At 45.8% G+C, this 288,358-nt stretch overlaps 2 protein-coding genes, 1 long non-coding RNA gene and 1 pseudogene across 6 annotated transcripts; 2 read left to right on the top strand and 2 right to left on the bottom strand.

The window, feature by feature from the left end:
* The first annotated feature begins 60,113 nt into the window (after positions 1 to 60,113).
* Positions 60,114 to 60,435, top strand: LOC131835448 (transmembrane protein 216-like; annotated as a pseudogene).
* A 5,414-nt stretch (positions 60,436 to 65,849) lies between these two features.
* LOC131835649 (uncharacterized) lies at positions 65,850 to 81,345 on the bottom strand. 2 transcript variants are annotated; one of them, XR_009355287.1, is made up of 5 exons: positions 81,217 to 81,345; positions 79,772 to 79,887; positions 71,654 to 71,768; positions 68,021 to 68,172; positions 65,850 to 66,826 (listed from the first exon to the last, which is right to left on the bottom strand). It is a non-coding gene; the product is annotated as an uncharacterized LOC131835649 (long non-coding RNA). The 2 variants fall into 2 exon arrangements; XR_009355288.1 differs by having other exon boundaries at positions 79,778 to 79,887.
* Positions 81,342 to 126,122, top strand: RGMA (repulsive guidance molecule BMP co-receptor a). The gene is made up of 4 exons (XM_059180074.1): positions 81,342 to 81,576; positions 99,494 to 99,609; positions 115,676 to 116,190; positions 123,685 to 126,122. The coding sequence occupies exons 1-4, from the start codon at positions 81,563 to 81,565 to the stop codon at positions 124,405 to 124,407; spliced, it is 1,368 nt and encodes a 455-aa protein (XP_059036057.1). The 5' UTR covers positions 81,342 to 81,562; the 3' UTR covers positions 124,408 to 126,122.
* Positions 126,123 to 135,663: 9,541 nt separating this feature from the next.
* On the bottom strand, positions 135,664 to 274,542 carry CHD2 (chromodomain helicase DNA binding protein 2). Of its 3 annotated transcripts, XM_059180071.1 has the most exons (39): positions 257,681 to 258,322; positions 257,197 to 257,329; positions 234,463 to 234,694; positions 230,478 to 230,564; positions 228,693 to 228,754; positions 222,676 to 222,783; positions 220,574 to 220,714; positions 219,228 to 219,361; positions 216,878 to 217,103; positions 215,234 to 215,334; positions 214,106 to 214,150; positions 213,756 to 213,934; positions 211,265 to 211,389; positions 210,030 to 210,246; positions 208,199 to 208,288; positions 207,206 to 207,396; positions 199,793 to 199,981; positions 195,309 to 195,471; positions 194,832 to 194,984; positions 192,373 to 192,444; positions 189,052 to 189,201; positions 188,162 to 188,310; positions 187,086 to 187,182; positions 186,538 to 186,630; positions 182,990 to 183,160; positions 181,899 to 182,074; positions 177,104 to 177,145; positions 175,690 to 175,829; positions 164,239 to 164,377; positions 163,892 to 164,042; positions 162,640 to 162,762; positions 161,277 to 161,405; positions 160,194 to 160,334; positions 158,348 to 158,482; positions 152,501 to 152,679; positions 150,431 to 150,530; positions 149,189 to 149,402; positions 143,511 to 143,754; positions 135,664 to 139,252 (listed from the first exon to the last, which is right to left on the bottom strand). In XM_059180071.1, the coding sequence occupies exons 2-39, from the start codon at positions 257,256 to 257,258 to the stop codon at positions 138,919 to 138,921; spliced, it is 5,484 nt and encodes a 1,827-aa protein (XP_059036054.1). In that variant the 5' UTR covers positions 257,259 to 257,329; positions 257,681 to 258,322; the 3' UTR covers positions 135,664 to 138,918. The 3 variants fall into 3 exon arrangements, with proteins under 3 accessions (XP_059036054.1, XP_059036055.1, XP_059036056.1); XM_059180072.1 differs by lacking the exon at positions 222,676 to 222,783 and having other exon boundaries at positions 257,681 to 258,323; XM_059180073.1 differs by lacking the exons at positions 135,664 to 139,252; positions 143,511 to 143,754; positions 149,189 to 149,402; ... (21 more) ...; positions 208,199 to 208,288; positions 210,030 to 210,246 and adding exons at positions 265,942 to 266,011; positions 271,392 to 271,478; positions 272,031 to 272,099; positions 274,408 to 274,542 and having other exon boundaries at positions 211,261 to 211,389; positions 257,681 to 260,816.
* Between the last annotated feature and the right edge of the window lie 13,816 nt (positions 274,543 to 288,358).

The following is a 288,358-nucleotide window of genomic DNA, read 5'->3' as shown; positions in this document are numbered from 1 at the left end:
CTCTTAACTCCTCCTCCCTGATCTTGCCCCTTATTCCCATAAAGAGCCACGATTTCTTAGAGCAGCAAGGATGAGACTTATTCTCTGGGAACTATTGTCACCAGAACTAACCTTGCACAGAGAGGCTGAAGAAGACTTTCCAGCACACAGCACACCCTCCCTCCAGCACACAGCCAAGAAGACAGCACTTAGTGAGAGTCCTGGTCCCAAGGGTGGTGATTGCAATATCTGTGGCTTCCATGAAATGAAAATTCTGAGATCCCAACCCCAAAGATTCTGATTCCACAGCTGTGGGGTCAAACCCAGGAATCTGCATCTTAACAAGCTCCCAGGCCCTTAATGGTTCTGATGAACTTGTAAAGAAATGAGGCCCTGGGACTTTGGATCTGGGTCAGCATAAAGGCCTGCTATGCCCTGAATGTGTGCGTGCCCCCAAATTCCGATGCTGAAATCCTAACCCCCACTGTGATGGTATTAGGAGGCGAGGCCTTTGGGAGGTGCTTCAATCATGAAGGTGGAGCTCCCATGAAGGGGTCAGCGTTCTTCTACAGGAGACCCTGCAGAGCTCCCTTAGCTCCTTCCACCATGTGAGGACACAGTGAGAAGACACGAGCTATGAACCAGGACACAGCCATGCTAACATCCTGATCTTGGACTTCCCAGCCTCCATAACTGTGGGAAATAAATTTCTGCCATTTATAAGCAACCCAATCTGTGCTATTTTGTTGAAGCAGCCCAGATAGACTAAGACAAGACCCTAGTACCCAGGGGACCCAATAAATCAGCATGATCCCTGGGCTAATTTCTGCAGGTGGTGGCTTTCCTGAGAGAGATCATGAGATCAGCAGGTTGATTAGTGCTGCCTGCCACGGGTACAGGAATGAGCATAAAGATCTGCTTGAAATGTATCTGCTGACCCAGACTGAGGGCCAAGGTCAGCTTCATTAGCCGTTCCAAACTGCAAGATCTGTCTTCTGCAGCGTCTGGCAAGAGGGCTTACCGTAACAAACTATACTCCTTCCATGAGATACTGGCTGGCACACCTCATGCAACATTTGTCACAGCAGTCATTAAGATTAAAGCAGGATTAAAAGGCTGAGTGTTGTTGATGGCAACCATCTCAGACCTGCCTTGACGCTTTTCATGGCCTCCATTTACCACTCCTCACTGAGTGCCCATAGAGAACCTTACTCTCCTACTGAGAGCACATTCAGCAGCTTGGCCCCGGAACCCAGGCTGCACGGGGATGGTGGGACAGACTTTCTGCTCCTCTTGCCCCTCTACAGGAATCCCCAGTCCCGCCACCTGCCAGAGGACTTAGACAGCAGGCAGATGGTCCTCCAGAGACTGAAGTAAAAGAAATGCCTCGTGAAACAAGGAGCTATGTCCACCTTGTACATCTGTCTGCCCAATATCCAACACACAACTGAAAGGCCATAGGAGGACTAAGAAATATCTATGAGAGGAAGGAAGGAAAGAAGGGCAGGCCAGATAGGAATATTTATTTTTTTTAAGATTTTTTTTTATTTATTTATTTACTTAGAGAGAGAGAGGGAGGGAGGAGGGAGAGAGAGAAGCGCACGAGCCAGGGGAGAGGAAGAGAAGCAGACTCCCTGCTAAACAGGGAACCCAATGCAGGACTTGATCCCAGGACTCTGGGATCATGACCTGAGCTGAAGGCAGACGCTTAACTGCCTGAGCCACCCAGACGTCCCAGACAGGAATATTTAAAACAGTTCTTGGGAGAAGTTCTGTTCACATGACAAGAAATATGTTCATCATCACAACCCTCTCAACGTCCGTGACAATTCCATCCTATCCCTCCACCCTCCATGGCTGGTCCTATGAGGTCTGCCCTTCCCAGGCCAGTGGGGCCTCTGTCCCCTCCCTGATATTCTATCTTTCCCCTACGCTACTCTGTTCTCCATCCCCAGCTCTTCGTAAACATCAACAAATCATAGCGAAAATTATAGTGAAATTCACCCCATGTACCCTTTAGGCCCATTTTACATGGATTTCCTTGTTTTGTCTTCCCAAGAGCTCTGAGAACTATCTTCGTCCTTACTTTACCCTTTAGAAAACCGAAGTCGAGTTGGCCTCCTCCATGAAGCCTTTCCTGACTGCCCCTGGCTGATAGTTCTGTGCCTTCCTCTCACTTCCCAGCCTCCTCTGGAGCCCATCATAGCCCCCGCAGGCCCCGGCATGTCATTCTTCATCTGTGTGTGGGTATGTCTGGGGTCCTATTGATGGCCACGACTATCATACTATATCAGCATCCCAGAGCTGCCACAGAAAGTACCACAGACTCGTTGGCTTCGACAACAGGAAGTGACTTCCTCACAGTTCGAGAGGCTGGAATCTGAGGTCAAGGTGTTAGCAGGACTGGTTTCCCCTGAGGTCGTTCTCCTCAGTTTGCAGATGGCCGTCTTCTGTGTCCTAATCTCCCCTTCCCACAAGGACTCGAGTCATATTGAATTAGAACTTCCTGTTACTTTAATCACCTCTTTAAAAACCTTACTTCCAAACAGAGCCACATTCTGAGGTCCTGGACTGGGTTAGGACTTCACACATGAATTTGAGAGAGTGTAACTCAGCCCCTCACATGTGAGTCATGGTTCATGGCCCACAAGGAAGAATCACATTAGTCACCTCATCTGGCTGTATGGAGGCAGCCGGGGCTGTACGGAGAGGAGGTATGATGATTATTACTATTTTTAATCATCCTCCTCACCTCAGCCTTCACTTCCTGACAGGAAGGCCACAGCTTCACCCAGGGAATGGCCATTCCCAGCCACAGCAGGAAACCTCTCTTCACAAGGTCTTCACACCTGAGAGGATGGTTACCTCAAGGCTGAGTGAGCTGACCCTGCAAAGAACTCCCAGGAGGTGCTCCTTCTTCCCCCCACAGCACCCAACACTGCCCTTGAACTGAGCTGGGGGACAGTTGGTCAGTCCCAAGACTGAGGAAGAAGCCACTAGAAGTTACCTCCACACCCAGACAGACAGCTCGAAGTGCTGTTTGCACCAGAGAAGGCAGAGAAGAAAGAGCTGACGTGAGGTGCTCACTGTTCCATAGTGGCCAGGACCTCATGGATCTCTTCCTTGGGTCCCTCCTGGCTGGAAGGCTCCTGCCTGACCCTGATTCAGGTCTCTGCTCTGCCACACTGAGGCCCATATTTGGCCCAATGTGGGGGCCGGGGCCGGAAGCACAGCGAGGGGGAGACGCTGGGGGCCTGGCCCCTCTGAAAGGCTCCCCCCTCTTCCCTGCCAGCTGAGGAACCCTGCTTCTCAGCAGCAGGGATCCCTCGGAAGCTCCTAGGGGCACACAGGGCAAACCTCTTCTCCCAGACCCAGCCAGGCGCGGTTTCTTCCAACAAATCAGGCCTTGGTGCCTCTGTGTTTACGCCCTGACCCGTGGTTGAGGCCTATTTTCTCTCCCGGGGCTGTGACCTTACCTCCCAGGACGCCTGCCATATGTCTGTTGATTTTTCTCCTTCCTGTCTTCTCAGTTTCCCCATCTTTCCCATCTGCAAATGGCATTTCTTTGGGTGGGGGGAGAGGCCCCAGACCGCAGGTATGTGTCCTGTCTCTGCCCGGCCCAGTCAAAGGCAGATGCCTGCGGTGCCCAGTCCTGGCGAGAAGAGAGGAACGCATCCCGGGCGTGTGGTCAAAGGAAAACCCTGCTCCTTCATGGCTGACTGTTTCAGGGGGCAGCTCTCTCCTCGCCTGGGACGATTTTTACTTTGGAAAGATGACTTCTCCTGTCTGGGGGCTCCTGCTCTGCCTAGGGAAACAAGGGGGAATGAAACCACCAAGCGGTGTTGAGCCCAGAGAGTCATGGGTTCAAATCCTCTGCCATCCTGTCTTAAGTGTCCCGAACCTTCCTCCTCTGGAAAGGAGGGATGCTCTGTGAGGGAGGGGGGGATGGCACAGCCACTCTGGCTTGGCTCTGGTCAGGGTGAGGTGGCAGGGTCCCATAATGCCAGCTTCTTTCCCACCCCATCCCACAGGGACCACACCAGCATGAGGACAGGCACTGGTGCTCCCACGCAGGGCGCCCTCCCAGTGTGGAGCCGCACCCTGGAGAGCTGCCCAGGAACAGTAGGCTCTGTGTCACTCCACATCAGCCTCTTGGGCCCTGGAGTTCCCTTCAGTCACCGAACCACACTGTCACATTTTCGGTTCAACAGTGGGGACGGGGGTGTCCTGTAGCTGTTTCCCACCTCTAACCCTCCCCTCCTTGGCCTTCCCCCATCCCTCTGTCCCCATGCCCCGGACCCAATGAACTCCTGCCCCACTTGTGGAGTTCAAGTCCTTCCGGTTCAAATCCCAGCTCAGTTCCTTACTGGCTGTGCGACTTAGGGAAGTGGCTTAACCTCTCTGAGCCTCAATATCCTCATCTGCAAAATCAGTGGGACTGGTGGCAACCTCCTCCTCCCCCAGCTGATGACGAGGTTAAATGAGAGGCCACCCCAGGGACACTGGTGCAGGGCAGGAGCTCAGTGGATTGCCGGGCCCCTCCAACAGGCTGGCACTCCTGGCGGGTAGGCAACGCAACCCTGGGGACCCTCCTGTGCTGGTGATTTATCGGGGCTCAGAACTCTGACCAAACTCCAATCTCAGCAGAACCATGGGTGATTTCTTCAGCCCCCGAGCCACCCTTGACCAGCAGGGGGAAGTAGCTTGAAATAAAACTTTCAAGGTGTGGCTTCTACCCAACTTCCCAACTCACCCCAACCCTCAACGTCCAACCCCACTCCCAGGTGTCCCCAGAGTTCACGCTGTGCCCCAGGCAAAGCGCTTCAACTCCTTGTGGGCGCACCTGACTCTGACATCACTGTGGACCCTGTGAAGGGACACAGGTCCCCCAAGAGAAGGCCAGGCACCAAGAGGGCACCCAGCAGTGTGGTCACCCGCACCGGGGAGCCTCCAGGAAGGCGGCAGAAACTGGGGGAGGGGTTGAGGACCAGTGGGGAGCAGTGGCCACCCCACAGACTCAGGGCTTTGTTTGTGCAAAGAATGGGGACACTTCGAGCCCTCACTGGGTGCCAAGCACTGGGCTAAGGGCTTCATATCTCTGTTTCTTGAGGGACAGAAACCACTGGGAATTGGCTGGCTCACGTCCCCAGAGGTTTCCTGTCTCTCTGTGTGTGTCTAGATGTGTGTTTCTCTTTCCTGTCTGTGTCTCTGTTTCTCTCTCTCTCTCTGTCTTTATCTCTGTATCTCTGTCCCTCTCTATTTCTATCTCCCTCCCTCCCTCCCTCTCTCATATCCTCAGAGGTGTTTATGCTGCGTGGGTGTTTTCACAGAGCTTTCCCCACTGAGCTACCATCTGGGATCTCTATCAGCCTCCACCTGCTTCCAGAACTGTGTGCAAACAGTAACATCCAGAGCTCGGGGAAACAGCGGGCATAAAACACTTTCTATTTGTTCTGACCTGAAAAGCCATATGATCTAGAATGTGTGAGAGAAAGTCCGAAAAAGGAAAGAAGAACAGATGGTCGGGCCTGGTCACAGCCTACCAGGAGCCTCCCAGACCCAAATACTGTGGCTTCATAGTACATAAAAGAAGCCCCCAGAATGGGCCTCGCGCCCCATGGTGGGTCTTTCTGAGCAGCCGCGCGTTGCCTGTCAGAAGAACATGTAGGCCTGGGTTAAAATCCTGGCTCTCCAGCTTTCTACTGTGTGACCCTGAACAAACTCCTGAACTTCTCTGAACCTCAGCCCCCTCCACTATAAAACAGGACTGATAATTCCCACTGTGGAGGAGTGCTGTGAGGCTGAAGTCCCTGGACGGCTGTTAGCCCGGTGTTTGGCACCTCACAAGGACTGGGGAAATGGAGGTGCCCATGTCGCTGGGCTGGTGGTGGTAGAGGCAGTGATGACAGTGAGGGGGTGGGGGAGGGGGGCCCAGGTGTCAGAGGCAGGGGCAGAGCTGGCTGTGTTGGTGGGAGGGGGATGGGGATGCTGGTGGTGGAGGGAGAGGTTTTAGGAGGATGCAGGTTGGGGGTGGTCATCCTAGAACCTGCCTGTCGACTTCCCTCCCTGCTACATCCTTCTTGAACATCAAGAAGCCTGGCTGTGTGATCCACAGTGTCCCTGCCTTTCAGGCGCACCTTCTCCCTCAGAGACTTCCAGAATCACCTTTCAGCATTCCCATCCCCTCAGACTCATTCCCTCAGTAATTGCCCATGAGTTGCCTCCCCCTGGACACCACCGAGCCAGGCTCCATGCAAAGACGCATGCGTTGTTTCACCTGGCTCTGCCCCTGTCCTGTCCATGTCCTGCCCCCAAGCACAGCGTGGCTCCCTTACTGGCTCCCCTGCTTTTCTCCCCGCTCCACTTCCGGCTCTGAAAACCCAATCCCTGGGTTCCCGCCATACTTGAGATCTTGCACTAGGGAAACCAAAGTGAACAGCAAAAATACAGATTTTCTCCTTCTTCCTGCCTTGCCCCAAAGTTACCAGGAGGAGACCCCTCAACATTTAGAGAGCAAACTCTAAAAATCAAAGTAGCCTCACAATTACAAAGCCAACCTGGATTTAGAGCACCAGTATCAGGATTTGAGTGGCACGGAGAAAGGGAAACCCTCCTACACTGTTGATAGGAACGCAAGCTGGTACAGCCGCTCTGGAAAACAGTATGGAGGTTCCTCAAAAGTTGAAAATAGAGCTACCCTACGACCCAGCAATCGCACTACTGGGTATTTATCCAAAGGAAAACATAGTGATCTAAAGGGGCACGTGCGCCCATATTTATAGCAGCAATGTGCACAACAGCCAAAGTAGGGAAAGAGCCCAGATGTCCATCAACAGATGAACAAATAAAGAAGATGTGATATATTTATATAGAGAGAGGTCTCTCTCTGTCAAATAAATAAATGAATAAATAACTCTTTTTAAGAAAAAAAAAAAGGGGGGGGTGCCTGGGTGGCTCAGTAGGTTAAGTATCTGTCTTCGACTCAGGTCATGGTCTCAGGGTCCTGGGATCAAGCCCTGCATTGGGCTCTCTGCTCGGCAGGGAGCCTACTTCCCCATCTCTCTATGTCTGCCCCTCTGCCTACTTGTAATCTCTCTCTGTGTGTCAAATATATATATATATAATATTATATATATATTTAATATAAATATATTATATATAATATAAATATATTTATTAATATTTATATTTATTGATATAATATTTATAAATATTAATATTTATATTTATTAATATAAATATATTTATATTATATATATAATATATATATATTTAGAGAGAGAGAGAGGAGTATTATTCAACCGCAAAAAGAATGAAATCTTGCCATTTGCAATCACATGGATGGAACTAAAGGGCACTAAGCTAACTAAGCTTTCAGAATAAGTCAGAGAAAGACAAATACTATATGATTTCACTCATATGTGGAATTTAAGAAACAAACTTAGAGGAACGCCTGGATGGCTTAGTCAGTTAAGCCACTGCTTTTGGCTCAGGTCATGATCCCAGAGTCCTAAAATCAAGTCCCGCATCGGGCTCTTTGCTCAGTGGGGAGCCTGCTTCTCCCTCTGCCTGCCACTCTGCCTGCTTGTGCTCTCTGCCTCTCTCTCTCTCTCTCTCTCTCTCACAAATAAATAAATAAATAAAATCTTTAAAAAAAAAAAAAAAAGAAACAAAACAAAGGGCAAGGGAAAGAAACATAAAATAAAATGAAAACTGAGAGGGAGGGAAACCACAAGAGATGCTGAATTCTAGGAAATAAACTGAGGTTTGCTGAAGGGGAAGGGGGTAGGGAGATGACGTAACCCGGTGAGAGGTATTAAGGAGGGCACTCGACAGAGTGAGCACTGGGTATTATATGCAACTGATGATCACTGAACTCCACCTCTGAAACTAATATGTGTGTGCATGTGTGTGTATAAAAGAACTGAATGACACACTTTAAAAGATGATATGGACCCAGAGCTCATTTCACCCTTAAGTGAGCCAAAACTTCTTGAGAGACAGAGAGACGCTGTCCCATTCAATTTTATAGAAAACATGTCATTCTTGGAGATTTCTGGAAGTATGATGCAAGGAAAGAAACAACAGGTCCAGAACCAGAGGCAAATTTGAGATAAATGTGAAGCTTGCCTCCATGAGGATGAAGGCTTGGTCTGTAAACCAGTGAAGACCTCGGCAAAAACGAGCCTTTTTTTTTTTTAATATTTTATTTATTTATTTAACAGAGAGAGATCACAAGTAGGCAGAGAGGCAGGCAGAGAGAGAGAGGGAAGCAGGCTCCCTGCCGAGCAGAGAGCCCAATTCAGGGCTCGATCCCAGGACCCTGAGATCATGACCTGACCGAAGGCAGAGGCATCTGAGCAGCTTTCTAGAACAACCAAACTTTCATCCTTGAGGGCAGTGCTGTGGCTCCCAGCTGTCCCAGTGCAATGTCCGGGAGCCAATCTCATTCTATTTTCAAGCCCCCTTCTAAAAGCCAAAGTTGCTGTGAGCTCATCACCGGATGAGCTCCCCTGAGAGAGGGTCGGGAAGGCCCATACACTGCCATGAATTGTGGTCTGTGATTGTTATTAATGGAAGCCTCTGGTGCATTGAAATTAGTGGGCCAGCAAACGTTTTGCAGGGTAGCTCATGTATGTGTGTATTGTCCTGGGCCTGGCAGTCTATTCCTGGGGAACTTTCCAGGAAAACAGGGAATGGAGAGTTTTTGGTTTTGTGTTCTTTTTGGGGTTTGTTTGTTTGTTTGTTTGTTTAATCTTCTCTGCCCTTCCTTCTCTGACAAATTCCATTCCCACCAGCCAGGAAATTTGTACGGGGTACAGTCCTCTCATTTAGAGAAGATTGTGGTGACACAACACGGAGGGCAAGTATCACAATTTGAGAAATACTTGGGTTGGTTGGTTGCTAAGTCATTGAAAACCCGCACCCACCCTCCCCTCTACCTACACTTTGCACCTGCCCCCGCCTTACCTGTTTATCTTTTGAACTCAATTCACAGCTCCCTTTTCTGGAAAGCCCTTCTCCTACCGCCCTCTTCCTCTTCCACTTCCTCTAAGCGGTGCCAGAACAAGTTGAACATAAATCTCTAAACTCCGTTCACCCTGTGCTGGGATTCTTTCTTCGGCTACATTCCCTACACCGGACTACCAGCATCTATTGTTTTTTTTTTAATTATATATAATGTATCATATAATGTATTATTAGCCCCAGGGGTACAGGTCTGTGAATCGCCAGATTTACACACTTCACAGCACTCACCATAGAACATACCCTCCCCAGTGTCCATAACCCAACCATCCTCTCCCGACCCCCCGACTCCCAGCAACCCTCAGTCTGTTTTGTGAGATTAAGAGTCTCTTATGGTTTCTGACTACGAGCATCTTAAAAGCAAAGACGGGGCTTCCTTTCCGCATACCTCCGTGTCTCCAAACCCAAGGAAACTGAGTGAACCTGCTCACTGGTGTCGAGGTCTTATTTAGAAACCAGAATCTGCACGTTGCAGGTAACAACTGCATTGAAGGGGAGACAACTCAAAAGGAAGGTGGGCGTTTTGTCTGGAAATTGTCTAGAAATTGGAATTTAATTCCCGAAATCAGTAGTGATCAGGATACATGTCAGAAGAGGTCTTCTTCACATGCATGGCCTGAAACACAACAAACATAAAAGAGAATCAACTAGGGGCACCTGGGTGCCTCAGTTGGTCAAGCATCTGCCTTCAGCTAGGGTCATGATCTCAGGGTCCTGGGATCGAGCCCCGTATTGGGCTCCCTGCTCAGCGGGGAGTCTGCTTCTCCCTCTCTGCCCCTCTCCCCCCACTTGTCCTTGCCTTTTCTACCTCTTTCTCTGTGTTAAATAAATAAATAAAATCTTTAAAAAAGAGAGAGTGAATGAACTGGATTGCCTAAGGGTCGGAACTTTTACAAGTGACTCTTCTCTGCAGTGACTCTGGTTCCCCAGGAACAGGGCGGTCTGCTTACTGTGGAGCCCATCTAGCTCAAACGCTTGGCTTCTTTCTTTTTCTCACTCTTTCTCTCTTACTTTCTTTCTCTCTCTCTTTCTTTCTTTCTTCCTTTTTTTAGAGAGGGAGAGCAGGGAAGAGAGAATGCTAAACAAGCTCCACACCCTCAGAGCTCCACTCAACGCTCCATCTCACAACCCTGGGATCATGACCCGAGCCAAAATCAAGAGCAAGACACTTAAGTGACTGAGCCACCCAGGCATCCCTTGGTTTCCTTCTTCAACAAATGATCACTGACGCCTGAAAGAATTACAAGATCGTCAACCATGCAACAGGGACACTCGCTTTCGTCCCCCATCTGTACCTCACCCCTCTGAAAACACGGATTTGACTGTGTCTCTAAGCATAGGCTACAAACCTAAACTTCTCATAGCCAGGTGGCGTTCCCAAAATCTTCCCTGCCACCGTCCACCACTGTCTGCCACCATCCACCACTGTCTGCCACGTCCACCACTGTTAGAAGCCAAAGAATTCTCACAAGTCCCAAACCAGAAGGCTTTTGCACCTCATCCTTCCACGTTCTTAGTGCTGTGTTTACAACCCCAACGTTTGGCCAATGAGGCAAAGGGAGCCTGTGCCTTCTTGCTAAGCAGGTAGGAGACATCCATCCATCCACCGACTCGGTGGGACACTCTCCTTTAAAATCACGGCACAGATGAACATAACACAGGAAAGTGACTCAGTTTGCCTTTCATCAGAGAATGTAGCTGGATGCCTCCCCTGAAAAATATCTGGACTGGATTTCAAGTCTGCAAATGACTTTTCAGCAACTTGTCAAGAGCACTGCTCCGTGCTGAATAAAGAATTTAAAATTATCCCAGAGAAAAACAGACAAAGCACCAAAAGAAGCCAGTTACAAAAGAAGAGGTACAAACAGCTCTAAAACATATAAGATGATATATTACTTCATCAATAATTTTTAAAAGGCAGATCAAGGGGCGCCTGGGTGGTTCAGTGGGTGAAGCCTCTGCCTTCAGCTCAGGTCATGATCTCAGGGTCCTGGGATCGAGCCCCACATCGGGCTCTCTGCTCATCAGGGAGCCTGCTTCCCTTCCTCTCTCTGCCTGCCTCTCTGCCTACTTGTGATCTCTGTCTGTCAAATAAATAAATAAAATCTTAAAAAAAAAAAGGCAGATTAAATGACAATAAGTAACCAATTTATCACCAATCAAGTCACTACTGATATTATAAAATTAAACAAATGGTTCTGGAAAAGACACACATAAACTATTATCCACTGGAGGTAGGAATGTGAAATGGCTTCTTTCTGGCAGATTACTAAGAAAAACTGAGGGGCGCTTGGGTGGCTCAGTCTGTTAAGTGCCTGCCTTCAACTTAGATCATGAGCCCCGGGTCCTGGGATTGAGCCCAGGGTGCTGGGATGGAGCCCAGAATACGGCTCCCTGCTCAGCAGGGAGTCTGCTTCTCCCTCTGTCCCTCCTCTCCCCACGCATGCTCTCTCTCACTTGCTCTCTCTGAAATAAATAAACGAAATCTTTAAAGAAAAAAGAAAAAGAAATATTGCATCAAACCCCCCAAAATGTACCATCCTCTGACTCAGCAGTTCTACTTCTAGGAAAATATCCTAAGGTAATAATCAATGTTTATCTTTGTGACATATGTTCAGGGATCTATATCCCTGCATTGTTGAAATAGGAAAAATCTAGAAACAATGCAGTTGAATGTTATGAGATAAGAATATTACCATATGTACATTACTGTATGTACATACACAGAATATTATGCCGCTCTGAGAAGCCATTCTAATACAATAGCATGCAGCAAACATTTTCTTTCAAGTGCCAGAAATAAATATTTTCAGCGTTGTGAGGCCAAGAGGCAAAATCAAGCATATTATGTGGTACTTCTAACAACGAGAGCAAACAAATTCCCACAAACCTTCATTGACAAATTCAACATGCAAGAATGACTGAGTATGACTGTTTTGTAATACAGGCCTACTTGTGAGAATAATCTAATTCTTTTCAGACTAATAACATTTTGCTTAATTGGGGTTCAAAACCAGTTTTTCTTACTGTCAAATTGACTTCAAATGTTCATGTGTAAAAAGCATTCTCAGTTCACAGGCTGAAGGAAAACAGACAGCAGGCTAGATGTGGCTTGTGTCTTGCAGTCTGCTGACCCCTGCTAAGGAGGAATGTTCGTGAACGTGGAAGAAACTTCCGGAACTATCGGGAAGCGGACACTAAAATAGTATGAGCAAATATTCTCAAGGAAACAACACGTGACTCTCAAGGGCCAGACTTGACGGGGGGGGGGGGGGGGGGGGGTTGGGGAAGGGGAAATATTTGCAAATCACATATCTGACTCTGATCCAGAATTTATTTATTTATTTAAAAGATTTATTTACTTATTTGACAGACAGAAATCACAAGCAGGCAGAGAGGCAGGCAGAGAGGGAGGAGGAAGCAGGCTCCCTGCTGAGCAGAGAGCCTGATGCAGGACTTGATCCCAGGACCCTGGGATCATGACCTGAGCCGAAGGCAGAGGCTTTAACCCACTGAGCCACCCAGGCACCCCCAGAATTTATTTTTTAAACACTCCTGATACTTAATAATAAAGAAACAAACAACCCAATTTATTTTAATGGGGAGAAGATTTAAAGACCTTTCACCAAAGAAAATATATGGATTGCAAATAAGGACAGTGAGACACAGTCAACGTCATAGGTCATTACAGAAATGCACATTAAACCCGCAGTAAGATACACTTCCATACCTATCAGAATAGCTTAAGTAACTTTGTTGAAGATTTCATTTTTAAGTCATCTCTATACCCAGTGTGGGGCTTGAACTTACAACCCTGAGATCAAGAGTCCTATGCTCTACCAACTGAGCCAGCCAGGTGTCCCTGAAATAATTTTTTTAACTGACAATATCAAGTGCTGGGGAGGCAAAGGGGTAACCAGAATTCTCATACATTGTTCATGGGAATGAAAACTGGGACAGTCACTCTGGAAAAGTTTGGGAACTTCTTATAAAGTTGATCATATTTACCATATGACCCCACAGTCTTGCTCATACATATTTTAAAAATCGATATTCACATAAAAACCTACATCTAAATGTTTATGGCAGCTTGATTGGTAATCCCCCCAAACTGGAAACAACCCAAATGCTCTTTACCTAGAGGACAGATACTCAAGCAGTGGTATATCCATACAATGGAACAATTAAAAAGTAATTAAAAAGGAGTAATTAAAAAGGTAATTAAAAAGGAGGGGACTATTGACAACAGCAACATGGATGAATTTCAAATGTATTTTCTTTTTTTTTTTTAAGATTCTATTTATTTATTTGACAGAGAGAGAGATCAGAAGCAGGCAGAGAGGCAGACAGAGAGAGGGGGAAGCAGGCTTCCCGCTGAGCAGAGAGCCCAGTGTGGGGCTCGATCTCAGGACCCCGGGATCATGACCTGAGCTGAAGGCAGTGGCTTTAACCCACTGAGCTACCCAGGCGCCCCTCAAATGTATTTTCTAAGTGAAAGCAGTCACACCCAAAATGTTACTTTTTTTAGGATTCCACTTACATGACATTATGGAAAAGGCAAAACCATGGGGCAGAGAACAGGTGGTTTCCAGGTGCTGGGGATAGTGAGGAGTAGATCAACTACAAAATGGAACACGAGGGATATTTTGGTCGATGGGGGGCGGGGGCAGTGACAGAACTGTTCTTTATCTTGATTGTGGTATTGGTCAAAACTGTGCTCAAAAAAAAATGAATTTTATTATATATAATTTTTAAAATAAGTTTTCTTAAGTGTTTAGTAACCATACCAGAAGAAAAAAGGAAAAATACAAATACTAGAGCCTAGACCATGTGGGTGGGCAGCTCAGTCCTGCTCAGCCAAACAGCAAGTCTCCCTGGGTCCAGTGCAGGAGCTGAGGGTGCACTGCCTTCCTAGAAAGGCATCTGCCAGCTCCTGACTCTGCCCTTTGCACAGTCTGGTCCAGCAACTCCCTGGGTCTGTAGGCAGGGGTTCTGCCACATGCTCCCCATCTTTCTATTTCTCTTCCGTTAAACCCAAATCCTCTTAAACAGAAGCAAACAGAAGTCAAGGGAAGAAGCCAAAGGCTCTTGGCAGAATTAGCAGCCTTGGTTGGATGCCGAGCTGTGCCCAGAGAGTAAAGAGGTAAGAACACCTCAAGAGAGATGACCCCCCACCCTCTTGTACAGCGGTGTTCTGCATGAGCCCCAAGCTCAAGGCCTATGCTCCAAGTCTGCATCCTCCTTGCTCAGTGTGCAGCCCCAAGCAGCACCCAGCCAAAGCAGGCCACTGACTTTTGTCAGTGTGACTTCTGTTTGGCTCCTTGATCCTAAGGTCTGCATCCTGGGGCAGGAGCCCGGGTTGAAGGTAGAAGATAAACATTAGACTTGTGTTACACAACCACACGTGTGGTCAAACATCCTAGCAAAGCCTGTAGAGCGCATGTACTGGATACGTGGTCCTGGCCCCAGGGTCACCCCACCCAGAGCCAGCAGGCTCAAAGAGACTGTGTGCTTCCAGCAATGCGTGACCAGTCTAACTAAGTTCAGTTCCACCCAGAACCAGGGCCGCAGCTCCCTGGGGAAGGTTGTGGGTCTCATTCAAGTTTCCAGTCGGCTTGGCAGCAGGCGTAGGCTTAAGTCACATAGGGTGGTAGATGAATGAATGAATGAGTGAGTGAGTGAGTGAGTGAAACTTACTGCGTGCACTGCCGTCTATATGTGTTAGACCAAATGATCAAAATTGGTGAATGAGGGCGCCTGGGTGGCTCAGTGGGTTAAGCCACTGCCTTCAGCTCAGGTCATGATCTCAGGGTCCTGGGATCGAGTCCCGCATGGGGCTCTCTGCTCAGCAGGGAGCCTGCTTCCTCCTCTCTCTCTCTCTGCCTGCCTGTCTGCCTACGTGTGATCTCTGTCTGTCAAATTAAATAAATAAAATCTTAAAAAAAAAAAAAGATTAAAAAAAAATTGGTGAATGAAGCAGAAGGGCACAAAGTAGGTAAATTTGTGATATGTCCCTCCAAGGGCTGTGGGAGGATTCAAGGAGGGAATTCATGGAAAGCACTTAGGACAAGGCCAGGAGCCAGGCAAGTATCAGTGAACGGTGGCTATCGTGATCATTTTCCTAATCATTATCACTATTCTGCAGTATCAGAAGAACGAAGCAGCCAATGCGAAAGGAATGAAATGTGGACACTGCCTGCCTGTAAGCCAGGGACCCCCGACAGACCTAATGAAAGGAGCCGAATTAGCAGATTGCCCTGTAGTGCCTCTACCACTGTAATAACAAGAAAGTCCACTGAATAGATTTTGTAAGGATCCTTTTTCGCTCCCGAGCCTCCAGGAATGGCAGGCAGTAGCCGAACGTCTCCTGATAGCCCCATCTCACCTATTGTCCCCGGCATTCTGCGTGTTGTTGCTATTTGTGCATTTCTGTGTTTCTCCATCACTCTCTCTGAGCAAATCTGATCTCATCAGCAGCTAGGAAACAACTGGCTGTGATCTCAAGTCTTTGGAAGGTCGGCTGGAGAGGCAGCATCTTCCTAGCAACAGTTGCCAGGCAAGATTCTGAGGGTGGACTCAAGTCCCACTGGAGACAAGACAGACGGAGGGGCATATAATTGGTATTTGTTTGAATGGGGGGGTAGAAAGGAGTTGCCCCCACAAAGGGCATATGCAATCTCCCACTTGTGCACTGTTCATCCCTCTCGTTAGGAGCTCAGGCTGACCTTTTTGTTTTACTTGATGGTCATTCATTTTCCTAAAATATTCAGACTGAAAAATTATCCAGTCCAAAGTTCCTACTTCTGTTGAATGCAACATTCCATTTTTATAGCTAATATTTTGCAAATATCCCCCTTGCTATTCTTAGATGTAATTATAGACGTGTAACCTACTGAAGCCCATAATTTTAAAAATAAATATAATGCCCCATAATAGAAATAATATATGAAAAATCAAGTAATTTCTAATAAAATAAGGTGAATTTCAATATGCAAAGGCTTGTGAAAAAAAATACTTAAAAGACATAACGAATAAATCAGATGTTTATATCTAGTTTCGATGTATTGTCCACATTCATTCTTTCTAGTTGACATTTTGAAGGAAGAGCTAAATAAGTACATTAACAACAGATATAGAATCACCAAGAATTCAATGCCTACGGGTACAAAGCATTAAGAAAGACATAGTCATCAGTGACATGATTTTTTCAAAATGGCATATAATTCTTGGTAAAGCTACAAACAAGACAAAGTGTATACTTCTTCAGGTTACATGTTACTGGCCTTTCTAGAAAATTCAGTGTATGCCAAAACCATGCAACAATGTGTGATTTTATATGTAAATATACACAGAGTTGGGTTTGAGACCCAGGTGATTACAAACAAGTGTTTTACCGACTTGAGAAAGGGTGAAAGGGGACACACAGTTTAGGATGCCTTATGCACTGTAGGATGCTATCACTCCCTGGTCTCCACCCTACTATCTGCCAGGAGAACCATTCCTAATTACTTGTGACAATCAGAAACATCCCCACAATTTCCAAAACGTTCCCCAGGAGCACCAGGATTTAGCCTAATCCCCTTCATCCCAAAGGTACAAACTGAGGTTCTTTGTTGGAAGAAAAGCCACAATGAAATTCAGACTCTTCTCACTCTCAAGTTAGGGATTAGAGCATTTGCTGAAACTTTGTGAAGCCCCTTCAGTCCTTGGATGTGTAAACCTCAGTTATGGGATGAGATATGTTGACATTATCCATGGTTCTATTTATCTCTGCCTTCTCTCCATTTTCAAAGGTAACCTTGATTTCTGATTGCCAGTGATTTCTCGTCGGCATTCACTTGTGAACTCTTTGGAAGCTCTCTGATTTTGGCAGAAAGGCATTGTTCTTTAGAGAAAAGAATCGTTTCTCCACTTGCTTATTTTGCTTGGGATAGCTCAACAATAGAATCTGTCAGTGCTCAGCCAGTGGAGGACAATGCAATAAAACCATGCAGAGGTCACAGTGAAGCGTTTTTATTTCACTCATAAGCCAAAAAAAAAAAAAAAAAAAGTGTGATATTCTGATATATTATGAAATATTTATTTGAGGGACATCTGGGTGACTCAGTCAGTTAAGCCTCTGCCTTCAGCTCAGGTCATGACCCAGGGTCCTGGGATCAGCCCTGCATTAGGCTCCTTGCTCAGCAGGGATCCTGCTTCTTCCTCTCCATCTGCCGGCCACACACCCTGCCTGTGCTCTCTCTTTCTCTCTCTGTGTCAAATAAATAAAATCTTCTTTAAAAAAAAAAATAAAAGAATAAATATATATTTGATTTTCATCCCCAGTTCCTGGACAGAATTCTTAAAACCCTGAATTTCTGAGAGATGGGGTAAGAGGAATGTGTTTTGTTATTCATAAACCCCTTTCAACCACACCTGAGTTTATGCTAATGAGAGGACTCCTGAAGGAAGGGGCTGGTTGCCAGGGAAACCAACATTGTGATCAGCGGGTAGAACTTCCAGCCTTGCCCCCTGGCCTCCTAGGAGGAAGGGCTGAAGGCTGAGTTAATCACTAATGGCCAATGACTTAATCAATCATGCTACATAATGAAGCCTCCATTAAGAAAAGTCCTAACTGAAGGGCTTGAGAGAACTTCCCAGTTGCTAAACACACAGGCGCTGGGAGGGTGGTACCCCGTGTTGGGCTGGCAGAAAGGGCTACTTAAGATGGCGAAAGTTCCCGCCACAAGACCTGAGCTCGGACAGGAGAACAAAGACCCAAGCAGGAATCTGAAAACCCTCCCGTCGCGGGCTCCCGTGAACCAATGGGACCCTGACAAGTGGGAATCTGAGAGCCCCGCCCCGGGCTCTAGTGGACCAATGGGACCCTGACTAGCAGGCAAAATATCCGAATAAGGGAAACTTGCCAAAAGACCCCTGAACTCCCCTCCAGGCCCCCTTAAAAGCCCCCTTCTCCCTGCCTTGGGCGCAACTTCCGCCACTCTGCTTTCCAGAGTCGGGGAACCTCGCCCGAGGGTGCCCACCTTCTCCCCGCGCAACTTTACTGGCTCCCCTTCTCCTGAGCCCAGAAACTTCCCTGGAGAGTGTTTTTAATAAATCTTGCCTTGCACCCACTTTGCCTGGTGTTGTGTTTATCTTGCCGGAAAAACTTTACACCCCGCAGACAGGGCACAAAAGCTCCACACCCCTTCTCCCATACTCTGCCCTATGCATCTCTCCCATCTAGCTGTTCCTGAGTTGTATCCTTTTATAATAAACTAGTAATCTAACAAGTCAACTCTTTTACTGAGTTCTGTGAGCCACTCTAACAAATTACCAAACCCTTGAAGGAGGTTATAGGAACCTCCAAGTGGTTGGAGCCAAGCTGAACAGAAGTTGTGAATGACCTGGAGACCCACAGGTACCCTGGCATCTGAAGTGGGGGATGTGTAAACCTCAGTTATGGGATAAGATATGTTGACATTAACCAGCAGGGTCTGCAAAAACACCAGGTAGAGAGTGTCAGAACAGAATTGAATTGTAGGATTCCCAGTTGGTATAGGAAGGCTGAGACGTGGTTGGTGTGGAAAACCCACCCATTCAGCGAAAAGAAGGAAATAGTTTTTCCTTCAAAAGGTATTATCATGTCGTAAGAAAAAGAGTTTTATCCTCTGATTCACTTTCTTACAAAAAAGTATCAGATGTCATGTATTAAGATTATTATTTAAGGGAAACATTGAGGGACTGATATATGTTCAAAGGTGAGGCCCAGGATATGGAGGAAGTAGAAACTAGACACCAAAGGAGGAGAGAAGACTGAGTTGGTGCTGTTGAAGAGAAAGGGCGGGTTGGAAAGATGAGTTCACCCTTGGAAGTGCTCATGGACATCCATGTGGAAATGCCCAGCGGGCCTTTGCCAATGTGGTCTGAGCTTTGTGGTGAAGGAGCTGGGCGGGAGGCCCAGATTATTGGGTCATAATGAAGGATAAGGGAGTGGACACCAAAAGATTAAGTTACATCACCCCCACATAGACATGGGGACTAGGGGAGAAAATACAGATTAAGGCTAGAAGAAACTTCAGGAAAGCCCAAGGGGAAGAAAGAGGCAAAAGGCCAAGAAAGGACAATGAGAAGGAAAAAAGAGGAGAAAAATGAAAAAAGTGTTGTCAAAAAAGAAGAGTCACCAAGGACAAGGTCTTGTGAAGTTTTACAAAGTACGCCATCTTGCCGAATGCTCACCACCACACTGACAGGGAGGTAATATGATGAGCCCCGATTTATTCTTGAAACCACAGTGAAGAAAGGTTAAGGAACCTGCCCAAGAATGCACAGCTAGTAAGAGGCATAACGAGAATCTGAAACCAGGTCATCTGACCACAAAGACTAACCTCTTCCCTCCAGCTTAATTAAAGGAAACTACAGACTAAAGATTGTGCCCTAGAGCAAGCATTTATAACAAAATGCTAAGGAAAACCCAGATTTTCAGCCCATACAGCTGAGTTAGGGGGTAGGACAATTGTTCCAGATAAAGCCCCTCAGGTAGGGGGCAAAGCCGAGATGAGAGTGAGCTCTGCCATTCTCCATTCGTAATTCTCACCCTCATGCACTCCTCAGCACCAGCACGAAGGGGGAATATTTATCATTTTGGATTTTCTTTTCAACAAAGCGAGAATTATTCCCCCAAACAGATCTTCCCAAATGAGTAAAGGGATGAACAAAGAAAACATGAGTCCAATGTGGTATATAGAGCAAATGAATTTTCTATGAAAACGTGGAAAGCAAAAGTGACTGGATCACTGACACTAGTCATTTCTTGCTCCTAACTCTTAGCAGCCTGGTCATCCATGTGAAACAGCAATGCCTACACTCAGGACTGGTTAAGTAAGAGGACAGCCCCAATCGCATCCCATAAAAGAAAACCAAGTATGGACGAATTGATCCAAGCCATCCCACAAGAATGGAGTCCTGCCATTTTGAATCAAACTATCCTTACAGAAAAAAGATGAAATACCCATGGCTTGTCTTTGAGTTTGAGGGATATTTGATTTGGCCAATTTCCTTCAGGAGAGGAGAAATCCAGGTGATCCTCAAAAACAAAATAACAGTCACAGCCCTAGTGAGGCTGTGGTGATGGAGATGAGAGAAGTGGACAGATTTGAGAGAAACTCAAGAGGTAAAATGAATGAGACTTGAGCATGCATAAGGAGGGCAGTGAGAGGGAAGGAAGAGTTGAGGATGACCTGTCGTCACCTTCCTACAGAATGAGGTGAGTTTCTGATTTGGGAAAAGGACAGGATGAGGCAGAAAGATCACAGTTTATGGCTGTGGACATTGAGTTCCATCGAGCCAAGACATCCAAGAGGCTGTTGGCATTGGTCAGGATTTCCAGAGAGGGGTCTGAGTTGAAATGGGAGCGACTGGGCCATCCTCATGGAAATGGTATCAGACACCATTAGAATGTAGGAGACCCCTGAGGTTTGAGAGAGACAGAGGGGATGAGAACACCTAGGATCCAGTACTTGAGGAACTCCCAACATTCAATGCCAATTAGAAGAGGGGAATCCGACAATCCAGCAATCCCGCAAAATCGGGGAAGTGTTACTTCACAGGAGTCAAATGAAGAGAGTGATTCAAGAAGGAGGGAGTGATCGTCATTGCGCAACACTATGCAGCCGTCAAGAGAGAGACTTGCAAAATACCCAGTGTTTACACGACAGATCATTCATGCTTTCAGTAGGAACTGTTTCCATGGTGTGGTGGGGACAGAAGCAAGATCGCAGTAGGATGCAGAGGGGCCGTAGGGAAATGAAGGTGTAACGGCTGCCAAGACCTGTCAACTATATCTCCCATTGTACTTAAACGCGGGCCATTACAAAAGTCTGCGCATGCGTGAACCCACAGAGGGCTGGCAAAGCTGGGCTCCACGTCCCGCATCCGGCACCCTGCCCCTCAGTCCTTGGTCCTCGGTCCTCAGCAGAGAGCCGTTCCTCTCCCAGGGCAGCAGGGAGGACACAACAATAATATGTCTGGGGGTGGCTTACTGGCAGGAAATGGGGGCCACTTTGGGGGCCCTGCTGGCTGGTAGCAGACCTTTGGGTTTTCCCTTTCCAAACTGGGGTTCTTTGTATTTTAAGGAAAAGCTTCACTGTCTTTTCTCACATGCCCACTGCCTTCCATATCAATACCATGATCAATAACCAACCTTTGGAGGTACTGCTACTCAAAGTAAGGTCCCCGCGGCAACAGCATGGCGTCACCTGGGAAGCTGCCAGAGACTCAGAAGGACAGGCGGTGCCTCAGACTTGCGGAATGAGAGACTGCATTTTCACAAGACACCTGGGGGGTTCATGGGCACTTTCAAGTCTGAAGGCATTCGTTTGAAGAACACATCCTGTGCATTTATTACTGATTCCTCAAGACAACTCTAAGTCGGGTGGATTATCCCCCACTTACACTTGGGAATACAGGTTTAGAGAAGCTCCATGCCCCGCCCCCCAGAGGGGAGGAGCCAGGACTTGAACCTCTCCTCTTCACCACCACAGTGCTCGCCTTGCTGAGCTGTGAACTCGAGGGAGCTGGCAGAGGGCCGGTCCCCACCTAAGAGCTGGGGTGCCAGGAGGAACCAGCCTGCAGGGATTCCTGTCCCAGTGAAACCAGCTCTGCACCAGTTAAAGCCCAAGGGTGTCTGGGGCACTCTGCTAGCCATCATCTCTACAGTTCAATGCATTGGAAGGAAGGGGGCAGGGCACTGGGAGAGAGGGTCAGGAAAAGTGACAGAGGTTGTGGAATGGAGTGGAACCTTGACAGATGGGAGTCCCCAGGCAGATCTAGAGGACTGAGGGTACATCCAGGCAGAAGGAGGCTGGCAGCAAAGGCCTGAATGCAGCAAACATTGGGGGAACGCTGGGTCTTAGCATGCAGCAAAGTCACCATGGAACCTGATTAAAAATTAAAGCCTGCCTCTCTGTCCTAATGACAATGACGACAAAAGCCAGCTCTGTAGATCTGGGGAGGAACCGGGAATATGCATTTTGAGCTATCATCCCAGATCATTTCTATGCACGTGGTCCGCAGAAGGAACCGTGAGAAATAAAACTAAGCCGGTGTGCATAGCTGTCCTCCAGGGAGGAAGGAGGAAGATGTAGGAGATGAGAAGGAAACAAGGCCTTGTATTCCTGGAGGCTAAGAGATTGGGGAGAAAAATCCAGCGTGGGAAGTCAGATGGCCCTTCAGAGCATCCTGATCAACAGCTTCCTTCCCACTGAAATACCAGCTTACTGCCACAGCATTGTTCCCCAAGGGTTAGTGCAGAGTAGGTACAGAGTACTTCCAGAAGGGAGGGAGGAAGAGAAGATGGGGGGGCAGGGGGAGTAAGGAAGGAACAGTGGCCCGGTACAGAGTGATTTAGGAGGAGGTTAGGGCTAGAAGTCCCTTACTAGCAAAAGATAGGGACCTGTCTGCAGCAGGGGAATGGGTGTGGAGAGAAGGCACAGAACGTACTCTCATTCTGGCGAATTTGAGGCCACAGAGGCTTTTCAGTGCTCTTTGGAGGCATTTCTATATTTCTGGCATATTTGGGAATGTCTGTGAACCTAAAAAATATAGGGGACAGAATCAGGACTGAAATGTATGGCAAAGCCTGGCAAAGGCTTCCACCCCACCCCAACCCTGGGAAGAAGTATTCTTCACGCATAGAGAGCCGGGCCGCGGGATGGGGCTCCCGCCTCATCTGAACCAGAGCACACACCCAGACCAGGCGTCGCAATCATAGCTGTTCCAGCCAGAGGTTTCGCTCTGGGTTTGGCAGTCACTTTGGGGTTTCTGCATCCTAGAGACATTTAACTCTGTACTTAATTTAGGTTTAATAGGCAGCTGTTATATTAAATAGAGACCAGCTGAACTGATTATTTAAGACCCAGTTATGGTCATTTAACAACTGTGGTTTGACTGCTACATCTCAATAAAGGTTTTCCAGTACTCCGTGATTAGCACGATCGTGCCCTCAGCCACTGTCCTCGCCCTGCCGCTGATCTCTTTAACTGCTGCCTGAGGGCCTGGAAGCTCCCTGCTCTGCTTCTTCCCCTGGTCCCCAGATGGCTGAGCGTCCGAGAAGGAACAAGTGGTCACACAGATCAGAAACACGGAGCAGGAGGGCCCCGCCCTGCAGACAAGGGCTCTCAGCTGCACGCCAGCTCCGGTCTTCACTGCTGATCACCCAGATTCAGGACTTGCCTCCTAGAGGCAACTTTGGGTGGCTTTGCTGGGCAGCTGGGGGCCCACAGCTGAGCCCAGGAAGTGACTAAGGCACTTGGGAAGCCTCTAGGAGAAAAGACTCTGTATGTAAGAAAGAGAACCAGGAGGAAAACTGTGAGCATACAAATCTCCAGAAGTCTCTAGGGCTGTGTTACTGGAAGTGTGATTCACGGATCAGTGCTGGCAAGAAACCTGTTCGCACAGGTCCACAGACTGAGAATGAGCATTCCTGATCGTGGGCAGCCATGTGAAATTGCTGTGACGGCCAACATGAGATCAAAGCACCTGGCTGGTCAAGCAGGGTGTAGACGAGTGTGAACTCGTGCACAGAGCCGGTGCGCCTGACCTGGCCGGTGACCATTGCTGTGTACTGGGACCACGTATCTGTCTCCCAGAGTTTAGAAACAGGCAAAATGATCTTTGTGCTCATTTTGAGAACCACTGCCGTGGGGTTATATCTCCCACTGCATTTGTCTCCTACCCTGTGGGCACATTTCAGGGCACACAGCAAAACTTTTAAAATCTTGATGGGTATTTACAAATAGTTACAATGGCAAATCACATGTGTATTTTTTCACAATTTAAAAAAAAAAAAAAAAACTTCCTTAACCTGGATATTTCGGTTTCCAGAATTAAATGGAACCAGTTGTTCCTTTTTAAAAAAATCAAGAAAACTATGTATATTCTAAAAATCACCTAATTGTACACTTTTTAAAAGGGAAATTTTATGATAATTTTTTGTGACTTGTATCGCAATAAAGCTACCATTTTCTAAAAGAGAGAGGATACATGGATATAGATGCTGGATGGATGATATAGATAGCAGTAGATATATACATATTTCTAAAGCTGTTATACAGATTCATGAATATATGGATGGATGGATGGACGGACGGACGGGTGGATATAGATGACAGGTAGGTAGGTAGATAACAAAGAGACAGAAAGTCCATAAATGTCTTTCTGTGTCCAAACAAAATCACAATGGAGAGTATGCACAGATGTGGGTTTTATTTTTTAGATTATTATTTACTTGAGAAAGAGACAGAGACAGAAAGTGTGCAGGAGCAGGGGGAAGGGCAGAGAGAGAGGGAAAAGAAGCAGACTCCCCACTGAGCAGGGAGCTCAATGCAGGACTCAATCCCAGGACCCTAGAATCATGACCTGAGACAAAGGCAGACACCGAACTGATCCAGCCACCCAGAAACCCTACACAAATGTGTTTTGCACAAACTATGCTGGACGGTCTTCTAGCCCTTCCAAATCCACTCTCCACCTGCTGTGCTGTGCCCCAGGAACTGGTCACTACAGACCACCTCACTCCGAAAGACATCCTCTAAAGAGTAGAGGTCAAAGAACAGAGAGGTCAGGGCACCTGCTGTCCAGCCCCCTGCATGCTGGGCTGTGGCTGGGCGGAATCTGGGTCTGTCCTGCATGGAGAACGCTAGTCCCAGTACCTGTGTCTTTGGGTGCTCACCACTCCCAGGTTGTTCTCCATAGTCCCGCTCACATTCAAATACTCCCTCCGCTAAAGCTTGCCTACCACCCTCCTGGTACGTGCCATCTGCCCTTTGCCAGGACTTGGATTGAGACACAATTCACATGGATCTCGTGAATCTCCTGCAAGGCACACCTCCTTGGTCCTGTTCCCTTAGAAACCATACCTTCCTCTTGGTGACAGACAAAATACTGGTGCACAGACCTAAGGGCAGGTATGAAATAGACAAAAATGTTAGCTGCTGTAGAATTACTGGAGAGCTTTATCCTGGGTAAATATATAACTTCTAAAAGATGTCTTAAATCTGCTTTATGCAACCTTTCAAAGGACAGACTTTTACCCAAGAGCTGCCAATACTCCAACCCAGACATACTGCTAGAGGGTCTGCATGGGGAAAAAAAAGTATCTCTGAGATGAAAGCCCCACAGGAACGCCCAGGCCTATCTCTGACATTCACTGCTGAGTTCACGACTCATATTTCCGACTGTGCACTGAACATTGTTGCCTTGATGTCTCATAAGTGCCTCGAAATGTCACATACACAAAAACAGCCAGGAGCCTGGACTCCCCCCTACGCTTGCCTTACCCAAAGCAGCTGCTTTTGTCAGGCCTTCCTAAATATCTTAAAAGTCCATTAAATACAAAGGTCCATATTCTGCAGGATTGGGGTATGCATTGTATATGCTCCAGAAAGCGGGCTGCCAATGGCAATGTGGGATGCACAGAGGAATTTAAATATTTGACAGTTCTTCATCTTATCACTTTATGGTCAGTTTCTTTTTTATTTCAAGTATATTTTTAATATATTTTATATTTTCTCATTTGAAAACTTGACACTGTGTAACAAACCACGGTAAATACCAGTCCTGGTGTTGGCAACTGACTCGGGAGCAAGCACACAGACTCAGTTCTGTCAGTCCCCGAGCTGTGAGACAGGAGGTGTTCTGGGGATTTGGGGGGAAGTGTTCTTGTCCTTAAGGAAGATCAGAGCATGAAGTGGTCCCTCTTTCTAACCCCTGGATGTGCATTTGGCCCCAGTTACTCCTGGCAGCCTTCTTATAAGTGCCTAAGGAACAGTCTCAGCATGAAAGCATCTGTATTCATTTCCCGTTGCTGTGTAACAAATTGCCACAAATCGAACAGCTTAGAAGACAAATGGATCATTTCTCACTTTCTGTAGTGCAGTCACAGCGCAGCTGGATTCTCTCCTCTGGGTCTTACCAGGCTAAAGTCAAAGTGATTCTTAAAAAGCCGATGGTCTTTGATGCTGATGCCACTGGTGATTATAATGTAGTAACAGAGCACCAGGTACCAAGAACGGTTCTGCAGCCTTACCTACATTAACACTTAATCCTGTGAGATGGGTGCAATTCTGAGCCCATTCTACAGAAGACAGAATGACGAGAACAGTCAGGGAACTTGCCAAAGGCACAACAACTGGCTACTGGATGCTGGCTCTGGTGCCAACCCAGGTAATTTGGCTCCAGAGTCTCACGACTCTGTGCCAGTGCGGGTCCTTACTGCTTAAGCGGACCCCAGATGAATTTGGCTTTGCAGCCCAGAACATTCTAATCAATATCAGTGGCATCAATCAGAATCTTCACAGTTTGCCCCCTCATGCATTCCCTATTATCCCTTTTACCTACTTTCCTTCTCTGGAAGATTTTATTGCTTTTTTTTCTAGGTGATCCTGAGGCCATAATCAATCCTGTCTAGGTGTTTTGTGAGCCCATCCAAGGCAAATATTCTCAACAAGACAGAAAATCCTACCAGGGAACATGCTAGAAATGGGGGCATAGAGGGGTCCACTGTCCATCATTTAGTGGCCAGGAGACCTGGATGCCAAAGGTCTCAGTCCAGAGACTCTTCTGTACAATAAGGAATTATCTTGCATCCACCACAACTTACAAATGTACTTACAGACATTCATGTGGGTAAAAAAAAAAAAAAAAAAAAAATCTACTTAAAATATCTGAACTCAAAACTTAACTCCAGTTTAGGGACACTTAACTCCAGTTTAGTACCATGTACAACTCTTGATCTTAGGGTCGTGAGTTCCAGCCCCATGCTGGGTGTAGAGATTACTTTTTAAATATTAAAAAAAAAAAAATTTTTTTTACTCTAGATATAAAAAACAAGGTCATTTTAAAATAGTTTTCCAGAAATGCAACTCTAATAAAAAGTGTTCTGTTTAAAACTTTTTAGAAAATGAAATTAAAACATTTTTTTAAAGATCTTATTTATTTGTCAGAGAGAGAGAGAACACAGGCAGACAGAGGCAGAGAGAGAAGCAGGCTCCCTACTGAGAAAGGAGCCCGACGCAGGGCTCGATCCCAGGACCCCCGGGATCATGACCCAAGCCGAAGGCAGCTGCCTAACCAACGGAGCCACCCAGGCGTCCTTGTTAAAACATTTTAACGTAAAATGTTAAAGCATTAACGTGTTTTAGAAAATCCTATCACCCCTGGCAATGCCCCTTGCAGCATGTCCGTCGTCAGTAAACACACCTGAAACAGATCCAGTCTGAAGTCACCACATCCACCACATCTATGAATGAGCGCAAACATAAGTATATATTCAGCCCTCATTTATGCAACAAATGAATAGCTGAATGCTACATCAAAAACTAGTGACACTGGCTAGCCCTTACTTGAAAAGGTCAAATATTCGTTAAGTTTCAAAATTAAAATATTATCCTACATTTCAAACAAACAGAAGTAAGTTACATTCTCCTGTAAGTTTTGTACTTCATTATTAAATACAAAATATCCTCTTACAAATATTTCTCATTTCTCCTTCATCTGGCAATGAAAGGCATATTTTTTAATTATCTGAGTAAGTAGGTGATATAGACTATGAATTTCATTTCAGGAGAGTAAACAAGGCATTGCCATATGATGGCCATGGAGAGGTGAGGCCCTTTAGGGTTGCCTGTCACCAGTCTGGTTTACCTACAACCACAATCTCATATACACGCTGTGCAGCACAGTCAAATAATTTCCCTCTCTCCCTCTGCTTTACAGGAATGTTCAAAAAAGAAATTAAATGGCTGGGGCACCTGGGTGGCTCAGTTGGTTGAGCAGCTGCCTTCGGTTCAGGTCATGATCCTGGAGTCCCAGGATCGAGCCCCACATCCAGCTCCCTGCTCGGCAGGGAGTCTGCTTCTCCCTCTGACCTTTCCCCTGACCTTTCTCCTTTCATGGTCTCTCTCTCAAATAAATAAATAAAATCTTTAAAAAAAAAAAAAAAAGAAATTAAATGGCCAACGAGTTCCTCCGAGGACTCATGTATTAGGTTTTGGTGAACGCATCTTCTATGAGCTCCTTTTGCAAATGAGGGAACAGAGGCCCCGAAAAGTCAGGACAAATACGCAAGGGTCACCTGGTGCACTCCTAGAAACCCTTACCTCTGTGCCCTGGGCCCCTGGCAGCTTGGCCCAGCCCCCAATGGCCCACTTAGAACCTCCTTGGTTTGGGATGAGTACCAAAGGAGGAAAACAGCAAAACAATGACCTTGGCCCACAGGCCAGAGAGGGATCATTCATACTCCATTAGAGTTCTCCAGAGAAACACAACTAATAGGATAGACAAATGGATATTTATTATAGGAATTGGCTCACACCGTTATGGAGGCTGAGAAGTTCCATGATCTACCATCTGCAGGCTAGAAAACCAGGAAAGCTAGTGGTATAATTTAGTTGGAATCCAAAGGCCTGAGAACGGGAAGAACCAGGGGTGTGTGTTTCAAGTTCAAATGCCCAGAAATCAGGGGTGGGAGGAGATAGTGTAAATCTCAGCCCAGATCTGAAGGTCAGAATACCAAGAGTGCCAATATCCACGGGCAAGAGGAGATGGATGACCCAGCCCATGTAGGAAGAGCCTTTTTGTTCTGTTCAGGTCTTCAATGGATTGCATAATGACCCCCTGCTTGGTGACAGTGGTCTTCCTTACCCAGTCTATTGACACTAATGCTAATCGTTTCTGGAAACACCCTCAAACACATACCCAGAAATATTTTACCAGATATCTTGGCATCCCTTAGCCCCGTCAAGTTGGCACATAAAAATAACCATCATACACTCACTCAGCCATTCAACAGCCATCTACTGATTCCAACTATTCATCACTCACCAGCCTGAAGACTGAAGATTAACCTGGGGGGCCAGTATTAGCCAGCAGAAGAGAGAGAGAGATGTGTGCACAACTAGTTGTGACTCTCTGAGTTGGAAACTCACCCGAGCTGTTCATCATCATCAAAGAGCATGAAAGCAGGCGTAATAAATGCCTCATTCACATCAGGGACTCTACACAATCCAGACAAAACTTTGCCACTTCTCCCTTTCCAGTAAATAGAGATCCATTTGACAAGGCTTTCTGGATTCAAGACTTTGACCTCCAGGCACTTTGCCTGGGGTCTGTCTATGAACCGAGGCTGCTCTGTAGTACACGGGCTCCCCCCGCCAAATGAGTCAACACCCCACACCCAACTCTCCCAGATTGGAGGTCTGGGGTTCTGCTGACTTTGACTGCAACTAATTTTGACAGCTAAAGCCTGAGACAAATCTAGGGGAGGAAGGCCTCCCTGGGGTGTTCCTCATGGGCCAAGATACTAAGCATCAGAAACACATGTTTCAATCTGAGACTGTGGAATGAAAAATAAAAAAACAAAACAAAAATAATAAAACTGTATCAGTGTAAATTCCACAAGCAGAAAACAAAAATGCCAGAGGTTAGGATAATAGTGCTACAATAGTATCTTTTCATTCATTGTCCAAAAAAGAATCATGATCCAAACAGAATTGTCAGCTAGAATTGTGAATGAAACTTTAGGAAGGACTCTACCAGAATCTTTTCAGGTAAGGGAAATCAGACTTTTGGAGATAAGTCCTCCAATATTGATTTGGGGCCTTGACAATGAGCAGGTAGCTTTCCAAATGCCCGGAAACAAATCAGAAGTCAAGTTGTAATTATAGCAGGCCCCCCTTCTCTGCAGGGGCCATGTTCCAAGACCCCCAGGGGGTGCCTGAAACCACGGAAAGTAGGAACCCCATGTATGCTGTGTTTCTCCTATACATATGTACCTTTGGTAAAGTTTAATTTCTTTTTTTTTTTTATAAAGTTTAATTTCTAAATTAGGCACAGGAAGACATTAACAGCAATAACGAATAATAAAATAGAACAATTATAACAAGATACTATAATAAAGGTTATGTAAATATGGTCTTTTTCCCTCTCTCTTAAAAATCTTATTGTCCTGTACTCCCCCCTTCATCTTCTTGGGCTGATGTGAGATGATAAATTGCCCACGTGATCAGATGAAGTGAAGGGGATGACATAGGCGCTGGGACACAGCGTTAGGTTATTAGTGACTTTCTGACCGTCAGAAGGAGGGTCATCTGCTTCCAGACCACGCCTGACCTCGGGTGACCAAAAGTGAAAAGCGAAGGAAGGGTCAAGAGAGAGACGCCGTATTTATGTTAATCAAGGCAGGTTAGTGTGGATGATTTGAGCCTAAACCCAGTCCAAAGCATCCATCTGTCTCCCTCTCCACTAAGCTGACCTCACCCCCACCCCAGCCTGAGCACATTTCTCACCAAACCCCTTACCTGCCACTAAACAACCCAATTTCGGTTCCATCTCCTGTCCAGAAAACACGCTCTGCCCAAAACCCTTATTTAAATGTCCCAAATATCCTACTTTGCGTTTTCAAAAACAAAGTTGCTTTCGTTAAGGCAGCATGTAACTGAAACCACTATTTCTAATTTTTGCTAGAAAGTTATTGACTAATTTGTGAGTCAAAAAGCTGGTTTCAGCCAGTTCCAACCGAAGCACAATGCGCCTTCCCCACCTCCCTCCATTACAAACACAGGACTGTTGTCCATCACAGACCCCTGGCTCTCAAATGCAAGTTTGCATCATAAATTCTGAGAGAAGAGACTGGCCTGAGTGTCTACATCACCCCAGCCCATGTTCCCAGACAACTCACAGGCATCTGTCTCCCCAGAGGCCCAGCGCTGCAGACCTGCCAACAGCTGAAAGTTATAAATAGGATAGTTGGGGGGTGGGAGGGAGGATTGAGAAGCAAAATCTAATAAGTATTCAGAAGCAATAGGCCAAGAAAACTCGTTGGAGAGACAAAGAAGAAAAAAAGATCAGTGGTGTGTTTCTAAAACCAAATGGAATGGTTGTTTCCATGAACTTCATTGATTAAACCCATTGTCCCAGCGAACCAACTGTCCAAGAAAACCTGAGGAATTTCCCTAACCCGGTGACATTCCTTGGGGGATGTTATTTCCTCAGATAAGATCCTACCCAGGCTAGTGTCGGGGGGGGGGGGTGCTAGCAGGCCCCTCCAAAAGTGGAATTCCAGGGGACCCCTGAACCTGGGCAAGATGGTGCACAGTAGACATGAGGCATGGCCTGCGCCACTTTCCATCTGTTGGGTGACTCACAATGTCTTCCCACCCAGGTCCTAAGCTTTGTCTCTGTCCTCCTTGCCACTCAGTCCCCAGTACCAAGTACCGCACCTGGAGCAGAGCAGGCGTGCATGGTTTCACCGTCCCCTGCCCTGTCTGGCCCGCCTCTGCCCCGAGCAGGGGTCTTGCCTCCCCAGAGCTCTGGCTGCACTGTGCTGCGAGCCTGCCTCCCCGTCTGCCACCTTCTGGGCAGTTCAGAGGCCCGTCTCGGGCAGCCTCATGGTCCAAGTACCTCACATGCCGCCCGGCCCACCAATGTCATGGCACGATGAATTGCTCCCTAAGGAAAACACACAATTTAAAGAGCCCCTTGCTTGTGATCCTTTCCTATTATATGCATTAACAATTTGGGACTCCTCTGTTTCTCCATGAGGTCATATATTCCTGCCTGGGAGTTATGAGTAAGCTGTTCCTTTATAGAACAACTCAGGGGAGATGAGAAACCACAGGAAGGGAAACAATCCTTTTTGTATCATGCCCGAATTGCTTCCTTAGCGATGCTTCCTTTTCTGACATGTGAGGATTGGCAAGTTCTGTGTGACTGCAAACGTCCCCACTCAGGGACCCCTCCCTGATCGCTCTTATGAGGCTTTCAATCTGGGGACTTTAGGATCCACCCTGAATGGACAAAAACCAGATGTGTCCTTTTGTGCACCAATCACACTTAGGCTCCTTCCTAGGGCCTAGAGGGGAGAGTTCACTGAGTCCCCATTTGCCGGCAGTCCAACGAGCCCCTTCCCCGTGTGTCAGGGGCCCCCGCTCCGGGTGGCTGACCTCGTGCCCTTGGAAGAAGCCGAAAGCTCCATCAGAACTGAGATGAATGTCAGCCCCCTGTCTTCTCTCCCGAGGCCTGAAAGTCCTGGCTTGTGGGACAGAAAGAGGGGGCAGATTGAAATGGATCTGCCCCCAAAACAGATGGCAGGAGAAGGTGGTGATTTTCCCCTTGCATCTTCAAATTATGGTTTACACCAAGAAATTCATTTGTAATCACCATCCGGTATATACTCATGCTTATTCTGATGGGCAGTTTGACGCATCCCTGTGTCTAGGCTACAGTCCCCAGCGATTCAAACACCAGGCTAAATGTTGCTGTAAAGGCATTCTGGAGACGTAATTAAGGACAGTAATCAGTTTGCTTTAAATAAGGCAGATGATTCTAGATAATCTGCATGGGCCCGGTTTGATCAGTTGAAAGGTCCTACACGCAGAGCTGAAGTTTCCCTGAAGGAGAAGAAATCCTGCCTATAAACAGAGCCTTCAGCTTGAGATCAGAGAGGGGCCTGCGAGGTCTGGCCGGCTCTCCCTCCAGGCCTGTGCTGGATTTGCCTAGGGAGCACCCACGATCACATAAACCAGTTCCTCTCAATAAATCTCTCTCTCTCTCTCCATCTCTCTGTGTCTCATATACAGATCTGTATATCATATATGTATACATATTCATGTACACAGATCTGTGTGTATATATATGTTTCATACATAAATACAGATATATATAGAAAAGACACCTTTCCAAAAGGAATTTTGAGGGAAAATGTAAACAGGCTGTACTTAGCAGTCCTGCCCACTTGACATAAGCAAGGCCCAGAGAAATGTGGAGGCCTGGGCACCCCAGGGGAGGGGAGGAGTGATAACAGAGTCAGGAACCCTGAGGTCACCTGCGAGACGGAGAGAAAGGAGGCCACACGGATGGGCTCCCCGGGTGAGTGCAGCCTTATCGAGGGATCAGGCTGTTTCTTCCCAGGAGCAGAAAACAAGCCAGGAAAATCGTTGGCAGAAACCGAATGGGAGACAGCATCACAGAGCCATGGAACAAGGCTTGGGCAGTGGAAACAATGTGGGTCTTGGTGGCAGGTTTCCCCTAAAGACAGTGACTCATAAAGACCTCACCTGCTAGGTTGATGGACCCAGGGGAGGGGAGTTAAACTGATCTCAGTACACCCAGAAAAGAGAATCCTTATCCCTGGGGAAAGAAATCTGAGGGTTCTAGTTCCTCATGGGCTCAATAGGAACCAATGGTGTTTAAAAACAAACAAATAGGGCCTTAGGGTGGCTCAGTGGGTTAAGCATCTGCCTTCAGCTCAGGTCATGATCTCAGGGTCCTGGGATAGAGCCCCATGTCGGGCTCTCTGCCTGCTCAGTGGGGAGTCTGCTCCCTCTCCCTCTGCTCGTCCCCCTGCTTATATGCCCTCTCTCTCTCCCTCTCTTTCAAGTAAATAAATAAATAACTTTAAAATAAATAAAATCCATCACGAGAGATCAGCAACAAGTTGCAGGAAATATGAAACACTCTTCCTAGGTGACATGGAAAAGGGGGTCAGGTCCTTAAAAGACTGGTTAGATCCTACTCGGGTCCCCCCACACCCTTCTCAGGCTCCCACATACCTGCTGGAGCCCAGGACCTTTACAGCAGCTCTCATGGGAGCACCCAACACCTCCACAACGAGGCAGCCATGGTGCAAGCACAGCCCATGTGTCCTGCCACACTCTCCCTCCACATGTCGTGGGGCGTGTCCATTTAGGGGAAAGCCAAAGCCAATCTGTGAGGAGTCCATGAGAATACAGAGCCTTCCAGCAGGGATGCAGGACTACTGTGGGCAGGAGTTGACCCACCCAACTTCCCACATATGTATCTAGGAACACACAGAAAAGCAAACAAGCAAACAAAAAACCCAGAATCCATAGCACCACCAAGAGTCTGGAACTCAGAGCAGACCTGCCATGAAAATCTTTTTTTTTTTTTTTTAAGATTTTATTTATTTATGTGATAAAGATCACAAGTAGGCAGAGAGGCAGGCAGAGAGAGAAGAGGAAGCAGGCTCCCGCTGAGCAGAGAGCCCGATGCGGGGCTCAATCCCAGGACCCTGGGATCATGACCTGAGCCAAAGGCAGAGGCTTTAACCCACTGAGCCACCCCTGCCATGGAAATATTGAAAGAAGTGCTATTAGGGTGTATTGGGGTACAGGGGCCAACCGGTAGCCAGCAGAAGGCTTTGTCCTGCACAAGAAGCAAGTATGTGGATTCAGAGAAAGTAGCAAAACAATCTTGGACTCTGGGGTCCTATTTTTAAAGATAAACAAAATACTGTATTTTACCCCAAAACTCTCCCTCCAGCTGACCTGCAAATCATCAGCACAAAGTTTAATAGCACAGGCTCTAAAACAGACTACCTGAGCTCAAATTCTGGTCTCACCACCTATAGCTGTGTGACCTTGGACAAATTATTAACCTCTCTGTGCTTCCGTGTCCTGTAAGAACAAAAAAGAAAGGAAATGCATAGAAAACAAAAAATCACTGTACCTGTTAAGTGAGTTAATATATACAAAACTTTAAGAAGCATGGTAGATTGTTAGCTGTTGCTGCGAGAGATTACATACCCATTCTAGACTAAACCTCACCATCACAGAAAGACCATGATGAGAACAGGATCGGTATGGGAGCACTGTCATACAACACACACTAGCACCATGTGGGGCAAATCGGGTTCTTTGGGGGAAAGTTGGGAGCAGGGGAAGAGGTAGATCCCACACACTCTCACCCCTGCCTAGGTCAGGCAAGGGTAGACTGCACGCCCCAGGACCAAAGCTCCAGGACGAGAGAAGCCACTTCCCAATATGCTCCACATTCTTACTGCCCCATGGGCAGCTAGAGATATGTGCTTTGGTAAGTATGTGGCAAGAGCAAGTTCGGCTCAGAGAAAGCAGACAGCACCCAGAATTCATTGACTGGTTCCAGCCGTTCTGCCACTGACTTAACTCGGGCCCGCTGCTAAGCCTGCTCGATGCTGCCAAAAGGGAGGAGGAAGTGAGCCTCCCGCTGTGCAGACACATCTCCCCTCAGTCCACTCCTGGGCTCTTGGGAGATTTATTAACTCCATGTTCCTCCATAGGCTCTGGCTGACACCTGGATTAGTGGTTTCGTAAGCCTTGTCTGGGAGCAAGGCATCAAGGTTCCTCTCAGTTATGTCAGATGGAGAGTGGACAAGCCGCACTCAGAGGCGGATGGCGTAGAGTCTCTGCCTGGGGGAAAGCCATTTTGGCAGTGCATATCCATGCCTGGACAAAGAAAAATTATTTGTGTATCCCCGTTAGCTCTTCACATGCTTCCCCAGGATGGAGGTGCTCCTATCTTTCTAATCAAGTTCTCTCTTCCCTAGCTCGGGGGATGAGCCAGAGAGGCTTTCCTTTCTCCCCAGCAGGGAAATCTATAAGGATCCACGAGCCACCGTTTGTCATCATGAGTGACCTTAGGGACAGGGGAAGGGACTGCAGAACCATCCAAGGCAAAGTCAGTTCCAAGTTCATGTCTATACAGATGTCCTCAGTCTGAGCACTGTGAACCCTCAGATGGCGTAACATAAATTACCATCTATCTCCTGAGGTCGAGGCAGGCACAAAAAGAAAAGCGAGAGGTGAATGGTTCTTCTTTAAATGTGTCCTGTTAGAAAGAGAGGAGGATACAGTTGCTAGAGCCAGTCAGACCAGCAGGCTCTCTCACTGGAGATGCTGGTCCAGGTGACATGGTCACCTCTGCAGGGAACAGTGGCTTTCCCCATCAGCATCCCAGTCCACGATGGGGGCCCTGTTCCCGCAGTGGACCCCAGCACAGATCCAGAGGGCTGGAGTAGACGCGATCGTCTCATATGCTGACTGGTTGCTTCCCTCTGAGTACAGTTGTTTCAGATACTTTATAACACGAGTAATGCAAATATGAGTGACATGAAGATCAAGTTCGTGATCAGTTCCTTGCATTCATTTCCATAGGCAACTGCCTCCATGATCTCAGGGGCCCAATCCCAGATGTCTGGGGGCCTGGCCACATGGTTAGGTCATTAGCAATGGTCTGCGCAGTGGTTAAAGCCAGGTTTGGGCATTCATTGGAGGTAGCCAATTCCAACTCACAGTGGAATTTTCTAGAGTGTGTGCCATCTTCTGAGAATTTAGTTCCACCAAGCATCGCTGCAGAATCCAGGACAGTGAAGGCGTGAAGCACGCTCCTTGCAGGGGGAGCCGACCAAAAAGGCAGAAACAACACAGGCAGCTCAAGTGCACCCAAGGCCACCTATCAAGTGCAGCAGTAGCCACCTCAAAACAAGCAGGTCTTCAAAGTAAGGCGGATTCACAGCGAGCGGCTGCTGGTAGTCTGGGAAGAGGAGAGTCTGGGGGAAATCTGCAAGATTGTATAAGCTTTGTGGCGGAAAGCCAGCGATCAATAGAAAGGGACAAGGTTTGCAGTCTGAGAATAAAGCCATAGATTTCAATGTTTCCATTAATTAAAATAATACGGAAACTTAACATTCGACTTGAGAATGTTTAAGCCTGAGGAGAGTAGATGAGAGGGCATGATAAAGATAAAGCAGAAATCAAGGAAATTAAAAAAAAAAAATCAAGGAAATTAACGACCAGTAGAAAGGATTGAAAATTCTAAGACCAGCTTCTACAAACATGCATTTCAACAGAGAAATGTCTGAAAAACCCTAACACAGATTTAAAAAGGAAGAAAAGACTGAGAAATCATACCAAAAAATGGGGGGACTGAAAAATAAGATGTAAGAACAGATATGAAGGGGGCTTTTTGGTACTAAGGAGAACACAATGGTACAGCTCATGCTAATATATTTGAAAGTCTCAATGAAATGAATCCTTTTCTGAGAAAACACAAATTCCTAAATTTGTCTCAAGAAGAAGTTAAAAAAAAAAAAAATCTGTGATGACCAGCACGTAAGAGAGCAAACCAGTTTCAAAGAACTGCTTCGTCCCCAGAAGGCTTTTGGGTCAGACTATTGTCACAGAGTGTTCTTTCAAATGCTCACAGAACAGATAATTCTCACGTTATGTCAAGTGTTCCAAAGTACAGAAAAAGATGGAAAACAATCCAATTTATTCTGTAAGTCTAGCACAGCACTAGGAACAAACCTTTAAAAAAAAAAATGGATATAGCAGAAAAGTGAATAGATTAATTTCAGTAAGAAATAAAGATACAAAGGCTCTAATTAAATCCTAATTCAATCTTAGCACGTTGAATTCAACAGTACAACAAAAGACCGTGGCAGCTTCTGGGGAGATGCGGTAGGATGCACACATTCTAGCCATTTGCCACAGCAAGGAGGTAGGCATCGCTTGAAGGCCATATGGAGGGGCGGGGCCTGGTGCCTTGTCCAGGAAGATGAAGGCTCCCCAGTTCCCCCCAAAAATTCCTCTCTGTATCCAAAGTTCTCAGCTCTCAGAGCGGGAATGCTGACAACCAGGTAGAAAAAGAGACACCAGGACTAGCTGGCAGAAGGAAGATTACTGTCCTTTCCCTGTTCCCCATCCCAATGCACTGAAGGAGCAGCCCCAAAATGGAAAGGACAGTGGGCGACAGTAACAGGACCAAGAGCCAGAGGTCCCCACTTGAGTCTGTGCAGAAGGCAAAGTGGGAGGATTTAACCTGAAGTTAAGACTGAAGTATAAAAGCGGGTTGACTGTTGGTGACTGAGAGGAACCAGAAGGCCGCTGCTGGTCCAGAGAATCCCAGAGCTTGGCTGAAAGACATGCCCCACAAACAGGTTGTACTTTTTCTTTTCTTTTTTTTTTTTTAATTGTCTGTTTTCCTAATTTTCCATAATAAGCATATATTACTTTTAGAAACAGAAAGAAAATTTTGAGATGAAAACTGACACTGTGGTGCGTGTGGAAAGGAAAAGTGTGCCATTTAAGAATTGTGTGGAGGGGGGCGCCTGGGTGGCTCAGTGGGTTAAGCCGCTGCCTTCGGCTCAGGTCATGGTCTTAGGGTCCTGGGATTGAGCCCCGCATCAGGCTCTCTGCTCAGCGGGGAATCTGCTTCCTCCTCTCTCTCTCTCTCTGCCTGCTTGTGATCTCTATCAAATAAATAAATAAAAATCTTAAAAAAAAAAAAAAAAAACAGAATTGTGTGGAGGAAGTTGTGATATTTCACCCAGGGAAGACTTAGAAGGCACTTATCACGTATCCACAAAGTACCTTTGTAACCCGCAACTCCCTGCAAACATAAGCTACAAATAATAATGCAGTAATCTATGAAAGATGGGCTTATTCTGGGATCTTGCCGATGCCAGAACAAGGGTCACTGATTTCCAACCTCAGGGAGACAGATTTCAGTCCCAAGTGAGGACACTTTCTATCCGCTGGGGCAGCCCAGCAAGGATCAGCTGCCGGTCCACGTTCTGCACTAAGCCATAGAACCAACTTCTTTTTTTTTTTTTTTTTTTTTTTAAAGATTTTATTTATTTATTTGACAGAGAGAAATCACAAGTAGATGGAGAGGCAGGCAGAGAGAGAGAGAGAGGGAAGCAGGCTCCCCGCCAAGCAGAGAGCCCGATGCGGGACTCGATCCCAGGACCCTGAGATCATGACCCGAGCCGAAGGCAGCGGCGTAACCCACTGAGCCACCCAGGCGCCCGACTTCTAAACAGTGGCCTCAGCAGCCCATCCAATGCCAGCATTCCAGGATTCCTGCCTCCAAGGGCCGGCCAAAGCTGTCTGTTTAATGCTAAACCCAGTGGAGATGGGCAGGCCCATTGCTGGCGTCATCAGCAAGTAGTGTGGGCCTGAGAGCGTCTCAAACTCATATCCATAAGGCCGTGTATTTAAAATATTCACTGCGGGGGCCCCTGGGTGGCTCAGTCATTAAGCATCTGCCTTCCACTCAGGTCATGATCCCAGGGTCCTGGGATCGGGCGTGGAGTCGGGCTCCCTGCTCAGCGGGGACTCTGCTTCTCCCTCTCCTACTGCTCATTCTCACTCTCTTTCAAATAAGTAAATAAAATCTTTTAAAATAAAATAAAATATTCACTGTGGTATGTTTGCATGATATGCTATCCTAAAAAGCTGGTTTGGGGTCATGGGGATAGAGGGAGCATGGTGGGATGGGGCGGGGGTGGGGGGGAAGGCAGGGCAACCTAGGCTTTGGAAAAGTTGGGAAGGCAAACTCGCCCTTCTCCCCAGAGATGAGCAGCAGGGCCAGCCAAGTGTGTCCGTGTCTGGAGATGAGCCCAAGCCCAGTGCTGCTGGGAACACGCCTCTCTGAAGTGAAACTCAGGGCATCACGCCTTGCTGAGTAGCCCCTGGACCAGATCAAAAGCTTGACCAGAGAGACCCAGGGACCCTGCTTCCTTTATCAGCACTCAGAACACAAGAGCCCTGGACCGTGCCCCAAAGCCCTCAACAAACAGCTCTCGGCCAAACCCTGGCCACCTTCCAGCTTACCTGGAAGGGACCCGGCGGCCGTGACGGCTTCCTTCCCCCAAGCACCTTCTGCAGGCAGGTCCTTCAGCAGGGGTCACGTGTGCCCAGGTGACCCTTGATTGCGAGGGACACGAAGAAGAGAGGCACAACTTTGTCTCGCTCTGTTCTTCACCATCGCTCTGGTTTGCAGCCACGGAGTCCACCTTTGCAGGGAGGCATCGATTCTGTGGGTGTCAACGACTTCCCTAAAGTAATGAAAGGACCCTGCCCGGGGTTAGGAGGGATCGAACCACCAGAGTCTGTAAGACAAAGGGGAGGGTGCCCAACCAGCCCCTGGCAGTCTCGGAGACTCGGCACTAGCGCCTGGCTACCTCTCCAGTCTCAACAACTCCAGCCTGAGTCAGGCCTCCTACCTCCTGGGGCTGGGCCTGGGCCCAGACACCCCCACCCTGCCTTCTGCAGCAACCCCCAATTCCCCCTTCAATTTTCCTCGATGTCTCCTTGCCTGCTCAAGATGCTTTTTGTTGCTCCCTCCTCATCCTCTCCTAGTGACTCGGGCGTGCCTCTCTCCCAGCCTTGATGCTTTGTTGTCACTCCCTGCCTGCCCCGGGGCTGTGGGTCCCTGGGGATAAGAGCTCTGTCTTCTCAATCCTGTGTCCCTAGCACCAAGCCTGACCTAGGTAGGCACTCCACAAGCCCCGCTCACTGACGGATAAAGCAACCACACCCCCCAGCATAGACGGGTCCCTTCTTTAAATCTGTGCAGGAAACAGTACTCTGAAGCCAAAAGGACCACATTTGACAGGGCTTAAAATCCTGATGGCCCGCCATCCTTTTCGTAACTCTCTACAGCACACTCTATGTCCCATAAATCAATCTAGGTGGACATGATTATTGTGCACTTTGGTTAATTGCAAACCCAATCAGCTCCCATAAAAAGCTGGCATTTTACATAGAGCTGAAACGGGCCACTGGTTTTGAAAGTGCATGTGATGAGGTTGCCTGATGGGCCGAGGAACTTCAGGGAAATATTTATCGTGTTCACGAATGACATTCGAGCTATTGTCCATGTTCCTTTTTATGGTATCGTAAAGATTACTTTTTATGGTCAGGCTGGTTGACATCTTCATCAAATGCCCTAATGTGCTCATTCACTGAAGGACCATTTGTGCCAATGAGTAACATGTAGCAACATTAATAAAGGTTTATTGAGTGCCTGCTATAAGCAGGGCACTGAGGAATGGGATCTGTCTCCAAAGCTTTCAAATACGCTAAAAATACGCTCAGTTTCACAAGCGGTGAGGACCAAAAAAAAAAAAAAAATAGCCTGTTCTTGTCTCCCCCCCTGGGGCCCACTGGGTGAAAATGCACCTAGAGTTGCCCAGGGAAATAAAACTTCCCTTCATGAACCTTCCAAATCTCCTGCAAGGTTTTGTCTCCAGCTGGCTCTGGAGAACCTTCTGTGGCATTCCTTCTGCAAGCCCAGTCTCTAAGCAGATGAACAATGCCTCAGCCCCAGGAGCTTGCTAGTCCAGTCCCAGAGACTGGGAGAAACATGCAGGGACACTAGCCAATCCTCTTCGCCCCCCTTGTCAAAGTTCAAAGGCACCTTCAAAGTTGAGGGAGCAATGTGGTTAGTTAACCCCTGAATCCCCAGCCTTCCTCTCCCAGGAAGGTTATGAAAATGAAAGATAATACATTTAAACCACCTAGCATAGTGCAAGGCATCAAGTAGATGCCCAAAAAGGGTCCATCTCTTTACATTTCTTTGTACCATGCAATGGCTAAACAAGATCTCCCACCACCCCACTCCCCCGACCCACTACCATGCAGAAGCAGCAGAAGACATAGAGAAGAGGGAACCGACCGGGGGAAGGAGACTCCTGATAGACCAGGCATGGGAGGGGAGGGAAAGGGAAGGGTTGACAACCATGCCAAAGCTTCTAGCCCAGGGACCATGTGGATGGTGACACCATGGACACAGCCAGGGCAGAACCCCACTTGCTTTGAGAACTCTTGGCTCTGGCTTTTGCTGCAACTTCTGGGCTACCTCACCCACCTTCATTCACTAAACTCTGCCCCCACCATAGCTGTAGCGCCTCCTCATCCAGGAAGCCTTTCTTCATATTAGAGATCTGTTTGTCAAAGGTTTCCATGATCATTGGTTCCAATCCCTCTCTGTTAAGGGGGAGTGATGTGCCTGGGTGCCTAAGGCAAGAAGACAAGGACAAAAAAACCCATGAATGAACAAATTGTACCCATGGACATTCCAGCAGAAAACAGAATTCAAGCCGGTGGATCAGATAAAGAGACTCTCCTGAGGGAGAGTATCAGAGGTGCTGGCAGGGTTTAGGGAACAAACAGGGGATGCTGAAACACCCAGAGGCAAATACCAAAGGCTGCGGGGGTGGGGGGTACTATTACCACCTCCAAGAGAGGGGAGGGAAGGCGCGTACAGGACGGGAGCAGGGGAGGAAGAGATGCTGCCTTTGCCCGTGTCAGGTGCAGGAAGAGAAGAGGCAGGGAGCACGCTTGTCCCTTCCTCCTCTGATCTCGAGCCCATGGCTCCAATGGCTACCATTGCTGACTGAGCTCTGCCCCGACCCCTGCCAAATTCCTATGTTCAAGTTTTAACCCCCAGTACTTCAGAATGTGCCTGTATCTGGAGATTGGGCCAAAAGAGGTCATTAAAGTAAATGTGGTCATTAGGGTGGGCCCCAGTGCACCAGGACTGGTGAGCTTGTACGAGGAGATCTGGACCCAGGTACAGGGAAGGGGCCGGGGGCGGGGCCATATGACGTCACAAGGAGAAGTAGGCCGCACCCACAGGCCGACAGGAGAGGCTGAGCAGAAGCCCACTCTACTGACACCCGGATCTCCAATCTCCAGAACTGTAAGGGAAAATCCCTGTGTGGTCTCAGCCTCCCGGTCCTGGTGAGTTGTTAACAACGACCCAAGCAAGCTCTTAACAGCTACCCTGCTGCAATCCAGCAGAGTGACGTGGCTGGGTGGTCCCCAGGGTCCCCAGGTCCCCAGGTCCCCAGGTCAGCCTCTCCTGGATGCCAGAGCAGAGGTGGGCAGAACACGAATGGGGGCTGCAGCAGGGAGCAAAGGAAGAATAACCGAGACCCCACAAATCACCAGCTCTTACTGGATATTGGGCGCCGAGCTCGGAGGAGGCCATTCGGCGCTCGGAACTGAGCATGACTCTGGAAGTTGGAGCTGTGTCGGAGTGAATGGCCTCTGCACGGGAGCCAGGTCATCGTCCCCTGCCAGACGGGACACTAAGGGCTCCGAGAGCCTCAGTAGACAGGAATACAGAGATCACAGCGACTCACAAGCCCGGAGAAGCTGCACGCAGACATGGCTTACCCTGCGAGCCCAGGACACAGACGGTATCTACCAGCGGGTCTTCTTCCCCGCCTCCGTGAGCCGGTGTTTCCAGAAGCCAGAGGAACCGCAAGCCCCGTGACCAGCACGGCGGGGCTCCCGTCGTGTCGGACTTCCACAGGTCCGACTGTGCGCCGCGTTTCCCGGGCATCCCATAATCCCGTACGTATTCCATAATCGCATGATTTCCGAGCAGGAATTGAGCTCGAATTTGCACGCAAAGAGACTGAGGGAAGCTCTCAAGGGGGCCTCGCCTGTGTGGGGGCAGAATCTGGATTTTGCTCTTAGCACTGGATCCAAAATCAGGGAACCCAAGATGCCCTGGAGGAGCACATTCAAAACGCAGGTTCCGGGGCCCCAGGAGAGGAACTGGAATTCGGCGGGTGCCCCGGGGACCCCGTGCTTGCGACTGCCGTCTTGGGCGTGCGGCCCGCGCGGGGAGGGCACGGCGGCCTCTAGTGAAAGGCCAGCCCAGCGATGCCTGTGGAGACCTGAGCAGCAGAGAGAGGCGAGGGGCCCGGAGGCGGAAGTGCCCCCTGGATGTGTCTCTCGGGCGTGGCAGCAGGAGGGGGCCCAGGGGCGGTGGCCCAGCAGCTGGCACCATCGACTCCCGTGGTAGCGCACCCCGCAGGAGAGGGTCGCCGGAGTGCTGTGAACTGACGCTGGCAGGAGGGGAAGTCCCACCAGGATGAAGTCCCGCAGGGGGTGAAGCCGACATCAATTAGCAGAGTCTCTTTCCTCCCTACTAGGAACCGGCCACCGGAAGGACATGGCTCCTCTTCCGGGATTGCGGCCGATTGGAGTCTCACGCCCTCCTCCAGCCAGCACAGGGCACAACTTCCCGCCAGGGAGGGCCCGCCCACCGATGGGTCGGCCACGTGACCTGCCTCAGCCAATGGCATGGCAGCGAGCAGCAGGCTGGCAGAGGCTTTGAACGTGGTCCTTTGCGCACGCGCCTAAAATCATTCAGAAAGTTAAATGTCCGCCTCCACCGAATGGCAGTAACTCCAGATTTTTTCTGCAGCAACCCTTCTTCCCCTGTGGGCGCTGGACCGGCTGCTGGTGGAGGGAGGAAGGGAAGCATGAGCCTTCTTTTCTCTCCCCCTTGTCCGGAGTTTCTCTCCTCCTCCAGGTCCTATCCCGGTAGTGGCCCTCCTGGGCAAGGCCGATTAGGGAAGAAGGGCCTAGACCTGTTCTCTGGCCGGTGTTGTCCAGCTGCATCACTCCTGCACCTTGCAACGCCAGGGACGGGACTCAGACCTCAGTCCTCGGTGTCCTCAAATCCAGTGGATTCTTCACGCATCGCTCTGAGGCCTGCCCTTTCCAGCCAGGCTTGAGGCAGGGAGAGCTCCGTCCTCCTTGACCCTCTTCTCCAAGGACACGCACCTCACAAGCCCTCCGCTTAGGACTCTGCACCTCTCCCAAGTCCTCAGGGTAGTCATGGAGGGACGCAGGAGTCAGCAGTCATTCCCAAATGCCTACTTGGAAGAATCACCTGAGCGCCTCCCTTTCCATGGAGCATCTATGCTAGCTCAAGTCTCCGGAGAGGTGACAATTGTAACACCCTATTGGCCACACCGTCCCCCCCCAAAGGACAGTTGGGTGACTTTAGTAACAATGTGCTCTCTCTTTGCTCCTCTGTTCTTTTTGGTTTGATAACTTTTATTTATACTGCACATCCTTCCTGACCATCTCTGGAATCCAGGAAACCCTACCCCCTATTGAAAGATCAGGCTTCATTATCTCTCAAACCATGACTTGTCTCTGCTTCCAGGCCCACATTCCCCACCCAAATCCCTCCTGCCACCAGCAAATTCTGCTCCTCGGCTTCAAGACCTTCAGTAGCTCTCCACTGTGAGAAATGAAGACCCTGGCTGTGTCCAGTTTTGTATAACACCCAGTGCTCATCACATCACATGCCCCCTAATGCCCATCACCCAATTACCCCATCAGAGGTGGGGGGCCCAGACTTGGAGGTCCAGATGTGTCATATCTATGTGCCCGAGACCTAGCCCAGTGCCTGGTGACAAACACGTTTGACATGGAGCTGTAGCTAGACGGATGAACAGACGTACAAATGAATGGATCTTTTCTCAGAGTCACCTCCAATCCTTTTAAGAGACAGAAATAAAGGAAATATAAAACCACAACAACAATGATAATAAAAAAACCAGCTATTAGACAAGTGTCTTCTGAGCCATGGGGTTGGGGCCCAATTCCAATCCCCTCCCCCTCCTTTCTGGCTTGAAATCACAATCCTTGGTAAATCCTCTGCAAGTGGCAGAAACCACCTATAGGATTTGTTCTCTCACAAGTGTCCCCAGGAGCACAGGGGACATGGGCCTGTGCACACAGCTGCTCACCACCCAGCCCATCCCCCACCTGCTGCCTCTAAGGCCACTCCTTAGATCCCAGCGCCCCCTGCCCATCTCTTGAGCCTTTTCTTTCTCAGTCCATCCGGTCAGGAGCTACCCCAGATCCTGAGAGTGTCATGATGACAGCTCCTTGAGGTGGGCTAGGCTGGGCCTGGCATCTGAGAGGCAGGTTTCCCACCATCCTTGTCCAGCAGTTTTTTGTTTTGTTTTGTTTTGTTTTCCTGAGACTTTTTGGACAACAAAATCCTTTTTTTAAATGGGAACCTATTATGAGGCTGGGCAGTTGCCAGATCTAACTCCCCTCCCCATTTAGCAGCCATTCCTACCCTGAGACATTACCAAGCCACAGGGCTTTATAGCATGAAGTTTAAGCTCCACAGCCTTCATCCTGAATCTGGGCTCAAACCTTGACCTTCTCCCGCCCACTGAAAATGTTCGGGCATCCTTCTGGCTATTCCAGGCCCCTCTAAAACCAGTGTCCTGACTGAACCGCAATAACTTAGCTGGGCCCCAGCGCCCTCCATCCTACCCACCCCGACCCCGGCAGGCTCCTCTTCTCAATACACTACTTCTCATTACACTACCATGAAAGGAGAGATTGCCCAGAATTACGATGCAGCCCGAAGCTTCTGCTGCCGAGCCCTATCTAGCTCATTGCAGACTCCCATTGTTTTGTTTTACTGATTCAGCTTGTTCAGAACCCTGATATTCCTCAAGGGAACGTTTCCCCCCACCACCACCATTTCCACCCACATGGATGGGACTGACTCCATCGGTCCCCATCCCAACATAGAGACACCCCACCCAAGCTGGATCAGTCGGAGCACCCAGCCCCATAACCGGCAACAGAAATGAGATTCAGTTCTGGGATTTCAACCAGAACTTCCTTCCAAATGTTATTGCTAGCTGCAGAAACCACAGCTGCTGGTGGCCTCTGCATGAGAAAAGCCTGTCCCACAGTGGAGTCACAGAAAGGAAAAAGGAAAGAGATGGGCAGAGACCTATCTCTATCCATCGCAGCATCTGTTATCCCATCATGCCTGATGCTGGTCTAACCCCGGGGCTTCTCAGTAATAGGAGCCAATAACATTACTTTCCTTTCCTTAAACCAGTTTGAGTTGGAAATGGATACAATCCTCCTACAGCTGAACTCTCCCTGACCTCACTTAGAGGTCAGGTGCCCCTTAGAACATATGGTAAACAAGCACCCTTCCTTGCCTGGGCAGCTCTCAAGCTCAGTGTCCCCAGCACCTTGCCTCCCAGGCCACTGCCCTTTGGGAACATCCTCTGCCCTTCCATCCTCCTGGGGCCATTGTCACAAGGTAGCTGAGGCCTTCCCCCAGCCATGCTCCTTTCACAATGGACAATGCTACCTCTTCCAGCCCTTCTCTCCATCTTACTTGACTCTGATGGCTGAAAGGAAAATGAAACAATCACTCAAAAGCAAATAGCAACATTCTTTCAATGTGTTTTTTTTTTCTTCCTCTGCCTGCAGCACACACAATCTGCCTGTTACACCTGTCACTCCAGCAGAAGCATCGGAGCCAGAGTTGAGGGGGACATTTAATTGGTGAGAAAAACTATTGATTGTTGACATGCTGCTGGGTCCAGCTCATCGGTTCCTCCTCCTATTTAGCAACTTGCCCCTTCCCTGTTCCAACAAAATAGGTGCATGCGGTTCCCAGCCTGGGAAAGAAACAGGAGCTGGCTACGTGGCAGTGAAACATATTTTCTTTGTTTTAAAAGCTTTGTTTTCCGGGGCACCTGGGTGGCTCAGTGGGTTCGGCTCAGGTCATGATCTCAGGGTCCTGGGATCAAGCCCCACATCGGGCTCTCTGCTCAGTGGGGAGTCGGCTTCTCCTTCTCTCTCTGCCTGCCTCTCTGCCTACTTGTGAGCTCTCTCTCTCTCTTTCTGTGTGTGTGTCAAATAAATAAAATCTTAAAAAACTTTGTTTCCAATGAACAGCATCCCAAGGGCCCAAGATTGAACCACTTAAGTATTCATTGACCCCCACAAACACACACTACGATAGTAAATACACCAGATTCTGACCTCTGGCCTTCCACCCAGAAACCGTGGCCCTGCAGAGGTGTCCCGTGTAAGATTTCCATGAGGGTCCAGGGATTGGCGCTTACCCTCCCAGGTACAAGAGATTCCGCTGCCCCCTCAATGTCATCACGGCAGTGGGCGTGAGAAATATTAAAGGCAAATGCTGTTGGCCAGTGAGGCTTGGTGTCTGCTGACCTGTAACCTCCCTGGACAATCTCATCCACCGTGGAATCCGTTCCTGCTTTGAAGCTCTGTTGCCAGGTCTGAATGTCTCTGACATGACAAGGTCTTTGAGCCCCAGACTGAAGCTCCCTACTTCTAGGACAACTTCAGATAACCCACAGATGCCTCAAACTCTGTCTGTTGTCCCCAAACCTGATCATCAGTCCGTGGTTCCCGTCTCAGTCAACTGAACCACACATGAGCTCCAGGCATAGTCATGAAAATCATCCTCAACCCTTCCTTTGACCAGCTGCCACCGCCAGAGCCTGTTGGTGCTAAATGCTTGACATCTCTCTGCCACTCACTCTTCTCCATCCCCACAGCTGGGCCAGAGCCATAGCCTCCCAACCCATCCCTCATTTCCCCTCCAACCCATCCTTCGCCCTCTGGCTGGAGTGATCTTCTCTGCCAACGCTGACCTTCTAGCATAAACTCTGCTTCCAAACCTGGTGGTCCCGGGTAGATCTGTCTGCACTTCCCCCAAGACGTTTCATGCCTGCAGACCCTCATTCAGGCAGCCCTCCACTGGGCCACCTCTCCTCCGTGTTGGTCACTCCATCTTCTGGGTCCCCCATCATTCAAGCCTTCCTCTGACATCGCACTTGCCGTGTGCCTTGTGGTCCTTAACTTCTGGGTCAGTCTCATTCATCAGGAATGTGAACCCCAGGTTTTACCCCTGGGTGGAACCTCCTGCATCTTAGCAACATTCAGAAAGTCCCTTCCAACTAAGGGTCAGAAGGAGTTTTTGCCTTATCAATAATGTTGCCCTTAGTCTTAGGATGGCCCTCCAACTGATCTCAAAATACCTCCAGTCTTGGTGTGGACAAGAATCCATGGGGCAGTTCAAATTTTTGTGCTGAAGCAAGTGCCCCAAGAGATTACAGTGTGGGAGCCTGCCCTTTTGGGGAAGAGAAAATGGTGCAAGCCCCTTACCTACCCCCAGCAAGCCCAGTATGTCCCCAGAAAACTCCTCCTGTCCCATGCATTCTCACTGGTCACTAGGAACACTCCTGGGTATTTATAAGTGTAGGGAATGCTGCTATGAAGGGCTTTTTCCTTCTATTAAAACGTTTTATGTTTTAATGTTTGCTGTTCTTCTCAAATGCAGAAATGTTAGTGACGCCTTACCCTGAAGACCGGTCTTCATTCCTAGGGGATCACTTCACCCGGAAGTCATCTACAGGATCCAGATCCCCAGCCGGTCCTCCAGAAAAGCCACCAGGATGTGGCCCTCAGAACCCAGAAGCCCCAGCTCAGCTCAATGCCGAAAATGAGGGAACAGATGGAGAGAAAGAGTCCACACTTCTCAACAAATTCCAGAACACCAAGTGAGAGCCTGTCCAAAGGCATCATGAAACACACATGCTTTGAACTGATATTTTCCAATGAGCATCTTCATCACGGAAGGTCACCACACCGCCATCAGCCTTTGCTCAAAACACAGGAAACCAGGGGCGCCTTGGTGGCTCAGTAGGTTAAAGCCTCTGCCTTCAGCTCAGGTCATGATCCCAGGGTCCTGGGATTGAGCCCCATGTCAGGCTCTCTGCTCCGTGGGGAGCCTGCTTCCTCCTCTCTCTCTCTGCCTGCCTCTCTGCCTATTTGTGATCTGTCTATCAAATAAATAAATAAAATCTTTAAAAAAAAAAAAAAAAACACAGGAAACCCAAGACCAACAGTGACTCTGGAGTCTGAGACAGAGCCACAGGGAGGCCAAGGCAGGAGTAGAACCAGTCCACCAGGCTCACCGCCGCATGGGACACAAGAATCCCTGCTCTTATTCTACTGAGAGGTGGCAGACAGTGGACAAAGCTGGGAGGGGCTTAAAGCCAAGAGGAGTCTGGATTTCATTCTAGGAGCAACCATAGGTCATCAGGGGCTCTTAAGCTAGAAAGTGACATTCTCTGGTTTATTTATTTTTTTTTTTAAGATTGTATTTGAGAGAGAGAGATCTCGAGTTTGGGGAAAGAGGCAGAGGGAAAGGGAGAAGCAGACTCCCCAGTGAGCAGGAAGCCCCAGGATGCTGGGATCATGACCTGAGCCAAAGGCAGATACTGACTCTGCCACCTGGGCATCCCCAGGTTATACTTTAAATGGCCATGGGGCAGTTAGGCAAAGAATGGATTGCTGGAGGACAACAGTAGAAGCAAGAAGATCAGTGAAGAGGTATTATAGACCCAGCAACTGAGGAATTTATCTGGAGGTGGCTCTGGAGATGGCAGGGGACAATCCGAATCTTCTGTTGGACATGTTAAGTTTGAGGCATCAGCATAGCGATGTCAAGGAAGCCCTTGGGACACAGGAGTGTGTGTCGTGTCCTATAATCTGTGCTGTCTACAAGGCAGGGGAAGGTTGAAGAAAATTACCTGGTAAGTCCTGATTCCTTAAGCTCAGAGCTGCAGGTAAGATCCAGATGGCTCAATCAGCACTCAAGTCTAAGAGTCGAGTCCCCACCATGGGGGATGGGGCAGGAGAAGGGGAGGGGGCGGGATGAAGGGAGACGATGCTGCAGCTGAAACTGATAAATATTGATTGTTTCAAAAATAAATATATGCACGCACACGGTCTGGAACTAAAATCCAGCTGAACAAGTGACAAGGCGATGATGAGAGAGTAGCGAGGTCAGACTGGCCGGGATTCGGCCGTGGCAAGGAATGACGTGCGGATTCCTGCTCCCCTGCCCCTGGCCCCCGCCCATGAACATCATGCAAAGTGTAACAAGCCTGCTACAGAAGTCCGCATACTGCATAAGCCCATTGACATGAAATAATTGAAATGTCTGCAGTAGATAAATCCACAGAGACAGAAGGTGGCTGCGTGGCTACCTGAGCCTGTGAAGGAACGGGACTTGGGGGAGAGGGGATGATGATGAAAGCGTCCGGGGCGTGTTCTGAGGGGGATGGAAATGTTCTAGAACTGATGGTGGTGATGGTTGCCCAACTTTGGGAATACACTAAAATTCATTGAATTGTATATTTTGAAGGGTAAAGAGTACAGTGTGTCAGTTATAGCTCACCAGAGCAGTCATATATATTTTTAAGGGAGCTGAGGCTCTCACCCTTGTTATGGGCAGAGTGGTGGGGGGAGGGGGAATAGATCCTGACTAATTCTAAGGGATTCTAGATGAAATGCCTACTATTAATTCAATTACTGAAGTAAGAGCCACTCCTCTGTCACAGGAGAGCGGAGGCTATTCAAGAAATGTGGCTTTCAAAAACTACTTGCTGATTTCATTGTATTCCTAGGCTCATGGCGGGAGGGGGAGGGGTGGCGGGAGGAATATCATGGCTGGCTGTTGTGGAGATGGAATAAAATGAAATCCATGTCATTTCTGTCAATTCTGGCAGTTACAATGTGTGCAGAACCAGAACTGACCCCGTCGGTGTGGAGGAGACGCCATGCTTGCGGGGCTGGTGGGCAGAGCCAAAGAGAGGCAGCCTGTCCTGGTAGAGGCATGCTGGAGGGGTAGGAGCAGGATGGTGGGGGTCGGGGGGTGGGGTTGCTTGCTGGGTGTGGGAGGAGAAGATGCATACCTTGCAACTCAAAATCCTGGCTATTGAAACAAATCTACTTGCACTTAGCTTGCCCCCCATCCAATGGGTTCTCAAACGTGAGTGTGCATCAGAATCATCTGGAGGGTTTGTTGGAACACAGCTTACCAGCTCCCATCCCCAGAGTTTCTGCCTCAGTAGGTCTGGGGCAGGGTCTCAGGATTCACAACTGGCCTCACAAGGCAGGATGATACTGATGCTAAAAAGGAATCAGCCAGACCCTGGACCACACTGAGCAGCTCAGTGTCGGGAACCTGCCAGGTGCATCCCGGCGCTGGATGGGAAGATGCCAAGTGCTCCCGCAAGAGACATTTGGTAAGACCTCTTTGGGGATGGAACAGAAAGGGTTAAGAGAGAGGCGTCTCGCCCCTAGATGACCATCTGGGGCCCTCATGCCGTGGAGATTGGCTTCTAGGCTTCTTGCTTATTGATCACCGTCAGTCAAGGTATACCTCTGTAACAAATTGCCTTAAATTATTGAAATGGTAACAGGCGCAGCTGGGTAAATAATGCACAGGGCAGTGCAAGTCTATATTCATTAAGTGGTTGCCCACACGGCATGGCTCCCGCTGGGTCCGACTCAAACTGATTTCTTCCCACCAACCTGATGGCTCTCAGTGCTTTGCCCTTCTGCAAACTTGCCGTTTCAGGGGATTGAAATCCTTCTTGGATTTCTGACCAGTATCTGAACACGGGCTTCAAGGTTTTGCTGCCCATATTCATGGGGTAGTCCCACAGACACACATCCTCAGTGTTTTCAAGCTGTTTCACAGCATGGATGCTAAGGGTATTATCTCCTGACCATAATATCAACTCACGACTAGAAGTCAGTTACTCTCAATTACGGGAGGCATTAGAGACAGGCAGATGAGTGAATTCGAACCTGGGAAGTCTCTGCTTCCAAAGCTCCAATTTTTATTTTCTCCCAGCTTTAGGGAGATATAATTGACAAATGGAAATGTATAAAGTGTACAATGTGAAATTTGACACATGTATGGATTGTGAGATGATCACAATAAAGCTAATGAACACGTCCATCACCTCAAATAGTTTCTATCATGTGTGTGTGCTGAGAACATTTATGATCTCCTCTCAAAGCAAATTTCAAGTATACAGTACAAAGTTGTTAACTCTAGGCACCGGGCAGTACATTGGAATTTTTGCCCTGGTGAAAGAAGCACTAGGAAAACACTGTTTTCCTAAGGAAACTTTCGCTGTAATGAGATAACAGCAGAATCCAGTCTCAGGGGCTGACGAAGATTAAGATAGGCTCCTTAGAAAGCTTCATGAGACGAAGCATGCAAATCACCATGGAAACCAAGCCATGTTTTTATTGTATAATAGGTTTGCTAATTATCCTAAAAAGGTAAGAAAGCCCACTGCCTCAGGGGAGATCAGAGTGAGTAGTAATGAGTCAGACAGCAAGCAAAAAGAGGAGCGGGACAGCTAGAGAGTGTCCATCTCTTCCAGGACCTGCCAAGCAGCGATGATGTACAGGGCTGGCGGTAGTTTCTTGCTGGCCCGTTGGAGGCAGGGCCGTGGGCCTTAGCCGTGGACTAAGGCCTGGTTTCCCCAGCCTCCAGCTGCTGTCTCTCTGATATTTCCAGTACCCAGAGAGCTTCCCAGACTGTGGGAGCAGCTATGTAGCTATAAGAGGCTCCACCAGAACTCAAAGACAGAGAAGGAGGGTCCAGACCCATCCTGGGTGCCTGCCCTGGGAACTTTCACCCACCTCAGCTCACTGAATGCTCTCTTAAAGCCTGGTCCAGACAAGACTGAACATTTGCTGAATGCCACTGATGTGCCCACCATTGGCCCCTTTTCTTTTTAATTCTGAGCATAAAGGGATATGAAGTAAGACATAGGATAATGCTCTAGGTAGGCATGGGCTAGATTTAACATATATAGACTTGCCACACTTAATTCAGGCCTTTTTATCTTCTAAACACACACCTCTGATATAATTTCCAGAACTTCTGAAATACTCAGCTACGGATGGGTAAATCCTTCCATGTCTCCATGGTTTTACTCTTCTAAATATCTATCCATAAAAGGACACGTAATAAATATTGTGTTTTAAATTTTAGATAGCTGGTACCAAGTTTTATTTATATTTATTTATATCCTGCCACTTAATGTTCTCACTTGACATTGAGCATTCAAGAACCGTGGGTACTGACAGTGTAGATCGCTATGTGAGTTCAGCAACACTGCTGAGTCTATGCTTGAGAACAAGGAGTGTACAGCTGTTGCAAGGAATGAAGTCAGCCTGTATTTTTAAGGCTTAAGACTTTGAGACCTAGAATACAGTCAGTCCATGGAAACGGTCCATGTGGGCCTGAGAACACGCATTGTCTCTGTTTATGGAGTTCTTTGTCTATTAGAACTAGCATGTAAGTGGCATATACTTACTATTGTGTGTTTATTTAATCTGGTTTCTAAAAAATTGTGTTTAATATTATAATAATAGGACCTGACCTGTGTTGGTTATTTTTGATTATCACAACTCTTTTTTTTTTTTTAAGAGTCTGTGTGTTTATTTGACAGAGACAGGGAGAGCACAAGCAGGCAAAGCAGCAGGCAGAGCAGCAGGCAGAGAGAGGGAGAAGCAGGCTCCCTGCTGAGCCGGGAGCAGGACACAGGACTCGATCCCAGGACCCCGGGATCCTGACCTGAGCTGAAGGCAGATGCTTCACCAACAGAGCCACCCAAGTGCCCCGATTATCACAACTCTTCAGAAAGTTGTATGATAGGAGTCTTGCAGATGAAGAAATGTAAAGTTCAATGCCGGGAAGTGACAGACACTGGGCTGGAAACCGTCTGCTTTCCAAGGCAAGCATTCCTCCACCAGTCCATGGCTACAACTAAAGAAATGACCCAACCACCTCCATAAAGAGAGGCAGTTTGGCTTACATTTAAATCCAGATCTGTGAGGCTCTGAAATGGTAACTCTGGACATCTGAATGGTTGCACGAAATCTAGCAGACAGAAACCTGGACTCTCTGAATGACATCCTACGCTTCGGTACTTGGCATTTCAGTTGACCTTGTCGGCTGACATTGGACGGATCCCCCCGACCTTCCCCAGTATGTCCCTATGAGTACCAGGTCCTCCAGGTCTCATGCCCACCCTGGCCTACCTGTCAGGGCTCCCCTGACTGACGGTGGGCCAGCAAGAGCAGGTCCATGAAGTAACAACCAAAACCCAATCCAAAATGTCTTCTTGTTACGTTTGCATTTCCTGCCTATTAGAATGGAAATTTAAAAGGCAGATTCACCATGACATGAACGTGGCTGAGGCATCAAGGCCCCTCCTTTGCAAAGGCCCCAGTACTTCATTCTGTATTCATAATTTTGTTCTCTCAAAAAGGATTCAAAAAATTGTAAGTTCAGGCCACCCAAACCCGGGGTCCACCCCTATGGAAATGACTTCTCCTGAAGATCTCCTAGTCGAGTGGTGTGGCATTCTTGGGGATTTTCAGGTCATAATCTCAGGATTAAAGCTGAGGCCTCCCTGTGCCCGGTCTCCTTCCACTTGTGCATCAGGCTGCGGGCCTTCTCCAACCCCATGGGATCCACTGGCCTTGGTCAGCCCTGTCCCACGGTGGCCTTCAAGCCAAGGGAAGGCCACGGCTCCCAGCTCAGCAATCTGCCTGGGCCCCGCCCTGCTCCAGCTGTGTCCACTGGGCTCTTGGGGAAGGGCCAGCCCAAGCCAGATGATCTGACATGATGAAAAGGGAAATTCTCCACATTCCTTCTGCAGAAGACATTTGCCAAATACAATGCAGTGAGGAGAAGCAGGCTGGGGTTTTCTTGGGCAGCCAAATGCATCTTCAACCCCAACAGAGTTCAATGTAGCAAAAACTGGGTCACATCTAATTAAGTTGAGTTTCAGGAGGAACTAGTATCTGCTGTGGACAGAGCAGGGGGCCAGGGAAGCGGAGGCCAAGCGAGGATGTGGGACCAAGCATCGAGATGCTCTCCTAATGCACACGGACTTCCAGTTTTGGAAAAATGTCTTCATATTCCCAGAAATGACCCAATGGAACAATCAGACTACATTATTTTCTCCAACCATCAATGCACAGTGATGGTTCCAGATGGAAAGGGCCAGAATCCTGTTTTTAACTCTGTCTTGACTTCACACTTAACAACTGCCTGAAGTTTCTCATAAAGGTCCTTTCTCCCAAATGCTCATTTTCCTTTCTCACCAGGAACAAAGGCAATTCAGTGGGGAAAATGTCAGTTTTTCAGCTTGAACGTCCCAAGCTGGCTTCAGCTGGTTAGTTTCCATCAGGATGTCTGAGGGGTTGCCCAGAAAACTGACCAGATCCCTCTTCCCCACAGCTAGTGGGCAACCAGCAGCTTTAGAATTACCTCCTAACCACTCCTCTTAGGAGCCTAGGCATTTCAGTTATTAGAAGCATTAGATTAGCCAGTCATGCTGGCAAGGCCAAATATTCCTTAAGATTCAGCTGATCCCTTTCTCCATGAAGCCTTACCGTTTTTTTGTTTTTTTTTTTTAAGATTTTATTTATTTATTTGACAGAGAGAGAGAGAGAGGACAAGCAGTAGGAGCTGCAGGGAGAGAAAGAAGCAGGCTCCTACTGAGCAGAGCACGGACATGTGGCTCAGTCCCAGGACCTTGGGTCATGACCCGAGCCAAAGGCAGACACTTAACTGACTGAGTCCCCCAGGCACCCCCATGAAGCCCTATCTGACTGCCTCCCAGCTTAAAGCTGATTCATCTTCCCCCCACCAGCAACATCTCTGCATAATAGCACCTACAATCTCTTATCTCTGTCTACCTCAGTCCTGGCTGGAGACACCACATGCATAGCATTTCTATGTGCCCACCACATGCATAGAGTTTCTATGTCCCCACCACCCTCCAGAGCTCACGATGACCTGTCATTTACTGCCCAGTTGGTCATGGTGGGAATCCTCCACTTCACAAAGAAGCTGAGTCATGGAATGACTGTGCCTGCCCAGAGTCCCAGAACTGGTGAGGGTCAACATCTACATGTACACCCAGATCTTCCGGGTCAAGGGTTCCTTCTGCTGTTCTGGGCCTCTAGGTAACAAAACTTTAAGGACATGAAGACACTGGGGGGACAAAAATCTAGAACATAGCTTCCCTGCCCTCAAATGGAAGATGAGATGATAAGTTATGGGCAGAGGCTCCCCAAATACGACACAGTCACACATGAAAATGCCCACAGAGGCCAGTCAAAGGCAGGTGAATGGTTAAAGTAGGCTAGGCAGGGACTATCTGTGTGGCACCTGGGAAGCCGCGTTCCCCTGAAGGGCACATCCTTCATTCAGAGCTGACAGATTGCTACTACACAGGGACCCAGGCCCAGAATTACTCATTTTAGTTTTATAGTTGGAAATCTCAACTTTAATATAAAATCTCCAACATTTTTCATGTTGGCAGCTAATAAACGTTTAAAAAGGAAACTGAGGGCCAACTCTATCTTCAAGCTGGGTGTGGCCAACAGTTCAGGAGTCTGCAACCCCTGATGTAGACCCACTCCCAGGCCATCAGATCAACCAGTGCAAAGGAATTTACCTCACTCCGGCGCCCGCCCTGGCCAACTCACATGGCGCCATCTTGCCACGAGAGAACGGGATGAAACACAAGGTTTCCTAGCATGTTCCCTGCATCACTCAGATGGTTACCTCTCTTGGAGAACCAGATTTTTTGAGGATTCAAACACGCAAACGGTGGGCTTCAGTCACCGGGCTCCCTACTTCAACTTAACCTTCTGTTCCTCCAGGATACCCGTGTCCTCAAGCTTACTATCGAGTAACCTCATCATTGTGATCAACCAGTGGGCCTGACACTTCAGTCAGCCTCCTAGAAGGAGACTGTTGTGTGTGTTTGTTTGTTTGTTTGTTTCAGTTCGTGTTTGATGTGGCATTTCTTTTGCTTCCATCAGAATGTCTATGACTTTCTTACAGAATTCCTTTCAGATGGTTCTTCAGGTGCCCCATAGAATCCCACACAGTAGTGGCACAATCACAAACATTCCATAAATGTAAAGCAGAAGTACAAATGGCCTTCCAGACCTTCAACACAACCTCTTCTCCTTGCCTCTCTGCAGGTATTTTCATCTTGGACCAGCTGCCAGGTCAACTCTGCTGGTGCTTCCGTCACCTACCATCACCAAGCTCCTGCCATGCGGCGGTCCTACTCCTCATCCAGTCTTCACAACAATCCTCTAAGACAGGTCCCAACCTGTCCTCTCCTATGGATGAGAAGAACGAGGTCCAGAGAAGAGGAAAACACTCGAACGGTAAACTCAGGGGTTGGACCCCTGTCAAAACAATCCCAGAGTCTACCCCCAATGACTCCAGTTGTACAACGTCAGTGGGTTCTGAGATTATCCCCACATTACAGATCGCGAAAGAGGCCAGAGAGGTTCCAGACTTCCTAGACATCACCCACCCCCACCTGTAAAAAAGCAGAGTTCATGATTCCGTCAGGTCAACCAGAAGCTCAGACCCAAGGAGCAATTGTAGACCCACTTCTAAATTTTAACATAGGCTTTCATGAAATGAAAAAGAGAACTATAATAAACAGAAGAAAAGAAGTTTAATGCCGGCTTTGCTCTAATCCCTTCAAGTCATGCCTTTAATTAAAAAGCTACAAAAAGGTACGCATGAACTTAACATGTTGGCTCCTTCCCGTCATTGGTGACTCTGATTCCTTCTCTCTTTACAAGTACACTCCTGCCTCACGGCCTCTCGCTACTCAATGTGTGGTCTGTGGACCAGCAGCAGCAGCAGCATCTGGAGTTTCCCAGGAATATGGGGTCTCAGGCCCCAGCCAGACTCACTACATCGGAGTCTGCACGTTAACAAAATCGCCAGGTGACTTATGTGCAGGGGAAAGTTTGAGAACTGGGCTATATGACCCCAAGGAATGTCAAATAAAACCATTTTGTGAATAATTTTCTTCAGTGTTGTCTAAAGACAACATTGAAGGGGGTGCCTGGGTGGCTCTGTTGGTTAAGCATCCAGCTCTTGCTTTTGGGTCGGGTCATGATCTCAGGGTCCTGGGGTCGCGCCCCACATCGGGCTCTCTGCTCAGCAGGGAGCCTGCTTCTCCCTCTGCCTTTTTCCCCCTGGTTTGTGCATTCACTCCTCTCTCTCTCTCTCCCTCAAATAAATAAATAAGATTACATGACTAATGAGTACTGGTTTTTAAATCCAAAAAAATCTGCCCAGCAACACAGCTCCCAAGCAAGAACCGCTGGAGGGGACCACAGTGAAATGTCTCAGAAATCTCAGTTCTCAGGTGAGCAAGCTCACTCCTGGGGGCCACCGGGTTACCCCTAAATCCTCAGGTCCCCTGCAGCCAATCCTCATCCTCTAGTCTGGTCTAGCTTAGTCTGCCATGGCTACTTGGCTCCTTCACTCAGTATGCCCACCGGACCTTAGGCAAGGGTCTGTTTTTCACAGAGCTGGAGGGGGTCATGGCTTTGAAAGTCCATGCTGAATGACTAGAGCAAAACTGATCTTTTGCTACATGGAAGAACGCACCCAAAAATGAAGTAATCGGGGAATAGCCATGAACCTTAGGGGCTGTCCCTAAAACAAGCCTAGGATGGGTTGGAGAATGTCCTTATAAAGCCATATGATGACTCCTTGGTGGCTGAGCTGTGGGTGGTATGGGACTGACCAGACTCGTGGAATCCCGGGTTATAGGAAGGTCGGAACTGCTTTGGTCACCAGCCAAATCTACAATTAGTCCTTGGGGGAGATGCACGGGAAGGGACCCTTGGCTGGAAGGGTGGGTCAAGCCCAGGAAAGCCAGAAGCCTTCCCCAGAAGGCGGTGCCCCGCTTTTCCTAGGGCCTGCTGGAATTTCATTATCCTGTTTGCACTGTACAGATGGGAATTTAATAATTAATTAGGGAATAGCTCACCCCAGAGCCAGGCAGGGGGATTATACAAATCAACTGAGATGTAGCAAGGGGCTGAATATTTCATAGTGTGTTTAATTTGCAAATGCTGCCCACTGAGAAGGCTTAGGCAGGGAACCTACCAACATAATTATTATTACTCCTGCAAAACTACTTGAGTTTCCATCAGACTGCCTTCCTTTCGATTGTTTTCACCAAGCACTTCTTTCAAGACATGTAATATTTTTCAAAAATGGGAGGAAAAAAGAGCCAAAATGTAAAAGAATATTTATTAGGAATGAAATGAACCTGTTCAGATAAAACAAAAACTAACCTAGACCCTACATTTGTTCAGCCTGTAACTCTTTTTAACACTCAAAGAGCTCCATCCTGATCATTTTCTCTCTTGTGAACTCTGATTGAGGAAGCTTGACACTAAAAGAATCCAAGGCATTACTTTTCATGTGTTCCGCACATGATTTCATGCATTAATTAAACTACCTACTGATTCTGAGCACCCTTGATACCCTTCCTATACATTTTCCTTCCCTTACCTAAGCAGAATAATTCTCTACTATCTTTGCAACAAGAACTCTCACTGCTCTAGCTGGTGTGGACAATAGGGGCCAGAGGACCACACACCCACAGACTTCTAGCTAATTCCATCTTTTCTACCACCACCACCATCACAAGTTGAAAACTCAATCATTTAGAGCAGGGTCAGCAAACTTTTTCTGTAAAAGGACAAATAACAACTATTTTAGTCTTTGCAGCCCATATGGTCTCGGTTGGAACTTCTCAACACTGCTGTCTTAGGGGAACGTGGCCACAGACTGTATGTAAACAAATGAGCATGACTGTGTTTCAATAAAACTTTATTTACAAAAACAGATGGCGGGCCAGATTTGGCTGCCAGCCAAATTTCTAGATGTTCTGCTGTAGCATTTCTTAGGACTTCATCCAATTTTATGCTTAAAAAAAAAAATTAAAGAAGTTCTTGGAGCGGCTGTGTGGCCTACACAGTTTCCATGGGCACTAAAGATGGTTTCCAGAAGGACATGGCTGGCATTCACCTCCACCACTGGAAATCCTGTTCTTTCTGAACAGGTGGTACTATGTTACCTGAATCCTGCTGGAACTCTTCATATTTCTGTCGAAAGCTCTCCTGTTACCATATCCAACAGCGAATCTAGTCCTAGACATGGTGATGTTTCTCCTTTGCCTTGGAGTTGAAGGAGTTCAACTATTTTTTGGTACAAAGGGAAACCTCTGCCAATAAAAGATGCCCCTTGGCGTTAGCATGGCCTTGACCTTCCCACCTGTCACAGTGGCCTCCGATTATCTGCCATAACCTATGTGCTCCACCGGAAGCCATCATGAACAGCATCTCACTCTTCTTCTGTGGCTCAGAGCTGCTGCCTGAGGTGTTCACCCTGAAGGTCTTCTCCAGTATGGACCAGATTGGGAGTACAAACATTTCATTCAGCAGCCCTCCACGGGGTGAGACCATAGATATTTCCGCTCTTTAACCACACCACTGAGAACTGGTGGGTCAGGTTGTCCTGGGAAAGGTTCCACTCTTCTTTGGCACAGATATTTGGGCAACAAACTGAGCAGAAGGCCACTGGGCATCATCTTCTGAGCCAGGACCATCAGCCTTTAGCCTGATCCAGCCTTCAGTTCCACATCCAGTGTTGGGAGGAACAAGGTTGTCCCATCCTGGCCCTTCTCAAAAGCAGTTCCTTGGGGCCCTCAAGTTCCCTTCGATCGTCGTGGCCAAAGCATCTTGTCCGGACCGTGTAAGCACCTTGGGCTTCCAGCAGGACCGGAACGGCTTACTCCCCGTGCGTGCTGTGCACACCTGTCCCCTGAGCTCAGCGAGCCTCAGGACGCTCTGCTCCCAGAGTAAAGCAAAAGCCTCTCACCTCAGTCCTCAGAGACTGAGCTCCAGAGCCTTTTTAATAGCTCCTAATGTTACTTTTCTACTCTCATCATGAAACAAACATTATTTTATAATAAATGTGTTTTTACTGTCAAAAAAAAAAAAAAAAAAAGATGGACTTTCTCTGTGACTCTGAGTATGTGTCTAAATAGACCTAAGTTTATTAGATTAAACCAGTGGTTCTGGGGTGCCTGGGTGGCTCAGTGGGTTAAAGCCTCTGCCTTCAGCTCAGGTCATGATCTCAGGGCCCTGGGATTGAGCCCCACATCGGGCTCTCTGCTCAGCGGAGAGTCTGCTTCCCTCTTCTCACTCAGCCTGCCTCACTGCCCACCTGTGATCCCTGTCTGTCAAATAAATAAATAAATAAATAAAATCTTTAAAAAAAAAAAAAAGAAAGAAAAGAAAAAGCAGTGGTTCTCACATTTGGCAATGTCTGGAGACCAGAGTTAGCCTCATGGGTGTCTACATCACACAGCTGAACGGGGCACCTGAATTAGGAGGGCCCAAGCCCCACACTTGATTTAATGCTCTTCTGGTGAGTCAAGGTCAGGGATGCCACTCAACAACCTAGATCACGTAGGTCAGTCCCACAGCTCAGCAAAATAGTATCAAAATATCCGCAGTGCCAAGATGGAGATATCCTGGGTCTGACCGTGTGAAATAGCTGATAATCTGCCATCTCTGACGGACACATAAAATCACAGGGTACGGTGCCGCCTCGTGGAACTCTCCTTTACATCTTTATAAGATTTATTTTGTCAAAATATTTACAGACCAGAAAACAGGTCCTCTCACAATCTGCACGTTTCTGACCTCTTCGTTCACCACAAAGAAGCCTCTTTAAATCTGCCCCCGATTCGTGCCCTCGTGTCTTTATTTATCTGTCGTGGTTTTTGTAGGAAAGTAACACACACAAGTGCCGCTGATATTCAAGGTTCTGAAACAGTCGGGCGTCTGGGTGGCTCAGTGGGCTAGGCCATTGCCTTGGGCTCAGGTCATGATCTCAGGGTCCTGGGGTCGAGTCCCGCATCGGGCTCTCTGCTCAGCGGGGAGCCTGCTTCCTCCTCTCTCTCTGGCCACCTCTCTACCTACTTGTGATCTCTCTGTGTCAAATAAATAAATAAAATCTTAAAAAAAAAAAAAAAGGTTCTGAAACAGTCTAGTTGACAGGGACTGTCCTGCCGGTCCTGTCCCCCGCCCCCGTTCTCCTTCTCAGAGCAAACCTGTTGATCACTTTTTCATCTGTCCCTACAGACGTTCTGAAAATGGGGCATTCTCCCCACACGGTTCCATTCTAGCTTTCCTTGGGATGTCTCTTATCGGCCCACCTAAAACATTCACCAGCGATCCCCTGTGCCTGGTCCAATCCTGCTTTGCTCCCCATTTCTCGGGGGCCACCAACTTCAGTAACGGGGACTGCAAACGTTCCAGAGTCTTCTCTCCAGCAACTCTGCCTCCTTATTAGATTCCCTTACCCACTCCCCTTTTGAAGTCCTGGCTGAATTAAAAAATAACATTCATTTTCCATTTCCTAATTTCTCCCCCTCGGAGCTCTTTGTCACAGAATGTATTATTGCTCTATTTAAGGTCTGTGGGGACCCAGCGCCTGTCAACGTTGTTGAACAGAATAAGAAGCTCTTGAGCTTGAACCAGGCCAAACCTATACATAGACTTGACCCTCATTTCTGTTCCAGAAAGAGCAGGAAAGAGTCTGATGTTGGAGGCTCTGATTTCCCTCCTATCGATTCCCACATGCAGGGGGAAGGAGGGGCCTTCTCCCCCCGTGCGTGTGAGCGTGAGTGCATGGCACCACACATCTGCTCATAAATTATTAATCCCATCTTTGAATCAAAAAGGGGGAAAGACAAGCAAAAGCAGCCAGAAAAGCATAAGCAGGCAGAGAACACCAATTCAAGAGAACGATTAATTATTTAGAGGTATTTAACCACTGTCTTGATTCAAGGGCAACATTTCTCGTTGGGAGAAGTGAGAAGTCTGCAGGAAAATGTGGCTCCGGCCGCAGCCAGCAGCACATGGCGGCTGAGAGGCCAGCAGGTCCCAGGGAATCTGCCTTATGTTTCCTTCCTGACTTCCCATATCCCACAGCCGCCACACTCTGTCTCCCAGAGGGAAAGCTGCAAGCTCCGGTTTCCCCTGGCCCTCCAAGGTGAGAATGAGGTGCCCTGGGAATGGTTGTCCCGACTGATGTCTGAAGTGGCAGCTCAGTAACAGAAAGAAGGCTGGACTTCACCCTTACGGATGGGGGGCGAGGAGTGTGGTCTCAGAAACCCAGGCGGGTCTGGCATTCATGTCCCCCAGGCACCGCTATCCTCATGCTCCAAGATGACTGGCGGAGAGGATGGGGAAGCCAGATCTGGGGATGCCTGTCCCATCCCCAGTGGAACAAGTGGGTGGCTTGAAGGAAGGCCTTCCAGCGGCTCTCCTGGCTTACCTTGTTCTGCTTCCCGGTGCTACTACCATTCTGTCCTTCCAGGCACCGATGGGTTTGTCCTGGTTGCGACCACATTCCTGTCTAAATGAATGGCTTGAGATGCGGATGTTAGGGAGACAGGTGCAGGCTCAGCTAGGAGCCAAAGAATGGCACGGGGGCTTTCGGAATGGTGAAGTTGCCTCAGGATCAAGTTCCCAGACTCCTTGCCCTCGAAAAGCCTGTACAGCTTTGGCGGGAAAGGGAGGGTAGTAGGAAAAGACGTGTAACATAAAGTGTACCATTTTTTACCAAATTTACCAATGTCAACCATTTCAAAGCATACAGTTCAGCGACATTAAGTGCATTCACACTGTCGTGCGACCTTCACCACCATCCGTCTCCAGAACTTTCTCATCATCCCAAACTGCTCCCCATCCTCCCCTCCCCCAACCCTGGCAACCACCATCCTTCCTGCGTCTGTGCCTCGGACTACTCCGGGCACCTCAGAGAAGCGGAATTATACAGTATTTGTCTTGTTGCAACTGGCTTATTTCACTTAGCGTGATGACCTTGAGGTCCATCTCTGCCGCTGCGGCATGGGTCAGGATCTCATTTTTGGAACATTCTGCTGAAAGTCTCATCTTCTAAGTGGGACGAGTGTTGACTCTGGAGTTCCTAGAAAGGAGGCCTTTAACCAAACCTAGGATAAGTCTCCCAGCTCCTGTAATACGGATTTCCTTGTTGCTTAATTAGATTCTACGGGGCATTTTCAGGGAAGCGTACAGTATGAGCCCGTCGTGCTTCCTGTGATAGTTCACACAAATCATGTCCAATGCCCTCCAGAATGCTGTGTGCATAGAAGTTATTACTGTGTAGATGAACCAAAGAATGAATGCACGCTCCTCCTATGTCTGGAGCTGACCTGTTTGAGTGCTGTATTAGTCACGGCCTCCAGAGAAATGGAACCGGATATATACAAGCAGATTTATTTTAAGAAATTGGCTCACATGATTGTGGGGGCTAGCAAAAAATTTGCTGGGGAGGCCAGCAGGCTGGAAACTCAAGCAGGGTTTCTACGTTTCGGTGGGGAGGCAGAATGCCTTCTTATCGCTAAACCCGTCTTCCTCTCAGTAGCCTTCAACTGGTTAGATAAGGCCCACCCACATCATGGAAGGTACTTTCTTTAAAACTCAACTGACTCAAAAAAGGTAAATAAAGAAAGTCAACTGACTGCAAATGTTAATCGTGTCTAAAAAGTACCCTGCACTAGTGTTTGGGCAAACTGGGCACCATAACCTAGCCAAGTGAACACGCAAAATGACCTATCACAAATACATACCTCCCGAATCTAGAGATTTATAAAAATGCAAGTTACTATGGATACTTCTAAAGGGCAGGAAAATAAGGATGTTAAAGATGGACAACTGTTAATAATAAGATCACCATGAGCTTGTAATCACAAAGTCTGGAATTGGGATGTTGTTTCTATTTATATCCTGCTTGCTTAGAGAAAATATTTGAAGAATCAGAGTCAAGAGCAAAAACCAAGAAATTGTCAAGAGAGCTGAAATTGAGCTTCCCTGAATGTTCACTTTAGTAGGTAATAAAATCACATATTATTTTATGTTTACTAACTCAGGATTTTGGAACTCGGAAGATCTCAATTTGGAAACCACTGTTTCATATTCACAAAATCCAGGACTAAAGAGATGAATTTACAAAATGTCACACTCTATGAAGCCATGGGCCTCAGCCACACTGCAACCAGTTCACACATTCAAATTAACCTGACCTTTATAGAGCACCTACTGCATACCAGGCTTTCTGACAGATACCTTGCTAGATACTGGAAACACATGCCAGACTTTTTAAAATCACTACCATCACAATGATATTTTAAGAATGTAACTATTATCCCGGTTTTCCAGAAGAAAGTATTGAGTTGTAGAGCATAAGGGATTTGCCTGAGGTCACAAAGCTACCAGGCCAGTTACTGGAATTCAAACCCAGCCAGCAGGGGCCTGGGTATGTATCCTTGTCCATCATATGATACTGTTTACAGTAGGGAAAATAAAAACATATGCAAAGGTTTTCAGGGTTTGCTTTTTTACTGTTAGGAAGGACAACATGAGACAAGAGTCTTAGAACGTGCCTGGCGGTTTTGCAGCTAAGAGAAGAGCAGAGAAGCGCGGTGAGCAGAGAAGCGCAGTGCGCATAGATCCAGATTTTGTGGGACCTGAGGCACATGTCATCTGGGGAGTGTCTTTCAGATACAAATCTATGAACACAAAATTAGGTGCCAAAATGAATATTCACTTAGCACAAGAAAACACCACACTGCAAATTTTAAAAAGTTGATCAAATACTGCAAACATTACAGTTTGCAGGAAAGAAAAGAAAGAGACAAAAGGAAAGAAAGAAAGAGACACAATAATTTCATTCATGATCTGCCTGATTCACCTCTGCAATACTTTCATCCCTATATGTTTGTCCTGCCCACTCTTCGATTGCCCCATCCTATAACAATGCAATATTTTTTACAGAGAAAATGGATAATGTTGTCCTTCCTCTCCCATGGTGGATAGAAATTTTATTTTTATTCTTAACAGTTTAGAACCAATTCTTTGCACTTCTTGCTAATTTCTGGGGCGGCTGTGTAAATTTCAGGATTGTTGTCAAAACTGAGAAAAACTTCTGAAGGTTTATATATGAGCTGTGAAATTTCAGGGTATTCCGAGTTTTCTTGGGCGGTGACTCATCTTGCTGTCCTCAAATTCTCTGAATTGATGAAACTCATTAACCACTTTGCTGTCGATGTCCTCATTATATTATGTGTTTTAAGTTTAAATTATATTGTTGATATCCATGTTTGTGTGCAAATCAGCAAGAAACTTCTATCTTTTCCCAATGTGTACAAATGTTTGATCCTTTCAGTTAACTAATCTAGTTATCAAAAAATCTGAGGGCTTAGTCATCACTTCCATTAGAAAGAGAATATCTTTCTCTTAATGAATTTCTACCTTTGACATTTCTTTAAAATTTTTTCATAATCTTTAACGTCAGAATGATTTCTATCAATTTCATGGTTTTTTAAATTACATTTTGTATATAATCCGTTAATTTGCTCTCAGCTCTTTTTTGTTTGGTTTCCCATTATTATTTTATATTAGTTCACTGGAGTAGAGTTGACCACATGTTACATTCACTTTGGGCATACGACATGGGAATCCAATTTCTGTACACTTATGCTGCTCTCAGTTCTTTAATAAATTTAAAGACGACACAATAGGTTCATTTTCATCCAAATTAGGAGTCTGTGTTTTCTCACTTCTTTTATTGACATGTTCCAAAGCATCCTTCCAAATTCTAAGAAAAATGCATATTGAAGGTTTATCAACTTTTTTGCGTAAGCTTTGAATGCTTCTCATTTATGTTCGATCTCCTCTTCCAAGTCTTCAAAAATATATTTTGGAGCTCTCAACACATCCTACACTGCAAGGCTCGAACAGCTTCATCATGGGCAGAGATTCTCAAGACACTTAAATTCCTTAAAGAAAAAAATCCAAGCTTAGCCAACCTGAAAAGAAAACATGTAACAGATAAAACATAGGAAGTAGTCAACAACTTTAGGTATGGCAGGGGCAGTGAGGGACAAGGACGGGACATGCCCAAGGTGGCTCCTGATTGCAATGAAAATATTTTATTTTTGCAAATTGACAAAAAGGTATGACTGTGCAAACACACTGGCCTCCTCCCAGACCTCAGAAGGACCCTGAAATAGAATCTGCAAGGTGGAGAGGAGGTATCCCGACAAGGATGAGATAAAGCAAGACAGGGTGCAGGGAACCGTGGGCAGATGAGCCTGCGGAACAAGGGCAGATCAAGGTCACTGAGAAAGGTCGTGCCGTGGATGGTGAGATGCTCTGGAGGGTTTAGTGTTTCTTCCCAGTGTATAGGGAAAGGGAAAATGGGAAGTTAGCTTTTATTGGGTACAGAGAGTAAGCTGGGAAGGTGCAGAAGTTCTGGAGACGGACGGTAGTGATAACTGTACACCAATGTGAATGTGCTAAATGCCCGGAAGTACCACTTAAGAAGACTACAATGGTCAATTTCCTGTTATGTACGTTTCACCACCTACATACATTTTAACACAAACACATTTTCACATTTTAACAGTTTTTTAAATTGAGCTCATTATAGATTCATGGTTGTAATAATATGGAAAATTTTCTGGGGTGTCTGACTGGCTCCAGTCAGTAGAGCATACAACTCCTGATCTTGGTTGTGAGTTCAAGCCCCAAGCTGGGTATAAAGATTACTTAAAAAAAAATTTTTTTTAATCTTTAAAAAAAAAAAAATAAAAGGAAAAAACCTTATACTTTACCTATTGTAAAGTTTGTCCCCTGGTAATTCTTTGTAAGACTCTGGTACAATATCACAGCCAGGATATTTACACGAGTACAATTAATGTATTCTGACTCCCCCATTCTACTTGTATGTGTGTGTGTGTGTGTGTGTGTGTGTGTGCAATTTTACTGCCCAAATGGGTTTGGGTATCCACCACCACCGTCAAGCTAGGACAGTCCCACCACAGGGATCCTTTATGCTGCTCTTTTATAATCACATCCACAACCCTCCAACCCTGCTCCCCATCCCAAACCCCTGTCCTCCATTTACAAAATGGTATCCTTTCAAGAATGGCATGTGAATGGAATCATACCTTCATCTCACTCATACAGACCTTCTTGGTTTGATCTTCTGCACCCAGCATCATTTCCTGGAGGTGCATCCAATCTGATACAGGTCTCAGCGGCTGGCTCCTTCTCATTCTTGGGTACGCTCCATGGCTGTGTCCCAGTTTGCTTAACCACCTATTATTAAGGGACATCTGGCCTATGGAAGGACAGTTTGGGACTATTACGAATAAAGCTGCTCTGAACTTTTGAGGATAGGGCTCTGGGTGAACATGAGTTTTTATTCCTCTGGGGTAAGTGCTCAGAAATGCCCTTGCTGGGGTCTCTAGTAGTTGCATGTTTGTTTGTTTGTTTTTTAAGTAATTGCCCAACGGTTTTCCAGAATGTGTTTGTCAGCTCTGTTCCATTCTACATTCCCACCCACAACGTATGAGCGATGTAGCTTGGGTGTGTCCTCACCAGCATTTGGTGATGTCCCTGGTTTTATGTTGGCCATCCTGATAGGTGTGTAGTGGTGTCTCCCGATTCCGATGTGCGTTTTGCGAATGACGACTGATGCTGAGCATTTTTTCATGGGGTGAGGTGTTAAGCACGGGAGTGAGTGGCAAAATGGGCACTTCTGAAGGGTTGTTATTGGAAGGGGTTCCCATAGTCCTTGGTGACAGCCACTGGGGGCCTGAGCTGGGCCTTGGAAGCCAATGGACAGAGAGGGGTGGGCTTGGAGGAGTCCAGAAAGGCTTTAGGAAATAAAATGGGCCAAACATGGCAACCAGTGAGATACGGGGAGGAGACTTCCTGCCGAGGAAGACAGAGGAATCCAGAATAGAATTCGGTCTGGCAATGTTGAGGTTTGCCCATGAAACATCCAGGTCACTCAGAGCATTTGGATATGAGTGTTCAAAATCAGGACTGAACCTGGGCTGAAAACATGGATTTGTAAGCTCCTCAATTTCCTCCACTAAACTTTGCAGGGGAGGGACCTGATTTTTTGAACTTCTAGTTTACTGGTTCCCCTGGTAGGCCGAGGACCCCAGGCATCTGGGGACCACTGCAGAGGACCCAACAATCCACATGCACACCAAGAATTTCCAGGAGCACATGACTCCCCTCACACACCTAAGTGTTATTTTTCAGTTATAGGTAGATTGGGTTATAATTTCACAGATCTGTTTACAAAATGTAATTTTAGATTTTTCCATTATGACTACTTTTCAGGGAGATAAGAAAATCTCTCAAACTGGTGTAAGAGCATACAGAATGTTTAATCATCTAGAAGTGGCCGTGACTTCTGGCTAGTTCGTCTCCTTGGGGACAAGGGGTCTCCACTGCTCTGAAGCCCCCGCCCTTGGGGTCCCCAGATATTCTTTCAGTGAAGGCGACCTTCCACCTGCTGCCCTGGGAGACTCCCTGCCCTTCCACCTGCCCCCAGGCTTTCCCACCAGTTCCTCTGTAGGTAACAGGTGGCTGTAGACCTTCCTGCTGAACTTGAGAATCCTCCTGCCCAGACTACCCCTTGCAGAAGCCCACCTTCCCCAGGGCCAATCCCCTCTGAGTTGTGCCTGGACCCCCTCCATGCCCCACTCACCCCTCGGGGGAAAATGCTGCCAGCTGTGCACCCCAGGGGCTTTTTCCCACACCTGCTGTGAGATTTCCTTTGCTGCCTTTATAAAGACGGTAGAATTACTGTTCTCCAAAAGCACAATTCCCTCACTCCACCCCCTACCACTACCCCCACCTCTGTAGTATGAAAACACCAAGACAGGCAGAAGAGCAAATCATGGGGTCTCCGTAGGACTGACTTAGTGCCCCAAAGCACCGGGCTGTACCTGTCCACGTATAATACAGCCTGCACTGGACTTGGCCAAAACACAGTGACTATGGAGTCCAGCCTTGCCTCTGGCATCTCATAAAATGGCTGCTTAAATATAATTGCAAAGAAATTGAGGTTCTCTTTGGGAGGGAGCGGGGGGGGGGGGGGCGGGGCGGGGAGGACAAGCTTCGGCCTGCTCTGTTGCAATCACTGAGTCTTTGTGACACGGAAGCCGTAGGTCAGATCCAAGATCTCACTGTAGACCGGAGGGAACTGTTGTCTCAGGAATTCGACACTGGGCTCTTATCTTATAACAAGTCCCCTGAAGTCTCCTGTACTGAGAATTAGCAAAGATGATGACACAGGGGACAACAAGGGGACCCCTGCCTGCTGTCCGTCTACAACCATTTAGCTGATTCTGTTTTCCAGCTCTTGCTTCCGAAAGCTTTATCGTGCTTTTCCAACAATGGGAAAAATTGGAAAGCTTCGATTTTCTTATATTTGTCTTTATGCCTTATTTTTGGAGTTTTCTAAAATTAAAAATCCGATGTCCAGACCCTGGTTATTTAAAAACAGGCAAGTTAACTTCCGCTGCATAAAATTTCCCTGGAGGCCCTGAGATCCCTAAAGGGAAGCCATCTGAGGAAGCCGGGAGGTAGGGAAGGAGAGGGAGAGAGTCGTCGAGAAGACACCGCTCTTACTCTGCTTCCTCAGTTTTCCTTCCAGAATCTTCTCGGGCCTGTGATCCAAGGACCTCACACCCCCACCACACACCCTGTGCCACCTCCCACATCTGTGCCAACCCGGGGGCCCACCGGAATTTGGCATCACTGCCCCTCCCCAGAGTGATGGAGGTGCCCCAGTTCCTACGCTGGGTAAGGAAAAGGCCTTCTCAGCAACTGAAAGGAGGTGGTGTCATTCTTTTGAGGCTTAATGCAAGAAGTCCCCCAAGCCTCCCCTTAACACAGAATGTCGTAGGCACAATTACATGGAGAGCCTCTCCCTGAAATCTGTAGAGCCAATGATTTGGGGAGTTCACAGATTTTCAGGGGGAAAAAATGGAGAAATATATATGCATTTGTTAGCTCTTTGTTGTGTCAAGAAAGGATTTTTTTTTAAGGTTATTTATTTATTTATTTATTTGACAGAGAGAGATCACAAGTAGGCAGAGAGGCAGGCAGACAGAGGAGGAAAGTAGGCCCCCTGCTGAGCAGAGCCCAATGCGGGGCTTGATCCCAGGACCCTGAGATCATGACCTGAGCCAAAGGCAGAGGTTTAACCCATTGAGCCACCCAGGCACCCCTAGGAAAGAAAGGATATTTTTAAAAGAACTACTTTCTGCTAGCACTTTTTAAGAAAAAGCACTTGAACTCGGGCACAAATATAGGTATGCAAACACACCACACAGAAAGAGAAACCCTCCCGAGTACGAAAGAGCCCAGCAGTGGACGACAAACCTCAAGCTTTCTGAAAAGCCAACCACTGCTCCAGAAGCCCTGGTTTGGGTACAAGTCCCCTCCCTCTGCCGTGTGCAGGGACCCAGGCTACATCTCCATCATTGCTCAGCAAAGAGCAGTGGGTTCAAGGGCCCCGATGTTCTGCTGGGAGCTACTCTTGGAAACGTAGGTAAGAGCATATATTGGCTCTTCTGAAATCCATCCCCTCCCTGGAGAAAGAGTAGAAGCATGACGGACAGACAACCAAAGTCGAGGCCATTATTTACCCCTTAAGGATGGGTTTCCCAGGTCAACTTAAGTCTGAATCTTTGACTTCAGGGGTGACAGAGGCCTGGCCCAAAGGGCAGCCTGCTCTGCAGTATAGCCTGTTCCTGGGTCCACTGTGCAAGGAAGGCTGCCTGCTTTCATCTTACCACCAAGCCTTAGTCGCTCCAAATGCCCCACAAAGACCCAGTAAGGCATCACTGGACACCACGTAGTATGCGCTGGATGCCCATCGGATCGCTGTGTACACGACTCCGCACAGACCTGCAGAATGGAGAAATAGAAGCCTTCATTCGGATGAAGATGCTGATGCCACAGCTTTGCACCAGGAGGGAAGGCCCCATGTTATTCCCAAGGGGGGACACACCCCTGACCCAGGTTATATAAGCCTAGCCTCTTAGTCACTGTTGGCTTTTCTTTGCAAATGCACGTTTTGGGCATTGCTTCCAGCAGCATCAGCCATGGCCAATTTATATTCTAATGGGAGGAAGGACAGGGCCTCTCGGGAGCTTGGCGGGCCAGGCCGGAATCAATTTCCCTCCTCCTTGCAAATGTTCTTCCACCTGAACGTGTGCCTCTGAGGGCACATGAGGAAAAAGATCATCAAGAAACAGCACTTGCAGATGAAGCTCATTCTGAAAAGGGACAAGCTGGTGAACAGGCCACCAGAAAAGATAAAAGACGGAAATACAAAGGGCCGATAAATAGATGTAAAATAGTGAATGCAACTGGTAACTTTTTAAAAATGTGAACTGAAACAGTGAGATTCAATGAGTGATATAGTGCATGTATGTCTAGTGTATCCAATTGACAAAATAATGTTACAGTCGATCTTGTGTCCTAGGGTCTGAGGAAGCTGACCCCAGAGAAGGAGTACAAACAATGGCCATTTTTCTAGAAGTCAGTTTTTCTCCACTTAGCAAACCTCAGAAACCTGCATATCTTCCATCACGACACCTGCACAAATGCATTCTAGGAAATAATGACAAATATACAGGGATATCCTTATGTAAGGACGGTCTTTAAATACTCCAACAGAGGGGTGCCTGGGTGGCTCAGTTGTTAAGGGTCTGCCTTTGGCTCAGGTCATGATTCTAGGGTCCTGTGATCAGGCCCTGCTTTGGGCTCCCTGCTGGGCGGGAAGCCTATTTCTTCCTCTCCCTCTGCTGCTCCCCTGCTTGTGTTCCCTCTCTCACTGTGTCTCTCTCTGTCAAATAAATAAATAAAATCTTTAAAAAATAAAAATAAAAAGATAATAAATACCCCAACAGAAGGGGTTGATGAAATCAGTTACGGTATACCTAAGTGATAGAACAGGGGACGCTTACAGGGTAACAGGATGGTAGTTGTGTATTTGTTGAAATGGAAAGCAGTTCAAAATATACTGTTCCATTGTAAAAGAGTTTCAGGCATAGTAAACATAGGGGCACCTGGGTGGCTCAGTCGTTAAGCATCTGACTCTTGGTTTGGGCTCAAGTCATGCTCTCAGGGTCATGAGATCCAGCCCTGTGTCAGGCTCTGCACTCACAACATGGAGTCTACTTGTTCCTTTCCCTCTGTTCCTCCCCCCACTTCCAAGTGCTCTCTCTTTCTCTCTCTCAAATAAATAAATAATCTTTTAAAAAAAAAAATAATAGTGAGTGTATTTTTTTTTTGCTTAATTCATCATTTCTTTTTTTTTAAATATTTTATTTATTTATCAGAGAGAGAGAGGGAGAGAGCAGGCACAGGCAGACAGAATGGCAGGCAGAGGCAGAAGGGAGTAGGGAGAAGCAGGCTCCCTACTGAGCAAGGAGCCCGATGTGGGACTCGATCCCAGGACGCTGGGATTATGACCTGAGCCGAAGGCAGCTGCTTAACCAACTGAGCCACCCAGGCGTCCCTAATTCATCATTTCAATCAATAAATATTACTAAGCAAGAAGAATGCATCAAAGACCAAGACAGATAGCACCCCACTCATAAAGATTGCATTTATTGCAGTGATGGGGCCTGGGGATTGGACAACAATAAAAAGTCAGTGAGACAATTATTATAGTGTGAAACTGCTAGGCAGGGAATTAAAGTAGGAGACATAACAGAGATGTTTCTGAATTTTAAACTGAGATGCCAGTAAGAGAAGGAGAAAGGAGTGAGAGTGGTCCAGGCATCAAAAACAGCTTGTGCAAAGGTCCTGAGGCAGGACTGAGCTTTAGACAACATGGTCAGACCTAGCTAGACCATGTAGCTAAAGCCAAGTGAAGGAGGGACAGTATGGTAGATAAAGACAGAGAGGGGGTTGGAGCTGGATCATGTGGGGATCGTTAAACCAGGGTAAGAAGCTGGGATTTTTTTCTACGTGCTATGGGAAGAACTGCAGGTCTCAAACGGGAGGTATGATCTCATCAGTGTTACTAAACTTCACACTGGCTGCTGTGTGCAAGAACGAATGTAAGAGCCAAGGATGGAGGCAGGGAATCAGGTCACCCGGGCTGCTGCAATCGTCCACGCCAGGTCCCAGGGTGGCTTGGACCTGAGGGGCACGTGGCAATGGAGAGAAATTGGATACGGTCAGGATTTATTGCGGAGTCAGTACCAGCAGTATTTGCTAGTGGATGGGTGACTCGGAGGACTTCCCCCTCGTCCCTCCTGTTCCAGATGCTTCCAGCTCCACTTCCCTGCCAAGGTTCATCCATACGCCCTGCCTTCGGGTTTTGTGGGATGATCAGTCCCGTAAACTAAGTCTTCCTCTCCTCAAACTACCTCCAGCTGCTTTTCATTCCTTGCAAGGGAGGTCATTGAGCACCTGCTGTGTTACAATCCTCCCAACGGCCCTGTAAGGAGGGCACAGCCATGGAAACAGGCAAAGCTCAGAGAGATGAGGTGACCTTCCCAGCTCAGAACAGCAGAGCGAGGATTCAAACCCAGGACTTTGGGGTTCAGAGCAAGCATGTCCTCCTCTCCACTATGCTGGATCATCGAGATGTATCCGGCTGCTAGCTAACCCGCAAATACGGCTAGTTAAGCACTGAAATCTCAGCTCCCTCATTGCACGGAAGGAGAACAATGGCCGCCTACCCACACTAATTTCCCAGCCTCCCTTGCAGCTGGTATGGACATTCAACTTTCTCCAGTGGAGTCTTAGAGGAAATGAAGAATGTGGCTCCTCCACACCCTTTCTCTTTCCTGCAGGCTGCAAGCCGGGCTTGGCAGTGTGCCGGCTTCAACGAGGCAGATCGCAGTCTTTGCGGGGGTTGTGGAACAATGACTCAGAAGGAGCCTGAATCCCTGAATGACCACATGGCCCTGAGCCTGCCTCCAGCCTGGAAAGCCCACCTAGCCTGGGTGTGTGAGAGAGGAAGGATAGAACTCTAATCTTTAAGTCATACCATTGCCAGGTTTCTTGGTACAGCATTCCAGCCTTATGTTAATTGATACATCACCTCGACATGATCCATCTATTTTAAATACCAGTGGTCTCTGTCGTTAAACACTAACTGAGCCCCTCAAACAGTACCTCCAGACAACAGGTAGACCCTTGAGTTTCCCTACTCCTGTCCATGGCTGAACGTGTCTAGTCTGTGGAACAGAGTCCATGCCTCATGCACTCCTAGGAGTACCTTCAAAACCCAGTTTAGGGGTGCCCTTGTGGCTCAGTAAGTTGGGCATCTGAATCTTTTTTTTCCTTTTTTTTTTTTTAAACAATTTTTATTTTATTTGACAGAGATCACAAGTAGGCTGAGAGGCAGGCAGAGAGAGGGGTAAGCAGAATCCCTGCTGAGCAGAGAGCCCAACTCGGGGCTCGATCCTAGGACCCTGAGATCATGACCTGAGCCGAAGGCAGAGGCTTAACCCACTGAGCCACCCACGCATCCGGGGCATCTGAGTCTTGATTTTGGCTCAGGTCGTGATCTCAGAGTCATGAAATTCAGCCCCACGTTGGGCTCAGGTTCAGTGAGGAGTCTGCTTGAGATTCTCTCTCTGTGTGCCCCCTTACACACACCTCTTTCTCTAAAATAAATAAATCTTAAAAAACAATAAATAAATAAAGCCAGTTTAAGTTGGAAACCAAAATCAACAAGACCTCCATGCATGAGAAATTTTTTACATACAATTATTTATAAAAATATTTGAAGTGTTACATTCTTTCTTGATAAATGCTTAACAATTGATAAAGCAAAACTTAACAATCCTCCAATCTATTGTTAAATCTTCTGGGAAAAGACCAATTTTATTTATTATTATTATTGAACTGGGTTTGTTCCAGAAAGACCAGCTTCTAGGGAGCACAGGCTCTGCCTTTCATACGTTAATAAATCATTTTACTTTTCAAAAACGTGGTGGGTTTGTCAGGGAGCAAGCCAAACACCCTAGTCGATCATGATGACAATTTATTTATATCAGACTGTGCGCTTCTTCCCACAGGTTCCAAATTTAGAGACCAACGTTAAGTTCCCCTGAAATAGGTGTGACTCAGTTACTTCCTGGTAAGTTCCACTGAATACTAAAATAAACCCAGTATCTCCCTGCGCTTCTCCATGGTTCACAAGTGTGACAAAGCTCTCCGGAGTCCACTAGGAAACCAATCTGCTTACAGAGCTTGCCTTGTGGACACTGGATACTTTTGGCTGGAGGTGACAATACAGTCATACTCCACCAGCTTCCGCAGCACTGCAGAAAGTAGGGTAAAAACCTGTTCCCCACAGTGGTGAGCATAGGTGTTTCCATAAGGCCATCAGGAAAGATGGAGAAAGGACGGGAAGGAAAAGGCGGGGCACACACTTAGTAGTGAGAAATGTACCAGTTTGGGATTCAGATGGACGCAGATTCCAATCCTGACTCTACTACGTGCTGTTCAACTCACAAAACTTCTTTAAACCTCAGTTCCCTAGAAAGACACCCACCTCAAAGAGCGTCATGAGGATGGAGGAAGTATCTATAGCTCATATAGAATGTTCTGGCAGACTTGGCACTGAGCCAGTGACTGCAAAACAAAACCCAAGCCGATCCTGCCTCGAGATAAAGAAGTCAGCAAGCCTGCCTTCTTTGCCAAGTCGCCATGAAGGAACGCAGCAGGCCAGCTGGCCTCAAGGTTTCTAAATTGTCAAGGACGGGCTTCTGCGGGTGCTCTTGTGGGGCGGGTGGATATGCTCGCTGACCACATCCCAGCTGTTCTCCTGCAACTGTGGCTGCCCAAACCTTCCAACTACTCTCATGGCTAAACCAGCCAGCAAAGCACAGTCAAGGCCTCATGGAAAAGTCTGTGTTCCAGTCACCTTCTTCTGCTGTCCAAGCTCACGCACAACAGTGAAGAACTGCTTTATGTGCTTTCTGTTCTGGAGGCTGGTCATCCCCTTTTTTTTTTTTTTTTTAATTTATTTGACAGAGATCACAAGTAGGCAGAGAGGCAGGCAGAGAGAGAGAGAGAAAGAGGAGGAAGCAGGCTCCCTGCTGAGCAGAGAGCCCGATGTGGGACTCCATCCCAGGACCCTGGAATCATGACCTGAGCCTAAGGCAGAGGCTTTAACCCACTGAGCCACCCAGGCACCCCATCCACTTTCTTAACAATAACGAAGTACAAAACCAAAAACAAAATAATCCTCGTGTGCCTTGATTATGGTCCTTACCGTTACACAGCCAACAACTGGCCTATAGGAAAAAAAGCTATAAAAAGCAACAGTGAATTCATTAGGCTTTTTTTTTTTTTTTCATGATGGGCACAGGCACTGGATTTTTTTTGGCTTCAACCCATGACCATAATATCAAATATGGAAAATCAAGTAATGCCCTCAGGACAGTTTTGAGGCTCCCTCCAATGCTGAGACCATGACCGTCGGTCTGATGGCCATCCACACCTACTCCTTCCAAGCTTGTCCTCATGACTTCCCAGTCTCTGTAATGAGCATTTACTCCCTCTGATACTTTGACATCCCTCCAGCTCCCAGTGAAGCATGTGGGTCCTCCATCAGCCCCTACTTCCCTGTACACTCAGCATCTTGAGTCATGTTCTGATAACATCATACCAAGACTATTAGGATCTTTTGCTGGTCTCCCACCTCCTATTTCTCCAAACCATCTTCCACTGACCTACCAAAAAGTGAGGCTTTATCTGCATCCTTCCTCTGCTCAGTAACCTTCGATGGCTCCCTATTACTCATTCTGCAACCAACGTTCTCCACGATACAGCCCTCAACTCCCTTCCCTATCACATCTCTCCTCCAGGACCCACATTCGCACTAGATTTAATCACTCCTTATTGAACTTACTGACCTTTTCCCATCCCCATGCCTTTTTCATGTGATTCTTCCCCCCGGAATTCTCACGCTCCTTCCCATGCGCCCCCACACTAAACTCAAATCCATCTATCAGAGATCATCTCAAGGGAGACCTCTTCCGTGAAGACTTTCCTAATCCTTCCAACTAGCAATAAATACACCTACCTTCTAAATCCCATGACCTTGAATTTGTACTTACTTTCCTTCTGTCTCTTGTTCCCCTCTACCTTGCAGTGTCAAGCCCTAAGCATCCATGGGGGCTTTTGAGCACGATCTGGTGGGAAGGGAAGGTGGGGAAATGGGCCTTCAAGCCACACTTGCAAAAGCATTGGTTTTACTACAATGAGATAGGAAGAGAGATCAGATAGGGCTGCTGAGGCACGCACAATCCCGCCCACACCATGCAGCCATGGAGACCTTCTCAGCCTCTTTCCTGTCTCGCACCAGACTGCAAGTATATGAAGGGGAGAGGCTGTTTTCCTTAAGTAAATGCCTGCCACAGGGTTGAGCACGACACCCGCTGTGGAGAGCTCCCGGACACGAAGCATGCTGGATTTATAAGAGCAGATAATGCCTGAGATGTGTCCAGCCTACACGGCTTCTTCCGGTCTGTGCTGAACAAACAGGTCTCCAGCACCCATTCCCTCCCGACGTCTTACTGAGGCCAAGTGTGGGACAGCCAGTCCCTCCTTCTTTAACAGGCTCCTATGAGAGCTTCTGACCTGCTTCTCCTATAAGCTGCCCGTTTACTTCTGAAACTGCAATTTACCCAGGAACCCATAATGGGGTGATCCCCCCATCCAAAGGCACAGCCCCCAATGCCAACCCTGAGTGAAGAGTCCTTCCAATTTACTTGGCATTGTATTGTCAGTGGGAAAGAATCCCTTCATGGGTTTCACCAGGAATCCACCTTCCCAGGGTACCCGCTCGGCCTGCAGCCGCCACCCCCCATTTGAAGCAGCCAGAGACAGCAAATTGCCCCCATGCCCTGGTAGTACCCACTTTCCCTGCACTGGGCATGGGGCCTCCTTCCTCCTGCTCCAGTCCGGAGGCCCCACTGATGCTGTACACTTTTCTGTAGGTGAAAGCTCTCTGCACAGAGTCGGGGCTTCCAGAAGGGGCATGGAGGGGGAACCAGCCACTGCACATATCCCTGATTAAAGAGAGAGAGAGAAGAGGAAGAGGAAACAGTGGCCAAGACAGGATGGGAGCCCCAGCTCTCCCGTTTTCCTATACAATTGTAAGGCCAGATTCTAACCTGTGCATGGGTGATGAGAGAGAAACTAACACAGACATGACTCTTGCTCTGAATTAGACCCTCACTGCCTTCACTTCCCTACCCCTTGTTTCTTCATGGCCTTTTTTTCTTTCTTTTTTTTTTTTTTTTTTTTTTTAGCACTTGAACCCAGGTTAGCCTATTTCCTGTTCCTATTTTTAAGGAATTCAGGCTCTCTGCAGCAAAGAAAGACAAGCATTCCCTGGAGCTTTCTATTAGGAATGTTTCTAGATTGTTCGTTGAAAGCATGTACATTTGTTAATTCGCGCCATAAACACACCCCACGGCCTCATTTAGCTCTGAGCGCTCATGTGTGCATTGCGACTACCTATGCATGGTTCCAACTTAATCAAATACTTAATGAGCAGCATTAATATTCGTTGCCTTCTCCACAGGAGCCTCCGCTCATCAAGGTAAATAACAGTGGGTTGTCTCCACAGCCTGTGGTTGAGCTAAGAATTATCTGCCCTTTCTCAAGACAGGGAAACTGTTGGTCCCCCAAGATGGGAAAACCCTGCTGGGTACTTTCCAAAGGCTTCACTGTAAAATGAGATGTTTCCACTTAACAGATGCTTTACCAACATCAATGTCAAGCAATCTGGAAGAGTAATAAGAGATCCACCATCCGGGTGATGGTCAGAGATCCTTCTAGCGTTCTATTATGTGCCAGACACTGGAGATCCGATGAGGACCTTTCCTCACAGTGCTTGCAGTCTAGTGGGAGAGACCTATACTTACACTTACGGAAAGGTCATCCTAGAGGACACAAAATCACGGAGTGAGATCAGGGTTTGTCAGGAAAAGCATGGGGTGCTGGGAGAGCCATTCCCTAAAGAAGAGATACTGGAGTTGAGCTGAAATGAGAACGGGGAAGGGATCAGTTATTCGCTATTAGGTTTGCAGCGCACACGTACGCGCGCACACGTGCACACACACACACACAGAGCAAAACTCCTGTATTTATACCTAAAGAAACTGAGGCCCAGCAGAGCTAAATATCTTGCCCAAGGTCAGAACTAATTATAGAAACTGCCCATCCCAGTATCTAATCCCTTCCTGCTAAATCAATGGATTTTATGTACCTCCCCACCATAGATTATTTCAATACACTTGGCCAATAAAACACAGAATATTGAGTTAAACCCACATCCCTCGAGACCACAAGCATAAATAACGATCGTGTTTTAATGCGGAGGATACCTTTTCATTGTGCAAATCCGAATTCTCATCGTATCATAATCCAAGACAGCTTGTTTTCAGGAGGAACGGGAAGGTCATAACCCTGTCTCAAACGCACTGGCAAATCTCTCTAACCGTGCAATGCTAATTTGGGCGTGAGCTATGTGTTTAGGCTGACTTCATGCCCCAGCTGGGGTTTCAGATTTGCACACGGCATTGGGTGGCTCTGTGCTGTTCACTGCAAGGGGACTCCGGAAGCCTCTGGGGACTTACCGCTAGCCTCCCAGTGTGTGCCTGCGCTGTGTGGCTGAAACATTCTTTTGAAAAGCCTGTGAGAATTCACTTGCAGTCTGTGCGTTTGCATGTAAAAGCAGGGACTGGAGAGAACCGCAGAGGATCACACTCTGACCCGAGGTTACCTCTGGGAAGCAGCTGCAGTGGGGAGGGCATGGGATACGCTCTTCTTTTTACTCTAGATACGCCCGAGTTGTGTAGAATTGTACACAGGAAGGTATTACATGTGTATAAATTCTTTTAAAGAAAAATCTTAGACAAAACTAACATCTCAGTAGAACAAAGGTGCGTCTCCGCAGGGAGCAGAGGCGTTTCTTCTGGACGTGACTATATTCCAGAAACCTCAGAGCAACTCCCGCGTTGACCAGCAGAGAACTGAAGGTGGAAAACATGCCCTCCCAGCATCCCAACGGGAAATCTGGAAAGTTGGAGGCACCTCGAGGGTCGCCGCCCTTACGACCCGCCCCCACCTCCCCGCGACAACGGGTGCACTTCGGCAAGTCCCGACTTCACCGTGTGCGCACCCAGCCACCCACCCCTGCCCCCCAACCCGTGCGGGTGCGGGAGGGTGGGGCCGCGGCGGGGCGGGGCCATCCGAGCCCGCTTCCCCACCTCCTCCCGCGTCCCCTCCCCGCCAGCCCCGCCCGCGCTCGCCCCCCGCCCGCGCCCGGGGCGCCTGGCCCGCCCCCTCCCCTAGCGCGCAAACGAACCTCGCTACGCGCTCGGCGGCGGCGGGCGGGGGCCGGGCGAGGGAGGGGGCTGGCCCGAGCAGCCCGACTCCGCAGTTGTTTCCCGAGCGCGGGCTGCGCCGCCCGAGCCGCTGGGCTGGGGAAGCACTAGCCGTTGGCTCCCGGGCCGGCCCCTCCAGGCGCTCGCAGGCATGCAGCCCGGGAGCAGGCGGCGTGCCCCGGGCCGCTGCTGAGCCGGCCGGGGCGGCGGGGACCAGCGCCTGCCGAGCCCCTCCCACCTTGCCCCGGGGCCGACGAGCGGCGCCCCGGCACCCTGCTCTTCGCCCGCAGCCCCGCCAGCGCCACCCCGCGCGGGCCGCAGGGGCTCATGCAGCCGCCAAGGTAAGCGCGGGCCGGGAGCGGGGCGGACCCGGCTCTGACATCCCCGAGGAGCCTCCCGCAATTGCGGGGGCCACGGCACTGCTCTGGTCCTCCCCGGCCCCGCGTCTCATCTAGCTTCAGTCTTGCCCAGATTTGGAGCTTTGCTGCGCCTCGATCGCTTTAGTCTTGGCAGCGGTAAAGTTTTTGTGGTTTAGCATTTGCTCTTTTTTCCGCTAAAATGCTCTCCCCGGGCCGCCGGCAGCGCGCGTGCTTGGACAGACCCGGCGAGCGTCTCTTCCACTGTGTGCGGGCTGGGAGCTCCCTCTCTCCCTCGCGGTCACCTCCTCACCGGGTAGCCGCACCGCCCGGCCGGCGCAGCCTGGACGGAGCCGGACAGAGGGCTGTCCCGCCGCGAACCCCTGCCGGGCTCCCCACTTCTGCTTCGCGCCTGGCTGCCTAGGCCAGCTGCAGGGACGCGGAACATGCGCCTGCCCCCGGGCGCGTCGGTGCTGCACCGTCTGGGCTCGGGTCCGACAGGTCCGTGGCACTGGGAGCTGCAGCGCGCAGGAAGGTGCGGGGCTTGGGTTCAGCGCTGAGGGGTCGGACTCCCGCGTGGCCCCGGCGTTCCCAAGTGGGCGGGTGGGCCCGGCGGGCGGGCACAGAGACTGTTCCGCGCCCGGCTCGAGCGGTGGCTCAGGCCAGGGAACTAGCTGAAGCAGGGGTACAGGTGTATTTAGGGGGAGGGCCGACGCGGGTGGGTAAGGGACGCTCGGTTGCAATTCCAGATTGCATCCTATTAGTGTAATTGCATTAGATTTGCTCGGAGGCAGAATCAATTTCCCCAGATTGAGATTTTTAATGGGAGCCTGCGAGTCGCTATTATGTGGTGCGGTTTCGGGAGGCGTTGGATTGTATTTCTTTTCTAAGTCGGGCGTCTGGCGGGCGGAGCACGGGAAATCGCGCCACCTAGCGGAGCTGGCCAGCTGCGCATTCCTTCTAGGCGATGAAGTTGGGTGTTCTCAAAACTAGGAGACTCCAGCGCCAGGCCGGGAGGCCAGAGGAGCCCTCCCGGGAAGAGCAGTTACGCGCGGATCTAGAGTCGGGTTGAGCGAGAGCCTCCCTGACCCCCAGCTCAGCAAGCCAAGCAAGCCAAGCTCAAGGGACAGAATTACAGGTTGTCCTGCGAGGCAGGCTGTCACCTCGAGGAGATCTGTCACCTCCCATCTGGCTGGAGGGTCCGCCCGCAAAAACACAAAACGTTGCCTGCCACTAAGGGGCATCTATTTCAGAAGAAAGGGGAAGAGAAGAAAAAAAAAAAAAAAAAAAGACAAGATGTACGGACTTTGCTGTCTTCTCCAGTGCATCATAAAGGGAGATTTGGGGGCGGATCTTGAACCATGACCCCTAGGAAAGAAATTGGCGGGAAGGGCAACTGAAGGACAGTGGGAAAGGGCCTCCTGGCGATCTGTGCAGGGAAGGGATAGCATACCAAAAATGGCATTTTAAAAAACACAACTCAAAGGGTATCCTGATGTTCCACTGCCACAGAAGGTGAGAAGCAAGCCCCCTTTATAAGGGATATGGTCTCCAGTGAACCACTGGGCTGACTTTGCTAGGTGACAAGCCCCGCGGACAAAGGCTCTGGGTGGGGCACCCACACACCAGGCGGGCTCCACATTCTCTGTGGCTGGTTTTTGCTGCCACCTTCCAGGCCGGATGATATTAGCAATGAGCTGAGCTTTCCCTGTTCTAAAGGATACCTTGGTTCCTTGAAGAGCAGCATGGTGGTGAAGACCCTTGCCCTGTTGAAATCCTCTTTCCTGTGGTGCTGGGGAGGAAGGTCCCAGATCCCTTTTCGCAATAGCCCTGCTCTTACCTTTTCTTTCCCAGGTGACAGACAGGTGCTTATATTCCAAATAGACATGTGGAATGGTGGGGGGGGGGTGCATATCTGCCCCCCCCATGCTGTCTCTCCCTTTGCAGGTGTTTATTTAATAACTAGCTTTGTGACCAAAAGGGTCTTACGGTAACCTGGCCTCTTATTCAAGGAGGGCTTCTCTGACCTTTGCTAAGAAACCCCTTGCAAGGCATGACTGCTGTTCCCTTAGTGTGCATGGTAACGTAGAACAGAGCCAGGAGGGGCTCCTATTATGATAGGAGGTCTTACAGGTCCTATAGGACCTTTGACTTGGCCCTTCGGCCACCCCACGTGGGGCCAAATACAGGAATTCTTAGATGAGATGCATAATAAAATGAACAGGTACTGAGCATCCCTGGCATTGGGACAGGAAGTTTTTCAAGCCATCATTGTACTGATGCTCACCAGAACAGGGGCTGGCATTTCCATTTCCCTAAAGAAACTGAGGTCCAGACGGGTAGAGCCCAGGTTCTGCGAGTTGAAGGTGCCCTTTCACTTTCAGCAGTGCTACCAAGTGAATTATATCCAAGCACTGGCTTCTACCAAGCCCGGCCCCCAAATTCAGTCACGCCTTAGGAGGTCTGATCACCGATCTCTTGAGAAGTCTGCCATCCAGGCAAAGAGACGGGGATAAACCCAAGTGAAACAGAGCATCAGCAAACTGGAATTATCAGAAACCAGCGCAGGCTCGTTTGAATCCATTGGTTCTGTGAAATGGAAAGGCACCCCTCCAGAAAGACCCCTGTTCTTTAACTTGACTTACAACATCCCCAAGTTCAAATAACTTCTAGCCGTTCCGTGTTTCTGTGGCTCTTCAAGGACAATGGCTTTGCTTTTCAAACAACATCCATTGTTTATTCATGCGACAGACTTGACATAAATGTACCCTGAAAATGGGAGGCTCCAGGCTCTCCCACCTGTCTGGTATCCAGCCCCATTCAAAGGACACACTCCCGTTTTTCTTATTTTGACCGAATGATAAGTCCCGTGTCAGCCTCCCTTCCTTTCAGACCAACAGATCTACGAAGGAGCAATGAACAGGGCCGTGGAAAACCTAAGGACTACACTTACCCAAGTGTGTGTGCATCCAAGGTCAGGCAGAAGTCCGTTTCCTTGGTGACAAATAAACATCTTTTAAAAAGATGCCCAGTTTCTCAGCCAGGTGTGACCCTAGGAATAGAAAATGCAGCATCCTATTAGATCATAGGGGTCAGGAGGCAAGAATGCATGCTGACAGGTGAAATTTTTCTAATTCTAAGGGCAGTAAGAAGACATTTTGAAACTTGGGCAGCAATTTTGTAACAAAGTAAATGCAAATATCTCGTGTAGTCTCATTTTAAAAATTTCAAGGCACTGTTACTTGATGAATATAAAAATGCCCTTTGTACTAACTTGACTTATAACATTATTATATCCAGATTACTAAAGTGAAGAATTAAAGTGTAGCAAACACCGTTGATGCAGGAAAAAATAACAAAGCTACCGGCTGAGTTTACTTCTGGTTTTTCAGTTGTTTGTTTAAAGTAACACTACGAGATGAGGAACTTTATGGAATCAAGATACTAGATTTGGGGCACCTGGGTGACTCAGTTGTTAAGCTTCTGCCTCAGCTTGGGTCATGATCCCAGGGTCCTGGGATCGAGCCACACTGGGCTCCCTGCTCAGCGGGAGGCCTTCTCCTCCCTCTCCCACTCCCCCTGCTTGTGTTCCCTCTCTCGCTGTAAAAAAAAAAAAAGATACTAAATTTGCCAGAGTCTGAAAAATCTGGCCCTTGATAACTTAAAAACAAAAGAATCTGTCAGCTATCTGATGGATCAAGGCCAGTTCCTATAGGTTCTGCGGCCTCCACAGGGCAGAGCAGAGATTAGCAGATGTGAGTACAAACTTACTGATCTGTATCTTTGAGGCCCTGTTTAGTGCTTACCATCCCTCATGGCTGTTACTTATGTTTTATTTTTCCATCTCCGGGGACTCTCCTTCTCAAGGTCTCCACAGCAGCTTTCCTGGCTGACCGCAACTGTTTGTCCTGGGTCCTGATAATGCTCAGCTCTTCTGCCCTTGGGAGCAGAGATATTCTGGCCAAGTCCCCAAGAAGAGCCTTGGTATCATCCCTTTATTCTTCATACACTGTTCTTCTGAAGACAGACACACACAGGATGTTGAAGACTTTTCTCTTGATTGATGTCTCTGAAAGGCGCTTAGGGGGAAACACCCTAAAGCACACCAAGAGTCACCCCTCTGGCCTCCTAAACATTTGTGTCATCAGCCCTGGTGGCCACAGCGCAGACACTCAGCTTCAGAGTTCGGTCTCCTGGTAGTCTTGTATGCGTTTCCCTCATCTGTGCCCTGCTGTGTCTCTTCCCAGCTTTAGCTCTTTAAAAACCAGGCTACCGGGGCACCTGGTTGGCTCAGTGGGTTAAAGCCTCTGCCTTCGGCTCGGGTCATGGTCTCAGGGTCCTGGGATCGAGCCCCGAATCAGGCTCTCCGCTCGGCGGGGAACCTGCTTCCTTCCTCTCTCTCTGCCTGCCTTTCTGCCTACTTGTGATCTCTCTCTCTCTCTGTCAAATGAATAAATAAAATATTAAACACCAGGCTACCTCATTGTTCCAGGTGCTGCCACAAAGTTTCCTCCCTTCTCTCAAAGTCTGATCCTCTTCTGCAACCATAAGATGTTGCTGGTTACCCACTGCCAGGGGGAGCTCAGAAAAAACGTCTGCTGGGCAAAAGTGACTTGGAAATTCACTGCCAGGGTGCATTTTCAGCTTCTGACCCTGGCATCCTGGAGAACAGACCGCTATCATAATACATCCCTCGGACCGCTGGGAGTTGAAGCCACTCTGTGGTGCTGCTGCCTTGGCAAACGTTTCATTTGGCCACATTGCTTGTATGTGTGTGTGGAGGGGGAGGTCTTAGACTGGTCATAGCCTCCCCCCACCCCTGTCCCCCATGTAAATGCATGCCCTGGACAGCAGCTACCAGTCCCAAGCAGATGTAAGTTCTAATAACTTTCCCCAATGGCTTTTGTGATGAACAGTCTCCCCCACCTCCCAGAGCTGTCCTTGATGCACCCCTTGGAAAAAGACCCCCCTGGGGTTCACCAAAGCCCACTCCTTTGGTTTGAATGGACCAATCTAGCTTTAGCACAGAAACCCTCCAACGCTGGACCCATGAACCCTAATAAAGGCTTGAGCCCTAGTCCTGTCTCTCTCTGCCCCCTCCACTGCCCCCTCCAGGTGTGCCCTGCTCATCCTCTAGGATCTGTGAATGATAAATGTCTCCATTTCAGTTTCTCCTGTGGTCCACCCTTGAACTGTGGCTTGCCACCCAGCACCCAGGGCTCCACTTAATTTGACAGATTTTGTAACAGAAGAGCACATGGAAATGCGTACCTCATTCTCATAATCATAAACACGGCAGGGTTTCCTCAAAACAACTGGTACTTTGGAAACAGTAAGAATTCATGTTTGTTTGGAAATCTGGGTGTATAATACACTTTCGTTTCCATTTAATTTAATATCCGGTATAGAAAGAGCTAGAGTATAAGTAATAGATTTTGTAACACCATTGCATTTTCTCAGACGGGTTTCCATTTATGCAAGAGAGGCAAAGCAATGAGAAATGTAGGGCTTAGAGACCAAGCTCACCTGGAGACAGTGTGAGGTTCACGACGGCACCCCCTCAAAGGTCCACACCTGCTAAGAACCCCTCCCTGCTAAGGTGGGCAGCTCATTTTGCACCAGAACAAGGGATTCGTGGGACATTCGTTTATGTTGTCTCACACCCTTTGGTGCAGCTAAAACAGTCTGATATTCACCTTTCAGAATGCTGATTTCAGAATGCTTCCCTTCCTATCTGGAAGCATGGTGGGCTTTGTATCTTTAAGTATCTCAAGAGAATATGGTAAGGCAAAGCCAGATGCCACCGTTTTCCCCACTGTGAGGGTTTTAGCTTGCTTTTATTTTTCTCTGCTGAGATCCCTAAACTCGCAAGTGTCTGATTTCTTTATGAGCAAATGGATGCTTTTGGCAGATTCCACAGACCTCCACAGGCCTAGTTAGAATGTAGCCCCCCGAGCCTTGGCCAAGAGTCAACAAGGACAAAGGAAACCCAAGCCAAGATGGCACCAAAGCCTTCCCTTTCCGGGTCATTGACCAGCCTGTAGGGGCAGAATCCCACCAGCTTAGAATTTGAGACAAGGTGTGGATGGCTTGATTGATAGTCTAGATAGGTCTACTAAACATCTTGTTGTGTCATATTTACCTTGTCAGTCACAGGCTGCATCCAAGTAAACACTCTGTGAAAACTTGACCTAAAAATACCATTTAGTATCCCAAAGAAAGGAAAGGAGTTCTGTAACTATTTCAACTTCCTAAGTCTTTAAAGGGCTGGGGTAGATCGTTCAGGGAAGTTGTTCTTTTCTTAAAATATTTTAAGATTTTTAATTTATTTCCAGAAAGCAGCATATCTCTAAACATATTCTCATTTCTTGCATTCTTTTTGTTTTGTTTTGTTTTTTAAGGTAGGCTCCACTCCAGTGTGGGGCTTGAACTCACAGCCCGTAGATCAAGAGACACAGGCTCTACCAGCAGAGTCAGCCAGGCACCCCCACCCCCATATTCTCATTTCTAACACGTAACCCACTATTATACAAATGGAGTGTATTATTGGACGAACAGGAAAGAAAGTAAACCCCAGTTGAAAAAGCTGGGAAGCAGCTGTACTTTGGGGTGGGGAACACTGAACTTGGCATCCCTTGGCCAGGGTCTGGGGCTTTCCCTGCTCTGATCTTCTTAGTGACCTTGGACAAGTCACTTAATCTCCCAGTGTGTCTGTGTCCTCACTCATGAAATGAAGGCGGCTGCTTCCACGACACAGTTGGGACCACTCAATAGTTACGTGGGAAACTCTGCTGTATTGTGGTCGCTCAACAGAACTTGAATGTTACCAGCAGTGCACTTAGAACCCACCCAGTAATCAAGGATGTCCACGCATCCTCGGGGAATTCTGCAGAAGTCCCCCCTGTTTCCACACAGACAGAGGCAGAATCGGGTGCACAATTGAGACTCTTATTCTAATCTAAAGAATGGTTCTTGTCCGTGATATAAAACTGACATGGTCAGCTACCTAACAACACTCACTCTATGCCAAGCATCTGTTCTCAGTGGTCTGTATCGTGTTAGTTCATCTAATCTCCCCAGTAACCCTCAGAGGGAGCAAAGCATATCCCCACTTCACAGATGAGATCACTGAGATTTAAGGAACCAGTGTTCAGACCACACATTGTCAGCCTGCCTGCTGTGTTGTCTCTCTCGTATCAAAGCGAAGCCTCCAACAAACGTTAAGAAGAAAACAGTGCGGGGAAGGAGGTTGTCACATTAAGGGACACATTTGCTCGCGTTTCTGCTTTGGCTCTTTTCCCCCACCTCCCATGAGCCAGCGATCTTTATTTCAGCTTTGCATTAGCCATTCTAAACAGTTTTGAATTTGATGAATAACTTGGTTATCTGTTTCTATTGCTAAATGTCTATGGTATTTGTGCTTGGCACCAAATTGTTCATTAATCCAAATCCCCCAGCCTTCTGCCGGTTGAGAGTGAGAGAGAGAGAGACAGACTCGCTGTCCGTTCAGACAGTTGCCGTTTGGTGGATAAATGGCTCCAAGCTGCTGCTTCTCCCCAGTACTTACTGGAATGAGGAGAAGTAAATACTGGGTGGTCTGTTCTCCATGACAGGAAGCTGGTGTGTCTTGGTATGGGTACCCAAACGTTTCTTTAAAACAGGAGGTGATTGGGGCACCTGGGTGGCTCAGTCAGTTAAGCGTCTGACTCTTGGTTCTGGCTTAGATCATGATCTCAGGGTTGTGGGATCAAGCCCCACATGGGGCTCTGTGCTCAGTCAGGAGTCTGCTTAAGGTTCTTTCTCCCTCTGTGCCTATCCCATTTGCTCACTGGCTTGCTCTCAAACAAAATAAACCTTTAAGAAAGAAAAAAAGAGGTTACTAAGTGTTTTTGAGGTTTCAGGTATACAGGTATTGCTGGGGATTACTGCTGAAGAATTTTATGGTGACACTCAAACATAAAAATGTCGCTCTTCAAGCACCATTTCCTCCTTGCTCGGCCACATTTTTACTTGGGGAGCCCAGAAATGTTACAGATGAGGCCCCAGAATGGCTCCTTGGAGTCCGGTGTGGGCAAGGCTGATGACTGACAGAGCCAGCTCGGTTCACCGGGTCCCTAGAGATGCTAGAGCAGGGAGCTGGCAGACCCCTCAGGGGGTGGCCAGACCATGATTCTGCATACTACAAAGCTGACAATCTAGAGACAGGAAAGACCATTCAGGGGCCTCCTAGCTTGAGGCGGAGCTGCCCCAAATCCTAGGTCTCTGTCTTTCCCCAGATCCACCGCAATGTCTAGAAAGTCTGTCTCCACGCTGACAGCTAAGCACTACACAAATCCTATCCTGTTCATCCTGGCTCTATAGGCAGAAGAATTTGCAAGCTGTAGACCAGACGGTAGGTGTGTGCTGGCCTCCCAGTGCTGAGGGTCAAGAGGAAAGTGAGGGAGGGAAGACTTTCATATACAAAACTTCAATTATACACTAGTTTGACATCTCCATATAGTCATCTCATCTCCACAGGGAGAGATGCGAGAAGCATCCAAAGAAAAAGCGTTGGCACCTCCAAGAGTTTACAGTGAAACTCAGAAGTCAGGAAGGAGAGGTGAGAAAAGGAGGAAGGGGGTGCTCATTCCCAAATATCATGGGCCTGTGACCCCAGAAAGTGTTAGCATGTGATCAGGAGGGCTCCAACCCAGCCTGGGTAGGTGGGTGGGGGGGTGGAACACTCACTCCTTTTGGAGGATCAGTAGAGGCACAGGGGAGACCTGGCATCTCTGTGCCTGGGAAGGAGTTGGGGAGCTCATCAGAGGTGGCAGAACAGCCAGGAGTCACCCGTGCCCCGCTTTGCCACCAAGCCAGCTGGGTGACCTCGGGAAGGTTCCTACATTCTACGGTGTTAGTGGGGGCAACCGTGAACTGTCCGGCTTCCAAATGAAAGAGGACAGAACAAGCATCTTTAAACAGGAATGGGAGTCCAGAGAGAGCAAAGGATGAAGTCCGTCTGTCTATACATCTGCAATCCCCTTTGGCTAGTGAGCTCAGGTCTTCTCTGAGTGCTCAGCCCATTCCATGATGGAAGAGTTCCCAAGAATGTTTAACTGAAAGGAAAAATAAAATGGGAAATACCTACTGGGAGGGAACAGTCAGAAGGTGGCTAATCATTTTGGGTGAAATGATAGCTAAGGAGCTGGTTGCTCTTCTATATGTGTTTATATGCCCATGGAAATATCTAGAAAGATGCACATGAAACAGCCAAGAGTTACTGCCTCCAGGGAGAGTCACCTAATTTCATTGGACAGGAAGTTGATTTTTTTTTAACGTGCCAATATCATTCTTTCATTTTTTTTTTTTTTTTAATAAACTTGATGTTGGGCTGAAGGACAAGGAAAGCCCAGAAAAATTGTTCTTCCAGCATTTTCTTTTTTTTGCAAAATCCCTTTTATGTCTTCTGGGCACACTGAAAATGTCCATGTCTATCATGGGGGAGGGGGCACTCCATATCAATGTCCCACGCCTAGTTGGCTCACCAGGCTCCGAAAGTCTCCAGCCTCTGTTCCTGAAAGCAGATTCACGACCAGAAATGCTAACCCAGGGGCAGTCTGAAGTATTGTCCCAACAGGTGAAAATTGGAAGGAAGGTGTTCCAGACAGCATGAGGCTAAGGGAATGTAGATGTCACCAGTCTTCACCGTCGGTGGTCCCGTTTGTTAAAGAAGTTACTGGTATAAACTCCTCATCAGGGGCGCCTGGATGGCTCAGTGGGTTAAAGCCTCTGCCTTCGGCTCAGGTCATGATCCCAGGGTCCTGGGATGGAGCCCCCCATTGGGCTTTCTGCTCAGCGGGGAGACTGCTTCCCTTCCCCTCTGTCTGCCTGCCTGTCTGCCTACTTGTGATCTCTGTCAAATAAATAAATAAAATCTTTAAAATAAAATAAACTCCTCATCATCCTCAACTCTGAGAGACTCACCAGTTTTGCAGAAGTTGATTTGCAGTAACGACAAAGGGGAGTAAATGCGGGTCTCCCGAGACACATGAACGCCCACCCCAGAGTACTGAGCATGAGGTGCGGAAATCATTTGTCTCTACATCTGACAACTTGCCTGGGCTGCCAGGAGGGGGCCGGGATCGTCTGCCCCCATCCTGAGAACCCCCAAAGCCCCCCACTCAGAGCTGAGTTCTCGGTGCTCCGTGAATGCTTGTTGAAGGAGTAAAACAGAAGCACAGTAAATAAATAGGAAGAATGTGTCTTCTGTGGGAGCCAAACAATGTGACTGGTCTGATCACATCCATTTAAAGCCATGCCCAAGAGCAAATAAAATCTGCTGACGTGTCTTAAATCCATCTGAAAGAATTCAGAGAAAAAGTGAGATGCCTCTTCAGTTTCTAAAGAGAGCTGTTGGAAGGCCAGGGGAACCTGTGTTTCAGAACACCGTTAAAGTATTGGAATAAAGTCTCCACATTTTGGTTACTAAAAATAAGCATCCCTTGTGGTGACACAGAAGCACATGGAAGGGTGTGCACACAGGACAAGGGAAGCCAATGGCAAGAGCTGAGAAGACAAGATTGGCCAAAGTGGGAGCATACTGAGGCTTTCTGAAGTCTACAGGGAAGGGGTCTTTCATGCCAGCATAAGAACAAGACTCACAAATGGTTTGGAAGAAGAGGAGCAGGGAGAGGTCCTCTCCTCAATCATCATGGAAACAAACAGCAGGGAAACTCTATGGCCTCCTACCCTCCAACCATCTAGAGGGAAGGAAGCAGGGGTAATTAAAGATGGTGTCCATGTCCCGATGGCCAGAATGGGCACTGACTTCCATACTGGGCCTGCGCCCAAGGGTGTATACCCTGGGCCCCCTGCCCACAAAGGGAGCTCCCCCATCTAGGAAGGGTCCCTCTTAACAGCCACTTCATGGAATACATGCGAAGATGTAATATCACCAAGAACATCTGGAAATCCCAATAAACTGGGCAGAGCACCTCTGAGTTCTCTGAGAAGAGAACATGAAACCGGAGAAATCTATTAGCATTCTGGGAGGAGGTAGAAACAGGGCCGGAGACGAGGGAGAAACCCAGGGATGAATTATGTTTAGACGTTCAGAATTCCTTCTGAGAAAGTTCCACCCCAGAGGTCACTCGCAATAATACGTTGCTCCAGAATGTGCGGGGAAATTGCCACAGACTGGAACTGTCCTTAGAGACAGGAAACAAAAGATAGAATAAACAGGTACTTTGCTGGATGGAGAATTATAAACGGTGGGGATCCCCAAGGATTACTGGGGCTCCCAGATACAGTTTCAGTGTCCATAGATCATCTGAAGGAGCGAGTGCCCGGATGGTTCCAGGCCTGCCGACGGAGGCTGACCACACTTATGAGTTAGTAAGAAAATACACATTGAAGCCTCAGTTACTGCATTTAGGAGCACAGCATCCAAACGATAACAAAATGGACTCTGTCCAGCCTGTTTACAGCCCAGAAGGGGATCTTGGGGGTCTTTGCAAAATGTTCGTTTGCTAACAGCCATGCAGGACTACATGCTCAGAAAGTGCAGAATGCTTCCAGAAACTGCTTTGGGAGCTAAGCCTAAAATAGGATTCTCCCTGGGCTAGACCCATACCTGGGGGTTTTATGACTTTCCACCAGAGAAAAATATCTCAGTACTGTAGAAAGGTAAGTAAAGTCACCACCCAGATAAAAGACTTGCCTGAGAAGCTGGACTGCTTTGTTCTTCAGTGTGGAAAAATGAAATCAAAAAGATGATATGGTCAAAGCCTATTAAGCCTTGAAAGTTACTGGGGTGAAGGGGCGCCCGGGTGGTTCAGTCCATTAAGTGTCTGCCTTCAGTGCAGGTCATGATCCCAGGGTCCTGGGATTGAGCCCCACATTGGGCTCTCTGTTCAGCGGGGAGTTTTCTTCTCCTTCTCTCTGCCCCTCCCCATTGCCCATACTGGCTCACTCTCTCTCAAATAAATAAAGAAAATCTTTTAAAAATTTTTACTACGATGAGAAAAACAACCTTAATTTTTCCAAGTTGCTGCTTACGCATTTTACAGTAGGAGAACCCTACTCACACCCTGAACATTAAGGTCAGGACTCAAATTTAGGGTTCCCTGCTTCGCTTTTTCCAGGGTACCTTTTGAATTAACCCTTAGAGTTCAGCCCAAGAAAAGGGAGTGACCTCCACCCCCACCACCCTGTAAGGAGTGGGTGCTTGCTACCCTGCTCTCTGTTCCCGGCTCTCTCTGAACCTGGGATGGAGGGCTGCCCCTCGCCTGCCTCCCTGTACACCCCAGCAATCCCACTCTTTCCGGGACCTGTTAGTAATAAATCTTGTGACTCTAATTCCTTGATGTGGGTTATTGAAAACGCACCTTGAATCAGAAACAGCCCTGTGGGTCTCACTTGCCCAAAGTGGGAGCCTGGATGCTGAGGGGACCCCCTGCTGACCCGTGGTGGGGCGGGGCGGGTCCTGTGCCCCCCATGGAGCAGGTCATAATCTGCAGATTCTTTATGTAATACACCAGCTCCGGCTTCTCAACACAGTTATGGGGAGAGTGAAGGAGGTCTCGTTCATCAAATCTGAGACAACCAGACCCCACAGGAGCCCTTGGAGTTTGAAAGAGGAACTTGAAGTCAACCTTGAGTTCAGTTAAAGAGGATTGGGTCCCACGTTCAGTTGTCAGTTGAACCAACTGAGTTCCTTAAGACATGGCACAGCCGAAATGTTTTCACAGGTCGGGGGTGGAGGGCATGAGAATAGGCTCAAGAAATGTTACCAGTAAATGAATGAGGGGTTAGACGCCATTGACAACATACCTTTGTGCTTGTGAGGCCGGTGGAAGGACTTCTTGGGACTGATGTTGGACCATCTGCTCCCTCCCTGTTAGGAGTCTGTGCGCACGAGGGAGAGAATCCTCAATCAAACCAGTTTCAGCAAAGTATGGAGATCTGTTGGCTCCCACAGCTGGAACGGGTAATCCTATAACTCAGAGGAGGTGTAGGGAGAATCACATGCTGGAATGGCGTGGGGAGCCCTGAAAATCTCCATCAGACCCAGAAAAGCTTGCCTGATAAAGTGCAATTTTAGTAAAAACAGTGTGCCAACTCTGCCAGCACAGCTTCCCCTGCCAGCACTCATACCCACCGGCCTCTCCATCAGATAGCTACCTACAGACCCGTCCTCTGGAATCAGAGACCAGGCAGGGGCTCCCCCATAGCAACAGCCCAGGACAGACTCTGATCGGTCAGCTCAGGTCACACACCAGTCACCGCTTTATTGAAAGTGCTTGTTAAGTTATCTGTCTCAGCAGCCTTGACTTTAAAAGGATAAAGTGATAGACTCAACCTGAGTCTTAGCAGGCACCCAGGGTCAATGACGTGTGATGTGACTTACCAACCTAGCAAATCCCTACAATTTCGTCACCTGGGAGAGCTCGTTAAAAACGCTGATGAGGGGCACCTGGGTGGCTCAGTGGGTTAAAGCCCCTGCCTTCTGCTCAGGTCATGATACCAGGGTCCTGGGATCGAGCCCCGCATTGGTCTCTCTGTTCAGCAGGGAGCCTGCTTCCTCCTCTCTCTCTCTCTCTCTCTGCCTCTCTGCCTACTTGTGATCTCTGTCAAATAAATAAATAAATAAATAAATTTTTTTTAAGATTTTATTTATTTATCAGAGAGAGAGAGCACAGGCAGACAGAATGGCAGGCAGAGGCAGAGGGAGAAGCAGGCTCCCTGCTGAGCAAGGAGCCCGATGTGGAACTCGATCCCAGGACGCTGGGATCATGACCTGAGCCGAAGGCAGCTGCTTAACCAACTGAGCCACGCAGGCATCCCAATAAAAATCTTTTAAAAACAAACAAACAAAAAACGCTTACGCCCGGGCTCTACCCAGGGATTCAGATTCGGCTGCTCTGGAATGGTTCCTGGGCAGTATGACTGCTCTCTCCTCTTCTTGAGACCTCAGGAGGGGATCCCAGGTGCTAAAAATGGACCCCTCCCCCCGCCCCAGCCCATCTTGTACAAGCCCCTGCTCTCCCTGCAGCCTCATCCTCTGGCTTGTCCAGCTCCTGGGGCAGGTCACACCTTGGAACAGGCCTGGAATCCTTACCCTACTCTCCCTCCCTTGCTCACCACCTCCGTCCACCCCCCACAGCACTCTTGCACACTTGGAAAACTTCCCTCCCCACCCTGCACCCCATCCTGGGCTGAAGGCCCCTCATGCCCATGTTCTGTGTCTCCGCTGCCAGAGTCTGTGTTCTGCTTTATTGAAAGTGATTGTTAAGTGATTTGTCGTCCAGCCGTGACTTGCCGCCCCATGCAGGCTTGCACCACGGGAATCGATGGCACGCACATACAGCACATCAGGCGTGGGCTTGGGGTGCTCAGATCTCTGGTTTAGTAGCCAGTCATCAGGTGAAGACCTGACTTTACTCAGCCTCAGTTTCTCATCTGCAAAATGGGGATGGCTGTAGACCTTAGCTTGAAGTGTCTAGAAACATACTTAGCCAGCACTTGACATAATGTGAGAGCGCGTCGAAATGCAAGGCAGGATTACTGTCAGTCTTCCTAAAATCCTTCAGAACAGCCCACGAGACACACCACCTTTTTGGTAAAGCCTTCCCCATGCTGTTAGTCACTCACCCCTCACCTTCCTCTAATACTGGTTTCTACCAGCAGTGCAAAGACAGGGTCTGTCTTATTTATTTCTTTATCCCTTAGGGACTAGTATGCTGTAGTTTTTTTTTTTAATTTTTTTTATAAACATATAATGTATTATTAGCCCCAGGGGTACAGGTCTGTGAATCACTAGGTTTACACACTTCACGGCACTCACCATAGCACATACCCTCCCCAGCAACCCTCAGTTTGTTTTGTGACAATAAGAGTCTCTTATGGTTTGTCTCCCTCCTGAGCCCATCCTGTTTCATTTATTCTTTTCCTACCCCCCAAACCCCCCACGTGGCATCTCCACTTCCTCATATCAGGGAGATCATATGATAGTTGTCTTTCTCTGATTGACTTATTTCGCTCAGCGTAATACCCTCTAGTTCCATCCACGTCGTCGCAAATCTAGCATGTTGTAGTTCTAAATATGCATTTATTGACTGAGGACTCAGGCCCTGGATGTGGGAACACCCTGTATGTACCCAGAGGAAGGGAAAGTTGGAGCTGCCAACTTGCCTGTCTCTGAGAGAGCCTCAGCCTTATGTAGAACCTTGCCTTTCGGAAATGCCCGGCCCTTCTGCCACCCAGCGCCACTGTCTAACCCTGGAGGCTGGGGGGCAAGGCTTCGTGCTGGGCCCAACACAGCCCACGTTGGGTGATAGGGAGCTAGAGCCACACAAGGGGAGATCTCTAACCCAAGGCTCAGAGTACAACCTAGGGGAGAACCCGGAAGTGGCCACACTCTATAATAGGAACTGTTTATAAGAAGTCAGCCACGCTTTGAGGTAAGTGAGTTTCTTTGGCGAATAGAGTGCTGAGTTCCATAACCCGGTGTTCCAAGAATTTCTTATTGCAAAGACCTGCGGAATTGTCAATAAGCTGGTTGGTTTGGCCAGTATAGATGGGTTGCTCAAGGCCAACATGACCCCATACTGCTCTTTTGGGGGATTGCCTTTCTCTTGATAGTCTAAACTATGTAAAGGCCAAATCTCTACTTTCGTGATGTCCAAATATAGCCTCACACATCTCTCCTCGTGAGGAGAAAAAAAAAAAAAAAAGGAAGCCTTCTGTATCCCTTTCCTAAATCATGGACTTACGTCATAAGAATTGGATCGCCTCACAAAATGGCGGCCAATCTTGTAGCAGGAGCTCGGGCGTTCCCATGGCCCGGTGCCCCTCTCAAACTGTATTTGTTTGCAGTCTCAGGGTGACCATATTATCAGCCTGCCCCTATAGACGATGAAATTGAGGTACGGAGGCTCCAAGTCCTGCTTCCAAAGGTCCACCCTCAGGCAAGGACCACACTGGAAAGGCTGTCCAGTCTTCCAAGCCCAGCAGTGCTTGTGTCTGAGTCACTGTGGGGGCTACCTTGCTGAAGAATCCCTCTCTCATTAGCAAGAAGCTTTAGAGCTAACTGGGAAGAGCACAATCCCGCAAATGGTGTTAATGGACGGACCTTAAAGGTGCCTCTGTGCTGTAGGGCTCTGTGCCTGCCTCAGTGGGCCAGGGCTGTCCTAGGATTCTCTAGCATAAACTGTTAGGTCTGGCCGGGGAGCGGGGGCGGCGCTCTAGAAGAATGCCAGGAGAGCCCTGGGTTGGGAGGTGCTGGACTTTCCATCCAACAGGACCCTAGCATTTTACAAATCAGAGCTTAAAATGAACCCCAGTTTGGGGAAATGATACTTAGAGCCTGTTAGGTGGTGACCTCACTCTTTGGGGGAAATGGGCAGTGCAACTTTAAAAGATGAGCGGTTGTCTTCATGGAGTTTTTGCACCAAGGGGACCACAGCTTCCTGTGGCCCCATGGTACAGCTGGTTGAAACAGTAGCCCCCTTTCTCACCTGTTTTGCAGAAGCCAGATTTAGAAGGCTGACTGGGTTGTGACTTCACGGGACATACGGCTTTCTTCCCCTTGCCCAAAGCCTGCTTCCCCAGAGCTACCCTCCCCTCCTGGCAGACAAGAGTCCTAAGTGCAGGCAAAGCCTTGCAGCCTGTGTGGCCTTCAGCAAGTGAGGACTGCGATAGTGCTTAAGAGAAACATCAAAATTGGATAAAAATTCAGAATTTTTTTCCAAAGAGCCAGATGAGTAGGCTTGGAGGAGAGGTGAGGGGGGCCAAAGGAGGGATTGGTTCGACGCAAAAACACTTGCTCTGGCCTATTTGCATTCCATCCAAAAGATGTTTCTCGGGGAAAGTTGCCAGTCTCTTAAATATCCCAACAGCGGCAGAAGAGCCGCAGGTCCTAGGCAACCTTGGGGAGGAGACATTTTTCTCCTGGAAAAATAAGCGACTGAGTTAAGGGAAGTCGCCACCCTGATGCCCTCCCAAAAGCGGCCTTGGTGGCCTTGCCCTGGCAGCCCTAGAAGGCCCGGCCCAGCGCACCGCAGAGACCGCTGTATCCCCACCTCCTCCGGGGTGGCAGCCGTCCTGCGGTCTCCGTCAGATTCGCAGGCCCCCAACTCGGGACTGCAGCCAGGGCAAGTACCGGGGAAGCAGCGAGGTGCTCGAAGGGGATGCGGGAGGCTCAGAGTCCCGGCAGGGTGGGTGGCCTGGGGTCCCGGCGGGAGGGAGCCTCGAGGCGCGTTGGCGGCTGAGAGCCAGCGGGTCATCCCGGACCCTCGGACAACTCAAAAGAGGATTTTCCAGCCTCCTGCATGGGGGCGTGGGGGGTGGAGGGGCACCTCTGAGTGAAAGAAATGAACAGGGGGGTGTGGGTGGCGGCGTCGGGACGGCAGTCTGGTTGGAACGGGGTCCTGGGGTTTGTCTCCTAGCGCAGTTTCTCCTTGGGTTGGATATTTACAGGTTGGATTAGGGGGGCGCTCTGCAGGCCGTCCGGGGGCGCTGGGCCTCCTCGGCCTGGGCCGCCGCGGGGATCGGGGAGCCGGGGCGCACGCTGCACCCCCTGGGCCCGGGTTCCCGAGCTCCCCGCGGCCAGCGTCGGAGCCCCACCGCCCCGGTCCCCGCCCAGCTCGCCCCCCCGCCACCCCCAGCGGGCCTCGCTGAAACCCGAGCGCGAAGGGGCGGGCCGCGCGGCGGCTGGGGCGGCGGGGCCGCGCCGACATTGGAGGGGACACGGGGGAGGGAGGGCGAGGGAGGGGCTCCCGGGGAGGGGGGGGGGCGCGCCGGGCGCCCGCGGCCGAGGGGGACCGAGCCTCCCGGCTCGCTGCTCCCGCCGGCGGAGCGAGGCTGCCCTTTCTCCGCAGCGTGATTTATTTTCCTCTTCTTTTCTTCTAAACTCTTCTTCCAGGGAGAGGCTAGTGGTAACAGGCCGAGCTGGATGGATGGGTATGGGGAGAGGGGCAGGACGTTCAGCCCTGGGATTCTGGCCGACTCTCGCCTTCCTTCTCTGCAGCTTCCCAGCAGGTAAGGCACTGCCCCGGGCGCGCGGGGACGGCCGGTTGCCGCTCCCGGGCCTCGCCGCCGCCCCTCGGCCGTACTTCTGCGAACCGGTCGGAGCCGAAGTTCGCCGGCGTCCCCGGGACCCCCGCCTCCCCATTTCCACCGGTCTTTGTTTCTCCCGCGCCCCGCCGAGGGCACGATGGATGCCCGCGGGGACCCGGACGGGGGCGGGGGGTGGGGAGTAGAAGGACCCCGCCCGGCTGCCACGGGAAGGAGCCGGAGTAGGGAGGTCGCAGGGGCCGGGGGCGCCTCCCTCCTTCCGAGAAAGGGGGTTCCTGGGACGCGCCCCTTAGGGGCCCCGCAGGAGGGGGCAGGGAGAGGGAGCGCGGACTCGCAGCGGGGGGCACTTTCTCCGGCTGCTCGCCCATCAGAATGCGAACCTGCCGGGTGCCCAGGGGTGGAGCCGGGGCCGCCCCTGAGGTCCCAGGCGGGTCCCCGGCCGCCCCCTCCTCCGGGACCCTGTCCCGTCCAGCCCCACGCTCCTGCCCACGCGGGGAAGCCCACGAACGAGGCTCACGCGAGCCCGGGTTCCTGTTTGATAACATTCCGCGTCGCCCCCTGTTTGTTTTTATTGTATCAGAAAGGGAGAGAATTTCAGAATTAAAGCTGAAAAAGCCATCTGTTTCCAATGAATCCCCCATAGTTTTTCACAATGTTTTTGGCAGATCGCTGCTTTCAAATTCCTCCGAGCCCGGACCTCTTGTTTTTGTTGGGGGAAGGGAGACCGACTCCACAGAGAAGCATTTGTTCCTTCCCAAACGCTCCAGTTTCTTCACTTTTTTTTTTTCCCCTTTCGGGGGGAGGGGGAGAGCACGAAACTTAAATCCCCAGTCTGTTTTCTTTATAATGTTTCATAAAACTTTATTTCATTTTAGCCATATGCTACTCACAGCCTGGAAACGCCAGTTAAAGCCTTTATACCCATTTTTTTCTCTTGCTTAAAATACAAATAAACCCAGTGTCACGGGCCAAATGGTCCCCGATGCAAGGCGGGATCTCTCGGCCGGCTCCATTGTGTTGCGGGGTGCCGAGGTGTTTGTTTGCAGAAGTGCGAGCCTCTGCGGCCGGGCGCGCGTCCGCAGCCCCCGCGCACAACCAAGCTCTTTGCAAGGAAGGATTTCGGTTAGACTGGGATTGGGTTGTTTTGTTTTGCTTCCCAGCCAACTGGGTTTCAGGAATTGGCAGAACTGGGCAGTCCGGGCTCTGCCTGGCTGTGAGCTGGGGCTGCCGGCGGGCGGACGCTGCTGGCAGCGGTGAGGGGCAGGGGATCAGTTTACCTTCTCGCCACAGCCCGGTTGCGGGGGCCTCCGGCGCCAGCCGAGTCCAGCGTGCCCAGCTCACTCAGCAGCTGCGTGCCCCAAGGGCATCACGGTGAGCCACAACCTGCTCCCAGCTCTGGATTCCACTGGGGAGGCCAGGGCCAAGGACAAGAAGGGGGGGTGGGTCAGTGACCCAAAGAGACCTTGGACCCTCATGCGCCCCCGTCGGGGAATATTAATACCTCTATATAGTGAACCCAGCAAGGAGTGGCCTACTGCCTCCTTCACCCACCTTTTAAAAGGCCTTTACCCCTTTTACAGTAGGGCCTGGCTGAAAGGCTATTTTGATTCTCTTCCCAAAACTAAGAATAATAATAATAAATTATAAAAAGGGCAGTCTTCTTTAAAAAGAAATCCACCTTTTGGAGGAGCAGGACTTTGCCGGGTGTGCATCTCAGTTTGGTCTAGATAAAGATCCAGCCTGTTGGAAGTTTTATCAGATGGGTTGATAAATAGCTTTTGTCCCTTGGCTGCCTTGGGGGATGTGATCTCAGCTTGGAGCTGAAATTGAGAAGGGGGGCTTAGAGGCCCTTAAAACAACACCTTCCTGCTCTTAAAGGGGCAGCGCTTATTAACTGCTGGAATTGGGGAGAGGAAAGGCAGGGCCGGCAGGACTCGCAAGGAGGCAGCTGCCAGCACCCCAGTGGTGGGGTTTTCCTTGTTGCTCATTTCTTGTCTCCATCGGAAGAACTTTATTTTAAAATCTACCCCCAACACACTGCTCCCCCCACCATTCCCCCCACCGCGGTCCCAGGAAAGCTGGTGGGTTATATAATTCACAATGCACATTCCATCACTTTTGTTTCCTAGAAGCCCATTTCATTTTTGGCTTCAAGGCTGGTAACTAAAACCTGGCAGATAGAACAGATAGCCCCAGCACCGTCATGCCGGCTGGCTCGTGTTTCTTCTAATTTGAGGCCTTGACAGCTGCATTTAGTCAAAATTGCCCACCTTACTGAAATCTGAGCTTCCAGATACACGGGGGGCTCCGAAAACTTGCAGGCGCAAGGAATCTGGGTCAGAACACAAGTTTCTTAAGGGATGAAATGGGTCCTTTTCGCGGCACAAGACGGACAGACTATCCTCTTCTTGGACCCAATGGCAGAGAGGCTGCTCTGGACAGAAGTCGAGAAGCTGTGGGTCTGACGGAGAGCCGGGAGAGCCAGCGGTGGGGGCTGGAGAAAACCCAAAGCCCTGGCAAGTGTAAGGCGTGGAGACCCAGGGGGCCCTGCCTGCAGGGGCCTCTCCCACTGAGGACAGGTGGAATCTGGCTTGAGCAGGCTCAGGAAAGAATAGGTTTGTTCAGCGCTAGTTAGCTTGAACGGCTGCCAGGAGTAAACCCAGAGGAGTGCAAATTAAATTGGACATAGTTTTGTGGGGAAAGATGCCTTAACCTCTGCAGACTGAGAGGGCATGTGTCTTTGGAGAGTGTTTACAGGGACTCGCCCAGTGCCTGTGGCCCCCTGGCATGCCTGCTGGGTTCCTGACTCAGTGGTAGCCTTCAGGACCCTCCTCCCAGCATGGCTGGTGGATCCCCAGCCTCCTGATGGGAAGGGTTCTTTGGTAGTCCTCAGGCTGCAGGGCTGTGTGCTTAGACGGTGCTGTGCCCACCGTGGTTGGGGATGGCCTAGCTGTGGGCAGGGACAGGGGTGGGGGACAGATACATAGATGCTTCTTAAACTTCTAAATCACTGTGACTTCATCAAACAGATTGCTAAGAGAACCCCGTCAAAGGGTTGTAGATATGTTGGCCTGTTTCCTATCAACTTCGGGTGGGTGAGTGTGGTCTATACTCGCACAGGAGTTCTTCAAGTCTGGTGTCTGGACCCGCAGCCTCAGCCTCCCACGGGAGCTGCTGGTTAGACACAGACAAGCTCTGGGCCCACGCCGGATGCACCGAAGCCCATACCCCAGGGTGGGACCCTGCAGTCTGTACCCTGCCGGGCCCTCTAGGGGGTTCTGATATACCCTCCAGTGTGAAGACTGCCCTTCTAAAAATTATTGCCTGTCTTTTCCCCTCATTCCTTTCCCTTTACTTTTGAACTGTGCCGGTTACAGAAATGTCAGTCCTCAAAGGGAAACTAAGGCCTGTGGAGACCAAGGGCCGTCTGCGGTGTCCAAGGGCATCTGTGTCAATATAGGGATGAGAAAAGTTCTCCCAGAGCCGGTACTTGGAAATGTGCAAGCAAGTCAATTTGCTTATCACAATTTTGTTCTCCCGGTGGGACTTGGTGTCCCAAAGGGAGAGAATGATGTCTGGTGGCAGGAACCAGAGGACAGCAGAGCCAGCTAGCAGGTCGGTGTGGGACACACAGAGCCTTGGCTCCCAGGAAGGCCGGATGTAAGATCCTGTGGGCGGTTAGCCCCTGACGGTGAACTGGGAATAAGGAGAGGATTTCCTTCCTTCCTTTCTTTCAAGATTTTATTTATTCATTTGACAGACAGAGATCACAAGTAGGCAGAGAGGCAGGCAGAGAGAGAGGAGGAAGCAGGCTCCCCGCTGAGCAGAGAGCCCGATGCGGGACTCGACCCCAGGACCCTGAGATCATGACCTGAGTCGAAGGCAGAGGCTTAACCCACTGAGCCACCCAGGCGCCCCAAGGAGAGGCTTTCTGGTCTTGTGGCTGAAGAAGGGAAACCTGTCTGCAAGGTTCAAGTACTTGTAGCAATCACGGAGAAGTGGGGACAGGTGGTCCATGGGCTCGGATAAGGACGCTCTGTGCAATGGGCAGGAGGGCGTCCCAGGACCCTATGGGGGTAAGAGGACGAGGTGGGGACCAGTTTTTAGACTGGGGGTCATGTGGTTCCTGCGAAAAATCCCCTCTTCGGTGAAATAGGCAAGGCCCGGCACAGAACTGGGCGGAGAACCCCAACTTTCTGTTTTGACGGAGTGGTTGACTACCATGCTATTCCCATGCTTGGCTCAATTTAACCCGCAGAAAACCGAAGGCGCGGTTTCTTCTAGAGTGACCCACACATCCTAGCATACCCCGGACTTTTCTAGTTTGAAAGCTGAACGTCTGCTGTCCTTAGAAACCCTCCCAGTCCTGGACACACCAGGGTGGTGGCTCACCTACGATTCCTCCCCTCCTGCCCCCGGGGCCAGTGCCTGGTTTGCCTCTGTTAAACTGCCCAGAACGGCTAAGTGACAAGTGTGACATGGGCCTGTCCCTTCGGTCCAGGTGCTTGGGGCTGGGTCTCCTTCCTACGCCCTGTCCTGTCTGTTCCCATTGGCTCCTCACTACAATAGCTGGCCAGCCCTAGGACCCACCCCTCCGGCCCCCCGACCCCCGTGCACACCCCCAGATGAGCTGTTCTAAAAGCCCTGCTCGGGAACTTGTGCCTCCTTGTAGCATCCAAAAGGGAGGACCCTCTGACTTCTGCCCCCCCCCCCCGCCCTGAGCTTCTCCCAGGCCTTATTCCCATGGCTTCTGGCAAATCCCCAGGTCCCAGGTCACTCCTGCCCCCCAGACACACAGACACAGTCTGCCAGCACCCCACCACGCCCTCCCGGTGGGCAACCCCCAGGCCCCCCGTGCTCATGCTGCTGCCCATACTGGAATGGAAATGCCCCCTCGATCAAGTTCAGTGGGGTCTCTCAGGGTCCGTGCCATCCCTCCGGTGACCGAGACACCTGTCCTCTTGGCTGCAGACATCTGTGCTTCCTCGCAGCGTCATGGCTTCGTGGGTCTTGGGTTTTTGTCCTCTCCTAAATCACCAGTTCTTTCAGTAAGGGCAGAACGCCATTTTCTGTTTCTTCATACCCTTCTTCTTGCTGCACACCCCAAGTACAACCCATGCGGTCCTGGGAAGGGTGGGGCCCTTGGGTCTTTGGTATTTCTGTTCTATTTTCTCAAGAAACAGAGACCACGGGTTTTCTTTTATCCCCCCAGATACCCCAATCTTTTTTCTAAAATAACTTTTTTTGGTTATAAAAACAACCCTCACTTTAAAATCTAAAAACCGAAAAGGATAAGTAAGTAAATGAAAATAACCCAAATTCCAACCTCGCACAAAGATTACGCACATCCTCCGAGATATAAGAACTTGTGTTATTCTCTCCAAAGTATGATCATCTGAATGGGGAACAATAATTTTTAAACCTCTTTTCATTTATGGAGTGGTCACAAGACACCAGGAGCTCATTAAAGCTCATTAAAGCCAAATGCTTTAAATACAACACCTCCTGAGCTCACCACCCCTTCCTCATGGAATGTCATCACTCCCACTGCCCTGAAGAGGAGACAGAGGGGTCAGAGAGGCTGCCTGACATTACAGAGCTAGCTAGTGACAGAGCCAAAGGGAGAACACGGACCCCTACCCTTATCCATATCCCAGTTTTGAGTAAACAAGCCCATTAAGTTTGTTTTGTGGCATCTGAGAGTTTGTGCGATGGATCCTATAAGGCTTTAAGGAAAAATAAGGAACATAATCAGGAGCTATTCGATAGCAGAATGAAGGGAGACCACATTTTCTGCAGACCTAGCATTTTTGCCTCCTCCCAAGAGCCCTCTCTGCTCCCTATCCGTTCCCTCGCTTAGTATTTCAAAGAAGAAGATGCCACCCAGCCATAGGTCAGGAAAACGAGTTGGCAGGGCTGTCATTGTGCAGATTTTCCCAAGTCAGATTTATGTCTTTTGGGTTTTGCTTATTTATTCATTTCATGCACCATTTCACCCAAGCAGTCAGAATACCTAGACGCCTATTAAAGTGGTCCGTCTGCACCCAGGTCCCTGCAGAAAGGAGCCCATTATTGCTTCCCATACTGAGGAATGGCCCATGAACACAGGCTCACATATGTGTGTGCCCAGCTGGCGTGCATTTGCCCTCCCACCGCATGAGGAAGGCGGAGGAGGGAAGCCTGCCCGTGGACAGCGGTGAGGGCAAAAAAGCCACTTCAAATGAACTTGGACCTGGAGCGGGCAAGCAGATGAGCCCAGGGTTCCTGGAGGCAGAGCCAGGATGGAAAATTATCATTACGAGAACCAGCCCCTAGACTCAGGAAACGGGGTTATACCTCAAAGCAGGAAGACCAAATTGCACACCTGAAAGCTTCATTTATGTAGGAAAAGTGATGTCTTTGCCCAAAACCGCCCTCCTTGTGGAACTCGGGGTAGCTCAATGCTATGCCCTAAGATAAGATGCTCTGGGCATGACATCTCGCTCCCCGCTCAGCCCTTGGCTGGCATGGGCCCCTCTTACCCAGAGGAACTCTAAGCCCACAGGTGCTTTTTTGAATTCCCTGTTTGCCTTTGATCAGGCTCCCCATGACCCCAGCGAAATCTGTGGGGGGAGGGTGTCCCGTTTGGCAAGCTGACGTGTGCCCTTTTCCTTGGCGTGCTTTCTTGTAGCAACTTGGCCTGCGTGGCTGAGTGGGATGAGGGGGCAGTGCCTCCTGCCTCAGCTCCGTGGGTGGCCGTGAACCTGGGTGTGCTGCTGGAGGTATCTGGTGTCTGACAGGCCGATGGTGACGCCATGATGATCCCGGGCAGGTCCTGCGGGAGAGACCCAGACGGCAGGTTCCAGGCATCTCTGAACTCAAGGAGACTCCAGGACATTGTCCAGGCCCGAGTGTGCCCCGTCCTGGCAGCAGATCCGTTCGCTGCCCTGTCCTTGAGTCCCTGCTGAAGGGACAGAAGAGAGTGCTGGCAGCTGTTGGCTGCCAAAGCGAGAGTCCCATGCTGGATGCAGGCAGGCTGCCCCCCCCCCCTTGGTGCTGCTCCGCACCTCCTTCAGGACCCATCACAGCTTGATGAGAGGGGAGCCTCCGTGCCTCCATGGCCCAGAGTGAGCAGGGACAGGACCAGGTCTCTGGCTTTGTGGGTGACATTTTCACAGAGGCCCGGTCAGCCCTGTTTTTTCAAGCCATTCTGTGCGGGCTCTGTCTGCTTGACCCCAAAGAAAGCCACCACCTCCTAAAAATAGTATTCTGATCATGCCGCGTACTTCCTGAACATTTTCCTGAGGCTCCCCACAATCAACCTCATCAGAGTCTGAAATCAGGCTGGGGCGGCAGGGTCCAGGCAGGAGAACAGAACCACAGTAGGGTACTTCCACGGAGGGACCTGAGTCTAGCTGATTTCTGGGTGCTTGTGGGACCGCCTTGGGAAAGGCCACGAGGGCCCACAGAGGCACGCACGCTGCAGGAAGCATCTTGGTCCCCCTGGGGTGTGGGGGACCAAGGCAAGAGGAATTGGGGGGGTAGGTCGCTGAGGAGGGTGGGGTGATACCAGCGCCCCCTTGTGGTGGAATATAACGGAGCTGGGTGACCCCTGGTCCCACACTGCTGAGGAAAGCGCTTTGGAGCTCGGTGAGGTTTGCTACCAGCAACCAACCAGTATTTCGGCTCCAGCCAACCTCCGCTGTTCCCGAGGCCAATGTACCTCCTAGACCTCTGTCCCAAGTCACCTGCCAAATCCCACTTTCCCTTCCAGACCGGGCTGAAATGCTTTTCCCCGGGGACCCTCTCCTGCCTCCATCCTAACGTCTTTACTGTGACTCAGGAGTCACGTGAAACGTGTTTACTCTGCCTTCTAGAAGTTTGGGAGCTGCTTGCCCCTGAGCAGAGAAACCCAGGGACTTGCCCCGAACAGGCTGAAGCACCTGGTAGGGTCCAGAACTTGCAGCAAGTAAATGAATCTGGGCAGTTGCTGTGCTACAGCAACCCCCAACACACACACCCCTATTCCCACCCGACCCCCCACGCCTTGCCCCAAGTTGGACAAAACTGACCGGATCATGGGGCTTGTATTCCAAACGAGACTTACCCCTTTAAGAGGAGGCAGGTTTTTCCCCCTCTCCCAGCTCACCGCACCCCTCCCACACAGCCACTGAAACCTGATCTAATCCCTTCGCACGCGGGTAATTTATTGGTCTATTGGGCTTTTCTTGGTGGCAAATTGCATTGTCTTTATTCCTGGGTTCTGGCCGTGGAGCGGCTCGCCGCATTCCTGAGACTCCTTTCTCAGGGCGATCCTTCACACCCCCTCCGCGCACAGTGAAATAAGTTTTATTGGACTTCTTTGTTATGCAAACAGGGCAGTAATAATCAGGCTATTATTCCGAAAGATTGGGCTTGATTAACAGTTCAAAGGAGGTCTCTGAAAGCTGCGAATGCCGCCCCGGTGCGTAAATATTTTCCTCCTGCCCGGGTGGGTACGGCGGCCCCCCCCCCCAGCTCCCTGCCCCCAGCTTGCTGTTTCCAAGGGGCTCTGGGTCACTATTGAAAGGGAAGGAATTAAGTCAGGCCGGCAGTGGGGCTCTCACTCCTCTCGCGGGCACGTCTCAGCCCACAAAGGAGGCAGTCTGGAGCCCACCTCCCCCCAAAAGTGAAATGTTACCTTTGCACATAGAAGCCTCCAGCAGGCCCCCCCTAACCCCCCCCCCCCCGAGACCTAGCAGAGCCCGGGGTTGGGGGGGGGGGCTTAAAAAAGGCATCAGATCTGCTAAGATGCTTGGAGTGCGGGGTGGGGAAGATGGGGTAACCCCACAGCTGGGGGGGGTCCTCCAGAGGCTGAGGATGGCGACACAAAGTGACCATTAGATAAAGCGATCTTGATGAAGTTGATGGCACAGAGGCAAGGAGTTCCGGCCCCAGTGGCACAAGTCCGGAGGCCCCAGATTCACTCTGCCCAATGACACAGAGGCTGAGATGGAAATGATGCTCAGGAGAGCTGAGTTCCCATCAGATTCTTGATCCCCTGGCTCTGCTCATATGGGCAGTCTTGGATCCAGCCAGAGGTGGCCGGGGAGCCAGAAGGGGGCCGCTTTGCCATCTGGGGGAGCCAGAAGGGGGCCGCTTTGCCGTCTGCAGGAATCAGGCAAGGAGGGGGCAGCCGCCAGCTTCTGTCACCCCGAAAGCACCAAGGGCTCCTCGATCTGCAGAGCCCGGTCTCCTCTCCTTGCTTCCTTTCTTGGACATTCACATCAGGAAAAGGCCAAGCCTTGCTGCCTGGAATTAAGGTCTCCGCTTTTCTTTCTTTCTTTTTTTTTTTTTTTTTTAAAGATACGGCACATAAAAATCAGCCCCTCTGGGGTTTCTTTGGCAGGTGACACCACAGCCAAGAGCTTTTTCTTTTGATGCTGGGCCAGGTTACATTCAGATTCCTGACCTGGGGTGGCCTCCAGCCCGTGATGTAGCGGAGTAGACATGGGGCGGCAGGATGACTCTAATGAGGGCTCGAGGGCCCCTCGGCTCTCCCCCTGGGGGGACTGTCCAGCCCTGGCATGCTCAAAGCCCTTCCATGAGACCCCCAGGAAATGATGGCTCATGCATGACCACTTCAGGCAGACCCAGGAGGGCTGCATTGCCACCTGGAGAGAAGGCAGGGGTGGGGCGAGGCGCCCTCAAGTCTGGTCCCAGCTCGTCCCTGGCCTCTTGCACACCATTCTCCCACCCTGAGCTCTAGCTCCTCCATCTGTGGTGGGAGTCCTTGGCCAGGAACCTTAAACAAGAGCTCACTGTCCATTTGGGGGTGGTCACTGTCCTGGGAACCGAGGGTTGCCCCTGGCCCTACATCAGGGACTGGGAGTGGTCAAAGAAAACCCATCTCGGTGTCAGGAATTTTAGGACCTGGATCCTTCTCAGCTGGTGTCCCCAGAAAGGTAGGGCACGTGCACTTCGAAAAGCAGAGAAAAGAGCACCCCAAAAACCTGGCGGCTGTGTGAGCCAGGCATGCTTGCGGGCAGCAGATGAAGATGATAATTCTTGCCCGCCGAGTCAGAGTAGCCGTGAGGATCTGGCGTTGGAGCGGTTTGCAGTCTACACGGGCCAGGGAAGATCGGGGCGTCATTATTGTCATCATCATTTCCTTTTTGGAGAAACCTGTGTGTCCTGCAGGTGCGCCCCCACGGCGCTCCCCCACTCGTGTACATGCATGCTGCCCATGTCATGAGCACCCCCCAAAGGGCAGAGTCTCCTCTTCAGCGTCTTTGTGGCCTCTGGGATCGGCCCAGTGTGTGTGGAGGTCCCTAAAGGGAGAGCCGCTTGGGGCCTGAGAGCTGTGGTTCGTCTCCTGCTGCAGTCAGAGTATCTGGGACAAGGGGCTGTGTAATGCCACCAGGCCTCAGTCTGCCTGTCTGTTGAATAATCCTAGGGCCGTCATGGGATTAATGGAGATAGCTGTACAATGTGTGGCATACAGTAAGTACTCAGCACACATTAGCTGTGAGGTACATCTAAGTCTCGCCCCCAGATTACCATTTAAACAAACCAAGTTAACACCAAACTGATTTCCGCTGAGCTGCCTTCCCATGTTCTCAGGGTTTGCTTACATCAGCTCCACTGGTCCCTGGAGTACTGATGACGTACTGACGCATCTTCATGGCACAGAGAGCAACACTGAGCTCAGAGAGGTTAGTGGGTTTGCCCGTAGCCACACAGCACTGAGTTCCAGAGCTGGAATCAGACCACAAGCATCTGCCCTTGGAGTTACATAACTTGAAACCCTCCCCACCAGCACTGCTTCCCAAAGCGAGGTCCCCCGGCTCCCGAGAACCTCCAGCGTAGGATTGCCCGGTGACAGAACCTGTCACCAGCTGCCTTGTTGAGCCCAAATTCCCCCCGTGCTCTGTCTGGGTGGGAAAATGGCCAGGGCTCTCATTTTTCTTTGTGTCCCAGAACTCAAGGTCTGTTCCTTTACTCATTAACAAGAGCAAAGGCGAGCTTGTTGAAATTTTGCTTCAGGACCCAAAGTTTCTTTTTTTTTTTTTTTTTTTTAATATTTTATTTATTTATTTGACAGAGAGATCACAAGTCGGCAGAGAGTCAGGCAGAGAGAGAGAGAAGCAGGCTCCCGCTGAGCAAAGAGCCCGATGCGGGGCTCGATCCCAGGACACTGAGATCATGACCTGAGCCGAAGGCAGCGGCTTAATCCACTGAGCCACCCAGGCGCCCCCCAAAGTTTCTGATTCCGGCATCTCTCAGAAAACCTCTGGGTGGAAGAGGCATTGCGGGGTGTGTCGGACACCTGGGGGGAAGGGTCGGCATGGCAGTGGGAGAGAAGGCGGGGCCTGCAGCCAGAGGAAAAGAGCTGGGGTGGGGGGAGATGACGTGTGAAGCCAATGAGAGCTCTCTTCACGCCTCCCCCCAGCCCTCTCCCCGTCAAGTGCTGAGAGAGTCATCACAGCCCAGGTTACCCCTTGGTGACCACAGGTCCTTTCAAGGAGAGGGGACAATGAAATACGGGGAACCAAGACTACCTGGTCTTCTGGCCCCTGGCCAAGTGAATGTCTCCAGTGATCTGGCTTCTTCAGAGGAGGAGTCAGGAGGCTGGGGAAGGGGAGGAGAGATGGGGCCAGGCTTCTAGTCCCTGAGGCTGAAAGAGAGGCATGGTCGGGTTCTGGTGGCAGCTCTCTAACTCACCCCTCCTTGCTGTGTCCTCCTATGGCCCAGTGTGAGCCCAAGCTCTGGTGTCTCTCTCTTCCTATAAGGATGCTAATCCCATCCTGGGACATCCCTCCGGAACTTGATCACCTCCCAGAGGCCCCGCCCTTCCAAGCACCATCACACTGGGGTTGGGGCTTCAACATAGGAATTGGCGGGGGATGGGGGGCACATTCAGTCCATAGCATCCTCTCTGGTGAAAGACAGTGAGTGAGGTGGTGGGCAAAGCCATCCCAGAGCCCTTGGGAAGTGTGGTGCCCGGCCAGTCATGGTCCGGGACCAATGTGGGTGGGCGGCAGGGGTGGGTGCTCCGTTCACAGAGCACTCACACTCAGCACACCCAAGTCCAGGTGGAAGAAGGGCAGAGCCCAGCTGGGGCCCTAAGGTGAGGACAAAGGAGAGGTGGGGGAGGGGACACTCTGGTCCACTGCCCTTCCTGTCCCCTCCCTGTCCCAGCCTGTGACTTCTAACTTCTTACCTTTATCCCCCTCGGAGACCTTAGCCAGGGCCCCCGTTTGTTGATCGCCCACGGGGTCCCAGGCAGAACAAGTGCCTCTTCTCATTCAACCCTTGGCCACTCTCTAAGTTCATAGATAGGAAACTGAGGCAGAGCCAAGTTCCCACAACTACAGAGAGGGGACAGAGCAGGACTGTGAGCCTGACACTCTCCCTCCAGTGCCCACCACTCCGTGTGGCCAGTGTCGCCTTCACATCTCCCCAGGTCTGTCCCTAGTCCTGGGTGACAGCATCGGGAACATTCTCCAGATAGCTGAGAAATGGGACGGGCAAGACTTCAGGGGAGTGAGGGGCTGGAGGAGTTCACCCCTGTGCAGACCCTGCCTGGGGTGGAAGGTCTATCTCTTTGGGGCAAGGGCAGCCCCAGGATGACCTCGGTCGCCCCCTGGGGGTGGTGGGCGGAGCTGCCATCACCACTCTTGGGAGGCTCCAAAGTGGGTGGGGAGCAAGAGAAGGAGCCCCACTGAGTTGAACTGATTGATGAAAGGCCTGTTCTCCAAGGGCAGAGGGTCCGGGGGCGGTGCCCAGGACTGCTCTGGGTTGGCAGCTGCATCCCTGCTGGGCTTGCCCCTTGGGAGAGGGGCCTCCTCCCTTTGCCCCCTCTGCAGCCCCTCCCACCCCAAAGGAAATGCCCCGTGCACACACTCCAGACTGGCCAGGCTCCAGCAGGTTCTAACTTGGCCCTTTTGGGACTGTTGAAAAGAAAACGGCCCAACTCTAAAGAGTGCACCAGCAGCACGGGCCTCCCTGGGGAGCCTGGCTGAAGTGCAGTCTCCAGCCCAGTGAGGCCTGGGGACTCTGCCCAGGCAGCTAGTGTGCACGTTTGAAGTGGACGTTTGAAGAGCGCTGCTCTGAACAGAGGATTAAGTGCTGGCAGATCCCCGCTGATGACCCCAGAGCATGGGAGGGACCCACTTTTGTGGCACCTCTGGAGGATTTCAGTCACGAGCCCCAGACATCCTGGAGAGTTCTACCTCAGAGACACTGCTCTGAGCCATTTTCAAGGCAGGAAAGACATCAGACTCTTATCACCACCTGTGGAGTCGCCCAGGGGTGGGGATAGAGCCACAAATGGGGGTCAGGAGTGAGACACTTCGCATACCCTACATTGCGTGCAGGCTGGTCCTGCCCGAGGCCCGTTCTCGCCCCCTGCCTTTGAGCCACCCTGCAAAGCAGGCCCTGGGAACTAACTGGTCTACAGCGGGCACGGCCACAGAGCACCTGGGGACCACAGGCCTCCCAGCTGGTGGGGGAATCCGCAGGAGGGGTCTACAAGGAGAGGCTGGAGGTCACTGGTGGTAAAGTGCACCCTTGAAGGGCCAGCTGGGCTCAGTGGCTGGCGGGGCGGAGTCGATGCTCAATGTGCTAATTGCCAGGGAACTGCTCTGGGCGTGGGCTCTTGGGCCCGAGAGGCCAGATGCAAACCCTGCTGCAGCTCCTTCCCAGAGACCTGGGGCCAGAGAAGCCCGCAGGTGAGCCTGGTTGTGCCCCGCAGGGAGGCGAGCAGGGCCAAGGGGCCTGACCCTGGAGCCACAGGGGGAGCTGGAGACAGAGACCAGCAGCCACAGGGAGAGCTGGAGACAGAGACCAGCCAGAGACAGAGTCTGGTAGCTCCGACGTGGCTTTCTGCTGTCCCCAGTCCGCTTTGGCTGAGCTGAGGCCAACAGAGCTCCTGCTTTGGGGTTGTGCCATCTGGTTGTAAGGGACAGGTGGTGGCCCTTCTCCCCTCCGGGCACGCTGAGCACCAGAGGGGGACCCGAACCTGGTGGGCGGTGTGGGCGCGGCCCAGGTAGCCACCACTCAGCACAGGCTGTGTCCTCTTTAGATCGTTTCCTCTGACATCCCGATCTCCATGGTTCTGAGAAAGCAGCAACACAGGTCAGCACATCCTGCACCTGGCACTGGTGAGGCTGCCTGAGGGGACCGTGCATGGGGGCTGCCAACCATAGGCGGAGAGGTGGTGGCCCCCACAGCCAGTGTCTTTGTACCATGTTCCTCTGCACGGCAAGCCCTCCACTCACCCTTACCCCCTCTCCTCACCTCACCTTAGCCCTTTTGCAACGTCGGTTGGGCCTTGGGTGTCTTCTCTAGGTTTAGTTAAATATGAAGACGGCAGGGCCAGAGAATCATCTAGCTGCGTTTCAAGGGACCCCTGCCCCAGGAGCACACATCTGTGGGAGGAAGACCACTGGGGGGCAGGGAGGGTGGGGGGTCCCAACGAGTGCCTTTCCCCTGTTCACCCCAAATGCCTCTTCTTGGCGATTACCCCCTCTTATTAACCAAATCCCCTGGAGTCAGCACGGTTCTTCTACTTAAAATAAAGCTGTGAAAATGGAAAAATCTATAGCTCTCATATCAAATTTGCTTTATTTTTCCTAAGGCACATTTAAGTAAATACGTAACTTCTCAAAAGAAAAAATGTCCACCCAGACTCCACCAGAAACAACCTTGTTTGCCAGCAGTGGTGACAAACACAGGTGAAGTTAGGAGAGGAGCCTGAATTTTAGGACAAGCGCGGGCTCCCCCGTGCCCAGGTGTGTGACCTGGGCCCGTCAGCTTCAGCTCCACACAGGTGTCTGCAGAGGGAACAGATCTCTAAGAGGCCATCCGGAGCAGCTGCTCAGATGTTCCTTAGCCTGCCCTTACCTATTACTGCCCCTGGCTTTATTGGCAACTTGATTTTGAGAAGCAAACTGACTTTCCGAGGGTTCACAAGCCAGGCTGGGAACGAATGCCCCATCCTCCTGTTGATCACTCCAGCGCTGGGCTGCAACCCAGGCTGGTCTGCCAGTCCCTTTGCTCCTGGAGCCTGTGGAGAGCCTTCCTTTCTGCTACCCGTCTGCATGCCTGGCTGCCGAAGTTACTAGGGACCGTGCAAAAGAATCTGGGAAGCCAGGAAGGCAGGCTCCATGTGTCCAGGTACAAGATTCAGGTGTGTTCAAGGCACAGTTTTCAGGCATAGCCATTTGTAGCTAATTGTCAGGTCTCAAAGATTGTGGGTGACTTAAAAAAAAAAACAAAAAACAAAAAAAAAACAAATTAAGGCAGATCCAAGGTGATGGCTCTCAGTTGCTTCCCAGCATACTCTCCTGAGCAGGACAGAGGAGGGAGGGAAGGAGAGATGGCGACCAAGAGGGAAGCCGGCCGTGCTCGGCCGACAAGGAGACAGGACCCAGGCATCCCCCTGTGACCAAAGCTCCTTGAGGAATCCTACTAGCCAGCTGTCACTGACCTGCTCTAGTCAGTGCTTCTCTTGGTCCTTTACTACGCTGACCAACCCCACAAAGCCTATACTACTATGCCTCATTTTCTAGGTAATCTAATGAGGCACAGAGAAGTCTAAGGATTTGCATAAGGTCACACAGCAGAGCCCAGAACACACAGTGGGGCTTAATTCCCAGCCGCATTTCTGTTGAGGATGGCAAAATGCTTGGGGGTAGCTGTGACAATGTTAGCAGACCTCAGAGGCCCAAGAGTGGCTTGTCGGCTCCCACAGCCGGGCTGCCCAGAAACCCGGACCCCTCCGCTTTACCGGCTGGGGATTGTGGGAGGAGCCTGCATGGTCCTTGCAGCAGGTGGCTGGCGCATGCCTGGCCCCTTGGGGTCACCCCAGGCGGAAGGAAGGCAGGTTGGGCACCGCACGTCCACCTGCAGGCACTATTTACTATCCGGGCGCGAAGGTGACGCAGGGGTGGGGCCGTCGGGGTGGAGATGCTCTCGGGCCACGTGCCAGCGGCGCTGGTCCCCAGGGGCGAGGAGACCAGAGCCCGCCGGCTGGCCTTGACGGCGTGTCCCTTCCTTTCCCCCACAGCCACGTCCCCGTGCAAGATCCTCAAGTGCAACTCCGAGTTCTGGAGCGCCACCGCCGGCAGCCACTCCCCGGCCTCGGACGACGCCCCAGAGTTCTGCGCGGCGCTGCGCACCTACGCCCTGTGCACGCGGCGCACGGCCCGCACCTGCCGGGGCGACCTGGCCTACCACTCGGCCGTCCATGGCATAGAGGACCTCATGAGCCAGTACAACTGCTCCAAGGATGGCCCCACGTCGCAGCCGCGCCTGCGCACCCTCCCGCCTCTGGGCGACAGCCAGGAGCGCTCCGACAGCCCCGAGGTCTGCCACTACGAGAAGAGCTTCCACAAGCACTCGGCGGCCCCCAACTACACGCACTGTGGCCTCTTCGGGGACCCGCACCTCAGGACTTTCACAGACCGCTTCCAGACCTGCAAAGTGCAGGGTGCCTGGCCGCTCATCGACAATAATTACCTGAACGTGCAGGTCACCAACACACCTGTGCTGCCCGGCTCGGCAGCCACCGCCACCAGCAAGGTAAGGGCGAGGCTGAGGCTCGCGCGGCCCTGCTGTCCCCAGCGCCCAGACCCAGACACCGCCTGCAACCCCTCCCCCTCCGTGTTCTTATTTCCAGCCAATGGGCTGGTTATTTACAAAGGAATGTTCTAGATGGTCTTTGTCTGGAGACAAACCCGCCGGGAACCACCTCTTCACATTGTGGGGAGCGTGAGCATTCTCAGACTGCGGGTGCTGCCCATTGGGGGTTTGTGAAATCCCTTTTGCCGGGTCAGAACCCAGCGGTAACTTTTTTTTTTTTTTTTTTAATTGGGCAGCACAGGAAGGCGGGCCCAACCAGACACCGCTAGGAAAGGCAGGTTGCCCATGTGTCGCACCTGGGAAGGGTACATGCCTCAGGAAGCTTAGTTCTGTTTGTGTGTGTGCCGGTGTGTGTGCTTGGGTACCTGGGCCAGTGCCGGGTCCAGGGGTGAGGGGGATTTCTTACTAGGGTTCTTGTCCACAAATTTTAGAAACACTCGCCAGAGCACTCTGTTTCAAGCTTTGGGAATATTCTTTTCTTGCCCCCAGATTGTGCTTTGTTAGAACTCAGGTATTAAATCCCAGTTAGACAGAATCCTCTTTACAGGTGTTTCTCCATCATTGCCCTCGGTGGGGGGCAACTCCGTCCCCCTCCCAGGACACATGAACCCAGGGCCCCGGAGGTGAGGGTGATCCTGCCCATGGGTTCTCACGTGACTGCATGTTGACAAACTGAACAGATCTTAGAAGATAGTGATTCGAGGCCCCTCTCCCGGCGGGTATGGCACCAGATCTCTGGGTGCGGTCAGGCGTGCTCTGTGTGTGTGTGTGTGTGTGTGTACACGCATGTGTGTTTTTAAAGCCCCCAGTGATTCTGGCCCGTGGAGGGGGTCAGGAACCAGGGCTCTAGGATGCTGATGGGGTCAGCAGGGCTGCATGGTACCCCCCTGCCCTTCCTTTGCCCCGTGCCTACCCAGAGAGGCTGCAGGCCCAAGGCTGAGCGGCTGTGGTGTCCGGGAACACCCGGAGATGGAACAAGTGAGGATAGAGAAGCAGCTTCCCGAGCATGCCAGGGGCCACCCAGGCAGCTTTTCCCTCCTCCCTCGGGCCAGCCCTGCCTGGCTGGAGCAGCAACCTTGGACACATCCCCAAAGTGGGATGTACCTCTCCACCCCAAGTGCACCGGGCTGGGAACGCTGAGCTAGCATTTGACCTGGGCCAGGTGGCTGTGCCGAGGGGCATGTTGCCATTTGCCGTGAGACACAGTCCTCATCCGGAGCCCCAGAGGCCGCGGAGAGCTGGTCATCTGACCCCAGAAGGCCTCTGTCTCTGGGTGGCAGGTCTCAGGTCCTGCTCACAGGGCCACAGCCAGAGGCAGCCACAGATGTGGCCCACGGCCCAGGCACTTGGACACCCCCATCTTCTCCCTCCCCTACCTGCTTCCAGGAAAGGCTCCTTTGACCCCCTAACCAGACCTCAGACCTCAGCCATCAGAGGGCGCAGCCTCATGACTAGGGGGCTGGTGGACTCTGAGCATGCAGGGGATGGGGACCTGTGGGCCGCCTCGGGGCCTGGCCCACCAGAGCCCCTGGGGGGTTCCGGACTGGCAGCGCCTCTGTTTTCCTAGGAAAAGCACGTTGCAAGGCAGCACGTTGGGCAGCGCCCGGCTGGTCCACAAAGGGCGTTTCTGTTCCTTCCTGCCCCCCACGCCCCACAGGAGGACAGCGAGGTGACCTGCAGCCAGGAAAATACCCGCCATCTCCCTCTGCCCTGGTGGCCGCCACATGCCTCCAGAGGGTCTGTTTCTGGGCCCAGCTGCAGGATAAGAAACAAGTGGTTCTTTGCCCCACAGACACCCCAGCAAGCCCTTGGCACCAGGCCGTGAAGCCTAGTAGACGGCAGAATCACGGCCAACACTCTCTCCACCCTGGCCGCCCTCCGCAGAATGGGGGGAGGGGGGTGTTGTTGCATCAGGGACCCAGCCCCCTTCCCTGGGGCCCCTCCATCTACCCACCTCCCTCCTTCCCCAGAGCCAACATAAATGTACGCCGGGAGCCTGAGGCTGCAGCTTCTAAATCCAGCAGCAGACTGCGGGAGGGGCTCCCGCCTCCCTGTCCCACCCCGGGCCGGGGCACACAGGGGAGTCTGAGGGTATGAGAGCGACTTGGACCTCAGAAGCCCGCCCCTCCTAACCCAGGCCGGTGTGAGCACCAGATGTGATGACAGAGCCCAGCGCCGATCTGGGAGGGATGGTGGTTTGTGACCCGCGAGGCTGGGCTGCAACCTCCACTGACGAGGGGTAGGGGGACGGTGACCGTGGGAACAAGAGCTTTTAGGCCACATCCCATCAGGTCCCGCAGGCCGGGGTGATGTGCCCGGGCTTAGAACCCCTGCGTACCTCCCTCAGCTCTTCCCTGGCGTACACCGGGAGCCCAGCAGTGCTGTCCCCAAACCACCTGGATTAATGATCTAGTGACTTGACTATCCAGTCTGCACCAGGCGCCCAGGGATCGGGCAGCAGTGCCCAATCAGGGGTGGGAGCTCCCTCTTCCAATGCCAGCATGGGGGCTCCGGAGAGCATGGGGATCCCCCGCAGAGCTTGACGGACCCTGCCGCTTTCTGCTATGACCTCGGTCCACTCAGTCTTCCCAGCAGGCGCAGAGCCCTGCGGCCTTCTGTTCCCTCCTCACCAGCCAGGAGGGAGCACAAGGCTTGTCCCCCCATCCCCACCCCCAGAGACCCAGCTGGGACAGGGTCCGCGTGTGTGGCCACGTCAGTGACAGGCCCCCCCAGGCAGACCAGGTTACACCAGCAGCTGCTTTCCAGTGCCCTCGGCCAGCCCGCACCTGTTCCCGTAGGCCTCTGCGCTCAGGTGCACTGGTTTTGTTCGTTCGTTGATTCCGCAGACGTTTACGAAACATCTCGGAGCCAGCCTCCGTGCCTCATGCTTCTACCACCTGGCCGGTCCCGGGCTGATCGTGGAGGACCAAAGCAGGCCGAGGGGTGCTTGTGGTGGGGGCAGGACGCTCTGCCCTGAGCCCTGTGGAGGGCCTCCTCCAAGTCCTTTGCAGAGCTTGGCTCGGGAGAACAGGAGCGGGAAGCTGGGGAGCGTCAGGGCATGGGAGGGCAGCAGAGCCTGGCAGAGCGTGGGAGGGCCGCCTGGAGCCTCAGTGGCAGCACGAGAAGCCAAGGGGCTGTTATCTCAGAGGGGTATTTGTGCCTTCCCCCAGGAGCCCTCTGCCAACCTCTTCTGCCCACTTGAACCTACATGCCCCCTGCCCTTCCCTCTGCCCCAGGGCCTTTGGCTCATTTCCCAGGATCCTGGCATCATCCAGCCCGACCCGACCCTCTGTTCTCATAGGCGATCCAGATGTTGTTTTCCAGCCCAAACTCATGTTTTAGCCGGCTTCCCGCCGCCCTGAGCTCAGCCCCCAGCTCCACCGCCCGCCCTCCAGCTGCGCCCGGAGCAGCCCATGGTACAGATGAGAAGACTGAGCCACTGGGAGGAGAGGAACTCACGCTCCTGCCTTCCCCTGCCCCCTTGCCCGTGCTGGTTCTGCCCTGAACGTACCATCTGTCCCACCACCTAACTCAGCCCTCCGGTCCAGCAACGCTCCTGGACTGTGAGCTCCTTGAGGACAAGGCTCTTGGACTCCTCGGCCCCCGTGTGTGGATACGGTCCCTAGCGCCGGGCCTGGTGTGGTGGAGGGGCCTTGGGTGCCCCTGGGAAGGGGGGAGCGGCAGAGGCAGGAGTGGCAGCCGCACCCGTGGCCGAGCTGGCAGCGAGCCGCCTGGCTTTCGACAGGCCCCTTCATGCTGTTACTTGTGGTTGAGTCCCTGGCACTGGTGCCAAGAAGAGTCTAGCAGGCTGTCAGCCTTCCAGGAGCCTGTCTCCACGAGAGATGACGGTTAGAGGGAAACCAGCCTTTCCTGTTCCAGGAGACTGATGGCACTTGGAAACCAGCAGCACACCACCCCCCCCCCCGCCCCTCTGCTCCCCAGCACACCGGGCAGGGACACCGGAGCCCCTGGTCGCTCACCCCCTCCTCAGTGTCAGGACCACCCACTGCCCAGACCACCCTGGCTCTACCTCCCGGCCCCCCACAGGCAGCCTCCGTCTACATTGGGGCGGGCGCCATGGGACGTGGGACAGAATGGAGGTGGAGCTATGAAGTGGCCATTTTTGTCGGCCAGAGATGGTGGGGGAGCGGCAAGTTCCTGGGGTCCGACAAGTAGGGCTCCAAGCGGGATGCAGGGGCCGTGGCCACCTGTGACATCCCACAGCAAATCAGGGTGCCCTGTTTCCTTGGGACTGGGCAGTGGCCTTGCAGGGGGAGGATAAGGAAATCGAGTCTGGTGCCCAAAGGGCGGTGCCCACCCCAGACCTGGACTCTGGCAGGCCCCCCAGCCTCCAGCTACAGAGCTGCTCCTCGTGTCCCCTGCAGACAGCAGAATGTGCCTCCATCCGTCCTGACCATCCACCGGGCCCCAACAGGCACAGCGCCAGGGGCCCCAAGACTTCCAGGGACCCATGAGAAAGCTTTCATTTGTTTTCACGTCAGAAGGAAAAATCAGCATCATCTAACCTCAACTGTATTCGTCCAGACACGAGTGCAGTCACAAAATGTAATTTTAGTTTAGTTTTTTTTTTTTTTTAAAGATTTTATTTATTTATTTGGCAGGCAGAGATCACAAGCAGGCAGAGAGGCAGGCAGATAGAGAGGGGGGGAAAGCAGGCTCCCCACTGAGCAGAGAGCACGATGCAGGACTCGATCCCAGGACCCTGGGATCATGACCTGAGCGGAAAGCAGAGACTTAACTCACTGAACCACCCAGGCGCCACAGTAATTTCAGTATTTTTGATGGAGAAGGGGGCCCACAGAGGCCCAAGGGTTTGAAGTCCCCATCATTTCCCGACTGCAGCCTGGCTCTTGCCCTCAGCTTTCTGAGTATCAGCGTGAGAAGGGGGAGTTTCTCTCTGAGGCTCCAGGCCCCTCATGCACTCCCGGCTGGGTCACCCCTACGCTTCACCAGTGTGAGCAGTGACGAGACAGCCCGACAACTCCAGCCGGGCCCTCGCTACCCTGTGGGATGGCCCAGCCTAGAACTTCAACTCTGCTCCCGAGGCCCCAGACTGAGACTGCTCCCTGCCTGCTTCCCCCTGGGCTGCCTGGCTTGTGGCCCGGCCCCAGATCGCACCCTGGGTCCCTGCCTTTCCGAACCCTGGGCCTGAGCTGGGGTCCTTCACGTTTCTCCTGCCTCCCCTTGCCTGTAGGACCTGCTCGTGGTTTCTAGCACACCCGGGCCCTTGTACTTGTCATACCCCCACTGTTTGGCCAGAAACTCCCTTAGGGCTTCGTGCAACTGGCCCTCTACTCCCAGGGCCGTCCTTGGTGTCCCCCTGCCACTGCCACATCGCCCAGGGTGCCCAGGCACAAAATTCAACCACAGCCAGGACATCAGGGCCCCCTCAGCCTGCAGACCATCTGAGGACGTATGGTACCAAAAGGCCTGGGTGCCCTCTTGCTCCATGACCCGGCCTCCCTCCCTGGCCATGGGCTGGAGTTCAGGTCACAGCTGCCCTTGATTCGGGGGGCAGTGGCCTTCAAGCCACCAGGGGCAAGAAGCTGGCACCTAGGAACAGGAACGAAGGAGCGGTGGTCCTCTCTCTCCCGGATCTGATTCCTGTCCCCAGCCCATGCAATCATCCTAGTTAGGATTAGAGGGAAAGTGCAGCCTGGCCCTACCCCCAGGATGAAAGGGGAAATGCTCATTTCCCCAGGCTGTTTGTCTCCAGCCTTCTCCCAGGCCTCCTACCCTGGGGGCTTGTGGCCAGAAAGAGCCCAGGGGTTGGAAACCAATTGACTAAACTCTGCTCTACCTCTTGCTGGTGGCTGTGCAACCTTGGGCAAGTCACTTGACCTCTCTGAGGGTGACTTTTCTCCGCTATAAATGGGAGGTCATGTCATCCTTCCCAGCAGTGCCCCACAGGACTAGGAGAAGCAGCACCTGTGCCTGCGTCTGTGGTCGTCAGGAAGACCCTTCCCCATGGAACCTCCCCACCAGCTGCTTCTGCTGTGGCAGCTCAGCCCAGCCCCGCAGCCCCGGCTGCAAGTACCAGCAGACACGGGCCTCCCTGCTCCTGCCCTGGCCAGAGCTGCATGCTCATTCTCGAGCCCCCCATCTTCCTTTCCCTGACTGTCGCCCTCCTCCTCTCTTTCTTGCCCCTGCTCAGGTCCAAGGCCTGGCTGGGTGACCCCTCAGGGCAGCCCTGCCACCGTGGCCTCTGCCGGCCTCTGCCTGCCCGTTCTTTCCCTGAGCATGAATCTGTCCCCTTCCACCTGCTGTGATGTTCAGCCAGCGGCTCACAGCCCTTTTGAAGGCATTTGGTGGGAGGTCCACTGGCGGCTTGAGAGGTCGTGTGAGATGGTTGTGGACCGTATTAGTTTCTTGTTGCTGCTGTAACAAATACCACAAACTCAGGGTTTCCCACAAGCAGAGATGTATTCTCTTATAGCGCTGGAGACAAGAAGTCTGGAGTGCATCTTCAAGGGCTAACATAATGGTATTAGGAGGGTCGGTCCTTCCAGAGGATTCCAGGAGAAATCGGTTTGGTGTCTCTTCCAGACTCGGGTGGTTGCCAACATCTCTGGCCTGTGGTCACCCACCTCCAGTCTCTGCCTCTCTGGAAAGAGCCTTCCCCCTCTTCGATGGTCCCATCTCCCTCTGCCTCCATGTTAAGAGCACACCTGTAGCTCTATTTAGGGTTTACCCCAGCCAATCCAGAATAACTTCTCCATCTTGGTGCCCTTAACCCAGTCACATCTGCGAAGTCTCTTTTGCATAGCCGGTAACTGGTTCCAGGAATTAGGGCTTGATATCTTGGGAGCTATTACTCAGCGTACTACAATAGATAATGAAGTTTTATTTTTAATTAGCTGTGCTTTTCTTTTTATGGTGCACCTCTATATATAGTAAATGAGCTGGTTTTCTATTTAGGGTAGTGATCTAAAGTTCCGATTCTAAGTCAGGTTGTTGGGGTTTTTTAAAATAAAACAAGTTGGTTGTTTTGTTTTGTTTTGTTTTGACTAAGTTTTTAGTTTCAGTATGGTTCACATACAACATATGATTCCATACATGACTCAGGGCTCACCAGGGTAAGTGTGTCTGTTCCCCCCAAACCCCCTCCCGCCTCCATCCGAGAGCCATCAGTCTGTCCCCTATCATTAAGACTCTGTCTCTTGGTTTGTCTCTCTCTCCTTTTTTCCTCTTTATCCTAGAGTAAAACAAGTTGTTTTTAAGAAGAATATTAAGTGCATAATAATGCAGGTGGTACCAGGGTGACCCAAATGGGGAAGGAAGGGAGGGTGTGGGGCACAGAGGGGGCTGCTCCTGTCTGCAGCACCGCCAGCATGGGCTGGGCCTCCCGCCCCTCCGCTGTCTTGGCACCGCTGACCACCTGTCTCCCTGTCCTTCCCTCCCTACCCCCACTAGCTCACTATCATCTTCAAGAACTTCCAGGAGTGTGTGGACCAGAAGGTGTACCAGGCAGAGATGGACGAGCTCCCCGCCGCCTTCGCCGACGGCTCCAAGAACGGCGGGGACAAGCACGGGGCCAACAGCCTGAAGATCACGGAGAAGGTATCGGGCCAGCACGTGGAGATTCAGGCCAAGTACATCGGCACCACCATCGTGGTGCGCCAGGTGGGCCGCTACCTGACTTTCGCAGTCCGCATGCCCGAGGAGGTGGTCAACGCCGTGGAGGACAGGGACAGCCAGGGCCTCTACCTCTGCCTGCGGGGCTGCCCCCTCAACCAGCAGATCGACTTCCAGGCCTTCGGCGCCAACGCCGAGGGCCCCGGCCCCCGCAGGCCGGCGGCCGCCAGCCCAGCCCCCGCGGCTCCAGACACCTTCCCGTACGAGACGGCCGTGGCCAAGTGCAAGGAGAAGCTGCCCGTGGAGGACCTCTACTACCAGGCCTGCGTCTTTGACCTGCTCACCACGGGCGACGTGAACTTCACGCTGGCCGCCTACTACGCCCTGGAGGACGTCAAGATGCTGCACTCCAACAAGGACAGGCTGCACCTGTACCAGAGGACTCGGGAGCCACCGGGCCGGGCGGCGGCTGCGGGGCTGCCCCCCGCCCCCCGGCCCCTCCTGGGCGGCCTGCTGCTCCTTGCCCTGCTCCCCGCCTTCCTGGAGGCCGTGGCCATGTAGGGCAGAGAGGGGCCGCTGCCTATCCCTGAGCTGGGGAGGGAGCGGCTGCAGGAGGGCTGGGGCTGTTGTGAGGGGGGGAGGGCGGGGAGGTGGAGACCCCGCAGGGTCTGCAGGGGTCGAGCGGAGGCAGCCGCTGGCCGGCGGCGGCTGGAGACGGTTACCTCAGAGCTCCCCGGGCTGTCTGTGGGAGCGGCCTCCCCCCACGGCCCGTGCCCTCCATCAGGGGCCCTGAGAGGTCCTGGTGACTGGTGCTGTGATGTTTGTGACAGTTGAGCTGTGTGAGAGAGGGAGCCACTCCCCTCCACCCGCCCCGCAGTGTGAATGTGCAAAACAGAGCCCCTCAAGCCGAAGCCCCCCACCCAGGCCCCGCCAGAGACACTGGGATTGATCAGAGTTGAGCTCCTCCCCCTCCACCCCTGCAATGCACTGAAACAGGCCCAGCTGACTGCTGCCCTCGCCCGCCACACGCACACACACTCACAGGAGCACACTCGCACAACACTAAGCTGAGGGGCTGGGGCATCAGCGAGGCTGGACCCCCCCCCCCCACCAGGCGGGGTCTCCTTTCCCTTTGGGCCTTAGGACGACTGGGGCTGGTGGGGGGCTGCTCGGCATCTTTAGCAAACCTTCATCCTTGACCCCAAGGTTGTGCCCACCTGGTGCCTTCCGGCCCGTGGCCTGCCTATGAGCCGAAGGGAGACTCCGGCCAGTTAGCAAGGCCTCTGCCCCAGAGCCCACAGCTAGGGCGGCAAGTGCTGTCTCCCGAGGTCTGTGCGACGCCACTCACGGGCTCCAACGCTCTGTTCTGGCTCCTTCCCTCCCCGCCCCCCACTCCCCCCTGTGCTTAGGAGGTCACGTCCTCATGTCTAAATGTCTGAATAGAAGTACCCCTTGGTTTCTGTCCCCTTCTCCCCAGCAGATGGCAAGAGTCCCTGGGCAGGGGGAGCTTGGGCCACCGGGCGGGGGCAGGAGGCACACACGGACAGGGCCAGCTGGCCTGCCCTGATCCTCTTCGTCCTCCTCCCCTGCCCCCCAGAACCCCGCTCCCCACCCGTCCCCCCACATCTGCAGGCCGGGGAGAGGAGCAGGGTCCGCAAGCTTCTCAGCCCCGAGCATCACGGGCTGGTCTCGTTCCTCTAGTCCCCTCCCTTAAGCCCGTGGCCACACAGCCAGAAGAGGCCTGCCGCCACCAAGAGCCCTGGCGCCCATCCGAGGAGCCCCAAACCAGTCCCGCCCCTGCTGCTGTTCCAGAGAGCCCAGGGACCCACGCCGGGCTAGGCTCCACTCCCAGAAAGGGGCAGGAGGGCGGTTGCCACAGCCCCGCACTGCCCTGGCCCTTCAGTCTGGGGGGGGGGGGGGGGCGGCAGCCCTTCTGCTGTTCCCCAGGGACCTCTCATACACTGGCCCAGGAGGCTCCCCGCCTCCCCTCCAAGAGGTCCCCTCTCGCTGCCCAACGCCAGGGGCAGGCAGGTGGGAGGCCCGGCCCCGGCCGCCCTGCTGGTTTTTAGATGGTCCCTATGTTGGAAGTAAAAAGTGAAGCACTTTATTTTGGTTGTGTTTGATCGCGTTCTGCTAGGAAGTGGGGACCCCTCACTGCGTCCTTGTGTCTGCGACCTGTGTAGAGTGTCACCGCATGTATATATTGTAAATTATTTATTAACGGCTAAATGCAAGTAAAGTTTGGGTTTTTTTTGTTTTGTTATTTTCTTTTGGAACCCGTGTTGGAATTCGCTTTCTGAACAGGCTGGCTCCGTTGGGGGGCGGGGGGGAGGCTCACGTGTGCGCACGCGTGAAGGGGAGTGGCAGGTGTTTGTGGAGGGTGAAGCCATTTAACACAAGCTCCCTACTTCTCTTAAAATGACTTTTTCTCCTTCTGGGGCTTGAGGGCTCCAAGTGTTCTTGCCCCCGGGAGGCTGGAACAGTTTCGGGGACAGATGATAGCCACGTGGTGGTGCAACAGGAAGGGGGTAGGGGCATGAGGTTGGGTGGGCTGCCTTCACACTCAGGATGGGGCCATGTCGGCCGTCCTCGTCAACGTAGGAGCCCTAGAGCTGGGACGGTGGCTGCCACCCTCCCCTGCTGACGCAGCCCAGGGCCAGAGCGATGGCTCAGCAGAGGGGACAGAGACTTGCTTGGGGACAGGTTTCCTGCTAGCTATCATCTCATTTCGCCTCTTAAAACCAGGCAGTGAATCAGGAACACATTCATGCCCGTTTTTCAGACAAACAGAGGCTCAGAAAGATGAAGTGATTTGCCTATGGTCCTTAGGGCAGGGCCAAGATTGTACACCTGGTCCGTTTGGCCTTGTCTGGGTCTGCTTTTATTTTGTTTTGTTTTTTAAGATTTTACTTATTTTATTTGACAGACAGAGATCACAAGCAGGCAGAGAGGCAGGCAGAGAGAGAGAGGAGGAAGCAGGCTCCCCGCTGAGCAAAGAGCCCGATGCGGGGCTTGATCCCAGGACCCTGGGATCACGACCCAAGCCGAAGGCAGAGGCCTTAACCCACCGAGCCACCCAGGCGGGCCTGCTTTTAATACCAAATGTCAAAAGGGGGAGTGGCAGCAACGGTAAGCCAGGCCATATCCCAGGGTTCTCCCCTTTCCTAGCCCTGTGACCTTGAACAAGTTACTTAACCTCTCTGAGCCTCTGATTCCTCCTCTGTAAGGTGGGAAGTGCCTATCCTATAGGATGTATGGGAGATTCGGCAAATGAACTTACTCCTGTAAGGACTTAGGACAGCGCCCGGAGCACAGGGAGTGTACCAGGGCTGGTGGCCCTGTTTTCCCAGAGCGGGAGGGGCTGAGTGGGTGGGGGTCACGCAGACCCCAGGAGCTTGGGAAAGGGTAAGCCGAAAGGCTAGCGAGGGGAGGAATCTGGAGAGTGAGCGTGTAACCAGTCCAAGCTGAAGGAGAAGGTCAAGGGCAGGAAGGGAGAACGTTCTAGAACCCAGCTCTCACACAGGCTCCCAGAGGGAGCATGGGATTCTGGGCATTGGCAGGAAGAACCAGACTGGAAGGGACAAAAGGAGTCCAAACATACCTACACCTCTTATACCATTGCCAAAGCCGCTGAGACCAGTAGGCTTCTCTCTCTCTCTCTCTTTCTCTCTCTCTCTCTCTCAGTTGTAGCTGGGTTGGAATAGCTTGCAGGGGAGGCGCCACAGAGGCAGCAGAGCCCTTGGCAGAAGAACCAATTACGGAGAAGCCAGGGCCCATGGGATATAAAAAAAAAAAAAAAAAAAAAAAAAAAAAATGCCGCTCACCATCAGATGAAAATGCTGCAGCACTTGCCAGAGAATATTCTGGGTTTGGAATTCGTTCAGGACCCTAAACTTAACCAGCTGGAACTCCTTCCAGTACCATGCTACTGGTCGCCCGTGAACATGGAAATTTGCGTTTCATCATGAATATGGAACAGAGTCTTGAGCTAAACGATCCCCAAGAAGCCGCTTCCTCTCGCTCTGCGGGCTGGGCTGGGAGCAGCTCCACTGAGCCAGCGAGTCGGGGCCAGAGGTCCACGCGTGAGCAGACGACATGCGTGTCCCCTCGCGGCCCCAGCACACGGACGTGCGGCAGAGACTCGTGAGGCCAACAGAATTCGTGAGAGGAGACAGGAGGGAAAGGGCTACTGGAAACCCGTGCACGGGGGTCCTCCATAATGAAGAGGGCACATTCTGGGGTGAAGACCCTCACCGGGACCCCCGGGGCAGAGACACAGGTGAGCCAGGTGTGACCAGGGCTCCTCGGGGATGCCAGCGAGCCGCGTGGAGCGGGGGGTGGCCCTCGGTCTCGGGCTCCAGCCCACTTGGCGTCCAAACCGGCTCTGCCCGTCACTCGTTGTGTGGTCTCCCTTGGATTTTTGGAGCCTTAAGACTCCTGATTTGTAGAACGGAATTATGAGTACTAGTTCCTGAGGTCCTTATAGAATATCCAGCGAGCAGATGTGCATAAATTTCCTGGTACAGGGGCCCTCGAGCAGCCCCGGGAGGCTGCCCAAGGTGGCGGTCCCCTGCCTCTGCCACGGCGCACCCCGCACTGTCCCTTGCTAACTCCTTCGTGGGGGGCATGCAGCGGAGTCCGCACGGACTGCCTTGCCTTCTTGCTGGAGAGGCCAGTCTGTGCACAGTGACGCGACCGGGCGTCCAGGGCGACAAGCATCCCAGGGACGCAGGCTCCTCTGAGAGGGAGACCCCCCCCCACCCCAGAACGGAGGTGGGAGGAGCTTTGCTCTGGCCGGGTCCAGGGAGACCTCTGACCAGATCACCTGTGTGGATCTGGGGGACGAGCCAGACCAAGAGCAAGGGGGACCCTTCTATGCAGAGAGGTCGGGGAGCACAGAGGGCCTGGCCACCCAGTGTGGAGTCGGAGGACAGCAGGACACAAGGGGACGGGACCCCCTGAGCCTGGGGACCAGGGTCCAGGTGAGGCTGCAAGTGGCGGGAGGGAGCCCTGCCCGGCCCACCAGTGACCAGGGGGGCCTGACGTCTTGCTGCACCTGCCAGAGGAACCCCTGTGCCGCTTTGAGCAGGGGCAGGATGTGCCCAGCTTGCTCCAGACAATGTGAAGTGGGGTGGGGGGAGGAAGTTGGGGTCTCCGGGGCAGAGCTGGTCAGAAGGGGGATGGGGGCTGGTGCCAGAGTTGCCACGAATGACCCACTTCAGGGCAGAGCACAAGGGTGCTGCAGGTGGGGTTTGGAGAGCGGGAGAACCAGGGGAGGGTGCTGAGCGCCTGGGTCGATGGGGACGCTGCTTACTGAGCCCCAAGAGGAGTGCGTTCAGGACGCTAAAATCAAAATCTTACTTTAGGACACATTGGAAACCACATGCAGTTCAGTGGTCTTTAATTATTATTATTATCATTATTATTATTATTACTATTTTAGATTTTATTTATTTCAAGGGTAGGGAGGGGCAGAGGAAGAGGGAGAGAGCAAATCTCAGGCAGACTCCCCACTGAACATGGGAACCCACACGGGACTCGATCCCATGACCCTGAGATCATGACCTGAGCCTAAACCAAGAGTCGGACCCTTAACCGACTGAGTCACCCAGGCGCCCCTATTGTCTTTAATTTTTAAATTAAATGATGTATACTTCCCAGGAACGAGTGTTTACAGAGTGCAGGGCTCATAAAGGAACACCCAGAACAAAGGGAAGGTGTTGTCCTTGAACAAGATGGTTGCAATGGTGTGGTTGGTAAGACTGGCGGATGTCACTTGCGGGCTAGTCCCAAGGCCACGGTCCAGAGCCCCATGGCTCCGGGGAGGGGCAGAGCTGGGGGGCAGGCCATATGCTTGGAAAAGGACAGCTGGACTCGCCAAGATGAGTTCTTACCCCAAATACATAATTATGTAGGGACCAAGGTTCTGATCCCGATGGGGAAAATGGGGGTAAAATTGTAAAACGGAAAATTCAAAGACTAGCAAGGAATCCTGGGAGGGACGTTATCGACTCCCCACAGCTACCGGCTGGTGGGCAGGAGCCTCCGTGGGCTAGAAGGAGGCCCGTCCCACGCCTGGCCTTGCCTCTTGCTGTCTGGGTGACCTGGGACTTCAGGATCTTTGTCTGCACAAGGAAGGTCATGGCCCTCCTACAGGGTTGCTTGGGAAGACTGGGGCAGGAAATATCAGAATATAGGGAGCCCATCCCAGGAAGCCATACGCCCCAACAAGCGCTCCCTCCCTCCCCTTCTCATCCTACCGAGTCACACCGCCTTAGGGGGCTCACTGCTGGGGCCGCCACCCTCTGGCCCCCCACGCAGGGATCTCCAACCAGACAGGAAGAGCAGGAACCCTACTTTGTGTGATGGGTTCATCTCTTAGGAATGATCCAGAAATCACATCTCTTTGCTCTGATTAGCCGTATTTGTCCAAGTCTTGAAACACTTGACAAGCTCTTTGCCCAGCTGCCACCTGGGCTGAAGAAGCTTGGCGTTCTGGCCAGGGGTCAGTGGGAACCCCGCATGCCCAAAGCAGGAGTCTAAGGACCTCTAATTCCATGGAGGTCCCCAGGGTCCCCACACCCCGAATCTGTGGGCCATGGGCCCCCTCCCTGTCTCAACAGCTTCCCCTCGGCTACCTTCCCCATCCTTCTGGGCTTCCCACACTTTTGACCATTTGATAACTTCCAGCCGTGACCCGGGTCTACACCCTGAAGAAGAGTTACAGAGAGAAACACCCTCAGAGAGGCCCCCCCAGAACGGAGTTAATTAAGAGATACAGGAACGGCAGTCCAGGGGCTGGCGTGGTGGGGCAGGGGTGTTTCTGGGATGCGGGGATGCGATCCCAGGCAGCCTAGATCCCAAGGCCAAGGCCGGCACATTCCCGGGCCTGATTCCGTCCTTGCCCAGAGGAACCCTGGGACCGCTCACGGATGCCTCCACATTCGAACCCGTTCCTGCTCGTCTCCTGCCTCCCTCCCGCAGGAACCAGAGCCCGCCTCAGGCCTGATGCATGTGCTCTGTCTAAAGCCGTGTTCAAACCTACTTGCCACCGGGCAGGGGGCAGGGGTCAGTGACCGCCGCCGGGGGCTGGCGATGACAGCCCCTCCCGCACACTGTCCTCCTGCAGAGCAAACACCTACAGATGACCCTGACCTTGAGTTGTGCCGCTGCTTTGACAGTTTTCATGATGCCCCGAAGGTGGATGCCTGGCTGTTTCCAGATGAACTCCCACACCCAAGCCACCTGCCTGCTTGAGGATGGAGAAGGGGCGCCGCGGAGTCAACCCAGGGTTCTGATCCTGGGTCAGCAGGGAGTGAGGCCAGACCCCACCCCCTTGCCGGAAGGCTGGGTGGGTGGAGGGACTTCAAATCCGGACCCTGAAGAGAAGAAGGATGGGAGAGAGGGTCCTTCAGATCCGAAGTCTGAGAGGCTCAGGGTTCCAGAAGGAGAGGGTGCGGGGTGCCAGTGAGCTCTCCGCTGGGTCACTGTGGTCCAGGGGTGGTCCTCCGCCTCCTCGCGGGCAGGGGGCAGGCCTTCCCAGACATGACGCAGCTGCTGCTATAGAGCCAACCCCCGTTTACACGGAGACTGGGGCCTCCAGCGTGACAGCTACAGGTTTGGGCCTCCTGCCATGGGTCAGGCTTCCTGCCAAGTATTTGATCCAAGTGAGGATTTATCGTGGTGGAGCCCCCTTCCGGCCGCCTCCGCCCTGGAGTTCAGGTGACTCGAAGCCCAGGCTCCATGTGAGACAGGGGCCTGGAACGCGGGGCTCCTGAGTGGCCTTCAGGTCAAGGCTGGGGGCCTGGACCACCAGAAACCGAAAGCCAAAGTTAGGGCCGGGCCCCCCTCCCCTGGACAGGACGGGATAACGGCACCCTGGGTCTCCTTGCTGGGATCGAGGTCCCTCTTTGGTGAGCCCGCTCAGCTCTGCATCTGCTGCCCCCGCCTTCACACCTCCTTGCCTCCTCCCCATTCTGCCTGGTCCAGGGAGTCCAGGGCCAGGACGTGGGCTAAGGCAGCTGGGGCTACGAAGCACAGCTGGAATGGGACCGTAATGGCTAGTGAGCGCCTCTCCGAACTGCCCGCCGGGGACCTCTGCAGCCCATCACCCTTCCAGGTAGCGCCCTGAAGGTCCCCGCACCTTCCCTCAATCCAGCAAATAAAGGGTTATCCTCTGGCATGCCAGGAGCATTTGGGAAGATGTTCCAGAAGAGAGAACCGACTGCTTGAAACATCCCGGGAATCAGGAAGGCCTGCCTGCTGTGACCCAAACTCAGTCTGAGCGCCAGCCTGCTCAGCCCCCTGGGCTCCAAGCCCAGCCTCCACAAGGGCCTCGCGGAGGCCATGGCTATGACTACGTGGAGGCACCAGAGTGGGCTGGGGCTCCAGTGGCAATTGTGGGCACAGGGAAGGGACAGACAGGAAGGGAAGTGGGAACAGCAGGGGCCAAGAAGGCTGCTCAGAGGGAACCAAGTTTGAATTGCATCTTGAAGAAGAACCCAGATTCATCAGGCAGCTGGCAGTGATGGAGGGGGTCGAGGGACAGCAGCCTGGAGGTCAGGCTCTGCCTCGAGGACTGGCCAGAGGCTGCAAGAGCAGTTTGGGGGCAGAAGAGAATGGCCAGCGAGGGCAGGTCACAGAGGGCTGAGGAACCCAAGCCAGGAAGCTTAGAGCTCCGGTGAGGATCGGGGGAATTACAGTGATGCCCGGCCTTGTGGCTCAAGATGTCCCTCTGGTGGCCACATGGAGGGGAAAGGGAGAAGGGACTGGACCCAGAAGGAGCCAGAGCCCGCGTGTTCCGGAATCAGGGGCTGCCATAGGGAGAGAGCCACCTGGCTGGCTGAGGCCTCTGAGAGGGCTGGGCCAGGGCTGGCCAGCACTGCCCTCCGGGGCCTCCTGCTGGTGGAGCAGGTGAGGCCGGCTTCTCCTGCAGCCTCCCCTCCTCCCCATCCCCTGTCACACTTCTTGCAGGGGTGAGGTGACTCCCCGTCTCCGACTCCACTGTGGCCTTTGGAGCTATGGGAGGCGCCCTCCAGGGTAGAAGAATGAGGGTGAGCCTCTGGGGGGGGGGGGGGGGGTCTGTAAATTCAGGTGTCGGCAGCCAGGCAGGCTGTTTGTGGAAATCTGCTGCCCCCTGCAGGAAGATTCTAGAACCACAGTCACTCAGGACCCTCCCTCCAGGAACGAACGGGAACTTCAGCTCCTCTTCCAAACGGCAGGGGCAGGCCCCCAGCTCTGGTGGCAGGAGTGGACTCCACTGAGCCTGAGGAGGTCTTAACACCGCCCTCAGAGAATGATGACAGATGCCAAGCCCAGCTCAGCCCCCTCAGTGGCCTCACTCACCCCACCACAGCCCGGCAAACTCTGTATCCTGTACTTGAGGCACGCAGAGGGAGAGAATGAGCCCCAGAAGGCCAGCTGCTTCAAACCCAGCTCGGTCCCCTTCCTGGACCTATGGCTTCCCCGACCCCCTCCCCTGGGCTCAGCTAGCAGCACCCCTGTCCCCACGCCCATCTCCTCTTTTCTCCCTGGCGCTCGTGACATTTTGTCTTTCTGTCGTTGGTCTAGGTGTGCCTTGCCAACCCTCAGAGGGGCCCTCATCCTGGTTTGCCGAGTCTGCGTCCCAGCTTCTAGAACAGGGCCTGGCCCACAGGAGGTGCTTAAGATCTTACTTAAGATTCTTAAGAGCAACTTTCTCTCTCATGACCGTCTAGTCCCCACGGGACGGTGAGCACCCTGCCAGGTCTTCCTACCGGGGTCTAATCTCCTAGAGAGGGCGCTCTTCCGGGGCCCCTCCAGGGAGCTGGGATCCAAGAGGAGCAGCCCTGCTGGTCTCAGAAGTTTCTGGGCTGATGCAAGCTGGGGCCGAAAGCTAAGTTGGGCCTGCCCTCCGGGCTGGGCAGGTGCCCTCCTCGGTGTGTCCCCATTGTCCCGCTCCCAGCAGGGGCTGGTGAACACTATCTCCTTCTGGGTAGCCCATCGCAGAGTTTACACCTTTCAACACTGAGCTCTCACGGTAAAACCACATGAACCCTAGAAGCCGCCTCCTTCATGTACAAATGACGATGTCTGGGCCATCTGCCCAGCTGCACCCAGGGGGAGGCCAAACGGAGACAACGCACTGCCCTTCCTGCCAGCCCCCTGGAGACCCCCTGGGACCCCCAAGGCCACCATGTACACAGGGTTAGCAAGGACCACACTATAGCAGTGACCATCCTCTTGTGGTTCACAAAACAATTTAAGATCCCAAGTGCAAACCCTCCGTGGGGCAGCTGGCCCCAAGCAGTAGATATTCTGCCTGATTTTGAGGTGAGAGGCCTGCGTCCATGTTCCTGCACAAAGCCAGATCTCACGGCCACACACCTGGCTGGGCGACACCCAGACCTCAAGCCTAGGACAGGGTCCACCAGCACTAGGCAGGGCCCGAGTTCTACGGACCAAGAGCGTGTGTTGGGTTGGGCTCCGTCTTTTCCCCAAGGCAGGGAGCAGACACCACAGGCGGGCTGGAGGCCAGGGCCCGAGCGGGATTCCAGACTCAAAGGATGGAGGCTAGGAAGGGCAGTAAGATGGGCCTCGAAGGCAGACCCGTCCCTGCTCTTTTAAGAGCCACAGGTTGGAATCCCAAGTCCAGACCAGGCTGGCAAACTGCAGGGCCTCGCGGTTCAGTAAGTGACCTTTCTGTTGGTGCTAATTGAGAAGGACCTGCTTTAATGCCAGACATGCGAGGCCCCGCCAGGGAGCAGCTGGTGGGGGCGGGGGAAGCCTGGGCCTGCTTTTTCCAGTAAAAGGCGGGCTTCTTGGCAGCAGCTGGTTTAGAAGCCGCGTTGCTATTGTAAATCATAAGCTGATTATTGCAGCGCTTTCAAGTTTCCCAAAGAGGTTCCAGCCGAGCTGTGAGTTGCAACACGACTGTGAATTGTTTATCGGCAGGAGGAACCCTCAACTCTGGAGTCTCTGCCTCAGGAACGCGAGGCCCTAAAAATCCCAGCCTCTCCTTCCTGGCCTGGCCAGGATGAGCGGAGGCCCCCCGCCGCCAAGCCTCCTGGGTTGACGGTCACGCGACTTAACGGAACGTATGGGTTTACTGGGTATCAAGAATCGAGAGCTCTGTGAAGATCGGAGTTCGGTTTTGCAGTCTCCTGAGTATCGACAAAACCCCTTGGGTCTGGCCAACCCCTCGAGCTCCCGCTCAGACGGCATCTCCGCCCTTGGGCTGTGCCCGGCTTCCTCCGTCTGGGCCTCGCAGGAGCTGGGCCTGCCCCTGTGCCAAATTGCGAGAGTTAACATTGTGTCAGTGTTTCCATTATAAAATGCCTCTTTCCCCCCTTCATGAATATATAACCCAACTGTTAAATTGCCCTCAAGGCTGTGGGCTGGCACACAAGGCTCAGTCACTTCCTCTGGATGGAGGGGGCGGGGCAGGACCCCTGTCCGGACAACACAGGTCTTCACATGCACATTGCCGGGCTCCCGGGCACCACCACGGGATCCTAAGGGAAGCTCTACTCCACCAGGGGCTACAGATCCTCGGGCTCTCCCAACCCCACCGCCCAGTGCTCAGGACACTGAGGACAGGAGCTGCTCGGCCAGGGGCTGTCAGCTTCGGGGAAAATCTCAGAACCCCCCCACCCCCGACCCCCAGACCCAACGCCACAACTGGCCCCCGAAGGAAAAACAATGAGACTTTAAGAGGCTCCATTTCACACGCTGGCGAACAGTCTGAACGACCCAGAGAACAAGGGGAGGGAAGGGAAGCCGAGGTGCGGCCAGTCAGAGCTCACGCCAACCCAACGCAACGTCACAGTGTTCGCCCAATTCTAGAAATCCTTAGTAACACTTTTTAATATACAAGAATCAAAAGTACAGCAGTTTTACAATGTAGGAAAATTTAATACATACTATATAAACAACATTATTTACATCAGAAATCACTAGGACAGTGGCATTTTTCACAAATATAAATTAATTACTGTTTAGTCAACAGGTTTTAAAAGTCCACAATTTTACAATAAAGAAAAACCATCCGTCCCCAAATGTGTGGGGTCCGGACAGACTAAAGCAGCCTGGACCCTTGGCCTGGCTCTCCTCGCCCGACACGGCAGCCCTCAGACAAGCCAGAAGACCGCTGGCGCTGGGCCCTGGGCCCTGGGCCCTGGGCCCCCGCTCCTGCTGACGAGTGGATTTTGGTCTGTAGGATTCCAGTGTCCCTGTGTGAATTCGTAGCGGACTCGCATGTGCACCACACGTCCTGATGCGGCTCTCGGGCATCAGGCTACAATGTCTGCAGCACGGTGGGAGCAGTGTTCTGGTTTCCCGTGGAAGGGCTAAAGGAATGACTAGAAGGGGCGGGGGGCCGTCCTGGGTCCATCAGATCGGGCTCTGCAGAGGATCTGGCTGTTTCTCTGCAGCCATCTCTGAGAAGACCACAGTGATGTACCTGGGCTTTCAGGGCCCCCTTTCCCAGGGCCCTGGTACACCGCGTTAATCCTCATTCATATTCAGATCTCAGATGATGCGGACGCCCCTCTTCCTCGACCCCCGCTGTTTCTACCCGGTTATGAAATCCTTCAAAGCTAGGCTCCATGGACTGCCGCCCTCACGGGTTCCTGGGGCAGTTTATCCCACCCGCAAGGGAGAGAATTCCTACCTGTGCAAATTTGTTTCTGATAAGAGCATACAGTATTCATACTGATTTAGGTCAATGAGGAAATGCCTCCTTTTTCCCAACCCAGTCTTCAAACATACTTCAACATCTAAAATAGATGCTTTTATGGGGATACTGTAATTTTATAATCAATTTAACACTGATCCGGCGAATATAGCCTTTTGCTACATCATATGGCACTACAAGTCCTGAATGTAAACAAAAGGAAGTTCCTTTTTCTTCATGATGAGACATCTTTGGGAATAACTCACATCTCCTATCAACCTCAGAGACAATCAATCACCCTTGCGGAGCCCTGAAATTCAGAGCCTCCAGCAACTCCTCCCAGCTTCCCTTAAGGGAAGGGTGATGCCACGCCTCCCAGGACACAGCCTGACCTCCCGCGGGGAGACACGTGCTGGTGCTCATCCCTCCCCCCCACCCCAAAGAACCTCGCAAGCCAACCTAGCCTTCCACTTGGGCCTGGGCAAGAGGAACACAGGGTAGTGTGAGTACTCTTGGCGGGAAGCTCAGCTGGTGGTGGCCACAGCAGACACAATCTTCTCTCACCGAGCAGTCGCCGTGGGACGACCACGGCCAGGGGCTCCTATGCGTTCCTTTGTGCTGTGCTCCGGGCATGCTGACCCCCTTTGAGCCCACGCTGCACATCCCTAGTACCATGAGGAGATATAGGTAAGGACGGGGCAGGCCCACTACTCCCAGCACAAGCTGTGAGGACCCAGACGCTGGCCAGCCCCAGGGCGCCGCGCACAGCGAGCAGAAATGACCCAGTAGAGCCGTGTCGGCTCCACTAAGGCGCTGGGACTGGGGGCTTTGCTAGTAAAGGCATTAATGGTGCTGCCCAGGGTACCGGCAGGTAAGTGATGATCATTTTGTGACGTCCTCACAGGTTAGTTCAGGGAGTTGAACCCTGTGCGTGCCCAGCGGGAAGCTTCTCACCAGCTCTGAGCCTGGACACGTTTAGGCACGGTGTAGGTTCAAGTCAGTGCGTCCACCTAGAAAGGCCTTTGGATATTCACACAATACTGGCAAGCGGTATTTTGAAAGAGGAGAACGGAAGGCCCAGCATCAGGGGAACGGAAGCAGCCTAATGAACTGGTGCAACCAACCTGCCTTCTGACTCCGTTCGGCCCTGCACCACTCTGACCGTCAGCGCGGTCCCCTGGCCTTGGAGGTTTCCTAGTTTGCAAAAACTCTTAAGTTAGGTTTGTACTTTATTTGATCTCATTCTAAACAACACTGGAGTTCAAGTCTACTGCTGCCTGCCTAGCTGTGGGAGCTGTTCCCCGCAGGTCGCTGAGCCTCACCAGTGCACCCGCCACACGGGGTCAGCAGACGTGTGTTCCGCGTCATGCTGGGCAGAGGAAACTAAAGTGCCTACAAGGCGGCTACTGAGGCTGACCTGGCACAACACCCCAGGCCCCCTCTCCCCACGAGACCCACTCACCACCTGCACCTGTACCCCACCCCGCCCTTGGCACCTGCCAGCACCAAGCTTCCCCCGCCACCCCCTGGCCCTCAATGGACACTTCGCATCCCAGGATCAGAAATCCACCAGGGATTCCGGGTCCCTGGCCACACCACCCCCACCCCAGCCCCGCTTTCAGCCCACTCCCAACCAAGGAAGACCCACGCCAACGCCAGTGCCGGCCTGCTCACAGTACTCTGAAGTCCACCAGACGGGCCCTCGCCTCCCTGGCACCAGGGCGAAGGAGGCCCACGGCGGAGACTAAGCATTTGAAATGTACAGATAGTGTGGGAAAAATTAGTGTCGGTCAGGAAGGGGCCGCCGTGGAAGCTGTTCCCCTCTGTCCTCCTGTGCCACAGATGTCATGCTGAGGCCCAAGGGTACGGTTTCTCCCAAGAACATGTCTGAGGAGTGTGCCCACTCCCCCTTTAAGTCCCACGAGGCGAGACCCGAGCCCCGCTCCCTGTCAGCAGCATGTCACGTCACAGTGAAGCAATCGTGTGCCGTCCAGCAGGTCCCGGCAGCCTGCACGCACACGCTCCTACCCAGCCCCCCGCACCCAGGCTCAGGGCGCGCGGACCCCGGCAACAAAACATCCCGACTCTAAGATCCCATCTTCCTTCACTGGGGAAACACAGCCCACGAAGCCGGTACACACAAGTCACCTCTTCCTCCCAGCACCCATCGCAGTGGCAGGCTGGAACCAGGCTGGGTGGGATGGGGTGTCGAAGTGCAGGAGTGGCGACCCAAACCCAAGCGGGACCAAGTGAAAGGCCCCCCACTCCTTGAGGTGCTCCTTCGGCCGGCAGGCTGACAGCAGCAGCAGCATGTCCAGAAACTCCACTCACTGGTCTAGATAACTGGCTCCCATTGGATCAGACCAAAAATATCCAGGTGCTTAATGACTCTTGCTCTCCCCTTCTTTCCCAGCTGTCCTTTATGTTTTCCGAACATTCCAGTTATAATCTGGGTTGTTTTTCTGTTCTAGTGATCTCTCCAATGGAGACCTGTGATCCAGGGGTGACTTGGAATCATGGGGAGATTTCTGAGAAGGGGGCGAGCGAGGGTCTGAGACTGCGGGGTGCAGGGGGGGCAGGGGCTGTTTATATTCCCCCAATTTGTCTGTGTGGAAAGAGCGGTAATGGTCCGAGGGTCCTTGGCCATGGTAGCCCATAGGGGGGCGGTGGTCAGACATTCGCCGGAAATCCTGCTGGTGATAATTTTGAGGCCGAAATTCATCGGATCTCCTCCGCTTGGAGTCATGATGGTGCCTGAAATGGAGATGCAAAGATCAGCGGAAAGACGGAGCCCGTCCCTTCTCCCTTCTCCACTGGCTCTTCCCTGCGCATTCATAGTCCAGGACACTTCCAAAGGACTGTTTGTAAATGCTTACTTTACGAGGAATCCAAAAAAAACAAAAAAACACAAAAACAACAACAACAAAAACAACCCGCACAAGCAATAACAAAGGGCTATTTTACACTTATTGGCAAAACATATCCTTTGAAATGACATAAGCCTCAAGTCTGCAATGAAACAAGTACACACTTGAATCACTGGTGGCTTTGTAAAGCTGTACTCCCTTCAGGAAAACTGGCAAGATCTACAAACATTTTCATATTCTTTGACCTCGTCCAGGAGAAAAAGAGCCACGGAAATGATTTGAGAAGTTATTAGTAACAGCAAAAGCTACAATCAACCCCAACGGTCAATAATAACTGATGGGTTAATTACATTATTTTAAAAATTGATTCAATGTGAGGAATATTAAAATTTTTAATTAGCACTACAGTAAACTACTTGTTATCCCATTAGGAGAAAATTGGTGCAAGTCAACAACGAAAAGACAAACAACCCAATTCGAAAATGGGCAAAGGACACAAACAAACATTTCTCCAAAGATCTACAAATGCCCACTAAGCACATGAAAAGATGACCCACATCTTTAATGAACATTAATCATCAGGGAAATGCAAATCAAAATCACAATGAGCTAGCCCTGATTCGCACCCACGAGGATGGCCGCGTTTAAACACACACGCACACACACATGCGCCAACAGAAGGTAAGTGTTGGCAAAGGTGTGAGAAAATGGCCATTCTTGTACATTGCTAGTAGGAGGGTAAAATGTTTCCACCACTGTGGAAAATCAGTGGTTTCTAGGAAGTCAGTAACAGAACTACCATGTGAGTAACAATTCCCTCCTAGGTGTATGCCCAAAATAACTGAAAATGGGTATTCAAACAAGTACTTTTACGCCTGTGTTCACAGAGCACTATTTATAAGCACCAAAGGTGGAAACAACTAAACGTCCGCCAACAAATGAATGGATCAACAGCACACCGCCATGAACTATTATTCGGCCATGAAAAGAAACCAAGTACAGGCATGTTCTCCAATGCGGGGGAGACTCACATGACATTACATATTCAAAGAAGCCAGTCACAAAAGAGCACATCTTGTAGGATTCCACATATACAAAATATCCAAGGGAAGTAAATCCATGAAAACAAAATACAGACTGGTGATCAGGCGCTGGGGAAACAGCAGAATGGGGCGACTGTGTCATGGTGCTGGGGTTTTCCCTGGGGTGATCAGTGTTTGGAACTCAAGGTAGTGATGATAGCAACACTGTGGATGTATTAAATGTCACTGAATTGTTCACCTTGAAACAGTTAACTCATACTATGTGACTTTCCGCTCGTTAAACGAGAGAGAGGGAGAGAGAGGGGACAAAATGTACAGAACAATGGTTCTCAAGACACCAGATGTCAGGTAACAAAGAACAGTGATTCCTTGAGGGATGGAAATTGAAGGAGATGAAGCTTGTTAACAAACCCCTCACTGCCTTGAGACGGCGTGCAGGCCTCAGCGCAGGGAAGGGAAGACTCCTACTAGAGTTGAGAGGCGGGGACAGAACCAAGGCAACTGGAGTCCAGAGGATGGAACACAGAAGAGAATGCAGGAGACAGAAAGAAGTTCAAAGACATGCAAAGGGTTCCCCTTGGGATTCAGTGAACAACTGTTCAGGGTGTGCAAGTGAAGAAACTACCTGAGGCCAGGAAATAACCCCCCGGAAGGTCAGAGGTGCCAGTGCCCTGCTCTCACCAGCTATACCAAAAAACAAGCTTCAAGGGACATCAGTAGAGTACAACGAAGCCTTCTTGCCTGGGTGGTGGGAACAATTAACCCCTGCCAGACCACTGCTCCCAATCTGCCCGAAGAATCTTAACAGCAAGACCGGAAAGCATCGAACTGTTGGCAAGTAATCTGTGTCTCACAACAAAGATCCAGAACGTTTATAGGAATATAACATATCCGGTACTCAGTGAGGCATCTGACCAAAAATTACTTGGCATGGGGGCTCCTGGATGGCTCAGTGGGTAAAAGCCTCTGCCTTCGGCTCAGGTCATGATCTCAGGGTCCTGGGATCGAGCCCCGCATCGGGCTCTCTGCTCAGCAGGGAGCCTGTTTCCTCCTCTCTCTCTCTCTGCCTGCCTCTCTGCCTACTTGTAATCTCTCTCTGTCAAATAAATAAATAAAATCTTTAAAAAAAAAAATTACTCTGCATGGAGAAAACCAGGAAACTAAAACCATAATGAGGAAATAAGTTAACCAATTTAAACTAATCCAAACAGTAAATTAGCCAACAAGGATATAAAACTATTTATAAGCTGTATTCCAGATTTCAAAAGGTTAGAGGAAGATTTAAACTGGGTGGGTGGGTGGGGAAGGCCCAAATACAACTTCTAGAAATAAAACTCCAATGTGTGACATGCAAAATACACTGGATGGGCCTCAAGGCAGGTTAGATTGAAAAACAAACCTCAGATAAACCCACAGATTCAAGAAGCTCTACACTTCCCAAGAAAAACAAACATGAGGCAAAATACAGCAAGATGCACTATAATCAAATCGTTAAAAACTAGAAACAAAGGAAAAAACACGTTACGTAAAGAGAAACAAAGATAAAGATGACAGATCTTTTCCCTCTGAAACAGTTCAAATGGAGAGAAGATGAACACCTTTAAAGTACTGAAAGTGCTGATTCAGAATTTATACCCAGCAAAGCTATCTTTCATATGCGAAGGCCAACTAAAGGCTTTCTCAGACACAGAGATGTGGAAAGAACCAGCAGACCCCTACCAAATGAAAAGGTCTTCAGGCAGGAGTAAAAAAAAAAAAAAAAAAAAAAAGTGACACCGAATGGAAATACAGATCTAGACCAAGAATTACAGGGCAAATGCCCACTGGAAGCCGACAAGATGACACAGGAGGGAGGGGGTGGAGGAGACATGGAGCCTCTAGAGGAGGCAGCTGCTACCTGGCCAGAGCCACTGTGCTCATGTGTTACCAGGTCCTCCAGAAATGAGGAGATATTTATATAAAACTTCCCAAATTTAAATTCAAGTCCAAACAAAGCATGTCATTAGCCTAAGGAAAACCAAAGAAGCTGCTGTGAGGTTAAAATACAGTCAAGTCCTAAAACCAGAAAGAACAAAACAAAACCACTTCAGGCTTCCTGTAGTCACTAACTCACAGGTTACAAAGGTAACGGGCTCATATGGTCCTGAACAGCTGTAGACAGGGTACGACTTCAAAAGCTCTTCACCCCTCAACTCTGGGCTTGGGGCAGACAAGGACCATGGGCTGGGGCCCATCACAGTATCCTGCCTCCTGAGAAGCAAGCACCAAACTTAATAATTGGGCTGCAGACTCAAATTTAATTTTAAGGCTACCACTTCTCTACGCTTCCTCAGAGGAATGCAGAGAACGTTTCCTGTATGTGCGGAATGATGACCCTGCAGAATGATGACCCTGCAGACGGCTCCCTATGACCCGAAGAATACAACTCAAGACCTCTAACCTGGCACTGAACCCCTTCCTAGCCAAAGTGTTCATCTTCTGGGCCTCCCTCTCTGGGTGCTGATCGTTGGCCTGGACCTGTGATAACCAATTCCATTTCTCTTTGCTTAGCAGACTCTTCAGGGCCCGAGGCAAGAATTAGCAACCTCGTCTCTTCCTCAGCCCCCAGGAGAAAAACTCAAAAACCTCTACTTTTTTTTTCTTTTAATTTTTTTAAATTTAATTTTTAAAAAATTTAAAAAAAAATTATTTTTAAATTTAATTTTTTAAAAATTAAAAAATTTTATTTTTTAATTTAATTTAATGAATTTTAAATTCACTGTTTTATGCACCACACGCAGTGCTCCATGCAGTATGTGCCCTCCTTAATACCCACCACCAGGCTCATCCAGCCCCCCACCCCCGTTCCCTCCAACACCCCTACTTTCAACCCTCCACTCAGCACATGGGCCAGCTGCCTACACCAGGATTCCTCCCCAACACCCTAAGGATGCTCTGACGGCAAAAACATCGGCTCAGACTAGGGACCATGCCTGGCACATGAGGAGATGCTCAGTGAACATGTAATAAGTCCATGAATGTGTATGTCACTTGTCTCTCCCCCTCAAAGAGTAAAACTCCCAGCAGAGGTCAGCACCTTGCATCTCGGGGCCTTCAGCTCACCTGTCGTAGTAATCTCGGTGTCCCCTGTGGTCTCGGTCACTGCTGTACTGGTCATAAGGTCTCTTTCTGGACAAGTTGTTGGGTCTATAGCTCCCAGAGCGGTGGGCGTCCACGTGCCGCCGGTCGCCATAATGGTGGTCCTTGTACCAGTGCTGCTCGTACGGATGGTGCCTGTCGCTGCCCCACGGAGGATTGTTGCCGCCACCATAGTTGAACTTTCTTTCCCTCTGCCAGTCTCCTCGGTCTGAGGGAAAACAAACAACAGTTTCACGACTGCAACAATGGCTGAATTGCACACCCACTGAGGTTTAAACTCAAAGGCTGACACGTGTGATGGAAACACATTAAATTTCCTCCTGCGTCCCCTTTTGCTGCTGGTAAATGTACCAGCACCGAGTCCCAACACTCTCTCCCTCAAAGTTTAAGGCAAAAGAAAATTCACGGGCTTTCTCTTAGGAAATCCCAAGATTTTACTTTTTATTTTCCAAGCCTCTTTACTTTCCAATCTGGGGCCAAACCTTAAAATGAGATTTCACTCAAAAAAAGAAAACCAAACATTAACTGAGAAAACAGAACCTGCTGAGTTTCACAGCTGCAAGGTAGTACCTTCTGTTTACATGTCGAACGTCTGTTTACCTACTAGTACCATAAGCCACGCCTGGTCTCTGAAAGTATTTCCAGACTATTCACACTGATTTACTACTCTTTCCCAGCCCACACCAACGAGATGAACCTCCTCCTGTAAAAAGTAACACCTTTAACTGCGGATTTGGATCAGTACGCTACCTCTCAAGGACGGGGCCAAACTGAAATGTTTTTGCTTCTGCAGCCTTCCTTTTCCCCTGAGAAGAATTACACTGATGTGAATCAAAAAAGGTAGTGAACACACAGAAGTCCAGGAATTGAGGCTACAGAGGTTCAAGTGTGACCCAAAATATATGTACACTCAGAACCTACAATGTGACTTCACTTGGAAATAGGGTCTTTGTGAATGTAAATTAAGGATTTCAAGATGAGATCACCTTGGATTTAGACTGGGCCCTAGATCCAAGATATTCTTCTAAGAGAAAGGGAGAGGGCGGTCTGAGACAGACACGGGGAAGAAGGCCATGGAGCGAGGGCGGCAGCAACGGGGACCATGGAGCCACCAAAGAGCACAGAGGCCTGACTGCTGGCAGACACTACACAGCAGGAGAAAGGCTGGGAACAGATTCTCCTTTAGGTCTCCCGGCTGACACCGACTTCAGACTTCTGGCCTCCAGAAGTATGAAAGAATACATTTCCACTGTTCTAAAAAATCACCCAGTTTGTGGTCCTTTGTTATGGGCAACCTTAGGCTTAACGAGAAGGAATATATATATATGTATATATTCCTTCTGGTTAAGCCATATATATATATATATGCCCATATATGCCCATACCCATGGCCTCCCAGGAAATCCATCTTCTATCTACAAATATGCTAACACCAAGAATATGCCACCAGACAGATGTCTCTACTCATTTTGCTGGTCTTCTAAGAACTTTTGTATAGAGTCAAAGAGTAACACCATGAAGGAACCTGTGCAGCTTAGACTCTGACATCATTCAAGTAACATGCAGTCAACCAGTGGCTTTACGTCACTGCTGATCCAAGGTGGGTTGGGCCAGACCAACAAAAAATAAAAAACGATGACTATTCTGGTGAATTAACTTAATGGACAAGGACAAAAATGCGACACCTGGGGACGCCTGGTTGGCTCAGTTGGTTAAGCAGCTGCCTTCGGCTCAGGTCATGATCCCAGCGTCCTGGGATCGAGTCCCACATCGGGCTCCTTGCTCAGCAGGGAGCCTGCTTCTCCCTCTGCCTCTGCCTGCCATTCTGTCTGCCTGTGCTCGCTCTCTCCCCCTCTCTCTCTCTGATAAATAAATAAAATCTTTAAAAAAAAAAAAAAGCGACACCTTCACAACATGAAAACAAATCACTTGAAGATGGCTTCACACCAAATGGAAAGCAGTGTTTCCAACAGGGTGTCGGTGTCTGTGGTATGGTGGAGATGCTTACAACTCAAGCCAAGCCCTTTATTTCCAGAGAAACCAAACAGTGCTTTTCTTTCTTCTTGAATCCGCCATGAGGTAGGTCGCTGGTTAGAAGTACTGAGCTATTAAGGACATGGGTGAAGAATCCAACACTTAAATAAAAGACTACAGTGAGCAGACTAAGGGGAGTTCTTTCAAAGCATCAGAATATAAAATCAGTGATGTCACACGAATAACAAAAAACTGGTCTGATCCCAGGAAAAAGTCAGGCCCAATAATACAATCAGATACACAAACATGGAAACACTGCCCAGTCACCTTGTACAGTTAATTACCTTTCCTCCCCTCAATCAAAGGGCGATCAATTAATTCTGAACTACTTGGACTTTTAAGATCAGAAGACATGGAACTTCTGTTCCAGGTAGTTTAGAGCAGCTTGTAGCAGAATCACACTCCACCAAGAACAGTAAGAAACGCCACGTAAACAAAACTACCTGTTTAGAGACATAAAGGAACAGCCAGAGCCATCACAACTAGCAGGAGTAAGACTCCAAAGAGCAGAAAAGCTCAGAGAGGTTAAGAGGTCAAGTGACCACCAAAGCCACTGCAGGCGGTGAGGGCGGGGTGTGGAGCTGTGATTCTGAGCACAGATGAGAGGCTGAACATCTGAGCTGCTCCCAGCACAGGACCAGAGACACCAGCAGAGCCTTGCAGGTCCTTCTAGGCTGGAGAGGCATGGCAGAGCTAAGGGGCTCAAACACACAACCAGTCTTCCCTTAGGACACGTGCTGAGTCTGCAGGAAGCAGAAGGCTAAAAACCCTAAACTGGAAGCCTCAGAACAGCAGAGCAGTCAGGGGCAGTCTCACGGTGCTGAGAAAACCAAGCCTGGAGGTCAAGGCCTGCAAGAGGGAAGAGGGCAGAGAGAGAATGCTACTATAGGCTCTCCGCTGAGCACCCTTAAGAGCTAAGCCCCAGGATGAGGGACCAGAGACAGACTAGATTAGAAGGATTGCCTCCCACTCCATGTGCCCAGGGGAGGGAAGAATGAACCCTCTCCCGGGAAAGGAACATGTGGAGCTTACACAATTTCTACAACATAGTTCCCCCCACCCCAATGTATGTATATATATTTAGAGATTTATTTGGGAGAGCAAGACAGAGCGAACGAGAGAGAGAGAGCACAAACAGGAAGGAGGGGTAGAGGGAGAGGGGCTCCATTCCAGGACCCCGAGATCATGACTAAGCCCAAGGTAGATGCTTGAATAACTGAGCCCCCCAGGCGCCCCACAGGTTCCCCCATTTAATCAAAACTAAGAAGGCATGCCTAAAGACAAGACTGTAGGACTGAAAACCAAGAGAAATAAAACCTACTACAGAAAATGACGCACAGTAACTTAGACCCTAGAGTTAGCAGGTTTAGATTTTTAAATAACTGTAATTCTTATGTTCAAAAAAGAGGAAAAGATGGAGAAAATCAAGTTTTCTTAAAAACTTGAGAATTTTACTGAAAGAATGAAATGTATTTTTCAAAAGAATCAAATGGAAATCCTAAAACCAAAGTTTAGAAAGAAATACACACTTCTTCTGATTATTACAGAATACCTGACCTTCCGTAAAATCCTGTATAATGACTTCTGTATGTTCTATGTACTTCTGGCTTTGATTCTATATGCGGTTTTCCCTTTCTTCTTACTTGCATCTTTAAAACCCATGCTCAGTATTAACCAGTGAAGCAACAGATGGAGAAATTATTAACTTCCTGCAATCCCCCTCCATTCCCCGCATCGTAAGGTCACTGGTACTGGGTATGTTCTCACGTGTTTCTCTGTGCTCATTCAAACATCCACTATGGAGAACAGCTTGGTGGCTCTTCAAGAAATTGAATCAGAATTACCATATTACCCAGCAATTTCACTACCAGGCATATACCCACAAGACTCGAAAACACGTCCTCAAATACACACAAGATATTTCACAGCAGTACTATTCACAATAACCAAAAAAAAAAAAAAAAAAGAAGCAACCCAAACGTCCATCCACCCATGAACGGATAAAGAGACTGTGGTCTGTGTCCATACAGTTCAGCCACAAAAAGGAATGAAGTACTAACAAACATTACAATGTGAATAAACCTTCAAAATACTAGGCCAAGTGAATGAATCAGACACACATATATAGAATGAGTCCAGGAACAGGCAGTGTCCCAAACACAGAAATCCACACGGACAGAATACACACCGGAGGATGCAGGCAGGGGGCGGGGAGAAACTGCCTCACAGATACGGGATTTCCTTTTGAGCTGATGGAAATGTTTAGGGACTAAGAGAGCAGTGGTGGTTACACACAACACTGTGAATGTAGTAAATGCCACTAAACCAGATAAATAAAATGGTGAACGATGGGGCGCCTGGGCGGCTCAGTCAGTTAAGCCCTTGCTGTCCACCCGGGTCATGATCCGGGGCTCCTGGGATCGAGCCCCCGGCCGGCTCCCTGCTCAGTGGGATGCCTGCTGCCCTCCTTCCAACCACCCCGCCCCTGCTCCTGCCTGCTCTCTCCCTCGTGCTCTCTCTCATACTTTCTCTCTCAAATAAATAAATCTTTTTTAAAAACCACAGTATCTATAAAAAAAAGTAAAGTTGGTATTATGTAAATGTCACCTTAAAAAAGCTAAACAGACACATACAGATTTTGTTGTTGTTGTTTTCTCTCCCATTTTTTTTTTATTTCTAAAATCAACTCCTTCTTTTTAATAACTGATAATAATGTACAGAGCACGAACGTCCTACCATTTATCTCATGACACTCCTGTTAGTGGATATCCAAAGTTATTTCCAGCTTTTTGACATTCTAAGACCAGAATGGCAGCCTCCTACATCCTGGTAGATACCAAAAAATAAAAAGCTTCTGTATTTAGATATTTCAGATTAATTTCTGTAAGCACTGCAGCAATTTGCACTCTTCGCAATTTCCATGTATTCCTCCCTTTTAATTTTTATTGAGTGAATGGGCAAAAAAATTACTTAGCTTGCTACTGCCTGAATTTACATTTCCCTATGAGTAATGATGGCCACTTGTCACACTGGCCCCTGAATTTCCTCCCGTATGAATTCTCTATTCCTAACCTCTGCCCCTTCTTCTATTTGGTTATTCTTTTGTTGTCAAGTTTACAAGGGCTCTTTCAGTATTAGCAGTTTTGACCATCTGACTGTCCCATATAATGTAAACTGCTCCTCTCAGCCTATTACTTGTTTGTTTGGCGATGTTCTTCTTCATGCCGGAGTAACGACCAGCCTTCTGGATCTTTACCTCACCCTCCGTCTCACTGAGACGGAAGACAACAAAGTCCTGAAGGAGAATGAAGCACAGGTCCACCTGCTGTCTTCAGAATAGAAAATGATTCTTTTGGCATCTCTTCTTAAAACTCCACTTCATGGGGTGCCTGGGTGGCTCAGTGGGTTAAAGCCTCTGCTTTTGGCTCAGGTCATGATCCCAAAGTCCTGGGATTGAGTCCCAAATCAGGCTCTCTGCTTGGCAGGAGCCTGCTTCCTCCTCTCTCTGCCTGCCTCTCTGCCTACTTGTGATCTCTGTCAAATAAATAAATAAAATCTTAAAAAATAAATAAATAAGTAAAAAACAACAACTCCACTTCATGACCCACCTGCGTTACTGAAGTGTCTCTTGTTGGGGTGATTATAGTTATCTCGTGGGTGTCCGTGCATCTGTGGGCCATGGGAGGCGGGCAAGTGAGGCTTCTGAGGGTGAAGGTTGTGCGGGGTGTGGGACTGAGAGATCAGGGAGTCCCGGCTGGAGCCTGAGGCCTCTGGCCGAAACGGCTTCTTTCCACCAATCACATCATCTTTCTTCTTTTGCTCCTGAGAATAAAAAAGAAACCAAAGCTTCATAATCCCCTAGCTGGCAGAGTTCCCAAGAACAGTACAGGAAAATAAAAAAAGAACAGTACAGAAAGCACCACCTCCAAGTATTCCTCTCTCGCCCCTCGTGGTTTTGGACCTGCCATCTATGACACGCTTATAAACCCTGTTCAGGAACTGCCCTGAGCTCCTGCAGCACGCCAGCCTCTCAGAGCAGCACCTGCTGCCCCAACAAGGAAATCACCCTTTGCTGCCAAGTCCCGTGAGCAGGTGTCACGAACTAACATGTCACTGACATGTTAGTGGTGGAGGTGTTCCATGTTCACAGATGGGCCGTGAGTGGCTGATTTGGGGACGGCCCACACGTCAAGTCAGCAGATCTGGAAAAAGGCATTCTGGCCTCAGGAACACGGCCCCTGCAGAATCAGGGAAGCCACTTATATGCCCATCGCCCCCCGCCCCGTGCCAGAGAAGGGAAGGAACCTCTAGGTACCTTCTCGTGTTTGCTCCCTTACGTGAGCAGTTGGGACGCTACGTACGAAAGCTAGAAGGACACCAATACATATGGCCCAGAAAAGAACAGAGGAAGTACTTTCTGCCTACAACCCTGTTACTTATCAGGAGTCAGGTTTGTAAGCTGCCACAAGATTGGTGAATAAATGACTCCAGGACAGAGAAACACACGGTTAACGACTCCCTGTCAGAGTTTTAATTCGCTTTGGCTCTAATCTGTTGGCTATTTCACCCATCCAGTGTCACTGTTACTTTTCCCAGTAGGGGAGCATGCCGAGACGCTGCACAAGTAACACGGCGTTAGGGCGCACTGTGGGGGACAGGCAGGGCTGTGCTGGGCACCTCCACCCTCCTGCACCTCCCCCTCCATCTGTATTGAGGGCAGAGAACCAAGGACCCTTCTGGCACCAACAGTATCTTCCCCTGACCATCTTCCCGGGAAAAAGAGTAATGAAGGAATTATGTGGAACTGGTTTTTATCGGATTATATAAATTGGATTAAATGTGTATTTTACCTCCTCTTCTTGAGATCTTTTCTTATGAGCCATCTTGTATAACTTATGCAATTTTCGAGCATCAAATTCTGTAAACTTGGAAACAAAAATCCATAGGTTCCTAAAGAAAAGTAAAAAATAAAAAACAGCTCTAAGTAAATCACAGAATGCGTTAAATGACTTTCTGTTCTCTTTACTGATGACAAGCTACGGAATTCTGCCACAGAGCCTCACCCAAGTGTAGAAATTAAGTAACAGAAACATTCCTTAAGGTCTGCACTTCATTAACACATCTTTAGATGCCAGTGTTTGAACAGAGCCTGACCAAGGAGTCTGGAGACAAGGGTTCGGGTCTCCTAGTGCAAACCCCTTAATCCACCGGCACCCAGCAAAGTCCTAAAGTCTCCGGGTTCAGCCACACAATCCATCATTACTCCCATCTTCCCAGCTGGGACCTACATACATTCGTGCATCCCCATGTTGCTGTCCCTTCTTCCTTCCCAGCTGTCACCACCAGGATCTCTCATTTCTTTCTGAAAACTCTGCAGTGCCTCCCTGCAATACCACTGCACTCATCCTAGCAAGCATTACCATAGCCAGCAGAGTGACTGACAGAATGGGAGTCTAGAACAAGGAGGCAGCAGTACTCGTGGTGAGCTGGAAAAGGAGTCTCACCTGCTTCCATGCTTTGGAGAGAACAGTTTGACCACAACACGCCCCCCACAGAAACGGGACTGGCTCCCGAAGCCGTACACCTGCTGCACCGTCCCTTCCTTTTTAAGGTCTTCCAGAGTGGGCTTCAGTGGTCTTAACAAACTGCCTCTGAACCCTAAAACCCGCCCAGCCCCCCTCACTGGCCCACTTGTAAGCCTGTGCCAAAGCCTGTGCCAAAGCCTGTGCCAAAGCCTGAAAACTCTCCTGTAAGCAAGTCTGCCCAGCTCAAGTACACCTGCCTGCCTCTCAGAAAGGCATCCTCCCGCACTACTCCTCTGCAGGCCCCGCCTCCTTCTCGAACACCTGCCATACCTGGTCTTGCAATGCCCACTTCAGCATGGACAGTGTCTCTGGAATGGGCAAGGACCTTCTTGGGAACAACTGCTAACCAGGTCTATAGTGCCCCCCCACACACACACACATTTCAACAAAGACAGGCGCCAGTGCCCGGCAGAAAGCCTAGCTTCACAGATCTACGTACTAGGATGACCTTCTGTTCTCTTCCGGCAGGGATTAACTTGGCTAGAAAAACAGCCCAGTGGCTAGGCACAGGAAGAAGTTGGTGGCGTGTAAAGAAAAACAAAAATCACATTCTGAAACTTAATTTTCCTGAATGGGTGTGAAGCAGGCTATGGATAGCATCATGACAAAGTTCTCTTAAATCCATTTTTTTCAAAACCAATCCACTGGGATTGGGCTTATTATACCAGCATAATTACATGAACCATGAAGTACATGAGTTCAAAGTCACTTTGGATTATGGAAAGAGACTAAATGCTACAATTATCTTTGAGAAAGAAATTCCAGTTGTGTTATCCTAAAAAAATCAAAAGTGAGCACATAAATGAGTATATGTGAGCCATGATGTGCCTTACAAATTAAAGTTCTGGATTAAATTGCATTAATACAAATTACTACTAGAGTTCTTCAATTATCAGAGAGAATGGAAAAATCACCGTTCTGGTGGTTTTAATCCTTCTTTCCCGTCGTGTGTCAGTAGAGAACTATTCAAACAGTTATTATTATCAGCCTGAGGTGGGTGAAGTAATGCGACTAGATGACTTTTATTCCTTCCAGGTTTACAGACCAAGTCTTGGTTCTGAGACCAGGCCAGCAAAATCAGTCTCCCTGCTGTTCTCTCATAAAATGGTGACCTCATCCTACCTATTCAAAAGGCTGGGCTCAGTGGAATGGCCTATTGCAGGAAAAAGAAACTGAAGCCTAAGGGTACAAAAGATGGTTTTTATCAGGGGGTGGGGGGGAACTCATTAGGTGGCTGTGTCACCTTTTATAAAACAGAACCAGAACCGCCCCCCCCCCCCCCACACACACACACTGCCAAATCGCACCAGGCAGTCTGAGGCTGTGGTCACTTACCTTCTCCAGAGTTTGATGTGCTCCTGGTCTGAATAGGCTTTAAGGCACTCGGCTATCCGGTCTCCGATCTTCAGCAGGCAGTTTCGGGTGTGCTCTAGCTGTTCCTGCACATTGAGCCCCTTGTCGGGTTTGTCCAGCTGCTTCAGAGCCTTTTTCACTGGCCTCATCCGCTCTTTGCACTGGAACAGGACAACAGAGTAGAGACATAAAACACCTGCAGCAAAGACCTCTTGTCTTTGTTCCCTGGGCCGTGAATGCCCAGAGAAAACCCGGCTATCCCTCGTGCCATCGCACCCCTGGAGGACGAACGGGTTAAAGCCCTGGGAGCAACTGTAGCTGTCAAGTCGGGGAAACCCGAGGTGCAGGTCCCAACAGCATCTCTCAGAGTTTTGGCTTTATCACCTCTCAGAGTGATGACTTCTATATCTTCCTTTTATTATAGCTCAAAATGCTGTTTCCTCATCTACAAGAGGGGTATGATAAAGCCTCAGAAGGCCATTATGAAGATAAAATGAGAAGCAAGATTAGAGGCCTAACCCAGTAATGTCCCACCGCCAGATAACCTATCTAAAACGGCAGGACAGAAAAGTTATAAGTCCTTTGGGCTTGCAAAAAACTATGGAGAAGGCTTGCAGATAGAGATGGTGAGCTGAACACAAGAGTCGTCATCTCTCCTGCCCAACTCCACCGAACAACAGCAAAGGAGTGTTTCAAAAAGAGGCCCACAAAGAAGGGAAAATGAAAGAGAAAACAAGAGCAACAAAATACTGGCAGCAAGGGAAATGACTTAAGGGACCTGCATGAGAACCAGCTGGTTTATACTACCTGAGGAATATAACCTCAGGCAGTATAACCTAAGGAGAGCTAGGTACCTCTGGTTAAAACTAAGGAGTGGTTATTTCAACAATGCACAGAAGTAGCAAATACCCAGATTCACAAAAGATACCTAAATTTCCAACTGTGCCCAGCAAAAGAGGTTATTCTCTGGAGAAGATAAAGGAGAGGTCTGAGAACTGGGCTGTGCACGGAAACAGGAGCATATGAGCGGACACACACCAGAGGAGCCAGCACAGGGCCTTCTGCCTCCCAGGGAGACTCCAGAATGAGAAGAGCCAGGCCTACACCCTTCACTCAGGGGACTGGAGGGTCCTCGTCCACGAAATCTGACCAGCTAAGACAAGGAACTCCCCACTGCAAGTCTTCCAGTGAAGCAGCCCAGCCATATCACCAGTGAGCATTGGAAGTCGTCCGTCCACCAAGCCCCACCCCCACACTCAGAGCTTCTAGCCAGATGGTTAGTCCCCTGCTCCCAAGTGTGTATGCAGACAACCAATGATTACAAATCAACGGAAACAAACATCTAACATGGATGATGGAAAACAAGTTTAAGGAAAATATAAAAAACATTCAGAGAACCATGGGCAGGGGGAAGATCTTGGATATAAAACATGACAACAGAAGTAAAAAGCTTAAAAGAAATACTCATGTGAGATAAAGTGGGGGTAAATCTCCTAGAAAGTAGAATTTTTTTTTTTTAAGATTTTATTTATTTGACAGAAAGAGACAGAGAGAGAGAGGGAACACAAGCAGGAGGAGTGGGCGAGGGAGAAGCAGGCTCTCTGCTGAGCAGGGAACCCAATGTGGGGCTCAATCCCAAGACCCTGGGATCATGACCTGAGCCGAAAGCAGATGCTTAGCAACTGAGCCACCCCGGCGCCCCTAGAATGCCGAATTTAAAAGACAGAAATAAAAAAAAAAAGGTAGTAATATTAGGGACCCCTCCCAGAGTCCAGTTTCCCAAAACAAAAAGTTCTGTAAAGATAAAACTAAGAATCAGGAGGAAATCACCACAAAATAATTCAAGAAAACGCTTCAGACCCATAGAGCATGGTTGTCAACTATGAGGCATCTGGTACAACAAACTACTAAGGCACACGAGCACAAAATTTCAGAACAAAGAAAACCCTACAAACTTCTATCACTCTGCGATAATTCTGTTTACTTTATGGAGTTCTACCTCAATTTTCAAGAAGTCTACAAAAGAAGAAGATTTACCATAACCTGGAAGGTGTCCATGATGACTCTAACGGGTAAGAAAGACATCAGTATCATGATCGTATAAAGGACTGCTATGTGAAAGGTATGAACAATTACCCCCAAACAGGCAAAGAATACAAAGAATACAATCCACTACAAACACGAATGCCTCACAGACATGAAAACAAACACCCACTGATCAATACTTCATACCCCTCAGAGGTTGGCAAAAATTAAAAAGTCAGAAATGACCAAGTGTTTCTGTGACTGGGAGGCCACCAGAACTCGGGTTCCCTGTTAGGAGTCTGTATAAATCTCCGTAAGAGCTGGAAGGGGTAGTTGTTCACAGGACGGACTGAAGTGACTAAAGTGCGCACCCAAGGAAACACCCAGAGCTCTGCGCAAGCTGTACAGTCTAGGGAAGCACTTACATGTGTAAATGAAAATATTTATTTATCTGACAGACAGAGATCACAAGTAGGCAGAGAGGCAGGCAGGGAGACAGGAAGAAGCAGGCTTCCCACTGATCAGAGAGTCCGATGCGGGGCTCGATCCCAGGACCCTGAGACCATGACCTGAGCCGAAGGCAGAGGCTTTAATGCACTGAGCCACCCAGGCGCCCCCTAAATGAAAATATTTACAAGAACCTTGCTGCTGTCTGTGTTTGGTAATAAACCTTTGGAAAATCCCGAGGTTCATCTACACGAGAAACAATGAATTGTGGAAGTCATGATATAAAATAATATGAAAGGGGTTTTTTTTTTTAGTTTTTAATTTTTATTTTTAAGTAAGCTCTAAGCCCAGTGTGGGGCCTGAACTCACAACTCGGAGATCAAGAGTCGTGTGCTCTACACCAAGTGAGCAGGCAGGCGCCCCTGAAACAGGTTTAAATTACCAACATAGGTCAACCTCAAAAACAGAGATGCTGCAGAGGAAAATCAAGTTATAGGATATACACAGTGTAGCATTTTTATAAAGTCTTTCAACAAGCAAAGCAAAACTATTTGTCGTGTAGGGACACAAAGGCAGCCGTGCAGTAGACGGGTCAAAAACCCAGGTGCTTGTGCCAAACTCTCGGGTCAAATCTTGGCTCTCAAGACATCTTAACTATTAACAAATAGCTTCTGTGACTCTCCCTTTTTTAAAAAAAGATTTTATTTTTATTTACTTATTTTTTGAAAGAGAGAGAGACAGACAGACAGCACACCATGAGTGGAGAGCTGGAGGAGAGGAGAAGGGAGAGAGAGAACCTCAAGCAGACTCCCAGCTGAGCAGGGAGCCCAACTCGGGGCTCAAACCCACAACCCTGAGATCATGACCTGAGCCAAGGCCAGGAGTTGGATGCTTAACCGACTGAGTGAGTCACCCAGGTGTCCCTAAATATTTTATCTTTAAGTAAACTCCACACCCAACGTGGGGCTCAAACTCACAATCCCAACATCAAGAGTGAGGCTCTAATAAGTAAGCCAGCCAGGTGACCCTCTTCACCTTATTTTTTAGTAAGTAAAATGGAGAGAATTAGCTATCCCATAGGATTGTTGTGGAGAAAAAAGACATAAAGGCACAAACAGTGCCTGGCTGTGTGAGTCCTTATTGTCTTCACAGACAAACAGAAATCATAAAATGCTAAAACCAAGCACAGGAACAGTACCGAGATCTAAAACTACTACCCTTACTTTTGGGGAGGTAAAAAGAGACAAGTGTGGGTTTAGAGTGAGAAACACCAGGGGCTTCAACTTAACTCTTGAGTCTTAAAAACACATTTGACAAGGCTTCGTGGTACTTGTTATCAATGTCTATTAAATTTCTTAAATTTTTCTACATTTTTCAAGATTTCAGAATATTTAAACATGACAAAAAGAGCCAATAAGTGAAAGCATTTTTAAAAAATAAATGGTTAGATTAGAAGCATTAGGTTAGGATTTTCCCTTATAAATACTGGACTAAGGGGTGCCTGGGTGGCTCAGTCATTAAGTATCTGCCTTCGGCTCAGGTACAGGGTCCTGGGATCGAACCCCCCACCCCCACCCCCACATCTGGCTCCCTGCTCAGTGGGAAGCCTGATTCTCCCTCTCCCCCTGCTTGTGTTCCCTCTCTCACTGTCTCTGTCTCTGACTCTGTCTCTCTCTCTATCAAATAAATAAATAAAATCTTTAAAATAAATACATACATACATACTGGACTAAAGAAAAACCAGGAAACAGATCAGCTCAAAAGGCTGGTTGTACAATGAATTTATTCAGTCAGTTTATGCATTTACTGACATACCTTTCTCTTTAGAAATACTTCTAACACCCAGATGTACTTTAACATAAGAATCACTACTTGCTGTCAGACAGCAAAACACAGAACAGTACAGAGAATTAAGAAAAATGAGTTAAGGACAAAGAAAAAATATATGTGTGTGTACAGATTTTTGAGAACACAGAGAAAGGAGTAATGAGAGAGACAACTACCTTACAGGGTGAGGTCAATATTCTATCCTTTGCTGCTATGCAGCAGGAGTATTTCGAGATTTAGAAGATAAGATTCTCTCTGAGACTGAATTAACTGTTCAAGGGAGCTGTGATTTGTGGAAGGTTGGGCAGAGGAGGCGGGAGGAATCGTGGAGCATGGCACAGTGAAGACCACGCAGCTCCAGTGAGGGGCTAAGGTCCCTGAGGACACGCTGGCGTGTTTCCGTTCCCACTCGAACCCTGGCCCATGCGCTCCCCTCCCCATCACACTGCCTATCCCATATGAGGAAAGAGACCGTGTCCTGGGTATGTCTTAGCCCCGAGCACCACAGTGTGGCAGCATGGAGGACACACCACACTCACGCTCACCACTGCTCTCACTCACCCAGCCAGAACCCTGACCTTGTCCTCATGTGATGTCCCCTGGTTCTCGCCACACTAGCCAAAGTGGCCTTCTGTGACCTCACTGCAGCACCGGTGGTCCTGCCACACGGCCTTTACGCTTGGCGCTGCCTTGCCTTGACATGTTCTTTCTTCCCCTCACCTTTTACGACCTTTCCCTCTTCCTTCAGAACGCAGTTCAAGCATCGCCACCCGAAGCATGCCTTCCCAATAGCCCCTGCCTGGTCAATCCTCTTCTTACAGGATCTTTAGAGCCATCTGCTAAAGAAACCCCCCTGCCCATCACAGAAGCACGAGCACGACCCGTGTGGCTATCTATCTCCCCTACTCAAATGTGAAGTCAGCGGCAAGAGAAGCAATTCTCTTTGCAACATGGTCGATGACTCCGGGGTTGGCACAAGAAAGTATTCAGTGAACACCTCTGTTTCCCAAATGCCTCTAAAGGCCCCTGCAGCCTTTCTCTTTTTTAATGAAGATTTTATTTATTTGTTTGTTTGTTTGTTTATATGAGAGAGGGGGAGAGAGCCCGTACACACATGGGGCGGTGGGGGGTGGGGGAGAGAAAGGAAAGAATCTCATAGGCTCTACCCTCAGTACAGAGCCCAACACGGGGCTCGGTCCCACAAACCTGAGATCCCCACCTGAGCCAAAACCAAGAGTCTGATGCTTAACCAACTGAGCCACCCCCACCCACCCCCTACCACAGCCTTTCTGACTGGGAGCACAAGACAGGAAATCGATTCCCCAAACTTCTTTCTCACCACAGGGTACGAAAACCTCTTCCTGCCTGCCTATCCCAGAGCAAAAGGTCTTTAGATAGCAGAAGCCATGTGTTCCACAGTAACATACTACAGCTCGGCCAGCGGAGGCCGTGTGGCTGGCCCTGGGGAAGGCAGAACCACAGCAGGCGCTGTGGCCGCACACACCGGCACCCCTCAATTTCCAGACTTACTATGCTGAATGTCTCCTGGTCCAGATCATCATCCTCATCCTCTCCAATGGGGACAGGCTCACTTCCTGCTGTAATATGGACAGGACCCTGAGATCGCTTCGATTTACTTGAAGATTTGGCATCACCACCTTTAGGCTTTTGAAAAAGAGTTACAAGGAGTCATTGTCACTGGTGCAATCCTGCCTTGTAAGCTGGACATCTTAGCTATGTCACACCACTCCAGAGGGCCCATGTGACAGGCTCAGTTTACAAAAATGGTAAAATAAAGTCTTCTGAAACATCACGTGATCAAATCTACATGTTTAATGAATGGCTTAATCGTACATCATTTCCACTTCTGACTCCAAACACACCCAATTAAAACTTCAGCTTCAGGACAATGCTATTTTGGCTTCTATTCCCTCATCCATAAAATGTACAAAAACATCATCAACAGGCAGTGGTTATAAACTGGCAGAACTCTTGTATTCTATTATGTAGCATCTTTTATTAACAGCCTATAATCATACACTTTGACCCAGGAATCTGTTTTAACTACGATGCTGTAAATGATTGAAATGTACATGAATCTGGATACAGAAGGATGGAGATACATACATGTACGATGAACATTTAAAAAAATATTACTATGCTTTGTTTACAATTGTGTAAAATATAGTAAAAGCATAAAAACATGGATAGGAAGATTTCAAACCATGGGAGGAAAAAAGAGTTAGGCAGAGTAAGGAAATCAGGAAAGAAGAATATGGGGGAGCAGGAGGGGGGTGCTTCAATACTCTTGGTAAGATGTGCACAAAACACAAAATACACCAGCCCAACAAAATGCGCCTAGAGTAAATGTGGAAGAATGCTGGCCACAGTTCTACCTTGGGTGGTGGGTAAGCAGATGTCTGTTAAATGGCTCCCTGTGCTTTTATTTTGGAAATATTTCACTCTAAAAAAAGAGTATCTTTCTGTGGGAGCAGAAATGCAAAGGCATCTGGCACAGCACGTTTCCTAACTTAAGAAATTGGAAGTGATTTCAATATGCGAAGTCTATACTGCTCCCAAGGTGTTATAATCAAATAGAATCTTTATCTATTTGAAGTGATTTTAACATTTACCTATTCATGGGGAAAGTTGTTTCTGATGTACTGCTTGCAGGGGGCAGGGGGCAGAAAGGGCTACCCAAAGTCTGATCTGATCCTCTTTTTATACTTGTACATACACATATAAGCAAAAATTCTGAAGATGAGGAAATCTATTAGAGATTATCAGTGAATGGCAGAATTATAGATGTTACTTGTTTCTATGTTTTAATGACTAAGGGTTAACTGAAAAATAATTTCATCAGAAGCCAGCAAGCACACTCCCAACACCCTACCAGAAATCTGGTTTGCAGTTACCCTCACAGAAGTCCATAAGTGAATATTATATAACAGCATCCATTTCTACTCCAAAAGTTTCTCTTGATATATTTGGGTTGACTCCTCTACTTCTCAAATATTCAAATTCATCTGTGTATTGTCTCTTCTACCATGTATGTGAGAACATATTTGACATCATTACCTGTAAATGCAGCTTTCTCTCACCTGTCCTATCTCATCAAAAATTCCCCTCTGAAACATGTAATAAGAGATCAACTAAAGGCCGTTTATAGTTTAAAAAAACAAAAACAAAAACAAAAAACTCCCCAACTGCACATTTCCCTCTCTGTGAGAGGTGGTGCGGGCATCCCTCTGACAGCCCCGTCCTTCCTTCTTCGATGGACCCTCAAAGAGACGATTATTTCAGGGTGCTCAAGCCCCACTCTGTCTAAATTCTAGAAGAAATTTCAGATACTATGGGTATCTCAGTAAGCAATTACCTTCTCTTTCTTATCTTTTGACTTCTTCCTTTCCTTGTCCCCTTCTTTGTCCTTCCTAGAACTCATTTGTTTCTCCTTGTTCTCCTTGTTCTCTTTCTTCTTCTGTTTCTTTTTCATTGGACTTTTCTCTAAGCCATCATCCTAGAAAACAAACAGGGCTGTGAGCTTTTGCCACAAACTTGAGATCTGCTCATCTGCTTTCTGGAGAGAGGAGCGCTGTCCGCAACGGTTCATCACCGCATCTACACTTACTTAGAGCTTGTTTTCCAGCACACACACCCTATGGCACTCACTCACACAAGGCTAAGCTTTCTGGTAATAACCGGGTAAGGCTGCAGCCACAGATGCTCTGCAACTCACGTCCTCTCTTCAATTCTCACAGCAACCCTTCAACCATAAGCATTATCATTCCCGTTCCACAGATGGAGAAAACTGAGGACCAGAGATATTACAGACCCATCACCTAACCATCACGGTAATAACCATCGGTAGTAACCGTCACGGTTGCTACGACTTTTTGAACTCGTGTGTCCATGACGAATTCATGCCAGTTTCAGTCCCCACTGCCGATGCTCTTGGAGCTAATCTCAAAGTATCATCACACTTGAAGGGCAACAACATAAAATCCCCTAAAGCTGTCACTCACTGAAACAACACACTGAATGCTACCGATTTTTCACTTTGCTCAAACCAGAGGTCACGGACTGGCAGGCCGTGGGCCAACCTGACCCACCGATGTGTTCTGCTGGCCCATAATGAACTGAACTGCAGCGGCGCGAGGCCCCTGGTAAGCTGGAGTCCCCACAACCACTCCCTACCTTTTTCAACCACGGGGCTGGGTGTCACGGGTCATTTATCATTACACCTCGCAGAGTTCCCGTCACTGACTTCCATTACCTATGGACCCGTGACGGCTGGCTTGAATGAACAAATCACTCTCTCACAGGGGAAGCAGAGACATATATATTCTATTTTCACTTTACTAACTCTTTGTGTAAACCAAACACATTCTGAATGGTTTTATACCACCCGGCATAATACATGTAGCCTAAAAGAACCCTCAACTGGAATTTAGCCACGTACCTTTACTTCTCCCTCTTCCGACGGATTGTCTGAATGTCTAGGAGATGAAAACTCAACCCCATGCTCATCTTTCAGCCTGGGTTCTTTGTTTTCCTTCTTTACTCGAGGCTTCCGCTTCTTTAATTTGGCCTGGAAAGGAGAAAAAATGACGATGAAAACCACAAACCTCAGGAAGCATGACCAAGTAACATTAGGACTCTGCAGAGCAGTAGCAGCCCAACTCAAATGAGAAAGCTCAGAGGCAGCTCAAAGGAGCGTAACCACTTCTACCTGGGGGAGAAAAAGGAAAACAGTAATGTACCATACATGTCCCTACACTACATAAAAGCATGCATATCCTTGAAACTGTTGCCAGTGTGCAACATTCATGCTAAAGACAGAATTCAAAGGAAGGAAAAGCACATTTGTGCACAAAGATACAAATAAATCTATGAGACATAAAAATAACATTTAAAAATCTAGACTTACACTCTACCTAAAAATGAAGGTGAAGAATAAAATGCTCTCAATCCACTGAAATATGATACAGAGATCTAAAACAAATACAAACATGATCTAATCTGTCCCTCCAGAACCTAACGTATAATTCGTACTCAACGTGCTATCTGGAGAATGGCCCTACTTATGACTAGGTATGGGATTAGGGAGACATTTCCCCCTAAAATTTGTTTTGTTTCTAATATAAGGAAATTTATGTAAACGGCTGAGTTCTAGGAGCACTGAGCACACACACCCCACCAAGACTGTGAGCGCCAGATGCAACATTTCACTGTGATTTTTCTCATCCTTCTAGGCCTGATTTTGAAATGAAAAATTGGGGAAATAAATAGAGATAAGGTTCGGATGAGCTCATTAGCAAGTTCGCTGGTGTTCTGTACTGAGTAAACAAGACAGTCACAACTGAAGGCCAGTTTCCGAAGGAACCGTGGACTCTAACTATCCAACGTCACCTCTGGGATCCATGATTACAAGCAGCCCAGGGTCAGCCGTACCAGGTAAAGCTGGTGGTAGCCATACAGTAACCAGAACCATGTTCCAGAATTGAGGAAGCAGCACAAGGAAGTGGCAGTGCATCTCTGGACCAAAAAGGCCCTGGCAGAGGCAAGGACTATTTTGAGGCAAAACGGGAGGAGAATGGGCTTGTAAAGAAAGAAGTTGCCAAGATGTCCAGGGCAATTATCGAATGAACATTTCTATTATCATCAACCAAACCATCATGACTGGAAGCTCAAAAACAACACCTGCCCGTGGAAGGTACCATGCAGTGCAGCGCCCAGAAAGCGCAACGTCCCTTGTCCTACCTAACTCTGCAGGGCCGGAGCCTCGAGCCTCTGCAGGGTGCCCGCCCGGCAGCCGCGCTCACCTCTTCCCCGCTCGTCACGGCTCCCTTCTTCTCCAGACTTTTCCTGAGCAACTTGAGCAAGTAGTCCGCTCGGGTCTGCAGCTGCTTCCCCTGAGGCTTTTTATCTGTCTCCACGGGCAGAATCTTCAACAGGAAAGGAAGAGAAGCACCCGCCACCACCCATGTCCCGGTTAGTGGATCTGGATTCACAGAGACAATGAAGAAGTACGCAGTCCTTTCCCTCCCCAACCACCCGAAAGACAGATAAAGCCTCAGATCCTATCTCAATGTCCATGGCTCCCAGTCACTGAAAATCCCTCATGAGCCGTTCTCATTTTACAAAATGGGATGGAGAAATCCAGCTCTCCCACTGGCTCCTACCTGTGCTGTTAACAGGGTAGAACAACTCAGGTAGGAGGGGCTTGTTGGCTTCATCTGCTAGAGCATCCCAGCCGTCGTGGATTTCCTCCTTCCAGGAGCAGGGAATCCCTGGAGCTAGGTTAAAGCTTCGTTTTAGATTGAAAATGCTTCTTAGAGCATTGCCGGAGAGCACTGAGCTATGCCAGGACGTGATCCGTCCCTGCTGCCCCAGCTGGACCTCTCAGGCCAGACTGGATTTGGTCTCCGCGCTCACGGCGGGGTGCTGTCACCCTCTGAGAACAATTCACACATGGGATGAGCATTGTTTGACGTGCCAGGGAAAGCCCTGCTAGGAGCGCGTCCTACTAAAATTTGAGCCAGTCAGCTTTCCCTGCTTACAGCTCTGAGCACGGCCTTCCTACCGGGTAGCCTGATTCACAACGGACAGGGTGGGAGGCTCAGTTTGTGGGAGAAGTACGGCCAATGTTGAATTCCACTACAAAAAATACCAAGGTGTGGCTCCTTCTCTGTGAGGAGAACTGGAACATGGAGACTTCAAAAACGGTTTTAAACAAGAGGCCAACACTTAAGGCCGAGGACTCCTTGTATTTTCAATCAATGATCTTACCCTGGTATTTGTTGTAATGAGATTGGACATATAGAATTAAAATTTTAAGATTTCTCCTGTGATTTCCCCAAAATGTCACCTGGCTATTATCTTCATCTAACAGTATCACAGTCCACTAAAGAAGGTAATATTCCCCAAAACAAAGAAATACCAGGAATGTATTACTGTACTAATTTCCAATCTGATCCCCCAACCCCCAGAAAATAGTAAAAAATAAGTTATCCATATAAAAATATTGTATATAACAAATCCTCTGGAAATCTCCAGCATCACACATTTACTTACTTTGTCAGTTAACTTAAGCTCTGGGTCCGTCTTAATTAGCTCCCAGTTTCCATAGCCATGTTCATAAATTCCCAGCAGGAGTCGCGAATCATCCTCCACCCCCCACTCCACATCAAAATGTGCAGCTTTCACTCGACAGGTTAAGCAGTATCTAAAGGAATTTCAAAACCAGGAGGACATGAGAGGAGGGGCCTTTCGAACTTGGAAATGAACACAAATGATCATGGACAAACTCTCCTAATGTGTTACACAAAAGACAATGAGAACACTACGTAACAACACACAACTACAACTTCAGCTCTTCCTTACAGCACAACCACTCACGCGTGTGCCCAGAATAGACTCACTTTTTTTTTTCTTCGGGGTCCACAGGGATCGATTTGTGCAGCATCTCAAACTCTTCCTCATGTTGTATAATGGATTTCACATTAACCTGGACCCCCGATATTTTGATTGTTGGGCCTCTCTTTTTCCCTGGTCCTTTCCCTAAAGGATACCAATTTCACATCCATTAAGTGAGAATGTGCTGAGTTCCATAGAAAACATTATCAGCAAACACTGAAATGCTTACTCACTCGATATAGATCTCTGACTTATTTTCTTAGTTCAAAGATGTAACCTAAAGTCAAAAAGTTTCTCAATTAACTTTCATAAAATAATCTCTAACAAGGGCGCCTGGGTGGCTCAGATGATTAAGTCTCTGCCTTTGGCTGAGATCATGATCCCAGGGTCCTGGGATTGAGTCCTGCATCGGGCTCCCTGCTCATCCTGCTTCTCCCTCTCCCTCTGCTGCTCCCCATGCTTGGGTTCTCTCTAATAAATAAATAAAATCTTTAAAAATAATAGTAATAATAATCACTAAACAATTCAGCTTTTGAAGATTCAGGATTTTTTTTAATCCATGGGTATTTATAATTCTATTTCAATCTTCCTATTTTAACTTTGGTTCCAAAATTGAAAGTAAAGGAGATTCTGAAGGATTAGTAGTAATACTTTTGTTTTTTCTTTTGTTTTCTAACTATCCTATTAGCAGAGTTCAAGAAACTCAAGTATTTTCAAGATGATTTTCTCTATTAAAAAATAGGAGATAAAGTTAATACCATTTGAAATGATGAACAAAAGGTGTCATGCAAATATTTCTTTAGCCCTAATGACTAATTAAAATAATCCTCGAATTAAAAATAAAACCCAGTCAACTCTAGCCAGATGTTGGCAAGATGATGGCACAAGATAATGACACCTGTTTGTGAGAGGAAAGATGGCTCACAGCCTGAGAAAATATTTTTTTTAATATTCAAGTTGATAAAACGAAGCTGAAATTATAAATATTTAGATATTCTTCTGTACTCCTCTAGAATTCAGTTGCAAATGCTATTCCCAATGTATTCTGAAGACAGTTGGAACAGAATGTGTGAAAATGGGAAAGGCACTTCTCCAAAAATCAGAAATCTGAGATTTATTTCCAAATCTACACCAACTACCCTTTGCTCCCTTCTCTCTAACTCCTAGTTATTGACCTCTCTGTGTCTCAGTTTCCTCATCTGTAAAATAAAAGGACTGCAACAGAAATATAGGCAAAGGTAAAGAGATAATTCAGAGAAGGAAAAATAAATGATTCCTAAACATTTGAAAAATACTTGACCTCCCTCGTGATCAGAGAAATGCAAACTAAGTATATACACATAGCATTTCTAACCTATCATGCTGAAAAACTCAAAAATTTGAAAACATTACACTGATGAGACCAAAAGGAAAACAGACCCCCTCATGCAATGCCTGGTGGGAGAGCACAGTGCAAGCTGGCATGCATACGAAATTATTTACCACAACACTAAAGCAAAAGGTTATATAACTGATGTCCCTTAACATACAGTCTATCCACCATGGATTAAGCATGTCTTTAAAAAAAAAAAAATGAGGCAGTGGGGAAAAGAATAACCATTTTTTTTTTTAAGATTTTATTTATTTGACAGAGAAAGATCACAGGTAGGCAGAGAGGCAGGCAGAGGGGGGGGAAGCAGGCTCCCTGCTGAGCAGAGAGCCTTATGTGGGGCTCGATCCCAAGACCCTGAGACCACAATGGGAGCCAAAGACAGAGGCTTTAACCCACTGAGCCATCCAAGACTAACCATTTTTAATGGCACTGAAACATAAAATCACCATAAAGAAAAATAAGTAAAACTCAATACACCAGGAAGAACTCCAAGTGGATCAGAGATATAGAAGTAAATGAAATCACAAAAGCACAAGAGGAGAAAAATTAACAGTGAATTCCTGTTGATACTGGGAGTAGAGGCAATGTTAACAGACTCAAAATCTAAACAACACAATCAGGGAAAAGACTGATACATTTAATTGTATAAAAAATTTGTTTTTCTTAAAATGCCCTAAGCTAAGTAGAAAGACAAATCACAAAGTATAGGAGAAAACCAGCAACCTTAATTAGAAAAAGAAATCCTAAAAATTAAGAAAATGGACAGAAGAGAAAACGAGTGGTTCACAAATGGCTCTTAGAAAACACAACCCACCTCATTAAAAACAAGACACCATTTCTCACCACCAATTCTCACCAATCAGTTTGGCAAAACCCAACCATCTGACAATACCCTCTATTTGTGAGGCTTATAAACAAGTACCAGTATCCATTGCTGGTGGCAATATAAATTATGGTATCAGACTGCTGGAAAATTTGGTAAAATCCAAACAAGTCATGCTTCCCCAGGACCCAGCAGTGCCACCTCCAGAAACCTATCCAGAAGACATGCTCGTAGAGATACAAACAGCATATCCATTAGACTCCGAGTTTACTACAGCTGTCTTTTTAATAGCCAAAGACTAAAAAAAACCCAAATATTCATTACTCAGGAACAAGAAAGTCTGAATTAACATCTACCCAAGTGGTGGAACACTGAAATTATAAAAGGAAAGAAAGAAGATGTTTACACGATAGGCAGTCCTCTCCACAAGTGAAGTAAGCAGGTGAAGAACACAATAGGCGGTATGCTATCTTCTGTAGAAGAGGGACACACGCACCGAAATTCTCACAAAGACACAGTGGGAAGATAAAGCCAAAATTAATAAAAATGGTGAAAGCAGGACTCGGGCCGGGGAGGGGCAGGGGGCCATGCTGGCCCAAGAGAGTCTTAAAATGTTTCAGAGTTAAGTCAAATGTGAAATGCTTCAGAGTTGAGTTAAAATGAGAAAGCAATCCCTAAAAACTTAAAAATAACTGAAAATTAAAGAGGATGCATTATCTATTAAGTTAGTGGCCTAAATACACAAAGAAAAGTCTTCTAATAACGTTAAAACATGGTATTTTAACCGCACAGAGCTAGTAGGATGTATTGCTAAAGATACCCCCCCAAAAAGAAGAGGCAAAAAAAAAATTCAAACCCTGAGAAGTTTAGATTGGCACTAATATTTAGAAACATGTCTAATGTAGGATAGGACAAATACATAATTATGTAAGCATTTTTAGGAACAAAAATTTTCCACTTAAAAGAGCTATCAACAATCTTCCATCTGAGAGGGGGGCCCAAGTGGTTCAATCAGTTAAGAATCTTCCTTCATCTCGGAGGGAGGAGTCAAGATGGCGGAGAAGTAGCAGGCTGAGACTACTTCAGCTAGCCAGAGATCAGCTAGATAGCTTATCTAAAGATTGCAAACACCTGCAAATCCATCAGCAGATCGAAGAGAAGAAGAACAGCAATTCTGGAAACAGAAAAACAACCACTTTCTGAAAGGTAGGACCGGCAGAGAAGTGAATCCAAAGCGACGGGAAGATAGACCCCGGGGGGAGGGGCCGGCTCGCGGCAAGCAGCGGAGCAACCGCACACAAAACCAGGACTTTTAAAAGTCTGTTCCGCTGAGGGACATCGCTCCAGAGGCTACCCGGGGCAAAGCCCACACGGGGTCAGCGTGGCCTCAGGTCCTGCAGGGTCACAGAAGGATCGGGGGTGTCTGAGTGTCGCAGAGCTTGCGGGTATTGGAACGGGAAAGCCGGCTACAGAGACAGAGCCGACAGTAAGCTCGCAGCTCGGGGTGACCTTGAACCGGTCGCAGGCTCGGCGAGCTCGGAGCACGGCCGGAGGTCAGGCAGACGGGAGTAACTGGGTGCTGTTCTCTAAGGGTGCACTGAGGAGTGCGGTCCCGGGCTCTCGGCTCCTCCGGCTGGAGACCAGGAGGCCGCCATTTGTATTCCCGTCCTCTGGAACTCAAGCTCAGGGAACAAAAGCTCCTGAAATCAAACCTGAACGGATTACTCACCCCGGCCCCTGATAAGGGCGGTGCAATTCCGCCTGGGGCAAAGACACTTGAGAATCACTACAACAGGCCCCTCCCCCAGAAGATCAACAAGAAATCCATCCAAGACCAAGTTCACCTACCAAGGAGTGCGGTTTCAATACCAAGGAGAGCAGCAGAATTCCAGAGGAGGAGAAAGCAAAGCCCGGAACTCATGGCTTTTTCCCTGTGATTTTTTTTAGTCTTGCAGTTAATTTAATTTTTTTCTTTTTCATTTTTTGTTTTTTTTCTCGCCTTCTGGTAAAATTTTTTTTTAACTTTTACCTTTTTCTTTTTTAACGTTTTTTAACTAGTTTATCTAATATATATATTTTTTCTTTTTTATATTTTTCTTATTTACTTTCTTTTTTTAAATTCTTTTCTTTTCTTTTTTTTTCTTTTTTCTTTTTTTTTTTTTTTTTCTTTCTTCCTTTTTAAACCTCTTTTTATCCCCTTTCTCCCCCCTCACGATTTTGGATCTCTTCTAATTTGGTTAAAGCATATTTTCCTGGGGTTGTTGCCACCCTTTTAGTATTTTACTTGCTCCTTCATATACTCTTATCTGGACAAGATGACAAGACGGAAAAATTCAACACAAAAAAAAGAACATGAGGCAATACTGAAGGCTAGAGACCTAATCAATACAAACATTGGTAATATGTCAGATCTAGAGTTCAGAATGACAATTCTCAAGGTTCTAGCCGGGCTCGAAAAAGGCATGGAAGATATTAGAGAAACCCTCTCGAGAGATATAAAAGCCCTTTCTGGAGAAATAAAAGAACTAAAATCTAACCAAGTTGAAATCAAAAAAGCTATTAATGAGGTGCAATAAAAAATGGAGGCTCTCACTGCTAGGATAAATGAGGCAGAAGAAAGAATTAGTGATATAAAAGACCAAATGACAGAGAATAAAGAAGCTGAGCAAAAGAGGGACAAACAGCTACTGGACCACGAGGGGAGAATTCGAGAGATAAGTAACAGCATAAGACGAAACAACATTAGAATAATTGGGATTCCAGAAGAAGAAGAAAGAGAGAGGGGAGCAGAAGGTATACTAGAGAGAATTATTGGGGAGAATTTCCCCAATATGGCAAAGGGAACGAGCATCAAAATTCAGGAGGTTCAGAGAACTCCCCTCAAAATCAAAAGAATAGGCCCACACCCCGTCACCTAATAGTAAAATTTACAAGTCTCAGTGACAAAGAGAAAATCCTGAAAGCAGCCCGGGAAAAGAAGTCTGTAACATACAATGGTAAAAATATTAGATTGGCAGCTGACTTACCCACAGAGACCTGGCAGGCCAGAAAGAGCTGGCATGATATTTTCAGAGCACTAAACGAGAAAAACATGCAGCCAAGAATACTATATCCAGCTAGGCTATCATTGAAAATAGAAGGAGAGATTAAAAGCTTCCAGGACAAACAAAAACTGAAAGAATTTGCAAACACCAAACCAGCTCTACAGGAAATATTGAAAGGGGTCCTCTAAGCAAAGAGAGAGCCTACAAGTGGTAGATCAGAAAGGAACAGAGACCATATACAGTAACAGTCACCTTACAGGCAATACAATGGCACTCAATTCATATCTCTCAATAGTTACCCTGAATGTTAATGGGCTAAATGCCCCTGTCAAAAGACACAGGGTATCAGAAGGGATAAAAAAACAAAACCCATCTATATGTTGCCTCCAAGAAACTCATTTTAAGCCCGAAGACACCTCCAGATTTAAAGTGAGGGGGTGGAAAAGAATTTACCATGCTAATGGACATCAGAAGAAAGCAGGAGTGGCAATCCTTATATCAGATCAATTCGATTTTAAGCCAAAGACTATAATGAGAGATGAGGAAGGACACTATATCATACTCAAAGGGTCTGTCCAACAAGAAGATTTAACAATTTTAAATATCTATGCCCCCAATGTGGGAGCAGCCAACTATATAAACCAATTAATAACAAAATCAAAGAAACACATCAACAATAATACAATAATAGTAGGGGACTTTAACACTCCCCTCACTGAAATGGACAGATATTCCAAGCAAAAGATCAGCAAGGAAATAAAGGCCTTAAACGACACACTGGACCAGATGGACATCACAGATATATTCAGAACATTTCATCCCAAAGCAACAGAATACACATTCTTCTCTAGTGCACATGGAACATTCTCCAGAATAGATCACATCCTCGGTCCTAAATCAGGACTCAACCGGTATCAAAAGATTGGGATCATTCCCTGCATATTTTCAGACCACAATGCTCTAAAGCTAGAACTCATCCACAAAAGGAAGTTTGGAAAGAACCCAAATACATGAAGACTAAACAGCATCCTTCTAAAGAATGAATGGGTCAACCGGAAAATTAAAGAAGAATTGAAAAAAATAATGGAAACAAATGATAATGAAAATACAACGGTTCAAAATCTGTGGGACACAACAAAGGCAGTCGTGAGAGGAAAATATATAGCGGTACAAGCCTTTCTCAAGAAACAAGAAAGGTCTCAGGTACACAACCTAACCCTACACCTAAAGGAGCTGGAGAAAAAACAAGAAAGAAACCCTAAGCCCAGCAGGAGAAGAGAAATCATAAAGATCAGAGCAGAAATCAATGAAATAGAAACCAAAAAAACAATAGAACAAATCAACGAAACTAGGAGCTGGTTCTTTGAAAGAATTAATAAAATTGATAAACCCCTGGCCTGACTTATCAAAAAGAAAAGAGAAAGGACCCAAATAATTAAAATCATGAACGAAAGAGGAGAGATCACAACTAACACCAAAGAAATACAAACTATTATAAGAACATACTATGAGCAACTCTACGCCAATAAATTTGACAATCTGGAAGAAATGGATGCATTCCTAGAAACATATAAACTACCACAGCTGAACCAGGAAGAAATAGAAAGCCTGAACAGACCCATAACCAGTAAGGAGATTGAAACAGTCATTAAAAATCTCCAAACAAAAGCCCAGGGCCAGACGGCTTCCCGGGGGAATTCTACCAAACATTTAAAGAAGAACTAATTCCTATTCTCCTGAAACTGTTCCAAAAAATAGAAATGGAAGGAAAACTTCCAAACTCATTTTATGAGGCCAGCATCACCTTGATCCCAAAACCAGACAAGGATCCCATCAAAAAAGAGAGCTATAGACCGATATCCTTGATGAACACAGATGCGAAAATACTCAACAAAATACTAGCCAATAGGATTCAACAGTACATTAAAAGGATTATTCCCCACGACCAAGTGGGATTTATTCCAGGGCTGCAAGGTTGGTTCAACATCTGCAAATCAGTCAACGTGATACAACACATCAATAAAAGAAAGAACAAGAACCATATGATACTCTCAATAGATGCTGAAAAAGCATCCCTTCCTGATCAAAACTCTTCAAAGTGTAGGGACAGAGGGCACATACCTCAATATCATCAAAGCCATTTATGAAAAACCCACGGCAAATATCATTCTCAATGGAGAAAAACTGAAAGCTTTTCCGCTAAGGTCAGGAACACGGCAGGGATGTCCATTATCACCACTGCTATTCAACATAGTACTAGAGGTCCTAGCCTCAGCAATCAGACAACAAAAGGAAATTAAAGGCATCCAAATCGGCAAAGAAGAAGTCAAATTATCACTCTTCACAGATGATATGATACTATATGTGGAAAACCCAAAAGACTCCACTCCAAAACTGCTAGAACTTGTACAGGAATTCAGTAAAGTGTCAGGATATAAAATCAATGCACAGAAATCAGTTGCATTTCTCTATACCAACAGCAAGGCAGAAGAAAGAGAAATTAAGGAGTCAATCCCATTTACAATTGCACCCAAAACCATAAGATACCTAGGAATAAACCTAACCAAAGAGGCACAGAATCTATACTCAGAAAACTATAAAGTACTCATGAAAGAAATTGAGGAAGACACAAAGAAATGGAAAAATGTTCCATGCTCCTGGATTGGAAGAATAAATATTGTGAAAATGTCTATGCTACCTAAAGCAATCTACACATTTAATGCAATTCCTATCAAAGTACCATCCATCTTTTTCAAAGAAATGGAACAAATAATTCTAAAATTTATATGGAACCAGAAAAGACCTCGGATAGCCAAAGGGATATTGAAAAAGAAAGCCAACGTTGGTGGCATCACAATTCCGGACTTCAGGCTCTATTACAAAGCTGTCATCATCAAGACAGCATGGTACTGGCACAAAAACAGACACATAGATCAATGGAACAGAATAAAGAGCCCAGAAATAGACCCTCAACTCTACAGCCAACTAATCTTCGACAAAGCAGGAAAGAATGTCCAATGGAAAAAAGACAGCCTCTTCAATAAATGGTGCTGGGAAAATTGGACAGCTACATGCAGAAAAATGAAATTGGACCATTTCCTTACACCACACACAAAAATAGACTCAAAATGGATGAAGGACCTCAATGTGTGAAAGGAATCCATCAAAATCCTTGAGGAGAACACAGGCAGCAACCTCTTCGACCTCAGCCGCAGCAACATCTTCCTAGGAACAACGCCAAAGGCAAGGGAAGCAAGGGCAAAAATGAACTATTGGGATTTCATCAAGATCAAAAGCTTTTGCACAGCAAAGGAAACAGTTAACAAAATCAAAAGACAACTGACAGAATGGGAGAAGATATTTGCAAACGACATATCAGATAAAGGACTAGTGTCCAGAATCTATAAAGAACTTAGCAAACTCAACACCCAAAGAACAAATAATCCAATCAAGAAATGGGCAGAGGACATGAACAGACATTTCTGCAAAGAAGACATCCAGATGGCCAACAGACACATGAAAAAGTGCTCCATATCACTCGGCATCACGGAAATACAAATCAAAACCACAATGAGATATCACCTCACACCAGTCAGAATGGCTAAAATCAACAAGTCAGGAAATGACAGATGCTGGCGAGGATGCGGAGAAGGGGAACCCTCCTACACTGTTGGTGGGAATGCAAGCTGGTGCAACCACTCTGGAAAACAGCATGGAGGTTCCTCAAAATGTTGAAAATAGAACTGCCCTATGACCCAGCAATTGCACTATTGGGTATTTACCCTAAAGATACAAACGTAGTGATCCAAAGGGGCACGTGCACCCGAATGTTTATAGCAGCAATGTCCACAATAGCCAAACTATGGAAAGAACCTAGATGTCCATCAACAGATGAATGGATCAAGAAGATGTGGTATATATACACAATGGAATACTATGCAGCCATCAAAAGAAATGAAATCTTGCCATTTGCGACAACATGGATGGAACTAGAGCATATTATGCTTAGCGAAATAAGTCAAGCAGAGAAAGACAACTATCATATGATCTCCCTGATATGAGGAAGTGGTGATGCAACATGGGGGCTTAAGTGGGTAGGAGAATAAATGAAACAAGATGGGATTGGGAGGGAGACAAACCATAAGTGACTCTTAATCTCACAAAACAAACTGAGGGTTGCTGGGGGGAGGGGGTTTGGGAGAAGGGAGTGGGATTATGGACATTGGGGAGGGTATGTGCTTTGGTGAGTGCTGTGAAGTGTGTAAACCTGGTGATTCACAGACCTGTACCCCTGGGGATAAAAGTATATGTTTATAAAAAATAAAAAATTAATAAAAAAAAAAAAAGAATTAAAAAAAAAAAAAAAAGAATCTTCCTTCATCTCAATGATCCCAGGTTCCTGGGATCAAGTCCCGCATTGGGCTCCCTGCTCAGCAGAGAGTCTGCTTCTCCCTCTCCCACTTCCCCAGCTCACGCATTCGCTTTCTCTCCCTCTCTCTCGCTCTCTCAAATTAAATAAAAAATCTTTAAAAAAAAAAATCTTCCGTCTGAATTAGAAATGCCATCCTAGATCCAGAGTACACTAAACACCAGTTCACAACAAGTAACAGGTAGGGGCAACAGGTTATGCAACGGCAGGAGGATGCAATCAGCCAGATCCGGAAAAACAAAGTGCATCAAGAAAGAGGGATGTGGGGGGCGCCTGGGTGGCTCAGTGGGTTAAGCCACTGCCTTCGGCTCGGGTCATGATCTCAGGGTCCTGGGGTCGAGCCCCACGTCAGGCTCTGCCCAGCGGGGAGTCTGCGTCCCCCTCTCTCTCTGCCTGCCTCTCTGCCTGCTTGTGATCTCTCTCTCTGTGTCAAGTAAATAAATAGCAAAAAGAAAAAGAATGAGGGATGTGGGCGGGAGGAGCCTGTTTGAAGGAATTATCTCCAAAATATACCATGAGATGGAAAATGCAAGGTGCAGAAGAGTGTGCTTGCTGTATTTGTGTTGCAAGCGACAAAACATGATCTATTCATTTTTTGTAATATGAATTTTCTCATTTTAGAAAGATCCAAGAAATAGGGTTACCAGTTTTTCAATTTGGAGCCTTGTGAATGTAAAATTTATTCACAACAATTACAATGAAAAATGAAAACATGGTAAACTTAAAGTTGACTCTTGGGTGTATTCTGAATGCTATCTAAAACCATGTATTCTCAGGGCACCTGCGTGGCTCAGTGGGTTAAGCCTCTGCCTCCGGATTGGATCCTGATCTCAGGGTCCTGGGATCGAGCCCCACATCGGGCTCTCTGCTCATCGGGGAGCCTGCTTTCCCCTCTCTCTCTGCCTGCCTCTCTGTCCACTTGTGATCTCTGTCTGTCAAATAAATAAATAAAATCTTTTTTAAATAAATAAATAAATAAAAGCATGTACATGGAGCACTGTCCAAACCACGTCAATTTCTTTTTTTAAAAAAAAGAGGAAAATAAATCTAAAGAAAATTCTGACTACACTTAGGACACTTTGAAATTCTCCTTCCTTCAGTAGTTATCTTTAAAAAGAAGATCTAAAGCACAAATAATTCTTCCCTGGTGTCAGTGAACACTGCAAGCCAGACACCATGCTAAGTGCTTCCGGTGAATGGAATCAGCCAGGAACCACTCAGACCCTCAGGGGCAGACACTGCTCTTCTCCCCTGCAAATGAGACGGCTGTGAGGGGATAACTCGTCCAGCCCAATTGTAACAAATGCTAGTGCCAGGAAAATCTCACTGTAACAAAAATGTTTATAATATTCACCCCATATTTTATTTATTACAATTAACTCTCTAAATCCTTTAAGTCCGCCATAACACCATCCATACTTGTATAACCAAGACGACTCGTGACGCTAGTGATCTGTAATGTCCTCCTCTGCAGCCAAAATACAGATGCATCCACTCGGCTCTGCCCACTGAAGACTTTACATCATTCAAACCAATCTAAGGTTTCTGTAGCAACATCAGAAGAAACCACTTCCGTCGCTCATTCCTCTCCATTCCCCACCTTCTGCAAATCGACTTCATTTGGGAACAGATCTCTGGGATCTTACAACACTGAGCTCACATCAGGGCAGGTCAGAATACACACCTCAAAGGATTTGGGATGCATGGGATAGAAGCCTGTTCTTCAAAAACAAAGCCCAATAGAAGCACAATCCCCAGTCCGCAAGTGCTGGGTCTGGGAGAACTTACCCTCGCTGGCGTTTTCCTTCAGCTGCTCTTCATACTCCTGCATGGCGGACACACAGCTGTTGTGAATCAGTTCCCCCAGGCGTTTCAGATCTGCTATAGACTTATCTACCAGCTCAGCATCTCGTGCTATGCACTCCAGCCTGAGGAAGGACAAATACAGCGACAGATCAAGGCCCTGTGCCCACTTCTCTAATGTCCCAGGAGATACCCCTGGGCTCATATAAGCCTGCTCCTGCAAAAAAAAAAAAAAAACCACATTACATTCTTCTCAACTTTATTGATCATTCCAAGGCCCCAGCAAGAAAGCCTCCAACAGTTTCTGAGGGCTAACCCACTCATTTTCCATCATCAGGAACTGTGATTTGGAATAGCCCACAAAGTAATTTCAAAGAACACAGGGGAAGGAGTCAGCTTTCTCTGCTAACTAGATGGACTGCCTGACAGTGCAGTAGAAGTGCCAAGGCGGTCTGCATTCTTCTGCTGCCTTGTGCTCACTTTCCTCTCTCCAGCCTACTTTCATTCTTTACAAAATTCCTAGAAGCAAAGTACAGTATGTTTCAGTGATCTCATACGGAGCATGAGAACACACCAATGTCCAAAAATCAGTCTGCCAGAAGGGGCCAGAGGCACTCTTCAACACCGTGGTGGTTTTTATGGTCCCTACCTCAGATAAGCATTCTATCCTGGGTGGCCAGCAACAACCCTGGAGAGGTGCACCTGACCTTCTTGGCTCCACTGCTACTACTGCTACCCATCACGGCTTTCTCTCCAAATGGAGAAGACAAACACAAAACACACAGGCTGTAATTTCCTTCCACTCCATGAGTTTATCAGGAAGAAGAGAAAGGCATCTGCTATTTCCGTCAAGTCAATACTATTATGTATGGGCTATATTGCTGATTCTGGACAAAGCAAAATAATGAACTAGTTGAGGTAGTCTTTTGTTAAAATCCAACTTCTGAGTTCATTTCCTGAATGCCTGTAAAATAGTAATGACAGCCAACCCTCTAGTAAGTTCCTGCTGGCAAGATGTTAATTACACTTAATCCCCATGACACCCTACTAAGAAGTAGAAGACTACAAAATCACGAATTTACATTACTAAATAAGGACTAAATACGTGCATTCTTCCAAATGGAATTATCTGAACATCTCTTCTGGAAATCATTTCCCTGTATTCTGCATGTACTTGCTTCCTGTCCACTCAAGCAAAATCTCTGTACAGATGGTCATTTTTGGCATCCCTCCCCAAAAGGACGTGTACAATCACACAAGATATAAATATTTGTAAAAGAATGTCTCCAGGATGAAAAAAAAAAAATTCCCAGCATTAGTATGAAGTGGGAAACAGTACCCCCCCCCAAAAAAGCCTGCTACATAATAAACGTGAAAAACAGGTGACGAAGGAGCTTACCGTTCAAGAGGGAGACCAAACTTCTTATATGCCTTGATGAACCTGAGAACACAATCAATAAAACACATTAAAAAACAGAGGCTTTGGCTCTGTTAGTGCAACATATGCTGTGGCGAATGGACCATGCCGCACACACTGTGTGAAAACAGACTGAGCCCAAACCATGTAACTGCCACTCAACAAAAGAATGCTGAATGTCTTTGAAACTGGTCCGCTTAAAATAATGAGTGCTAAAGATGCAGTAAAATGAAAGATCAACGTTAATTCTCAATGACTGATCAAGAAACCGTTAAGGGATGTAAAAGATAACGGTGATCTAACTCTAATAGTACTCTTTTTTAGAAGGTACAAGTTTATGGAATAAACTTGTTTACATTTACGTAATTAATGATTCAACCCCAACTTCTGTGATAAGACCCCAACATGGTTAAGAGCTCTATCTAGGGACTGTATATTCCATACAGTAATATTTATTATTTTCTGGTCCATAACACAACTGTAAGATTTTTAAGACTGCCTCAAATACTTCCGGGAATAAGGCAAAGTAAAATAAACATGTGATTTAAAACTTCTTAGATAAAACTACTTTGGAAACTCTGCTGACTTCTTCTTCCCGACCTTGTCTCCAAACAAAAATCCAAACAATCCTTCCACAGATCTCTAGCCTAAACTCTACTGTACATCAACCGTGTCATCTGTTTCCCTCCTTAGAACCAATCACTAACACTTTCACTGAAAAGCAACAATCACTGTACTCGTCCACGTCACTGAAATCGTCTGGTTAGGCAACAATGTAAGGTGAAGTACTTTGGGGGGATAAATGGAAACAGAGAACACAGCAACTAAAAAAAAGGGGACGGGAATGAGCAGGCCCACGGCTGGGAATCAATACTAAGGAAGAGCATGGACAGAAGGACTAGGAAAGTGTTACATGGGAAAGTGAACGTGAAGCGTATTCCTCAAGTCTACACTTCTCCTTATTAATATACACTGAAATATTTCATGTATAAAATAATATGATGTTTGGGGATTGCTTTGAAGTAATCCTAGGAGGGAGAAGCATTTCTGGAATGGTGGAGTAAGAACTTCTGAAATTCTGCTCCTCCATGAAAGCAGAAAGAACACTGGCAAAACACTGCCCCCTATGGACGTTGTTAGAACTCTGGCGTTTACTCAAGCAAACGGCCGGAACTCAGTTAAGAACGAACTGAAAGCTCTCTGGCATTTTACCTTTGCTCTATTGCCATGCTCCTCTCTCCACACTCCAAGCCAGCCTGGAAGACCATCATCTTTGTAACTACAGTAGTTGTCCAAAGCAGCAGCCTATCAGCCACTGGAGGAGGGAGAACAGGCCTGGAGCGACCCCAAAGCTCTCTTCCCTGAGAACATGCTAACATGCTCTGACCTGGCACCACCCTGAGAAGCTCCATTCTCAGGCCTGCATTCCCTGACCTCTCTGTGAAAATGACCGTCCAGAGTTCATTGGTGAAAACAATTAGAAGCAAAGCTTTAAGACCATAGCTACTTCAGGCAACATAACCAATTTGGGGTAAGAACAGGATGACCAAAAACTGAAAAGGAAAAAGTGATGGGAATGCCCACAGGGATCTTTGGAAAGCTGACGTGTTCCTGAAAACCTATAAAACCACGCATCAGAGCAAGGGCGTGTGCATGCACAGGGAAGACCTGAAGTGGTTCACCTGTCACCTCCAACCAGTCCCAGGCTCTGTGCAAGCAAGAACTGATAACGAGGCAGAGCCATACCATGCCTGCCAGACCACTGAAAACATGCCCCCGATAAACACACCGGCTTGAGGCATTTAAGCAAATCTCTGTCCAACCATTAGCTAATGGCTAAGCTAGATGAGCAGAGACTTGAAACCATATGACAAGGAATACAGACTTCGCAGAACTAGTCCGGGAAAGTGACTAAACGATAAAAAGCAAACAGCAAACACAACAAACTGGCTGTCAGGGGAAATCTGATTTCCACACCTGCCACACTGTACTACTTACAATGTCCAGTTTTCAACAAAAATTATAGAAAACACAAAAACAAAAAAGTAGGACCCATGCACAGGGGAAAAAAAAGCAATCAATGAAAATGCTCCCTGAGAAAGTCCAAAAGTTGGACTTCTAAAACAAAGAAGAAATTAAGACATTCACAAATAAACAAAGATAAAGAATTTGCTGCTATCAGACTTGCCCTAAAAGAAATACTAAAGAATCCTTCAGGCAGAAATCAAAGGACACCAAACGGTAACTAAAATCCACACAAAGGGGGCGCCTGGGTGGCTCAGTGGGTTGAGCCTCTGCCTTCGGCTCAGGTCATGATCCCAGGGGCCTGGGATCGAGTCCCGCATGGGGCTCTCTGCTCAGCAGGGAGCCTGCTTCTCCTCATCTCTCTCTCTCTGTCTGTCTCTCTGCCTATTTGTGATCTCTCTCTCTGTCAAATAAATAAATAAAATCTTTAAAAATAATAATAATAAAATCCACACAAAAAAGTAAGAAGAGTAACTGAGTAAGTATAGAGATAGCATAAAAGTACTTTTGTTTGTTAACTCTTTTCTCCTGATTTTTAAAAAACGGCATAAAGCAGTTATTATAAAACTGTGTTGAGGGGTGCCTGGGTGGCTCAATGGCTTAAGCCTCTGCCTTTGGCTCAGGTCATGATCCCAAGGTCCTGGGATCAAGCCCCTCATTGGGCTCTCTGCTCAGCGGGGAGCCTGCTTCCTCCTCTCTCTCTGCCTGCCTCTTGCCTACCTGTGATCTCTGTCAAATAAATAAACAAAATCTTAAAAAAAAAAAAAAAAAAAAAAAACTGTGTTGACAGGTTTATAAAGGGTAAAGATATAACTTCGGTGACAATAACAACACAGGAGTGGGGAGAGGAATGAAGTTATACTGGAGTAAAATTTTAATATACCATTAGAATTAAGGTGATAATAATCCAAACTACACAATTCTAAGTTAAGGTACTAATTATCATCTCGAAGACAACCACTAGGAAAATAACTTTGAAAATATAGTAAAAGAAACTGTATAGGAGAATGAGAAACACCAAGAAAAACAAGGGAATTAAAATGGTATATTAAAAACTAACCTACATAACACAGAAGATGGTAGTAGTGGGGGAATAAAGGAAAGAGACACAAGACATAAAGAAAATAGCCAAATGCAGATATAAATTCTATTTTTTCAATAAATACATGAAATGTAAATGTGATTAAAGACTCTGATCAAAAGGAAGAGACTGAGGGATGCCTGGGTAGCTCAGTGGCTTAAGCCTCTGCCTTCAGCTCGGGTCATGATCTCAGGGTCCTGGGATCGAGCCCCGCATCGGGCTCTCTGCTCAGCGGGGAGCCTGCTTCCTCTCTCTCTCTCTGCCTGCCTCTCTGCCTACTTGTGATCTCTGTCAAATAAATAAATAAAGTCTTCAAAAGGAAGAGACTGAAAGAATAGATTTTTAAAAATGATAGAACTACATACTGTCTGCAATAGACACAAGCCAGACTCAAAGACAGGCATACTGAAATAAAAAAGATAATGTGCATACAATATCCAAAAGAGACCTGAAGTGGCTATACTAATACCAGATTTTTTAAATGAACTTTAGGACAAAAATTATTACTGGAGACAAAAGGACATTTTATGAGGATAAAAGGGCCAATCCATCAGATAGAAGACGTATCAGCTATAAAATGCATGCACCTAACAAGAGCCCCCAAATACAGAAGGCAAAAACTGGCCAAAGCAGAGGGAGAAATAGACAAAACAGGACACTGTGTGCACCTACAGCAGAATACATATCCTTTTGAAGATAATCCTGAGGGTAAGAAGGAAGAGGATGTTACATAGAAGACCGACTACAAATTCAGAATGGTTAAGATGACAACATGGGAAGTATGGGGGTAAATACCCTCATCTGTCAATGTTTGTATATATTTACACTTTTCCCTAATAAATTAAACAAAGCAAGAAAAAACAAACAATGGTAACGTTTAGAGGAAAATAAAGACTTCATAGTTTAAAACACATTGACCTAGAAGACTATCTCATATAATTACAATATGGATTGGCTCAGAAAGCTGCCTTCATACTGTTTTCTTAGCCTAAAATAAAAAATATCATGCAAAGTGCAACAATTTTACATCTTTTCGGAGGGTGATGTGTGTGAATTAAATACCAACAACGTGCAGTACATAGAGACACAGTAAGATACTACATCAATCAGATACTAAAATCAATCAGACGCAGGAAAAAGGCTGCAGAACAGTATTCTGGGTGCTCAGAAACCAAACCACCACCAAACTGGCATCAGTACTAACACTGACAGGAAGTGAACTTCAGAGACGAAGGGTATGAGGGCAGCGTTATCCGTACCATTTTAATTTTTTATATTCACACTCTTTCTTTAATACACACAGACAGGTGTGCGTCTCTATGTATGTTTGCATGTATGTATTCCTATTCTTAAATAAAAACAAGTAAAGGCTCAGGCCAAGTTTGCCTCCAACTGTCTCTTTTGCCTTGGCTGGACTTTGGTGAAATCGCTCAGAGTAACCAGAGAACAGGAAAAAAACAAGAGCTGTGCAATGCGAGAGCGAGCTCACGTGAGGAAAACCCTGCAGGGCAGAGTCTTCTGAAGACTTGGGGCATGACTCCATCCCCTGCCTTCCTTGCAGGTACCAGCCCCTGCCCACCCTGTCTTCAATGTCAGGAACGCTATCAGCCCACCTCTCGCAGCATGACCTCCTCGCACACTCCAGAGAGAGCAAGCAGACCCTCCACCAACCTTCGGATCTCAGCGTCAGTAAATCCCTCGACAAGGTCCTTCCGCACACTTCGGGGGCGCCCTCTGCGCTTCGGCTTCTTGTCATCATCAGAGTCATCCGTCTCGCTCTCAGAGGCAGAGGATCTCTGCGCCTGCCTCTTAGACTCAGTGTCAGAGTCACTGTCATTTGTCTGAGCCTGAAAAGGCAAAGTCACATTGTAGCACGGGCCAGCTGCAAGAGTCCAAGGGACTAAAACCAGCCCATCTTAATTCTTTAGAACTCAGAACTTTTCATCATACTGGACAAATCCAATGTGGAGGCAGGTGTCCTGTAAAGAAGGAACATCTGCTTGGGACAGTTACCTTCCACAGACGTAGTGCAATGTAATGACAAGTGAAACGGAATAAAAGTATTTGAATTGTAGGTTTGTTTACTTCCTTAGGTAAGTTACCCCTCTGTGCCTTGGTTTTCCATTTGTAAAATGGGGATAACTACCTATTACTTGCGTTTTCATGAAGATTAAATGAGTCAACAGTGTAACAGCACAACTACGCCTGGCACACAATTACTGCTCAATCAATACCAGCGACCATTAGTGAACAGGATCTGCTAGGTCTAACAAACTGGCTGATAAAACTTAGTCTAACCTACTTCAATGTTGCTGCAAAAATCAAATGAGATCATGCTTGTAACAGTGCTTTGTAAGCTGTGAAGTATATGTATGTTTTTTGTGTGTGGTTATATAATTTCTTAGTAAGTATTTATAACAAGTGCCACAGATACTTAAAGGCAAAAAGAGGCTGGCTCTGAAAGTCAAAGGCACTGTCAGTTAGTGCCAAACAGGTTCTGATTTCCACAGCAAAATGCAAATGTCTTGCCAAATTCAGATCCCATCCATTCATCTCACCAAGAGCCAATTTACAAAGCTCAAATGTCTCACGGGTGTATTCGGGCACTCCACATTTTTCTATCTTCCTCTGCTAGGTTCGCTATAAAATTCCTGCCTCCCATGACCAGGTAACAGTGCGAAGCCTCTTCCTTGAGTAATTAGCACTACTGTAGCCTTTACGACCTAAGAGGTCCTTTCTTATCTTCCAACTCCCTCGCTCACCTTTTTAGTGGAACTCCGAATTCGAGGAAGCATGTAAATTTCTTCCAGCTCCTTCTGACGCTCTTCCTCCTCTACTTTTTTCCTCTGCTCCTCCGGAATGATCTCATCCCAGTCCTTGTGAGGACGCTCTTCCAGCTCTTCTTCGTCTTCCATTGTTGCGAAGTTGGCAACCTGAAAACAAATGGACAACTCACTCTGACATCTCCCTGTTTCCCAAACACCATCTGCTAAAAACACCAACTCACCCAGAATTTTTAATCTAAGACTCTATAGGTAGTACCAGAATTCCTATGATGTTATACAATCAGATAATCAATTTTCTGCTAATCTCTCCCTTATCCACCCCCCCAAATATCTTGCCAAACCCCAAGTTTATCAGAAATTACTAAAAATTAGAGAAACAGATATAAGGATAAAATGGTCTTATAAGTTAAATCATACATATTTTCTAGTAAATATACTAACTGGAAAATTTAGGTTTACTTATTAGATTATCAAATGCTGAATACTTAATACCAATCCATCATGAAGTTACAGTTCTAAATTATAAATTGCTATTAAATAGCACTCATTTGGAACAATGCATAACTAAAAGCCCTAGCAATCAGTAGCCAACTACCTATCTTACTCATTTTTATCAGAAGTACAGAAACTAAAAAAAAAAAAAAAAAAGTACAGAAACTAAAAGTATGTAATGATTTCATACACTCAGAAGTGTACTCTACTATTAGAAATCAAAATAAGAATTTAAAATGCAAAAAATTCAAACAAACCTAGAAGAATACTCTATTTACAACATACCAAATACCTATTACCTGGCATCAGTCTGTACTGAAAAGATATGTATATCCCAGAAAGAAAAGCACCTAAGTGTATATATTTCAAAGACTCAGCCTGCAGCTACACGCAAATACATTTACCAGCTCCACCGGCTTATGAGCAGTAGGGGGCAGGCCCTGGGCATGGGCTCCACATCTTTTTTATTCCTTCCCACACAGTCTTTAAGGGTACAATCAAGTACAAAGAGCTTTTGGATTTTCCATTCCTCAAAGTCATTTGGAACTGACAGTGAAGTCATAAGTTTATGACTTTGGGCCACAATTAACTCTAATTTCCATCACAGATACTATGATCTTCACAATCAGATTTTTTTTTAATTCTAAGACAAAGACAACAGGTGTAATTTCTTAGATTGAAAACATTTTTTTGTTTTATGAAAATGAATCATTTGAACAATCTCTTAAATTAACTAGTATTTATAATTACTTTAGATCTGACCTTTAAAACAGCCAAATGAAAATGACATAAATGATGTAAATATATACATTAGTGGTTCACGCAGTTGAGAAATGAACTTTTCTGAAGAGGATGCAGAATGGTTACCCATGCAGAATGGGCCACACACTACAGGCCAGACCACCTGCCAGGATGTGATCACAATTCCACATGTGTGACCTTAGGAAATCTACTTGACCTGTCTGTGCCTCAGGTTCCTTATCTCTAAAGGAATAAAATAATGCCCAATTCATCCTACGGTTGTAACAGGGCTTGATACACACAGCAAGGAATATGACTATTAGTTATGTTTACTTAATAAAACTATAATCTTAAGCTATCTCAAAAAAAAATTTGCTATGTTTCCAGTATGTTAGAGTTTAAAAAAGAGAAAAAGGAAAAAAAGAAAGGATTAGTGGAAAAAACAAAGTCAACTCAGCTGAAGCACTCCAGAAATAAAAGAGCCCCTAGATAGGAAGACTCCTACTATGAACTAAATCACTTGACCAGGTGCTAAAATTAACAGCCAAAAGAGCTTCAGCAAGGCAAAAGTCAACAGCTGACCACTTTCGATTAACCTGCAATATGCAGACATTTTTATACCTAAGTCATCATATAATATTCTGACTAAAACATTATCATGAAGATTACTTCTCTTTAAAAGGGAGCAATAGGGACACCTGGGTGGCTAAGTCAGTTAAATGTCTGCCTTCAGCTCAGGTCAGGCAGGATCCCAGGCTCCTGGGATGACAGAGCCCAGAATTCAGCTCCCTGCAGCAGGAAGTCTGTTTCTCCTTTTGTCCCTCCCCCGCTCATTCTCTCTCTCTCAAATACAAAAATAAAATCTTAAAATAAAAAATAAAAGGGAGCAACAGTCCTGGAAGTGGAGTCTGTTTGAAAAGGTAGTAATTCACCTTAAACCTCAAACACACTGACTCTGATCCTAGAGTTCTCTGGTCTATTCAACAGTTCCTTCTGTGTTCTTCCTCTGAGACGACTTCTAACTGTAGCCAACCTTGGACCTCGTACTGCTTCCTTCCAACACCTCACTCATGTCTCCCTCAATCCTACAGAATCTACTGAACTTAACCATTACTGGAACCTTCAGGTCTCTCCTGCTTCTCTAACCCATACAGAACGAACCCATGCCAATTCTTTCAACCATATTCTCACCTGAGATCGGGAAATCCTTGCCAGTTTGACTCTCCTTAGTCTCTCAAACCCATCTTGGGACCACGCTGGGACCATGAAATGATCAGTCCCTCTGACCTCATGTACTTGCTGGAGAAAGTCATAGGACCCTGCTGAGCAGCTCCAACATGAAGTCTTACCTTCCAAATACAGCTCACTCCCTATCATGTTCCTCCTACCCGGCACAACCCCTGGCTGTCCTAAATCATTTCTACTTTACTTGCTTACTAGGAATTATGGTCACGAAGGAAGGAATCCCACAACTCTCTCCCCTCCTATTCCCTAAAGTGTACTTCCCTTTTTCATTTGAAGGCCAACTGCGCCACCTGTCTTTATTACATCCCTTCCAGTCTCTTCTAAGGCAATGTACTATCAAATTTTCCTCCTTGCCTTAAAACCTCCAATCTCCCCCTATTCTCAAGCTCTCTCCTCAACCTGGAGACATTATAACATCTTTCAAAACCCTTTCCTTGCTTGACTCTTCTATCCTCATACATCACCTTCACTGTACTTTTTATGAGCTTTTAAATTACCTCCACCACACTCAATGCTGCCACCTCCTCTTCATCTGGTCCCCATCTTCTGCACTTAGTCCTGATCTCATTTAATTTTGTTATATCAGATACTACCCATAATAGCCTTTAAAACAGCACACACACACACACACACACACACACAAAACACCAAGTCAGCAAGTGCTTACTGCCACCTTCTGCTTTCTGCCTCTGACCCCTCTTTGTCAGCTGATTCTATCACTGTCTCTTCCACAACACTGTCCACGCTTCCCAGAGCTCTGAACCATCTGGGTCTCCACCTGTCCCATGGAGGCACATTCTTCCCTCTTCGCTAACTTTTCCTCTATCCCCTGACTCTGGGCAGGACAGAGCACGTCAGCGATTACCTCCACGTAGAAGATTACGTCTACACTCATAACACTCCTGGAACTCAGGACGAGAAAGAAAGGAGCCGAGTCAGGTAAAGGAAAAGCAGAGCGCCTTGCGTGCAGGAAGTACTCGCAGACATCAGTGGTTGCTAGTTAACGAATCGGTGCTGAGGACCCCCTCCCACAGTGAGTTCCATACCTTAAACTGTGACAGAAGCTCATCTGTTGCACTTGTTGACACTTCGTTCTCTCTGGTTTCAGCCAAGCGCAAAATTTCATCTATGTCCATTTCCTAAGGGACACCAACAATACAATATGGTGAAGAGGCAACAGTCATCAGTATGGACTGAAAACACTCGATGTAAATGAACCAAATTTCTTTCCCGGGATCCCATCCACCTAAAACAGTACTTGGGTTAAAAAAACTATATCCTTCAAGTAATTACTGTTCTTTACGAAAGCCTCTAACACAGACTCAGCATCTGCTTCCAGAGACACTGAGACTCTCACAAATACTTGTCAAACAAGTTTTTTCTGGGCGCCTAGGTGGCTCAGTGGGTTAAGCCTCTGCCTTCAGCTCAGGTCATGATCTCAGGGTCCTAGGAATGAGTCCTGCATCGGGCTCCCTACTCAGCGGGGAGCCTGCTTCCTCTTTCTCTGCATGCCTCTCTGCCTACTTGTGATTTCTCTCTGTCAAATAATTAAAACCTTTAAAGAAAAAAAAGTTTTTTCCTCGTTCTTAATTACCTGAGGCTCTGACTCCTCCCCTTCCAGTTCTTTGAAGAGATCCTCTGCTCCAAATTTCAAAATAGCTGTCAGCTCTTCTTTATTAAAAGGATTTGAGCTATAGAAAAAAAAGGTAGTTGTAATCTCTCAGGAATGTCAAATAACCACCATCAAGTTCCACTATAAAATAGCCACCCCTCATAAACCGGTGAAATCACTAGTGAAAACATAAATTCTGCCCCAAGAAAAATGATCTCTCAAAGATTTCATTTTTTTTTAATCCCCATGATGAGTCTGTGATGGTAAACCTAACCTAGTGGAATGAATTGTTTTCCTGATGGCTCATCTATTACACAATCAAGCAAGAAACTTAATTAGCAACATGAAAGCGGAGAGTTCTTTGCTCTTTGTCTTTTGACTCAGGAAGTTATCATTCACCAAGAATTTTCAACCTTCTCAACTCTGGTCTGAAGCTTTTACCATTTAGGTTGCTTTTGAATGGATTTAGGGAAGGGCTCATTTGATTTCTACCTGTGACACAGCTTCAGGACTGCCGCAGAAGACACTGAACAGTGTGGTCAAAATGTGAACTCGGTCAGAGAAATAGCCGTGCTTCTAAATAAAGTCAACTGAAACCTGACTATTTTCCTTCTACACCCTTCTGTTTCCAACTGGAAAAGTAATCTCCACACAAACATTTTTACCAGTAGTAAGAAAAGAGTCACCAACTCCATCTGGCAGATTCTTGCTACTGATACCTTCAAGGCAACTCTGCACTGGGCTGAAAGCCTAAGGAAGGACACACACCCGCCACTGCTGCTGTGTCGAATGTCACATGCGGAGCCAAAAGAAAGGCAAGAGAGAAGGCCAAGGAGGAAGGAGAGCTGAGAGCACAGGGTTGAGAAGCAAAAAAGAAAAAACAGGGAAAGCACGATAAAATGAAAATGACATCCTCTTGTGGTCTTGGCCTGGCCTCTTCTAGGTAACTAATAGATAACGTCAATTATAGAGAATCCTATTAGAAGGACGAATTCTATCAAATGCTGATGTAAAACTGACTTGGATCTGACCACCTCTTCCACCTTTCTAGAACTTACTTGGACCTTCCTGAGTTGTTTTCCAGAACCGTCCGGCCAGTGGTATCCATACGCTGAATCACCAGATGGTCCAATACCATCTTCTTTTTGGCCCGTTCGATGATCTCCTCCTCCACAGTCCCCTTTGTAACCAAGCGGTAAATATTTACCTGTAGAAGAAAGAAATGTTATGTTTATACCTGATCACCAAAAAAAAAATTACCTCTATCTAAAACCAAGAGGAAAAATAAGAACTTATTTCTCTTCTACCAGAAATGACTATAAGCCATTCATCCAAAAGGCGGCTTAATATTTTTACTGTAACAGGTTATAGTCTTAAATAAAACCGCCTCAAAAAAACTGTTACTACAGCCTATTCTAATGATAAAAATCTTGCTAAAGAATAATTAGTTTCATGATATAAAGTTTCACCAAACCAAACCTTTGGTAGAGTATGAAACTTAGTTAGGAGTTACCCACTACTACAGCAGACTCTGAGATTCACACATGAAGGAAACAAGCATGTATTTCCCCAACATAGCTCAGAGCTAACACTCTCACATATAATAAAGTAGACCACCTTGGAACAATGTTAGATTATTTAACAACTTATCCACATTAAAATAGAAAAACATTCCAGTTCTAAATCTATTCATCATCTCTCTTTCTTGGGGTAAACCTGGAAGTCACTGGTGACATAATTTCCAAACAGAAAAATAGAATAGTTCCCTAGGAATTTCCTCTTAGCCCCAAAGACACCTTCTCTTACTAGTTAACAGACAGGCTCTACCCTTGGGGAAATGAAAGCAAAACAAGAAAGAAGCATTTTACAAACATCCTAAAAGAGCTAAATAACCACCCCCCCTTTTCTGATTCCCCCAAACCATGTCCATATGCGTCTCTCCACCAACCTGCTTCTTCTGACCAATTCTATGGGCTCGGGCTTGTGCCTGCAAGTCGTTCTGGGGGTTCCAGTCGGAGTCAAAGATGACAACTGTGTCCGCTGAAGCCAGATTGATTCCCAGGCCACCAGCCCTTGTCGAGAGCAGGAAACAGAAGTCCTGTACACAATGCAATACACTACTTTATGCAGTGGCCTTCTCAGAAACACTTTCACAGTCCAATAAGCCCTTATACCTGGAAACCCCTGCAGGTGTGGAGAAAAGTGAGATATGATGGAGGCTACAAGAAAGCCAGGGACTTGATGGCAGAGGGAATTTTAATTTCATAAGCGGAAAGAGTCAGTGCAGGGGACAAAGGAGTCAAGCTGATTCTGATAAGTCGACCAGAACAAAAGAATTAGTGTTCTCTCCTGGCTAAAGTAAGTGTTAACAAGCAATTAACAAAATCCAGAACGTAATTAGCAAGGGGATCATTCCAGCAAGTTGTCTACACACTTACTTTCTGGGTAAAGGTGGATCATACCATGTAAGGTAGTCGGTGTGAGCAAGGACACTTTCTTGTTAGGTGGGCAAGGAGCACACCAACACTGCACTAACAGATCGCGTGCTGGGACGGCCGGGAAGCACGGGGTTCTCGACCAGCACAGCACATGCACACAGAAAACCAGAGCACCTGTGGCCGAAGAGCCACATGTGGGAAAGACTCGGGCTCTCACATATTCCGGTTTCCTCAGCAACAACAGAGACTGAGCAGGCACAGTACACCTGCCTGCGTCTTACAGCTCAGCAAATATGGGGCAGGAGGCACAGAGCAAGTCATAGGAGCCAGAAGAAAAGAAAGCCACAGAGGTTTCTATTTTTAGGGAATTTGATCATGTATGTCAAAGGTGACACCCTTGGCACACAAGTGATGCTCAGAAGCTAGTAGTTCTGTGTTACACTTTGATCAGTAGGTGTATTTAAGATACGCAGACACAATGAAAAGCTCTCCACGTTCTAACTAAGTCACACTCACCAGCATCCTGCCACAGAAAGAAAAATGGAGAATGGTCTCAGAAGAACTTTAAACAAATGTGGAGGCACATATACTCTGTGATCCTTGGTAGAGACACAGAGTGACATCACACTAAATTACAGAAGCCTAGAAGTAAGCAGTTTGACACCTGAGAATGAGATACCTAAACCAAATAAAATCTGGGGTCTGAAAAATCATATAAACAATTTTTGCTGTCACTCTTTTTTTTTTTTTTTTAAACCTTAAGATTTATTTATTTGAGGGAGGTGGGTCAGAAGGAAATGGATGAGCTCAGGGAGATTCTGAGCATGGAGCCCAATGTGGGGCCCGATCCCAGGATCCTGAAATCATGACCTGAGCCGAAACCAAGAGTCAGATGCTCAACCGACTAAGCCACCGAGGTACCCCTTCACTGTCACTCTTTACCAAAGATAATGTGAGTTATAAGATGTTATTTGTGTCTATTATCAAATTGAAAACAAACTCCATGAAATGCAATGCTGCTGAGAGTGACATGAAAATATTCATACACAAACAGAATGAAAATAAACTGCTTTGGGAAATCTAGTGCAGTGCAGATTTTTAAAATGCTTTTTAGAAAGCTCATACACTCTTAACACACAAGGGATTAGGTTTAATCATTGGGTTAAAAAAATGGTACAAGCATGAGGAAATATTAGAAACTAAAATTTTTTTTTTAAATCTTTAATGACATGGGAAAAATGCTTACAGAATCTTGCATATGAAGTCATAACAAAACTACATACAGAATGACTCTAATTAGGTGAATATACAGAGAAATAAGCAATTATGAATGGAAACACACCCAAATGATGTGAACAGCAAAAGTTGTCTCTGGGATGGGGGGGGATTGTGCAATTTTTCTTCTTTGTACTCTTCACTATCTCCTAAATTTTCTAATGATGAATACAGTATTTCCCCCGATGATAAAGTATTTAATTTTTCTTAATAAAAAAGGCTCAGATGTGCAGACTAATAGTAGAGAACCTGTATTCTATAAATAGCTATGGGGCGGAGAATTGAGAATTATAGAGAAAAGACAGCTTTAATAGTGTTTCTCTGAGAGAGGGCAATATGAAACATTCACACCATTTTTTAAACTAAGAATAGGGAACACAAAACCAGTTTCAATAAATACTAAATAATAAAACTAGTTAGCATTTACTGAATGCTCACAGTGTACCAGGCAATGAGGCTAGTGCTTGCTGTGTGCTGGTCACTGCATTTAATCCCACAGCAGGTACTGGAATTATGATTTTACAGGAGGAAACAGAGGAGAAAACGAAGGGACAGGAATTAAAGGGTGAGCAGTCTTCAGTAATTCAACTCCTCTTCTCCTGAACTCTTCAGAGCCTCAGTTCTGTCCAGATTCATAGCCAAAGCTCCGCAAGAAGAACGAACATTTAAGGTTAAAGAAGCCAGAATGCTACAGCTGAAGTGGGACCATGTGCATTTCTAGAGGCAGAAGACGTACCACCATTCTGGAGTAACAGACAGAGTTTTTAAAGCTCTTCAGAAAGCAGAACGTGAGGTCTGTTCATCTACATACGAAGCAGTGGCCCAGGCTCCAGAAGCGCTCATGTTGTACCCAAAACACTAGCTCTACTTCTGGCTCTCTCCACTGCTGCCCTGACCCACACACGGTCCTGCAGCGTTATCTCTGCGCAACCTCTTCTTCCCCATATCTCTCAACTCCCATAGCATTTCTCAGTTTGATATGCACCAACTACAATGTCACCATGGTTTCTCACTTTTCCTAAGCACCCCTTGTATATGTGCCTTAAAACCCATTTTAGAATGAAAATCCAAGCTGGACAGTGGAACTTAAGTTGTTATCAATCGTACCAGCAATCCAACACAACTGAGACATGGCCAACATACTTTTCAAGCCTCAGTCACCAAAAAAGTACAGCTCAGAACCTTCTGATGTAACATACATGTCAAAATTAATCCTACAATCCTACTGGCCAGCCTTCCCAACTCCTGCCCTGCTGCTCTCGCAGGCCCGGAAATTTAGGGATCTGGAAGCCACCAGGGAACACTCAGCTGCTATAAGAACTACTCTGCCACTAATTCAGGCCAGGGCAGATCAACAAAAGCATGCGTATGCTTTTCTGGAATAACAAACAATAAAATTAAGAAGCATCTTTTATATTAGTGATTTCTTATTTCCTTCCCAAAGCAGGAGAACTTCACCGTGAACTGTTTCTGAGACGAAATACATTAAGCCAGAAAGGCTTTCCCCTGGATACAGAGCCCACACTGCCCAAACAATAAAGCCATGCATGGTGTACCTCAGACCCATCTGCATTGAAGTGGTCCAGTGCCTGTTTTCGGATTTCTCCCTTGATGGAACCATCCAGACGCTGTAAAAATAGACCACAAGAAAATCATAAGGCAGGAAGATCAGCTATATTCAGAACAGAACACCAGACTTGCAACCTTTATCGCTCCAACACCCACTTAGTAAAAATAACCGGAATGCACTGGCAACGTGCGGTCTAGAGACCGTGCTTAGGCAGCATATCCTATTTGCCCAAGCTCTCCAGTTACAAACTCAAGGTCAGAAGCTTCTGACTCAAAGGGCTATCTAGGTTTATCCAAGGACCAGAATGACTGCTAGGACCTGTAGCGAAAAGATGGCCCACACTGTCCTCAAAAATGATGTTTGCTTCTATATCTGTAGGGACGGAGATTAGGTCACCGTACCACTGCTCACCTAATAATTAGCTCATGCAGAAAATGATCCTTCTTAACTAATGTGACTATAAGTTGCACAGTTATTAAGTGCTACACAGACCAAAAAATCAGTTACCTAAGCTTGGAAACATTCTGCCATAACATTGTGTAAAAATCAAGTCGATCGTATATTCCAGCTTTTCCAAAAAATACACTCTGCAATCAGAGCAAAGTGTTTAACCAAAATGCATATTTAAGAAAGCCTCTGGCATTTACTAGTTATATTTTATTAGAGTTATATGTCAGTTCTAGGTCCCAAACAACGTCACCATGGAAAACCACGTGTCAAATAAATACTTGAGAATCATTAGCTACGTGGTGTACATATGAAGTGCTTACTTCTTACTCTTTAAAATCACTTTTACATGTGTTCCCCTTACAATCACATCTTGAGATGAACAAAATACCTCATTTTACAGAAGGCAAAACTGACGCAAGAGGTGATGTCATCTGCCCAGTGACGGCAAGTGGCTGGGGACATCATCTGTAGAAGGACCTACCTCTCCCCATCTCAGAGCTCTGAGCTCTGAGCTCAGACCAGACCCAGGCCCACCTGAACACAAGTCAAATCACACCAGGGAACCCCCTTTCGTCTTTCTACCAGCTCTACTCAGAGCCTCAACCCAAAGATATGTTTAAATGGTAGTTCATAGCCTGTATTCAGTATGAGAAAACCCAAACACCTTTCTTTTAATATTCCCATTATTAGGAGACAGCGGACATGACAGACCCAAGTGGACTCCAGCCAAATATCCCCCACAGAGGAAAGCTATGCATTCTTATTTTACTTAGTATCAACTGATTAGTCTGACCTGAAAAGCTCACAGAGCTCCGGGCACTGAGAGACAATAATCTTCTGGCAGTGGACTGGGTTTTTATTTTGTTTTTGTTTTTTTAAAGATTTTATTTATTTGACAGAGAGAGAGTGAGATCAAAAGTAGATGGAGAGGAAGGCACCGGGGTGGGGAGCAGGCTCCCCGCTGAGAGAGCCCGATGTGGGGCTCCATCCCAGGACCCTGAGATCATGACCTGAGCTGAAGGCAGAGGCTTAACCCACTGAGCCACCCAGGCATCCATTGTTTTTGTTTTTATTCCTAAAATAACCATAGTATCAAACCATATTCTAAGTCAGCTTCTGAAAGACTACATAAGGTATTATGGATAGGACAATGCCTTTCAGGGCATTTTAAAAAGACAATCTGTTAGCGAGTTTAAAGCTTGGCCTTCTCAGGAGAGACTCACTGACCCCCAGTTTCTTCAATACCGGCATGTAATTACGTAAGTAGGCTAAACAGTCCAACCGCTCATAGAAAAAATATTAAGTCAATCTTAAAAATCAAAGCACTATAAAAATGTTATGCACAAAGTCAAGATAAACAGCATACACATCCATAAATAAACCAGAGAGAATTTTCACACAGTCTAACACCCAGAAAAAATACTGTGTTGCAGAAACTCATTTCCCCCTTATCTTGTTTTTCTCCTTATCTTGTAGGAGACAACGGAGTGAAGATGAAAATCCACAGTAACAATCCTACAGAGACAAGGGGGCCACATCCCCAGCTTCAGGGCCCAGAAAGCTTTCACGTGCACAGCCCTGCTGGGTTCCCAGCCTCACAGCCAGGGTCAGCTTGCCCTGAGGTGAATGCACAGAACTATCACCTCTCTTTCTTCCTAGGATTTGGGCTTCTGGGATTAGGTCCACACCTCCTTCTTCTCTCCTCCTACCCCAGACTTAGAGCTGGAAGACACCATCTAACATCCTTTCTCGTCTGCTTTTCCTCTCTTATCCATTCTCTTACTGTACCCTGAAAAACAGAATGACCTCACATGACCACTTTCATTATAGGTGCTTAACGGTATGGATGTAAATATAAACACTGCCCTGGAATCTTCGGCTCAATTTGCTCCAGCCAGAAAACTTGTCTCCCAACTTTAGGGTAATTGAGCAAGCAAAGCATTCAACCTGGAGGGAGGGAAACAGGGAGGGATTAAAATCACTGAGCATCCTTACCTGGAAAGGATAGTGCTTGATCGTCAAGTACTCGGCCAGGATGTCCAACATTCTGACCATCTGGGAGAAAATAAGGACTCTGTTGCCTCTTTCTCGAAGTCTTGTCAGCAGTTTATCTAACAGAATCAGCTTCCCACTGCTCCTGATCAGGGACTGGAGATTGAAAAGACATTCCAATCATCACACTCAAACCTGTACTTGAATCTGCCCTCAACTGCTAAGAGTTCCTAGCTTCACAATTACTCTTCAGCCTGGGGAAGCCCCCTGCAGTCTGGCTGACAATTCCTGACATGCTCTTTACCTGGCATCTGCGACCGCCTACTTTCCACGGTTTTCCCAGTGAACTTTCCTCACCTCTTTTCAAAGCTTCTTCTGATGCTCCTTGAAGAGTCACCAAAGGAGCAAAGGGCTCTGGTAAAGAGCATCTACGACACCCGAGTATTTGAGAACTTAACTACAAACAAGGTAGCCACGCACCAGAAGAACCTCCTGCCCATTCTCTCGCTCGTTCTCCTCGGGGGGCTTGATCAGGTAGCAGTGGTTACAGCACTTTTTCAACTCCATCACAATATTCAGGAAACCGGATGTGCTACCTCTTGTCCCTTTGGCAAGAGCCTTGTAGTTCCTGGTCAGAATCCATCTGCAAATTTAAAAATAATGATGTTACTCGATTTGAAGAGACAGAGAATTGGAGGCATCAGAAGACTGTGAGAGAGAGAGCAGTGTTACTGGGAACACAAAAACAAAAACAGGAAAGACGTAAGACCATTAAGAAGGCATGGAGGGATCTGGTATTTTCACCTCCTGCCACCTAGCTGGGACCACTCACAGCTTTCGCCTGATTCAGAATGTTAACCACAGGGCAAACACCGCTCTACTGGGCATTTCAACCTGAACACAGGAAACTAGAAAGAAAGAACGACAGTGGAATAATATTTACACACACACGCGCGTGCGTGTGAAACAAGTATGGGTCACTGAAGCCCTCTTTCTCACAACATACAAACCTAGTAAGCTAACAGGACGAGACTAGTTAAATTAAGATTAGCATCAGATGGAAGCTTTGTACCCCTTTACAAACTGTTGTAAAAGTGCACTTAACATGATAAAGTGCTTACGGTAACTGTGTTTTCTATCCAAATTTTAAAAAAGGGAAGGAGAAATACGTATGTTTATCCACATGAAAGCTTTAACCATACACTATAAAATATTGAAGTACCTTTTCTTCTGAGCAAGGACAATTCTTTACACCATTAACAATCCCACTTTCAGGACTCTACCTCGAAGAAGAATGCTCAAGGATTTTCAATGAAGCACTATTTCTAGAAGTCTGAAACAAGCTAACTGTCTACCACTGGGGGCTGCGCTGACTACATTCCGCTGCAGACCCACACTGGAGGACGGCACAGTTGTAAAAGAGGAAGAGGAAGAGCTTCATAACCCTCTGCGGAGTGTTCCTCAATGTAAGTGAAAAATGTAAGGCACAGAAAAATGTGTATGGCATGCTGCTGACATAGGAAGAAGGAGACAGCAAAAAAGTTAAAATACATTTGGCTTATGTTTTTAAAATTAAAAAAATAAAGGAAAGGTAAACATTAAGAATTTTAAAACTGGTAATTATTATTACCTAAAGGAAAGAAGGACTAGAATGAAGGGGATGAGCAAAGATACTAGATATCTTTGAACACAGCAGGCTTTGTAGGTTTGCCTTTGGAACTCTACAAATATTACAAGTAATTATGAAGCAAAATTAAGCAAAGCCAACTTTTAGGACCCGGCAATTGCACTACTGGGTATTTACCCAAACATACAGATGTAGTGAAAAGAAGGGCCATCTGTACCCCAATGTTCACAGCAGTAGTGACCACAATAGCCAAACTGTGGAAAGAGTCGAGATGCCCTTCAACAGATGAATGAATAAAGAAGATGTGGTTCATATACACAATGGAATATTACTCAGCCATCAGAAAGGATCAATACCCAACTTTTGCATCAACATAGATGGGACTGGAGGAGATTATGCTGAGTAAAATAAGTCAGGCAAAGAAAGTCAATTATTATATGGTTTCACTTTTATGTGGAATATAAAAAATAACATGGAGGACATCAGGAGAAGGAAGCAGGGGAGACAAACCATGAGAGACTGTTGATTCCGAGAAACAAACTGAGGGTTTGGTGGGGGGTGGTGAGCCTGGTGGTGAATATTAAGGAGGGCATGTACTGCATGGAGCACTGGGTGTTATACATAGACAATGAATCATGGAACACTACATCAAAAACTAATGATGTACTGCCTGGTGACTAATATAAATAAAATAAACCATTCTATCTAGCCACAAGTAAGAAAAACTATCTCAAAGTACTTTAAGACTCATCCATTTCTAGTGGAATATACCTTTAAAAACCAAAAAAAAAATTACCATTAAAGAATTTTACCCTTACTCTGTTTTTATAATTCACATTGCTGATAGTAATCTAGGCACTATTACTACTAGGATTGTGTGTGGAGTTTTAAGTAGGTTGGTGAAGTTAAGAAGTGGAATTCTTAGTATGGGTATAAGACCATTGAGGTCAAATAAAGTATCTATCTTGTATTGTTTAACTGAAAAAAATTTATGATGTATTCTTTATCTTTAAAAACAAATAAATTTCCTAAAAAAAAACCAACGAATTTCCTAATTCTGTCCACTGATGTCTAGTACAGTCACAAGTCACAGTCTGAGGTCTCCAAATTCCACTTTACAATAAAGCAGTATGAAGAACTTGGTTGATGTATGGCTGACTCCTGCTGTGGGGCAGGAAATGTACAAGATGAATGTGAACATTTTATTCCAGAAAGCAAAAGGCTATGAGCTACAACTAGGATTGTGTCAAAAAGACTCAAATCCAACCTGCATGAGCTCCTCCTGGCTAAAAACAGAGCCATTAGACCAAGAGTATAAAAGAGTAACTGTCAGAGAAGGAACCATGAATATGCTTATCAACGAATTTGAAATCATACCAAAACAAATCTCACTGGTCAAAACCTTTGAAAAAGGATAGCTATAACCTATCATTCCCCCTTTTTTTTTTAAGATTTTATTTATTTGAGAGAGAAAGAATGAGGCCATGATCATATAGTGGTCAGTACTCTGCACTGGGAGAGAGAGAGAGAATGAGAGGGGGAGGGTCAGAGGGAGAAGCAGGCTTCCTTCCTGCGGAGCAGGGAGCCCAAGATCCTGTGACTCCAGGATCTTGACCTAAGCCGAAGGCAGTCGTTAACCAGCTGAGCCAACCTGGCACCCCCTTATCATTTCTTTTAAAGATGTCAAACTCCAACATGGATGAACCTTAAGCATATTATGCTAAGTGAGAAAAGTCAGAGAGAGAAAACAAGTGCACTATGGTGTCACTTACATGCGGAATCTGAAAAAGCCAAATTCAGAAAAACAGAATGTAAAACAACAGTTACCTGGAACTGGGGGAACGGGACAGATGTTGTTTAAGGATACAAACCTGCAGTAATAAATAACCCCAGAGATCTAATGCATAGTCGAGTGAACACAGACAATAATATCGTATTACTATCATCAACCTTGCTAGGAGACTGGAACTTTAAGATTCCAACCATTACAAACAAAGGGTCATTATGTAATGCTGATAGAGGTGTTTAATTATCATGACAATGACGACCATCTTTTTACAAATAAATGTATCAAAGTAATGTGCTGTACACCTTAAATTTACACAGTATATGTCAAATATATTTCAATTTAAAAAAATAATAGAGGCAGGGTGCCTGGGTGGCTCAGTCAGTTAACCACCTGCCTTTGGCTCAGGTCATGATCCCAGGGTCCTGGGAAGGAGCCGGTATCTGGCTCCGGGCTCAGTGGGGAGCCTGCTTCTCCCTCTCCCTCTGCTGCTGCTCTGCTTACTTGTACCCTTGTTCTATCAAATAAATAAATAAAATCTTTTAAAAAGTCAGATGGTAATTTTTGAAAATTAAAGTCTTGTTTTTATTCAGTTGCATTAAGAAGAAAGGAATATTATCAGAAAGATTACCAGACCTTTAACCGTAAAAGACTGTAATGTTCATGGCATGTAATTAGTTTCAATCATTCCAGATTTAACTCTGAATCATCAAAACTAAAGCACAGAGTGCCTGGGTGGCTCAGTCAGTTAATCAGCTGTCTTCAGCTCGGGTCACGATCCCAGGGTCCTGGGATAGAGTCCACATGAGGCTCCTTGCTCATGGGGGAGCCTGCTTCTCCCTCTGCCTGCTACTTGTGTGCTCCCTCTCCCTGCCTGTGCGTGTGCACATTCTTCCTCACTCTCTCACACGCATAAATTCATTCTAAAAAAAAAACAAAAACAAAAACAAAAACTAAAGTACATTCTATACAACCCCATCCCAAACACAGCATTCTATCATAACCTAAACCAAATCTACAACCTGCCCAGGCCCCTTGGAGTGCCAGAAAGGAGAGCATCTTCCCCTTGCATCACGGAGCTGAGCACCTTTCCTTCTCTACTCCCATAGTACCTCAACAACACTGTTCTGACCCCTTATCTCTACTCTGTCTTCCCTCCGAAGCAACACATCTGGCAGGAACACATTCCACTCATCTTCATACTCCCAGCATCTAGCAGAATGCCTACCACACTGCACAAGCTTAATAAATGACTGAATGAACAGCAGAGAAGAAACAGACGAATGAGTGAAAAATCTGTGTCTGTAGGAGGGGGATTAGCCCTGAGATTTAACATAGACCAGACCACCTAGAGAATGAAAAGTGCTGTGCAAATTCGCACCCAAGTGAGAAAACAAGAACAATAAAACTTCCTCTTTCTAACCATGAATATACTGCTTCTCACATCTGTGTTGAGGCATCACTGAAAAAAGCAGTTTGTCAACTGTGAATCTCACGGCTTCTTTGTACAGATGTTAACCCTATGGTGGCATGATCCAACCCACAGCTTACTTGTAATACTGCTTCTGCAGAGCCGACATCTCCACCCTGAGGATCTGTTCCACTTTGGCAGGAAGGGATTTCTCCACGTCCTTTTTGACCCTCCGGAGCAGGAAGGGCTCCAGCACCTTATGGAGACTCTGGTAGCCATTCTCCCTCCCTTTCCCATGGTCCTCTTCAAAATCTTCCCAGAATTCAAACCTGGAAATAAAACAAGACAGCATTCATTATAAAAGCAACCGGGAAGAAGGAAAAGAGCATTTTTCAAACTAAAATTTCAAATAACTAAATGGAAAAGAAAATCTGATAAAACAAAGAAGAAAAAAAGACTATTCCCTTTAAGAAAATATAAATTTTACCAGTCACTAGCTCATGGACACAAGAGAGGGGAAAACAAAAAGGAAAGGGAAAAAAACCAACTGAATTAATCCCATCTGTCTACAATGTGGTAACATTAGGTTTCCAATTCTCGGACTAAGTGTACAGGTCTCAAGATATTTCAGTATGACATGCAATGAGAACATAAGTACAGACAAGTTCTTGTCATGAAACATTCTGCAGTAAAGTTAATAAGCTATCTTTAATAAGCTGCAATTTCTTGGGAAAGCAAATTCAGAGGTAAGAGGATAATTAGTGGCAATATTAGAGCTGTCACTGCATAAAGTTTAAAAAAGTTTCTTACACAATTTCCATCGATAATCCTCACTGTTCATAGATGAAAAAGTTAATGGATTATAATGACATTAGTAAGTGAGACCATGGTCCCCAAATAAGAATAGCAATACGAGTGATACCGATTTAATAGCATTAGAACTTGCAGACACAAATTTTACTAATAAATTTTAAAACCTGTCGCCATAATAATTCTGCCTCAATTCTATAGATAAAAGTTTTTCATGTTTAAATCTTAATTTAATCATCTCTGATTTACTACAGGACCCATGTCCAAAGTCTAGAACAGGATACTGGGAACAGATTTCTTTCAAAAAACAAAAAAGACTGAAGGAAACCTCTTTCATGATTGAAAATAATGTGCATTGTCCTGCCACTAGAAGGCCAGGGAAGCACCTGGAAGAACCAGCTGGGCCCTGTGTGCAGACACTCAGCACAGGAGAACAGGCCACGGAAGGATGCTAGAACCAGAAGCTTCGTCAGCTTGTCCTCTGATACCAGGTGGCCCTCCTCTGCTGAGGCCAGTCACACTCCAGAAGACCAGAATGGCTCCACATTATCCAGAGTCTGGAGGACTCAAAAGCATCTGCCCTCTGAGATGGAAAGTGAGAGCGCAGATGCCAGCACCGACACAGAGCACAGCAGCGTCAACAGTCTGTGGCCGGTTCCGAACTGAGCAACAGCCACACGCTTCATCACGTACTGAGAGGTGGATCAACACCAGCTTCAGAACACCTGCTCACAGGTGAAACTGCCCTCTTCGGGGAAGCCAACAAAGAGACCATTTGGGGTAGAAATCTAAAAACATCACTAAAGCTTACGAACTGATAAACCCAAGTTGCATTTTGTCACACTGCTATGCAATGACTCCAGGAACAAAACTAAATTAGTACACTAGGTACTAAACTAGGTAAAAGGAATAAAAGGAACAATGCCAACTGAACAGTCTCAATGCTAGGAATCACACCTCACGCACAAAATGTACAAAGCAACTGGAAATCAGGGACTATCACTGTATCAGGCTATTCTCTGAAAAGCTGGGTGACAATTTCATTCACACTGAAATGTGAATTTCAAATCACATAATATTCACCATGAATTAAAACTATGCTAGTATAAAAGCTTCAATATGAAATTATTAAATACTAAATTATTTCATATTGAATATGAAATTATTTCACAAATATGAAATTATTCAATATTGAATATGAAATTATTTCAATATGAAATTATTCACAAAATTTATTTCCCCTACTGTTTTAGGCAACAAAAATTTTCACCTGCCTAGTTTTAGTATTCTTAGTAAATTAAAAGTTAATGTGACACACTATTTCTTTATATACATGCTGAATGGTTTATGAATTGTCTATGATTTCTTTCCCTCTGAACAGCAGAGATGAGTAGCAGTAACAGAGACTGTAATGCCTATAAGCTAGAAATGTTTCTTTTTTTTTTTTTTTTTTTTAAAGATTTTATTTATTTATTTGACAGAGAGAAATCACAAGTAGATGGAGAGGCAGGCAGAGAGAGAGAGAGGGAAGCAGGCTCCCTGCTGAGCAGAGAGCCCGATGCGGGACTCGATCCCAAGACCCTGAGATCATGACCTGAGCCGAAGGCAGTGGCTTAACCCACTGAGCCACCCAGGCGCCCGCTAGAAATGTTTCTTATCAGGTCCTTTAAGAAAAAGTTTGCTGTTCTCCACAAGAGAAAACTGTCAACTTAAAATACATGTGATATAGGGTTATAGGAGTAACCTTAACAATGACATCATGCCACAGCCTAGAGATTATTTTAGAGATTATTTTATTTAGAGATATTTATTTTAGTGTGGTCAGAGTGGTCAAGTTTCTCTACTCACCTTCTGAGGAGTGTTAAACTAGGCTTGAAAAATAAAAGTGAAAAAAGGACAGCCATAGACAAATGAAAACAAAAAATTTCTTGCTAGTAGCTCTGCCTAACAAGAAATAGTGAAGAAGTCATTTAGGCTAAAAGAAATGAAGGAGAAGCCAACAAAGATAAAATGAGATCAATGATCTTGCCATTGGGTAATGGCAAGATGAGAAATAAAGATCACTGGAAATGATAAAATAGATGTGTAATATGAAAGACAAGCCAGGGGGTGGGGGGAAGTAGACAAGCCCAAATAAAGCAATAAATATATCACTGTATTCTTGGGTTTACAACATGAGGAAGGAAGTGAAAACGAAGCCATACTGGAGAAAAGTTGTTATGTTTTACCAGAAATGGGTTAGCATTAATCGGAAGACGATGGTGATGAGACACCTACCAAAAACTCTAGCAACCGGTAAGATAATAACTTTTTTAAAAAATCAATTAACAGAAGAATTCAAACGGCACACTAGAAAATAACTGTTAAAAAAAGAAAAGATAATAACCGTTGAAACAAAAAAAGGCAGTAACAGAAACAAAAACAAAAAAGAAAGAAAACATATGGGGGGGCAGAATAGCATACATAAATCCAACCATAGCAAGAATAACATTACATGTGAATGAACTAAACCCTCAAAAGGCAGAGACTGTCAGACCAGATTAAAAAAGGAAGATGAACCATATGTTGTCTAAAAGAATCACATTTTAAACTCATAAAAAGAAGCTGAAAGTGAAGTGATGGAAAACTGCATACATATCACACAAAACAGATCTAAAAACAAGAAATATTACTAGAGATAAAGAGGGACATACATTTCATGATAAAAAGATCAATGATCAGGAATACAGAACAATTACAAAAGTACACAAACCTAACACCCAAACCTCTCAAATACATGAAGGAAAACCTCACAGAACTAAAAGTAGTAGATCATTCAACTACAGTTAAACATGGAAATGTTTCACTGTCAGTAATAACTAGACATGAAGTTAATAAAGCTATCTAAGACTTGACTAAGACTAAGCTGATGTAATAAACAGAACTCTACCCTATGAAAGCGAAGTATTATTCTTTTCAAGTGAACAAAGGACATTCTCCAAAATCTTAAACATACTATAGGGGCGCCTGGGTGGCTCAGTGGGTTAAGCCGCTGCCTTCGGCTCAGGTTATGATCTCAGGGTCCTGGGATGGAGTCCCACATCAGGCTCTCTGCTCAACAGGGGGCCTGCTTCCCTTCCTCTCTCTCTGCCTGCCTCTCTGCCGACTTGTAATCTCTCTCTGTCAAATAAATAAATAAAATCTTTAAAAAAAAAATACTATAGCATTTAACAAGTAACAGTAAATCCATTTAAAACATATTCTTTAAGAAAAAATTAAATTATGAATCATTAGGGAAGTACCTAAAAATTCTAAATTAACCAGCACATTTAAATAAAAAACCATGCATCAAAGAAGAAATCACAAGAGCAATCGGAAAAGGTGAAACTGAATGAAAGCCAAAACACATGAGATCAATATTCAGAGAATGCAGCAAAAGCAGCATGCGGAGGGTAAGCTATACCTTTAAACACCCATACTGAGAAAAGGAAAAAAGGTCTTAAATCAATAATCTGAGCTTCTACCTTAAGAGAAAATGAGACAATTAAATCAAAGGCAATAATAAAGAGAAAAGAGATATATGAAATAGAAAACAGGTAAAAAAAAAAGTCACAAGTTGTTTTCTTTGAAAACAACCTCCAAATTGTTAAACCTTTACCTGAAATGACCAAGAAAAAAAGATAAAGACACAAATTACCACAACCAAAAATTACTGAGATCACAATTTAGTCTTCAAAAAGTAAAAAGATTGTAAGGAAACACTATAACATTATGCCAACAAATCAGACAACTTAGACAAAATGGACAAATTCTTAGAAAGACACAGATTAACAAAACTAAGTGAAAAAGAAACAGAAAACCTGAATAGGTCTACAACTAGAAATTGAATTAGTCATTAAAAATTTTCCCACAAAGAAAAACTAGGCCCATCCACATGGCTACACTGGTAAATCCTATCAAATATTTTAAGAAGAAGTTAACACCAATCCTAATAAATTCTTTCAGGAAATAAGGGAAGAAAGAACATTTTCCAATTCATTCTATTACGCGGACACCAAAGCCAGGCAGACATTACACATACACACACACACAAACACAGAACTAGAGACTAATATTCCTCAAAAACACAGATGAAGAAGTCTTTAACAAAATATTAGCAACATGAATGCAGAAAAACAAAAAAGGATGCAACATCATAACTAAGTCAGATTTATCACCGGAATGAAAGGCTGTCTTAATATCTATAAAGTAACTAATATACCATATTGGTAAAATAAAGAACAAAAATCATAGTTACCTCAAGAGACCCGGGGAGGGGGGTAGGAAGCATGTGACAAAACCCAACACTCATTCATTATAAAAACTCACAAAAATCAGGAATAGAATAACACTTCCTCAACCCAATAAAGGGTATTTTCAAAAATTCTATAGCCAATATCCTGTTCCTAATTCTATTCAACACAGGCATTCTAGAGAATACCACAGAGCAAGAAATAAGAGACATCCATCCACAATGTAAAAGATCCTATATCTAGACTGTGATCCTGTATCTAGAAAACACTGGGAAATAAAGAACAGCAAAAACAGTGGAAATAATTCAAGATCCTTATAAAAAACTCTATTACAATATGAAAACTACATTTTAAAAAATTCCAATCAAAATCAAAATAAGTAGGAATAAACTTAACAAAAGAAATATAAGACTTATGGGCTGAAAACTACTAAACACTGTTGAGAAAAATTACAGAAAATCTAAATAAACAGGAAACTTTCTGTGATGAATAGCTTAAAAAGCTCAATACTGCTATAATTCTCTCTAAATTCTCTCTAAATCGCTCTAAATAAACCTCTAAATTCAACATAATACCTATCAAAGTTCTAGAAGATTTCTTTTCCTTTCAGACATCAACAAGCTGATCCTAAAATGCCTATGGAAATACAAAGGATCAAAAATAGCTAAAATATTTTTAATAAAGACAAAACTGAACTTATATCTCACCATTTTAAGAATCAGTGTAAAGCCTCAGTCATCAAGACAGTGTGGCATCAGCGTAAGGATAGAAATATATACCAACAAATCAGAACTGAGAATCCAGAAACAGAACCTTATATTCATTATCTCAACTGATTTTCAACAAAGGTACCAAGGCAATTCAATAAAGAAAAAATACATTTTTCAATAAATGGCACTGGGACAATTTCCAAAATCCCACTGCAAAAAAATAGGACCTTAAATCCTCATACTTCACACTGTAACAAAAAATGCAAAATGGAATAGAGACCTAAACATAAGAATTATAATTTCCATTAAGAAAATAAAGAAGAGGGGCGCCTGGATAGCTCAGTGGGTTAAGCCACTGCCTTCGGCTCAGGTCATGATCTCAGGGTCCTGGGATCGAGCCCCGCATCGGGCTCTCTGCTCAGCAGGGAGCCTTCTTCCTCCTCTCTCTCTGCCTGCCTCTCTGTGTACTTGTGATCTCTGTCTGTCAAATAAATAAATAAAATCTTTTAAAAAACATAAACAAAAACAAAAACCCATGGAGCATTTCCCTGTCGATGTGACAACCCTTCGCTGCCTACTGCATGCCAGAAACTACTCTAGGCAATGTGGACAATCGATGAATTACATGAACATGATCCCTGCAGCTTTTTTTTTTTTTTAAAGATTTTATTTATTTATTTGACAGAGAGAAATCACAAGTAGATGGAGAGGCAGGCAGAGAGAGAGAGAGAGAGGGAAGCAGGCTCCCCGCTGAGCAGAGAGCCCGATGCGGGACTCGATCCCAGGACCCCGAGATCATGACCTGAGCCGAAGGCAGCGGCTTAACCCACTGAGCCACCCAGGTGCCTCTCCCTGCAGCTTCTGATGCGTAAATCTAATGACATGAGACAAATGAGGAAGAAATGAGGAAGGGGAGGTGCCATGAAGAAAATAACACAGGGTAGGTGATAAGCCCCTCGAAAAGGCAGCTTCAATTGGGTGGTCCGAGGAGACATCAAAAAGGAGGTGGTCACATAGGCTGAGGCAAAAATGTTAAGACGTGACTGGCCATGTGAGGATGAGGAGGAGGGACAACAGTCCAGAAAAAGAGCGGCAGGGGCGTGGCACATTACAGACACAGAAATGATGACTGAACGGCTGAATCAGGATGAGTGGTGAATAAAGAGGGATGGGAGGAGTCAGAGCACTACTGAGGGGCCGCACAGACCCACGTCTTCCAAGTCAGGGTAACAACTTCAGATTTCATTCCAAGGATCGGTGAATACCACTGGATTAACTTAAAGTTTTAGGAAACGTGCATAGCATCTCTCCCATAAAAATCTTCTCAGTAAAAACATTCCATGATTCTTTACTAAGTTAAAGATCTGAGTAACACCTAATGCTGATGGCTTCTGTTATCAAAGGTTGGGTTTAAGATTCTAATGCTTATCACACTCTGTATCTTATATATGTCATTTCAATTACTGATTACCTTGTAACAGAGAGGTCTGAGGTTTCCTATTTACCAATTATTTCCCCAATGCATTAACTGATTTCAACATCTGGTAGATAACAGGCTTTTCCTCCTTGACATCATGCTGAATTCTGTGCCTCCTCACATTTATCACGGAACAATTTACTAATTTTGTTCCTGCGCCCGTGTCACGTTTTGCTATCCCCAAATCATGCCATCTGTTTTCCCTAAGGTCTGTTTTTCGAAAATTAAAAAGCATTGGCATTTCAGACATTCTGCATCTTTGGAAATATACAGGAAGGAGCTTACTTCTCCGGCATAATAAAGTGCAGCAGGGACCAGAGCTCTTTGAGGGAATTCTGAAGAGGGGTCCCCGTAATCAGGAGCCTATGGTGGGACTTGAAATCAATCAGAGTTTTATACAATAAAGAGTCATCATTCTTCAACCGATGGGCTTCATCCACTCCCAGAAAGGCCCAGTTAATACTGCCCAGCACAGTCTAAAGTAAAAACAAAACAGAACGAGCCACCAGGTCAGAAGGGAACCCAAAAGTACTTTCAAGTGTTAATTAATCTCTGTACAAATACCATCACAAAGGTATACATAGAAAACATTTATTCTTCACGGACTTAAATTATATTAGGACTCCTCTGTTTATTCTGTTTCTGGCTAGACTGGTGTCTACTCAGAAGAGCACATCACCATCCAAAAGGTACTGGGGGGAGGGGGAGTCTCTTAGGCCAGGCATTGCTGCATGCCCTACAGCAAGAACACAAAAATTGGTATGCTGGGCAAAAATAATACAAAAACAAAAAAACACAATAGTGCAGTCTCTCCTTCATTAAGATTCTTCTCTGCCTCTTCTACACCCCAACCCTGAAGCACAGAAACACCAAGAGCCACCAAATTGAACTCATTTACACTTATTATCACCAACGGGACCAACTGCCACATTTCTTAGTAATTGTAGAAAGGAGATGGTGTAAAGACCTTCATTCAGAGACTGTTCACATCATCTGTTGTGGAGAAATTCCTTGACAAAGGTATGATGGGAAGTGCCCGGGATGGCGCTCAGGTAAGTTACTGGCCTCAGTCCCCTTTCATCCTGTTTAATTCCATTGGACTAAGCAATCTAAAGTCCCCTTCAACTGGAAGATTCTGATTTTTATTTACAACCTTAATATTCTTTGTGGATTATTTTTTCATTTGTTTGCTTTTCAAAATAAATACAGAGAAGTAACATGGCAAGCAGGAAGCACAGACCCCACCATTTGGACAAGTCACACCACAAAATTACACACCTTATCTTTTAAGAGGATCTCATATGTTGTTATAAGTGCATTGAACTTGAGCCTTTTAGTCTGAGAATGAATCCATTCATACTCCCGTATCTAGAAGAGAAATCAGTAATTAAGATACAATTGCTACTTTTACCTTTCTGTATCACCAGTAGTCTTGTGATAAACATGCCAAATAAAAAACAAACCGGACTAGAATTTAATGAATATTTTATACATTCTAAACTGACCTAAGCAACCACAATATAGAGCCATAAGAGAATTAGAAGATCACTGAGCAGCAAAAACTTTACTGCCAGAATTCAAATAAACTGTCATCTTCCCCCACCTCCGCCCCAAAATATTTGACCAAAACATGCACTGCATCTGTAATTAAACCCCAGTAAGTTGAACTTATCTAGTGATCCCCAAAATGTTAATTTTCTTAAGAATATTTTCGTATTCTTTGCCCAAGTGGAACAAATCCCAACCTCTACCTTTGGGTCAGAAATGTCATTAACTTAGAGCAGAAAGATGTGGCTTCCAAGGAAAAGGAAAGGGAAGGTTACGGGATAAAATGTAATTTCATATGAATGAAAATAATGGATGTAAAGGAAAACAAAAACTACCACATTCATACTGCAGTGTGACTGGACAACAGGGCAAGGAGTGTGGGTGGTGATCACCACCAAGGGGGAAGAAAGAACAGAGAAAAGAAATGTTGGGAGTTCACACAGAAAACTTCTCTGACTCCACAAGTTTTCAGAGTTCACTTTGTCTTCAGATTTGAATGCAGTGACTGAAGCCATTCTGCATAATCTAAGAAGGTTTTTTTCTTTCAACTTTTATAACAGTTAACAAATGGATTCACAAAGCTAAGAGCGACTATATGCTGAGAAACTCAAAATAAGAGCCATGAAATCTGCCAGGGTATAGTTAGACAACTTGAATGAAAATATTCAATATATAACATATGTCTCAAAGGTCTGAGGATTCCTGATGGCTTGCTCTTGTGATAAGCAATCCCCCAGAAACAGTTTCCTCTAACATACAGTTATGAAATGAACACACAGTAATGAAAGAACAAAGGTCTGGGACCAGACCATTCCCTGTCCTGACCCCAGCTCTGCCACATTCTAGCTGGCCTAGAACGAGCGTTAAACTCTTAGAGTCCTTTACTTCATCAATCAGTTAGGAAGAGTGGCATCTACTTGGAGGACCATCGTGGGGGTTACAGGTAATATACACAAAGTACCCAGCATGGGCCCTCGCACCTAACAGATACTTTTGGAAAAGTCAATTATAATCAAGAAATGACTTGCTGAACAAAGAGTAAACCAAGCCTCTGTTTTCTGAGTTCCTACTACTCACGTTAAGGTTGAAAACAGACAAGTAATTCTCATTTCTATAGCCCTAGCATGGCTCATTGTCCTTTCTCTTTATTCCTTCCTTACAAGTTCTATAACCTCGTCATGTTAAAAGGCTGAGAAACAAACTCTAAGAACTCGGTTTTAGCAGCAGCTCTCCGCTCAAACAGCAAAAATAATATTAACATTCTATGAGGTATTAATTCCATCTCTAAATAAGTGGTCTTGGAAATACAAAAGACAGAAGAAAAATACTACAGTCCAACTAAAAGAGATTCCCATTCATATACTGCCACTGCTTTCCCTTAACACAGTAAGCATGTTTTAAAGACTATCGCTGATGCATTTTTGTGATACATAAATCTCCCAACGTTGGGGGCATGGCAGTGTCAGAATCATAATGTTACTAAAGACTATAACGGCTTTAGGTCAATTTCCAAAATACATTTATAACACAGATTCTATCCCAATTCTTTTTGTTTACACACCGTATTTCTGCTCATCAGGTCACCTATGTAAACCACTACGTTAATCTCTGGTGCCCAGATTTCAAACTCCCTCTGCCATGAGGTGAGGGTGGATAAAGGGACGACTATAAGAAAGGGGCCATACAGCTGGTGTTGGTGGAACAGGTAGGAGAGGAATGATATGGTCTGGATGGTCTTTCCTAGGCCCATTTCATCAGCAAGGATTACACTGTTACTTCTGCAGAAAGAGAAAAATAAAAACAAAACAAAATCATTAGTTCACACATATACACACACACACACACGAAGAACAAGGACATTAAAGCCTCAGAATTCACCAAGCAAGGCACTGGTCCCAAGCCCCAACCGAATTTCCTCTCCTGCATGAAAAGAAAGTAGAAGCTATAAAATAGTAAAATAACAAGTGATCTGAGTATGACCCAACTTTGGGTTTCCATCAGAGCCTATTCCAACTATAATCTTTACATTGCACTTTGGTCTTTCTTTTACATCTACCCCTTGTAACAGAGAAGGCAGGTTTTATTATACTGAGGTATCCAAGAACATGACCTTGGGCTCCAACATTACAGAAAGCAGAGGAAAACTGGCTATCATGTGCTTCTTCCCAAACCACCCACCCACTGCACTCTGCAGGCCACTAGGTTGTTTGATGCGATGCACACTACTCCCTAGGCCTAGGTGCTGCAGGGGCTGTGGCTTGTTTTAAATACAGAACAATCTATATGAGAGGCAGGCTAAGGTTAGATTTCTGAATCCACCCTACACCTACCAAATCAGAGTACCTGGGAAAGGGCTCAGGGATCTGAACTTTTAAACGGACATTCTGGATATTCTGATGCAGTGTATTCCTTTGATCACACTTTGAGAAACACTGTTCTAGGAAACAGTCTGGATTTCAACTGGACACTAACAGGAGAGGATTGTCCAGGTGGAAGAAAAACACTCAAAGAAATGGCCAGAGTAGGAAAGTATGTTGGGAAATAAAAAACAGCCCATTTGGCATGGAATCAGGAACAGATGTATGGCAAAAGGCAATCTACCCTCAGATAACTAATTAACCAAGTACTCTTTACTTAAGATTAAAATGATACTACACACACGTATAAACTCCTAGAAGAGCCTTCCCTCACATACTTTTTCTGTTTCTGTAATATACAACAGAAAAAAATAATTATTTACACTTAACAATAAAGAAGCCAGAAACCATAAAGAAAATTTCATATTTTTCTACCTACTTGCACCAGGAATGAGCAAGCCAGTTGAGGCCTTCTAGCTGATAATCACGGAGCTCCAGATTCTCCCCTCCTAAATATGCCGGTTGTTTCTTTAAAGCCACAAACCGTGGTCTCTGCTTCAAGGCCTGAAAAACCAAAATTAAAGCCCCGGTCTGAAGACTTTCTTGCTGTTCCTATGTTAAAATGCTAGCCGTCGGGGCGCCTGGGTGGCTCAGTGGGTTAAGCCGCTGCCTTCGGCTCAGGTCATGATCTCAGGGTCCTGGGATCGAGTCCCGCATCGGGCTCTCTGCTCAGCGGGGAGCCTGCTTCCTCCTCTCTCTCTCTCTGCCTGCCTCTCTACCTACCTGTGATCTCTCTCTGTCAAATGAATAAATAAAATCTTTAAAAAAAAAAAAATAAAATAAAATGCTAGCCGTGACTTATGCACTCTGAACCATAGCACAAGTTTAAATCCCAGATCTGCGTCACAAACCCCACCCCGCCCAGCCCACCACCTTTCACTGTAGCCTGTATTCCCAAAGCCTGAAGCATCCCAAATAGTTCTTGGTTGGCCTGCTCCTGGTCCTGCAGTCAGTCTGTGAACATTACCCAGCACTTGTTCTATAACGTTTCTGTCTTACAGCAGGCAGTGAGTGCCATACAATCATCTTCATGTTATCTCGTTTAAACTGTACGACACCTCTGGGAAAGTCTGCACACACTAAACCCAGCAGAACTTTACCGTGATAGCATTTGCAAATTCTGAAACGTAGCCCCCATCTAGCTGGGACCCCTAGGTATGTGAGTTTGGTTTTCTTAAGGAAAGGGTGTGAAGCATGGAGTGGTCTATCTAGTAGGGCCATGTCTCTATGGTTTGACGAAATACGGATTCCACGGCTAAATCCATTTGGGAAACAACGTAATAAAAGTTACATAAATTTCATTACTCGTGACTTTTCCAAGTCTAAAATGCTTGTGCATATTGTGAATTTACAGGGAACATTCATTTAGTTCGTTGGCCACAAAGTCTTTTTTCAGGGACTATTTCCCTTGAACATTAGGGTTTTGTGGAATTAGCACCCTGCTATGTGAAGTATCACCCTAAGATCCGTTTGATAAGGTGGTCACGGATCATCCTGGCTCTCCTCTGAGCAGCCCACAGTAAACAAATCTGACTCTGCGCTCAGCCACCAACCACCGCATCCACTTGTGCCAAGTCTCCCCATCGTGCTGCTGCCACCTGATCCTTCCGTCCCTCCACGACTTCCCTTGTCTTCACGCTCTTCTTTCCTCAGGGACTTGTATGGCATCTTCCTGGCTGGACCTTCTGGCTTTTTAAGTACCGCCCCCAGAGTCTCCTGCACACTGCTGTGAGATGGGGCTAAATACGGCTTCTACCCTGCTGCTCTTCTCACATCAGAACCCACAGGGTAAAGCCCAAAATACCCTTCACAGTATTCAAGGTGCCTATTCAAGCACCTTCAAGGAACTCGGACCCAAATGCACTCACTGACGTCACTTTCCTCTCTTCCTACTCAAAGAACAGCCTTCTCTTGCATCCTTCGTGGGAGGGCAATAAACCAGGCCCCCTTTGTCTACCAGGCATTAACTCCTTCTCCAAGGACCAGGGAAGTTCAAGTACCACAATCTCCACTTTAACTCTTTCAAATTCTTTCAAACCTCCTCAAGGACTACCGGAGCCCAGTGACTTCTACCTCTGTGCTTCTTGGACCAGAAATTCTTTACTAAACTCACTGTCCCCTCGGTCATATATTGCGTTTCACAGACAGAGGCTTGGTGCCATGAACTGGATGTCAACTCCTCAGAGACAGAGCCACGTCTTACACAGACTTTTGTTACCGAGGCATACCACTTTACATGGGCAGTGGATTCCGGTGAAGGGAAAGGATCTGAACAATCAATCTAGCAACTGAAAAAGCCTATATATTTGGGCTCTAATGGAGAATTCAGAGCCTCTCCCCCTTCCTGTCACTTCTCTTTTTTTTTTTTTTTTTTTTTTTTTTTTTTTTTTTAAAGATTTTATTTATTTATTTGACAGAGAGAAATTACAAGTACACTGAGAGGCAGGCAGAGAGAGAGAGAAGGAAGCAGGCTCCCTGCTGAGCAGAGAGCCCGATGCGGGACTCGATCCCAGGACCCTGAGATCATGACCTGAGCCGAAGGCAGCGGCTTAACCCACTGAGCCACCCAGGCGCCCCTTGTCACTTCTCTTTAAAGGACTTAAATTCTTTCAAATATTCTGCACATTGTCTCTAATCAGACATACCCAGGTCTGTGAATTTTAAGAATAAAGAGATCAGCAGAGCCATCATACAACTCATGCTCTCCCTGTTTTAATATTTAACTTTGATGTCCAGGTTAATTCATCTTCTTTCACTTCAAAATGGGGAATTATCATTTACTTTTGTAGTATTTTTCTCTTCCCAATATCTATGTGACCAACCCTATCAATACCTCTTTCCCCTGGAAAAACAAAAGCCAGCAATCACACCTTGCATTCTCTTGTCGGGATGGTTTTAGAGTTGTTCCGACTATGGAAGCTATCAATGCAGCTCTGGAACTTCTTGCCAATCAAGGCTTCATCTTCCCAGCTACACTCTGAATAGGGCAATCCCATCCATTTGCATAGATATTCAGGTTCATTTGAAGGTGCCGGCTTCCGACTATGAGCTATTTTATATATAAAAAAGTGTAGGTTAGCATCTGTCATTAAAGGAAGGGGAGTGACCAATTCTGCTTTACATGTAACCACTGAATCGTCACGTGGAAAAACAGTGAATACTCTGCAAAATGCGAACTGCTCTTAAATGCTAACATTTATTAACCAGAGCTTTTGCTTACCTGGAAAATCTGTCTGACCCAGTGTAGACTTGCTTGTCTTCACAGCTAAACAAATGGAAAATAAAATAGAAAAATTACCACTATAACAAAGAAAAGAGTGACACTTTAGGGCCTACAAGTAAGAATACAAATACATTCTACAATGTTGTATCACAAAAGAACGGAAGGAAGGAAGGAAGGGAGAAGGCAGGGGAGGGAGAGAGGGAGGCGGGTAAGAGGAAGGGGGGAGGGCGGAGGGAGAAGGGGAAACAGTCCTGTGCTCACAGCCCTGTGGATCTGTTATCCCATTCCTCTGCTTCTTCTTTACAACGAAACTCCCCAGAAGACCTGCTCCTACTCACTGTCCGCCTCACTGTCTCTTGAAGCCACCCCAATCAGGCTTGTATTCCCACCACTCCATGGATCCAATTCACTAGCACCACACGGGGGCCAACCTCAAGGATCACGCCGTGGTCCTCACCACATTCGGCTAGCAGTGCTTCCTCCTTCCCAAGCCCCATGTATCACTTGGCATCCAGGAGATAATCCCTCAGCCACCATCCAATCCCACTGACTCTTGTTTGTCTCCTGTGGCTTCTTCCTGACTTCCAGAACGTGGAATGTTCTCAGATTTCCTATTCTCACTATGTATACTATTTCTGATAATCTCAGTATATCTTAGGCTTTAAATACTATCTATGCAGTGATAAATTCCCAAATTTAAATCTCCAGCACAGACTGAGAGATCTCAACTCCAGGCTCACATATGCTATAGCCTTCACAATACTTCCCACTCAGACAACTAAGAAGTACAGCAAACTTAGGAATATCAAAGCAAGTTCTTGATTTTCATTCCAAAAGTCAGGTCTTCCAGGTCTTAACCTTTCATTTCAGTAAATAGTACCTGTATTCTCCCATTTGCTTCGGTCAAAAATCATGGCATCCTACTTGACATCTTTTTCTCTCATCCCCCACATCCAAATATACCAGCAAATCTCTTAACTTGTCCTTCAAAATAAATCTAGGTAACTATATACTGTCAAAAAGTAAACCCACAAAACGCATTTTTTTTAATTTACATTACCCCAAAACCAAAAGCCATTATTCGTGGAGCTCAAACACTGCTGAAACAAGTTTCCATGTGCTCACCAATTACTCTTTCAACTATCTGATACTGTTTGTTCAACTCTGAGGCCAGCTCTTGTTGGCAGTTAAAATATTCCACATCTTCAGGAGAGACTTTTCCCAACCTAGACAGAAGACAGAAAAAATACATCCCAGTCAGATTTGGGAGACCTAAAAAAATAAATAAATTTTTAAAATTCAAAAAAAAAGAAAAGATTTGGGAGACCTATACACATCTCTCAAAGTCAAAAAGAGGAAAAGAAACTGAGTCTCTACTTCCATCTGTCCTTTAGCAATTCCTTTACTACCTTATTAGGCCAGATATTTCATAAAAAACGTACTTTTAGAAAACCTTGGACTCCGGAGCGCTTAGGTGATTCAGTTGGTTAAGCATCTGCCCTTGGCTCGAGTCATGATCCCAAGGTCCTGGGATCAAGCCCCACATCAAGCATCAAGCTCCCTGCTCAGTGGGGGCCTGCTTCTTTCCCTCTCTCTCTGCCTACCACTCTGCCTACTTGTGCTCTCTGTCAAATAAATAAATCTTTAAAAAAAAGGAAAACCAAAAAAAAAAAAAAAAAAGGAAAACCTCACACTCATAGGACACACCAGTTGTTCTTTCTTTATAAAGACCTAAAAATAACTTTGTGTGACAAATTCATATATCTAAACAGAATAGGCAATAAAACTGTTCTCCAGATTTAAAAGGAAATGTGCCTGTTTTTCATGTAGGTATGTACTTTAAGAATGACTCAATGTAGCTTTTATGGAAAACTAGTTCTTCCTGGCACCAAAATTCTATAGAAGGATGACAGGAGCAACCTGAAATGAAATACTACTGTACTTCTGAGGATTTTAAATTTCTAACCACTTTATAACTAACCCCATCTTTAGGACTCTCAAAGGAAAAATAAGGGATTTACTGAAGAAACATCTTGTGCATAGTAGTAAAAGGGAAACTAGAACCCATCTGGCCCTATTTCTACCACAAAATAACCGGACCCCATTACACTGACAGGTCTGTCTTCAGGGTTCAACCTGATGATTAGTTTAGGTTTGTGGCTGCTACTGCCCCCACCTATTTCTCATATGCAACTCGGCCACATTCAAAGTTGTAAGAAAACTAACAACACAACAGTCTATCACAGCTTCAGAAGTTATGTGTTTCTGTCTCACCATTTCTGCAAACTGTATAAAACTAAGAATAGTATTAAGTGCACCAGAACCCAGACAGTTCTAGAATATGAGTTCCTGACATGTAAGCTACCCAGAAAAACAGGGAGTAACAAGGTGTTTAGGAGCTCCGGCTGCCAGAGTTCCAATCCTGGGTCCCCCTAGAAAAGCTGTGCTGTGCCTCACTCTTCCTATCTATAAAATGGGTTACGTACAACAGAGAGAATCTCATGGGCTTATTTTGAGGATTAAAAATACTGCATGCGCAAAATGCTCCATAAACTACTTATCATTAATTAAACTCTACAAACTTGGTGGCCATATAGGAAGTACAGAGTGTCTTCAGGTCACAATTTTATAAACTGGAATTACAGCTGGCTCCGTGCTCAGATAATCAAGACAAAATTCAAGTTCCTAGAGAGCTGTGTGCTCCACGCATTACTGAAAAACCTTCCCTTCCCTCAACGCTGCAAATATACCACCGCTTCAAAAATGTACCATTGCTTGATTTCATCCTCTTTCTTCTTGAAGTTCTCTAATTTTTTTAGGCCCTTCACTTTCTGCTGCTGTAAGGATTCTTCGCTCTCCCATGTGCTGTGGATGTAAGACCAACCCTTCCACTTGATGAGGTACTGGACTTCGCCTTCATCCTTTTCAGTGTCAAAGTCACCACTAGGGTCTCCATTAGCTTCGACTGCATATACAGTAGTAGAAGCTCCAGTGGCTACAAAAGGATTTGGGTAAACTTTAAAAAGTGCATTAAACCAGACATTGAAAGCTTCTCAAGCGCATATCCTTTTTTGGATGAAAAACCAAAGTCCTCTGACTTAAAAACATGCAGAAATTCACAAACAATACAGGATGGACAAGATCTGTTATTTCAAGTATTTTCTTTTTTTTTTTTTTTTTTTTTTTTTTTTTTTTTTTTTAAAGATTTTATTTATTTATTTGAGAGAGAGACAGTGAGAGAGAACATGAGCAAGGAGAAGGTCAGAGGGAGAAGCAGACTCCCCATGGAGCTGGGAGCCCGATGTGGGACTCGATCCCGGGACTCCAGGATCATGACCTGAGCCGAAGGCAGTCGTCCAACCAACTGAGCCACCCAGGCGCCCCTATTTCAAGTATTTTCAAAGTCCAAACCTAATTTCTATACTTTAAAGTATTTTCCAGGGGTGCCTGGGTGGCTCAGTGGGTTAAAGCCTCTGCCTTCAGCTCAGGCCTTGATCTCAGGGTCCTGGGATCGAGCCTGGCATCGGGCTCTCTGCTCAGCAAGGAGCCTGCTTCCCCCCCCTTCTCTCTTCGCATGCCTTTCTGTGTACTTGCGATCTCTGTCAAGTAAATAAATAAAAAAATCTTTAAAAAAAAAAAAAATAAATAAAATGTATTTTCCAGAATTTGCTGGTGAAGTTAAAGAAATCCTTTTGTCCAAACACAATTAAAATAGAAGAGAAGTATCCTTTTGGTTTGGTCCCTCCTGACTCATAAAACAAGTCTATCTCCCCAGAAATACTAAGAAAATAAAAATTACCACCACCACCCAATACCAATTACCAACCCATCCAAAGTTCTCTGTTTATTCTCTTAACCTCAAGTGAGGCTGGATGAAAAAAAAAATAGAGAAAAAAGAATTGGGCAATAATTTGATATTTTCTATATGGAAGGTTACCTCAAAGAAAGTTAGGCAATACCTCAAATTAGATATAAAAAAAATCTTTGCTATCATCCACAAATGTATTTAGCCAGTTTGATACATTTCACAAGGAGAGTCAGAAACACCTAATTAAAGGTAAATTTGTTTAATGTTTGTAAGCAAGAATCTCTGCTACGTCACTGCTTTTTAAGAGATTAACACATCTTTACCATCTTAATTTTTAAGTCTCAAAGGCATATTGCACATATCCCTATATCCTCAACAATGAACCATGAGAATGGCTCAAAAAAACTCCCTCAGTTCATGCAAACTGTACTACTAGGTATTTACCCAAAGGATACAAAAGCACTGATTCGAAGAGCCCTAAGCACCCCAGTGTTTATAGCAGCACTATCAGCAACAGCCAAATTATGGAAGGAGTCCAAACATCCACTGATAAATGAGCAGATAAAGAAAATGGAATATTACTCAGCCATAAAAAAGAATGGTATCTTGCTGTTTGCAACACCAGAAATGGAACTAGAGAGTATTATGCTCAGTAAAGTAAGTCAGAGACAAATACCATGTAACTCCACTCATGTGGAGTTCAAGAAATTAAAAAGATAAACATGGAGGAAAAAAGAGATGAAAACCAGAAAACAGATTCTTAATTGTAGAGAACAAGTTGATGGTTACTAGAATGGAAGCAGGGTGGGCAGGGATGGATAGAAACAGGTGATGGTGACTAAGGAATGCACTTGTGATGTGCACCAGGTAATGTGTAGAAGTGTTGAATTTTCTGAAACTAATATTACACTGTATGTTAACTAACTGAAATTTAAATAAAAACTTGAAAAAGGGGGAAAAAAAGGAAAGAAAGAAAGAAAAACTTTCACTCTTCACAACCAATATGAGCACAGACTGAAATTCAGAGCTGAAATACAGAAGATTCGGGCCTCACTGAGCACATATAGGAAGTAATTTGGGGACACCTGGGTGGCTCAGTCAGTTAAGCATCTGCCTTCAGCTCGGGTCATGATCCCAGTGTCCTAGGATCGAGTCCCACATGGGGCTCCTTTCTCAGCAGGGAGTCTGCTTCTCCCTCTGCCTGCTGCTCCCCCTGCTTGTGCACGTGCATGCTCTCTCTCTTCTCTGACAAGTAAAATCTTAAAAAAAAAAAAAAAAAACAGTAGTAATTTATTTCCCAAAAACACATACCTCCTTTCTTTCCCAGCCTTGAGTCTAAGACCTTTTCAATAGTTTCACTATTATCCTGCTGCTCATCGGCTCCTTCTCCAGTCATCTCAATGAGGTCGTCGGAGTCGGTTTCAAAGTCATCGTCTTCCTTGTAACTGCATAAGGAATAATGCTGAATAAATCAGGAACTGCCTTTTCAGACTTAAACACTACCAAATAATAGTATCATTAAAGAACCATATACCCTTTTGGATCCAACATGTTGTTTTAAGATCAGCCACAGTTAAAGCGACCTCAAAGTTCTTTTTCATCCTACTTAGGAAGTAATGCATGTTCACCGAGAACTACAAGAAGGTTTACTCACAGTTTAAAATAAAAACAGACTACATTTGCAGTGATCTGTGTAAGCGAGATACAGGAGGACACAGCTATGCTTTCGTTTTGTGGTATGAGATCATGGCTATATAAACAAGGGAACAACTACAAAGAAATTGCATAATAAATGAAAAAACAGTTACTGTTTCATTAAGCAAAAAGAAAGCTGTATCTAAGACTAAACACTTGAACCCTATATTTATCTCCTGATGATATTTGAAGAAGATGAAATGTGAGTATTCTCAAACTGTTGAAAACTTCATTCAACATACTTCCTGGTAATATTAAGACGTAATCTCCCACCATATAGAGGCAATAAATCGTCTGGGAGTCACACAAGAGAAAAACACGCTCCTGAATGTGTAACAGCTAGAGGAGGACAAAGTGCTGAACTATACGTTAGCATACTCGGCACCTCGTCCTAGCTGTGGAGTCCTTAACTGGACACGCGGCCAGGTTAGTATCTCCAGGACTTAGCTTCACCACCTTTAAGTAGACCAGAAGAAACCTGTGTATCCTCCAGAAGAAAAAGAAATGCCCTTGACTCCTATGAAATAAAACACTGATGTTGGCATGTATCCCTTCCTCTTTTATTTCCTGTTAGTGCTTCATACCCTATTAGTAAACTTAATAAAACTATTATACCGAGTATGTAATCTGATCCTCAGGAGAAACTAATTGAAGGAGCAATTTAGAACTGAGAATACAATCCAAACATCTTTCCTGAGAGAAGGTATGAAATGAAGGCATCAATCTGAAGCAGTTTTCTTTCCAGGAACAAAGGCCTTGAATGAGCCACTCTTCCTTCCACATTCCCACCGGCCCACAGCATTCCTTCTACAAGAACACTGACCACATCTCTGAGCACAGCCTCCGGACACGAGTCATTACTTCTGCCTATCAGACGCAAATCCTGCCCTTACCACCACCAGGTTCTAGCCGACTACACAGTCACCCTCACGCCAGTGGAAGACTTCTGGGGCACCACCCACCTAACATTTTTAGCCGCTCTGCGACGAGTCTGCCTTTTAGGAGCTTCGTCATCTTCATCATCGTCATCGGAAGAGTCCTGCCTTTTTCTCTTTCCACGCTGAGTCTTCTGCTGCTTTTTAACACGAGGTTTGGGCACTGTTCTGAAATGAGAAAAGAAAAAACAGCGAAGTTTTCACTCTATCCCTTGGTGTCTGTTTCAAATCTTTATCATTTCCCAGAGCAGCAGTACACATACAGGATTAACCTGGGGAGTGCCAGCCACGAACATTCCTGGGTTCCATCTGCTGAGATTCTAACTAACTAGAAATCTGTGTTTTCAACACAAAAGTGATTCTAATGCTGAGAATCCTCAATCACATAAAGAGAGACACAGTGGATTCCCAGGCAATGGCTCCACTGTTCCGCAGGACTACCGGACATGCAATCTATTGCTGATGGTACCTCTTTGGCGGGCAATTTGAAAATACCAAACTTACAAACGTTAACAATTTTACTTCTGGGAATTGCTCTTACAGATACACACAGATACAGGCTTAATAAGGTATTCACCGTAGTACTGATTGCAATAACAAAAAATTAGGAAAATGCTAAATCTTCATCAGCTGGGAATCAGTTCCTGAACAGAATACTAGGTAGCCAGCACCACCCCTCAAAAAAAACCACCAAAATGTTTCCATGTTTTGATAGGAAAGATTTCTAAGAGAAGGAAAGAAAAACGCAGAACAAGATATATGAAATGCTGTCTGTACAGAGGAGCAAAGTACAGAAATCTCTCCACATGAATTTCTGTTACATGCACACAAAGTATATCCAGAAGACGACATGAGAGCATGCGCCCTGCCGCACACCAGCTGAACAGGCTGCGGAGACAGCTCCGTGCGTGACTCCCAGCAACAACCAGGACAGAAAGCCACAGCCTGGGCACTCGGAAGGAAATCCCCAAATACGCTACCCATGATAAAAAGACAAAAGGAGAAAGGGGGAGATGGAAACCCACAATCCTGCCTGTCTCTCTTTTATCTTCCATAACCAATGCCACAGAGACCGATGATCAGGGTCAGTAAATGACAGGTAAACTCTAGAAGAGAAAGCTGAGGTGGCACTTAAACCTGGACAAAAAGACACCAAACTCATGTGAATTTCCCTGCTGGGGTGGGGGCAGCTGTAGAATGTCCTAAATAGGAGGTAGGCAAATGTTTTGCAGCAAATGGACAGAGCATAAATATTTTTAGCTTTCCCAGACAAGAAGCAAAACTGAGGCCACTGCCCAGGCACTGATATAATGAGGGAAAATGAATTTTCACATAATATTTACTGACAACACTCAAAATAATCATCACTCAGTACACTTTCTGTGATACACATCTAATGAGAACAGAATTCTTTCTGAAAGGATAACATTTCATTTAACTGAGGTTCAAGCTTAGTGTTCCCTACTATCAGACTATAAATGTTTATCTATAAAAGCTACACTTGGCCGTAAAGAAATAGGTGGTGAGTGGGATCTGGCCCAAAGGAAAAAGCTTGTCAACCCCATCCTAAGCATTACTATGAGGTAAATTTCCCTGCGATCTTTGTCTCCCGCCTTCCTTTCTTCAATACCAGTACCCCTGCTGCCAGACATCCGAACAAAAATTACCAAAGTTTCCTACCACTTCAGACTTCCTTCTCTGCACAATCACGTTCTCTGCTCGTGATAGATTCTAAGAACAAGGTAATAAGCAGTGAAGCATGCTTTCAATCAGCCAGTGTTTTAACTCAGGAATTACTTCTCCCAAAAAGAGCCTACACACTACTCAAATACACAGGGAGGTTTTTTTAAAAGCAGAAGACAAGTCCACCCCTCCTAACTAGTATGCCATGGAGGAAGAAAAAAAAGCTTTGCTGTGTGAGACATACCATGCAAACACCCAATCAAATGTAAGCGTCCCCATCATCTAAACCCTTGCTAATGAGGTAGACTGGCAAGAAGTGAACACAGACTTTCAAAGCCCAGAGTCACAACATGTTGTATCCCAACAATTAAGGCTAACACCAAATCATCCACCATCTAACAAATTAAGCACCACCAGAAGCAGAGATGTTCGAGCAAACACTGCACCTTCTGGGGACAGGTCTTCTGGCTTTCACTTTTTTTTGCTCTGGTTCGCTCTCTGCACTGGTGCCTTGTTCCTGTTCATCTTCTGAGGGTTCCCGTTTCCATTTTTCTCTGTGATCAAAAGCAAAGCAAAATCATTTTTTTCTAAAAGAACTCAAGATTGTTTAATTTGAAGAATCTGACAAAACCAACTTCAATCGGATTCTCCAAAAGGCAGCATGTGCATTTTAGGCATTATGGCTAAAAAAGGTTTATTCTAGCTCCATTTAAATTTTGGCTGTGTTCCTTCCTGGACTGTTTTTTCTCTGGTGATGAAAATGGATAGTACAATAGTATTTTTTTAAACTATTCTGGCAAAAAAGAAAAAAAAAGCTACTAAATCTCTCATACTCTATTTTTATTTACTATCATTGAATGGATTGAAGCCATAATATATACTAGACTAGTTCTCAAATTTTACGATGATCAGAACCCACCTGAAAAACTTACTAAAAAAAATATTTGGACCACAGCCTTAGTTTCTTATTCAGCAAGTCTAATAAGAGGCCTAAAAACTCGAATTTTACCATATTTAAAGATGATGCTAATACTGGTTAAAGACTCATTCCAGAACTACTATACGGGATATTTTAACATGTTTAGAATATATTTGATGAAACAGTCCCTAAAATTACTTTTCACAATAAACCTACCACCTACTAAATAATCTGTTCAGCTAAAGATGTAGTCTTTAATAATTATTTATTAGACACAGTAGGTGTTCCTTTGCTCCTTGAGATCTTAGAAGGCTTTAAAGAGCCTTATCTTATAGGTCTCTCCTACCACTCCGGAGTTTTTGAGGTTTGAAGACCAAATGTGGGGCTTAGCTCATTTCTAGGGAAAAAGGAAGGAACATAAAATAGTCACTGGGCATGAAATATCCAGGGGGAAAAAAAAAAAAAACCACGAACTCACAGGCAAGTACCTGAGGTTTTACAAAACAATCACCACTGTGCCTCTGGGCCCATGATTAGGAAGTAAGATTATGCTAAAGACAACTATTAGAGAATCACAAAGTCATGTCAACATTCTTCATAGGAGAATAGGTCAAAGGAATAAAGGAAGCTTATTGCAAGAAGGTGGTTATCAACCGATTCCTGAGAATCTTCCTAAAAAGCCCAGGAGCCACACTAACACCTGAGTAAGTGGAGACTCTAGAAAGCATGAAAAGCCAAAAGAACACATTACTCAAGTCCCACTGGCACTGTTTGCTTCATATCCATCTCCTCTGGCATAGGTGACTGCTCCTGGGCAGGGCCACTTCTGTTCATCTTTGCACCAGACTTAGCACAAAGGCAAGCAAATGGAGGAAGACACTGCTTTGTTAAATAAAGAAATAATTAAGAATGAACCCCATCAGTCTAAAAGACAGATAAGGTACTTTTTTTGGAAGCAGACTGCTAATTCACCAAGGCCTATTAATATTGCCTAATAGCCTTCCTTCTCTCATTTAAACAAAGACCTCCTTATGTCTAACTACACGCTGGATACCGGTCTTAATCCCTTTCCCTAGAACTAAGTACAAAAACTGTTTGCTAAGCAATCAAAGGAATAGAAGGGGATAGCCTGGAAGAGAGGAAGGAAGAGGTCTCCAGGCACCGAGGCTGTATTCTTTCTTGGACCAAGTTCAGAACAGTTTACCCCCTGGAACGGGCTCACATAGCCAAACCAAAGTGGTTTCACAGGAAAGTAGTTTGAAAGAACACAAAACAACTAAGATGTAAGGGAGAGCAGATCAGATGAGAAAGATCCACGGTCAAATATTCGTTGTAATTTACCTAACACCACAGGAACTGAGAAGCTAAATCAGGGCAGCTAAGGAGTCCACTTCTACAACTCTGGGACTAAAATGGCAGTAACCTTAATCAGTGCTGAGGCTAGTTTTCCAGTTAAATTACAGGTGTATAAACTTATGGACAACTAGGAAGACTGAGCATCTTCCAGTATGAGAATGTACAACAACTGAGCAAAGCAAGTGGCCCAAGTAAGAACAAGGTATTTAGCATTCCATGCCAAACCTCCAGCCCTCCTCCTTTCAATCATAACCCACTGAAGGCTACAGAATCAGGAAAAGACAAGCTCCACGTTCTGTGAGGATCTGAACAACTGAAGGCTTTTGGCCTAAATTTGTACATGAACTTGAAACTGGCTGGATTATCTTAAATTTTGTTTTAACTTTCAAGAACAGGGGGAAAAGTAAGTTAGGATCAGAGACACTAAGTCACTCTGAATAAAGAGGAGGTGAGAAGAGTGATCAAAAAGATTACTTCCCAAGCCTGCAGATGTCAAAGGCTCTCTTAGACCACCGGTTACTTATACATAATGCAAATTTTAGGATGATGACTCCTTGATGAAGCCATATGTTACAAGTCAGGCTACAACTGGGAGTTGTCTAAAAAATAAGATTGTGATTGGGATGCCTGGGAGGCTCAGTCAGTTAAGCATCTGCCTCCTGCTCAGGTTGTGATCCAGGGTCCTGGGATTGAGTCCTGCATTGGACTCCTAGCTGAGCAGGGAGTCTGCTTCTCCTACTCCCTCTGCCTGCCACTGCCCCGCCTGTGCGCTCTCTCTCTCTCTCTCTCATTCTCTCTGAGAAATAAATAAAATCTTTAAAAAATAAAAATAAAATACAAGATTATGATTAATAAAATTTTCACATGTCAAAGGAGACTTGAATTGCCAAATCCAGCTCTAAGAGGGCATCAGCGGGATTTCCTAAGAAGAAATCAATCAAATTTTTACCAAAATCTTGGGAACTGGGGAGAAAAATACTAAGATTTGGCCACTGAGGTTCTAAGGCAATGTAAATAGACAAGAAAAAGTCAGAATGCAAGCTAAGTAGGTATAGTTTTGTTCCTTTATTGGAAAAAGGTGTTGGGCAGAACACAGATCCTAAGACACAAATCAAACCTAAACAGCTGTGAAGGAGGGAACGCACAAAATTCCTTCATAAATAAAACAGGCCTAAACTGTGGCCAAGAGTCCTACTAATTATCACTAAAAGCCCAAAGAAGGAGGTTCCGCTCTCTACTTTTAGAAGGCAGAACAGGAAAAGAAGAAAAGAGCGGCTTAAACTTCATTTATTTTCAGTACATTTTCCCAGAAGAAAGGCCTTTCAGGAAGAAGTTCCATTGAAAAAGGAAAATCTGGGGCTAACAGATTCTCCTCCACTGGGTCAAGAGTTTGTGACAGAGTTCCAACTCAAAGCACTGGTGGGGGGCGGGGGAAACTATGATCCCAAGAGAAAAACTTCAAGTGACTTACAGTGAACACATTTTGTTTTTAAACTACAGTTAGGAGAAAAGGTTCTGGAACCATTCTAGAGTGGTTTGAAGCACTGGTGGGACCAGGAGTCAGCAAAAATCCTATACAACTTTCCACAAATCTGGATAACATTAATAAGTATGGCATAGGTAACAGTTCAGTGATTAAAACAGCAGGAGTGGGTTAAATAAATGAAAAATTTTATTGGTTACTATGACTAAGTCAGGGGTTACAACTGAAATACCCATTAGGCCAGGCAAGGTCTATAAAATAGGGTCAAATGGAGAACTCCCAGGCCATCAGGTTATAAAGACCACTGTTAAAGGGGCCAGCACAGACAGATTTTTCTAAGAAGCTAGAAATCTGGACTCTTAAGCACCATTTCTCAAATTTTTAACATTGCCAACTAACTTGAAAAATGTTTTCAATATTGTATAGGAACATTACACTGTGTAACTTCTGAATTTTTAAAATGCTAATTCACATTATGACTCTGGGGAGTTAGTCCCTTGTGAGACTCTATTCTTTAAAAATGACAAAGTCATGAAAGCAAAGTAGTGTGAAAGCACTGTGAAAGTGCTGTGAAGAAACCTGACCACTAGATGGGACCCTGCAATGGAGGTAGGAAATGTTTTAAGACATTACTGGGCCAATTAACAAAATGGGAATATGAATTAGACTAAGTATTTTAGCAATGTTAAATCTATTTACATTAAAACTACCCTGTACTTAGGAAAGAGAATAGTCTTCTTCTTAGAAAATCCAGATTTCAGTATTTAGGGATAAAAGGCCATGATGTGTGTCACTCCTAGTCTTAAGTGGTTCAGAAAAAATATTACGTGCAAAAAAAAAAAAAAAAAAAAATTACGTGCATGTATATATAAATATATAAAAGCAATAAAGCAAACGGGGCCAAAAGTAGTAACCAAAAGCAAATCTGAGTAAAGTACACAGGCATTCCTTACACTATTTTTTGTTCTTAAAGCTTTTTTAAAGTTTGAATTCAAAAAATAAAATTAATAAAAATAGCTCCTTTAAAAGAACTTCAAAATCTGTGGTACAGTCTGCAGGGTTTCAGAAAAGCGTTTCCCTGTGCTAATACTTCAAAATTTCCACTCTCTTTGAGTCAATTCTAAAATCTAGGTTCTACTAGGCTTGCTCAGATCACAGAGGGCCCCCTTTAGTGCCTTCCAACATCAGTCACTATAGCACCTCCTCCAATTAATCCCACTCATTAACTGACTCAGGAGAAAAGCTCCTCATAAGCCCCAGTACTCACCAGCTGCACAGTGGATGGCAGGAAGTGAGGCTAGCCAAGTGCCCCCATAAAAACAAGCACGAAAGGAACTCCCACAGCTCTTACAGGTTCCTAAGGAAGAACCTGGGGCTGGGAAGCAGCTTTACAGAAGATACAGGCCCCTGAAAGGAAACTAAGAGGTTCTACTCAGGAGAAGGAAGGCCACTGAGGGCTGTCAACTTTCAAGAACTCTTAGGATGACTGGAGGAAAGTAAGTACATGGGCCAGTGGGCTTCTGCACACACAGAGAAGGCCCTTAAAGTAGGCTATGGAGGTTTCCAAGCACAGCATCATGTAGATACCAGTCAAGAGACCAGCAGAACGTAGCCAGATGGTGGAATAAAGACCACGTGCATGGGCTTCCCAAAGGCTCCCAAAGGCCATTAGATCAGAACAGCTTCTCAAGCAGGCCATGGGACTTAGAACATGGGAGTAGAACAAAAGCCTTTTAAGATGCCAAGAAGTACAGGCCTGCCTACAGTTTCTCCTCCAACTCTAATTAAATATTTAAAACACAAATGAAAATTGGATGTGCTCTGGGGAGGGCAATACTAAATACTTGACTTTCCCTAGCATAGTTTCCAACAACCCTGTTAGGTTGGCAGAACAAGTATTACTCTATTTTGGAAAATGAGAAAATGGGTTTAAAAAATTCAAACTCCTTAGGCCAAAAATTTATTAAGGAGTACTAATATTTTAGGACAGAAAATATATGTAACTGGGGTTCTATTTTAATAGGCACCATGGACAACTATTTACCATGAGAAACCCCTGAATTTGTCTGCCAGGATTTCAGTATCTACATTTTCAAATGCAGCCCCTGAGGAGACAGGCTGTAGAGTTCAGACTATCAGAGATCCAGACCCCCTCCAAGGATGATTTTTAAATTCTAAAAAATATAAATAAAAATAATTTTTCACCTTAAGTAGAGTTTTTAAATTTTAAAAATAATAAATATATAATCTATGTTCTAAAGGAATTTCACATAAGCCCAAGAATTAAAATTTTCTGCCTTGTGAACTGCAGTATTAAAATTACATAGTAACAACAGTGAGAAATTTCATACTACATTGGGTGTCCAGTCAGAACCACATGAAATGGGAAAAAGAGCAAATCTACATTTGTTCCTTGTTCAATCACAATAGAATTTGTGCACATTTTAAAGAAAACCACAATGGGGCTAATGGGCTCACCAGGTGGGGTAAGCCATAGCCCAGCACACATGGGACACACACAAGGTGGGGTCTCTGGGCCTCAAGGGCTGCTGAGGCAGCAGGACAGAGGAGACAGTGGCCCAAGACAGCAGGAGCCGCAGCAGACTCTGGGACCCGGAGTGGACTACCACATGACAAAGGCAGCCCCACAGAAGTAGACGTGCTCTAAACCCCTGTGTGAAGTACATGACCCATGAAAGACTTACTGTTTCTTCAGCTGCCTCTGGCCTCTTCTTTTTGGGCTCCCACTCTCAGACCCGCTACTTGCCTTCAGTGTGTGAGGGGGAGAAATGATCACAGACTTTAATTCACAGTTCTCAGGGACAACACGAACCCCTGATTCAACAATCTGCTCCATCATAACATCATTCAACATGAGCTTTCAGACAAAAGAACCCTGTGTTTGGTGGGCGCTCACTCTTCTTTTCCTTTGAATTAATCTGTCTGTTATAATGGAGTTACCTCTAACACCAGGAAATATTTCTCTCGGCTTAACTTCTACAAGGGCACAGCCCAATAAAATTCTCTGTGATGATGGAAATGTTCTGTATCTGCAGGATCCAATCTAGTAGCAAGCAGCCACAGGGGACTGCTGAGCCCCTGAAATGTACGTAGTGCAGCTAAGGAACAGAATCCTTCCTTTAACTGGACTTTAATACAAATTTTAAAAGCCACATGTTAGTGGCAACCGTACTGGATACTGCAGATCTCGAATATCATGTGAAAATGCCACATTTAGTGTGCCATTAAAGGTGCTGACCTACTGATCTATTCCATTTCAGACTCATTAAAGAACATGTTCAATCACGAGCTGAGAGTGCTCTGCTGTCTGGCCTGACAGCACTAGGCCAAGGAAAGTTTACACAGTCAAAAACATCTAAACATCTCTTTCCCCCCAAACTTAGGGAAACTGGCAAATATTCCTACTGCTGTTAGTCTTATGCCCTACAGAGAATGTGTTAATTTATATACAAAAGAGGACAAGAGTGACTCAACAATGGGACTGGTTGTAACTAACATGGCTCAGGAACCTAGGCCTAGACACCGAGGATAAAGAAAGCTAAGGCAAACCACTCAGAGGTCATTCAAAATAAAACACCATGAAGGCAATGTGGATATTATAGTCAATTAGATCTGTAAAGTACATTTACCAAATTCTACCCCCCAACTCACTAACCTCTGGATATTAACAGTTCACCTTCATCAGAAGGATGTTACATAGTTAAGAATAGCAAAGTCCTCCTAAGAATGCAGAAAGGGGCCATTTCACGGAGACGTAAAAGAGCATCTCTTCAGAATGTGGTCTATAAACCCAATATAGAGGTAAGAACGGACAAAAATACCACACAAACTGAGAAAGGTGAGAAAAGTCTGATGCTATGGAAATAAAAGAACCCAGTACATAATATCAATTTTTAAAAATCACCAATCCATTCAATCTCTCACAATTAGATCAGAGTTATATGTGTGAAGTGTTTTATACTGCACACTAAAAACAGAAAGCAAATTTGAAGAATTAGTTAAAACACATTACTTAGGTTACACAAACTCTCCTTCCTTTCTCAGAAAATAAATCTGAAACTACGTCCTTTATTACATTTACCAAGCTAGTGACTCATTTAACAAAATTTAGGAGATTTACAAACTAGGTTATTTTAAAAGATAAACTTCTTGCAATCATCAATTTCACTTGAAATCCAGAAACATTTAAAAAAAATGAAAATAAACATGTGAAGCCAATACTGTATAATATACTCTAACACTCTACTAAAACATTCATTGTGACACAATCTTCCTGGTAAATTTCTTTTCTTTAAAAGACACCTGTGGTTTTCCCTGCAGTTCTAGGTTGAGAAAGCTTGCAACAGAGTCACTTAATTCTCAGGCATAAGGCTCACGTTAATGGGAACATACATACACACCAGAGTTGAAAAGGATGAGGTAAGATAAGGAATTTAAATGTATCCTCTTAAAGCATTTCTTTTTCTTACCTCCTCCTTAATATTAAATCGTGATGGTTCTTGTCTGCTTCGGTTTGACCTCCTAACCCCATAAACATCAGGATATTCTTCCCACATCTGTAAAATTAATAGACCACGTGTGAATCCTTTTTTCTTGATCCCCCATTTACTATTTTCATTACTGAGACATGTATCTCCATCTAAAAAAAAATTTAAGTAACTAAATATCAAAAGGGTTGTTTTGTGTTAGCTTTGTTTAGAGATAATAAAGTACTACCTGTATTATCCTGAACATGGTGAAGTTTAACAATGCCTCTTCTTTACTGAATGGCTCTCAAACTACATGGTACGCTGATTACTGGTCATTAAAATATAAACTTACACTTGAGTAATACAGCAAGGCTTCCACTGAAGACAAAGTTTTTACTGATGAATTTTAAGTCCCTAATGCATTCCAGTTTCAGGTGTGACTGCACACTGACCTATCTGGGAGCTCAAAAAACAAGCAAGTCCCCGACAATTCTAATTAAGTAAGAATCAGAACATTTGTCTATTTCTTTAAATTCCTCAGGATGCTTACACAACATGCCAAAAGCACGCATATTGGGCATTTCTGACACTTAGCTAGAAGTTCCAGAAATGAGCACCACTGCCAATCTTTCTCTGGATCATTCTACTTTATTCTTCAACAGTAATTAGCCTTTGCCTGGTTTTTGGGACTTGATTTTTAGTAACAATCTTCACTAGTAATTAAAAAAAAAAAAAAGAAAAAGAAAAAAGTAGGAACACCTGGCTGGCTCAGTCACATGCAACTCTTGATCTCATGGTTCTAAGTTCAAGCCCCATGTTGCTTGTACAGATTACTTGAATAAAACAAAATCTCAAAATAAGTAGACAGCTCTTTCTGTCTATGGGTCCTGTTCCCGTGCCTTCATAAAACCACCTTTTTTTACTGAAAATAGATAAGTAGGAGAGCTTAGTTGGAGAGACAGTTTTTCCCCCCCACAATATACCAACATCATCTTATAAAATATTCAAATCAACAAATCTATAGAAAAAATGTAGAAGGCCCCACAAAACCTCTGAGTGTCTATAACCCCCACCTCGGTCTCCTTCCCACAGATAATTATTACCAAGTATATCATGGCGTTCTTCTAATGAAATCAGTTACACAGAGGCAAAATGAATTTGGATGGATTGTGGGAACACTGAAATGAAGATGTCAATAAACATGTAGAAGAAATGCCTGAGAGCCAAGATTAGAAATGTGGGTTTGTTGTCAAAATACAGGTAACAGCAAATCTCATGAAAATATTTAGAAAGTGAGGCCACAGAAGCCCCTGGCTGAGACTCATGAAGTGCGTGGAAAGTGGACCCCAAAAAAGACAAAACTGATGAAAGACGACTCAGAAAAAAACAGAATGTTATTAAGGCAAGGGAGGATATTACCAAAGTGCCTTTAAAAAAAAAAAAATGCCAAGTAAGCTGAAGAAAACCAAGGCCTCCAAAGAAAACAAGGAAGATGTTCTAGGAAAAGGCATTTTAGAACAAGAAATCAATTTTATCATGGAATCCAGTGTTCTCAGTTTATAAAGGTGACAAATCCATAACGGCCTTGAAATAATCTCAGAGCTGAGAAGACAAAGTGCCCAACCAGAGTTAGGAATAACCAAGTGGCAAGAAATCTAGGTGACAGAGGCAGCAGAACACTGAACAAATCTGAAAGAGAAAGAAAGGCGACAAAAAGGTTTACCTAGCCATGCCAACCCCAACCTCTACCTCAACCCTGACCCCTTTTTGGAACTGTGTTAGAGCTGTGAAATTTCTTTACTCAGCACAGGTATTTAAGAAGCTTTTATAAACTCGGACTGCTAAATCACTGAAAAGACCACTGATTAGTTTTATCATTTTAAAATACTAGGAATCCAGGCTCAAATCCTAGGACTGTATTATACCATAATGTACACATACTAATATCATCCTGAGTTCATCTCTGTCCTTTTGATGGCCACAATATCTAATTCAACCCTTCAGTAAAAAAACTACGATGTAAAGGGACATTGTTCTCTGTATACAGAAAACAAAGAGCTTTCCTCAGAAGTTCTCATTTTAGAATAATATCCTTAAAGTCAAAATCCAATCATTCTAACTGGTTAGAACACGCATCCACGCATTAACCTTACTATTTAACTTCTTGGAATTAATCACCTTAACTCTGGAAGTATATTTTAATATTTCTGTCTGAAGCTGTACTTCCATTATGAAATTCAGTCTTAGCCATGATTTCCCTTCTTAGTTCCCTTCATTTTTTTATATAAGGTTAAATATATAAGGTCTTAAAACTTAACCACTGTGAATCCTGATCAACATGATCTCAGTGACGTTTTAAGCACTATGTTAAGTAATATGGTTTCCTTTACTCCGCAAGTCAAGAAATCTCCACTGCACAGATGAAAGTCATACCCAGACTTTTTCAACCCATTATACTTCCCTCCAAATTGTGTGTTGGTGTTCTGAAAAGAGCACCTGATCTAGATGGAGAGGAAAGCAGGCTCTGACACTACACTCTGAAGATCACAGAGAAAAGCCTTCCGCTGCAAGCCTGGGCAGTAAGTCTGAGTTTAGGGATACTCAGAGCAAAGCCTCTAATAGGTGTTTCTACATATATTCCCTCTTGTGAAAGGTCCGCCCACACAACGAGCAGGTAGAGTAGCTGAGGGTCTGAAAGTCACTCCTCTGTTAACAAAGTAGCAAGGACGGCTTTCTTTTCCCATCCCTCACAGCACATCTGTTGAAGCTATTCTGTAGAACCCATATTTTAAATTGCTTGTACTACTACAAAAATATGTGCTTAGATTTCTATCTTAGAAGAATAAAAACCAACTCAGCACAAAGCTTTTTATTTCACTAGGGCATTTTATTCTTAATCTAAAAGAATATTCTTTTCTATTTTCAGTGATTCAAATACAACTGTCTCAAAATGGAATTTTAAAAGATTGGCTGCATTCTTGTAATTAGGCCAACTCATTAATTTTTCCCTAAAAAGAATGCACTTCAAAGTTTGTGCCTCAATGAGACCACACTATGCACTTAGAATTTTGGCTTGTTTGCACTCTTTGCTAGAAGACTCTTCTAAGTTCATAATACTTACATTGCCTAGATGCAGATTAACTTTTTTTCCTATGAGAAGTATTTCTCTTCCATGCTTCAGATACGAAAAAACTATCCTTATTCTTGAACTGTTATCATCAATCACTAAGCTTTACAACTACATTCCATAATCATCTGTCAGTAATTCTCTCTAGTATTGTTCAGTATTGCCTATTACCTTTTTAAATGTTAAAAACCAAAACTATAGGCGTGCCTGGGTGCCTCAGCTGGTTAAGCATTCGATTCTTGATTTCACCTCAGGTCATGATCTCAGAGTCGTGAAATCAAGCCCTGTGTCCGGCTCCATGCTGGGGATGGACCCCTCGGAAGATTCTCTCTTTCCCCTTCACCCTTTGCCCCTTCCCCCAACTAGCTTGCTCACTCTTTAAAAAAAAAAAATTATAAAAATGTGCCTTTTTGCCTTGTAATTTGACGGTTCATGTAATTATTTTCCTTATGGCCCCGTGTCTACTAAATCAAACAGAACAGAAAGCAGTCCCTGTTTGGGGCACCTGGGTGGCTCAGTGGGTTAAGCCGCTGCCTTCGGCTCAGGTCATGATCTCAGGGTCCTGGGGTCGAGTCCCGCATCGGGCTCTCTGCTCAGCAGGGAGCCTGCTTCCCCTCTCTCTCTCTGTCTGCCTCTCCGTCTACTTGTGATTTCTCTCTATCAAATAAATGAAAATCTTTAAAAAAAAAAAAAAAAAAAGAAAGCAGTCCCTGTTTATATCCACAGGCAATAGATGATTACAAAAGGTAGCTACAGTTTTTATTATCCAGATTAACTCATAAGTTTTCCATGGGAAATAGAGGTCTGCTAGCTGGTCCTAGCTCACAGCACACTTTCTCTGTATAGCAAAGTAGATACCTTCTTCACATCCGCTATCCGTTCCTTCTTAGAGGCTGGCTTCTCTTTGGCTTCTGGAAGGACTGGCTGGGATTTGGAACCCGCCGACTCACTTTCAGATTCCGACTGGCTCTCTGAAGACTCAGAACTGCTATTTGACTCACTGCCATGGCCACTTCCTGGATCACTGCCCTGCTCACTCTCCGACTGGCTTCCTGAGTCTGAACCGGAAGCTTCTTCAGATGCTGAGTGACTTAATTGAAAAAAAAAGAAAAAAATTAAGATGTAAGAACTGCACATAAATCTGTTTTTGTAGAATCTGTTTTTTTAAGAAGTGGTAAAATGAAAGCAGAGTATTGATTCTGGTAATACAAAATCAAAATCTTCAAATTCGGATTTGTATTTTTATACTGCAAATAATGTCATTATTATCATTCCCAACCTCCCTAGTATCTACAATTTCCTGAGTGCTTAGATCATGCCATTTACCACTTAATTTGTATAGGTTAGTTCTTTTATAAAACTCCAAAGAAGGGGGCGCCTGGGTGGCTCAGTGGGTTAAGCCGCTGCCTTCGGCTCGGGTCGTGATCTCAGAGTCCTGGGATCCAGTCCCGCATCGGGCTCTCTGCTCAGCAGGGAGCTTGCTTCCTCCTCTCTCTCTGCCTACTTGTGATCTCTCTGTCAAATAAATAAATAAAATCTTAAAAAAAAAAAAAAAAAAACCTCCAAAGAGGGATATTATCTTCTCCTTCAATCAGATGAGGAAAAACAAAAGCTCAGAAATAGAATAGCAAGTCTCCCAAGGTGACACACGAAGGTCAACCAGTCTGGATCCACTAAGTCTCATTTGTTCAGTATCACTCTCTCCCTAAGACAAACCCCCCACCCACACAAAGGAAAAACCCAACGCAGAACAAAAAAAAGCAAAGCAACGTTACTGGGGTAAGCAACGTTACCCCAAGAGTAAGAACACAACCTGGTTCAATTATCCAATCACTGGTTCTCAACCACAGGTGCAAATCAAACTCATCTGGAGAGCTGTATGAAAACACATACACATTACCCCCAACCAGATGTCCTGCCTTGCAATCTCTGGCAATGAGTTCTGGCCCTGGTACAATCAACAGAAAAAACTAAAAAAGAGCATTCCTAGTGGGACGTGAACGCCTAATCCAAAAAAGACCACTATGGGCTACCACACATCCCACTCCTTCATCCTTCCAAACACCCCTCAGGAAAAAGCAACCTAGGTAGGCAGATGACAGCCGAAGCCACAAAACAGAAGCACCACAAGGCTATGGGAAGATGGGGTATCATCTTCCGAGAGTTGAACAATCAATATACCCTCCCCGTAGAGTAAAAGCAATTCAGGGGCACATCGGTATCAGTGAAGTTACTTTAAAGGGAAAGACCGAAACTGGATCGACTCCACAAAAACACCTGGGCCGTCCAACTCTTCTGCTCAGAGCTGGAGCACAGGAGGGGAAGCGCATTAGCAACCCAGAACCCAGGGTTCATGGTAACTTAACAAAAGAGTTCTTGAGTTCCCACGGCATGAAGCCCAAGAGGGTAAAGAAGGCTCCGAATTTACCACCACTGTATCTTCCCAACTAGCAATGAGGGCCTATCACTTGACAAACACGTCCACAGAATGGACAGGGGCAGGACACGGGAACTGGGACTGATACCCAAAATCCGAAGTGATCCACACAAGCACATTACAGCCCTGAAGCCTTTTAGTTTAGATGAGGGAGCAATCGATGAGAATGGGGTTGGGGGGGCAGGGGAGTCTAGCTTGGGGAGGGGAGAAAGGAAGGGGAAACCACATATTAACTGCTTAATCCTCTAATAGGTACTCAGCGTTACTTAAAGGACTATATATATATATATATATATATATATATATATATATGTATATGTATATATATTACCTTGCTTATTACCCAAAATAATCCTATTAGGAATTACTATCCCCATGTGAAAGATGAGAAAACTGCGGGACACCTGGGTGGCTCAGTCGGTTAAGTGTCCACCTTCAGCTCAGTTCATGAGCCCAGGGGTCCCAGGATTAAGTCCCACATTGGGCTCCCCGATCAACAGGAAGACTGTTTCTTCCCATCTGCCACTCCCCCTGCTTGTGAACCCAGCGCAGTGCCCATGCCTTCTCTCTCTCTGACAAATAAGTAAATACATAAATCTTAAAAAAGAAAAGAAAGAAGAAGATGAGAAACATGAAACAGCAGGGATCCCAACACTCAAGTCTGGCTCTAATGCCCATATTCTTCTACTTTAAAATGTTAGGAACTCAGAAAATAAACCTTGTCCCTGTCCAAAACTTTAAAATGTTAGCAACTCAGAAAATAAACCTTGTCCCTTGTCCAAAACCAGTCAGAGATCCCTGTAACAGGTGACTCAACACTTCCAAGGCCTCATTATACTGACTGACCCCTTGGCCCTTTGGAGAGTAAAAGCTGCCCAATCCAGCTGACTAAGGTATTTTAAGTCACTTACTCTCCACCTGTGACCAAGCACAAGGTGGTCATCAGGCAAAAAAAACAAAGAGGAAGGCTGGACAGTGTAGTAAAAAGTGCAGGCTTTGGGGTGCCTGGGTGGCTCAGTGGGTTAAAGCCTCTGCCTTCGTCTTGGGTCATGATCCCAGGGTCCGGGGATGGAGCCCCATCCCTGGCTCTGCTCAGCGGGGAGCCTGCTTCCTCCTCTCTCTCTGCCTGCTTCTCTGCCTACTTGTGATCTCTGCCTGTCAAATAAATAAAAATCAAATCTATTTAAAAAAAAAAAAAAAGATTTAAAAGTACAGGCTTCAGTATCCACAGCTTGGGTCTCTGTCCTAGCTCCTCTCTCACGGCCATGCCACTTTTTAACCTGTGCCATCCTCGGCAAGGTCATGAGAGCACCGAATGGCAGGCAGGACAGCAGGACCCTATAAATGACAAAACCTTACTCAAACATTAGTAGGATTTTCAGAATTTCACATCTAAGCTCAGGTTCCCCTTCTAACCCAAAGTTCTTCCCTGCTAGTGCTCATGAGTCAACCAGTACCACACAGTTTATGGCAATAGTTAGAATTTATTACCTTTGCCTCCACCATTCGATCACAGGGACAGTTCCAGAATTTCCTGAAGAGGAGTTTAGAAAGAAACCTCTTTCTACACACTTGGAAGGGTGTTAGGAATGTACCTGGAGGCTGCATCTACATACCAAAGTGCCTGCAGGCTTAGAGAGGCCTGAGGATGAGGAGCTGGCTGCCCACCTCCCCCAGCTGCCTGGGCGGTCACTGGGAACCCCCAGTCTCCCTCCACGTGCCTGTGAAACCTGGCCTCCCTCCTCAAGTTCTCAAGACTCAGGGCTTCAGCCCTCCTTCCCCTCACCCCCACTGCTCCAGCCTCACTGAACCACTTGTAGGACACAGAGGAAGCCCAAGGATTGCTCAATCTCTGCGGGTGACAGATACCGCTAGTATTTTATCCCAGAGATGTTAATACATAATATATATAAAAATGTAATATATATAACAACATACAACTATAATACATAATACCTCGGGTATTATTACCCTTCTCTCGGAAAACATTCCTTGTGTCCTCTCCAATCCTAAACTCAGTGCCTACGAAGTACTTCCGTAATACTCTGCCACAGCAGTTCATGCCCCTGGGAACTCAAACAGGCGGCCTCATTTCAGCGTGAGCTCCCACCACCAATGCCCCGCTGGCTCTCCTCACTTTGGGCAATGACACACATCCCAACCAAAGGGCTGGGCTTCATTATATTAACATCTGTGCCTCTTTGCCTACCATGTGTCCCGTTCCTATACAAGTAACTTGGTCACTTGTCAACCTCCCCAACAGACTTGAGAGCAAAACTGTCTTCTATGATGTTCCCTGTACCAGTACGCCAGAGAAGACAACAGACAGGGGGACTCCCTGACTTCGCTAGAATATGCAATCTTTTTAAAATCCTTTTGAAATTTTTTTTAAAAGATTTTTTATTTATTTGACAGACAGAGATCACAAGTAGGCAGAGAGGCAGGCAGAGAGAGAGGAGGAAGCAGGCTCCCTGCTGAGCAGAGCCCAATATGGGGCTCATCCCAGGACCCCGGGATCATGACCTGAGCCAAAGCCAGAGGCTTAACCCACTGAGCCACCCAGGCGCCCCATATTTTTTTACTTACTATAATGCTTAGTATCTCCAGACAAGAGATTAAGGCTAGAATCACATTTTGACAATCACCACCAACTAAAACCATCACAAGACCATAGGATGTTCCATGAAATACAAAACATTCCAACAAGACAGAAAATATTCAACTCTCAACTTAAAGAAACAAAAAGCCAGAAATAGCAGCATTAGTAGGCTGAAGATAACCAGAATGGCCCAGTTAACTGGAAATCCTGTGAGCCTTTTGTGCTGAAAAACAGTAATCACTGTAGATGTGATGGAAATGTCCCACATCAGCACCCACATGGAGGCGTGTATAAGTAGGCTACCCCACTCCCTTTAACTGCCTCATAATATGGATACATTTTATTTAATCCGTCCCCTATTCCTGAGATATTGAGGATATTCTTAAACAGTTCTCTTAGCCAATAAGCTACAAAAATCCTTGATACACTCTACATTTCTGTATCTCTGACTAGAATATTTAGGTTTCCAAATTGCTCATTGTAACCAACAAGCTATAAATATCCTTGTATATGCCTTCTTGTGCAGCTGCATTCTTGTGTTTGTGTAGGAAAGTGACCCTAGAAATGTAACAGTGTACACAAATAGCTTTGCAGGATAAAAAAATAGCCATGTTTGCCATCAACACCTATCTATGTGCACAGATACACTTTAATCACAAAACTGTTAACAGTGGTTTATTCTGTTGGATAAGTTATTTGAAGTATTACTAATGGATACAATAAACTACTTGTGTAATATCAAAAAAAAGGAGAATGAAAATCAAACCTCTAAAAAAATAAACATCCAATTCACAACTGTACTTACCTCTAGGGTTGAGCAAGGCAGATGTGATCAGAGAATGACACTGGTGATGTTTTATGACTGAAGCTGAGTGGTGAGTTGGCAATTGTTCATTATGTAAGTATCAGTCTTTTTAACAGTTAAAATGGTTCACATTAAACCCAGACAAAAGAACCAAATGCAAGGCAAAGGATAGAAGTACCCCCAATCCTACACAAGATGAGCTAAGAATATGAGTGAAAGACTGTTTCTTAAATTATTTTTTAAACCATCAAGTCAAATAGGACTTTAAATATAAATGACTTATTAAATATAATATACTTAGAATAATATTCAGGGGAAAAAGGTGTTTTAAAAAGAAAGAAAGCAAGCCTTCCCACAGCTAATGTCATACTCAACGGTGAACAAGCTGAAAGCCTTTCCAATCAGATCAGGCACAAGAGTGCCCACTCTTACTTCTCCTATTCAACACAGTACGTAAGTCCTAGCTACAGCAATCAGGCAAGAAAAGGAAATCAACATAACTGAAAAAGAAGTAAAATTGTCTCTATTTGCAGATGACATGATTTCATATGGAGAAAATCCTAAAGGCTCAACCAAAACACTGTTAGATCCAATCAGTGAATTCAGGAAAGTTACGGGATACAAAATTAACATACAAAAATCAGCAGTATTTCTATACACTAAAAACAAATTTTCTAAGAAACAAAGAAATTGAACCCATTTACAACAGCATCACCAACATAAAATACTTACGAAAATATTTAACTGAGGTGAAAGATCACTACTCTGAAAACTGCAAAACGTTAATGAAAAAAATAAAATATGACACAAATGGTGGGGGGGGGTCTGGCAGGCTTAACTGGTGGAACATGTGACTCCTTTTCTCAAGGTTTTAAGTTCGAGCCCCACACTGGATACAGAGATTACTTGAAAATAAAAACTTAAAAAAAAAAAATAGCACAAATGGAAAAGTATCCCATGTTCATTAAGTGGGAAAAATATTGTTAAAATGTCACTATTACCAAACGTCAGCTATAGGTTCAATACAATGCCTACTAAGATTTCAATGTTATTTTTTACAGAAGGAAAAAAAACAATCTTAAAATTTGTATGAAACTGCAAAACCTCCAAAGAGCCAAAATAATCTTGAGAAACAAGAATGTAGAGGCATCACACTTCCTACTTTCAACCTATAGTATAAAGCTATAGGCATCAAAACAGGATGGTACTGGCATTTAAACAGGAAAAAAACAAAACAAAAAACAACAAACAAACAAACAAACAAAAAAACAGTGGACCAGATCTCAGAGCCCAGAAATAAACTCAAGCATACACAATCGACTAATATTTGACAAGAAAACTCAATGGAGAAAAGACTATTTCTTCAATAAATGTGCTGGAATAGCTGGATACCCCAGGTTAAACAATCTAACTGGACCCATATCCTACCCCACTCACAAAAATAAAGGCAAAATTGATTAAAAACTTGTATGTATGACCTGCAACCATGAAATTCCCAGAAGACACAGAAATAATGCTCCTTGCCAGTAGTTGGTAATGATTTTTTCGATATGCCATCTAAAGTACCAGCAACAATAAATAAGTATATAAATAAAGTACCAGCAACAAAGTCAAAAACTCAAGTGGGACTACATCAAACTAAAAACCTTCTGCACAGCCAAAAAAAATAACCACCAACAAAGTGAAAAGACAACCCACAAAATGGAAAAAAAAATTTGCAAAGCATTTATCAGATAAAGAGTTAATATCCAAAATATAGAAAGAACAACTCAATGGCAAAAAACAAATACATTAAAAATTAACAAATTGGGACGCCTGGGTGGCTCAGTGGGTTAAGCAGCTGCCTTCGGCTCAGGTCATGATCCCAGGGTCCTGGGATCGAGTCCCACATCGGGCTCCTTGCTCGGCGGAGAGCCTGCTTCTCCCTCTGCCTCTGCCTGCCTCTCTGTCTGCCTGTGCTCGCTCGCTCTCTCTCCCTCTGTCTATGACAAATAAATAAAATCTTTAAAAAAAAAAAAATTAACAAATTAATGGGGCACGTGGGTGGCTAAGTCGGCTAAGTGTCTGCCTTCAGCTCAGATCATGATCTCAGGGCCCTGGAATTGAGCCCCACATGGGGGGCTCCCTACTCAGTGGGGAGTCGGCTTAGCCCTTTCCGTCCACTTCCCCTCATGCACATGGGTGCACACTTTCTCTTTCTCTCAAATAAATACATAAATATTTTAAAGATTTTTATTTATTTATTTGACAGAGAGAGACACAGTGAGAGGAAGAACACAAGCAGGGGGAGTGGGAGAAGGAGAAGCAGGCTCTCCACTGAGCAGGAAGCACAATGCAGAGCTCGATCCCACAAGCCACAGACAGACACTTGACTGAGACACCCAGGCCAGGATGGTTCAGGTCATGATTCCAGGGTCCTGGCACGGAGTCCTGCATCAGGCTGCTCGCTCAGCGGGGAGCCTGCTTCTCCCTCCGCCCGCTGCTTATGCTCGCAGCTTGTGCTTGCTCGCGCTCTCTGAAAAATAAAATCTTTCAAAAATTTTTTTAAATTTAAAAAATGTGCAAAGCACCTCAAGAGACATTTCTCCAAAGATATACAAAAGACCAACAGGTTTACGAGTAGATGCTCGACATCACTAGTCAGTAGGGAAACGCAAATTAAAGCCACAATGAGGTATCACCTCACACCTGTTAGAAAGGCCATCACCAAGAAGACAAGAGATCAAACAAGGGTTGGCAAGGATGTGGACAAAAGGGAACCCTTGTCCACTGCTAATAAGACTGTAAATTGGTATAGTCACCATGGAAAACAGTATGGAGGATACTCAAAAAATTGGCAGCATTCCTTACAATAGCCAACACATGTAAACAACTAAGACAGACAAATACTAAATACTGTACAGTCTCACGTAAAAAAATAAATACTGTGTGGTCTCACATGGAATCCAAAAAAAGAAATAAACGAGTAACTGGAGGAAGGTATTTTTAGAAGGTACAGACTTCCAGTTATAAGACAGGTAAGTACTAGATAACATAAAACTAGTATGTCACTAGTAACTAGTACTAGTAACATACAACATGATGACTACAGTCAACACTGCTGTAGGATATATTGGAAAGTTAAAAGAGTTAAATCCTGTAAGTTTTCACTACAAGAAGAAAAAAAATTTTTTTTTTACTGTATCAGTATGAGTGATAGATGTTACTGCAGTAATCATTTCGCAGTATATGAAAATTAAATCACCACGCTGTATGCCTTAAAATTATAGTAACATATGCCAATTATTTCCTCAATAAAACTAGAAAAAGTAAATATACTTCCTATACGATGGAAAAAAGTCTTAACTTTTTTAGGTGTAACTCTAATTTGCATGCTTCTCTCCTATGAGGGTAAGCTCCTAAATGCTGAAAAAGAAAAGCAGTATTTGTTTAAAAAGGGGAAAAAAAGGAATATTGAAAAACAAACAAAAACTATAAATACCTACACATTTAAAGCACCGATAATCTGATTATTCCCTCAAATGATAGGATTAAATATTATCCAGATTTGTTATTAATGCCTAATCATAATACTAAATCATTATCAATAATTACAGCTTGTGATGCCAACTTAGACCAGGAGATGTGGAAAATCCACAAGACTCAAGTAAATGGGTCAAACTGAGTTAGTGGGGGGAGAGAGGAAGAGTCCTTTATTTAAGCTTTTACCTCAACAAAGAAAGTCATAAAATTACCTGATTAACAAAGTCATTAGTAGTGCTAAAGCAATTAAAAATGGGATATTCAGGAATCCATCACATATACAGAATCCTTATGAAAAAATACGTGAATATTAAAATTACTCAAAATCTAATTTGCAAACAAGTCTTGTAAACAATCACTACATAGAAATACAATTCAAAAATAATGAAAGGGACTCACCAAAACTGGAATTTTTTTTTAAGATTTTATTTATTTGAGAAAGAGAGAGAAAAATAGCATGAGCAGGGTGAGGAGGGGCAGAAGGAGAAGCAGACTCCCTGCAGCGCAGGGAACCTGATGAGGGCTCCATCCGGAGACTCCAAATAATGACCCGAGCCAAAGGCAGATGCCACCCAGGCGCCCCCAAACTGGAATTTTAGATTCCAACAGAAATTAAATGCTTATTTAAAAAAAGTTTAACACCTCTTTTCAATTGTGGATAGAAAAGGATTTGGTATCTCTTCAAAACCCTTTCTGAAGTTGACAAAAATGGCATGAAGTGTATTTATTTTACAACTGTGCTTCGAAAGCAAACGGCATTGTAAGAGCTATTGTTCCCGTTTCAATTTTTTTATAGCTGTTTCCCCCAATGGCCACAAGAGGTCAGCAGAGCAACACTTCAGTTTAAAGAAAAGCCAGCCTGTGGGTCCTCGGCCCAGGAGCTGCCATTTCAGCACTTGGGTAAGTGTTTATTTTTCTGGTACTTACAAAATGGCTGAACTGCTTGGCAGAGGATGGGTTTTTTTTGTCAGTGAAAGCAAAATCTGGTAAAAACCACCACGCAACCTACACTGAAATTCCTTAAAACTTATCTCCAGACTAAATTCCATCGATGATTTAATAGGTAGTATTTATGGAGCACTTAGGTATCAAGCATATGCAAAAATCTTCCTCTCAGTCTTTACAAAAACCCTCTAAGACAAATTATCCTCCTTTATAGCAGAGGATTAGCTCTAGTGTCTATACACAGGATTCTATCCCGCTGCCCCACAGTATGGAATTCACACTGCTGTGCCCGCCCTGCATACATTCTTCAGTTAAACAGATCATTGAACCACCCACAAATGACTCAGAGCAACTTCTGTGTTTTGGGAGGCAGGAAAAGGCAAAGATCATTAAACCATGAGTTTCTTATTGATAAAGAATACTGGATCCAGTTCCTTAAATAAATGGAATGACATTTAAGGCCTTTGTTAAGACCTCCACCTCTGATTCAAGTCCTACCATTCTGTAGAAAACGCCACACATTATAAACAAGGTGAAAACACAAGTAACAGATTGAGAAAAGAAATTTCAATATAATATGAGGAGAATTACAGATCAAAGAAAAATCCACAGAAAACTGAGAGGTCAGAGACACCAACTACAGAAAAACTTATGAAAAGGAAATTAAACCTTAGGAGTGATTTGAGAAGTGTATTATTACAACACATTATTTCACATTCATCTGCTTTGTAGAAATTAAAATGTATGCTACTACTAAGTGATGCAGAGAAAATAGGCAAGAGGGTACTCATATACTGTTACCCGAAAAGGGATCAGCAGAGGCTTTGCAAGTAACTTGCCATTTCTGAGTAAACCTCAAAACAGCCATAGAAATGGTGCAATTCATTCTATGGGTATATAACCTGACGAATTATTAAATTTGTGCAGGAGGGGAAAGTATAAAAGTGTTCATGGCTCTGCTCATAAAGACCAAAAAAATAAAGGAAAAAAATGTGGATTTATACTATGCAATCAACTACAAGTTAGACTAGAAATGGATTAGATCTGTAACACTGGCAATTTCAAAACTATTAGATTTTTAAAACACAAAACACTGTGCAAACCATGCTACATGGTTTTTTGTTTTTTTTTTTAAAGATTTAATTTATTTATTTGACAGAGACAGATCACAAGTAGGCAGAGAGGCAGGCAGAGAAAGAGAGAGGAGGAAGCAGGCTCCCTGCTGAGCAGAGAGCCCGATGCGAGACTTGATCCCAGGACCCTGAGATCATGACCTGAGCCGAAGGCAGCGGCTTAAGCCACTGAGCCACCCAGGCGCCCGTTACATGGTTTTTTAAATGCCAACAGTTTTCATATGCCGAGTTCATGAAAGTGACTAAAGAGAAGGGGCAAACAGAATTTTAGTGATATGTAATTTGTATAGAGCTTTTAATTGTATTCTTTGCATTTTTCTGAGTTTTTCTGAATTTCTCAAAAAGGACTATTTCTAACATTTCAGAATTGATTAGTATTCAGGAGCAGGCCTTCCTGGGGTCTGACAGTTCTGGAATTTACTTCAAACACTGGTAACACCATCGCTTTTCAGAAAAAAGTCAATCTATTAAGAAAAAAAAAAGCCCCCCAAAATGCTGCTTACAGTTTCAAATACTAAAAAGAGAAGTCTCATCAGCACCTCCCATATTCAGAAATTCAGTGCAAACAAGGGAAAAGCATCCACTCTAATAAGCATGCTTCTAACATTCTCAAATGGAGCCGGAAGTCCTCTTGTCTTGATCATGCTACCTCTGCTCCCCCATAACCAGTTAAGGCTGAGTAGTCCTAAGGAGCCCAGGAAGCATCAAACAAATGACACTCACAGACACAAACCACTAGGAAAAAATGAATTAGAGCAAGAAGCCTGGGTGAGGTACAAACCAGATAACCATTTCACAAATAGCTACCCAATTTGGATCTGCCAACGCACTAAGGATCATACAAGAACAGGACATGTTTTCTACAGGGGTAAGAACAAAGCCGCCAAGTACTGAAAGCAGGTAGGGGGAAGCTCCTCCTATATCCCACCATCTCATGTGGTTTACTTACAACCATTTCAGAGCCCTGAGGGCAGATGGATTAGTTTGGCCACAAACTCCTTTCAGCACTCTGGGTCTTAACTACTCTTTCCTTACTTTTAGGCTATGATCTTTAGACTTCCATAAGGCAGCAGCAATTCCAATGTTCAAAGGAGGTTTTAAAAGCCTGAATGCTAACCTCAGCAGTAAATGACTTCTGTCCAGTGTCAAAGAACTTAAGTGTGGTCCCAGGATCAAGACCAACTTTTTTTTTTTTTTTTTTTTAAGATTTTATTTAACTTGACAGAGAGAGAGCACAAGTAGGCAGAGAGGATGGCAGACAGCAAGGGAGAAGCAGGCTCCCCGCTGAGCAGCGAGTAAGATGCAGGACGTGATCCCAGCACCCTGTGACAAAAGGCAGACACTTAACCAACTGAGAAACCCATGCACCCCAACTCCCAACTTTCCTGGTAACAACCCATATTCACTGTGCCAAGGGCTATGCTAAATATTTCAGACCAGTGTCTAAAGTGTGGCATTACTGACATTTGGGGCCAGATAATTCATTCTCCAGAGGCTGTCCTTATGTGTTACAGGGTGTTTAGCAGCAGCATCCCTAGGCTCCCCCAAGCAGACGCACCCCAGACCCAACGAGAAATATCTCCAGACACTGCCAGGAGTCAGGGAGGGGGATGTCCCCAACAGGAAACCACTACTTTCAGAAGTATTATTTTATTCAATTCTAACTTCCCCAGGAGACACATACTCTACCCTTTCTCCTTTTTTAAAAAAGAAACAAGCTCAGAGGTTCCTGCCCTAGGTCTTACAGCTAAAAAGCAGAACAGAGGGCGCCAGGGTGGCTCAGTCAGTTAAGTGTCTGTCTGTGTTCAGCTTCAGGTCATGATCCCAGGGTCGCGGATTAAGCCCCACATGGGGCTGCTTCTCCCTTCCTCTCCGCTGTTCCCCCTGCTTTTGTTTGATTTCTCTCTCCCCCTCTGTCAATAAATAAAATCTTGGCAGGGGCAGATCAGAGACCCAAACCCCTTTCCCAATTAGCCCTTATTTCCCAAACCAGCCTCCTCACAAAAGCAACCATGATTGTTGTTCAACATACAGGTTCCCCAGGAACCTCCCACCCCCGATGAAATTCAAATTTCCAGGTGAAAAGTCTGGGAATACGTTTACATTTAACAAGCACTCAAAGTGACTCTTAGCAAGTAAATCTGGAGACTTCTATGCCTCTATAAAGCTAAATTCAAAGGCAATTTTTTTTGGTAAATCAAACAAGGGAAATGGATAATCTGACCCATCACTGGCCACTCGCCTCCCTCAAAGTAACAACTTAACCAGCCATACACTGTTTCTATTTGGATGTCAAATAACATCTACTGGAACTGAAGACACTCAAGATTTAACACCCACCACAATCAAGAGCTGTTTCCTTTCAGAGCATGTCTACAGAACTGTCCCCAGTCCTGGCTACACAGCAGACCCACCTGCGACACTTGGACAACACCAATCATCTCCCCTGCCACACTGCATAACCCCTAAAATCCAAGCAGATATGGGGCCTTAAAAAAAAAAAATCTCAAGTGATTCTCACACAAGAGCTATTTGGGAAGTAAAGATGAAAACTCAGCTTAGAACAAAACAAATTAGAAGCCCAGTCTTCATAATCCATTGCCAAATCCTTAGGGGGGGGGGGGGCAATGGGAGTCAGACAACAAAAGGACACACAGTTCTTCTGAGATTTCCAGTACATCCCCCTCCCATTTACTCTTCTTTCCTCGTGAGTCCCCAAGCACCCTCATGGGAATCACTTCAGCAGCCACATATTAACTAGAAATTCTTTATGCAAAACGATGACTTACAGAGCAGCACTGAGTTTCCGGGATCGATCAACCCTACAATGCATTGAGATTTTTGAGGTGGGTTTTTTTTTTTTTCCAGTTTTTTTTTTTTTCAGGTTTTTTTAAAAGCAGTTTTTGGTCTTGTTTTGTTTTTTAAAGAAACCGCCCACAGGATTATTCTAGATTTTTACCATTTTACCCTACTGTACAGTTTCCTCTTAGCCATCTAATTTGATGGCAAGTTTTGACAAGATGCTTAAATGACCCCTGGAACCAGACTGCCAGTGTTTGAATCCAATTCTACCATCTACTCCCTCCCCACAATGCCTCAGTTTTCTACTGGCAAAACAGGGATAGTGATCACACCTACCTCACAGGCTTGCGAGGATCCCCCACATTAACACATACAAAGGACTCGTTCTAACAAGTTCCAGGCCCACAAAAGGCCTTATGTATTGTGTCTTTCCAAAGCAAACAACTAAGTTTTCACTGAAATATTTCGCGATCCTCTCATCCACTGCTTTGGTACCTTACTGAAATGCAAAATTGCCAGCGAAACCAGTATAAACAAATTTGTGAACGATCTGCACATCCTTGTTATGTATATAACTCAAGTGAAGGAACACAATGGGATGGGTATGAAAGCTAAGCAGGACTCAGGACCACCCACAGGCTTTCAAAGGAAGAGCTCCATGGCAGCTAACGTGGGGAGCTCGCTAACCAGGAGGAGGTCACTAGCATTTCTGCTACACTAACAGTAACATTTAACAAAATACGCATTTAAAAAAACAAACAGGGGCGCCTGGGTGGCTCAGTGGGTTAAGCTGCTGCCTTCGGCTCAGGTCATGATCTCAGAGTCCTTGGATCGAGCCCCGCATCGGGCTCTCTGCTCAGCCGGGGGCCTGCTTCCTCCTCTCTCTCTGCCTGCCTCTCTGCCTGCTTGTGATCTCTGTCAAATAAATAAATAAAATCTTTAAAAAAACAAACAAACAAAAACACCTTAAAATATACTGCCTGTCAAAGCAAGTAGACAAAAAAGCATACATCTACTGCAGTACTTTCCCATAAAATTCTTAACACATGCTGTTTTCCTTTATAATAAAATCCAAAATTAAAGATCACCAGCCTTATGTGTGCTGAACTTAGAAGTAAGCCATACAAATGCCATTCCCTGAGGTTTATTATCAAATTCTATTTTTCTTTAATGCTGGTGACTATTCACAGCCCACCAACGTGTAGTAAGCACCCCTCTAAATATCCGTTCCACAGCAGAGCCCACATCCATTGCTTTAGAAGTCACCTCTGTCACCTGGTAAAAGAAGCATCAAGTGGAGAATTACAGCAAGTAACAGCACTACAATTTAAAGCATTTAAGACAAGAATGCAAAAATCTTGGGGTCGAGAAAGTCCATCAGCACACACTATTGCTGAGTCAGGCATTACACTTAATGCAGCAACTGTTCCTCTTCTGTCAAGCACACAACAACCCGTAACAGCACCCTACACACTTCTGCTTCCAGACCTCTCCAAAGGCAAGTGTTGGCAGAACTGCCCTAAAGGGGCACTGAGACACACAACAGCAACATCAAGAATTAGAAAAAGAATCCAAGAGTGCTCTCTGTCAAAAGATTCAAAACACATGCAAACATGTAGAAACACATGCACATTTAAAATGCATGGAGAGCTTTGGAAAATTAACTCAATCCTAAGGAGCCAGGCTAGACTGGAGTATTCTTTGAAGATTTTATTTATTTGTTTGAGAGTGAGAGTGCAGGCATGCAAGAGAGAGAGAGAAAATAAAAGGGCACAGAGAAGCAGCAGCAGACTCTCCATTGAGCAGAGTCCCCTGTACGGCCAAATCCCAGGACCCTAAGATAGAGACCCTGGCCAATGGCAGATGCTTAAACAGCTGAGCCACCCAGATACCTCTGGACTGGAGTACTTTTAAGATGCCCTCCAGGGTCTGCAATATGCTAAGTCAAATATATAGTGCCCTAGTGAGGGTGGATTACTAAGAGCCGGCCACAAACAACCGGACATTGGCTGTAAGTATTAGCACGGTTACATCTACACCCAAACAGCACTGCTCCTTGCCTTCATTATTCACTCTTGCGCAGCTTGAGAGGGGAAATGAGGCAGCAGGTAAACCAGGGCAATAATCACTTGCTCCAGAAGGTGGGTAAAAGGTACCTTACTCGAGAGTGACTGCCAAGAGTTGGGCTGTGACTCACCCAAGAAGCTGTTCTGGTCCAGAAAGAATCACACACTCCCTTTGAAAGGCAGGTTTTCTCAGAAGGAAATTCTAGGAGAGGATTAACTGAAAACACACCCAAGGTTTCAACTAACTAAAAGGGGACTTGCCTTCTAAAATCATTTTAGAATGGTTTAGACATATAACTGTATCAGCTGGAGGGAAAGGGTTCTAAATTAGGCCTAAATGATCTCCTGCAGGGAGGCCAAGACACCAAACTCACTCAGGGAAAATCTGGCTCTTAACAAGGGACGTAGTACAAGACGGGGAAGAAAGTAAAATAAAACTTAACGGGACGCCTGGGTGGCTCAGTTGGTTAAGCAGCTGCCTTCAGCTCAGGTCATGATCCCAGCGTCCTGGGATCGAGTCCCACGTCGGGCTCCTTGCTTGGCAGGGAGCCTGCTTCTCCCTCTGCCTCTGCCTGTGCTCTCTCTCCACCCCCCCTCTCTGATAAATAAATAAAATCTTTAAAAAAAAAAAAAAACTCAAGTAAAATATTACTCACACCTTACATTTAAAGAGCACTTTCAATATAACAGGCTGTTTGCTAATAAAGCACTTCGTAGGCATTACATTACTTAACTTCTTAACCCAATGAAAATTATCATTATCCACATTTTTAAGAAACCTGAAGTCCAAGAATGAGTACTTCACGGACCTATACTGGGAAAAAAATTTTTCAGTATCCACGTAAACACTGCACTGGTGTGTATTAGGTACACAGCTCCTGCCAAGTACGGAAGTTAACAGTTACACACATCACAGATAACAAAATAATTCATTAGATGGAATCCAAAATATAATATCAGGACCCATCCTTAGAATGATGCCTTAGCCAAGGCTTGTCAGCACCATTTCCCCAAAATACAGGATCTCTCCAATAAAGAAAATTTAAAGTACTTTTCAGTATGGAATATAATCCAGACGATGCCTCTGAACTAACCAAAAAAGGTGGCCCTAATCAAGTATCTTAACAATGAAATACTAAATAGGAACTGTTCCAAGATGTACCATGAAAGGCTTCCATACACTTTGGTTCTCCATGACTTACTTCACAAAGCAAAGGCCCATTCCCCACCTCCTAAACTGCATTCAAACTTATTAGAAAGGTCTCTGTCCCCAGGCTTGCCATGCCAATTAAAGTTTAAACTGTTTAGGGGAAAAGGTCATAGCAGACATATAAACAACATGTTGCAACACTGTTCTAAATTACTGATTACAAATTAAACATACAACAGACCTTAAGTCTAGGTATTTGATGGTATTTGGTATTTGATAGTATCTGATAACTGAGTCAAATTTGTCCTTCTGGCTTTACATTAGTAACACTAAAGCTCCAAAGCAACAGCAATTCTGCTATGGATCTCCCAGCATAATCTGGCCAGCATAATTTATTTGTATGCTCAATAATTCTTAGGAGATTTAAAAAAAAAAAAAGAACAACTTTCTTCGCTAATGTAACCACCACCCCTCAAAAAAGCCCAGTTCTAAGGTTTGCAGAAAGAACCTAAAAGGCCTTTTAAAAAAGGAAAAAAAAAAAAAAAAAAAAAAAGGCCCATAAACAGATAAAAATTTATTAGGTGTCACACAGAGCAGTCACTCAATTTTTTGTCAGGAACAAGTTTACTACCACATTTTATAGGATAAAGTAGGAGAAAGGGTAAGAGTTTGGAAATCTCAGGGGCCTCAAGAAGTACATCACAATTGTTGGGGATATGCTGTAGGAGGGAAGGGAGAGGGGTCAACTACAGAATCTATGAGAGACACCTGGGGGACTCAGTCAGCTGAGCATCCGACTCTTGCTTTCGATCGGGTTATGACCTCAGTCTTGTGCAAAGTGTGGAACCTGCTTCAGATTCTCTCCCCTCCCCCTGCTCCCTCTCTGGCTCTCAAAAAAACAAAAATCTGTGAATTTCAGATGCTGTCAGATAAAAGTCAACCAAGCTTCAGATTCACCTCTCAAACTGGAACTTGCTAAAACTTTCACAAAATTCTTTTATCAAACATATGTTCCTGTGAGGACTTCATCTTTACGGATGTTAATTTCCAAGGTGCCAAATATCAATTGGAAATTGGGTTTTAAAAACCGACGAAGAAAAGAGAAGTTAAATCAACATTCTCTGGCCATTTCATGCCAATTTGCACATAGAAGGAAAATGCACTGAAGTTTTAATGAACAGGCCTAATTACTCTGGTTCTTTAAGAAGTTCACTGGCTCCAAGGGACACGCAAACAGTTCATAAATTACTGTTATCATAATATGTACTTTAACTCAAGTAGTAATGGTATCTATTTTGGGCTAAAACGCCTTCAACAGAGTAATCTATACCTTGGAACATGAATACAATGTTGCTTAATTCTTACCCTAGTTTTTAGGAATTTAAAGGCATCTAGCAGTAATAAAAATGTAAAACAACTAACCAGAATTCAATCTCAATACACAGAAAGAAAATTTTTCTTGTTGCTTTAAATGCACTTTAATTTGAAACTCAGTTAATGGTCAAGTTCTACAAGTATTTACCTCTACAGCTAATTCTTTTGTATATAATTTATACCTGAGCATGTAATTTAAAAATCTCTGATGAACAAGTCTATAACACAAACTGAAAATCCAGCTTCACCTAAAGTTTCCATAAACTCTTCAAAGAATTCTTCCTGAAAAATCCAAACTAAGTGAACATACAAAACCAACCATTACAGTGAATTTTGTCTTTTTTAAAGCTTTATTCAGAAACTTAAGAGATGCCCAGACAAACCTCTCTACCTACAATCCACACCCCTCCTGAAGTGAACGTATTCCATTAAGAAACTTCTGAAAGGGCCAACTACCTAAAGCTCACTGCTGTTACCGCTACAATACTCCAATCGCATGGGGAGAGGAGGGTACTTTTTGGCAGGGTACAGCAGGAAAACGTTAATACAGTCTTTCCTTCTTAAATTCATTATCTGTGACTGAATAATGAAATCATCAATTGCTAAACTAGGTTTTTTTGCTGTTGTTTTGTTTTAAACCAGAAATCCTCGCCAAGGGTTTCCCAGTAAGACAGACCATGAGCATAACCACAGCATTTTAATAGGTTTACCCGGACTGAACTAAAATTTCCAGAATCGGGGATTTGAGAGGTTTCCGAAGGTTCTTCCGAGTAATTCATTCCACTATCAACCAAGTTTTGGGGAGTCACAGTTCCTTCGCCAGGTGCTATCAACACTTAAAAGGAGCTGTTGTCTAACAGTTGTTTGCATAGTAATGGATGCCTAATACTGTACTCTGACTTTTTAACAGTATTTAGAGTTAAGTGAAAACTCCTACGCTCTTTTGTACTTATCCCCATAATTTTAGAAATAAATCACTTTGCACATACTGACCTGAGTTTTCCTCCATCAAATGCCAACTGAGAAAATGTATGGTACCAAGTAAAAATGCACGGGGACAAGTTCAAACAGTCTTCCCTTTGTTTATGAGCCATGATTGGGTAACAGCCTAACACCCGTTAGGACGTCTCACTTGAAACAAAAGTATCTCCTCTGAGCTAAAAGGTTTCGGTCAATGGGAACAAGATTAAATTTACTAATCTCTTCACATTGAACAGAAGAAGGGGGGGAAAAAAAAGACCCGCTAGGATATGAGAAAGGAAAGCGGGGGGGAAAACTGTAAAAAACTGACACGTTTTCGATTTGAAGGTTCCGATGAGCGCCTTTTACTGTCGCCGAAAGTAGAAGCAGCTCCTGAGAGGAACACCGTTCCCAGGCATGGGCAAAGGAATACACGCCGCAGGGTGCGGACCGCTAGAGAGAAGGGCGCAGACGACTCCCAGAGGCGAAATCGGCAGGGGAGAGGCCGCCCACCGGAAAGTCCCAGCCAGAGCTTCGGCCCCTTCCCTTCCCTACCCCCGCCCCCGAAGGCTGCTGGCTCGCTAGACGAAGAGGAAGAACCCTGGTTGCGCACGCAGCCCAACGTCACTGCGTTCGCTCCTCCCAGGAGCGAGGCGACGCGCCTTACGTCGCGGGGCGGGACCTGCCGGAGGCCGCCGCTGTTGACCCGCTGTTACCAGGCGTGCGCACAGCCAATCAGCAGCAGGCGCCGGCGCCGGCGCCGGCGCCGGCCGGCCTTTGAACTCCGCACGGCAACTTCCTGCTGTTTGGCGAGTACACAGTGCAATGCAGTATGTCTGTCAGCGCTGCGGCACAAAGGAACAGCCATTTTGTGACTGAGCTGGACCTGCACCAAGATGCCAGGGGCTCACAGAGCTGCTGCCTGCGCTAACTACCGAGCTGCCCTTTATTTTAACATCAGAGAACCAAAAAAGGGGAGGTGGGAGAGGGGGAAAGGAGTTTTGATATTTCAAGTTTCCATTCGATTTTCAGTATTTTCAAAAATCCCGATTCTTAAGAATTATCAGCATCATAAAATGGCTGCCACTTAAAAACTGCCTGTTCAGTCCACAAGCAACTGCATAATGCCATTTCTAATTAGCCCCACGATCTTAGAGTAACTGCTAAAAGGCTGATTAAAAAGCAGAAGATTTTGCCAGCACCGCAGCTTGTCAAAATAAATCTGGTTCAAAGGCAGACGATTTAGAGGTAAATTTAATAAACTGTCTCAGTTCTTTAGGTAAGATTGCAAACGCAGCGTCCTAGAACACACAGAACTCTTTGTGTGCACAGTTCCATTCACATCCCTTCTCTCCTGTCTCCATTTTTTAGTATTACTGAAGTTACCCCCAAACTGCCAATTACTTAGGTAAGAAGTACGTAGCATACAGTTCTATATATACGTCCTTCACTAAAACTTTTAAATATTTAAAAACTTTACAGATTTCTCAACTATTTAAAATGGTATTTTTGAAAGTGAACTTTTTAATCTTCAGAAATCACGATATACAACACATAAATTTAAAATCATTCACAAAATACAGGAATAACAAACTTAAAGTCATTGCTTTATTTCCAAAAACAGTCAAGTATCAGGTTTACCTAAACTCGCACTCAATCCTTTCAGATCCTAAACTAATTCTCAGAACAAAATTTACTTTACCTACAAACTCCTCCCTTCCTCTCTTGTGGCCCAGGCTACAAGTGATTTTTGTAGTATTCCCTAAATATTAGACTTTGTGCCATTGAAATAGGTCCTTACAAAGAAATTCTGAAAGACTGGAACCAAGTACTAGTACCTGACCAGTCTCCTGAACTTTAACTTCCTAAAAATTACATTAATCTACCACAATAAACACCACTAGCATCCCATTAAGCTTTACAATTTTTAAAGGAAGTGATGTCATAATTATGTACATGTATTAAGGTATGCAATTTTGGGTAAGGAATTTTAAACTCCCATCTTCAAGGAATCTCTCGGATTATTTTTGAACATCCATCAGCTATGTGAATCAAATTACTTGACAAAGTGCATTTAAAAGTACAGTACATGCTTCCTTGTTAACCATAACCCCACTGCCAATAGGTAAATGCATGACAACTTCCAAGTAACTTTTCTAGGCAGTAAATTATTAAAAAAAAAAAATAGCAACACTGCTTAATTTTTGAAATTAGAAGGCAGCCTCATCAATGACGTTAACCACAAACCTTGCATAAGAAAGCCAAAACCTATGTGAGAATATGCAAATCATACATACTCAAGGGATTAACAATTTTAGGTACTGAATCTATAATAATTTGTCAAATACACCTGGGGATTCCGATTTCTTCAAATTGCCATTACTTTTCAGAAAAATCAGCTCAGGATTAGTGGAGAAAGAAGTTTTCTGTTCTAAATCAAACCTAAGTAATGACATGGGTAATTCAGTTCAAAAAAGACAGCAGTCCAAACTGTATGACAACTCAATTTGCAAAAGAATGTGGATTTAGAAGCAAGAGTCAAAATAGATTAAGTATAATGAAACATAAACTTCAACATTTGTAATAAACCACTTCAAAACTTTCAAATTCACTAACCTAGTAATAAAGTATATTACTTCTATAAAATTAAAAAAGTAAAAGCAAAACTGGGGGGGGGGGGGTCATATAACCAATCACATCCTTAACTGTAGGATTTAAAATTCATAACATGACAATTTGTAAGAACACACATCAAGAAATGCATTTATATGTACTTTTCAAAATTAATATACAGATCATACAACAAAATGTCTAAGAAGCTTTATTACTTAGTCACTACGATACTCCAACAAATGTGAAACAAATCGTGATCTGAACAAACAGTATATTTGTAAGCTTCAGAAGATAAAGCATTCCAGGCGACTCTGTCAAAATAAATCAATAAATTTAAAGCAGCTACAACTAAAATGCAAGAATAAGATACTACATATCTACCAAGCAGAAAGCACTGTCTGAATATAAGCATATAAATGCAAACCTTAAAATATTTTAAATGCAAAATATACAAATATAATCACAGTAACAAACACAAAAGAGAAGTATATTAAGAGTATTCCAGTATTTCTGTGATCACAGGTTTGATTTCATAAATGCAGGAACTATAACCATGGAGTAAAGGTTTTGATAAATCTTATCAAAATTTCCTAAAATGTCAAGAGTATCAAAAGAAATATAGAGTCAAGTAAAAATATAAACTGAGAGGCATCAGTCAAAGAGTCCTTTTTGCAATTTCATTTTAAAATGTACATTTTTTCATTCATATAACTTTCTCAAACATCTATTTACTATAATTTACTACCACAAGGCTCCTCTATGGCCTTCAGTTACAAGTTTGGGTATCCTAGATTCTTCAAAGAAAAAATTTGCCTTGTATGTAAAATGGTGCAATGCAGCAATGGCTAAACCGACAAGGTCATTTTTCTACAGCACAAAAACCTAAAAACTGAAATTTATTAACAGAAAAACTGTAGTTTACAGGAAAGGCCCCTTTGAATAAAGGTACCTTACCTTTTGACTGCTGTAAGAGGCCTTAAGTCACAACTCAACTTTCATAAATTGCTACCAAAAAATTAGGGTGTGGCATATTAGCAATCTCAAGGTCACGCTTTAAAAAACGAATCCAAATTAGTAAAATACTTAAAATAAAACAGACAGCTTTCCCTGTCTGTCAAGGTAAACAATGTAAGCTGAGGTTCCCCCCCAAAAAAAAGAAAAAAGGAAGAAAGTTGATAGCTCATACCTCGATGCATTGCTGTGTAGCGAACTGTCCTCCTCTTGGCTTTTGTCCTTATTTCTCATCATCTTTTAATTCTTAAATATTAAGGGGGAGGGGGAATCTGTGTTTGCTTTGAAGTCCTGTGCCCAGGTATTTACTGTCAAAAGTTGAAAGAAAGGTAAGGTCCCGGCTTCTATGGATGATTTTTATTATCAGGAACCAAGTCCTGACGATGTAACGATATTCTTATAACACAACAGCGGTAAGCACCAAAAAACAAAATATTTCTATTTTTTCCTTAAAAAAAAAAACAAAAAACAAAAACGGATAAACCGAACAGGGAGAATCATCACTATCAATAAGGAAAGTTTCTCAAAGTAACACACTGGATACAAATAACAATCTCTGTATCTTATTGCGTCATCCAGGAATTTCTCATATTTACAGAAAATAAAGCGAACTTATACATATAAATCTTTAAAATTATCACTAACGATCATGGACTTACCTGATCCATGTAGTAGGTCCAAAGCAAGAGTCCTATCTAGTAGTAGAAAAATATCAGATCCCAAATAATTAAAAATAAAAACAAAATTCTCCGTTACAAAAACGAAAAATAAATAAAATAATCCTCCAATATGTTAACTGGCCAAAAAAATAAAGCAACAATTAATACTAAAACGGGTCCGGAAGGAAAAAAACCTCATTAGGAGAGCGCACAAAAATGGAGGTGCGCCATGGCTTCTAAGCTGGAAAAAACAACGACCTGGGCTCTCAGTACGGCTGCTTCTTTCCAACAAGGCACGAAAAGAAAGCTCCTAAAAGCTGCTTTTCTCCCTTAAAAAGGTTCGAATCGACCCCAGTAAGTCACTAGGAGAGGCAGGGGGCTGCGGGGGCCCCCTGAGGCTGCCCGAAAGTTAGGGAAAGTTGCGTAAAGTGAGGCGAAGGCAGGGAGCAGAGCGCGCTCTCTCTAAGGCACAGCCGCCATCTAGAGCCTCCTTCCCAGCTCTGAGAGCTCTGCCTTTGATTGACACTCTCTACATTTACCCCACAACTCAGGTGATGTACCATAGACCCACCCCTTCATCTCCACCAAAAAAAAAAAAAAAGAAGAAGAAAAAAAAAGATCCTCCATCCCAGGGAGCCTGAGGACCCCTACCCCCACACCTCCCTGCCCCTCCAGACCACCCCATCAAGGGGAGGAGGGAGGGTTTCTTAACCCCCTCTGGCTCAAGCACCCTTTTTAAGCCAGAGAGAAATGTAATTTGTTCCTTTTGTCTAAAGATCTGCTAAATATTTCAGTCCTTGAGCTAAAATAACTTCCTCTCTGGACAGGAAGTGGTGTTTTATCAAGCCATTTTGAAAGAGGGATAATTCCTAGAGAATATAAAGCTAAGCTTAAGTATTAATCTCTTTAAAAATTAACCCCCCCATGGGTAAAATGGTTTCTAAACAAAAGCAAAACCTCAATTTCATAAATTAAATTCAAGTCTTGCCTTCTTTATGAAGCCTAAAAATTATCTAATGACAAAGTTTATGGGGGAATTTTCCATCCCAACTGGAAAAAGGGGTACAACTCAACAGCGCCTCCCTAGTGTTCAGTTGCATTAGAGCAAAAAATTAATGCAACTAGCTTTTACCCAAGGACCTCAATCTTTCCTTAAACTTAAAATAAAATTCTTTAACCCATTATATATAACCTTGCACACTTCACCAAAAAATCCTCATAACCACAATGAATTTACTTCACACAGTCAGGCAAAACAAAGTTCTTAAATTCAAGAGCATGGAACTACTATGTACACCCTTTAACAAACCCAAGAAACTCCACCTTCAAACCAATACAACACACATATATCCCAACCATTACCTTTTATTTCAAATCAAATTCTAAAGCATATACCCATTCCAACAATGGCAAGTTAGTAACAATTGGTCCTATTTGATGGCAAGTTATCAAAGTAATGTCACAAGACAAATTCTCCTAAATACCAAAACCATGAGATCTATGGAAACAATATAACTACTAATGCCAAAAAACAAACAATTTAACACATTTCTCTCAAAAAGCACCCCAAGAAAACATTCACGCATCTAAAAAAAATCAACTTTCCTTACTTACATTTTAGTATACCAGAACAATGTCCTCGCCTCATTTAAGAAACCCATTTTAGGTTTATACCTAACAAGACCAACAATGTTGCATCTAGGTAGTAAAATCCATAATCAAAACCTAGTTTCAATTCTATACCTTCTACAAAACATTAAATTTTCTACCAGAATCAAAATCCAAAAGTCCACTTTTCATTTATACAGACCAACCACCTCAAATCACTTAATGAGAATAAATATTGCACATGTATTGATCAGAGATGTGAACACTATGGTATTTGGCATTAGTCACACAAAATGATTATTTCTCATGAAAAAAAAAAAAGAATGCAACCTGAACTCTTCCTTGTTATCTGTATAATGGGAAAATACAATAAACAAGTCATTTGGTCTATCAAAATGAAGTCTATCCCACTTTTATCATTGTTACTGAAACTGGTATTAGTCAATTATCAATAAATGGAACAGTAGCATTCACCTAGAATTCAAACAATCTACGACACGGCAGGATTTATTTAAATTCCTAAGCAGAGTAAGAAAAATAGAAGATAAAGTCCTACCTTCATATTTACATAAAATGTATTATAGACATTATTGCCACCAAAATCTTAAATCCTTTTACAAATACCCTAAGGACACTTCCATATAAACCCAATACCTCTTTTCCTGATATTAACCACTAAAACAACAAGAGGCACCAGTTTAAAGGTTCAGGTGAATATTCTACTGTAAAACATAATATTAAAAAGCATAGGTAAGAGACCTTTTCCATCAACACAAAATAACTCATAAAAATATTTTATCACTCATTCTGAATTTTGAGGCAAAAGGCATTTTGTTTTATAAGCTTATTACAATCTCATGGCAAATTAAAGTTCCTATTATTACCCCTTGGTAAGTTATTTTCCAAGATGTTTCAAGAAAGCTCAAAATAGCATTTCAACCAAACCACCATCTCTTAATGCACAAATTTCCACAACTTCGTGAAAAAAGACAAATATTTATCAACCAAGTGAACCCTCTTTCAGCACACCATTTCCATTTTACCAGCTTTATTCAGTATACCTACTGCTGGGGAACTGTAAAAGTCAAAGTGTTAAGGCAGTAATTGAACATTTAATGAAACTTCGGCTTGAAAAAAAAAAGCCCAAACTGAGAAATTTTAAAGTGTAAGAAATTTTATTAAAGTTAACATTCCACAAGATCATACTCATACAAATCCAACTGCAAAAATTTCCAGGCATACAAACTAACATCTGTGTTACTGTGCCATCTTTCTTCTCCAATTGTCAAGAATGTACTTGATTTAGGGATACAAAAAGTCTTTAGAAAGTCAAATCCACTGTCCATTTGTGCTGGGTAAGAAACCTATGTCTTCATTTCATGAAATCCATGTTAAAAGAACCCTGTCTTGGTTGTGTATTATCACAGCACTCTTGTATTAATCCATTTTCCTCAAATCCCCATAGTGGACTGCCATCTTGTTTTCTCAGTGGTAGGGTCCATGTGAGACTCTTCAAGCTGACTGGGTGCTTGATGAAAACATTGAAAGAAAAAAATGCTGTTGGAATACCGATAATCTTATTCCTTCAAACAGAGAACATCCACCCACCTTGAAGATACTCTTACCATACACAAAGTTTTAATTTTGTAACAGCTTTAAACTATAAAACTGGGGGCACCTGGGTGGCTCAGTGGGTTAGGCCGCTGCCTTCGGCTCAGGTCATGATCTCAGGGTCCTGGGATCGAGTCCCGCATCGGGCACTCTGCTCAGCAGGGAGCCTGCTGTCTCCTCTCTCTCTCTGCCTGCCTCTATGCCTACTTGTGATCTCTCTCTGTCAAATAAATAAATAAATTCTTTAAAAAAAAAAAAAAAAAAAAAAATAAACTATAAAACTGTATTAAAGTTTCTATGTTCTACACACACTTCTCAAGGAGAGGATCATGGCAAGACTGCAAGTGAGTAACAAAGTTCTTCTACTGTCAGAGATACATATGTAACTATAAAAAAGTGGCAGTGAATAGTCAAATTTTACATACTTAATGTTGTTACACTGTCAACATTGAGAAGTAAAAACAAAAATTCAAAATCCTGGAAAGCTAAATTATAGCAACACTATGTATTCTAAATCTCAATGCAGAAAACTTTCCAAACTTCTTCAAATAAAACTAATTATGGAAAAGAATTTTGAGATTAAGGGGGAAAAAAAAAAAACCAAGGCAGTGTATAACCCCATGGTTTTCCAGTTCAACAGATGTTAATTAATTCTGTTTAGGTAACACAAATGGCCAAAAGAGATGCCACCATCTTCAGCAACTTATTTGAGAATACAGAAAAAATATGTAGCCAACTACAGAAAAAAATGATAAAAATGTAAAATATCTATGTGGCCTATTTGGTATTTGCCATAAATTGCTATCAGATTTCAAATTAAGTGCAAGTAAAATACTTCTGTTGCCGAGGTTATCAAATGTTCCTCATAGAGAAACAAATCCATTACTTAAATAATTTGACCTAAAGGGACTAAGTGGGAAGCCAGGATATTCTACTATTAAATGATCTGATCCATCATGAGCAAACGTAATTGCAAAGATAAGTTTTAACTCTGGTCTTCATCAATTTTGCAGCTCTCAAACTAAATTTGTACACATAAAGTCTAGGTGACTAGATTATTAAATATAAGGCATTTTTGCTCTTCAGGTACTTAAATCTTATCTCCTAAACTATAATTAGGATCTGTTGTCTACATACACAAAATAAATATCTACTTAAGTAAACTACTTGATAACAAACTACTTGATAACTACTAACAAGTAGTAAACTACTTGGTAACTACCACTCATACTAAAAAAACGACTAAAATTGAGTGTCACATCAGTAATAAACATCAAATATAAGATGCTTCTCCTTAACATACTTTACTGGTTTCTCTCCACCAAAAGTAAGAACTACACAACTCATCCATTCTTCATATCAATGAAGTATCTTCCATTTGAACTACTCATTCCCTAAAACGGACATATATTACTATACAGAAGTATTAAAAATAAAAGTACCATCATTTCTCTTTTACTGTTTATATTAATTTCTCCCCAATCTCTGTTATTACATTGCAAGATCAAGCTCTAAATAAAGTTGGAGATGTAAACATGATTACGGATCAACAATGACACTAATGTACTGATAACAAGTTTTAATTGTTTCAATGGCTAAGTGAAATGTATTCAGTTTAGTACATTAAATGATTAACGCAATGATTTATATTCTTTTGCCACAGGACAAGAGGTAAAATTTGTCCAGGACACTGAAATTTCCTTTTAAAATCATTACTTTAAAAAAATTTCAAAAGAAAACCTAATGACGTTAAAATCATTCTAAAATTGTTCAATAAAATGCAATAGTTTGTGTAACAAGAGGTTACAAAATACTAGCATATTGATATTCTATCACCTTACATGTTTAAGACAACTAAAAAAAGACAAATGCCACAGGAGCAAACAACTCTTGTGACATTAAAAAGTCATAATCGGTCTTGCACTCCTATAAAGCCAATGAAAAGTAAGAAGTGAGAATTTTATTAATATGCAAAAGTGCTCAGTCAAGCATCAAAATACCTTAAAAAAATCAATGAGGGATTTGTGAGTAAGCCATTTACTTTCATGGAATTCCAAATTCTTGAAAAGACTAAATTTGCAAATAAGCAAATTTATGTTACAAAATAAAAAGGAAAGTAGGCATGAATTCTGTGAGCCTGGATCTTTTCTTAGTAACAAAATCCACAGTTCTTCATCTGTAAAACAGAAATAGTAGTACCTACCTCATGTGGCAGTAGTGAGAATTAAATTAGTACATTTACAGCTTTACATTACCTGGCATATAGAAGGACCTCAATAAATGTTATTCAGCTACTACACAATAACCAAAGTACATGGAGATCTAAAAACTAAACTTACTAATCAAAATAATTTATATTCCAATAACAAGACCTCTGAAAAATTCATTGGATAAAGGGGGTCAACTATTTAAAGATACTTTCTGCTTTAAAGAGAATTTAATCATGCATTAACATTGGTACAGAAAACTGAGTATGGTTCAGATATCAAAGCCTTAGATTTAGAGATTATCAATAATCTCTCCAGTAACTTGTGAATTACTGCAGACATACTGAAATGATGATGGTTTGATCTAGAATTCCATCATCAAACAGACCTAGATCTTTTGTAGATTTTACATACAGGCTTCAAGCTTATTCTATAAACAGGTAGAATTTTTCCACCCTGCTGTTCATAGTTGAGATCTTCTTTTTAAGGAAAACTGTTCTAAGAAAATTCCCAAAAGCATAAGTAAAGGTTTCTATGGTAAGAAGGTACTAACAGCTATCTCTTAAAATCCCTAAGTACTGTACATCCAGAAATTTAAAAATATAAAATTGGACACGGTCTTCTTTTTAAATTCTAATTCAGTACATTTGTTCCAAAATCAAAGATATTGTAAAATAAAGTAAGTCAGCTGAAATGCAAGCAAGTGACGGAAGCTGAAATGAGATTCTTTACTGAATTGGGTTTACAAGGGGCTCTGCTAAAATAAGCATAAGCCACCTCCTTATCTTTACTTCCCAGCAACTCCCATTTTTAATACCACCAAAAAATGTGGGGGATAGGGAGGGGAACAAGGAAAAAGAAATGATTAATGATTCTTAATTTTAAAAGTAGATGGCTCTAAAAAGGTCACAATAAGTTGTTAATGTATGTCACTTTGAAACTCAAATAGTTATTGCAAAACCAAAGGGACAAAAGCATGTAAAAGAATGATAAGCAGAAACTGATCCTTCCCATCATGTAATTAAGATTCTTGGTGCTTACGACTTGACAACAGTCTTCTTTGTGCTGGTCTTTAAACCTGAAAATATTTAATACTGAACTCACACAGGTGTCCTATTATAAAAAGTAGCTTGAATCCTCAATAGAATTACAATATAAGTCTGGGTGCTAAATACAGTAGGCATAAAAACCAACCACAAACTTATTTTAAAAAGACCAGCCAAATGTTGATCACCAAGAGAGTAAGATGAATTATGGTAACTAAGAATCATCTAAGGTTTTACAATCAAATCAAATCTTTCCCGTTGTCCCTATTATTAGTTTAAAATCTGACATGTACATGTTAAGAGACTGGAAGTTGTAGTTTCTTGTCCCTTTTACTCTTTACTGAGTCAAGGTTTTCATTTTCAGACACATTAAAAATAATTAACGATTAAAATTTCTATTTTAATAATGGTTTTCTAATTAGACCTAAGCCAATAGTTGACAAATAATGTTTAACAGAAATGATATACCATAAATAACATAATTATTGAGCATCCACTTTATGCCAGGCAATTAATCACTTTAAAATATGAGACATGAGATCAATAATTGTACATCAGGAAGTTTTCAACTCTGGCCTCACTATCCCCATAAAAACTTAAAAAAAAAAAGAAACCCAGAACTTCACCTTCTGTGGGACCTAGTAGCCATTATACAATGGAAGTTACGTACTAATGAGGAACAACATTATCTTCTAAAATCTACATCCCCAAATAGGACTCAAAAATATTTATGAAAGAGGATGTAATAATCATACCTATAAAGTCCTATCAATAATAAATAAATCCGGGACGCCTGGGTGGCTCAGTTGGTTAAGCAGCTGCCTTCGGCTCAGGTCATGATCCCAGCGTCCTGGGATCGAGTCCCGCATCGGGCTCCTTGCTCCGCAGGGGGCCTGCTTCTCCCTCTGACTTTGCCTTCCACTCTGTCTGCCTGTACTCGCTCTCGCTCACTCTCTCTCTGACAAATAAATAAATAAAATCTTTAAAAAAAAAAAAAATAATAATAATAATAATAATAAATAAATCCTTTGGAGGATCCATCCAAATTCATTTCTACACTCTCTTCTCACTTTTTCTCATGTTGGGTGTTAGAATGTCACACAGCAGTAGTAACCAAGTCTTCTAAAATCAAAGCATAATCTCACTGTGAAAAGAACTTTCTGTTGTACCTTTTTTAAAGGCATAACACAACTTTTTTTAAGGAAAGGTCAGAATTACTTTATATCTTAAAACTGTTACACTGAAATCCATTAAAAGTATGTTCTATTACCAAAGGAAAACCCAAGGGCTTCTGAGTTCTACACAGGAAGGATTAAGCTGATGGATCTAGGACAAGGCCAGGTAAGCTTTCTTTATAGAACAAGGTAGTAATTACTTCAGGGTTTGTGACCATTAGCTACAACTATTCTCAACTCTGCAGCTACAGTGGGAAAAGAAACACAAACAATGTGTAAATGAAAGAGCCTAGCTGTGTTCCAATAAAACTTTATTTACAAACATGGGGGGATGACTTTACCATCACCTAATTCTAGGGTGAAATGTTGGAAGTATGTTCATATGTGGGTTACTTTGCATTCCATCAGAGTTTAAGAAAGAAAATGACAGGTTGGAATAAACAAGCAAAACTTTAATCAGCTTCACACATATCTAACCAGATTTTTTACTTTTGTTCTGCTTTGAGCTTCACTAAATCCCTTTATGTTTCTAGAACTCTGACTCAATTATTCAAATTTCCAAAGTCACTTTTCATTTAAAAACAGATTAAACATGAAAATTAAATAGAACTTACTAAATGCTTCCACCAACATCTACTACGTTGTACAGGCCCTTTAGAGAATTCAGTCTCTGGAGTCACATTTCTGCAGGAAACAAAAAGAATATAATTTTATGCAAAGAAGATTAAAAAATAGACTACTAAAATGCCATGATTTATTCCAGAATTTCAAAACAAGAATCATCAACCAGAAGACCAAGACATACATGTATTTACAAACAAAACAGTCCAAACAGAAAGTAAGTTCTAACCCCGAGAATTTTAAATCTGACTATATTAGATTTAAATCTGACTATATACAGCTCATCTGTAGATTAAGTTACTATAAAAACCATGCCTAAGACTCATTCACCAAGAACTCCAACAGAATAGGTAATATTTGGTCTTTCTAAATTTAATGGACCATCAGGGTATACTACTAGCTGTTTAACAGGGCCCAACATCACTTTTTATTTTTATTTTTTTTTTTTTACAATTTTATTTATTTGACAGAGAGCGCACACAAGCAAGGCGGAACTGCAGAACAGCAGCAGCAGGCTCCCCACTGAGCAGAGAGCCTGATGTGGGGCTTCATCCCTGGACCATAGGATCACAACCTGAGCTGAAGGCAGCCACTTGACCAACTGAGCCACCCAGGCGCCCCTCCAACTATCCCTTAACAGTACAGGATCATCCAAATTTTCTGGTTGTTCATCTAATCCACTTTCAAGAGTTGGCTTGTTGTTGTTGTTTTTTTTTAATTCACTGATTTAAGAGATGGTGAGAGCGCTAGCACAAGCGAGGAGGAAAGGGAGAAGCAGGCGCTCCGATAAGCAGGGAACCCCACATGGGGCTCAATCCCAGGACCCCAGGATCATGACCTGAGCTGAAGGCAGCCACTTAACTAACTGAGCCACCCAGGTGTGCCCCACTTTCAAGATTTCTAAAAGAAAACTTCCATTACCCACTTGCCATGATGTTTCTCACTCATTAAAAGCCATCATATTTATTTCACATCATCCTGTACTTTAATCTATTTTAAGATAAAGAGAAAGGAAATCTTAGACAAAATTTCAAACTACTTTTATTACCAACTGTAGAGACCTACTCAAGCAACACTAACACTTTTTAAAAATACCTACCTGGTAACAAAAGTCTCATATCCATGCTATTCTCTAGTTAGAAATGCCTCATAAACTATACATGGAAAATGAGGGTTGTTTCAAATGCCCTCTGAATAAAGGTATGTATTTTTTCAGTCACTCTGCTCTTAAGTATAATTAATAATCATAACATGTAGAGCTATCAAAAACCTCTAAGTTTAATACTGAAGGGAAATAATTTGGGGTGCCTAGGTGGCTTAGTCGTTTAAGCATCTGCCTTCCGTTCAGGTCATGATGGGGGGGGCATCTTGAGATGAGGCCTGCATCACACTCCCCACTCATTAGGAACTCTGCTTCTCCCTCTGCCTGTGCTAGTTCTCTCTCTCAAATAATTAAAATCTTTAAAAAAAAAAAAGTGTAGTAGTTTAAGGCTTTTTAGAAAGCAGGATAGTTTAGGATTTAAGTTACCTACTCAAATGCTATTCCATGACTAAGATTTCAAATTTTCAAATTATAAGGCAAGTTCCTAATTATACTACCAAATCCAAATCGCTTCAGTCATTTAGACTACTCTTAATCAAGAAATACAGCAAAGATCTGCTTCAAAATTACCTCTAAGAATTACGATGCTAAAATATACTACTACCAAGTTAACAAATGAAGCCAATTTACAAGAAACAGCATTATTTATCTTTAAGCTTCCAAATTTAATCTGACCTTAATAGGGTATACAGCTTGTTAACAAAAACAAGTACTAAATCAACCAAATGAACTAAACTAATTTAACTCCTAAGAGAAAGGTGGAACTGACATCCACTGGCAAAAGGAATGTCTGAGGGAATCCTTCACACTGGTCCGACATTGTGACTAAAAAGCTACCTATGAGAGAGTATGTGCCTCACTCCACCAAAACAAGAGAGGACTTGGATCTCACTTTGCACCACTTCAAAAATTACTGACACCAATGTAATCTACCATAACATCTCCTTCCCCAAAATAGAGAAAGCAGGACTCTGCCTTCCTTTGAAAAGGGTGGGAAGGACCCAAGTTTTGCTTAAGCAGACTACAAAAGCTGGATTGTGCTCATATTCCTACCTATCTTTAAGAGTTTGCAATATTATAGATTTTCATTTAATATAAAATTTTAAGTGTAATGTATATTTTGAATTCTGATCTTTTTATATTAAAAGGCAAAGACTCATCTTTATTAGCCCACTTGTGCTTTTCTTAAAGTATAGATTACATCAACTTTTAACCTGTTAAAGTCCTTAAAACAATGTTTACATTTAAATCGGAGAGCACTCTGAAATAAAACCTTCCACATAAATAAGGTAGCAATAAAGTCATTAACATTCGTAAGTCAACTCAGAAACCATTAAAGTTAAGCAAACTATATTCATCATCTAAATTAAAATGATTATGATTATTATGTAGTACACATTTGGGTATAAATTGCTTGTTTGGGAAATATTCATTATCAAATAAACAGCTTAATTTCAAAAAGCAAAGGATTATTTTCCAAAACACAGATCTAGCCTATACAATGTACAAATCAAAACTTCATCTGGTTGTAGAGAACATGCCACCTGAATGTTATGAAAACAATCAAGTCATAGAGTTTTTATTTATAAACTTCAGAACATCCCTGAATTTAAATTGTAAAGGTTAATTACATTCAGAAATAACAGCCAATTTGAAAATTCTAAGTTTGTATTGAGCCACTCAACCTAAGAATGGGAAAGTAGCTGGTAAATTGAAGATATGTATCTTTGAGGCATAAAAATTTCTTAAGAAGTCGATTATATCAAGCACGTAAATGATAAGTCCTCATTTATAATTGTGATAGCCAGATGCAAATGTTACATTAAACACACTAAATTTTAAGTATATTTAATCATTAGGGGGAAAATCCAACAATTTTTTACTGCAGCATTCTAAATCCCCTTTATTTAAATAAAATTTCACACCTTAACTATTTTTTAAAAATCAACCTTCTAACATCTGCATTTATATTAATATTTTGGAATGCATACCATCAACAAAGTTGGGTATACTCTATCACCTGGGTCTCATGTTACCCAACCCACTTCTTCAAAGAAACAGCACACATAATTTCTAATGCAAAAATTATAAAAACTATTCTCCAATTTGCATAAAGGAGTTAAGATACTCCTTTAAAGTTATTTTTAACCGCACAATTAAGAGCTAAAGTATCTTAAGAGATAAGAAACTCATTTTCTGTAGATTAGGAGACTAATGTCTACAGAGAATGTTGAGATTACAGGGCTAATCTACATTTACAAGTTCATCTCCTGATTGCTGAATCACAGCTGTATTTTCCACTCTATCACACACACCTCATTAACAAAGATGGAGATGTCCTCTCATTATCTTTTTCCCCTTATGCCTCTCAACAAAAAAATCTCAGGAGAGAAAATAAATTAATTGGCTGTCCAGATCAAATTTTTAAATAATCAAAAAACTACAAATAACACAATTCAACTTAAAAGAAAATTTATACTCAAAGTTACCTATGTCACGTAATGCAGCCTGTAAGTTCATGAAAATCTTGTAATTAACTATGGGCATGCACGGCTGGAATTTCAGGTACTTTTTAATAGTATCATAATAACAAATGCAATGAAACCTAGTCACCAATTCGATAGGTGATTTTTATGATTCAAAAGTTCGTTCAAATGCCCAAATAAAAGTATTTAAGTATCACTTCAGTTCTGAAACAAAATACAGTAGTAAACTAGTAAGTTACTTTTTTAAGAAATTTGGGAATTTAAAATAGTATCTACATTTATATTTGCTCTCACGTGTCCATTACTTTTGCCCATCAAATGTATTGCCCATTTTTACAAGCTTGGCCCAAGCACAAATACCAGAACACTGAATATAAGCATCATCATGAGGGTTGACTTAGATGTAAGACCTTTTTAAAATGTGATTTGCTATAACCCTTTATCTTACTGGTGATAAAAGGGAAGCTGTACTCCATCAGATTGGGGACTAATTTAGAAGTTACTGTATCATTTAGATTTTGGTCATATTTATTGATACTGAAGTAAAAAAAAAAATAAAATAAAATCATCACTTAACACATCTAATGTTCATCCATTCATTTTTTATTTTAATGGGTCAAATTGTACCTTCTTCAGTAGCCCATTATAAATTTATTGCTGACTTAAACTTAAAATCACATTATATTTCACATACATTTGTGTCTAAGAGGCCCAATTCTCAATTTTTCTAAAAGTGCCCAACCACATTTGTAAAATAATCTAATATCCTATCACTTCTATACAAGAAACCATAACCTTGGCATTTATGTTAAAGGTTAAGATGAAAAATGCTTCATTTTTTTCTGTATGATGTTAGATCTTTAAAAACACTATAGTCAAGTCTTAACATTGTTTTCTTTTGCACACTAAACACAAATTTGGTGAAACTGCAAAATGACTGAAAAGGAAAAATTAAGCTACAACAAATACAATAAAAATATTACCTTTATCACCTACTTCAATGAATACAATAAGCCAACATCAAGAGATAAAAGATTTTCCACATTTCAAGGACAAAGATAAGCTTGCCTTCGTATTACTTATTTGACTGTTCTTAAAATTTTCCAAGATACCTCTTACTGTATATACATATTTCCTCTGCATCAGCTTAGCAGCAATTTCCATGATCAGTGTTAACTTGTAAGAAACATTTCTTGAAAATTATCAGCAAATTTTTTTCATTCACATATCTAGTTTTAAGTGTCAAAGTATTCCATACACGTTGAAAATTATTTCTCCCTTTTACGCTTTAGAAACAATTTTATCAAGGTTGGATTACAGATCTCTTTAGATCTGCATTATTCTAATTTCCTGTAAGATAACTCATTTTACTACCTATTTAAAAACAAAACCGTAAAAATAGGTAAAATGAATATATTAAATCCACTAATAAGAACTAAAATATGAAAAGTATCTTCACTTTTTAAGATACAGTTCTTTTAAGAATTGGAGATCAGCAAATGCAAAATTCTAGGGCATTTCAAAAACATGATCTATATCATCAAAAAAATGGCTAAAAAAATTTCAGATTATAAAAACATATGATTGTGATACTCAACAACTGATTTAACCATAATCCTGAAGCAGCATATTACTAAAAAGTACTATCTTACTCTCTGATATGAATTACGGATATCAACTTTTAATAGAATACGTAAGTGCTTTGATACAAGGTAAAGGAATTTGATGGGCTTTTTTCCTCATCTCCTTTTCAATATAAAGAGTCTATATTTTATGTTTAATTGACAAACTTTAGTGGTATTTTCCTATTCAAATGTGGTAGCTATTTAAGATGCTAAATAAAACGTTTACTTACTTGCTGTATAAAATAGAGACTTCTGCGAATATTTCCTTTATACTCAAGGATAAAACTCCATGGTTCTCAGTCTTCAAAATGGCATACCTTTGGGGGAGGGAGGGAAACACACCAATATTCTAAACAATTTACTGACGGAACAACGAACAGCAAATACTGTTTTAAAACTTTTATTATATAACTGAAAACAAAAACTAAAAGCTATGCTCACAAAACTTGATTTTTAAACTGTTCTTCCCTATAATCTACTATTATGAATAGTACCTAGTTCAAATTTTCCAATAAATTCATTTCTTTAAATACTTAAAAAATTAGTTTGTACAGTACACTAGAGAATTAAAAAGAAAAAAAGTATCTCTGGTTCACCATTTTTCTCAAAATATAATCAGTCTTTTCTTGCTCCCAAAATTAAACAAAGGCTTAAGAGACCTTCAGTATTTTAAACTATTCAAAAGGCACATTAAGTTACAATGGCTCAGCACATATACTCTTCATTCAATGGTAAGGTTTAAAGGCTTTTTAAAATTATTCCAGATATTTAGTTTACTCATAATCACCACTTCCTAGAAAACCAAAGAGCAAAATAGAAACCAAACAGGCTTATTTCTGTGTGAAAGTAATAAAAATTTACCGTCTTACCTCAAATAAAAGAGCTGTATTTGTTCAGAACCATCATCAACCAAATTTAATTTTAATCTTGTAAGTTACCTTAAAAAAAAAAAAAGATGAGATCAATGTTTTGATTTTTTGAACAGTTCTTGGCCAAAGTTTCAGTGTGATGAAACAATGAGAAATATTCCAAATACATGATCTATGGACAAATTTAGGACGGGCTCATCCACACACTACCTTTACATTTAAGGTTGCAATTATTTCTTATCTTAATGATGTATCAATCCATGTTTTCCTCATCTTTTAGTGGCATGAACACTAGATATTAAGGCACTGAGATTAAATAAACTCCAGAAAATTCACATCCTCAAGACAGATTTAGGATTATAACCTTGTTTTTTTATTTTTCTTTTGATGCCAGGTAATACACAAAACAAAGGAAAAAGTTACGGTTTTTAAACACATTTGAAATCATCTTAAAATTCCCACTGCCATCTAGAAATACCTTTGGCAATTATGAGCAATTAAATATTACTCCTCCAGGAGAAATTAGTGAAGTTAAAATGGCTACTAGTTACTTTAAATTTTTAAACCACAAGTTACTTGATCTCACCAAGTGTGCTATTAGCTTTGTTTTTTAAGCAAGTCTAAAACATGTAGTATCTATGACCTTTATACAATTTCAAACCAGGGTCTTGAACATTTTCAGTCTCTCCCTTCCCCCATTTCTCCCGTAAAAAGATCTTCCGAGGTTAAAATTGCTAGCAATTATTTTGAATTTCAGTATTCAAAAAAAGGGCCTGAAAAAAATAGTTTCAGAATATACATTTAAAACTACTTTCAGTGTTCGCAAATTCCAAAAACGTTGTTTTGAAAAACCAAATTTGGTAAAGATTCTGTAAAATCAAGATATGCGCAACTGATGTAACATGTAGCACTGTATGAATGCTATTCGGAACATAAAACAATTTCACTGACAAAAATACCATTAGAAACACAGTGGATTACACCAGTACCTTTGATTTTCTAGGTACTACGTAAATCTGCCCAACACTATTTTTACGTAGATCTGCACCTTTACAACACAAGAGCTACCGCAGAATGAAGACAAATATATTCTAAAATACACAAAGGTTTGTGCATCTGTGGTTTGTTCTTCAAACCATTAAACTTACATCCCCTCTCTATTTTTTAAACTCACAACTACACAGGACTCTGCAAATTTTCGAGAAAGCAGTATTTATTACTCAAATACTGTTCCGTTTTAAGCACATCTAGATTTTTATGCATGCAACAAATGCAACAAATATGGCTCCTCTTCATCTCCCATTACCGAGAACAGTCCTACTTTGATATTTACACTACGAGAAAGTAACTTCACAAAGAGATTTGGCGTCAGAATATTCCTTTGCAAAAGTTTTGCCAACCATGGCTTGTGCTAACATACATTATTGTTAAAAATAAGAAAATGATAAACTTCAACTTTTTTGAAGTCCAGGAACTGATCCAAGTACGTTCTAACATTCAGGTGTGGTAAGTTACAGATAACGGCTCCTTCTGACCTTTTAAAAAGTACCCAACAGTCTATTTAAGCCTTATTCAAACAGGAAAATGTCAACTAATCCTGGCGTAATTAGTCGGTAAAATAAACTATCTTAATCAAACGTCATCGTCTAGTACCGAAATTAAAACCTATTTCCATTAAACAGCCTAGACGGTATAGTAAACTTATCTTCCTAATTTCTGAAATACCAGCGGCACTTCCCCAACTTGCATTTCTTTTTTAAAGACAACCTTAACGTCACAGAGGTTTAATCAGCAGCAAGTACCTTCTCATCTGTAACACTGCAGCCGTTTTCAAAATCGGCTTTGAAAGAGTTAAAAGCCAACACCCAAAAAGAAAAAAAAAAAAAGCAAGTTTTATTTTTGTTTAAACGCAGTCAGGCTTCCATTGTTCTTTTAAATTCGAACACGAAGATGAGCTCCCGCCTCGCCGGAAAGAGGTTAAAAAGCTCCCCCGTTGGAGAATCTGAAAGGAATTTTTTTCCCTTACCCTAAATATCAAAATAACTCACCCGGACAGAAAGGGGCTCTCCTCGCGCGGTCCCCTTCGGGCTCCCGCCAGCGGTCACCCGCCGCCGCCCCTTTCCCGGCCGGGCCGCTGCGGGCAGCGAGGCCGCCCCCCGTGGGGTCTGCCGTGGGGCCCCGCGCGCCCCCCGGCCCCGGCCCCGCGGCGCCCGGCACTTCCCGCCGGGAGAGCCAGCAGGCGACGCCGGCGAGGCTGTCCGGGGAGAGCCGGCCGGCGAGGCCCGGCCCGCCACCCCCTCCTGCTCGCGCGCTCAAGGACATTTTGCTTTTCCTCCCAAGGACAAAGGACAATAAAAGGAGCCGGGGAACCACTCACCCGGTCCGAGCGCGGCTGTCGGCACCTCCTGGCCGGCTGCACCCGCGTTCCGCGCCAGGCCGACCGCCCGAGCCTCCCGCCCGCGCCCGGTCGAGCCGCCGGGGCCCCGGGGAGCCTCCGCGGCCGCTGCCGCAGCGTCGCTTTCGGCGTCGTGGGCCCGGCCGCCCCGGGAGCCTCTGCCGCGGGCTCCGACACCCGCGCGCGGCCCGCCTCGCCTCAGCCACGACCGCTTCGCTCCCGCGGGCCTACGGGGCCGCCCGGGCACAGCTTCCCGCCGGCCGGCGGGCCCCGCGGCCGCGGCGGAGCGCCTGACAGCTCGGGGTGCTGCTGCCTCTCCGGCCATCTTGTGCCGTGTGTGTGTGGTGTCTCTCTCCCGTCTCCTCTCTCGGCTTTACTCCCTCCTCCTCCTCCCCCCGCCCCACACACCACACAACATGGCCTCTTCGCTGCGGCGGCGGCTGCGGCGGCAGCAGCAGCCTCCGCCGCGCTCTTGCCCGCTCCCCTCCCCCACCCTCCCCGCCTCCCGCCCGCAGCCCCACGTCCCAGCGCGCAAGCGCGCCGCCGCCCGCCCGCCTCGGCCATTGGCTCCGAGAGCTTCCTGCCTCCCCTTCCCGGGAGCGGCCTCACGCACGCTCACAGGCGTCTTCCTCCCTCCTAACAACAACCACTTCAAATACTATTGGCTGATTCTGACCCCACCCCTTCGGCTGCCGCCGTGCGGACAGGCTGACTTAAGTGCCATTCACTGCCCTTAGGTGTTTCTGGTTTTCTTGTGGGGCACCAGCCCGGGATTGGCTGGTGATGGAACCTTTGGGTTTGGAGGTGGGCTGTTGCTTTGCGCCCCGCAGTGCGGACCCCTCCAGGCTGGCTCTTGAGGGGCGGGAGGGGTGGTTCCTGGCGCCAGAGAGGCCAGGTTAGAATCATTAGTACAGAGACCTAGAAATAAGGGCCTCACTTAATGGAAAAAGCTAGGAATTCAGTGTTTCCGAGCTCCGACTTTTGTCCTCTTTTTTTTTTTTAGAAGAAAGAAAATGACTGACAGGTTGACGAGCAAACAAGCCATATTTCCTCGACTGTAGAGCTCAAGATTTTTCTTCTAACCAGCCGGTCCTCCCTAAGGGTCACAAAGTCAGGACCAGGGGTTTTGCCACAGAGCGCATTGCCCAGCCCAGTATCCAAATTGAGTTGCCATTTGTTTGATGGGTGGTGAGCTTCCTGTTGCCCATTTACGTAAGACAGCCTATTCACATGTCCATTGTCCTTAGAATTTAGTGAATCGTTGTTTCATAATCCTGGTTGGGCCTGATGATACCACCCTTTCGGGAAATGTTTGTTTAAAGGGATCGTTTTAACCAAAGCCTACCTGTCCAGCCCTCTCCCAGAGAATCGGGCAAAACAAACTTCATTCTCTTTAAGAAACTCGCGGTTTTTTTTTTTTTTCACTAGGTCTTAAATCTGGAAGCAATCTAGACAATCAATAGGAATAACTGAAAACCTAAACTTTCCCGAAATGGATGAGAGAAGAAAAAGTAGCTTTCTCCCACTGTCAGCATTTTCGAAATCTTGCTTCTTTTGGCAAGCGACCTCGGGAAAAGGAAAGGAACACCCGAGGCTTTTGGTTTTAACAGATACCTTTGAGAGGCTGGTTCTTGGGGCAACTCTTGAATTCTCTTGAGACCCTTCCCCTAGGTAAGACTCAGAGTATATTAAATACTCATCAGGCCTAGGAACAAGTTCTGGCCCTTCTTTTAAAAACGGCACAGCTATTAACAGCTCAATATGGCATGAGGTACGTAGGGCAGAGCCAAGACTGGAACCTAAGTCTCCTGACTTAGAGATACTGGGTTCCTTCTATGTAACCTGGCCACTTGCCTTAGCAATATAAGTTGGGCTCTAAGTGGACACAGAGAAAGAGTATTTCTTTAACTGAAATTAAATTTTCTGCATTGAATCTCCAAGAGACATGCCCTTTTACAGTCTGGCTCTTTGAGCACTGTAGACCTGCAGCAAGACTTTTTTCTCTGAAATAGTCCCTCCCTGAATCCCTTTTCTTCATGCTTCTTGGTTTGCTATTGCTGTGCCATTGTTCACTCCCCTTTTCCCTTCCGGCCACTACCTAAAATCCATCTATGATTCTGCTTTTCCATATTCTTCTCCAAGTACTCTGTGCCAGCAAAGCAAGCCTGAACAGGCCTTTACTAAAAATAATAATGGCTGGGGGCACCTGGGTGGCTCAGCTGTTTAAGCATCTGCCTGCAGCTCAGGCCATGATCCCAGGGTCTAGGGATGGAGCCCCAGGTTGAGCTCCCTCAGATGAGGCTCCTCGGGCTCAGTCAGGCTCCCTGCTCAGTGGGGAGTCTGCCTCTCCTTCTCCCTCTGCCCCCTGCTCTGGCACTCTCTCTGTCTCTCAAATAAATAAATAATCTTAATTTTAAAAAAAAAAATTAATGGCTGAAAAGCATTGAGTTAGCTATGAATCAGGCATTGTTCAAAGCCATCATTGTAGGTTAACTTAGCATCCCTGTGAGAGACTAGTATTATTCCTCTGTATTATCTTCATTAGGAAATTGAGACTCAAGGAGTTTAACTTGCCCGGGCTCTCACTGCTAGGATACACCAGAACCAGGATTGAGCCCAGATGCTCTGGCTCTGGACCGTTCCCTTCTGCCTCTCCCAGTTTCTTTTTGAGGACTGCCCCCTTTCTAGATAGGTTCAGTAGATCCTCTGTCATGCCAAGCTGTCTCATTTGCCAGCTGCCCCATCCTTTACTTCATTGCAGTGTTCCACCTTCAGAGTTGGGCTTCCCGCCAATTGGGAAATGTCAGACCCATTCTATCTGAATTCCCAGATATGGACCCCATCTTGCTACTGTCAATCTCCTGGCCTGCCACCTGAGAATGATCTCACTCTTGTTTTGTTCCATCTTTGATTGTGGACCCCCACAGCTCAGCTGTGGGGTGACTCCCTTTTATGAAGATACACCTTGGGCCGCTTACATAAAACAGCTTTCTTCTCCTGAGCTTCCATCCCACACAACATCCTCTTCAGAGAAAGCCCTAATCTGCCACATTGAAACTTTATTCCCTGCCACACATCAACAATGATTTCTTTTGCTATAACTTTTCCAACTCTTTGGCCATCTCTTGTTAAAGCTAGACTAGCTCTGTCCTAAATGAAAAGCACCTGAAACCTGAAGGACCCCATCCTATCCCTTGCACTGTTCCTTTTCGTGCAAAGTGATCTGCCAATGAACAGAGAGGAGATCCCTCCCTCCCTCCCGCAGTCACACTCGCTCCTATTACTGCTGTTTCTTTACAGGGGAAAATAAAGAGCCCTTAGCCTTGGCTCACTTAAAGGAAAGACCTCTGTGTGTGCTCTGAGTAGTTCTTGTCCTATATAATTGTGACCAAATGAAAACATGGATGGGCAAAGAATATTTCTGTAAGGATACAAAGATCTGTTTATGCTAGTTGCCTCCAAGGAGACCTCACAGGTAGAGAATGGGGTCAGAAAGTCACTTTTCCCATCCAACCCATTGGTGGCTTTTGAAATTTGAGCCATGTGAATGTTACCTTTCTGAAAGAAAGAAAGAGAGAGAGAGAGAGAGAAAGAAAGAAAAGAGCAAAATTCAAATAATCTACTGAGCTAAAAACACTATTAGGGGGCACCTGGGTGGCTCAGTGGGTTAAAGCCTATGCTTTCGGCTCAGGTCATGATCCCAGGGTCCTGGGATCGAGCCCCACATTGGGCGCTCTGCTCAGCGGGGAGCCTGCTTCCACCTCTTTCTATCTGCCTGCCTCTCTGCCTACTTGTGATCTCTGCCTGTCAAATAAATAAATAAATAAATAAAATCTTTAAGAACACTATTAGGAAGGTAACTTTTAACTTTTTTCTTAAGATTTTCTTTATTTTTAAGAGAGAGAGAGAAAGCACAAGCACAAGCAGTGGGGAGGGGCAGGCAGAGGGAGAAGGAGAACCTGACTACCCCCTGAGCCCTATGTGGGACTCAATCCCAGGACCTCAGGATCATGACCTGAGCCAAAGGCAGATGCTTAACCGACTGAGCCACCCAGGTGCCCTTTTTTTAACTTTTTAATTGTGACATCTGCATTTGTTACAATAAACACCTTTTTTTTTTTTTAAAGATTTTTTATTTATTTATTTGACAGAGAGAGATCACAGTAGGAGAGAGGAAGGGAAGAGATCACAGAGAGAGAGGAAGGGAAGCAGGCCCCCTGCTGAGCAGAGAGCCCGATGTGGGACTCGATCCCAGGACCCTGAGATCATGACCCGAGCCGAAAGCAGCGGCTTAACCCACTGAGCCACCCAGGCGCCCAAAACACCTTTTTTTTAAATTGAAATAAAGTTCACACAATAGTACCTCCAGGGATGTGAACAGCACCTAAAATGTCCCTGGTTGACGATAAGGATTCTTGGTACATAAAATGGGGCAGCCGCTTTCAATCCCAGTGTAACATGGCCTCCCACACTACAGGAACAGGTCTGCTCACCGTGCACCCATGCCCTCCTGTCTTCATATGGCAGTTAAAGAGGAAGAGACACCAGTGAGGTCAGCTTTTCTCCGTTTCCCATTGTCTGTGTCCACCTTGGTCTTAGACGATCAGTGCAGCTCATGATGGAGACTCAGCGGAAAACCGGAATGTCCTTGACTCAGGTCAGAGGCACAGTTTTCAAATACAGACCTTTCCAGATTCCTGGAGTTCTGCTCCCACTCTTCCTGCAGTTTTGCTTGCTGCTTATATTCTGCATGATTTACATGCAGACTCTGTCTTACTTCTGTACACACCCCACTCCCTCTTCCCATGTGGCAGTCTTTCTTTTTCCCAGGGTACTTCACACACAGGATTGATGTTCATTTGATGCTCAAAATATCATTTCTAAACACGGTTAGAATAATGTGCTCAATAATGAGCTCCTTCCATGTTGGAGGTACTGTTTTACAAGCTGGGGATGCTGGGGTCCCTGTTCTCAGGGAGCTTACATTCCAATGGGGCAGAAGTCCATAGATATGAAAATACCAGGTAATGATAAGTGCTATAGAGGGGGCCTAATTTCAGACGAGTGGTCAAGAAAGGCCTCTCTGATGTTTAAATTGGAAGCAGGAAGCGCACAAAGGAGGCAGCTATGTGTATAACGGCATGTGAGTTTCAGGCTAAGATGGCAGATGGTCTGCGTGCAACTAATTTTGCTCCAGCCCAAAACTGCTCTACACAGATTTTTTTTTTTAAGTTCGTTTGTTCATTCTTCTTTCGTTTATTCCCCTCTTTCTTTCTTCCTTTTTATTTTTATTTATTTATTTATTTTTATATATTTTTATTTACTTATATGACAGACAGAGATCACAAGTAGGCAGAGAGGCAGGCAGAGAGAGAGAGGAGGAAGCAGGCTCCCTGGGATCATGACCTGAGCCGAAGGCTTAATCCGCTAAGCCACCCAGGTGCCCCGACTTCCTTTTTATTTTTAAGTCCTAAACTCTTAAGGAAAGGAGAACAGGAGAAAAGAACAACACAACTTCAGAAGCCAGAAAATAGATGGATGAGTGGTGACTGATTTAGTAGATCCAAGAAAGCTGAGCAGCAACTGGCTTATACTGGAAATACCTTAAAAGACTCAGAAACTTGCAAAACCAGGGATCACTGGGCCTGAGGGGAGAGGAGAAGGCGAAGGTAAGAACTGAATGAAAGCAATCTGAAAAGCAGTTGGATTCTATATCCCATCCCTGATCCCAGCAGAAGATTGGAGGTTTATCCTCTAGGGAGAGTCTCTGGTCTAGAAGATGCCAGGCACACTCGGAGGATAAGAACCACAGCAGAAATGGGGGGATCCAGAGGCCATATGTACACCAAAGGCAGAAATGCCAACTACTTTGCACCATGTGGCTGTCGGAATGCTGGCAATGTGATCTTCACCTTCTAGATAAGAGACAAGAAAATTCTTCTCAAGGACTCTATCAGTCTATAAGGAAAGACCCATGGAGTCTGACACTGGGGAATCTCCCAGCAGATCCAACCAAGTCACCCTTCAGTAAAGCTCAGGGTCAGGGTGCCAAACACCTTGTGTACACCACTTCTAATCCCCTTGGTCTCACCTCTTGCTCTGCCCACAGATGCAGCCACCATCCCATCAAGTTCCATATGGCTTCCCAGAGCGAGTACAAGAGTTAAGTGCATGGGTCAACTTGCCCCAGCTGCAAAATGTCCAGATATTAATCTCTATTTCTAGGTGAGTCTGTGAGGCTATTTCAGATGAGATTAGCATTTGAATTGGTAGACTGAGTAAAACAGATTGCCCTCTCTAATATGAGCTGGGTGGGGGAGGGGGGGGCTTTGCCCAAACTGTTGAGAGCCTAAATAGAACAGAAAGGTGAAAGAAGGAGAAATTTGCTCACACGTGCTCTCTCTCTCTCTCTCTGCCTTATTGTTTTTGAGCTGGGGCATTGGTCTTCTGCACTCACACTAGAACTTATGCCATTGGCTATCTTGGGTCCCAGGCATTTGGACTTGGATTGGAACTATGCCATTGGCTCTTCTGCATCTCCAGTTTGCAGGTGGGAAATCTTGGGACTTCTCAGCATCATCACGTGAGCCAATTCCTTATATCTATCTCTGTCTCCTAATGTTTCTGTTTTTCTAGAGAGCCTTAACTAATACAGCAACCAAAGTCTAGATAAACAGTAAGAGACTCTTAATCTCACAAAACAAACTGAGGGTTGCCGGGGGGAGGAAGGTAGGGAGAGGGTGGTTGAGTTATGGACATGGGGGAAGGTATGTGCTATGGTGAGTGCTGTGAAGTCTGTAAGCCTGACGATTCATAGACCTGTACCCCTGGGGCAAATAATACATTATATGTTAATAAAAAAGACACATTTTAATAAATGTTCTTAAACATTTAATAAATGTTTAATAAAAAAAAAAAAAAGCGGGCTCTCTGCTCAGTGGGGAGGCTGCTTCCCCTTCTCTCTCTGCTTCCTGTCTGTCAAATAAAAAAAAAATATATATATATATAATACACTATATGTTAATAATAAAAAAAAACCACTAATACAGCAAGCAAAGTCTCACCTCAGCCCTGAATCGTAGCTTTTTGTCCCAAAGCTTCTTTGATATCCATGTGGGTCTGCAGAAGCTCTCAGCATCTGCATTCAGGCAAGTGCAACCCAGAAATTCAGGGAAGATAATGTCTGTGGAGCTATCATTGAAGATAAATATTTCCCCCTTTTTATCCCCTGAGGGAACAGTCTAATTTCATAAGACCCAGAATATCCCATGGAATGGAGCACTAGTCACTACAGCAATGGTCAGCGGGATAACACATTTAACATTTAGTTTGGCTTTCTCTCTTTTTACCCTCCCTCTATCCCTCATTCCTGCTTTTTTGGATTGCTTAACAAATGCACAACCTCCATATAAGTCTTGGGACCTGCTTTGGGGGATACCTTGGGTAAGATACACAACAAGGTCTGAACCCACACTCAGAACTTCTAAACAGCCTTTTAGACTGTACTCGTAATCATGAGCAAACAGCTAATGCCCAGCAGCTAAACAAAGCTTCTCACTTGAAAGATAAAGACTAAAACCAGCAGGGGGGATAAAAAAGTAACTTGAAGGGAAAACAGACCATGCAGGGAAAAGACACCAAAAAATAAATTTAGAAAATTATCATCAGGATTTTCAAAAGGAGAAGAGATGATGTTGCATCCATGAAAAAAGAAAAAGATGCCATATAAAGAAATACTTCAAAGAACCAAAAAGAATTCTTGGAAATCGAAAACGTTATGTCAGAAATAGAAAACTCCGTAGAAAGAATGATTAAATTGGAGAAAATTCACAGAAAGTAAAACAAAAAGACAGAGATGGGCAATGGGAGAGAAATGTCATGAGAAATAAAGGACTCCGGCTATTTATAGGATGCTTTCGTGGTAGTTACTACAAAGTGAAGGTTCTGAAGATCTCATCCCATCCCCAAGAGACTCCACATTAGGGGCGCCTGGGTGGCTCAGTGGGTTAAGCCCCTGCCTTTGGCTCAGGTCATGATCTCAAGGTCCTGGGATCGAGCCCCGCGTCGGGCTCTCTGCTTAACAGGGAGCCAGCTTCCCCCTCTTTCTCTCTGCCTGCCTCTCTGCCTACTTGTGATCTCTGTCAAATAAATAAATAAATAAAATCCCAAAAAAAAGGATACTCCACATTAAAAAAAATACAAAATAGGTATTAATCATCAGTTTTTCTGGGTACCCAAGTGGCTCTGTCAGTTAAGCATCTGCCTTCAGCTGGGGTCATGATCTCAGGATCCTGGGATAGAATCCTGTGTCGGGCTCCCTGTTGAGTGGGGAACCTGCTTCTCCCTCTCCCTCTGCTGTTCCCCCTGCTTGTACTCTCTCTCACTGTGTGTCTATCAAAGTAAATAAATAATCTTTTTTAAAGAACCATTGGAGTGCCTGGGTGGCTCAGTGGGTTAAGCGTCTGCCTTCAGCTCAGGTCATGATCCCAGGGTCCTGGGATTGAGCCTTGCATTGGGTTCCCTGCTCAGCGGAAAGTCTGCTTCTCCCTCTTTTCCTCTCCCCTAATCAAGCTCTCTTGCTCTCTCTGTCAAATAAATAAATTAAATTATAAAATAAAAATTTGGGGGCCCCTGGGTGGCTCAGTGGGTTAAGCCTCTGCCTTCAGCTCAGGTCATGATCTCAGGGTCCTGGGATCGAGTCCTGCATTGGGCTCTCTGCTTGGCAGGGAGCCTGCTTCCTCCTCTCTCTCTCTGCCTGCCTCTCTACCTACATATGATCTCACTCTGTCAAATAAATAAATAAAATCTTAAAATAAAATAAAATAAAAATTTTTAAAAAACAACAGTTTTTTATTACAAATGATAGAAACTGTACTGTTATCTACATTTTGTAAAAAAAAAAAAAAAAAAGTCACCACGAAACTTAGTGACTTAAATAATAATTCACATTTGTCATTCCACATAGTTTCTGTAGGTCAGTGATTCAGGAGCAGCTTAGCTCTGTGGTTTTGTCTTAGAGTCTCCTGTGATGTTGTAGACAAGATGTCAGCTAGGGCAGCACTCATCTGAATGTTTGACTGGGGCTGGAGGATCCAAGATAGTTCACTCGCAACGCTGTTTGCAGGAGGCCTCAGTTCCTTGCTACGTGAATCTCATACAAGGTTGCCCGAGTGTCTGCACAACATAGTAGCTAGCTTCCCTCAGAGCGAGTTATTCAAGAGAGAGCGAAGGTAGAAGCCAGCAGCTGTAATGTCTATTATGATCTAGCCCAGGAAGCCACAACACATCATCTCCTCCATGTTCTGCTGATTACACAGGTCAGCCCAATTCCGTGTGAGAGAGGACCTTAGAAGAGCGGGAATGCTGGGGACTGTCACTGGGCCCATCTTGCAGGCTGGCTGCCACACCAGCTGGACTTCATTATTAAATGAATTTAAATGTCTCTTCTTCAAAACCAAGAAAATGAAAAGACAGGCAACAGATTGAGACAAAATATTTGCAAATCATGTATGTGATGGGTCTTGTATTCAGAATACATAAAGAGCTCTCCATATTCAATAATCACAACACAATCTTTTAAAGATTTTATTTATTTGAGAGAGAGAGAAACCATGAACAGTGGGGAAGGGAAGAGGGAGAAGCAGACTCCCCACTGAGAAGGGAGCCTGTCTTGGGACTTGATCCCAGGACCCTGGGCTCATGACCTGAGCCAAAAGCAGGCACTTAGCCAACTGAGTCCCCCAGGTGCCCCAACAACAGAATTTTTTTAATCAGGTGAAATATTTGAAGAGACAGTTCATTGAGGAGGATATACAGATGGCCAATAAACACATGAAAACATCCTCAGTATCCTTAGTGATTATGGAAATCCAAATTAAAAGCAAAACAAGATACCACTACACACACAATAGAAAGATGAGAATTAAAAAGTCCCTGCCAGGCGGTAAGGATATGGAGCAACTAGAACAGTCATTCACATTTTGTTGGTGAAAATGTAAAATGGTACAGCCACTTCAAAGATTTTATTTATTTATTTATTTGACAGAGAGAGATCATGAGTAGGCAGAGAGGCAGGCAGAGAGAGAGAGGAGGAAGCAGGCTCCTGTTGAGCAGAGAGCCCGATGCGGGACTCGATCCCAGGACCCCGAGATCATGACCTGAGCTGAAGGCAGCGGCTCAACCCACTGAGCCACCCAGGCGCCCGGTACAGCCACTTCAAAAGAGTTTCTCTTTAAGTCTTAATATACTTAGCATATGACCCTACTCCTAGGTATTTATGCAAATGGAATATCTATGAAATGACTTTTGTTTGTTTGTTTGTTTTTTAAGGATTTTATTTATTTGTCAGAGAGAGAGATCATGCACAAGCAAGGGGGAGCAGCAGGCAGAGGGAGAAGCAGGCTCCCTGCTGAGCAAAGAGCTGAATGTGGGACTTGTTCCTGGGACCCTGGGACCCTGGGATCATGACCTGAGCTGAAGGCAGACACTGTACTGACTGAGCCACTCAGGCATCCCTACTCAACAACTTTTTTTTTTTTTTTTTAAGATTTTATTTATTGATTTGACAGACGGAGATCACAAGTAGGCAGAGAGACAGGCAGAGAGAGAGGAGGAAGCAGGCTCCCTGCTGAGCAGAGAGCCCGATGCTGCGGGGCTCGATCCCAGGATCCTGAGATCATGACCTGAGCCGAAGGCAGAGGCTTAACCCACTGAGCCACCCAGGCACCCCCTCTACTCAACAACTTTTAATGAATGAACTACTGATACATGCAATGTGGATGAATCTCAAGAATAATGTCACCTGAGGCACCTGACTAGCTCAGTCGGTACAGCATGTGACTCTTGATCTTGGGGTTGTGAGTTCAAGCCCCACATTGGGTGTAGAGATTACTTAAAAATAAAATCATAAAAAAAAATGACTTTGCTTGAGTGAAAGAAGCCAGACCCCCCCCCAAAAAAAAACCCAAAAAACAAACAAACAAACAAATTATATAATTCCATTTATGTAAACATTGAGAAAATTCAAACGAGTAAAAAGCAGACTGGTGCTTTGGTGACCTGAGGATGGGAGACAAGGTGGGGAGAGGAGGAGGAAGGAATGTAAAGGACATGAGGTAGTGAATATGTTCATTATCTTTATTATGCTGATGGCTTCACAGGTGGAAATGCATGTCAAAACTCATCAAATTATGCAACTTAAACAGGTACGGGTTACGTGTGTCAACTTTACCTGAAGAAGGCTATTCGTTTAAAATGACAAAGGGTTTGCTTGTTTGCTTATTTTTTGATGGAATGTCCTATGAAGATTGTACCCTTTAAACATTTGTTTCTATTTCATTCCTTTATTTTTTCAGCACACATGTTCTAGTCCTTTATTTATTTATTTTTAATATTTTATTTATTTATTTGACAGACAGAGATCACAAGTAGGCAGAGAGACAGGCAGAGAGAGAGGAGGAAGCAGGCTCTCTGCTGAGCAGGAGTCCAAATTGGGGCTCGATCCCAGGACCCTGAGATCATGACCTGAGCCACCCTGGCGGCCCTTCTTCTTCTTCTTCTTTTTTTTTTTTTTTTAAATTTTTAGTTTTTTAAATAGTTAACACCTCATTCAAAGTTCGAAGAGTCCAAAAGGGTAGAATGTGAAAAGTTCCTCCGTCTCTGTTCCCATCTACCCAGTACCCCTTAGGAAAATAGTTCATGTAACTAGTTTCCTAGGTATCCTTCCAAGGATATTCCAGATTTTATTATATGGAACATACTATTAGGATGAAGTAAATTGTATTAGATCGCATTTTACCTGTTGGCTCAAAGCTCTTGGCCTTAGGGTCATCTTAGGAACTTCCACACCACGAAAGCCAAGTCGAGAAAGGAGCAAATGTGTAGGCAAGGTGAAAAGAACAGAGGACAAGGTAGAGGGCCAAGTAAACCACTAGCTTGTGCACCCACAGAGGCCCCAGGAGCAGAAACAAGGAAAGCCAGAGGTGAGGGACATCAGTGCCAATTGTTGGGCGCATGCCTACTTCTAGAACCTGTCTAATGGGTCTAAAACATCCATTGCCACCAGATCTCAGGGACCTGGTGAGAGACCCACCTCGCTCAGACCAAAAGAGGAACCAAAACAGTCCCTTCTGGCCCTTCCCCCCTGGACCTGTGCCATTCTGGACAACTTCTGTTCTCAGTTATGGCTGAATGTGACATGTACATAGTAAGTCATCCCTTCTGCTGCCTTAGCTGGAGAAACAGAAGAAAAGTTTGCCGAATCAAGGTCATGCGCAGCGTCAGACTGGTACAGTCCTTGTGAAGCTATGCCAACAGGAAATCCCTTCCCTAAAAATATGACCATCCGCCTCCAATGGTTCTCTCCTTGACCTCTGTCTTGCACCTCACAGTGGCTGCTCACCTCGTGGAGCTCTTGGGACCCAGTTCTCTCTGATACTGTCGCTCCTTGCTTTCTTCCACCTGCTTCAACCATTTCTTTCTCAGTCATCTTTCTGGTTGGGCTTAATGACACTGGTCTTGATGGGCTCCCTAGAATGTCTCATCTGCTTGTAACTCTCTGCCCGAAGGCCACTTTCAGGTCTCGGATTGGTGTTTTGCCAGTTTAATACAGCTGCTACTCAGCAGGATGGATGGTGTCACTGTCGTGTGATCTTCTCCGGCACCTGGCAGCCCCCCCACCTTTGCGCAGCCTTCCCTACAGCCCTCAAATACATGCTGCACATATTTCCTACTAGGTACCCGTCCTGCAGAATCCATTCATACCAACTGTCCTCTCTCTCTTCCCCTGGAGGAAAAAAAAAGAAAGAAAGAAAGAAAAAAAAAATCCAGAAAACAAAGTGATTGCTTCCTCCTTGGAATTTTTATGAGTTAATGGCTATGCTATTCAATATTCAGGTGGCTCTTATCACGAGTTAATATTTGTCTATGTGGGTATAGGGATCCTATCTCCCTAAGTAGACTACTGTGTGGCTTTACCGGAGGTAGAGACCTTGACTTCGACTTTCATTTGTTTATCACGGCACAATTGTAGATGCTCAAAAAACAGCTGATTGAAGATTTGCTACGGTAAAATTGCCCAACAGGTTGGCAAAATACCCATCAGCCACACAATCAAATTCCACTTAATAGATTAGGAGAACTTGATATTGAATGGGCTTTGACAGGATTTAGACAAAGTAAATAATCACAGCTGAATGTACTTTTAATGTAAATATAGGTTTCCATTTATTAGAGTTCCTTCAAAGTAGGACACACCCTGTGTGTGGGTGGTAAAAAATAGATCTTTGCCCCTGGCACTCGGATAGAATCTCTGGAATGGCTGGCATGTTACACAATCGCCCCTGATGGGCCAACCATAAGTATCTCCATCCTGGGCACGCCTTGGGACTTCACTTAGGCTCTTGTAATTTTCAGTGTGCAGTAGAGTGATTCCTTTATTGGTGTTTTCTCCTTGTTACTTGTAGGCTCTAGGAAGGCAGAGTGGATAGAGGCAACCTAACAGCAAGCAACCCAGCAGGATCCCTGGCACCATGAAGTTTGGGATCCAACCTGAACTTAACCATTCTCTCTGGTTATCTGACCCCAGGCAGGTTCTGAACCTCCTCTACAATAAAAGATCATGATTCTCTAGAGAACCCTGCTTCACCCACTTGTCTGTACCCCTTGGCCACCCTCATAACCACCACCTGGCAAGGAGGAGATGGCCTTTGTGGGTCTGGGAACTTCTCAGGCTGATGGGAAACAACTGTTCCCATTGCACAATAATGCAGGATTGTAAAATAAACAAACAGCAGGTCTGTATTTACAATTTCGGTATTTTGTCCATTGGGACTATTTTAACATTAATTTTAGCTTAAAATTAAAAATACTACCTTAAACCATAATTTGTCTTGATTGGTGCCTCTTAAATTTTGTGCCCCAGGCAAGTGCCTCA

The sequence above is a fragment of the Mustela lutreola genome, chromosome 7 (assembly GCF_030435805.1).
Source record: "Mustela lutreola isolate mMusLut2 chromosome 7, mMusLut2.pri, whole genome shotgun sequence".
Lineage (NCBI taxonomy): Eukaryota > Metazoa > Chordata > Mammalia > Carnivora > Mustelidae > Mustela > Mustela lutreola.
Note: the sequence above shows the minus strand (reverse complement) of the source record. Positions and strands in the feature narration are given on the sequence as shown.

Excerpts from the sequence above, each read along its gene's own strand:
- RGMA (XM_059180074.1), top strand. Across the intron at positions 99,610-115,675 it reads TCTCTGCAGCTTCCCAGCAG|CCACGTCCCCGTGCAAGATC; the intron begins GTAAGGCACTGC and ends TTTCCCCCACAG. Across the intron at positions 116,191-123,684 it reads CAGCCACCGCCACCAGCAAG|CTCACTATCATCTTCAAGAA; the intron begins GTAAGGGCGAGG and ends TACCCCCACTAG.
- CHD2 (XM_059180071.1), bottom strand. The coding sequence starts at position 257,258 with ATGATGAGAAATAAGGACAAAAGCCAAGAGGAGGACAGTTCGCTACAC. Across the intron at positions 183,161-186,537 it reads AGCTTCTGTCACAGTTTAAG|GTTGCCAACTTCGCAACAAT; the intron begins GTATGGAACTCA and ends ATTTGTTTTCAG. Across the intron at positions 182,075-182,989 it reads TTCGGAGTTCCACTAAAAAG|GCTCAGACAAATGACAGTGA; the intron begins GTGAGCGAGGGA and ends TTGCCTTTTCAG.